The sequence below is a fragment of the Desmodus rotundus genome, chromosome 7 (genome assembly GCF_022682495.2).
Source record: "Desmodus rotundus isolate HL8 chromosome 7, HLdesRot8A.1, whole genome shotgun sequence".
Taxonomy (NCBI): Eukaryota; Metazoa; Chordata; class Mammalia; order Chiroptera; family Phyllostomidae; genus Desmodus; species Desmodus rotundus.
This window is the reverse complement of record NC_071393.1, coordinates 121,216,690-121,505,047: the sequence shown is the minus strand read 5'-3', so window position 1 is coordinate 121,505,047 and position 288,358 is coordinate 121,216,690. Positions and strand designations below refer to the sequence as shown.

At 41.5% G+C, this 288,358-nt stretch overlaps 3 protein-coding genes, 1 long non-coding RNA gene, 1 other non-coding gene and 1 pseudogene across 11 annotated transcripts; 4 read left to right on the top strand and 2 right to left on the bottom strand.

The window, feature by feature from the left end:
• Positions 1 to 26,574: 26,574 nt before the first annotated feature.
• SEL1L (SEL1L adaptor subunit of SYVN1 ubiquitin ligase) lies at positions 26,575 to 76,654 on the top strand. Of its 2 annotated transcripts, XM_024567243.4 has the most exons (21): positions 26,597 to 26,784; positions 31,674 to 31,711; positions 32,492 to 32,723; positions 42,849 to 43,016; positions 44,314 to 44,419; positions 45,199 to 45,361; positions 47,941 to 47,994; positions 48,086 to 48,145; positions 49,983 to 50,064; positions 50,416 to 50,570; positions 53,106 to 53,162; positions 55,492 to 55,560; positions 59,653 to 59,730; positions 60,743 to 60,805; positions 62,045 to 62,132; positions 62,443 to 62,591; positions 63,581 to 63,746; positions 64,292 to 64,366; positions 65,128 to 65,300; positions 69,568 to 69,696; positions 72,213 to 76,654. In XM_024567243.4, the coding sequence occupies exons 1-21, from the start codon at positions 26,715 to 26,717 to the stop codon at positions 72,420 to 72,422; spliced, it is 2,385 nt and encodes a 794-aa protein (XP_024423011.1). In that variant the 5' UTR covers positions 26,597 to 26,714; the 3' UTR covers positions 72,423 to 76,654. The 2 variants fall into 2 exon arrangements, with proteins under 2 accessions (XP_045057236.1, XP_024423011.1); XM_045201301.2 differs by lacking the exon at positions 31,674 to 31,711 and having other exon boundaries at positions 26,575 to 26,784.
• Positions 76,655 to 97,755: 21,101 nt separating this feature from the next.
• Positions 97,756 to 221,600, top strand: STON2 (stonin 2). Of its 6 annotated transcripts, XM_045201182.3 has the most exons (8): positions 97,760 to 97,915; positions 126,754 to 127,034; positions 129,296 to 129,571; positions 142,019 to 142,216; positions 170,228 to 170,398; positions 205,149 to 206,987; positions 212,553 to 212,755; positions 214,903 to 221,600. In XM_045201182.3, the coding sequence occupies exons 2-8, from the start codon at positions 126,947 to 126,949 to the stop codon at positions 214,984 to 214,986; spliced, it is 2,859 nt and encodes a 952-aa protein (XP_045057117.2). In that variant the 5' UTR covers positions 97,760 to 97,915; positions 126,754 to 126,946; the 3' UTR covers positions 214,987 to 221,600. The 6 variants fall into 6 exon arrangements, with proteins under 6 accessions (XP_045057114.2, XP_045057115.2, XP_045057118.2 ...); XM_045201179.3 differs by lacking the exon at positions 214,903 to 221,600 and having other exon boundaries at positions 97,756 to 97,915; positions 212,553 to 212,993; XM_045201180.3 differs by lacking the exon at positions 214,903 to 221,600 and having other exon boundaries at positions 97,756 to 97,915; positions 126,751 to 127,034; positions 212,553 to 212,993.
• On the bottom strand, positions 212,557 to 244,629 carry LOC139441050 (uncharacterized). The gene is made up of 3 exons (XR_011651452.1): positions 244,120 to 244,629; positions 228,647 to 228,775; positions 212,557 to 212,693 (listed from the first exon to the last, which is right to left on the bottom strand). It is a non-coding gene; the product is annotated as an uncharacterized lncRNA (long non-coding RNA).
• On the bottom strand, positions 231,650 to 234,309 carry LOC112311853 (large ribosomal subunit protein uL1-like; annotated as a pseudogene).
• Positions 242,716 to 287,574, top strand: GTF2A1 (general transcription factor IIA subunit 1). The gene is made up of 9 exons (XM_024567630.4): positions 242,716 to 243,207; positions 247,726 to 247,827; positions 255,966 to 256,170; positions 260,095 to 260,159; positions 262,424 to 262,499; positions 263,821 to 263,954; positions 265,791 to 266,111; positions 271,779 to 271,868; positions 285,007 to 287,574. The coding sequence occupies exons 1-9, from the start codon at positions 243,178 to 243,180 to the stop codon at positions 285,112 to 285,114; spliced, it is 1,131 nt and encodes a 376-aa protein (XP_024423398.1). The 5' UTR covers positions 242,716 to 243,177; the 3' UTR covers positions 285,115 to 287,574.
• Positions 257,411 to 257,554, top strand: LOC112312119 (small nucleolar RNA SNORA79). The gene has a single exon (XR_002975561.2). It is a non-coding gene; the product is annotated as a small nucleolar RNA SNORA79 (small nucleolar RNA).
• Positions 287,575 to 288,358: the final 784 nt, after the last annotated feature.

Here is a 288,358-nt window from a genome sequence, read left to right as displayed (position 1 = left end):
ACCCCACACATAGATTCCCCATATTTCAGCCTTATGTGGGGCACGCCTTTGGGTCACTGAAACCTGGTTGACTGCTGAAAGGAATCAAAATTCTGCCATCCTGAAGAAGCCCGTTTGGGATATTGATTTTAAACTGTTTATAAGAAACAAGGCTCAAAGACAGCCTCTGTTCCTCCCCTTCTCTGCCCAAGAAATTCAGACAGAAAAACCTTTTCTAGGAAGGAGAACTCAGGATGTTTGTCTTAACCTGGTTTGATTTTTGTTTTTAAGATTTTATTTATTTACTTACAAAGAGAGGAGGGTAGGGAGAAAGAGAGGGAAAGAAGCATTTATCGGTTGCCTCCCGTACACTTCCCAACCGGGAACCAAACAGGCGACCCTTTGCCCTGTGGTCAAGCCGGCCAGGGCTAGCCTAATTTGGTTTAAGCCTGGTAAATAGAGGGCCTCAGGCAGGGGCTGTCAGCTAGGCACCCCCAGCGCCCCACTATTTCTGAGCTGGCCGGCGAGAATTTGCCCGCCTTGTGTGTGCCGTTCTTCCTCAACTACCTGCAAATCGCCTATTCTCACTTCTGAAATCTAAGTCCCCATTCGCCCCTTTCTCCTTTGTCCAAAGTGTCTTATATGCCCAATGTTACCTGTCTTTGGAATTTTCGTGTCTGTGTGAGTTCCCCATGTGCATGTATTAAAATTTTTATTTTCTCCTATTAATTGTCTCTGTTAATTTGGTCATCAGCCCAGCCAGAAGAACGTAGAGGGTGGGAAGAAAAATATTAATATTTTGAGTCCCCCACACACTGCTAACTAGGTGTTATAATCTTAGGCAAAGCTCTGGCCCCTGTGAGTCTGCGATCTTTTCTAAAATGAGAGGGTGAAATTAGATGCCGTAGAAGGACTGATCTAGCCCTAAACACTTCTTTTAAAAAGTGAAAGTAAACCGCTGTCCAAGGTCAGTACTTTGTCTTCAAAATCAATTGTGTCAGACGTGGTAGATTTGCAAACCATTTCCACCTGCCTGCCTACTTGCCCACAAAACGGCACAGGACACGGATCGTGTGCTTGGCACCTACGCACACGTTGTTTAAGGCCGCTCTGTCCCTGTGATTGAAGTTACTAGCTTTCCTACTATAGCCCTAGTGAAAACGGAATCGAAAGTAAAACAAGACAAGTAACTAAGGACTGACTACGTTGCCCGGTGTGGACAGAATGCTTTGCTTGGCCACTGCCTGGGTCTAACGGCACCCACCGCCTTACTGGAGTCATTTGGTTTGTGTGTAGAGATGTCCCTTTTTAAAGTAAACGCTACTGAGCATTCACGCAAAATTCCACGTAAGGCTGCATCCTGTTTCTCAAGCTCCAAGTAACATGAAATGCTCTTCCTCGGGCAGCCTGGCCTTCAGGCCTAACGGGCAGGTTTCCGATTGCATTCCTCCTAGCAACGGCTTTTTACTCCACTCCCACCTGAGGACAACAAGCAGTTAGGGTGTTCCCCAGCAGCAGCCCTCCTGGTGCGCGGTAAGACCCCCAGCTTCTCCAATTTCGCTACAGTAAGGCGTTTTTATTTTATTTTTGGCCTCTTATCAGCGTGCCAGGCAAGCTCCTCATGTCTCTTTCTGATTTACCTTCTGTGGACACACCTGGCTGGCTCACCGCCACCTGGTCACCCCCGGGGCCAGCCAGAGTCCACAGTCTCACGCAAAGCGTTCATCTGGCTTCGTTTCCTTCCGTGCGGTGAATATATAAAGTTTCCACTCCGTCTGAGCATTTATACTGACCTGACTCCGTTTATTTCCATCCACTCCCTTTTTATCTCTCCCAGTTCAAGGCCCCTGGCAACCTCACACAACCTCACTAAGTCTCTTAAGCCCTCCTTTCAAAAAGAATGAAAATTAGGGTCTCTCTTTTAAGCCAGAGTTTCTAGGTTGCCTGCAGGCGTAGGAACTCTGGGAACGTGGATGATTTTTACCTCTCACATAGCTACGTCCCTCACCCCGCAGCCCGACATCCTGAGAAAGAATGGCCCAGCATGCCTGCGGAGACGAGCTCTCTGCGTGTCCAGGTTCGCGGAGGCGCCCTGCACACTGGGTCCGCCGTCTCCCTCACCGGGTCCTGTTCTCTGTGCATCAGCCACGTCCGCCCTCCTGCAATTCTACTCCCAGTGTGCCACGCGGCAATTATTTTTATTAAAAGCAATTGCTATTAATATTTTTAATCTCTAGAAATGTTTACAACATCTCTTGGGGAAAAAAACTGGGGAATCAGGGCTTATGAGGACTGTACCTTCCAGGGACATAGTTGAACTTGCAAAAACTAAAGCATCTCTCTTTGAGTGGGGCGTAAACAGCAGCAGCAAGCAGAGCTGTTTGAGTCATGTTGTCAGTAGTAATGCTGATTTTATTTCTGTCTGACTCCTGTGTCTTATTTCTTAATTGGTTCTGAACCCACAGACGGAAGAAGATGCGATGTATTACCCTCCTCAAACTCCACAAGGAAAACAAATGTTAGATAATATGTATTAAAATTAACTTCGAATTGGGATAATGCCATGGAGTATTACAAAGTGCATAAGAAAAGGCTCCATCTCCCCTCTGTGTGTCTCCTTTACACTCACACGTCTACAACACATCAGGTGTGGGGGATTTCCCCGTTCCAGGCCATTCTGCAACACCAGCTGTGCTTCCTACCATTTAGCTAAACACTGACACTCTCTTACCTGGAGATAGCATCCAGTCCCTCAGGTTAAGGGCTCAGTCACACAAGATTCTCCGCCTTGCACTTTGGGCATCAATAGAAAGTTCACCTGTGCTTCTGACAAATCAGCTATAAATCAAAGGTTCCCAACAACTTTCTCCTTGGATTCAATTAATCTGCTACAGTAGTTCACACAACTCAGGAAAACCACTTACTTCTGTTTATCAGTTTTCTATAAAAGGATGTGATAAAGGATACAGGTGAACATCCAATTCAAAGAGATGAGTAGGACAGGGTACGTGGGGACAGGTGCACCACTCTCCCAGTATCTCCACGTGTTCCCCAGCCCGGAAGCTCTCTGAACCCCATATTTTGGGGACTTTTATGGAAGCCTCAATACATAGGCATAACCAATCATTAACTCCATTACCATCCCACTCCCCGCTCTGGAAAATGGGAGGTAGGACTGAGAATTCTAAGCTTCTCATCATGGCTTGGTCTTTCTGGTGACCAGCCCCCATCAGGACCCCACCCAGAGTTGTTAGAACAAAAGACACTCCTGTCACTCAGGAAATTCCAAGGGTTTCAGCAGCCCTGTGTCAGGAACTGAAGGCAGAGACCAATGTATATTTTTTCTATGATCCCACACAGGGAGACCACATCCTACTGATATTCTGCACAGCTCTTTTTCATTTTTGGATGAATATTTTTTGGGATTCATTATGAACTGAGCTATAGAAATATGATCATTCCTCCCTTGACAATATTTTTGGAAGTTAGAGTTTCCTGGTGGGGATTTTGGGGGGTTGTTTGTTTATTTGGTATTTGGGTATTATTACCTTTAAGAATTTAAGCCTGCATTTGTATTTAACTTACAATTCTTTTTTGACTTTTTTTATTGATTATGCTACTACAGTTATTCCAATTTTTCTCCCTTTGCCACCCTCCACCCAGCACCCCCCTCTCCCTCCGGCAATCCCCCTTCTTTGTTTGTGTCCACGGCTCATGCATGTAAGTTCTTTGGCAGCTCCATTTCGTATACTTGCTCTTAACATCCTCCTGTCTATTCTGTACCTACCAATTTGTAGTTCTTAATCCCCTCACCTCTTCGCCCATTCTCTCCAGACCCCCCTCCCAGCTGGCCACTGTCCTAATGTTCTCCATATCTGTGATTCTGTTTCCATTCTGCTTGTTTGCTTAGTTTGTTTTTTAGATTCAATTGTTGATAGTTATGTATTTATTGCCATTTTAATGTTCATAGCTTTGACCTTGTTTTTCTTAAATAAGTCCCTTAAACATTTCATATAATAATGATTTGGTGGTGATGAACTCCTTTAGCTTTACCTTGTCTCGGATGCACTCTATCTGCCCTTCAATGATAGCTTTGCTGGGTAGAGTAATTTAGGTTGTAGGTCCTTGCTTTTCATCACTTTGAATACTTCTTGTCAATCCCTTCTAGCCTGCAAAGTTTCTTTTGAGAAATTAGCTGAGAGTCTTATGGGAACTCCTTTGTAGGTAATTAACTGCTTTTAAGATTCTCTCTTTATCTTTCACCTTTGGCATTTTAATTAAGATGTATCTTGGTGTGGTCCTCTTTACATCCATCTTGTTTGGGACTCTGTGCTTCCTGGATTTGTGTGTCTATTTCCTTCACCAAATTAGGGAAATATTCTTTTATTATATTTTTCAAATAGATTTCCAATTTCTTGTTCTTTCTCTTCTTCTTCTGGCATCCCTATGATGCGAATGTTAGAACGCTTGAAGTTGTCCCAACTTCACACTATCAGTGTGAAAGACCCTATTTTCAGGGTCTTTACACTATCTTCAGTTTTTTGGATCTTTTTTCTTCCTGCCATAGTGACTGGATGTCTTTTTCTTCCTTATGTGCCAAATCATTGATTTGATTCTTGTCCTCATCCACTCCACTGTTGATTCCCTGTACACTGTTCTTTATTTCAATTAGTGTATCCTTCACTTCTGCCTGGGTCTTTTTTATGCTGTTGAAGTACCCAATGAGCTCCTTGTGCATCCTTATAAGCAGTGTTTTGAACTCTGCATCTGATAGATTGCTTGTCTCCATTTTGTTTAGTTCTTTTTCTGGAGTTTTGTTCTATTCTTTCATTTGGGCCATATTTCTATACCTCCTCATTTTGGCAGCCTCCCTGTGTTTGTTTCTATGTATTAGGTAGAGCTGCTTTGACTCCATGTCTTGGTAGTAGAGCCTAATGTAGTAGGTGTCCTATAGGGTCCAGTGGCACAGACTCCCCTATCACCCAAGCTGTGCACCCTTTGTGTGGACTGAGTACTCCCTCCTCTTGCAGATGAGTCTTGGTTTTCAGCAGGTCAATGGGAGGGATTTACCCAGCCCAGATAGCTGGTAGGACTGGCTAAGACCCCTAGCCAACAATCACCTCCCTCCATCGCTTGTGGGGGTGGTTGGGTGGTGCTCCAACATAATCTATAACTGTCCACGGGGTGCACAGTCTCTTGGGTTTCCTGGGTGGTGCAGGCCAAGGTCAGCCTTCACTTGTGTTCTGTCTGGGGCCACTTGCCCTAATCTATAAGGCAATCTGCAGGTGGCTGCTGCTAGTGCTGGACCTGGGGCCACTCAGCAAGAGGTGCAGGGCTAGGCTCAGCTGTTGCTTGTGTGTGAGCAGATTTAGGAAGGTCTGAAGCCTGCGCTTAGCCCAGCCCTTCATATGGGAAAGCCACTGTTACCAGGGTGGGAGGGTTGCTTGGGTGGGCCTGTAAGTTGGATGGGGCAGACCCTTAGGTAATCATCAGGGCAGGGCTAACCATGTGAGCCAGGTTGATGGAGATTCAAATATGGTGCCACTGCACTGTGGCTCTGTAGGGAGGAGGGCTCAGAAAAGGTACAACGGCCGCTGTCTGCAGTTCTGTCTGGAAGGAAGCTGTCCCCTAGCTCTTGCCCTTATGCCAGATACTTCATTTCCTTCCCATATGCCATTGGTGCCATTCAAGCTGATGCCCTAGTGCTGGAGTGAGGGGAGTGAGTCTTCAGTAAGTCCATGTGTGGTGCAAGGCCCTTTAAGAGGAGAGGCCTGAGAATCACGCAGTTTCTTCTGCTGACCCAATGCCCACTGGTTTTTACAGCAAAAAGGTTATGGGGACGTATCTTCCTGGCACTGGAACCCTGGGCTGGGTGGTCTGGTGGGGGGCGGGGGGATCCCTCACCTGCTATATATCCCTCCATTTTATATCCACCACACATGGGTCTGGGACCAGCTGGTTCTGTGTCTCTCTTTCTCTGCCCCTCTGCCCCTCCCACCCATCTGAATGTGGTTTAATTCCTTATTTGTCGAACTTCCATGCAGCTCGATTTTCTGATAGTTCTGAGTGATGGTTGTTCTATATTTTAGTTGTAATTTTGCTGTGGTTGTGCAAGGAGGCGAGACACGTTCACCTATGCCACCATTTTGACTGGAAGTCTCCCTGTGTTTAACTAACAATTCTTTAAATTGAAAATAAGACAAAATGAAATCTTAATTCCAAATCTGTTCTTCTACCAACCTAGCTTTGATATCAGATATCAGTACTGCCCCATTTTGAGCAAAATGGGATCTTCCCTGAACCCTGTATTTTCAAACAGACACACATTCATACACGCACACATACACGTGTGTGAACACCGAGAATGAATTCTGGCTCAGGGCGAACTGAACCTAAACGTCATTCATGAACAACACCATCCAGGCTGGGGAAACCATTCTGCATACCTCCTGCCCTGAGCCCCTGAAACAGAAGGCAGTCGTGTCCAGATGTTCCGAAAAGCTTCGTAATGCTCTGCTGCCAATGGGAGAGGGAGGTACTGCTTTGAAAGAGACAAAGAAGTAATTTATTCTTCCCAGAGAATATAAATGTAGTAGATTCTGCTATGGTCTGAATGCTCGTGTTTCCCTAAAATTCACTATTGAAGCCCAGACCTCCACAGTGATGGTATTAGGAGGTGGGGGCATTTGGCAGGTGATTGGAAGGAGGCTCCAACCCTCTGATGAGATTAACGCCCTTATAAAAGAGGCCCAAGAAAGCTCTCCCACCCCTTTTGCCGCGTTAAGACACAAGGAGAAGTCGGCAGTTTATAACCTGGAAGAGGTTCCTTAGCAGAACACAACCATGTTGACACCCTGATCCTGGAATTCCAGCCCCCAGAACTGTGAGCATTAAATTTCTGTTGTTCCTGAGCCACTCAGTTATTGGTATTTTGGTATAGCAGCCTGACCGGACTAAGGCAGATTCTTTCAAAATAAACTATCATTTCTGAGGAGTGCCAGGCATCCATTTTTCTTGATTTACTTCATATTCCAATTCACAGTTCTGGAGTCTCACAAATTTTATGATGTTCGTAGCAGTTACACATGGCGGTAAAGGGAAATTTTGCAATTTTTGATCATTTATGTTACTCTTAAATTTGTAGACATAGGTTTAGATATAACAGGTATAGCTTGAAATGATTCTTTACATTGGCAGTTAGATGAATATTGAATTTGGAATTGTATATAGTTTTACTTTTATAAAATGGTAAATGTGATTTAATTAATTTTTTAATTAAAATATTACAAATTTCAATTTTATTTTAAAGGTTTATATTCATTAATTATAATTTATACTTTACTTTTAATTTTATTATATGTTTGAATATGTCAAAAGAAAAGTAATTCTTTGAAATACATATATATTTCAATTCTTATTTTTAAATGTATTTTTATTTATGTATCAGATGGAAATGTGTCCAAATATGTACACTTGGAGTTCTGTTTTCTAATGCTTTAGATCATTGAGCTCATGCTAGAAATAAAATATATGAAAGTGGAACTCAAAAAGAAAATCAGTTCTTCAAAGAGGCATATTGCTTAAATATCTTTAAACTAGAAAAAAGGGAAATGAGCAAATTTCTGTCAAGCACAGCTCACAGAATTCCTGATCAATTTATCATAAATTCTCTATTTAATGAAGATTATTTAAAAATGAACATTAGTCAATTATTCTCATCAATTCAGAATATGGATGGATCAGATGAAATTCTTACAACCTCGTATTCTTTACCAAATGCAGATGCAATGACATATCCCAGAACAAAATTTGCACACAGAAAAGGCACAAACATAATTGCCGAACTGACAAAAAGAAACAAATAAAGATTGATAGTATTCGATTTAGATAAGTAATGCCAATTGAGAATCTTACTGAGAGGTTTTTAAAAGGTTGACACTATGTATGCGAAATTTGCCAAGCATAGTGACGCTCTTTGATGTCACTAAAAGCACAGTATTTACAGAAAATAAGGGAAAATATCCAGGTTTAATATAAATGGTTTCAAATTTTGATGCTTAAATGAATAAAAATGTAATACAGATAAACATAATGAACCAAGTGACCACTCTCAATGACAGAAAACTCAAAACGAAGGCATTAGTTTAATGAGTAATAAGGTGAGGGAAGAAAACACAGATAAAGTTTAAAAAGTTATCACCACTCAGTTCAACAAGATTGCATCAGGGTCAAAATTCATACTGAAAAATTTGTATTTATTTCATGTATTGTTGAGTTACCAGAAAAAAAGTCAAAATTCATGTATTTCACTGTTGGTACATCACTTGTGAGAGTAGGTCTAGACTTTAGTAAAAAACTCAGAAAATAACTTTCAATTTTGGGCGCTGACTTAAGAGGATGATGCGAAAGCTTAACAGCTAGCCTAATCTCACAAACACATTTGGCAAACCAAAAAGATGATTAAGCCGGAGTTTTTGCCAAAAATCCAGAGGCATTTCTTTATGCTGTGTATGACTCATATGACTCATGATCGAAATGTATTGCTGGGAGAGACGGGCTCCTCGGCAAGGATAGCAGCGCTATTCTCTGGGACAAATCAGAGATGAATGGTGATATTTTCCAGATCCACCCAAGGTGGATTATCGCAATGAAATGTGTGAAACTCGACCCTGCACCACAGCTGGACACCCAGTGGGAGGGAGGACTGCGTGCTGAGAAGGTAATCAGGCTCCGCTTAGACAGGATCCCAGATGCTCTGGGAGAGTTCCACAGAGTAACATGCCCAGATAAAGAGAGTGAGTAATCGTCAAAAAGAAAATTAATTTTTAATTTGTGTTATCCACATTTATTTGGAGTGATCCATTGCTTACTTTTAATTTTAAAAAGGAAGCAAAATATATCTAGTTTTACATTCCACTTCCAAAGCAACAAACTCTTTATATTTTTTAGTTTTAAATTGATTTGCTAAATGGAAGGAAATTAATGTAAAATATGCAACAAAGGGGATATTCTAATAAAATATAAAGAATTTAGAAAAAATTAAAAAGTTTTTATAACTATGAAAGGGAAAGATTCCAAAGCAAATTTTAGGAAGGCTATCTTCTGATAAATCATAGATCAAGGTATAATCTTAATTGAAAAGAGATTTTAATAAATTGAGTATCCAACTGTTTTTTTAACTTCTCTGAATAATGCCTCAGCATGGAAAAATTTAAAAGAAGATCTATGAGTGCATCTAGATGTTGCTTTGAGGAACAATTTAAATTATGATATAAAAATAGCAATTTGATGATGAAATTGTGACTCATAATCTTTTCTGTAATAAAAATAATTTATTACATGCAACCCTATTACAGTTTTAGAGCATGCTATATAATATTTATGATTTGTTCCTGAATTTAAGTAATGCCTTAAGAACTTCATTGCAATTCAAATCGCTACTGCCTTGGCAAAAGTTGTTTCCCCAAACTGAAATTTAAAAACTACCTAAGAACTTCAATGACTCAAGAAAAGTCATGTAACTTGTCAGAAAGTTCATGAAAAATCGGGATTAAACAACATAATTAGAGATACTGCTGAAATTAAGGTGAGGAAAATAAAAATCTTGGAATATATGTGTAATTTGTAAATTCCATATGTCTTTACATTATGACTCACCCCCAACATGACCATCAACAGAACACCTAGGCATGTGCAATAATAATTAAATTCAGCTGCCTTTGATATTTGCCGACAGCTTATGGTTACCTAAGGCTGTGGCTTGGCACATTTTTTATGAAGGTGTATTTGTTTGGGCAAGAGGGTAGATCATAATGCAACAGTTTGCTTAATTTGTAACTTTCAGTTGGTTAGAAGCATGGTATACAGGCTGCCTCCCTTTGCACTCATGCCCTGAGCCCTGAGATGGTAGGGACAGGCCCAGCGGGTGTGCCTGCTGGTGTCCCTGGGGGACGAACACAAGCGTGGTACCCAGCGTTGCCCGTGGAAAGAAAGCCTCCTTCCTCGTCGCTTTGGTGTCTAGCCTGATGCAAGTGCACAGTCTTCTCTTTGCAAAGAAATATCCTCCAGAGAGCTTTTGTGCATGAAAATGAGTCCAAACGTTTTTTAATGTGCCTGTGCCTCAAATAATAAATTGCTTATGGAGCTGCTGGAGACACAGGCTCTTTCTCGCTGAGACTCAAAAGTGACAGAGAGCTCCATAGTGTGATTTTCTTCCTGAGAGCACAGGGGAAGAACAGAACTTCACAGAGGAGAGACCTGACACACATGACCTCAGCCAGGTGATCGAGGTCAACACCAACAGTGACAAGTGGTACTGATTGTGTGTGCCCTTGATATGATGCCATGAGATGAGCCCTTCGCCTCCCTGTCTTTCTCACAAACCCCATAAGCCCACACCAATTATGAGAAGAACACCAGACAAGTCCCCACTGAGGGACATTCTGCAAAACACCCTGCCAGTGCCCCTCCAAATTGTCCGTCTCATCAAAAACAAGGAAAACCCGAAAACCGTCATTGCCAAGGAAAGCCTAATGAGATATAATTAAATGCAATGTGCTGTCCTGGATGGGATCCTGGAACAGGAAAAGGACATTGTGGAAAAGCTAGGGCGAAAGTATGGACTTGAGGTAATGGTTCCTTAGGTGTGGAAGATGTTAACAGCACAGGAAACTCGGTGTGGCGTACTGTGTATGGGAACTCTGTACGATATTTGCAACTTTTCTGCAAAACCGAAACTATTCTGAGATTAAGTGTTTATTTTTTTTAATGGAATAGAACGTGTGAGAAGGACAAAAAGAACTAGAATGAGGCCTCCTGGCAGGAGAGACACCACAGGGAGGGAGGAGGAGGTGCGTGGGACACAGTCACCCCAGAGCTCAGACCGTCCTAGCAGACTCCTGGTCTGCGCACGGCTGGGCACTGATTCTGGAACCTTCCTGCTTCAGCCACCCTGACACCATGGACATACTGTGTAAGAAATATTCATGTGTATGTCACCAAGAGCCATAACCCTGGGAACCTCAGGCTATTTTCCCTACAAGCCACCTTGATTGAACCAGACACTGAGTGAAGAACTCCCTCCCTCAGGCCTGAGCAGCGGGAACCGTGACAACTGATAGCCACAAGGGGGCACATGAGGACATCAAGAGGAGCAGGCACAGGTGGTAATCTTTGCTCCTGAACCTTTTTTTTTTTTATTGTTATTCAGTTACAATGGTCTGCATTTTCTCCCCATCCCTCCACCCCATCCCAGCCAATCCCACCTCCCTCCCCCACCTCTACCTTCCCCCTTGATTTTGTCCATGTGTCCTTTATAGTAGTTCCTGTAATCCCCTCTCCTCACTGTCCCCTCCCCACTCCCCTCTGGCTATTGTTAAATTGTTCTTAATTTCAATGTCTCTGGTTATATTTTGTTTGCTTTTCTTTTGTTGATTATGTCCCAGTTAAAGGTGAGATCATATGGTATTTGTCCCTCACTGGCTGGCTTATTTCACTTAACATAATGCTCTCCAGTTCCATCCATGCTGTTGCAAAGGGTATACGCTCCTTCTTTCTGCTGCATAGTATTCCATTGTGTAAATGTACCATAGTGTTTTGATCCACTCATTTGCTGATTGGCACTTAGGTTGCTTCCAGTACTTGGCTATTGTAAATTGTGCTGCTATGAACATTGGGGTGCACCTTAGTTGAAATTTCCTTGGCCCCTGTAATGGGCCCTGATGAAATGTGAAGCTCCTTCCCACACTCCTTCCTGAGCATGGGAGGTGGCAGGGAGAAGGGCATCTGCATTTAAGTCCCATTGTGCTTCCTGCCCCTAAGTCTCTGTCTTCCTGCGTTCTGCCTCTGACCTGCTGTGTCAGTCAGGGTTCAGTCTGAGAAGCAGATTTCAAATATGAATACTGCTATATAGTCTATATATTTGTTACAGAGATTCAACCTTCCACAATTGTGGGGATTTATTAAATATTCTGGCTTGCATCTGATATTAGAACTGGAAATCTACATGGCAGACAGGCAGGAAGGGAAGGTGACATAAGACAAGAGACAAGGACACGCTGGAGCCCATGAAGACACACTACAGGGCAGGTCAGTTCTGTAACCTCTGACCTTGATTATTGTTATGGGCTTAATTGTGCCCCCCACCCCGGATTTTTATGTTGAAGTCCTAACTCCCATGTGATGGTTAATTTTACATGTCAATTTGACTGGCCATGGAGTGCCCAGATGAAACATTATTTCTGGATCTGTCTATGAAGGTGTTTTCAGATGCAATTGGCATTTGAATGGGTAGACTCAGCGAAGTCGATGACCCCCCCATTTGAAAGGATGGGTGGCTTCATCCAATCTGCTGAGGCTCTAAATACAACAAAGAGCAGAAGAAGGAAGGATTGTGCTTGAGGTGGAACATCAGCCTTCTCCTGCCCTTGCACTAAGAGTGACATGATCAACTCGCCTAGTTCTCAAAGTAGCTTCCCCCTTCTCTGAAAGTTTGACACCACTCAACATCCCGATAGCCTCAAGGAGTTATCAATATGTTTGTTAAACAGTGTGATTTCTCCCCCAAAGGAAAATTTGGATGCCAAGAGGTAAGGTGAAACAAATTTCTCCACTTTGAGATGGATAGATAGATAAGAAAATACCAAGACAAAAAATCTGGAAGAAAATAACAGACAATGCTATCACGGCTTTCTTCTGAATATTGCAATTTGAGTTGTTCTCCCTGTTTGCTAATTTATATTTTTCATTTTCCCCCACTAAAAGACATTGTTAGTAATGGAAAATATCCCTATGCATCTGATCTATAACATGTAAAGATACTTACAAAATAATGCCACGTGAATAAAGTATCAAATTTAGTTGTATATATGGTAAGTCCTCACTTAACTTCATCAGTAGGCTCTTGGAAATTATCACTTTCAGCAAAATGCAGTATGATAAAACCAATTTTGCCATAAGCTACTTGGTATAAATAAGAGTAAAGTTCCTACAACACATTTCTGCTCACAAAAAATCACCAAACTTCTAAGTAAAAGAGCCAAAACACTTCAAATATTAAACATTGAAATACATGTGAGCTGCACATACCCTTAAGAAAAGTGAATAGAAACAAGTAAGAGAATTATTTTTTAAACTGCTTACTCCAGTTCAGGTTCACAGGTGGCCAGAGCCTCTCCTGGCAGCTCAGGGTACAAGGTGGGACTCATCCTGGACAGGATGCCCTTCCATTGCAGGGCCACTCAACCCCCAGCCACACTCGATCAGACGCTGGAGACATACCAATGAACATCGCCTGCCCACCTTTGTGATGTGGGAGGAAACCAGAGTCCCGGAGAAAACCCATGCAGACATGGGGAGAGCGTGCAAACTCCAGAGACAGTGGCCCCCAGCAATCAATTTTTTTTTCTGATCATTCTTACAACAAAACAACATTGAGCAAAGCGATATTATTTGAAGACCTTCTGTGCTGTTACTGTACGCCTCTATTTTTTAAGTATTAAAAAAAAACCCCAAGGGGCATAGGGAACAGTAGTAACAAGAACAAATGACTAGAAAGCAACACACCAACATGGTGTTTCATCCAGGAAACCAAACAAGGGGCTAGCAGTGTGCTCCGTGGCCCTGAGGATCTGTCTCTTGCTCCAATAGCCTTTGGAAGGAACAGACCCAGGACTCCTTCCCCAGCCCCCAAGCTCTTTTCCAGGCAAAACCTTCCAAACCACTTGCCCAGCCACAGATAGCACCCTGGACCAGCCAACACGGTTGCAGGGTTGGGAGTTGGGATGGAGGGCTTAGCTCCTTATTACCAAGTAACCAAGAGCTCCCAGATTTGCCAGAGAATTATTCTACCTAGGTAAAGGCCAGGCCAACCACCTGGTCAACCTGCATCTGCAGGCCTCCTGTACCTACCTCTCTCTGGATGATGTGGCTGTGGGAGGCGTGGAGCCACTTCCTTCTGAGTTGGCCGAGGAGAAGCAGGAAAGCACCTGGCGTCTCTTGAAGACACAAAACCAGTGCAGAAGCCATCCCAAGATGACTGGGGTAAACCCAGGATGCCATGGAATCCTCTGTGATCATTGAGAAGACGCCGAACCAGGCCCCTTTGGGCCTGCATGTCCCAGGATTCTACACGTGGACGCCCCTCTCGGCAGCTTCTTGGAGAAGCACTTCCTGGATAAGGATTGAAACTCATCAAGAAGGTGGGCAACACCTGTCTAAACCCTGCAGGCTGGCTGGCCCCCAGGGTGGGCTGGGCTGGGCAGCGGGAGTGCCCCTTCCAAAGGCTCACCCTCAAGCACAACTGGGAGCCTTTGGATCCCAGAGGCTTTCAAGGGGGCCCCTGTGCACTCCAGTTCCGCCTGAGCAGCCACTGCAGCCACTAGCCGGCCTTTGAACCATCCTGGAGCCCTCTCCCACAGAGGGGACCAAATAAATTAAATGCTGACTCCCTGATCTCAAACTTCCAGTGTTCACAAGTGTTAGAAATAAATGTCTGGCCCTGGCTAGTGTGGCTCAGTTGGTTGGAGCATTGTCCCTTACACCAAAAGGTTGGGTGTTCGATTCTCAGTCAAGGTACATACCTAGGGTGCAGGTTTGATCCGCAGCTGGAGCGTGAATGGGAGGTAACTAATCACTGTTTCTCTCTTACATCAATGTTTCTTAGTTTCTCTATTTGAAATCAATACACATATTTTTTTAAGTGTTTGTTTTTTAAGCCACCCAGTCTATGGTATTATTTTTTTTACGTCAGCTTGAGCTGTCTAATACAAATGTATTAGAAGGGAAGGAAGAACAGGATTGGTGATGGAGAGAAGGGAAAAAAACGATGCTTGGTTGTCAAGCAGGAGGGTTTGAATTCAGTGCCCAAGGTTACAGGAAACCCTCATCACTAGTTGAGAAGAGAGTTTGAGAAGAATGAGTCAAGTGATGACCGACCCCTCAGCAAGTTCACGTGACAGGAAGTCACAAGGGCTATGACTACAATGGTGACGATGGAGGTAAAACTGTCAAGGAATATTAGGTGACAAAATTTACCAGGCCTTCAAAACAAATTTAATTGTTCTTAAATAATGAACTCAGTTCTTACACATGACAAGTGAGAAAGTCTGAGGAAGGCCCAGTGGAGACCAGCCTAATTAATGTGGAGAAGTTGACAAAGGGGCCTGGCCCTCAGTACTGGAGGAACCTGTCCCCCAGGCTCCCCAGCCAAGCTCCCAAGGACTTTCTGGAGAATCCATAAAAAATGAAAAGGCTTATTGCTAGTTTTAGTAAGACTACTCAAAAACAGAATACCCAAGTTGACCTCTCTCTTAGTCCCCAGCTAATCAGTGCTTAAAAAAAAATCACTAAAAATGCTATTTCTGGATGGTGACTAAATCCTTTCTTTCTTTCTCATAAACCCTGTTTAACTTTAATTCCTTTTACTCCTTTACTTTTATTTACTTTTATTCCTTTTCTGGCAATCCCCCCTCCACTCTAGTTACCTTTCATTCAAGAGGGAGATGTCAAACTGCCCAGCCACATTCAGTCATTTCTGCATTTGTGCCAGTCAGTGCAGAATGTTTTTGCGACTCATCCCCAATGTGCACGTGTCAGTCACTCTTTCCTCTTTCATTGCTGGGTAGTATTCCATCGTATGAATGTCCCACAGTTTTTTTAATCCACTCCCCAGAAGGGGATGTTTTCAGTTGCTCCAAGATCTTCCCTATTGTGAATATATCGACTGTGATCTTTTTTTTAATTTTTTATTTTTTCAATTACAGTTTCCATTTAGTATCATTTTATATTAGTTTCAGGTGTACAGCGTAGGGGTTAGAACTATGAATAGTTTGGCACAAGATATTTTGTGGACACGTGATTTCATCTCTCGAGTAAATACTTTAGAAGGAAAATGCTGATAGGGTAGGTGTATGTTTAAGTGTATTAGAACTACTGTCAAACAAGCCTGCTCAGCAGTCACACCCTTTTACAGCCCACCCATTTTACCCAAGAGCTCCAATTGTTCCACATTCGCAACGTTGGACGTCGTCAGACTGTTTAAAGTTCGTCCATTTTAGTGGGACTAAGTGATACTTCATTGTGATTTCAACTTACATTTCCCTGATGACTGACGATGTTGGACACTTTTCAGGTGCTGATTTTATATTTACAGGTGTTCTTTGTGAGCATCTGTTCAAATCTTCTTAATTTTTGAGTGGTTTATAATTTGTCTCATTATATTTATATTATTCATATTTAATTCATACTTTATATCTATATAGTTTACATAGTTTTAAAGAATGTATTAATTATATGCTTATTACTGAGTTCATATATTTTAAATACAAATTCTCTTTTAAATATATGTACTGAAAATATTTTCTCTGTGACTCATTAATTTGTTTCCTCAGAGGTTTAATAGAAGAAGAAAGAAAGGAAGAAAGGAAGAAAGGAAGAAAGGAAGAAAGAAAGGAAGACAGGAAGGAAGGAAGACAGGAAGGAAGGAAGACAGGAAGGAAGGAAGACAGGAAGGAAGGAAGACAAGAAGGAAGGAAGGAAGGAAGGAAGGAAGGAAGGAAGGAAGGAAGGAAGGAAGGCTGATGTGTGTGGCTGGGTATATGTGTGTTATGAGTGTTTGTATGCATTCACATATATGCGCATACATGCATGCATACATTTACATATGCACACATATATCATACATGTGTGTGCACACACACATTCCAGTTCTGTCTGCCCAGAAATTTTAGAGGCATTAACACATGAGTAGCAATGAATACTCCTGGAATGTGGGCACCATTCCTCGCTGAAAGAAAGCAGACCTTCGAGAAATGGCTGATTCCAGCTCTGGGTCAGGGAAAGTAGACAAATGTAAATGGTACAAAAATGTGCAGATGTGCTCAACAAATGACGGGGACATGTCAAAAAGATACAGGAGTCAGTCTGAAGGGCACCCACTTGCCATTTCTAAACACAGACAAAAGCAAGTTCCCTGTGCCATTCACAAAATACCAAACACACCCTGTCTTGGTCAAAATAAGTAACTGCTACTTCTTCGCCAATGACAGTTTTACCCTCATTCTAGTCCTCTCTCCCTGAAGATGACGCTTGTTGATTGATTTCTTCCAAATCATAGAAATTCGGGGTACTTGTAACAGCATCCAATCTAGAGCAAACCTGGCTTCCCTGGACCCTCCCACAAATCACCCAACCAACGCCCAAACCCTGAAACAGGTTCTTTTGTCTAAAAGACGCCCCTCACTGAAATACACCACAGTATGTGCATCCTTCCTCATCGCAAAAGTATTAAACTTAATGTGTTCGACTACATGTGTGTTCCTGGTGTTCTTCAGCCAGAGGGCATTGACAGTGCCAAAAAATATTTGTCTGATGAAAAAAGAAAGCATTATCCTATGAATACAGTGAAGCACGCATAATGACATTTCAGTCAATGACAGGGGGCCTGACAACGGTCCCATAAAATTATGATGGAGCTGTAAAATTCCTGTCTCCTAGTGACATCATAGCCTTTGTGAAGTTTTAAAGTCTTATCTCAATGCATTACTGTCTTGTGCAGTCTCAGTCTCTCAGTAAAGCTGGAAAGGCCAGGGGTCCTTTACTTGCCCCCACTCCCACCACGCCCCTCAGAGACCTCTCCCCTTTCTAAACGAATTACCACATTGCAAGACACCAAAGGCACCCTGCAGTGATAACCATTAGAAACCATTTGAACGAAAAAAAGAGCTTATTACTTACAGGCCCTGGAGCATGCAAGGCACTCCTGGGGTCACATAAGGGGTGGGGAGAGAGAGTAGGGCCTGAGGTTCTGCTTTTATTGGAGTCAAATGCTGGGTGTTATCAAACCCCAATATGTGAGTCCATCCACCTGTCTGCATTGGCCAAATGAAGATGAGTGAGTAGGCATTTCAGTGGGGAAAAGGAAGTCATTTATTTGGGTTGATGTCAATCCAGAGTTCAGGTGAGCTCATGCTCTAAAAGACGTGGGTTATTTAAGGCAAAATTCCAGGACACCCTGGATTTGGGGTTTGATGTGTTAGGAGCTGATTAGTCAAAGGTGAGAAAGGAGTAGTAAATCATTTTTCAGGTCTTGAGGACAGCCCTGGGGTCTGCTCCAACACTTGTCTGATCTCACGGAAAAGTAGCCGAGAGGGCTGTTCAACCTTAGGGCTCAGGAGCTGAACTGTACCTGAGGTCCGGATGTTAACTGTAGCCTGCCAGAGGCTCAGACCTTGTGACTGTTAGTCAGGACGGAGCTACGGTTGTCTGCCGGCTCAAGGGGTGCTGATTATCAAGGAGAAAGGCAAGGTGTGTGAAATGTGCAGAGGAAAAATGACTTTTAAAACTAAGGCTATGAATCAAATCAAAATTAGGAGGACCTTCGGGTTAGGGGGCCTAGGATTTTGTGTGTTCACTCTTAATTGGTGAGTTTCAAACATAAAAGAACAATTGAAAACATGCAAAGAGAAATAAGTAAGTAGTAGTTCAGACCTTCAGATGTCAGATGTCGAAATCAACCGCGAGCTCTGAAACAAGGAGCCTCATTGCTGGGTGGCAGCCTGGATCTTATCTGATCTGTGGCTGCCAGGTGTTTATCTGAGATCGACTGCCTTGAAGCGGATGCCCTTTTGAAATGGATTCCAGCTTTGAAGTGGATGCCTCAGCAACCAAAGCTCACACCCAGAACTTACAGTATAAAAAGGAAAGTCCACTGTCAGGGTTTCCTCTGCAAAGACTCCTGTGTTGGTGGTGATAGTGGTGTAAACAGACGCACCACGCTGTCCGTCCCATAAAAGTACAACCGCAGTAACAGGCTACACCAGCCAGGTCTGCGGACGTGCACTCTCTGGTGTTCGCTCCAGGAGGTCGCCGAATGACACATTTCTCAGCACTGTCCCTGTCGTTAAGTAGCCCATGCCTGTGTAACGATCCTAACCCAGCATTCCTTCATTAAATACGCTGCCACCTACTCAGGAGTTAAGTATTTTGAATTTAATGGGAGCTCCAAGCTGTTTATTTCCACCTTATGAAGTTCACTTAATCGAATTCTTATAGAAGTTTAGCTTTAATCTAATCTCTCTCCAGAACCAGTTGTTAACAAATCTACGAAGAAAAATGAGACCAAAAGAAGCCTGTCAGTTTATTCAGGGTATAAAGGTATCCTGGCTTTTCCTTTATTTGGTATGAGTCAACACCACGCAGAGAGAATACACGCTCCAAAGTAAATGTCACTTCAGGATGAAACTTTGTAAACAGAGCCTGAATACCACCCCCTCCCCACCCCCACACACAGCTCATTCCATTCTCTCAGCTTCAAAGCTGAGGGGTTTTAAAAGCACTGCTCCACAGCCTGGGATCTACCTTCTGACCTGTACGATACTTGATAATCACAGAAAGTGACACGTACATTCAAAGCTTATTGATTTGTATCCCTAAGTATGTACCTGTTCTGGGATTTCAGGTGATACAACGAGGTATAAAGCCACCGTCCATTTACTCAAGGAGCTCAGAATGTACCTGAGGAGATGCTAGGTTCTATCTCACAATGTGGTACAAGGACTTAAATTTTCATTTAAACATGAAAAAGAAACGCAAAAATAATTACTTTAATTCGCCTCGTGTATATCAAACACAGTGCATTCTTCTCCAAGGTCTGGGAGGGGGGGTGGCAGGGGCGGAATGTTTTGCTCCTTGCCTCTTCCTAATCCTGCCCTGGCAGATAATTTGCTGCAAGCACTGGCTGCCGGCCCACACTGCCAACTCAAACAGATCCCTGAGAACAGCACAAGAAAGGATATGGTGGACTAGAGTTAGTGACAATCACTCCACTCTCGAGAAAAGGCTCTCACCACTGTCTCACCATACTTCCGTGAAGAGCCATGGATTTGTGTCCTCAACACTTTCAGGAGGGTCCCAATATTTACTGATTGCTTGGTTTCATTTCAGTGGGATAAGGTCACATCAGTGTCATCTGCATTCATTATCTACCTCCATTGGGCCCTACGCTGTGTTGTAACACAGAGAAAACAGGTTTTCTGCACCTTGGTAATCTAGGACAAGGACTCAACACTGACATGGGCAAGTTAAACAGTAGACAGCTGAGCAAATATTGGAGTCTTTGAATTAATAAATAATATTACATTTCGTAGTAGTAGAGTGAGTACCTAACTTTAACAGGAACACTGACAGGAGACCTTGAGGGGTGTGTGCCCAGACTGGATAAGGGCTACAGAGAATTCACAACCTTTTTACTTATTAATCATCATGTAACGTAGCAAGCTGATAAAATAAATCTTTCCCAGAATGTATTCTAGACCTCCTTTGGAGACTTGAAATTTCCCCCCAAATTCAAGGTTCTGTGAGCATTATCAGAACATGTATATTACTCATTGCTGGCTAAAGACAATAGCTCTAGCAGATATAAACCCTTCCCAAATTAAGGGAATTAAACTGATATTATTAGTCTTAATAAAACTAACTTTTTAGAAAAGATTTTATTTATTTCTTTCCAGAGAGGGGAAGGGAGGGAGAAAGAGAGGAACAGAAACATCAGTGTGTGGTTGCCTTTTGTGGGCCCCCCACCGACAACCCAGGCACGCGCCCTAGACCGCTAATCAAACTGGAGACCCCCTGGTTCGCAGGCCAGCACCCAATCCACTGACCCACACCAGCCAGGGCTAAAACTAACTTTTAAAATTTGCTTTGCTCCTTTGTTTTACCCAAGCAATAAATAAGAAGTAGTACTTGTAGAACATTCTAGAATGAAGAAAGTATTTTTTTTTCTGCATATCTCTTTGAGCCTCACAACAGACCTGGAAAAAAGGGTGTTTTTTTTTTTAGATTTTTAATTACTTTTTATTCTAGAGACAGAGAGAGACAGAAATATTGATTTGTTGTCCTACCTATGTGTGGATTCATTGGTTGGTTCTTACGTGTGCCCTCACCAGGGATCAAAGAAGGTATTATTAATACACCCATTTTACCAATGAGGTACAGAACAGTAAAGTAAAGTTTCTGCATAATTGGGATTACAAATGCCCCCTAATATTTCTGTGTAAGATATTTTAAGATTAAATTTATGGTAGATAACATGTACTTTGAAAATGTTATTATTAAAACCCTTTATAAGTAAAGTGTATCTGTCAATCAATAAATAATTATCTAGTCCTAGTGGGTGGCGATGCTATATACCTATATACCTATGCTATCTACCTATCCAATGCTGTCTACCCAGACACAGAATTATATAATTGTCTCTGAGCTCAGCAAGCTTACAACCCACTTAAAAAGCAAGTTTGTGAATGAATGTTCTGTAGACACTTAGAAATATGAAGATTAATGAGGACTTGCCTGCAATAAATTTAATTTTTAAAAAATGAGGACAGGTTTGGTTACAGAAGTCTCAGCTAGGGTTACATGCAAGGGAAACTGGGAGGACGCCAAAGTTGTGACTAAGAAGAAGAAGAAGAAGCCAGGGCAGTGGGGACAGGGCAGGGGAGCCCACCTGAAGGCCAGAGGGTGTTCATGTGTAATCTGGGAGGGGAAGCAGAGTTTGCTACCCCAAAATACATCTTCTTGGCATATTGATTATTTTAAGCTAATGATTTTTCTTTCTTTTTATTTTATATACATCTATATTTTTATTTTTATTGTGTATTTCCCATTACCATTTAGTCCCCTTATACTTCCTCCCCCTGTAATCACCTCGCAGTTGCCCATGTCCATGAGTCCTTTTTCCTTTTTGCTCAATCCCTCCACCCCATCCCTTACCCTCCCCCTTAGCCATCATCCTGCTCTCTCTCTATGAGTCTGTCTCTATTTTGCTTGTTAGTTCAGTGTGTTCATTAGATTCCACACATGAGTGAAATCATATGGTATTTGTCTTTCTCTGACTGGCTTATTTTACTGGCTTATTTGTTCTCCAGGTCCATCCATACTGTCACAAAGGGTAAAAAAAAAAAAAAATTTTAAAGCCGAGTAGTATTCCATTGTGTAAATGTCTCATAGCTGTTTTATCTACTCATCTAATGATCGGCCCTTGGGCTGCTTCCATATCTTGGCGATTGTAAATAACCGCTTTCGAATTAGCGTTTTCGGTTCCTTTGGATACATCCCATTTTTAAGAAACAAAAGGACTCAGAAAGGACCTTTGAACCTCCCCCTTTACTTGCCTAATGGAACTCAGACAAATTTGCCTAAAGGAAGGGAGTGATCACCTTAGCGTCTTAACTCTACCTAAGAGTAGTGGACAGGGAGACACCAAGTCAAGTCTGTCTGTTAGACTCCCCGCTGTGTCCCATTGTTTCTGAGGGGCCAGCAAGAACTTCTTTACCTAATTTTTGCTCTTTCTCATCTACCTATGAATTGCACACTTTGCCTTTGGAATCCCAGACCCTTGCTTCCTTCTCCATAGTCCGGAATAGTATACAAGTCTCAACTTCCCAATGTTTCCTGGGTCCCACATTCTTAGGGTACCCCATAAGTACATATGTACTAAATGTAGTTATTTTCTCCTCTTTGTCTATTTCATGTTAGATTATTAGACCAGTCAAAACAATTTAGAAGGTAAAAAAATTCTGTTTCCTCCCTTTCACCAGAAAACAGTAAGACAGAAGTGGTTAATTTGTCCATACAGCATCTGGCTTGGAGCCTGAAATATAAGAGGCACTCAGTAAAGAAAAGGATGAAGATAGAAGTTGGATCTTAACTAAACAGTGAACTTTCCCCAATCTTATCAGTCAGGTAGTCACTGCTTCTCCTGGGGAAGGCAGAAGTTTCTTCCCCAATACCTCCCCAAGAAAGGAAAACTGTCAACAGAAATCTCTGTTTTGTCAGTAGAAGTTCTAATATATTTTTATTTTATGACAAAGGTAGCCTGTGAAAATCTTTTGAATAGGAATATGAAGGCAGTGTTTAAGGAAAATTAATCTGGCCGTGGTATATGGTTTAGGTCAGAGTGAAGAGAGAATAAGTTTGGTGAATACGACTAAAACTCAGGAGCATCAGATAGGTAAGGGAAAATGAGGACCAATGGGAAAGTTTTTCAGTGAGAAAGAAAAATGGTTACATAAAAGGGGAATTATACAGGATGGGGCAAAAGTAGGTTTACTGTAGTTTGTTTGGAAAAGAGTACAAGAATTAATAAATAGTTATACATGAATAAACTCTGTGTTTCATGTACTCACAGCTGTAAACCTCCTTTTGCCCAAGCCTGTATAGTTCAGTTTATATGACTCAATGATCAATGAGATGAAAAAGGGAGGGAAACATGCCAGAGTTTCCTCTATGATTTAAAATCAGAGGGCCCTGGCTGGTGTGGCTCAGTGGATTAAGCACCAGCCTGCAGCCTGAAAGGTCGCTGGTTCAATTCCCCATCAGGGCACATACCTGTGCTGTGGGCCAGGTTGCGGGCCAGGTCCCCAGCTGGGAGCATGCAGGAAGCAACTGGTTGATGTTTCTCTCACAATCGAAGTTTCTTTCCCTCTCTTTCTCCTTCCCTTCCCTTCTATCTAAAAATAAATAAATAAAATCTCTTTAAAAAACTAAAATCAGAGGGTCTCTGAGGAAACATTGTGTTAGTGACAGACATACAGTTGAAGAGGTGGCTCTGGAAATGGGACCCTGAGCGAGGTCAGATTCTGTGGTCACAAAGGGAAGCAAAGGAGGGCTCGTCCTGCTTGGGCTCCTGTCCATCCTGTTTGTCCTCTGCCTGAAGTGCTCGGCCTGTCGTAACCCAGGTGGGAGCTGCAGTGCCATCTCCAATTGTTCACATCGTTTTGATGTGCGTCTCTCTGTCGAAGCTAAGACACAAACATATCACCAGTATTGGAGGTTTGATCATTGCAATTTCAGCTACATTTCAAAGGTCTTAGTGAAGAAGGAGCAACTGTCCAACTGCTGCTGCCAGAAGGACCTGTGTAACAAAAATGATGGGACTAGCGTATCAGGGCAAACAGTTCTGCTGGTGACCCTGTGGCTGGCAGCAGCCTGGAAACTTTTTCTCTAAACCAGTATCAGGAGGGCTTCTCCTAACCTCCCTCTTTCTGTGTATTCCTTATTTCCTTTGCTGCCGCATTCCAAAAGCTTTATATTTCCTAACTGGTTCTCATTGGGAAAGACTTAAAATATTTTGAGCAACTTGGATAAGAAAGACACTCAGAAACTTTGAAGACCAGTCCTGTTTGCACAGAAGGCACATTTGAGGGAGGAAGTTTAAGAATGAAGCACGTGTGATGTGAGCTATGTTACATGCTTCTTCCTCTGCTCTTTGCAGTGACAGCTTGACTAGATTCTCTGCAATCCTCAGTTATTTCTTCTCTTGCTCCTTGGATGTAGTTAGATGGTATGATCAGTACTTTGGGGGGAGGCTTCTTAATTTTTTTAGTAATTTCTCACAGGGAATGCTTCCACATCCTCCTCTTCCTTCATGGCCCCTGTATTGCCATGTAGATATGATAAATGTTCAAGATGTGAACTGTCAGTCAGGGGCAACAAGATTCTTAATGTACAGTGATTAGAATGACTGTTATATTCTGAACTAGAAGTTGTCTGGCAAAGCAAGAATTACACGTCCCAGATGGCAGGGCATAGATACACTAGGTTTGTCTTTAGAAAGGTACCAGTGGCTGAAATCTGGGTTTTCTTCTGTTCCCAAATTTTGTATGGGCTATTCTGTCTTACTCCATAACTTAACCACATAAATTAGTGATGTTTTAAAACTATTCCCCACTTTTTTATTGGAATGGTGGGATATTTGGCTTTGTCACACTGTTCAAAACTGAACATATTTGAATATTCTATGCTACATGTGAGTTGCAGTATTAAGTGACTTTGTTTTAAATATTACTGGTGGTAATACCCTTCACAGGTGTATGTATTCTGTAGGAATGCAATGGGAAGAGCCTTTGGGGTTGCAGTTTGGGACCTCCAAATGTCATCGTGAACAGCAACAGGTCTGCAAGGGTGTGTGTTTACCTGCCAATATCAAGCCTGTTGACTCCTGGCTGACCTGGCACAGACTGTAAAAATACATTTGTAAGGGCATAATCACAAATGTTGAGGTGTGCAGAAGTTCTACTGGTTTCCTAAATAGTGATATAGTTTTTCAGGAGGGCAAAGTTTTATCCTTTTCTTGTGAGTACTGGTGAATAATTCTCAAGATCCAGTAGACTTAGTGACACCTGTATTATTATAACCTTGGCTGTATTAAAGAGCATAGTGTAACTTTTGCAGATGAAAGTGGGATTTCTTCGTTAACAATTTTTAAACCCCTTGATTATGTCATCTTTTAGACAAACTGGAAGAAATGATGACTTTCTGTAAATAAAATCTAATTTAAAAAACACAGAAATAGAGATTAGTGCAAAGGGGGTAGTAGTAAGAAAGAAAACTCTTTTTCATGGGACAATACTTTTCCTCATTCCCTTCAATGTGAATATGGAACAGAGGACTCTCTATCAAAGAAAATGGAAGACAAATGCCCAGAGGTATCAAGATATGTGGTGAGTGTGACTTTTCCAAACCCCTGAACTCAGACTCTGTAGGTTCCTGACCTAAGAGCTGTGGATGGATTCTAGGAAAAGCAGAATGACACAATCTGATGAAGGGGCAGCAACAGCAAGCTACAGCCCTGCTACCCAGTGGGAGCGCGCCTGGACTTGGTACTTAATACGCAAGACTATTTCTGTTTCTGCAGTGCACTCACTGTCACCTTTTTTCCAAAAACATCAGCCTAAACTCCTGAATCTAGTGAATAAAGAACAATGTAACTTACAAAAGGAGACAAATGAGGACAAGTGTTTGAAAGGGTTTGCAAAGGCTGTTGGCACGCTTTTCTAAATGATTGTTATCTAATGGCCCTCATAAAAATGAAAACTAGCATTGAAATGATTGCAGATCATTTCAATGCTAGTTTTGGTAGGGTTTTGGTAGGGTTTATTTCCCTTTGTTTTGTCAGGTAAAGGAGGACCGGTAGTAAGTTCCATCCCGATTTCCAAATATATGATACTTTTTCAGCCAAGTTAAAAATAATATCTTGAATTCGGTCTACCAGTTGTGTTTTTTTCCTTGGTGATATTATTATTCCAATTCAAATTTTCTAAATAAAACAAAGAGGAAGAGCTTAACACATTGCAAACTGCTAACCTTACATTGTTTGCTTCTTGATATTTATTTTGCCACCCCCTCAAAAAAAAAAAAAACCAAACCCGGAGGTTCAAGGGCTTCAGCTTAGTGTTCAGCGCAGGTGTTACCTAAGTTCTCTTAAACAGCCACCTGCGCTTTTAAAGCATGCCCCACTATGGACTACGCTTCCCAAGAGCACCCAACGAGAGAAGTCCATAGAGTGCATTGTGGGACTTGTAGTCTTAGGTGACTTCCCAGTCCTGGATTCACGCTCTCATTCCGGGATGGTTGAACCCAGAAGCTACCAATTAACTGGGGCCATGTCGGTGACGGCGTGGTCCAACCGGGAAAGCCGGTGTGGAAGTCTCGCAAAATGATTGGCCAATGCGTGACCTTGTGGGCGGGGCACTGAGGTGGGCGGGAGTACCTCGACGATTGGGCGAGGAGCCCGTAGCGGCAGGCGGGGATAGGCTACGCTCTAGGACAGGGAGGCCTGGGAAGGGGCGGAGGAAGGAGACTAGAGCAGGAAGAGCAGCGGTTAGGCGGTGGTGGCTGAGTCGGTGGTGGCAGAGGCGAAAGCGACAGCTCCGGGCGGTGGCAGCGGCCCCGAGAGCAGGATGCGGGTCCAGGTCAGGCTGGCGCTGCTGCTCTGTGCGGTGCTGCTGGGCACTGCCTCGGCGAACTCGGGTCAGTATCCGCCCCCTCGTACTGGAGGTCGAGAGCCACCGCCCCCTCCGGCCTCCACCCGGGGTAGGGCCTTGGGGGCTGAAACTGGAGGCTCCACTCTTGTCTGATGACAGCTAGTACCAACCTTCCCTGACTGTCATTCCTTGGGCTTCGGTTCGCCTGAGCTGGAGGGGTTGTTTAGGAACTAGAGCGGGGAGGAAAAGAAGGGGCGGTCACCGTGCCCACACCTCTTCTCACTTAACAAACTTTGCACGACTTCTCACGAATGAGGAATTGACTACTTGGAGTGAATTCCACACCTGGCTTAGACCCACGGTGACACAGGATCTCTACTGGAGCTTCGTCGGCTCTCATGTAGATTATGTGCTACGTTGGGTCTGAAACTGGATTGGGGATTTGTAAAACTAGGTAATTGACGCTTCTGGGGCTGTCACTAGGCAGAGTCAGGGCCATGAAAACCAGAATGTTGAAAGTGGGTTTGCTTAGCACCTGACTGTTTCCTCAGTCACTTTGTCAAATTAATAATGACAACCTTTGATATGATTGTATCTCTTCCCTCCCCCTTTTGAGGAAGTCCTCCTTAAGAAAGTGGTTTTTACCCTTGTCACGGTGTGTCTCAGTTGCCCCATATGCGTTGGCAGTAATTTTATGATTTGTGAGAAAATCATGGGCCCTATACATTTAAAAAGTATAGCCACTAGTTTTAACCTTTTTGTAGCTATAGAAATTCACATGCTTTTGAATTGATTGTTCAAGTAGCTGATTTATACTCTTGTTCTAAAAATACTTTTTTTTTGAATACTTGAACCTGCCTACATCTGAAAATTTCTATTTTGAGATTGTTAGTAAAAGAAGTACTTGGTGTTTTTTCTAAGTGTTGGTAAGGAAACAATGGGTACAGTAAAACTCTTAAATTTTAATTACTTTTTGTTAACAAGACAGCTGTTCTGTGGCTTTAAATTTTTTTAGAACAAGGCATGGTATAAATGTCAACTTTTTTTTTTTTCAACAGAAAATTTCCCAGATGGTTATTTGAATCCCCAAATTATCTGTCCTAGTTGTAAGTCAATGCCATAACGTCATTCTGCTTCTAAAATAAGAGGTCTAACCCTAAAATTCTACCCATAATGTGGTGTGAGATACATTTCAAAAGCAACAAGCACATGCTAGTTACTTTACAGCCAGCATCGAGGTCTGAGGTCAGACTCCCCCGCCTCCCCTTTCACTGCTAGTTCGCATTCATGACCAAATCTCTAAAACTTGACATAGCTCTCCAAGCACTGCTAGCTGTTATTTGATCAAAGAAAGTGTGAGAAGAAACTGCTGAGTGTAGAAGGTAAGGTACTTGATGGACCGTGGACCACCTACATCAGACTTGCTCTTAGAGATTTGTTAAAAATGCAGTTTTATGTCTGGAACAGGATAGGGTGTCTGTAGTTTAACAAGCCTCCCAATTGAATCTTTACACTAAACTGTGAGAACTACTAGTTCAATAATATACATAGCCCTCTGAATTCAGTTTGCAGAGTATAAAGAATGTTAAATCATATAAACATTTTCCTGCATCTTCCTTTGACTAGATTGTATATACTTAGAGCTTCATGTCCATGGAGATGATACTTGAAGTCATTTAATCAACAGTTGGGATTCTTAGTATGTTATGGTGGAAGAGTGTTAATACTGACGTGTGAAATCTTTCGGTTGTGTTGATGTAAGCAGGGGACTGGGTTCAAGAAGTGTCTGCTGTGATTTCCATCATAGTTAAATTGGGCCAAAACATTTGTCTGGTAGAGGCAAAAACTTGACTTGGCCAGAGCTAACTAATAATACATGTGTGTAGCCCGACAGGTAATGAAGGCAGTACTGTGCTCACATGAAGTGCAAACATCATAAAACACATCAGATAAAGTTTTATAAATTGGCATGTGGATTTTCAGTTGACTTTTTTATTCATTAAGTTGCTTATTTATTTGGGATGTCAGCCTCATTTTTAGTTGAGATTTAAAGATTTGCTCCTATTGAAAAATCTGGGTTTGGATTATACTTTTGTGTTGACTTTAAGTTTGAATGTGAATGGTTACCCAGAGCAAGTTGCATTTATTAGTAGGTAGAATATGATGATCAGCCAACAAAGAGATTTTGATCCTATCACTATTTGTAGCTATTATCTAATATCTTGATTTAGAGGCATGTGAAACAATGATACTTTTATTGGAAATGCTTTCTTTGTGAATAAATAAATTTAAAGAAGGAGATCGTTAAAAAGATATTTCTCCTTCATTTTCTCAAGATAATAGTGAGAAATACTGTAACATTTCTCACTTAGAAATACATATTTTCTTATTTTTGTCAGGAATAGGCAAATGGTTTACTTTTCTCTCTTTGTGCCAAACATCGTTGCAGAGTCTTTTAATTACGTGCACTGCTAGGTATTTCAAGTAATAATTGTGTTAATACCATATGTTCAAAGAGTAGATTTCAGACGGCAGAGGATGTTTAACTTCATTGTTCTTTTGTTGCTCAAAACATTGTGAGTCAACAGGGTAGATGGTATTATTCCTTTTGACCCATTGAGGAAAAGGAGGCTGAGCAAGTGTGTGATGTTGAACCACATGTATAAAATTAATATACAGCAAAGCCAGGTTTTGAACCCAGCTCTTCAGGCCTCAGATTTGAAGTAATTAAGAATCAGGAGTATCCTAGCATGTGTACAAATTCAATGTCAAAGCAGAAGACAGATGTCTCTTTGCCCCAAACTCTTAAGACTTTCTGTGTTTGAAGGTGTTTCAGTGTAATTTACATGATGTGTTGGAAAATGAATTTGTAATAATTACGTTTTCCTGAGAGAATATCCCTGGTGATTTGCAGTTTTGTTATCTGATAAAATAAAGATGAAAATAGATATTTTTCAAAGGAAGGTATACAATTACTAAAGGAATACAAACCATTATATTTTGGATATAATGCTGTGGAGTGAGAAATCTGTAACTCCTCATTGAATCCTTTTGCATTTTTCTTGTCGCTTGATGTCTGTGTTCTGATGAAAGCATTACTATTTTCTTCTTATTTATGTATAACTTCAGTGTCTTTAATCCTTACTGACTTCTACAGAGCAGAAGTTTCTAGGTTATAAGCAACTTCTTTAAATGTGCTATGTGAATGGATATATCAGTTTGAAAGAGAAAATAGCTTATGCTTTAAGACTACCATCTGGAGTAGCTTCTGCTTTAGTAAATGAGAAAGAATTCTCTTATTTACCAGTAACCTTAGTATCTATTCCTAGTTTGTGAAGAGAGAAGAGAGAGAGAGAGAGAGAAGCATGATGCAATTCACATGAAATAACCCTGATGTCAGAAGTTCCCATGTCTCTTGGAGTTCAAAAACACATGAATGTCTAACAGCTTGTAGTGTCTCAAATGGACATGTCTTAAGATTTATTTATAAGCATCTGTATTATTTACTGATTAGCTACATATGTGACCTGTTGTGACAAGGTACTAAATTTAATGATTTAGTGACCTAAGAGTTTCAAATAATCTAAAGTTTCTGTATTGGGTTATACCAATATACCATATACATTTGCATATTTAATGTCTGCTCTTGATATATTAACTAGTTAATGTTTGTGACTAATTAAATACATCCACACATATAACTTCAATATGTAATAGAGATGAATATTTATCCAAAGATTTTTTGAGAATGAAATTTGAACCATATGTTAGAATGTGGGCTTTGGGTGATACTTGTGAAGAAGTTAGCTTGAAGGATGATTATTAATTAATTGACATCACTACCTAAATGTATGGGCACTATGGATTAATACATGCTGTACCCTCCTCTTCCCCACCCACCAGAAATAAGACATATTTGGGAGGTAATCTGAAAATAATGAATGTGAAAGTAGCCACAATTTAAGTTTCTTTCGATCGACAGCACTTTTGTATATGACAAAACCTTACCAGTAGACGGTTTTTCAAATATTCAAAAGAAACATGCTGTGAAATAGAGCTGTGTGTATTGCACATGATTTTGCGTTGGTTATACTCTTAAAGTTAGCTCAGAATTGTGATAATACAAACTCCAAAACATGTTATACTTTAGAATTACGAACCATATTCATGATACGACCACATGAAGTAAAGGTAAATGACATCGATCTTTAACACCAACTTTTCCGGTAAAAATCACATGGTCTTAATAACATTTTGTCTACTGGTTAATCTCATATAACTTACGGAACAGGCAAAACCAAAGCTCACTCCTGTCTAAAACTTGGTAATTTTAAAAGTAAGAAGGAAGCTTAGAGATCATCTGACTGTTTGTTTCTAACTGGCCAGGAACACAAAAAGCAAACATTTGCATGTGGACATTGGGTTGTTGAATGTGTTTATATAAGAACAGGAAAAAGAATAACAAGGGACCAGAATAGAAGTAATAGCAGGAAAATACACAAAGAATAATAGAAGGAAAATTAACATAATCAGACAAAACCAAGACAGCAGATATGCATTGGAAGAAAGGTCTGGATTCATTGTTTAATATAAACTAAATAAATAGATCTTTTTTTAGACTAAATATATGCTGAAGAATTGGATGGTACCTGAAGTATCTGGTTTTGGTGTAGGGGTTGGTCTTCCTACTTGTGTAACAGGTAAAGCTAATGTCTTTCCTGGAAACAGAGGAGAAACTACCACCCCAACCCATTTTTATCTTTTCACTTAACCTTTCCTGAACAGTTGCTGAGTACAACCAGTTTTAGATAATTCTGGATGTGTTCATTCAGTGTCTGATTATTATTTGTTATATTTATTAAATGCTTTCTTTTAACAATACCTGTGATTTCCCAAAAAGAGAGATGACTACATTGTCTTAAAATTTCTTTGCAGATGAAGAAGGTGGCCAGGATGAATCCTTAGATTCCAAGGTGTGTACTAAAATTTGCATTGGCTCATATCTGATGCCCGATTTAAAACAAAGGATATGAAATCTGCATCTTTTGAGAACAGAATTTGATTTTTAAAAATAAAAAGATAAGGAAAAAAATCACTGACCTACTGGAGAGAAAATAAATATTTCCATTAAGAGTGTTGGTTATTAAGTTTAATTTCAACTCGAATGTTCTGTGTGTGTGTGTAAAAGCTAACAGGCTCTTACTGAGTAATGAGAGATTGATTTTATTCCTATTTTTTCAGTTTTTAGGTTTTTTACTTCTGAAGACTGAACCTTAGCCATTTATTTTTGCTTATATCATTTTTTTAATCTATTGAATTATATACTTAAATCGGTTAATTGAATGGATAAGGCTGATTATTATGTATTCAAGGAGACCAGTCAGTTATGATCCCCTGATCTCTAGATTAGAGGGAATATACTGTAGATAAGAAACAGGAAGTTAGAACACAGGGCCGTCATAAGGGGAAGTATAAAATACGTTGGGAGCATGTAGGGGAAGACCCTAACCCAGATTCCAGGAATTCAGAAGGGCTTCCTGGGGGAAGTAATCTAAGTTGAAATTTGAAGAAAGAGTCAGTGTTAGGCAGGTGATGAGGACATGTGACAAACACGTGTGAAAGCCCATAAAGATGAGTGAGTACGGCACATTCAGGGAGCCGAAGGAGGTATAACTGGATTATAAAAGTAATGGTCAAATTAGTTGAAACAAGTTTTGGTACCATTGACCACTAAAAATACTTTCTATTCTCAGACTTCTTTGCCCTCAGATGAGTCAGTAAAGGACCACAGCGCAGGAGGCAGAGTAGTAGCTGGTCAGATATTTCTTGATTCAGAAGAATCAGAATTGGAATCACCTGTTCACGAGGAGGAAGACAGCCTCCGGAGCCAAGAAGGGGAGAGTGTCACAGAAGAAATCAGCTTTCTAGAATCTTCCAGTCCAGAAAACAAGGATTATGAAGAACCGATGAAAGTACGGAAGCCAGGTAGTATGGACATTTTCTTTGCTTTTGACCGATTTAGAAAGGAGACAACTGAAATTTTAAAGCTAGTGAAAAAGATGCAGAAGTCTGGCTTTTCTGATCATTCACAATAGATAATGAATAGAATGTACCGTATTTTGCCATGTGTAATGTACACCCATGTATAATGTGCTCCCATGTATAATGTGCTCCCATGTACAATGCACACCCATGTATAATGTGCCCCGTGTATAATGCACACCCATGTATAATGCGCACCCATGTATAAGGTGCTCCCATGTACAATGCACACCCATGTATATTGCACTCTCATGTATAATGTGCTCCCATGTACAGTGCACACCCATGTATATTGCACACCCATGTTTTTGGCCGGGACTTTAAGGAAAAAAGTCTTTCGTTTTAATTTTTAAATTCAATTATTTACTATTCATTTATATTTAGAAACAAAACCGATTCTTGTATTGCAGGGTATTATTTTGCATACAAATACCATTATTGCTTTCTGAGTTACACTATTAACAAAGAAGCATAAATAAAAGAATTAAAAACATTTATATAAATACAAAATTAGCACTACCCATGGATAATGTACATCCTTATTTTTCCTTCAAAAATTTGGGCAAAAAATGCACATTATATATGGCAAAATGTGGTGGTTTTTAGGATTTTCTAGATTTTAATATATCCGAGTTATTCACTTGACAGATTGAACCCACTTACATAAGCCAAATTCTATAGTCAAAATTGCATTTGTTTCTACTAATATTCTAACATTTCTTTTTAGACCCCAGTGTGTAATAATCTATCAGAGTGGCACACTCAGGCAAGATTGTCTAACAGGCTATTTTGGTTATTTTCATAATTGTATTAGGATTTTCACTGCAGTAACCTTTTCAGTCATCTTAGGTAATTTGTCTACCCTTCTCCACTTAAACTTACACAAACTTTAATCCTCTTCTGACTTTCACCTCGACACCCTCTGGTTTTAAATTTAAAACATGATCTTTCTCACAGTAGAGTGTGCTAAGTACCTGTCCTTTAAAATATTAATGTGTCCACTCTGCCCTGTCCCAGCACCCTTCTGTCATTTAGGTCAAAGATCACTGCTACACCCACTTACTCCACTGTTAGCCAATTTCAGGAAAGCACCTTAATCCCATTAACTAGAAGTAACAGTTATTAACATCATGGAGAATTACTCTTTCTGGCTTTTTCTAGATGTATGATTTTGAGACTAAATTGGGTCAAAAGTATATACTATTTTATTGCCTGCATTTTACATGTAACAGTTTATCTTGACCATTTTCCGATATCATTTAGTATTTTTTTTTATAATGTCATGGTTAATGGCTACAAAAATTTTTACATGTAAATATACTATAACTTTGAAATTGGTTACTTTTTTTTTTTTTTTGCTGGAAGATCATTTTAGATGTATCTTTGTGCACATCTATGAAAATGTCCTGAGAATACATTCTTAAAAGTGAATTTTCTGGACTGAATATAAAATTTTAAAAGATTCTTGATACATACTGCTAAATTTTTCTTCAGAAAAATAATTGTTTACTTTCTTTGAAACTGCCTTTTTTTCCTGCACCTAGGCCAAGTACATATTACGATTTTTTAATTTGGGCCACGTATTATAGTTTAATTCATTACTTTTTATTTACTTATTTTACTTTAAATATTTTTTTATTTTTCAATTACAGTTGATGTACAATATTATATTAGTTTCAGGTGCACAACCTAGTAATTAGACATTGTATAACTTACTAAGTGACTACCCTGATAAATATCATACCCATCTGACACCATACATAGTTACTAGAATATTATTGACTATATTCTCTTGTTGTACTTTACGTCCCATGACTGTTCTTTAGCTACCAATCTGTACTTCTTAATCCCTTCCCCTTTTTCACCCACACTCCCAACCCACCCACCCCCCAATCTGGCAACCATCAAAATGTTCTCACAAGTCTGTTTCTGTTCTGCTTGTTCACATATTTTGGGGTCTGTTTTGTTTTTTTTTTTTTTAAGAACTTTATTTACTTATTTTTTAAAGAGGGGAAGGGAGGGAGAAAGAGAGGGAGAGAAACATCAATGTGGACTTGCCCCTCACGCACCCGCTACTGGGGACCTGGCCCACAACCCAAGCATGTGCCCTAGACTGGGAATCGAACCAGCCACCCTTTGATTTGCAGGCTGCTTCTCAACCTCTGAGCTACACCAGTCAGGGATATATACTTTGTTTTTTAGATTAAGTTCTTGCTAGATATTTATTGCCATTTTATTATCCATATCTTTTATCCTTTTTTTTTCTTCTTTTAAAGAAGACATTTCATGTAATACAGGTTTAGTGGTGATGAACTCTTTTAGCTTTTTCTTGTCTGGGAACTTTTTAAAAAAAAAATTATTTTCAGAGAGGGGAAGGGAGGGAGAAAGAGGGAGAGAACCATTGACGTGCAAGAGAAACATCAATCGGTTGCCTCTTGCACACCCCCAAATGGGCACCTGACCTGCAATTTAGGCATGTGCCCTGACAGGGAATCAAACTGGTGACCTTTAGGTTGGCAGGCCCGTGCTCACTCCACTGAGTCACACCAGCCAGGATGTGGGAAGCTTTTTATATCCTTTGATTCTAAATGATAGCTTTGCTGGGTAGAGTAATCTTTGTTGTAGGTCCTTGCTTTGAATCACTTTGAATATTTCTCACATATTCCTTCTGGGCTGCAAAGTTTCTGTTGAGAAATCAGCTGACAGTGTTATGGGAGCTCCCTTGTAGGTAACTAACTGCTTTTCTCTTGTGGCTTTTAGGATGCTCTCTTTGTCTTTAACCTTTGGCATATTAATTATGATGTGTCTTGGTGTGGGCCTCTTTGGGTTCATCTTCTTTGGGACCTTTGGAGCTTCCTGGACTTGTATGTCTATTTCCTTTACCAGGTTAGGGAAATTTTCCATAGTTACTTTTTTACATAGGTTGTCGGTTTCTTGCTCTCTGCTCCTGATACCCCCATGATGCAAATGTTGGTGTACTTGAAGGTGTCCCAGAGGCTAGTCCTTTTTATTTTTTATTAGGAAGATTTCCAAATGTACAAAAGTGAGGGTGTGATGGCCCCCTTTTCCCCGCTGTCACCCAGCTCAGCACTCTTGTTCTCATCTCACTTTCAGCACCCCACACATTTCCTCTCGTCCCCTCTCCACATATTATTTGCTTTAAGTATTCTAAAGCAAATCCCACATATTATTTTACCTATGTGTGCACATCTAAAAATAATGTTTTTCAACAGACCCACAGTACTATTATACCACCCACAAAACTATTATTTCTTTATCTCCCAATACCCAGATTCTGTTCCGTTTTCCCAGTTGTTTCAAATGTATTTTTAGAATTGGTTTGTCAGAATTAGTACTCATGCTTAGATCTTAGGTTTCCCTTTAATCTGTAACTATTCTCCCTCCCTTGTTTGTGTCACTTTATTTGTTAAATAACAATGATTTTCATGCTACTAATTTCCCACTTTCTGGATCTGGTCATATCCTTGCCACATCGTTTAACTTGTTGCAGTCTGCTGTCTAGTCTGTAAACTAGAAGTTAGCTCTAGGGGCCTGGATAGATTTAGTTTTCTTTTTTTAATTAACACTGTTTCATAGAGAGTGGTTTATATTTCCTGTTGCATTACATCAGGAGGCATACAGTGTCTGATTGCCCCACATCTGGAGATTGATCAATGAGGCTGGGCGGTATCAGCCTGATCCAGCCATTCAGAAGTTCCCCACTGACTTTGTTACAGAATGAACCCGTTGAGGGGGCCAAGATACTGTTACCAAAGCAAGCCCTGTCCTCCAGGGTCCTTCTGTACTATGGTTCTTTTGCCCGCTGCCCTTAGAAATTGTGGTTCTCAATGCCAGAGTTTGGTAAAAAGGAAAGGAACTATTTATTCAAAAGTTACACAGGTTTGGAGTAATAGTAGAAAGTTGTTATTAAAATCCCAAAGCCCCTTGAAACACCCACAAACACACACAGGCCTTCTTCCCCTGCTTTGCCCAACCAGGCCAATCAAGGGTACCGTATCTCCGGAAAAAGAAATAGAAGTCTGTGGCTCGGCTAGACTCCTGGTTTCTTCCAGTAATCTGTGCTCAGCTGGGCAGTTTTCCCCGCAGTCTCCAGCACCAGCAGCTGTGACGGCATCTATTTCCAGTTCCTAATCCAATACCACGTCCTCATGGCTAGCCGGGCAATCCTCTGCATCCTTTGAAACTGCAACAGCTTGCTTTCCCACGTCTTAAGCCACGTGGTCAAGGGAGCCCCCTCTCTGCTCCCGAAAGCACGTGAATAAGAAAACCAAGAAAACCAGGCTAAATCCTGGCCGGAATCTGCCTCCGCAACCCATTTCTGACTCCTCCTGCAATTGACTACACCTGCCTGCAATTGACTACACCTGCCAGCATTCTCAGCCTTTCTGGACTGCCACAGTTAGTCCAGGAATCACACCCATCTCCCTGGCTAGACTTGTTGATATGCAAAATAACCGTTTTTACATATCAGGTACCAATAGGGCTGTTATTGATATGCAGAATAACTCAACAGCCCTGCTCTGTATGTACCATCCCTCAGTCCAGACTTGTGGGGGTGAGGACATCCTATATTTCTATATTTCCTGGATACCCCGAGTTCCTGACTCCATGTCACATCCCCTCAGTGGGGGTGGCCTGGCTGCACTCCATTACAACTTTCCACCTAGAGGTTTTGGCAACTGTTTTGTTGTCTAGATCCATCACTTCATTAGGAGATGCAAAGTGGTGACTTCCCAACTTATCATTGCGCCTGCATCTATTGTCTGGGGTCATTTTATCGACAACTTTCCCTCATCAACTATTCAGTTACTCTGAAATATAGTCACTACAAAGAAGCAGGATAAATGCTTGATTCTTTTCCTTGAAATATTTTCAAATAATAATTTGGTTTCCTAGCAACCTGCTAAGGAGACCAGTGAGTGTGTTTTTGTTTGTGTGTTGGTTTGTTTTGCTTTGCTTTTGAGCATTACTACAAATCTATGGGTTTTATATACTTACGCTTCATTCTATTGCAGTCATTCCCATTTATTGCTCACATTATCCCATTTGAGGCCTTTGAGAGTTCATTCCTTTGTTCTTTTGACTAATTGTAAGTGACTCTTAATCGTCTTTCTTTTCAGGCAGGACAAGATGTCCCAAATTCATCTTATACATTTCCTGCCCCAGAAATGAATCTCAGCCATTTCTCCAAGGAACCCAGATTGCTTTTAGTGGGAAATTGTATTTAGATATTACAGCTTGGGCACCAGGGATATGCGTGCAGCTGAGGTGTCATTACTACTGGGCCTTTTTGGTGGATAGGGTTAAGAAATGTATCATCACTCATACTGATTAACAGTTCAAATTAAATATTGCAGGTAAGGTAACACAAAGGTTTGGATTCACAAATTGGACCCCGATCATACTCACTAACAAACTTAACTAACATGTTCAAAGATACAGTGATCACATACCAATTGCCAGACTCCCAGAAGAAAGCAGGTGCTCAGCATAACCGTATTTTTTTTTTTATAGTTGGGGTGAGCCACTTGTAACATTTGGGGTAGTGGGAACCCTTCAGAAATCTAAGTTCCCAGACACCAGCTGAGAGCCAGCCTGGTGAGCAGGCCTTTTCAAGGGTGGAAGTTTAGGCCTGCTGTGTTAACTCCTCTCTGCACAGTCTGCCCCTGTGGTCATTGGCCAAGCTGTCTTTACAGCAGAATGACTAGTGGCAAGACCCATACAGTAGAGCAAGACCAACCTGCAGCATTCATTTCACTTATGCCCTTCACAGGTCCTGGACTTAGCCAGTTAACAACTCCCATTAATCATCAAGGTGGCTGGCTTCTTAAGTTTCTGTAATAACCTTCTTTATCTGACCCTAAGCCTCAATTCAGGCCTAGCACAACTGTGGCCAGTAAGTTAAAGCTGACTGGCAAGCCTTCCAGGGCTGAGGCAGTGTCGTGGTGGTCAGGGTACACATGCAGAAGTACTGTCCCAGGGAGCACATGTGGCAACACTGGCAGCAAACAGTTTGCAACCATTGTCCCCGAGCAGGACACACATCAGGCAGTACAACGGGGCCTCCCACATGGGCGTCTTATCCTAGGGTTTCCAGTCCACACAGTGTAGTTCAGTCCTTGGTTTTGGAGAGACTGCTGAACAGTTCCAGACAGTTTTGTTGTCCATGAGACCAGTTCATGTGCCCCGTGAGTGTGGACGACAGCAGGAGGTTTTCTGCTTGGGGAGTGCCAGGGCTGGGCCACCTCCTGCCGCCCACCTGCTAGCCAGCCCTGTCTGCTCTGATCAGAGGCTCGGCGGTCGGCAGTCAGAGCACTCTCCCCAGCTTGGAGAGGGGCACGGAGAGCTTCCTTGTAGGAAAAGGGAGGTGTTCCCAGAAGGGATTTTGAAAACGAAGACCATGATACTGTCTCCTCGCCCTTGTGCCCCTGCAGGTGCAGGGTTTGGGTTTATTGTCCTCGGTTGATGAGAAACCGGTGTTTCCGTTCAGTATTATAATTAATTTGTTTCAGCCATCCCCTGCACTCATCCAGACCTTTCATCTGGAGGGGTTGTATATATTGGGGGCAAAACAGCCTCACAGAAAAACACTTCACCACTGAACTAGAAAGATGCCATGTTCAGGAATTGTTCAGGACAATCTGAATTTTCAAAAAATTTCAAAATGGGCTAACATAACTTTCCTCTTAACCAGTGAGAAGCCTAGAAAAGGCCAACCCCTTTCTGCAGAGCTGCATTGAATAATCAAATTGCACTGAGGTGTGTGCACTGGGAGAAAGGTGAGGGAAGCAGGGTCAGGTAATCAGTCCCTTGTTGCAACAGCAGGAGTCCGGAGAGCCAGCCAGGGACTCAGCCGCGGTGAGACGTGTCCCAGAGGGGCTGGGGAGTCTTTAGGACCTCTCGGCGGTGAGTGCAGGGTCCCAGTCCCTCTCCAGACTTACGGCTTTGGGCCATGGTCACAAGTCAAGTCAGTCTCAGAGAATGCGTGGCTAGTCGGCAGCTTGATTTCAAACGGTCTGTGGAAGAGCAAGGCCTTGCCTGTGGGACTTGTCTGTGACTCAGACAGTTAGCCAGGCCTTCATCGTTTCCTCACAGTGCGGGGCCCCAATGAGGGGCTACCGAATGTGCAGAGGTCACAGCGTCTGCGTTCTGTTGATGGAGCACGGCCTGCCTTCTGTTCAGCACAGCTCAGGTGAGACTGGGAACCTGGACCAGACGGGATCAGCTTGCAGCTTAGAGTCAAGCCCAGACAATTAGGTTGTGTAAGTTCAGGGTTTTTAAAAAGCCAGAGGCTTTCCTATAGCAGCAGCAAAGGCTAGATGCTGCGGGGCCAGAAAGTCCAAATGGCAGGCAGGCCTTTTCTCTACCCCTTTCATCTGACTTGTCTTTGAGTCCAGATTGACCCACTCACAAACATGTGCATCAGTCTCGAAGGGCCAGACCTCTGCTTTGACGGGCACTCTTTAGCCATCTAAAATCTGCCTTTTAGAACTTCAAAAGTGTACTTCCACCTGTGGATCGCCTCTCTTTCTTAATGTCTCCCTCTTACCAGAGGCTCCAACAAGTAAAAGTCTGTATCATCCATACTATAGAGGACTGGAAATATTCCCTCTTTTTCCTCATTGTTCTTCTGGATGGTCTAATAATCAAATTGACATGAGACAGGCTAACAGCAGAAAATAACTAAATTTATTATGTATGTGCATACTGGGGCTCTATATGAATGTGACACTGATGGACAAATGGGACAGTTGAGACTTATGTGCCATTTCCAGCTAAGGAGAAGGGGGGCTGGGGTAGTAGTTTGGTCTTCCCAGGGCAACTCACAGGTAGGCAATTCACAGGTAGGCGGCAAGGAGCAAATATTTGGTGAACATACTTCTTGCAGGGCCACCCAGAAACAATGGGACACAAAGGGGAGTGTTCCGGACTTTGCTAGGCTCCTCCCTGTCTGCCACACCGAGTTCTTAGTAGAGTTCATACTACTAAGGTGATCCCCCTTCCTGGAGCAGCTGGTTTTTTAATCTGAATTCCTTTAGGCAGGCAATGGTTGGGGGTAAAACGCTCTTCTGAGTCTTTTGTTTCTTTAAAATAACCGATATCTCAAAGTGGCATATTTTGGGGTGGCAAACTCATGAGTACAGAAATTTGTTCTTCCAGTACTCGGAGAGTTTCAATTCCAGCTTGCCCACCAGCAGCAAAAAGCATGGAAGTTGTGTCCGCCTGACACATTTCTTCTGTGCAGCTTCCCCCAATCAGATAGTTTCTCTGGCATACATTGAATTACAAGCATTTAATGTTTTATATCAGTTTTTACCATACATTCAGATGTGATAGCCACAAAATACAGAGCCACTAAAAAAAAATTTATTTTTTTCCCCCTCATTTCAAATTTACTTAAACTCCTCACAGTAACTTTAGCATTTGCAGTGTTAACTTTCCAGCTGCCAGGCAAGGTCAGGCTGGGATGCAGGGGAGGAAGGGGAGTGGGGGCAGCTAATGTGGCAGCAGCTGGGCCAGAAAAAACTACTGGCAGGTTCCCTCCCTCCCTCTCTTTCTGGTTTATCTAAAATTTTGCTCCAGCCCTGGAACCTGATTTAACTCACTTCCCCTCACCACCACCCCTCACCCTCTTTGGAGGAAAGAGCAGTTCAGAGTTTTAACATTTTAACCCATTCACCTTTGGGAATTTGGGGTCCTTTCATTCCGTCCACCACTCTTAATGAAATGTGAGTGTGAGCATGTCATTCTTACTTACAACTCTTAAATGAGTTCCACTGTTCTCAGGATAAAGTCCAAACTTTTTTATTTTTAAGATTTTATTTATTTTTAGATAGAGGGGAAGGGAGGGAGAAAGAGAGAGAGAGAAACGTCAGTGTGTGGTTGCCTCTCATGCACCCCCTAATGGGGATGTGGCCAGCAACCCAGGCATGTGCCCTGACTGGGAATAGAACTAGCAACTCTTTGGTTCCTAGGCCCATGCTCAGTCCACTGAGCTATGCCAGCCAGGGCTAAAGTCCAGACTTTTTAATAAGATTAGTCAGGACCCCCTCATCTGGTTCCTTCATGCTTTTGTAGCCTCTTCCCTTAACCCACTTTGACACTCAACACTGACTGCATGTTCCAACCTCCTGAACTTGTAAGACTTTGTATAATGTACCATACTTATTTTCTTTTCATTCTTAACACGCCTGTTTCCTCTGTCTGCACTGCTGCTCCTCACCCCACCATCTTTCAACCACTCCCTGCTCCTACACATCTGTGAGGTTCAGTGTAAACTTCAGTTCCTGACAGGAGAGGCTTTCCATTCCATAGCATCAATCACGCTTTTGTTTAATGTCTCTCTTCCTTGCAAGGTAGTAAGTTCTGTACAGCAGAGATCTCTGTTCCACCTCATTCCCAGCACCTAGGAGATAGATACTCAGAAAGAACTTGCAAAACAAATTGCAGTTACAGTCTCCACCCTAAACAAGCTCAAAGCCTAGTGGGAGCTAGGATATGGTAAAGAAGGAACCTCAATACGTGCTGATAGTGCTCTAGTAAAATGCTGTGGGATCACAGAGGACTATGGGAGGGATTAACTTTGCCTGGGGCAGCATTTCCCCTGTATATGTTAGTGATTGACTTACAGCATGCAGATAGAAAATAGGTGGGGGCCGGGGGGGGGGGGGGGAATGCAGACAACTGTAATTGAACAACAGTAAAATAATTTTTTAAAAAAGAAAGAAAATAGGAGAGTTGTGTTGAGCTTTGGAATTGATTCCATTGCCTTTGTCTTGTTTTTGCTCACTAGTTGGGCAAAAGTTGCACAGTAGAAGCATTCTAAGGTAATTAGATCTCAAGACCAGAAACCCTAAGCTAGATATAGAACCGGGTAGTCAGCTGGCCATGCTAAGTTGACTCATCTTCAGGTCATCCGTAAGCAGAATGGTGCTGGCCTTTTTATGTTTCCTATTCTTTAAATTCTAGTAGTTGCAATCAACAGTGTTAAATCCATGAATACCTCAGGTGCTGATCATGTTTACATTTTTCTTCTGGTCTTTCCAGCTTTGACTGCCATTGAAGGCACAGCACACGGGGAGCCCTGCCACTTCCCTTTCCTTTTCCTGGATAAGGAGTACGATGAGTGTACGTCGGATGGGAGGGAAGACGGCAGACTGTGGTGCGCTACAACCTATGACTACAAGGCAGATGAAAAGTGGGGCTTTTGTGAAAGTAAGTGTTCATCTGTAGGAGGCACGTCCGCGTTGCTTGATGTCTCGGACAACGTCTTTAAGGCCTTTCTGTAGCCATCTTTTTTCCATCCCTGTCAGAACTAGTCAGCATTGATAGCATGGTTATAGCCTTAACGATGGGCTTTGGCACGGGAAGCTTGCAGTGTACGTACTGAATTCCAGCCTGTCGCTCGGGCAGCTTACACACTGTGTCTGATTTAGAGATGGTTTTCCGCTGGTGTCCGAGTTGTTCTGCAAACCCTTAGGCAGCCTGCTAAATTAATGAACGTAAAACATCGTTTGACAGTGACGAAAACAACATAATGGAGAAGGTTAATAGTGGTTAGAAGAAAAGTATCTTTTAAAAAAAACGTTGAGTAAGATGTGCTGTGCTTAGGTAACACGTAACAAATTATATATATTTCACCTTTCTGCACATTAGTGTTGATATAAAGGGGCTGACCTTTAAAGATTTTTTTTTTTTTTTTAGGAAAAGCTTTGTATCTAATAAAAAAACAACAGAAAATCTTGAATCCCTTTTGATTCCAAATAACACTTTCAAAATAATGGCTCAGATACGTAATTAGGCATTCTGAGAAGGTAGCATGGAATGTAGCCCGTCCTTGGCTGTAGGCTAGTACGATTAGGTATTCCGTGTCATACAATCAGGCTTTTTTGCCTACAAGAACTCACTTCTGCTTCTGTACATACTGATCCTAATGAAATATTCAGACGTGTCTTAATGAGTTCTGGATTTCTGATACAATACTATATTACAGTAGAAAAATACCTTGGAGAAATCTGTAACAATTCTGCGATTTTCAGTGTTGCATCAATGCATAGGAAAAAATAGAGAATTTGAACTTTAATCAATATTTATATTTAGTAGAAATCAAACTTTTACAAAGTTTTTACTATAGAATTAATCAAATACTTTCTCATTGTAAAGATATACAGAATTTCAGGTGAGGCTACAGTGCCCTTTGACTAAAGTGGTGTTTTTCTGACTATTGTTGTTTAATATCCTTCTGTCCTGATTTTAACTGACCTTGGCATATAATCATAAACTACTACTGAAATTTTAGTTGAATTATAGTAAAAGTTTTAGAATTACTGAAGTGTTTTGTCAGATAAACACTTAAATCGTGTGTCTTCGGGGTCAGATTTGTCGAGAGTAAAAGATCATTGATTGTGTCCGTGTGACTACCCAAAAGGCAGAGTACATGCTGACGTTTGATAAATGATTGGTGTAGAATTAATTAAGGTCCATTTAAGTGCATCTGACATTTTGTTTTTAGCTGAAGAAGAGGCTGCTGAAAGACGGCAAATGCAGGAAGCAGAAATGATGTACCAGACTGGGATGAAAATCCTCAATGGAAGCAATAAGAAAAGCCAGAAAAGAGAGTAGGTAGCACCGCCAACACCATGCCTCCCCTGTGACGGGCAGTTACTGAGATGAACAGCTAAGGACTTTTTTAAAGTGGTTTGCCAAACACAGGATTTCTTAAGTTGCATTACAAGAAATTGAACATGGTATATGGGCATCAGCGGCATTGCTTTGATCAGATTTTGGGATAAAAAGGTTAAAAACACTGATCACAAGAATGAACAATGAGCAAAATAGAAATAGTTGACTCAAGTTGTAGTTTCTAAGAACCAAGAATACATATGCTATTCAGAATTTTAAATGACATAAACAAAAGGAATTGTCTGGTGTTTGGTTTTTTTGTTTCTGCTTTGTGATTTTCTTGCAGACAAAGACTAGAATTTATGAATTTCCACCTGGAAAAAAACGTAAAACAAGTGTCTGTCTTCTAATATTTCATGTCCCTTTAATTTCAGCTGACTTTTGTTATAGTCTGCAAAGATTTAAAGAAAATTGTAGTGATTGTCATTGGATTATTTACTGGGTACCATATTATTACATTTCTCTGGTTGCAAATGTAATAAATGTTTTTAATAAAAGTTTTGAGAATTACTATTAGTGTAATTAGACTATTCCAACATATTAGGGTGACAGAACTGGTACCTTACATAAAAACAAAGTAGCCAGAATGTTTTCTATGTATACAGGTAACATGACTATCGTTAAGGAAATTATGTTGCATTTCCATAGATCTTTACAAAAATTAACAAAAGTTCCAAAATATTGCTAATGTGTTTTTAATTGTTTACATTTAAAGAGCATATCGGTATCTTCAGAAGGCAGCAAGCATGAACCATACCAAGGCCCTGGAGAGAGTGTCATACGCTCTTCTGTTTGGTGACTACCTGACCCAGAACATCCAGGCAGCTAAAGAGATGTTTGAGAAGTTGACTGAGGAAGGCTCTCCCAAGGGGCAAACTGTGAGTGGACTTGCGTTGCAGAATCTCTTTGCACACAGCACTTGTTTATCTCAACAACAGTTTATTCTTTATGCTCTGACTTCTTTTGACAAGTGAGAATGGCAGGCACAACATCTTGAACTATTAATTTTATGGCAGATTATTTTACCAGTCTTCTTAGAGGATCTTCTTCCTTTGAGAACATTCGTGGTCACTTAAGACATCTTGCTGTGCATCTTGCCACGGTCTTGTCTGTAGTTTTCCGTATTAGATCTGTAGAAAATGAAACATGAAGGCAACTGGCTTTTATCTACATTACTCACCATTGCATTTCTTTCCGAAGTCCAGATGCTCTAGTTCTTATCAATCTTGGTGTTTTTAAAAAACATACTACAAAAGCAGTGCATGTCCACTGTAAGAAACTAGAAATACAAACTAAAAATGCTGAGAAAGTGAACATCACATATATACCAACTAGGCATGAGCATTGGTGATAATGTTAGTGCGTGCAAACCCTTCTAGACCTTTCTCTTTGTGGAGAGATACATACAAATTCTTTATTAAAATAAGATGTCACTGTCTACTGTTCCATAACATGCTCTTTCCAGTCATCAGCCCTCACCTTTCTATTCCAGTAGGTTTTTACGGCATGTAATACCCACACCATATTCGATGGCATTGAGCAAAACATTTCCTTCATACCTGTTGTGTCCAAACCAGTACCCAGTTCAGGACTATACCTTGTATTTGGTTATTACTTCTAGCATACCCACCTCCTTTTTTTTTTCTGTGTTAGAGATGGACCAGTTTTTCTGCAGAATGTCCTACCTCAAATTATCTATTTACTACTTCATGATGTCCTTTAGTTTGCTTTTCCATCATCTATGTTTCCTGTAAACTGGTGTCATAGCTAACGGCTAATGAACTCAAGTAAAATATTTTTGGCTAGACTGCATTATAGGGATGTTCTATATTCCATATTCCATCACACCATTTGATGTATAATGTCTTTGATTCCCCATTAGTAATGGTAAGGTTGACCCCTGCATTTAGGGGGCAACATTTATTTAAAATGCCTTCCACCCTGACTGTTGTGGCTCAGTTGGTTGGAAGTCATTCACAAAGTGAGAGGTTGCCAGTTTGATTCCTGGTCAGGGCACATGCCTGGGTTGTGGGTTCAGTCCCCAGCCAGGGCACACATGAGAGGCAACCGACCGATGTTTCTCTCTCACATCACTGTTTCTCCCTTTCTTTCTCCCTCCCTTCCCCTCTCTTTAAAAATAAATAAATAAATAAATTTTTAAATTAAAAATAAATAAAATGCCTTCAATAATTCAGGTTTATTGAAGGTCTTGAATTTGCTTAAAGATAAAATTTCTAGTCACAGTTAGAAGTCTGCTTTTAGACTATTTCAACATTTACAGGAATTGTAACCATTGTGTTTATAACAGGTTATATCTTAATTGCTCCCTTTATTTTCAAAGCACTTTTCTCTTTGTGTAAATCAGTTTATGTAACATTCACATATATATTTATTTTCAGGAACATTGTGCCAGAATAGTTTAATACTTGTTTTTTAAAGGCATCTTTTTCCTCTAGTAATAGAACCTCGCAGTGCCATAGTGCCTTCATTCATTGCAAAACACTCTCCACGGTAACTAATTTTAGCTGATGAAACAGAGCACCCAAATCACAGTATCTCAATAGCACAAGTGATTTCTTCTTGTGTCAGGTTCCATGCAGCTCTCCTGCCTGCATCCCTCTCTTCCAAATGGTGAGCCAGGGCCAAGAGCCGCCCCTGTCCTGGCGCTGCACCATCTGGAACACGGGGCTTCTAAGCCATGAAGGAGACAGGGCTGGAGGGGTCCCTGGGGCATTTGTGAAAGCCAGGTCTACAAACAGCCTGCATCCCTTCCAGCCAGCCCCAGGCACATGGCCCTACTTAATTACAAGGGAGGCTGGGAAATGCAGGAGAGCTCATGGATTTTGATGAGAATAGCACCTGCCTTTGTAACTTTAGCTTATACTTTGATGTTATCAAGGAAGATCCTCAGAAGGCAGGGGGTAAAACTTTATTTACCAATGCATTGTTTGATTGGTTGAACTTTCTAAGAAAAGTGCGTGCTCTAACTTTGTGAAGTGACCTTTCTTCCTTGACTGCTTCACCTTCACCCCTTGCTGCCTCTTTGTACTCCTGGGATAATGTGTTCTGGCAATCTGTTATCCATTTTCATTGTATATGGCCCTTGGCATTGATGTACTGATCCAAGAGTTGTTCTGTTCTCATAACAGGTGTTCATCAAGAGCAAGTAAAAGCCATATTTGTGCTCTGCTTTGTTTCTCTCGTTAATAATTTATTAAATTATCTTTAATTTCCAAACTGAATACTTTGACTTGTTTAACATTATATTTTATTGTGTAATTTGTAATACTTTGAATGCATTTCTGAGGCTCTTTAATTCCAAGTTGTACATACTTGAATAATTCAAATTGTTTTACATATGAAGGTTCTTTCATTTTTTTATAGTTTGTAAAACTATGTCTGTCTTGGAATAACTTCAACTAAAGGAAGACTTCTTACTCTTATCATTTTCTTTCAGGCTCTTGGCTTTCTCTATGCCTCTGGGCTTGGTGTTAATTCAAGTCAGGCAAAGGTAATACTAGTAAAACTTTATTATACATGGCAGTTTGAATTGAGTAGATATGTGTGCTCGTGTCAGTTAAGCATCTTTTGTTCATTCACAGGCCCTGGTATATTACACTTTTGGAGCTCTTGGGGGCAACCTAATAGCCCACATGATTTTGGTAAGTAAGACTTAACTGGAAGGGCGGTAACATCGAGTAGCAGAAGAATTTCATTAACGACTGTCGTGACTCTTCTGACTTTCACGATCGACATTTACTTACATTCACTAAGACCAAATACTCAGTTGAAAATACTTCTTAATGAACATAATAATCAAATCTACATGTGGATGAAAATTGGTAGAGTTCACAATTTTTCATGAAAGTGACTAGTTTGGCTGATTGCCCTTAAAATAACTATCTGATAAATGTCTCTTTGTGTTATTTATAAGTTGGAATTGTTTGTCGGGTCATTTTTTAGATTGGTTGTCATAGATTTTATATTGAAATTGATGAAGGACTCACTATGTAAAGAACCCATGGTCCTATAAAGTTTATTACAGACTATCTTTTATGTGTTTTCTGATAACATTGATCACTTAATGGCTGAGCAGTAACATACAGAATCTTTCCTCTAAATTCTTCACTGGTGGGGTGTTTAATCTGCCTGTACTTCACACACTGACTTTGACTGAGTCACATGGCCTCTAACCCATGCTACTGTGTTTCGAATGAATATGTAAATTAATCCTTACAGGAATACACAGGATAGATTGAGTAGAAATGAGACCGAAAGCAGAAAAAACAGTCCAAAAGTCTGGAAAGGTGTCTACAGGCTTGGCTATTGATGAGATATGAGACTTAAAAAAGAACAAAAATCTACTTTTCTGGCCAGCTGAGTGGATCCTAACTAATTTTGCTTATCTGTTCCAAAAATATTTATTGAGTACATGTCATTTGGATTCCAAAGATGAGTAAGATACAGTCCTGGCCCACCACAAGCTTTTAATAAGAAAGGGAGGCATAAGTAAGGAGACCATTCTAGTACAGCATGAGAATGTCCAGGAAAGTCATCTAACCCACACAGGCATTGGAAGGGAGGGATTTCAGGAGGTTCTTCCGGGGAAAGAGGCAACTAAACCGGACCCTGAGGGGTAAATTGTGGTGAGGGAATGGCAGGCGCAGAAAGTTTGCAGGCAGCGGAAACAGTACAGTACTCGAAGGGACAGCAGCAAGAGGGAGTGTCGTGTTTGCAAGGAAACACAAGCCCTGTAGTGTGGCTGGAGAGTAGAGGGCCGGGTCGTTCATGAGCAGGGCAGGCAGACGGGAATCACGTAAACAGCTGTACGTCATGCCAAGGAACTTGGACTTCGTCCTGTTTAGAAGGGTAAACTGATGAGGGAGTTTAAGTGAGTAAACAATAATTACTTACCGATCTTCTTCAATAGTGGCTACAGAATAAGAACCTTAAATATTACACAGTAATGCCCTAAGGATTGTTGATGTTTCTACAGTTATTTAGAGTCTGTTAAATGACTCCAGAGGGCTCTACTTTCTGTTCTTTGCTCTTTATAATTAGCTACTTTTCCCCTTATTCTTAATCATTTATTGCTGTTCTGCTTCTAATAGTCTCTTGACCTCCCTAGTTTGCTCATTTGTTCCTTCTTTGCTGGTTTGGAAGATTAACCCTTTTTTGTTAGAATTGTGTCTAAAATCAGAATAAAATTTATTCTAAGCAAGAGCTCAAGTAATTTCCTCTTACAGGTAAAATGCACACTACATACATAAAGTTCATGACATCTCTTTGACTGCTCTGGGGAATTTATTTTTTATTTCCTAGTTTTTAGTTGGATTGTTGGGAGTGGCTACATAAATTACTTCATGACCTAAAACTCGGGATAAATAAGGTGGTAGTGTGCTTGGATCACAAGACATCAGAATTACACTTTGAGTGGTAGCCTTATTTGCCACTGAAGCAGCAGAAACTGCTGTCCTCTCACGTGAAGCTGTGTTTCAGGGTTACCGCTACTGGGCTGGCATCGGAGTCCTCCAGAGCTGTGAATCTGCACTCACGCATTATCGTCTCGTTGCCAATCATGGTATCCTTTTTTTTTTTTTCTTTTGCCTTTCACCTTACAAAACAAAAACTTTAAATACATCTTCTTTTATATTGTACTACTTGAATTGTCATAAATGGCTCTTTTAAGTGGAATCATCTTTACGCTAGTTTAAGAAGTATGTGCTTTTAAAAAAAATTTTGCTGGGGGCTCCCTTAAATATTTTGTGGAAAAACTGAATTTACTTTAGATTACTATTTTGTACTCTATAGACTACTGTAGGACAGTTTCCTGTAACATAGTGTCTGTCAGCATTTGGCAGCTGCAATCATACTTCTCTGTGGGACAGTCCACTGACTTGCATCCACATTATTACTTTTTCTACTGTTTCAGTTGCTAGTGATATCTCGCTGACAGGAGGCTCAGTAGTGCAGAGAATACGGCTGCCCGATGAGGTGGAGAATCCAGGAATGAACAGTGGAATGCTAGAAGAAGATTTGATTCAGTATTACCAGTTCCTGGCTGAAAAAGGTGATGTACAAGCACAGGTATGTGTCTACACATCTCCTGGACTATCTTAATTCATTGTACGTTACAGTCTGCGGGGGCAAGTGCTTATATCTACAGTAACATTTTCATTGCTCTTAGCAGTTATTAGCTACATTATTATTAGCTACCTACTAGTCCCACACTCTCAACACATTCCATTAGGATTCATCTGGCATGTGGGCTGACCATTCATAGCCCCTAAAAGCTAGCAGGTGGCTGTCTTGTGTACCACAGTGGAAAATTGCTGCTTGAATGGAGTAGCATTACAGTGATGATGAAGGCTCTTCATGGAAGGACAAAAACTGCCACATTCTCTAAATAAAAAGTCTCTGGAACATTTGGAATTTCAGATGCTTCTCAGAAGTATTTACTGTTTATGTTTCCTTTGCTCAGCTTAGATCATAATTTTCTCAAGGTCAAGGACAGAAAGAAGTAGGCGTGTTTAATGTAAATGTATGATATCCATCAAAGTATCATATATAATTTGTTTTGTGGGTTATTTTGATAACATTATAATAAAAAGGAGAACTTCAGCATCTTTTTTCCATTGAGTTTACAGTTCTTTCTGATTCAGAAATTACAGAGATTAGCAATAGATACTTTTTAAAAATAATTTATTTTAAAACTAACAGAAGGGAGTATTAAGTTAAAAACACACACACACACATAAACCCTACAGTGTAGTGAAAGATCCAAATCTTAGCTCATGGAAATTTTAATAAAATTACGTTGTTTGATTAAACATCTTTCTTTTACTTTAGAGACTAATTAAAATTGAAAACAATCTAAATGACCAATGATAGGGAATTAGCTCAGATATGACACTCCAGTTAATGGAATTCTATGAGCCATTAAAAATGTAGAATACTATTTAATGTGGAAAGCTGGTTTCGATGTATTAAGTGAAAAACTCAAAAAACCCCATGTGTGGTATCGTATATCATTTTCTTTTTTTCTTACTGCACTGTGACAGGAAAGCACTCGGATCTGAACTGCACATCCCAATGAGTGATCAATGAGTGATCATCCCGTGAGTGATCACACGGGAGCTCTCGTGTGTGCGTAACTAGCACCCAGAGGCCCCTCTTAGGAACTCTTCATCACTAACTCCTCCCTCTCCCCGTAGTTAACCCCCTGAGATGACTTCTGTCACCTTAGAATGGTTTGGCTACTTTCAAATCTTATGTTAAAAAAAAAAAAAAATCATACAGCCCTGGCCGGTGTAGCTCAGTGGATTGAGCTTGGGCTGCGAAGCAAAGGGTCACCGGTTCAATTCCCAGTCAGGGCACATGCCTGGGTTGTGGGCCAGGTCTCCAGTAGGGGACGCATGAGAGGCAACCATACATTGATGTTTCTTTCCCTCTCTTTCTCCTTCCCTTCCCTCTGTCTAAAAATAAATAAATAAATGTTTAAAAAATCATTCAGCATTTTTTTTTGTATCAGCTTCCTTTGCTCAGTGTTATGTTTCTGAAATCAACCTACGTGTTTTCATGTAGCTGTAATTAATTAGTTTGCATTGCTGTGTGCTATCTCATTGTATGGAAATCACACAGTTTATCTATTTCTTTCTCCCCAAGTTTGGGCTATTGCAGGTAACGCCCTGCCCATACTCTCCTACATGTCTTGTGCCAGTATTGTCTAAATGTTCATAGTGTTCCAGATTTTGATGTCTGGTGGAATATATTCTCCTATTGTCATATTTTCTACATATTTTTGAACCCTGCAAGGTACTATTATTTTACATAAACCATATAATTTAGACTTACAAATTTGCCTTTCCATTTTTCTTTATCTTACTGCATCTTCAAGCTTCCCAGAATAATTCTCCTTCTTCCTAATTAGCATCCTTTAGTATTTCCTTTAGAGTAGATTTGTTGGTGGCTAATTCAGTTTTGGTTTGTCTGAAAATGCTTTTATTTCTTCATTTCAGAAAGATACCTTATATTTCTTCTCCATTTATATCTTCTCCATTTCAGAAAGATACCTTATAACAAAAGCATACATTTTTAGGGGGTTTTCCCAGTCTTTATTAAATTACTGGGGCGACATTGGTTTATAGGATCATGCAGGTTTTCCGCACACATTTTTATGACATATATTGCACTGTGTGCCCACCACCCGAAATCAGACTGTCCGCTGTCACCATGCATTAGACCCCCTCCACCCCACCCCCTTCATGTAAGAGTGTAGTGTCTGCAGGAGTTTAAGGTTAAATCTTTCATTTTTTGAATTACAAACAGAAACATCGTTATGACCAGGTGGTTTCACGTTGGTGTAACGCAGGGGTGTCAAACTCATTTTCACTGGGGGCCACATCAGCCTCGCCGTTGCCTTCAAAGGGCCAAATGTAGAACTCCTTGCTCCTAGTTAAGGAGTAGTTACATTTATACAGTCCTACAATTACATTCTGCCCTTTGAAGGCAACCGTGAGGCTGATGTGGCCCCCAGTGAAAATGAGTTTGACACCCCTGGTCTAATGCAATCACACTCCAGATGCTACCATTAACTTTTATGTCATTTTTGTTCACTTTCAGGTCGGTCTGGGACAGCTGCATCTGCATGGGGGGCGTGGAGTAGAACAGAATCATCAGGTAACTTTCCTGTTCGTACAGCTTCGCAGCTCCTGTTGTAGCAAGAACTAATTTCCCAGATGTATTTCTTGCTAAGTCAATGACATCATCAGGCTTGTTATTAGGACGTTCATCACAAATGAACTTTCAAGGTCTAACTAACCCCTGAGGAAGCTGGAGAATAAAATGTGATTATACCTCATAGGGGCAGAAAAGGTTTTCTTAATTTTAAAACCTAGTTTTCAATACTGCCAAAAATTATATACAATGTCTTTGTTTTCTGTAGGCATGTGATTGAAGTATGTCTTAAAACTCCCAGTTAGAAAATATTTCGTAGAACTGAGGAAAATTCATTGTTGAGTTTATGAGAAATTAGGAGTATTCCACTGTAGTAATCAGATCTATATCCGCTCATCAACTTTTGTCTGCTTTATGTCCTAAATATCACTGTCTTTTTTTCCCATCAGCACACCTGTCACTTGCGTGAATTATCTACTGCCTGAATTTCACAAGCAGTGGCCTTTGTAAATCATGCATCTGATCATGTGGTCCCCTTGCTTAAAGCTCTTGAGTGGCCCACAGTTTCTAGTAGCTTAAATACCAAAACCTTTAACACGACCTCCAAGACCCTGTATCCATCTCTGTTTGCCTCACCAGCCCCTTGCTTTCTCAGTCACAGGCGAACGGACCTTTTCTCAGGTCTTTGAAATACCAAGAACCACTCTGTCTCAGGGCTTCTCAAATGCTAGTCCATCTGTCTAGAGTAAATGTTATCCCAACCCCTTTCTTCACCTCGCTAAATCCTAGTCATCCTCCAGAACTCAACGGCAATATCTTTTTCTCCTAATATCTCCTCTGACCCCACTCCACTCCAGGAATGGGTCATGTACCACAGTTAGGATTTCTGAAAATCTGTGTTCCTTATGGCCCTTGTCCATTGTAAGTAAGTTAATTATGTAAATTAGTTAATTGAGTTATTTCCTCTGCTAGACATTAAGGTCCAAAAAAGCGTGGGTAATGTTTACCTTGTTTGCCACTTTTATTGCCAGCACCTACCAGTGTCTAGCAGCACGCAGTAACTTCTCAATTAATTTTGTCAGACTCATAAAGCTTTGCTTTTCTTCCATGCCAGCTAAATACTCCAGTTAAGGTTATTTTATATACCATATCCTATCAACTTTAAGAATTAGATCGTAACAAAATACACTTACAAAACTGGCAAATAGCTGAGTTTTTTAAAAAATCCAGATGGCATTTTGACAGCTTTTTTTGTCTTCAGGTCATTAAAATGTATGTCATTAGGCCAGTGAAGCATCAGATAAACTGGTTAATAAAAATGTTAGGTGAAAGACCAGAATTCTGGATAAGTTTGCTGCGTACCTTTTATAAGCAAGTTTTGAAATATTCTTGTTGGTGTATGCTGCCTACCTGTGAAGCAAGTAAACAGTGATAAATTATTTCACAGGCTTCAAAGCAGGAAGAAAAGGATTTCCCAGTACATAACTGTATTAATTCAACAAATATTTGAGTACCTACTATGTGCCATTCATTGCTAGCCATTCCGGATATAATGCTGGACGGAATAGCTTCATTGCTTGAGTCCTTACAGAGCTTAAAGTTTAGTAGAAGTATTTGATATTTTTTAAATGATCATGCCAAAATATATGTATTAAATTGTGATCATTGTCACTAAAGAGAATGAAAGGGGCCAATAATACATTAATGAGCAGGAGGTGGTTGTTATCTCTAAGGAGAGAAGTGAGTTGTCTCTGACTTTAAAGTTGAGCCTGGAGGTAAAATCATCCCCGGCCAAAAAGAACAGTATGTGCATAGGTCCTGAGGCAGGAAGGAAGGAAGTTGGTGTGCCCAGAGTACAAGGAGCAAGAGGAAGCTAGCTGTACTAAGACAAACAGTGTCTGGTCACGTCGGTCGGTATATTCCCTACAGTACTGCAGAGTGCTGTAAAGACTGGCAGGTTGAGATTAAAGAGCAGTTGCTTTGGGTAACCCCAAAAATAAAAGTAGGGAGATCGGGGAGGGGAGGGGAGTACCTGAGAAGTTCAGGTGAGAGATGATGTAGCTTAGACTAGAATTGTGGTGGTGAAGGATAGTAGCTGCATTCAGGATGTATTTGGTGGTACCAGGACTTCGTGATGGATTGAATGTGAGAGGGAAAAGGGGGTGGCGGGGTACCTAGGAGCAGCCAGTAGATGTCCTGTTGCCATTCACTTAAACTGAGACACTGCAGTATTACAAGACTTTTTAAATGTTCCTGAAATAATTATTTTTGTTAAAAGCCAAGGATGGATTCTATTAAAAACTAATTATTTTAATAAATTATTTCCTCACAGAGAGCATTTGACTACTTCAATTTAGCCGCGAATGCTGGCAATTCACATGCTATGGCCTTCTTAGGAAAGGTACTGTACTCCTGTGAATATGTTATGAAATAGCAAGAGGCGTTGGCAGAGTAAGTACATATTCTGTATCCAAGATCTGCAATTTGCCAAAAATGAACTGGAAATAAAAGTTGCAGTGCAAGCTTATTGCATGTCTTAAGGCATTGCCAGTCTGCGGCACCTTCCTCGGTGACTCGAGTGTAACATAGCACTTGCTCATCGGTATGTTAATTCTCCACTGATGTTAGCTACCACTGTCTGAGCTCCTGCTGCTCGTGCATCGTAGGGATAACGAGGAATTTGTGCTGTGCAGGTTTTTGCCAGTCCGTCATAATTGCCTGTTAACTAGATTTATTTGGAATTTGTCTGCAGGCCTCCCATTGTCTTAAATGAGGTGTAGCCATCACCCACCTGGTGCTGCGGTCCGTTTCTCAAGAGAATGTTTAAGTCTAGAGACTTAATGAACAGATTCCATATGTCATGGCACAATCTCATAACTTCCTTTTTCATTATTTTGAAAGCTATTATAGTGGAAACAAATTAGTATTTTTTATTTTATTTATTTATTTTAATTTAGAATATATTTTATTGTTTATGCTATTTATTACACTTGCTCCAATTTTCTCCCTTTGCCCCCATCCACCCAAACCCCACCAGTCCCTCAGGCAGTCCCCACATCATTGTTCATGTCCATGGGTCACACATATATATTCTTTAGATACTCTATTCCCTATATGTACTTTACATTCCCGTGATTATTCTGTAGCAGCCAATTTGTACTTCACCTTTTTTGCCCATCCCCCCGAAACCCACTCTACTCTCCTCAGGCAACCATCAAAACATTCTCTGTATCTGTGATTTTGTTGCTGTTCTGTTTTTTCATTTATTTTGGGTTTTTTTAGATTCAGTTATTGATAGACATGTATTTATTGCCATTTTATTCATATTTTTATCTTCTTTTTAAAGAAGATCCTTTAACATTGCATATAATACTAGTTTGGTTGTGATAAACTCCTTTAGCTTTTTCTTGTCTGGGAAGCTCTTTATCTGTCCTTCACTCCTAAATGATAGCTTTGCTGGGTAGAGTAATCTCTGTTGTAGATCCTTGCTTTTCATCACTTTGAATATTTCTTGCTTATTCCTTCTGGACTGCAGAGTTTTCTGTTGAGAAATCAGCTGACAGTGTTATGTGAGCTCCCTTAGGTAACTTTTTCTCTTGCTGCTTTTAAGATGTTGTCTCTTAAACCTTTGGCATTTTAAATATTATGTGTCTTGGTGTGGGCTCTTTGGGTTCATCTTGTTTGGGACCCTTGGAGCCTCCTGAACTTGTATGTCTATTTCCTTCCCCAAGTTAGGGACGTTTTCTGTCATTTATTCAGTAGGTTTTCAATTTCTTGCTGTTCTATTCTCCTGGCATCCCCATGATGCAAATGTTGGTACACTTGAAGTTGTCCCAGAGGCTCTTCACACTGTCCTCATTTTTTTTTTTTTTTTTTTGGATTCTTTTTTCTTCTTGCTGTTCTGATTGGGTGTTTTTTGCTTTCTTGTGTTCCAAATCACTGATTTGATTCTCAGCTTCATCTGCTCTACTGTTGATTCCCTGAAAATAGTTCTTCATTTCAGTTAGTGTATCCTTCACTTCAGACTGATTTCCATGTCCTTTTTTTATGATGTTGAAGTTCTCTTTGGGTTCATCTACTCTCCCCCTAAGTTCATGGAGTATCCTTATAACCAGTGTTTTGAACTCTGCATCTAGTAGATTGCTTGTCTCCATTTTGTTTAGTTCTTTTTCTGGAGTTTTGTTCTTTTCTTTCATTTGGGACATGTTTTTTTTGTCTCCTCATTTTGTAAAAGGTGAAAGATTTATTCAATCTTAAGAGAAACCAGAATATTGTGTCTCCTCGTTTTGGCAGCCTCCCTGTGTTTGTTTCTATGTATTAGGTAGAGCTACTATGTCCCCCTGGCTTGATAAAGTGGCCTAATGCAGTAGGTGCCCTGTAGGGTCCAGTGGCACAGCCTCCCCATCACCCAAGCTATGTACTCGAGGTGCACCCACCATGTGGGCTTTTTACACCCTCCCCTTGTAACGTGCCTTGATTGCTGTTGGCAGGTCGATGGGAGGGATTTACCCAGGCTGATCAGCTGAAAGGACTGGCTGTGACCACTGACCACCAGCCTCTGACCACTGTGGAGGAGCAATACTTACCTAAGTAGGACTCCAGTGCCCTCTGAGTCCTTCCCTTGAGTATGTCACTTGTGGAGGTGGCTGGGTGGTGGTGCTCTGACATGGTCTGTAGTTGTCCACTAGGTGCACAGGATCTGGGTCCTCCCAGGAGGCACAGTCCAAGGTCAGCCACCTCCTGTGTTGTGTCTGGGGCCACCCAGCATAAGCTACAAAGCAATCTGCAGATGGCTGCTACTTGTGCTAAGCTTGGATGTGCCCAAGTGAGGCCAAGCTGTGAACCAAGGTCAGCTGTTGCTAGTGCCAGGCCTGGGGCCACTTAGTGAGAGGGCTTGCTGAGGCCAGATGCTGCTTGTTTGAGAGAATTGAGGATCATCTAAAGCATGAGCCAAGACAAGCCATTCATATAGAAAAGCTTCAGTGGGCTTGAAAGTTGGGCAGGGCTAAGCCTCAGGAAATCACTGGTATTGGGCAAACATTGTGAGCCAAGTTGATGGAGTCTCAGATATGCTGCCTGCCTGCCAGCTCGGTGGGGAGGGCTCAGGAAAGGAACAGTGGCCTCTGCCAGCACTTCTATCTGGGAGAAACCTCCTCCCCCACACCACCCCCCTAGTTCTTGCCCTGATGCCATACACTTCAGCTCCTGCCCATATGTCTCTGGTGCCTTTCTAGCTGCTGCCTCAGTGCTGGCTCAGAGGGAATGAGTCTGAGTAAGTCCGTGTACAGGCCCTTTAAGAGGAACTGCCTGGGACTCAAGAAGTTTGTCTTCCTCATCCTCAGTCCCCACTGGTTTTTACAGCCAGAAGTTATGGGGTATTCCTGGCACTGGAACCCTGGACTGGATGCCTGGTGTGGGGCTGGGACCTCTTACTCCCAGGATATCCCTCCCAGTTTTTACCCACCACATGTGGGTGTGGGACCAGCCCCATTCAACATCTCTACCCCTCCTACCAGTCTCACTGTGGTTTCTTCTTTAATTCCGTAGTTGTAGGGCTTCCATTCAGCTCAATTTCTGGCACTTCTGAATAATGCTTGCTCTGTAGTGTAGTTGTAATTTTAGTGTGGTATGCAAGGTGGCAAAAGCCGTTTACCTACGCCGCCATCTTGACTGGAAGACCAATCCGTATTTTCATCTTTAACCACCAAATCCTAAGGTTAGGAGGCTCAGATAGACTATATCTCAAAGGTTTTTCCAAACAGGAGAATCTGATCAGTACTCGCCACATGATCACAATTAGTTAGCTGGGGCCTGAGAACTTGGCATTCAGATATTAAGTGGTATTCCTCTCTATTCTTGTTAAGCATTTAAGAACTTTTCAATTGATACCTTTCAATTTTTGCTATATTACTGTCTTGCCCTACCTCAAAAATGATGTCCTTTGTCATTAATGTGTAGGATAAAAACAGTATTAGTCATTCTGTTCTTCCTCTTTGTCCTTTATCATGTTCCATATCTGATACTCTAACCATTTGGTGCTTGAAACATTTTAAAATAACCATTTAGTTACTTCTTTGCCTGGACTTTGACCACCCGTTATCTTGGCCTGGGGAAAGTGGTGGTAGGAGAGGAAGGAAGAACATCGCAGACAGCGCTCTGTGCCTCATTTAGTCCCTGATCCCAGGCAGTCTGCCACCCCATCTAACTGACTTGGGATAGAGTGAGAAAAACAGGTTCACCTTGGAGTTAAAGATTTCTTTTCCTGAGACTTATCTATAAACTGATTTTATGCAGTTATGCTTATAAGGAAGTCATAAATTAGATATGACTTAGGATGTATGATAATATAAAAATGTCTGCTTTGCAAGGTTCTGCTTTTAAGTCTAAAATATTCTGTAGGAAATTTTTAATTTTGTTGAAAGATTTCATGAGGTCTAACAAAAAGCAGAAAGAGATGAGACAGGAGAAGAACATGACGGGGTCTGTTTTGCAGATGTATTCCGAGGGCAGTGATATTGTACCTCAGAGTAATGAGACAGCTCTTCACTACTTCAAGAAGGCGGCCGACATGGTAAGACCTCGTGACAGGGCACTGAAGTGTGCCCCACAGTGTTATCATCTTCATGTGTGTCACATTAAAGGGTTAGTGAGAACCCAGTCATACTACAAACTGTTCAAAGCATCTGTGTAAATATGAGTCATGTGAATGAATTGACTAGAAAAAAAAATCTTCCCAATAGAAAGCAGTTCATTTTTGTTTTAGGGATGAGATTGTATTTTAAGTTTCTCTTGAAATTTGGGAAATTTCCTGATCAGGGAAATAATTGATCTTTAGTAGTGGAATTGAGGGTTACGTAATTTACCTTATCTGTGTTGCAACTTGAGGTTTAAAACTTACGTAATTGGGTACTTTTGATAAGCACGGTACGTGGTTAGGCTCGCTCTGGTGCAGAGAAAGCGACATGTGCGCACACTCACCTCTCTGCCCGCTGCCTGTCACCGTAGTTCCAGATGTCCGTTGAGTGTTTCCCAGGGGTGCTCTGTCCTCTTGAAGACGCCTTCTGTCCCTCTGAGTTGAACTCTCGATTTTTCTCTGTTAAGTCTCAAAACAGTGATTGTCTTTCGTCTGTGACATGCCAGTCATGTTAGGAATGTCTTTGCCACCTGGTCCCAGTATTACATGGTTAACTCTCCCCGATGAGGTGGTCTTTCTTTATTGGGGAGGGAAGTTACTAATGAAAAACCACTCCAAAAAGGTGACCTACTTTCAGTTATTAAAAGTTGAAATACGTTAGTTATGTTTTATATTATAAATTCATGGAACATACGGTCAAAAGGTAAGCCACCCAGATTTAATTGTAAATGACTTTAATATTTGCTCTTTTTCAGCAAATTATTGAAAGCCCCCAAACATCTAAACGTCAGTACTATGTTTAGTCTGACAAGGAAGGAAAAAGTTTTGTTTTGAATTGAAAAGTGCTAAGAACATGTTTTGAATGTGCTTGTAAATTATTCCTCTTGCAGACATTTAGTCTTGGCTGTTTTGTAATACATTCTTTTCCTCTTTTGTCTCTGGTTTACAGGGCAACCCAGTTGGACAGAGCGGGCTTGGAATGGCTTACCTCTACGGAAGAGGAGTTCAAGTTGTAAGTTTGCCGTCTAACGTTCTGATTCTAACAGGTGGTCAGCTGGTGAGGTAGAGAAGCATTCCTGGACCAACTTCCAGTCAGCCTAGATAGGCCATTTCATTGTAAGCAAACAGGACCCTTTCTGTTGTCTCTCCTTCTCTCACTGATGCTCTCTATCCTGCCTACTCTTCCTTCTCTCCAAGACTGGAACATCTCCCTTGTACTTCTTCACTCAAGCCCAAGAAAATGCTCAGGTCTCTCCCGTGTAGGAGGAGGAAAGCTTTCTGGCCCACCCTTTGCCCTCCTGGCCACCACCTCCCTTCTCTGTACCCCTTCACTGCACAGCCAGGTTTCTCCGAAGGAGGAACTGTACGAGCTGCTACCATTCATTCACTCTTTAGCTCAAAGCAGTCAGGCTTCTGCCTCATGTAACTGCTCTATCCAGGTCACCAGAAACTTCCTAAATGGCACTCCAGTTGACGTATTTTGGTTCTGTGTCGCATAAACTGTTTCTTCCCTAAGTCTGTGGCTGCAAGCTCTCTTGGTTTTCCTGGGCCTTTGTTCTCATTCTTAAGTGCTACTTCCTTATGTGGGACACCTGGATTCTCCTTGCTGTCCTCGTCTCTCCTCTCTATGGAGTCTCTAAGCAATATGTTCCTTCTACTTGGGTCTGAAACTAAGAGCCAGGTTTGGGATTCTAATCTATAGGCATTGCCTAGCATAAGAGACAGTAATGTGGTCTCATTTTGATTCCTTCCAGTCATTTTAGGATAGTAAAATTCAGCATCGATCTTTGTTTCAGTTTTCCCCTGTGGATACATATGATATTTGAAATGAACCAATCATATAGTATTCACAAAGAACACAGGGAAAGAGAGAGAATAATTATCCTTATTTCATATTGGAAAAATTGAGGTTCAAAAGGGATTGGTTGATTAGTAGAAAAGACTGTTTCTTAAGTCCTGTGCCTGTGTACCACCTGCTGGCGTTGATGCGAAGAGCAGACACGCAGACTGTTTCACCAAAACTCGATTTGCTTTTCTCCAAACTCTTAAATACCAATCCTCCTATGACTCCAAGTATATTATTATCTACCTATTATAAAGACTAGAAAGCATTTTTAATGGCTCTTTGAGAACATTTTGTGTGCTTTGTTAATTCTTTTTAACAAATGAATCTCCTGCCTCTCGCTTACATCAGCCTTTTGAGCTTTCTCGTCTTGTGATCATGTGATGAGATGATGCTCTCTTCTTACAGAATTACGATCTGGCACTGAAGTACTTTCAGAAAGCTGCCGAACAAGGCTGGGTGGATGGACAGCTACAGCTTGGCTCTATGTACTACAGTAAGTAATGGTGGGATTAAGGGCGAGCACACCAAGATAATTTAATTACCTGTTTCCACTAGATGTCACGATGATGTGGAAATGAGAGCTAGTGGATGCTGGCTGATCAGTGTTCTCCCAATTCAGTGATTTGTGCATCTTGTTTCTTATTGTGAATTATGTTAATGTGCATTAATACCCAGATCTCTGTTGATAGGGTTTACATCTTTCCTGAGTAAGAGTTGTGAATTTTATTTTGTTTTACTTCTCTGATGCTTTAGCTAAATCTTACTTGAGATTATTCTTGACTTTCATGTGGTTTTCCTTACAGATGGCATTGGAGTCAAGAGGGATTACAAACAGGCCTTGAAGTATTTTAATTTAGCCTCTCAGGGAGGCCATATCTTGGCTTTCTACAACCTGGCACAGATGCATGCCAGTGGCACAGGTGTGATGCGATCATGTCACAATGCAGTGGAGGTACGGGCTTTTCTGCCAGCTTCTGTACAGGAGATTAATTTGCTCAGTAGGAAAGTCTGCCGTTGTAACTCTGGGTTTCTTTGTGCAATTTCTTCTAGAGTAGAAACAGACTCAGCCTGCTAGCATTAGTGTGCTGAGGGCGACTGTGAGGGTCAGTGTGTGACCATCACGCTAATTTATTTCATTTGTCCCTCTCTACTAGAATCAGTGTTAACAAGGGCAGACATTGTGGGCTGCTGTCTCTCTAGCACAGAAGACAGTATATGAGACATAGTGTCAAAAAAGCATATGCTGGTCTGCTAAATGAATGTTGCAAAGGAGGGTGCTAATACCTTCCTGTTGGAACTACTGGTCTTTAGCTCTCTGATAACTGACACTTTAGAGTGACACTGATACACGCTCAGCAAAGTTTCCAACGTCTCTATACTCAGTTCCCTGACTTGTAAAATGGGGTGTTAATAGGATTCACCTTACAGAGTGCGCCCTCATGGACTTCGTGGGTGGGTTAAGTGAGTTAACATACATACTATACATAAATTACTAGAGCAGTATCTGGTCAGCATAAATTGTTTGCTATTTTTTTTAAAGATTTTATTTATTTATTCTTGGGAATGGAGGGAGAAAGAGAAGGAGAGAAACATCAGTGTGGTTGCCTTTCACATGCCCACAACTGTGGGGACATGGCCCACAATCCAGGCACGTACCCTATACTGGGGACTGAACCATGACCCTTTAGTTTGCAGGCCGGCACTCAATCCACTGAGCTACACCAGCCAGGGCTGTTTGCTGTTATTTGTATGCTATTCTAAAGACTTAAGTGAAAGGTTCAAATATATATATATCCCAGACTTTAATAGTATTTAATAAAATTCCAGACATTCAGAGAGCATGTTTAACACGCACTTGTTGCCCTTGTGAAAAACTAATTTTCTAGCATATCTTTCTTGCTCTTTTATTTATTTATTTGTTTTCCTTTCCTGTTCACACAGTTGTTTAAGAATGTTTGTGAGCGGGGCCGCTGGTCCGAGAGGCTTATGACAGCCTATAACAGCTACAAAGAAGGCGACTACAACGCCGCGGTGATCCAGTACCTCCTGCTGGCAGAGCAAGGCTATGAAGTGGCCCAGAGCAATGCGGCCTTCATTCTCGACCAGAGTAAGGTTCATCCGAGTCCTGCCTGGGGCTCAGGACACAAGGGCTCACATCAGGTTACCTGTTTAAAGAGATGAGCACAAAGAAACTTCTTTATTGTTATAAACAGAACTTGCCACCCATGCTTAAGTTATTGTACCTCAGATCCCCAAGCCATCCAAATCAGTTTCACGGAGTTTACAGTGGAAATAGATCTGACATAAAATGACCACTTTTAGCAAATACATTTCAACATACAACATAAAACATTGTTTTTCCGGCAGTATGTAGATCCCCAGGAGTGGCTCAGTGGTCATTCTCATCGTTGGTTCTGTGGATGAAACATGTTTCAGGACGTAATGCTGTCCTAAATGCAGTGATTCCTTTTAACTCAGTATTGTATTTTAATACCTGTTTAATTTTATTACAATATATTTTCTAGTTAATATTTGTAATATCCCAGTTCTTATTTAAATAGTGCTCCACATATGCACCCTAGTTTTCAAATGAAGCCTGAAAGGCTGGTGCCTTTCTGTAAATGCCTGATTTGTATCACATCTTTCCTGTAGGGGAAGCAACCATTGTGGGTGAGAATGAGACGTACCCCAGAGCTCTGCTGCACTGGAACAGGGCCGCCTCTCAAGGTGGGTGGTTGGTTCGCCCTGAAGGGTAAGAAGGTTTCACCCAGGCCCCTCTCTTAACTTTCTGGGTTCTTTCGTTTTTTTATTTCCTCTAAAGATTAAGTCCTGTCATTCATCACATTAAAAGTAAGCAGAGACACTAACCATTGCTTAACTTGTTTGCATCGTGATCGATATTTATTTTATAAATGGAAGTTCCAGTCCCAGGGTTTCTAAGCTGAATTGCAAGGTGCTTGTACTGGACACTTATGTCATGTTGTGGCTTATCTCTGGTTTTCAGTTTGAGCCCAATATATTGTATAAATGAGAATCGAATAGAGTGTAGAATGGAATATTAGTCTAAAACCCAAAAGATTTTAACCTTTGTGTTTTGTTTGAATATTTTTTTCTCACACATACAACTCTCCAAATTGTCCTCCTATCCCTCCTTCAAGCATAAACAATAATCCCGTTGAACTATTTTAAAGTGTAAGTGACATCATAGAATAGTGCATGGTCGCTTGAAGAGTATTATTGCAGGCATAGGAGCACCACCCACCTTGTTTTACCTCTCCCCGCCTATTACAAAGCCTTCTTCCAAAGAGCAGTACTTCTAGTTCACATTTTTCTGAATTTATAGCTTGGCTGAAGGGTTGGTTGTTAAGTGTGTGCACTACAAATTAAATTCTGTTTAATGTAAGCATATTAACAGGAAGAGAAAAAACAGTGTGCTCTCTTTTAAATACTTTATTTATTGGCAGTTTTGCATTTCACTTTTGTTTAAGGTTACACCGTGGCTAGAATCAAGCTTGGAGACTACCACTTCTATGGATTTGGCACCGACGTAGATTACGAAACTGCGTTCATTCATTATCGTCTAGCATCTGAGCAGCAGCACAGTGCACAGGCTATGTTTAATCTGGGGTACATGCATGAGAAAGGCCTGGGCATCAAACAGGTGAGCGTGGCTGCAAAGCAGATGTTTGAATTATATACAGTGTGATTGGGGGAAAGGTCTGCATTTTTGTAGAAACTGGGCTTTCTTTGGAATGTGCTCAGATTTCAGATATTAAGTTATGAGACAGTTTTGTAATATTGCAGAAGACTACCTTTGTGTCTCGCTCATCTTCCAGCTCACACACGTACTGACATCCATAATGTTATATTTGGGATATTAAGCCGGAAACAGAAATGCAGTGTGGCCTCTATTGATAACTCCTTACTTGAAAAGCCGTCCATGATCAGACAGATTCTCTTGTTTTCTAAATTATTTTGAAATGAATTAAGATGATTACTATTGATAAACTTATTTCTGCTTTTTGTAAAATTTTTATCAATTACAGTTTACATTTTACAGTTAAATGTAATAATATTACATTTGATATTATTTTGTATTAGTTTCCGGTTTACAGCATAGTGATGAGATAACCATATACTTTACAAAGTGTTCCCCTGATAGTTCCAATATCCACCTGGTACCACACAAAGTTACTACAGTATTATTGACTGTATTTCCTACACTCTATTTTGCAACCCTGTGTCTGTTTTGTGACTGCCGATCTATACTTCCCAATCCCTTCAGTCCTCAACGCGCCCTGCCCCCCTTATTTCTGATTCTTAAACCCAATGAAATCTAACAGCCTCTAGACCCATGGTCTTAAGTTTTTGCCTGTGTGCCTTTAAAGAATTTTGAAAACTATTATCTTGTGCATTTTTAAGTTGACATTTAAAATTTTTCATCTTAAGTTTCAAAGAGTTTAAGTTCTAGCTAGTTTAAATAACAATTATTAAATTACTCTAAATTGATTTAAGTTTAGTTTAAATTACTCTAAATAATTTGATGCACCCGTTATTGATTTTTTGAAAACATATAGCAGCCCTAGCCAGGTAACTCAGTTGGTTAGAGCGTCATCCTGATACGCTTAGGTTGCAGGTTCGATCCCTGGTCAGGGCACATACAAGAACCAGCCAATGAATGCGTGGATGAGTGGAACAGCAAGTCAGTGTCTCTCTCTCTGTCTCTCTCTCCCCCCTCTCCTCTCCCCCATCCTCTGTCTCTCAAAAAAAAGGAACACATTTAAAAATATACAGCAAATTCTTGAACTGCATATCGCATCTTTTCCTTTTCTCCCTGAATTTATATTTTCAGTTCACTGTTCCCATAGAACTTTATACTAATGTAATGTTTTTAAAGCTTAGCTCTTTTACTGTTCACTCTGTTGTGTTTATCTTAAATAAATAGGTATATAAACTCAGGTTTTGAATTTTATGTCCTGTGATTATGGGCTCTTAAGTGCTAAGGAAAATTTTTGAGATATAATTAGTCATAATTGGTCAATTATGAACACATTGTTAATTAACAGTGGTATAAATTTTGATACAATTCTACTTTTTATGGTAATTATCGAAAATATATTTTTTAATGAGATGACTATAGCACTTTCTAAAAATTAGTTTAAGTATCATGAGTCAATTTAGCATTAATTGTACTTTTCCTTTGTAGAAATATTTGACTGGAACTTGTTCACATAAATAAGTACATGGGAAAGAGAAGAATTTTATTATAGTCTTTAGGATCACTTAATTCTTTAAACCGCTATAGGGTTATATGCTGTCTTAGTCAGTTTGGGCTGCTCACTATAACAGAATACCATAGGCTGGGTGGCTTAAACAACAGAAACTTATTTCTCATAGTTCTGAAGGCTGGGAATTGAAGGTCAAGGTGCTGGCAGACGTGGAATCTGCTGAGGGCCCACTTTTTGGATCATAGACAGCTGTCTCCTGGGTTTTGTCCTTCCCTGAGGAAAGAGCAAGAAAGAAACAGCAAGCTCCTTGGGGACTCTTAAAAGGACCCTAATTCCATTCACAAGAGCTCCACCCTGGTGACTTCATCTAATCTTAACTCTCTCTCAAACACCTCACCTCCTAACGCCATCACATTGGACGGGAGGGCTTCAACATATACACAGACATTTAGTGCATAATATGTGTCAGGAATCGGTGACCTGTCATTATTAGTTATTTTTAATGATCTGTCACCTGATAACGTGGTTAGATCCCTCTCCATTTTTGTTGAAAGCAAAGAACTGGAATCTAGAGACTTGCAAAGGATGTGTCCCTCGTCACTGGAGTCGTTCCTTTTCCCAGGTTTTGGGAGGAATACCTAAAAAGCTTCACTAAAGCTTGTCAAATAACCAGTTGTACCCCTTACTCTGCCGCTTCGAAGCACTTGGTTGACCTAACGTTCTTAAGGGGCAGTTGTTCGTTTTTGGTCAGAGAGCTTTTTTATCACATCTGAATACTGGTTTTATTCTGATTATAGTATCACATGTAAATTTTGGTATTTTACATGTGTACTGCTGTTAGGTCCTCGAACATCGATCATGAAGACCAGAGCTGCATTCAGTGTGTGGAAGGTCTCTGTCCTGTACCACAGCGACTGAGGCCTCTCCCCACCGTCAGCTCGGTCAGCCCAGCCACCGCTCCCCACAGAGAGTCCGGCTGTGTTTCTAATTAAATAAAAGCAACGGGTGTTTGATTGCTAATATAAATTACACATACGTGGTGACTTCTTTGGGATACACCTAGGAATAATTTACTAAAAGGAATCAAGATTAAAGTTATACAATTCTAACACTTTTTATAATAGGTTATAAAACAAGAAACTGTGGAACAAAATAAACTAATGAGCAAAATAGAATCCGAGGCGCAGAAGGAACAGACTGAGAGCTGTAAGAGGGGAGGGGAGAGGCTGGCACTGGTCGTAAGAAGGTGGAGGGAGTAGACAAAGGACCGAGTCACATGACCCATGGACATGAGCAACAGTGTGGGGGCTGTCTGTGAGCAGGGGGTTGGGGAGGGGGAGCAAAGGGGGGAAAATTGGGACAACTGTAATAGTATAAACAATAAAATGTATATATATTTAAAAAACAAGAACCGATATGCTTTTCTCATCTCATTTAATATAGTGTATAGCTTATATAAATTCTTGAGAATAAAGACTGTGATAAAAGACATTGAGGAGGCAAAGCTCTAGGGTTCAACTTTTAAGAATAATTAATTATGTATTAAAATGACAGTCCGTTAGTTTTTATAAGACATCATAATGACCTTTTTCGTACTTTTTTCTTATTTTCTAAATGAAAGAGACATTTATACTACTAAAAACTAATCAGCACCTAGTGTAAATAGAAAAATACTAAGTAAATACAATGAGGATTGGTCATAATTGGAATAAATAGCTCAGGATATAATTGATAGCTACAATTTAATTACCCTACTTACTCATACTCATAGAATGTGTGTTATCACATAGTATGATCTGGGAACTTGAAAATTATGGCAGTCCAAAAAAAAATGCTAGTATTTGTATTTTTTTAATCAAAGACACTAACCATACTGTTACTGTTGTTTGAAGGTGCTCTTCTTTTCAATTAATAACATACCCTAGGTACCCATTGTAGGGAATGGCTGAAAGTAATTATGTTAAAATGTGTGGAAAAGTCATTTTTAATGTTAAGCCTTTCTCTCCCATGTCTCACGGAATTCTTTCCTAGGAGTTTGATGTTTGGCAATGGTCAGGGCATGGAAGAAGTAAGGCTGGTAAATGAAACCTCACAACTCCCACCATCCCATTCTACATACACCTGAGTACTCCAGCCTGGGCCGGAATTAACGATGGCTTGTTTCCCCCTTCACAGAAATATGTCTGAGACTGGGAGGCACAGGACGCGAGTCCCTTAACAGTGCCCATGCAAGTGGCCCATGGAAAATCTTGTCCCCTAAAATGGAACACGTCTACTCCATTCTACAGATCACTGCTCCAAACTGAAACCGGGAATTGAAGGAAGTTTTAAATAGGAAAAAAATTAACTTGCACCCTACTGGTCACCCCTGGAAACATCCAGGTTAACAGTGTTATGTGTAGCTGGGAGACTGTGCAGCACTTGACTCTGAAAGCCTTAAAATGTAGGCTGCGTATCTGCACGACAGGTGGATGTCAGATTCGGGGAACATGAGTTGTCTTAAAATTTCTCAATTAAGTTTTTCCAAATTAAGCAGTTAAAGAAATACTACCCAGTTAAAACTTGGGGTTTTTTTCTTTAGTTAAGGGAAATTTAAAAATGAAACTTGAAAGGGAAAATAAATTTTCTAAGATGTAAACTAAAAAATAATTATTCTTCTTTTAACAAGAGATAAATTTTGGGTTATGACCTGTCTTACAGGATATTCACCTTGCAAAACGTTTTTATGACATGGCAGCGGAAGCCAGCCCAGACGCACAAGTTCCAGTCTTCCTAGCGCTCTGCAAATTGGGTGTCGTCTACTTCTTGCAGTACATACGGGAAACAAACGTAAGTGGTCCCTGCCTCTGTCAGTTAAATACAGGTGATGTGTGACCTCAGTCCAGAGGCTTGTTTTGTTTTTGTTTAAGATTTTGATTTTTAGGGAAAAGGGAAGGGAGAGAGAAAGAGAGGGAGAGAAACATCAATGTGTGGTTGCCTCTCATGTGCCCCCAACCGGGGACCTGGCCTGCAACCCAGGCATCTGCCCTTGACTAGGAATCAAACTGGTGACCCTTTGGTTCACAGGCTGGTACTTAATCCCCTGAGCCACACGAGCCGGGTGGAGGTTTGTGTTTTAAATGTTGGGGGAGAGGGGAGGAGTATTCTGCAAGTGTCTGGTCGCTTCCCTTCTTCCCCAGGTGAAGTACCTGCAGACCTCATCAGGTGAGGGGTGAATGTAGCCACCTGCAGTTACAGTTTTCAGGTAGCATTTGACAAGTGGTTCCCAGTGCTAAAGCATTTTGCATTGATGCAGGTGTTTTCTGATTTGGGGAAAACAGACTAACCCATGGCAATTTGAAACGGTAGTTAACTAAATTCAGTAAACATTAAATCAGATGACTGACTGCCTAGCAGTGACTCAGACCTCTCATAACGAGAGAATTTTAAAAAAAGAAGAAGTAAAACCTGATAACCTGCCCAGGCCGTTGTACTTTAGATCCGTCTGATAGTGAAACATGCTAAAACCACCACCAGTGTTTGTTCTCTAAAAATATCTGAAACTATTTAAATAAGCTAAAGGTAGAACCTAGACAGGAGATGGGTTAGCCATTGTCTTCAAAACTACCAACTTTGTTAACAGTACTTATATGTAGATGCTCTTGAGTCTCCAGTTTTACATTTTACGTTTTGTTTCCAATACCTATAGTTCCTCATAATGGATTAACTAGTACAGCATTTGACTCTGAAAGTCTTAAAATATATGCAGAACTAAGGGCTATTTAACTTTTAATCCATTCTGGACCAGAAAAGGGTGGTGTTGCAACCCTTAGTTAACGTCTTTCAGAGCAGATGGATATACTGTCTCGTCATCGGATTCCAGAATGGATTCTCTCCTGTGTTACACAGATATAAATGTGCTCCATGGTGCCGCAGCATCTACAACGAGAAATTCGACCTCCCCCTCTTGCAGCCCTAGCCCATGCGACTGAGGGTCTGGGGGGGGCTCCAGAGGACTGGAGACCTCGGCTCTGTCCTTCCCATTGCCTGTGCATTGGTAATGGCGGATTTCTAACTGCCTGATAGCACGGGCCAGGGTGTGCTGTGCCCTCTGCTGACTGAAGGGCTCTTCGTTCCTTCAGCTAGACAGCTAACAGTGGGGCAACATGCTGCTTCCCTACAGGACCGTTCCAGACTCTTGTCCCTCACAGTTTTTAAGACTAATAAGCTGGCGATTACAGAGTAGGATTTGATCATGCAACACAACATACTGAGTATTAATGGCAAGAGAGTTGAACAGTCAGAGAAACATGAAATCTCCCATTGCCATCCCCTCCCCAGGAAACACAGTTAATAGTTTCTTGTAATTCCTTTCCAGAAAAATACATTGCCTGTACCTACAAATATATACTATGGCAACATTTTATTTTACTATTTTTTTATCCTCGCTCGAGGGCATGCTTATTGATCTCAGAGAGAGAGGGAAGGGAGGAAGAAAGAGAGGGAGAGACACACCAGTGTGAGAGAGAAACATCGCTGGTTGCCTTTCGTATGCCCTCTGACCAGAGATCGAATCCACAACCTAGGCCTGTGCCCCAAGTGGGAATTGAACCCGCAACCTTTTGATTTGCAGGATGGTGCCCAACCAACTGAGCCACACTGGCCAGGGCTTACGATGTGAACTTTTTAAATGTAATTTTACTAAAACACAAAGGACTGTACTCCATGTTTATTTTCTTTGTGACTAAGTAGCAGTCAGAAAATAATGGGAATGACTTCTCTTAAGTGACACTAGAACAGTTAAAATATCATAGACTAAGAACATAACTTTAAGTTTAAATTCAGGTGTTAAGTGTTTAGTGGAATCCTAAATTTTTAAAAAGTGTTCATTCAGCTACTAAACATTTGAATTCTGCCATCTTCAATGGCAGACCTGAGAGAAGTAATAAAATAGTCTTGTTGTCATCAGAACAGAGCTTCTCGTCTGGTGTGCTGGGATACTGACTTTTTATTTTCTTTTCACCCCTTGGCCCGCCATTGTCCCCAGTGTTCCTTTCAAATATTTTCTGTGAGAAGTGGTTGGAAACTAGTGCCTTAGATTCCAGATGGAAAGAAACCCTACCAGACACTTTATAATGTAGTCAACCGTTATGAAATAATAGCTCAGTTTCCAAGATGCATTAATTTTTGAGTTTCAGTTGAAGGCTTTTAAAACCTTTTTAAAAAAAAAAAAAAAATTTTGCAAAATGTTCCTAAAACCAATTATTTTAATAAGTTTTGTATTTATCTCTTAATGTGTGATGTAATTTTCCTGACTCCTCTGACATTTTAGTGATCATAATGATTTTTATGTTATTCCCACTAAGGTTCGAGATCTATTCACCCAGCTTGATATGGACCAGCTTTTGGGGCCGGAGTGGGACCTTTACCTCATGACTATCATCGCGCTGCTGTTGGGAACAGTCATAGCGTACAGGCAGCGGCAGCACCAAGACCTGCCTGCACCCAGGCCGCCGGGGCCACGGCCAGCACCACCGCAGCAGGAGGGGCCGCCAGAGCAACAGCCACCCCAGTAACAGCGCCGTGTCCAGCCCTGGTCAGTGACAAGCAAGGAAATTGTTTGCAGAGAACTCCTGCATTTGATTTGGGACTTTGGATCAGTGGCCACCTCCTGGAAGAGGCACAAGGAAGCATTGAATTCCTAAAGCTGCTTAGAATCTGATGCCTTTATTTTCAGGGATAAGTAACTCTTACCTAAACTGAGTTGAATGTTTCAGTGCCGTTTGGAATAACAACTCTCAATGGCTCTCCTTTTTTTTTTTTTTTTCCTGGAAACATGTGAGACACTCAAAGTAATGTCTGCTGTCTCCAGCTATCTTTCCTGGGTCCTTTCAGTCCTTCTCTCAGCGTGCGTAAGTTCTCCGATCAACCTTTAAGGACTTGTGCATCGACACTAAAACCCGATCTGTGTGAAAAGGAAGCCCCGGTTAGTTGCAAGTTTAACCTTAACATGTTTGGAAAGTCTGAAACTAGAACTTGCCTTTTAAGTTTAAAAAAGAAAAAGAAAAAAGTCTTCAAAGTGTATCAGAATGCCCAAACAGAAACTTTTACCAGTCCGTATGCAAGTATACATATCCAGCATCTTTGTCGTTTTAAAAGGGAAGGAAGGGAAGTGTCTGACCATTGGTCATTGTCACGGTTTACACCATACTTCTCTCCTTCAAAGACTGAAAGGCCTTGTTAAAGAGTTGTATGTGAACGTCATTTCTTTGGAGTGGAATACATAGAACACATTGTAACTGACTCCTTGAGCTAACGTGTGCATTTCCCCACCTGCTTAATGTGATTTGTTTGTTTTGACTGCAGAGCCAGAGGAAGTCAGAGGATGGAGTAGAAGGGAGAAATTAGGAAACGATATTATAGAACCCTGCGTGGGGTACCAAGATCGTACATGTACGTTCCCAAAAGTCGAAGCATTTGTTACCAGGATTTCTCTAGTTTGCATTTCTTTTTGCAAAAGAACAGATCACCCTCCTGAGTCCTCTAGTACGAAGTACCGCTGCCAAGATCTGGCCTACGGTGCACACCGTTACTGCACTCACGCCGCACCACGTCCTAAAACGGAGACACAGAGGCTGAGACGCGTGAAGCTCAGAGGTTGAGGAAAGCCAAAGCCTGTTTATGCTGTTCAGGTAGATTTTTATTTCTGCAGTTTGATGTTACAGTAGAAAGTCAGTCATTTGCTTAGCTATCCTACTCACCACCCTCCCACTGTGAGCACTGGGAGAATAGAGGCTATTTCACTCGAGAACTGTCTGGGTAAATTGTATGTAAAACAACAGTGGGAAAAACTCAAGAACATCGCATACCATACAAATGAAAAAAGTAAACCGGGAACTTACATTTGTTTTCATTGTCAGGTGGGGGGTCACCAGCCTGTATTTAGTCTGAAGCTGCATTTGCACCTGAGCAGGGCTTTCTAGGCCTTCGACCACAGTCTGTTTAAATAACCTTTTTACTCTCTTTCCATAGTCCCTCCTCTGCCAGAAACCTTGAGAAGTTTATGACCTGTAGAGTTGTAAGACTTTGGTCCTTGAAGTTGGGATTGTATTTAGAACTAGATTTAAATAGTCTGTAATGAACGTGAAGGCTTTAAATGGGACGTTGTCTGCTTTGGTTTAGAGTATTATGAGAAACCTGGTAAGCAAAGTTTCCTCTCAGATAATTGCTTCCAAATTGGAAGAGGTGGTCATAGTGAGGACCCTATGTCCAAAAGCACATCTGAAAGGCAGGAAACACCCTCAGAAAGTATAATGCCGTTAGGGGCAGCTCTTACACATGTTAAGGCGTGTTCGGTCCCTTGCTCTGAGATGAGAGACCTGCGTGCAGCTGACGGGCTCTGTGGGTGTCCTGTCCTCACCGCCTCTCCTCCCGGCCCTTCCGAATCAGCACGGCCTTCGGTAGCAGTTACGCTTCATTTCGAAGGAACTGTTTTAATTGATTTAAAGTTAAAATTGTCTAAGATGACTAAGCTCCCATTTTTTCCCTCTACCATCCACGTAATTTCTTCTTCAGTAGAATTTTTATCCACGTTTACTTCCCTCCATCAATACCTTGAAAAAATATGGCATATAACTATGCACTACTACCAAAAGCTGGATGGGAAAGGGCAGGCTTGTTCTTCACGCAATAACTAACTTCCTATCAGTTTACCACTTGCCATGCCCTTTTTATTACTAATATTCCAAATATCCCTTTCCCGGCTTTTTTCCTCTTCCTGTTTTACCCTGGGTCTTTTGCTTCTAGAAATTTGAATGGTGTATTTAAAATAACTTAGTTCCTACGGCTTCACAATGCCAGTCCTGTGACTGTCTCAAAATACTCTGCTCCCACCCTGGTCAGGTGGCTCAGTTAGTTGGAGCGTTGTCCCGTAAACCAAAAGGTTGCGGGTTCAGTTTCCTGGCCAGGGCACGTACCTAGGTTGCAGGTTCGATCCCTGGTTAGGGCACATACGGGAGGCAACTAATCGATGTTTCTTTCATGTCAGTGTTCCTCTCCCTCTCCCTTTCTTTCTCTCTAAAAAAATCAATAAGCATACCCTCAGGTGAGGATCAAAAAAAAAAAAAAAAACTTTCATGATACCTAAGCAAATAGGGACTGGGTTTGATGTTTCTCCTAAAATAATGCTCAATACTTAACCTAATCAAATGGCATCCATTTGAATAAAATGACAGTAACCAGAGCTAGTTAATGTCAGTGACATTACACTAACTCCAGGATTCAGGAGTTTTAACGTTAGCTTTTAGAGTTAGCAGATAGAGTGCGGCTTCATTTCTCCGTGGTAGCCCGTCTCCCCTGTCCGTTCTCTAGTCTGCCTGCCTGCACAGGTGCCGACAGGAGTAGCTCTCCACTTAGGTGATCCTCGCTCGTGCATTTCGTGGTGTGTAGTCAAGTGTTTCAGAGTCTTTTTTGCTCTCATTTTATGTTGCAAAGGTAGCGATATTTGTTTGTTCCTTTTTTGTGTTTCAAGTTTTTGTTTCTGTTTTCTGAGTGAGGCTTATATTATTTTTGGTTAATATTCAAAGGCACAGAAAAAGTAATACAAAACTCCTTTTTCGAAGTTCATTATTTAACACTTAAATGAGATAAACTTGTATTAATCTTAATACTCTTGACGATGTGTCACCCTCGTGCACATAAGGTTAATGTGTAAGGGTTTTATTGCCAAGCTGTTTTATCTCTGTACCGATGGGAAGTTTTAGAAACTTTCACTTGTGATCTGCTGATGATCGGATGCTTTATTTAATTAAAGAGCTGCTCTTGCCTCCAAGAAACTAAAGGATTTTTTTTTTTTTTTGCTTTGTTTTTCCCTCCTTTGTTCCTCATCTCATGTTTGTTCTTTAAACCAGTGCTTTGGAAGTACGCATGCAAGCCCATAAAGGAAGACACAGCTCTTCTCTGTGTGTGTAGCACTTGTATCATTGTCTGGCTACATCTGGGAAACACACCCTCCACAGAGGTTTGGACTCCCATTTCACATGCACATTTCAAAACAGAATGCTTCAGATAAAACAGACCCTTTGCCTGCCGGGAAGAGCAGCACGGGCTACCTTTGGCCCAGTGACAACTAGTATTTGTTTGAAAGTGAATTTAATATATGTTGCACAACATTATGACTGGAGATGTGCAAGGAATAATCAGAGCAAAAGAAACTTCTATTTTCATGAAAATATTTTTTATCAGTCATTGCTCTCAAATGTAAATGAAATTATAATATAAATTTCTGAATACCATATTGTCCGATGCACTACCTGATTTTTAATATGTAGTAGTCATTGAAAAGAAGCTAAATTTCTCCTTCTACTTGTATTTCAAGAAAATTTAAAATATCCCAAGTAGAAAAGATGTATATTTTAAAAGTGACAGTTTGCACAAGAAAAAATCTGATTTTGTGCGTGTGAGAAGGACGTCTTGGTTACGTGCACGGAGCCATCTCCCATGCACTGTTTTTCCTATTTGGAATGACGAGCAAGCTAACACTATTAGACCAACGTTGATATGATCAAGGTATAACCACTATCAATACTTAGAAGTTTTAAAAAAACCATAAGCTGGCATTGGAAGGAACACCATGGTAGACTTTTTTGTAAATTCATTTTGTATTTAATTAAATACAGTATAAAGGCTGGTGAAGTGTAATATAATTGTGTAAACAAATCCTGTTAATAGAGAGGTGTACAGATTTGTTTTGTACTGTATCTTGAAACTTGTGAAATAAAGATTCCACCTCTGGTTACCTTGTATGCTATGATGTGCCATAGCCGAGTACCTTCTTCCAGACTGTGTTATAAACACGAACGATTCAATTTTTAATGAAACTTTTTGGAATTTCAGAAGCCTCTGGAAACATTTATTTGGGGTAGTTTGACTCTATCTTTTCTTTACTCATAACTCCTGAAATTCAAGTTGAGTCTTACTATAGGAAAAATATGAATTTGCTAAGAAATGTTACCATTTTTTAAAAACCTCAGATCTTTGACTTGAGTCAGCCTGTGATACATAGTAAGCATGATCCACTTTAGTCCTGATGGTAGTGAAATGTATCTAAAGTTTGTGCATGCATTACCTTGTCCCGAAAAGTTTTAAGAGGGCTTACAGAGCCACATACAAGGATAAAATGTATGTAGAAAAAGCCGTATGATCTAAATAAAGGAGATAGGAAAAAGAAAATGGTAGTAAAGCAGGAGTGAACTGAATGCATGTTAGAAGTCTGGCTCTAACTTCCTAGCAGCCAATTTCAAAAGGAAATTGAGCTACAATTTCCAGCTTAAAAGCATCAGGTTGTCAGATAAAAAGTCTTGATGGTGCATATTGCGGCAAGTGAGAAATTAGACCTCAAATTTTACCACAACCAGCCACCCCAGATGTCTTCACATTTTACCACAGCCAGCCACTGCAGATGTCCTTGACTGGCCTTGGCTAAAATGAAAGCTGTGGGGAAGTCAGACGTCAGAGCCCTGGCAGCGTCCAGCCTGCAGTTGGGTGTGACGCCTGTTTACCACGGAGCCCCTTTCTGACCAAGTCATCCAGTGGGTCCTCCGCCTTCACTGGATGTGGCTTGTTGAGCAACAGCCTCTCTCCTTTAACTCTTTACCACACTAATTTTGGTCAGTTATAGTGGCCTTCAAATTGGCTTATGTCACAGGAAAATACATGGATATATGCAAGTAAAAACCAGAAGTCATTTCTGTAGTTAAAATCTATGAAAAAAAAGGAGATTTTTCCATTCTAGATATTTACCGGATGCTTGAATAGTCAAGTAGCATTAAATGAGCTTTAGAATCTCTCAGTTCAAAAGGAATGGGTCCCATACCTGCATTTCTCACATCGTTTCTGCCACCACTTTGGCAGCCGTCAGATTAAATAACCTTATGGTTGGATCCTGGAAATCTCACCAACCTTGCGATTTTTTGTTAGTGTTCCACTTTGAGCAAACCTCTGACTTTCCCAGTGGCGAAATATTTTTTGTCTGGATTACTTTCTTTTAAACATGACCTAGTGTTAATACTGAATTGTGTATTAAATTCCACATAATTTTTTCTCATGTAACTTGAGTAAAATGTGGTCAGAAATTCATAGAAATATTTTCAGTTGTTGCTCGACCTGATTTTTTTTTTCTCTCTGCCTCCCATAGAACTCCATTAATTAATCTGTCAGAATTGAAAAGAATTTCTGCCAAGTCTTGTAAGTAGTAGATACGAGATCCTAAACAGGTTCTAACTTTGAAAATAAAGACCGAGTCATTGAGTTTTGCATGATGCAAGATTCACATGTGAACGACAGAGACTTCCGTTCTTAGAAGCACAGCTGTATCAAGGTGTGAAAGCACAGCTGTGAGTTTCAGGGCTTGCATATCTGGGTTTCCCCACTCTCCTCCCATGTCCTTGCCTGTAATTTTTTTTCACCTTAGGAAAATTTGACAATTTAATTAATTTTTTTTTTTTTTTTTGCTCTAAATGAAATCCTTTGAAATGAATAGAAGCTAATCCTGGTTGCACAAGGAAGGAAGGGGAAGAAGAGGGAATTGTCCAGCTGGTCTTGTTTCCCTTATCCCTAGTAAAGAATTTACTTTTTTTCCACCTGTACATCCTTGTTATTTTCTTTTGCATGCTGTTTGCACAGTGTGCTTTGGCTGGTGACATCTTACACAGTGTGTGGAAATTTGCTGCCAGGACAGGGGACAGCCATACACTATTTTCCCACAGTCCCTGTTCAGACTGTAGAAGAGAGAGATGTCGACAGTGGAACTGGCCACACTGGAGCTGTAAACAGCGGCCTTTGGTATTTCAAAGGAAAGGGAAAAAGTAATTGAAGAAGCCTTAAGCCTGCTTAATTGGTATCTGTATTTCATCACTCATTTGAGACTTAAAAGTAATTAAAACTGCAGAACTAACTTGATACATTGTGTACCCTAGTTCCCTAAACCAAAAAAGAATCTATTATCTCTCACACAACAAGTAAAGTTACTTAGAAACAGGATCTTCATGCCTTAGACCAGTGAAATAGAAGAAAGGCCTGTGAACTGCGATAAAACCTCAAACCTTAACTACAGAAAAACTAAATTGCACCCTGTTAGACCTATAATCACCAATGAAGGGGACTTTTTACCTGGGTCACCATTCCAGTGCCAGAGCCATGATGACAGATGGGGCAGACATATAAGGGAAGGTCTACACAATCTCCGCGGCCCATATTTAGGTCTTGCATTTTTACAGGTTCTCCCATGGACTCTCCTGAGTTGCCCAGTACCTTTAAGAAAACAGTGATCAGTCCTGACCTCCCAGGATGGCCCTAAAATGCCAAGGAAGACGGGAACGATGCCATAGTCAAGGGGTAGAGAGTTCTGGCCTGGGCTTTGGCCTTGGGCACGGCACTCGCTGTACACATGCATCCTGAGACTGGTCGAACTAAGTGGTGTGGCCCTTGTAGGTCTTAAATGCCGAAAGCAATTGAGTTGACGTGTTTTCTCACTGACACTCCACTCTTACTTAGGACTTCCTGAGGGAAATGACACATTCCGCTATCCTAAAATGCTTGTCTCCAAATAAGTTACTGGTACAGTGGCCCTTTATTTTAAAAAGGTCAACTTCAAAGTTTCTAACAGGGCTTTACGTTGTTATTCATGCAACAGCCTTTATTGATCACCTACTATGCACCAGGCACTGAAACACACCATGAATTCAAAGATGAATAAGATCACCCCTGGCCGGTATGGCTCATTCGATTGGGCGTAGTCCCACAAAGCGAAAGGTCACAGGTTCAATTCCTGGTTAGGCTACACACTGGGTTGCGAGTTCAGTCCCTGGTTGGGGCACATACGAGAGGCAACTGATCAATGTTTCTCTCTCACACGGATGTTTTTCTCCGAGTCTTTCTGCCCACTTCCCCTCTCTCTAAAAATCAATAAATAAAATCTTTAAAAGAAAAAGGCGAATAAGATCAGGCACTTGTCCTCTTGGGGGTTGTTACTATTTGGTTGACCACGATGTGACTGTGACAAGCACTAAATGCTTACATGCACCATTGAATTTAATCTTAAATATTCATGATGTTGGTACTACTTACGTCATTCTCATTTAACAGACGGAGGCTTAGAGAGGCTAAGCGACTTGTTCACTGTGCCTCCAAATGCTAGCAACCCAATTTGTCCACACATCCAGCACCGGGCCCGCCACATTCCTTCTCCTGAGATAGCCGCAGCAGTGGGAAAGGTTAATGGAGCTCCTGGAGCATCAGCATGTGCAGTGTTACTCACACCCGCTGTGTTCCATTCTTCAAACGGCCCCCAGCCCGCCCACCCCCTTTGGCCAGGCCCACTCTCCTCCACAGTCCCCGCGCAGATGTGCCCAGCCCCACGTGACATCGGGTCCACCTGTTATGCTTCCCTCTGTATTTTCCCTTCATAGCCCTTCCTATCATTGATTATTTACAATATTTGTTTCATCTCGGTCTCCTTATTGGTAAGTCCCTCAAGGACAGACACCATTTCTGTGTCATTCACCAGTTGTGCCTAGAGCTTGGCTCGATGCCTAACAGACACACAAATCAATTCGATTAATGTTTGCATTCATGGATGGACTTAGGAGTACCTGAAAGATAGCTAAGACCCGAAGTCAGCTCGGGAGAAAACCTGCTTACAGCAGATGCACTGGAAGCGTTTACTATTGTGTGACTTCCCCTCCCTCAGCCCTGCCCTCCCCAGTCCCACACAGGCAGGAGAAACCCCTGTGGGGAAAACAGCTCTTGGGGAGGGAGAAGCCAGTGAGTTACTTTCATGGCGTACGCAGGGCCCAGGCATGACAAACCTCACCCCACAAAGGGGCCCCTGCAATCCAGAAAGGGGGGGCCACCGAAGTGGCAAAGCCCTTTGCAAAGGGAAGAGCAGGAAGCATTGGTACATGAGCCACCAATGAGAAGAAACCAAGACAACCTCTGAGTGGCAGTTGTACTCAGTACTGCCTGGAGGGGGCTTCCTGTGCCAGGAAAGGGAGGAGCTCTGATGGAAGTGGGGGATCACTGGACGGCGCAAGGACCCAGAAGGGCTGCCTTCTCTGTGTGCATACAGTCATTTGGGAAATGGGCCTCTCCACACATCTTTCTTCATCCAGTAAGTGGACACTGCCATGGGAACATAATGCTGAAAACCTGTCCAGGAAAACAGTTCAGGAATTCACGTAGGTGTTTTCAAAAGTCTAGCTTTCACCCTGGCTGGTGTAGTTCAGTGGATTGAACTTGGGCCTGCGAACCAAAGGGTCACCGGTTGGATTGCCAGTCCGGGCACATGCCTGGGTCGCAGGCCAGGTCCCCATTGGGGGACAACCACACATTGATGTTTCTCTTCCTCTCTTCCCCTCTCCCTTCCCCTCTCTCTAAAAATAAATAAAATCTTTTTAAAAACTTTACAAAAAAAAAAAAACCCTAAGAAGTTTTCAATGCCTCTTCCTTTCTTGGGATTTCGTCACGGGAGATACGCGACTATCTTTATTTCCCTGCCCTCCCCCAGGTGGTCTCCCTCTGTTTCGTTCCTGCAAAGGGGAGGACAGTGCAGAGAAGAATCCGGACGCACCAGCAGGTGTTCGGTCCTCTTTTCCTCCGACCGGCATCGCTTCTTTCAGAGGGTGGACAGTAAGTTGTACCGGGTTTTTATAGAGACGCTCCAAGCTCCTTTCCTTGTTGTTGAATTTCTACCTCACGTCTCACGTAGCTAATCATTTGAACCCCCTGTGAATTGTTTCCTCTGAAAATTGGGGCTGTTACCGTCAATTCCACTAGAGGGCGCCAAAGGGCCACGTTGGAAGGAAGGCAAAATTTTGCGCGAGCTCGGGCCAGCCCTGCGAGCTGTGAAGTGTACACAGAACCTCCTTGCTCGTGTCGCTGACACAAGAGGTATGTCCTCTGCCACCCCAAATATTTCAGTCATTGTAGTGGGTTCAGTGGTGGCTCCCAACAAGACGTTTTCATGTAAATGTAGCCTTATTGGGAAAAGAGATGAGCTATTGTGAATTATTGGAGTAGGCCCAAAATCTGATGACAGGTATCCTTAAAGGCAGAGATTTGACCCAGACAGAAGAGACGACCAGTCCTGGCGAAGGCAGAGGCAGAGACTGGAGTGAGGCGGCCACCAGCCAGCAAAGGCCTGGAGCCACCAGAAGCCCTTGAGGCAGGAAGGAATCTCCCTTAGGGCCTCTGGGGGCAGGGGGACCCCGCTGGCCCCAGAATTGAAAGAGGGTAAATTCCTGTGTGTGAAGCCACCAAGATAGTGGTGCTTTTTAACAACAGTCCTAGAAAATGAATAGTCACTGTACACCGTGCATTCTCAGTGAGGGTAAGACAGCCAGCCCCGAGGGGCAGAAGATCGGTTGTTGGTTGGGGGAAAGTTTGTGAAACAGTCTTCGATAGTACAAGGGACCACAGTGCATGTGCAGATACACAATATACGCGTGGTATTAAATTTGCGTTGTGGGGAGCAGGGAGGGAGAGGAGGATTCGGGGCCCCGGGGCCGGCCATGGTGGTGAGCAGACCTGTGCCTCCCGCGGACACACCTGAAGCACCCCGTCCAGTCCTGAAGGCGTGCTCTCCCCCAGAGGAATTCTTGTAAACATCCGTTTCTTCATCTGGTCCTACTCAAGGGTGGTTTTGGCATTTTGGTGACATTTTCTGACCTCTCTTGCTTTGCGGGATCCGCCCAGCCGGCCAGCCCTCCAACCTGGCTCTGCTCCTGCTGGACAAGAACAGAAACCGTCTCCTCGAGTCAGACACAGGAAGCCGGGTCAGCCCCAGGGTCCGCCATCAGCCAGCGGCCCGTTGCTGCAGAGGGGGAAGCACGGCTGACGCCCAGAAAGGAAGCAGCTGGGTGTCCTGAGCCCAACGGCCTCCTTGGCTCTGCTTGAGCCCAGAAAAGGGCTCTGCAAGGGAGGAGGAGCCACGCCTGAGCCCCAGGGTCTTCAGGAAATGAAGGCTGCTGTGTGTTAACCAGCCCTGAGCTAGAGAGGGACCCACAATAATTATTTTTTAATTGGAGGTATTTTTAAATTTCAGCTTTATTGGGGTACAACTGACATATCCATTCTAAGATATTTGAAGTGTACATCGTGGCGATTTGATATATGTGAACAGTGTGAAACAATGTGAACAATGTTCTCCCATCTAGTTAATCAGCACACCCATTGCCTCACAAATGTATCTTTTCCTTCTTTATTATTTTTATTTTGGGGGAGAACATTGAATTTCTACTCTGTTGGCACATTCATTACCCCTTCAATTGTAATTACATACAAGAGAGGTTAAGAGTTATCCTAGACCGTTCTTGGAGGCAAATGAGTACATGAGTGGGAAGGAAAGAATAGACTTTTACTGAGTGACAATATTTGCAAGGATTTTTTTTTTTAACAAACTAGGTACTCTAAAATCAAGAGAAAACTGTTAATACTGAAAATATTTCTGATGTAGTCCAGAGCGAGCTAAGATTGTCGTGGGAGGCGACGTACATTCACGCGTTCACCCCATGTCCCGTGGTGAATGAGTGCCGCAGCCTGAGTCTCAAGTTTGCAGGGTCTCCTGCTCCTGGTGGGCCGTGGCGGTCTCAAGACTACAACCCCCAGGAAATTTCTGACAGTCGCCTCTTCCTCCTGCCACCGGCCTCCCAACTTTGCTCCACCTTGGCGAGCACCGGGCCAGGTCTAAGCCAGTCATTGCGATTCCGTGTCCCCTTGACAATGGGAGCTGGGATAAAGCCGTGTTTGTGTGTCTCCGCTTTTGTTTTCATTGTTGGCATCCTGAGGAACCATTTAGATATTTTTTCCCTAATTACCCCCTCTCCATACTCATGCAATGTTAATCTCACTGATAGACAGGATACCTTTTTACGTACTTTATGTCTGGGCTTTATAAGTCGAAAGAGAAACATTTCTCTGCCCCTGCAAAGAACCCATCTCCACCCCTTCGGGGGTGGTATGGTCCCCAGTGAGAGTATACGGGTTGCAGTACTGTGGACCGTAGCAGTGAGCAATCAGTGAGGTGCCCATCAGCAAGGACTGGCGGAATAAGCTGTGCTACACTCAGCGAGTATGATAGATACCATGTAGCCACACACAAGAAATGAGGAACCCTGCTAAGTGCAAATGTAAGATCTCCAAAATACATTAAGTAAAACACAAACGAAAGACAAATGCAAAGAGCAGAACAGTGTTTACGTTCTTATTTTAAAAAGACAGAAAGAATGGATATAGGTACTTGCCCATGCCTAAATGGTCACAGAGAGGACACAGGTGGCCTTTGTGACATGGGTGAGCGCAGAGGGAAGAAGACGAGGGCCCCCAGGGCAGAGACGGGAGGTCAGCTTCTGACCGCAGACCCTGGACCATGTGGTTGTGTTGCCTGTTCAGATATCAAATCAAAAGTTAAAAATCTGAACATAAAGTTAGCATTTATGCTTTTTGGTGTCTTAAAATATCAGTGCTAGCAAAATTAGTAGTGTTTCCCTTTTATATCACTATTCAAAGGGTCTTCTTACTTGCTCGGTTTAAGGACTTAAAAGAATACCACGTGGCTTTTGCTTCCATTCTCCATTTCTACGTTGGAATAAGGTTTTATCCCCGAGGGGCTTTTCCACAACATCTCTATAACTGGAAGAGTGAAAGCTGTGTGGAGCCCAAGCTGGTGTGGCTCAGTGGTTGAGCACAGACTGAGTGGAAATGTCACCGGTTGGATTCCTGGTCAGGGAACATCCCTGGGCTGTGGGTCAGGGACCCCGTTGGGGGCGTGGGAGAGGCAGCCAGTGGATGTTTCTCTCACACATCAATGTTTCCCTCTCTCTTCCTCCCTCCCTTCTCCTCTGTCTAAAAAATAAAATAAAATAAATAAATAAATAAATAAATAAAATAAATAAATAAAATAAAATAAAATAAAATAAAATAAAATATTTTTTATTTCTTAAATAAAAAATAATAAAACTGTGTGGAGCCTGAAAACAGAACTGCCCAGAACCCCCGTTTTCATCTTTCCTCATCTCTCTGCAGAGCCGTGTCGGTAATCCACACTGAGGTTTAGACAACGACCTTTCCCACCCGCCACAGTAACTTCTGCGCTTGGGCAAGAACGCTCTGCCCACCTGGTGTGTGTTCTGAGGCCACAGTGCTCCCCAGACACCCACGTCTTCAACGACTCATTCTCCAGGCATGGAGGATACTAAGCCATGAGGAGCTCTTCACACATTCCACTTGCTGGGTTCTTCCTCTTTCTGTCATTAAGGCTGTCACCCAATGGGATGAGGCTCCGTGAAGCTCTTGTCTACGTTGAGTGGTAGGTTGCTGTCAGCAGGTACTCAGTGAGGGCTGGCAGTGGACTCATGGACTCAGCACTGGTTTGACTCTTTTTTTTTTTTTAAGATTTTGTTTATTTTTATAAAGAGGAGGAGGGAGGGAGAAAGAGAGGGAGAGACACTGATGTGAGAGAAAAACATTGATCGGCTGCCTCTCACATGTGCGCTCCAACCAAGGCCAGAACCACAACCCAGGCATGTGTCCCGACTGGGAATTGAACCAGCGACCTTCCCTTTGCAAGACCATGCCCAACCCACTGAGTCACACCAATCAGGGCTGTTACACTCTTGATAGAACCTGTAGCTTCATCCAAAAGCCACTGTCAGGGCATTTTGGTGATGGTTAACTTGAACAGAAACATGCCCCCCCAAAACCCCACAGAGGATCATTGGCATTCTTTTTGCAGGGTGCGGGAGCTCTGTGAATATGCTAGCACGTCCACACTGTCAGCAGTCAACAGTGGAGACATCATTGTGTTGGTATTGTTGGGACTTCACCTTGAACTCACCAACATTTAATTTTTTAATGCTTGCAAATACGATCTTCAACGAAATAACTGGGTGCTGCCACCTTAGCTTTGGCGGAAGGACCCAGAGCTCCCTCTGGCTGATGTAGCCTGGCCGAGACGCAATCTGAGGATCTGAGGGTGAAGGTGGGATGTGGCCCTTTCCGTTGAAGTGTAGGGTCACTGGGGGTTTTGGGGGGTCAGGGGCATGGGGCTGGTAAGGAGGGAGGGATCATAGGGGCCACCCTCTATGGGTCTCTCGTGGGTGTTGGAGGACCCAGACCACCACGTCAGCCTGCTGTGGTCACAGCTAGTGACAGAGGGGTGTGACATAGGGCTCCAGCACCAGGAGGCTGAGCGGCTAGTCTTCCAGCTGGAACGGGCTCCCGTTGGAAGCGGGTCCACTGTCTTTACAAAGGGCCTCTCTGTGTGCTCGCGTAACAGCCCTTGCTGGTGCCCCAAACCCTTAGAGATGACCAAACTGTAGTATAACATTTTCAAAAGACAATTTTTATCAAACTTGCTGTTGGTTGTCATTTTTGAGCTCTAGGGAGAAAGAGCTAGTTTTATATTTAGCAACTTAGAAGCTTTCTGTTCCTTTAATGCTTAAGAAAACTTGATCAAATTCCCAAATTGAAGCAGAATTAAATGGAAAGGTGATACCTTATATTTAAGATTTATTCTGGAAATAATGAAAAGCAAGTTTATCATCAGGGTGTGGGGTAGGTCTCAGAATCACACAGCTCTCACAGCCTAGCTAATTTAAGTTGTTAGCCCAGCTTTTGAGGGGAGGTAGCACTTTCCCTCACTCTCTAAAGACTCAAATCTCTAGGCCCACCCCTTGCCCAGGGGAAGGCAGGACACTTGACTAACAGCCTCATTAAGACTGTGTGGATCGCAGGAGATGAGAAAGGGATTCTGGGCAGACAAAAATCAATAGGTTGCTTTACAAACACTACATCTGTCTTGTACTCTCAAACGACTTGTTTTAAGGGAATCAACAACACTCGTGCAAGTTCCCAGCATGTCCACAGCTTTAAGTGGGGCTCAAGGCTTTCCCTCTGGGGCAGCTGACAGACTAGGTAGAGAGCAGACACACTAACGCACCCCCGAGTCAACTTAGAAACTGTGATAGGACCCAGGACAATCACGCACGCTTAAAAAAAGACAGCCGCACCCCCATGCTCACTGCAGCCTTATTTACCATAGCCAACACAGGAAGACACCCTAAATGTTCATCAGTGGGTGAACAGATGAAGAAGCTGTCCACACACACACACACACACACACACACACGAATACTACTCAGCCATAAAAAAGAATGAAATCTTGCCATTTGCAACAACATTGGCTGGACCTGAGGGTATCATCCTACGTGAAATCAGTCAGACAGAGAGAGACAAGCACGTTGTCACCTTACTTATATGTAGAATCTACAACAACAACAACAAAAACTGAGCTCACAGATGCAAACAGAGTGGTGGATGCTGGAGGCAAGGGGTGGGGTGAAGTGGGGGTGGGGGTGACATGGGCGACGGGAATCAAAAGGGGAAAGTTTCTGATTGTAAAATAAATAAGTCACGGGGACAAAATGCACAGTGTGGCGACCATAGTTAATGATACTGTATCACATATTTGAAAGTTGCCAAAACACTAAATCTTACAAGTTCTCATCACAAGAAAAAATTGTTTTGTAGTTCTGTGTGATGACAGCTGTTAACCAGACATATTGCAATGATCATTTTGAAGTACATACAAATATCAGATCATTGCATTGTATACCTGAAACTAATATAATGATACATGTTAATTATATCTTAATTTTTTAAAAAAGACATCTGAAGCACAACCTGTCACTAGGATGTTTGTGTCTGTGCTTCTGATAGTCTAAGTTGGAAGAATCACTGCAGTGATCTCCAACTTTTCCCAGTGGAAATCAATGGTTTTAATTTCAAGGACTTCTATGTAATAATTGTCACGTTTCTGTATACTCAGTTAATGAATAGGAAGGCCCACAGCTGCATTTACCAGAGGCTTGCAGTAACTCCCACTTCCACCAGGGGACACTAGCGAACATACTTTTAACCACGAGTCTACAGAAAAGTGAGTATTTAGATTAGATTGACGAGGTGTCTTTTAATAATTCACCTAATTTGTTGGCAGATCTCCCCGAACCACTCATTTAAGGATGAGCTTTCAATCACTGTCTCAGAGAGATCTATGTGGTGAAAGAAAAGCACAGGCCCTAGAGTCTGAAGGCTGATTCCCGTTCTGGCTCTGTTGTCTGGGTGGTGGTGGACGACCATCAGCCTAAAATCAAAGTAACAGGCATCATGATAACCCATCCCCCCGCCTTCCGCAAAGATTTGTTCCGAAGAGAGAATGGCTTTAACTTGAATTGTCATCCAGTTTACTCCTCTGCAAAACTCTCGCCCCTGTCTTAGCCACTCTTCTTTGTGACCAGATAGGAGTACTGGACGTTAAGTGCTTCTACACACACCAGTAGGTTGGTAGCAGTCCCACAACCTCGGTCACCCCAGAGCTCGAACCCCTTGTCTGTGAAGGAATCGGCGGCCCCCTGCCCGGGGTGTCTGCCAAAGATGTTCACCTGCGGTGAACCTGGGCCCGGGAAAGCGGGACCAAGCCCCATGGCAGGAGCCTGAGGAGGCAACAGCAGCCTGAAGGTCCAGGCCTCGGGCTTTCCCGGGGGCTCTCTCGGGGCCCAGGCGCCCTCTGTCGCCTGGAGAGTGCCCACGCGGTCCCTGGACGCCCGCAGGACACCTGCATCCGACTATAAGCGGCACTCTGCCTCCCCGGGGCTCAGGCCCCTGGGGCCGGGGTGCGAGAAACTGGCCTAAGTTGCTGGAAACCCACAGACCCCTCCGTCCCGTCCTCCCCACTGCGAAGATCCCCCAGTTCTTCCATCCTGTAAGGGGGTCCCCCCTTAGGGATGTAGGAACAGGGGGTGGGTAGCCAGGAGATGGCTTTTGTCAGAGCCACGCCTAGCTCGTTCCTTGTCCCCTTTAACTATCTCCTGAGTTAAATGAAAGGTATAGATTTGCACTGTCCCACACAGTACCATGTGCCCCGTGTACTTACGCGGTACTTGGTATGTGGCTAATCTTATGGGTGTAAAATTCACACTAACTTTCAAAGACATAAAATATGTCAGTCATAATTTTAATTTTATGATGTGTTGTGATATTTGTGATATATCAGGTTAAATAAAAAATATTATTAAAATGAATGTGGCGGCTGGCAATTTTAAATAATGTCTGTGACTCATGTTATGTTTACATTGGACTATAGTGGTCTCCACTAAGTAGGTTTTCAGTTTCTGGGCCGCCATGACGTTCCATGATTCAAGCATGAGTGAACGGTCTTAGGGGAAAAGAGCTTCCTGGGGAGCCCGGGACTTAGTGCTGATACTCCTGGGAAACGATCCTACAGGAACACTTACAGAAACACCTATGTGGGTAACTGTATGACATGCGTACATTTGTAGTATTGTGCCTAGCAGGAAGAAAGAAGCTGGAAATAAGCTCAATGTTCAACAGTTTGAGACCAGCTAACAAACAATGATGCATCCTTCTATCAGACAAGTGTGACTGTTAAGAAGCCCTGGAGTTGTTGGACACATAAAAAGAATACAATGTGTCAATTATGTCTCAATTTTTTTAAAGTAAAAAAAAGCTTTAAGCCACCTGAGTTATTAAAAATACAATTTAATAAAAACTTCCCAGGCCTCTCTCTGAGAAATTCTGATTTAGCAGGTCTGGGGTGAGTCTTTATATTTAAGAAGTGGCCCCAAGAGATTCCAATTTTCAGCCAAGTTTGAAGCACACCAAAATAATGTGCAGGTGTATACCCAGTACATGGAAAAGATACCCAGCATAGTGTATGGAATAGTATCACATGATGATGTTTGCTTATAAATCAATATCACATGTGTGTATAGATAGATATAGTTATGTGCAGAAGAAGATTTGTGAGGATGTAAGCCGCATGGCTACCTGTGGTTGCCTCTGGGAAGCATAAGGGGAAGAGGAGGGCCTTTGCCTTTTACTTACATACTTCAATGTTTGTTTATTTATACATCATTTAAAGGGAAGAGGAGGAGAACTTGTGATTCCATCTGTTCCCAAGTGTTGAGAGGGAGGAGAGAAATAAGGCTGCCAGCAGAGCTCCCAGCCCATGGGGTTCCCATGGTGGGGTGGGGTTGGAGGGCAGCTCCTTCCCAGAAGCCCCATCCTGGCTCGGCCCTGGCCCTGCTGCCCCAACATACGAGGGTGCCCAAAGCCCATTTGACTAAATGACGTGGGAAGAGGGCTTTCCAGATCACAGCTTGGCCCCCACGGAGCCAGAGTGGTGAGGTCACCCAGCACAGCTGCGAACTATTTCAAGGAAACAGGTGGTGGGTCTGGTCTCTTCCAAGGTCTCTTCCCAGGAGACCTCAAAGCCCAGCCATAGATGCCTCTGTTGTGGGGAAAGGGGAGTGCAGGGTGACTCCATGTCCTCAGGAGCCTGCAGATACCGTCTCCTGTCAGAAGGGCAGCCTCAGTCCTGGTGGCACATTCCATTATGGAAAGCTTTAAAAGTCTTGTGCAGAGGAATAGAGTGGAGGCAGCACAACAAGTCTATGAAATTAGAACCTCTAGGTGGGGCTTAGGTGTCAGCATTCTGAAAGCTTTTAGAGGATTCCAGCGTGCAGTCCAGGTCAAGACCCTTGCAACTAAAGTCCCTGGAGCAGCATCCCCTGGAAGTTTGTTAGAAATTCAGAGTCTCAGGCCCCTCCCAGGACCTAGTGAATCAGAATCTGTATTTCCACAAGATCCCAGGGTTTGGAAGCACCACTGTACCAGGGGCTAATTGCTAAACACACAGGCTCTGGGAGCTTGCAAAAGGGGCAGAATACTAGTGAAGCCCCTGACTGCCGTGTGCTCCTGAGAGACCCCTTAACCTCTCTGAGCCTCATGTATCACTGGTATATAATGAAGATAATAAATACTCCTCTTGGATTGCTGTGATGGCTGAGCTGGGCGACGCCTGTAAAGTGCCTGCTCCCTGGCAATCAGTAAACATGAGCTCCTGGTTTGTTGGAAGCAGGCTGTTTTTAACCCTGAAACACAACCTGCTCGGTGGGCCGGCCAGGAGTGAGCATGTGTGGGCCATGCTTCTGGTCCAGCTCATCCCCCAGCCTGCCAGTATCCACTGTCTTTTCTCTCCTGGGGCTCAGACAGGGGGACCAGAAAGTCCTGGTTCCATCCAGATGGTCTCTGATTCCAGAGTTGTTTTTCCTGTTGAAATCATGTGATTGCTCCATCGTTAGGAAAAGAAAAACAATAAAAGGGAGTAGGTTCTCGTGATTGCTGTGGAAGCTGCAAATGTGGAGTGTTTCTGTGCCAGCTGGAGAGAAGAGGGGTCTGGGGAGGGGCTTGGCTGAGTCCCCTCCCGTCTGGGCGTCAGGATTGCTGATTAACCTCAGACTGAGGGCCTGAGAAGCTGTGTGAAGGCCTCCCTGTGGGTTTGGGGACTGGGATGCGGATAATGACAAGTAGCGGCCAACGTGAAGCAATGCTGTGCTTTCGGGACAGCACAGCGTCCTCCAGCAAGGTTACTGTTGTTTTCTTAAATCCCTTTGCATTCACTTAACCAGTAATGGAGCATTTTCTAAGTGCCAGGCACCGTACTATTGTCTTATGTAATCATCAAAGTCACCCCTTGAGGCTGGCATTACCCTCCCTTTGCAGGTGATAAAACAGGCTGAGTTAGTTGGTTTGAAGGCCAAACAGCTGTTGAATGACAGAATTGGGATTGGGACAGAGGCTGTCCCCGGCCCACAGTGGGTCACTCTCATACCTTCTCCCACCCCAGGGGGATGCGGCCATGGGGGTTGCAGCCCCTTCTAGTTAGAGATTGGATTGTTATTCTTTGTGTTTTTTCCCTCCTAGTGTTGAGAGACCTCCTCTCCCTAAATTCATCCCCTGATGGGGAGGACATCAGCCCCCCACGAACTCCAGTTCTATATCTGTCTGCAAACTATGAGAGCTTAAAGTCTTCCCCCTCATTCTCCATCACCTTTCCATCAAAGGCACATTTATTGAGGGTGCCAGGAAATACACAGATGAGTGGAAAGGAGTGGAATTCTATTTGAAGGACAGGAACATGAGAGAAGGAACCCTGGCCCACAGCAGTGGAGAACACGTGTGGTTTTATGGGTCAAAAATGGGGAATTTCAGGCAAAAGGGACATCACAGGTAAGGGCACAAAGATCACTCTCTGCTCCCTTTTTTTTTTTTTAAGGTTTTCAATTTTTTAATTTTTTTTCTGTTTTTTTTAATTTATTTTTTATTGTTATTCATCTCTGCTCCCTTTTATGTTTCTTCCAATGCGGGCCCCTTTGAATAAAAGCCAACTGGGATTTTTAAGAACAAATTTTATTTTTAATTTTAATGAATTCAAAATAATTACATTAATAGTACTTAACAATTCTTTGCCCTTGTGCTAGGCACCGTCCTACAGTCTTGATGTACATGAACTCATTCACTCCTCACAGGAACCCGTTTAGAGAGGAAGAAACTGAGGCAAAGAGAGGCTACGTAACTTGCCAAGGGTCTTACAACCATTGGGTGGCTGGACCAGCATTCGAACCCAGGCCCCCTAACTCCTGAGTCTGTGCTCTTCCCCACCTGCCATATTGTCTCTTGAAAGCCAGGAACTCTAACATAGCACTCTATCCTCTGGCAATCTCACTTGGAAAATGTTTTCTTATCACTTATTTCTAGCGCTGAGAGGGGCTGAGACCTAGGAGACCTGTAGCTCTGCTACAAATATCTGTGTAGTAAACTAATAATATAGGCAGAGTTATTTATCAGGTGCCTGCTGTGTATCAGGCACAGAGCTAAGTTCTCCATAGGTATCTCCTCATTCGTTGCTCCCCAAATCCTCTGCGTAGGTGTATTATTATCCCCACTCTGTAAAAGAGGAACCGGGGCTCAGAACCCGACCCACATCGAGGAACCGGCAGAGCTGGTGCCCCCCTCCCGGCCCCCTGAAACCTGCGTTCTCCCTGCCAACAACACTCCTCTGGGGCCTCTTTATCTTAGGATGTCATTTCACTTTCCTTTTCTTTAGTTTTCTTTTCTGTCAAATGGGACTAATGAAAATAACTAATTCCTGTGTGTAGATTACAAAGGAGTCTCAGGTGCATGATCTCATTTGACTCCCACAGCAACCTGATGAAGGTGGAATAACACATCTTCCAACCTGGTCTTCTCTAGCTCCTCACCACCGCGTTCCTAGAATGTGATCTCTTTCAACAGCGAGGACAGGAGGGACCAGAAGAGTGATCTCAATCACACAGGGATGTCCATCCCTCATCTCCGCAGCTGACGACTGACCCTGGAGCGCATAATGTCACTGCATCCGTCAGTGGAAAGAAAGGAAGGACATCAACCAGAAGAGCCTGTAGGCATTGTGGAGCCAAGGGCTGGAAAGCCCCGGGGGTTAACAGGTGTGACCACCCTGTGGCAGGCTGGGGTGAAGGCCAGAAGACAGCAAAGAATTTCTGCCTGGGCACACTCAGCGGCTCCTCACTCTGTGCTTTCTGCGAACCTCCCGACACAACTAAGCCACACTCGGTAGGATGACTTGTGAGCCTCCTCACAAGACTCTAAGCGGCTCAGTGACCCTGTCTTTTTTTTTTTTTTTTTTACCCACAAAATGTTCTGGCACAAAATATTCGTTTTACAACAAACGAATCTTGCTGTGGGGCACCACATTACAAGAAACATGTAGAAAGTCATTACATTCTACCAGTTCAAGTTCAATGAAAGTTCAGCTCATGGGAGGGAAAGATCAACATGAATTGGAAGGTGTACTAAAGGAGTTAAGGACATTGAAAGGCTTGAGTTGGAAACAGGAAATCTAAATATTCAGCATCACGTCAGCATCTTACCAGCAAGATTTCCCACTAGGAAGCGTATATAGGATGTGTGAGAGGGGAAATTTGGAGGGGAGCAGGGGAGGTCCTTGCAAGGAATTTCTCTTGTTTCTTCTTCTTTTCAGCCTTGTCAAGACCAACCCTTTGGAATTTGGCTGACATTGTCTGCACTCCTTTTTCCTCCCAGAATTCCACAGTGCTTGGTCCATAAATATTTGTGGAATGGGAGCACTTTGCCATATAGGCAAAACTAAACATTGTCATTGACTGAAGTTCATTGAGTTCATAGAAAGGAGAAGGGTGGGAGCCATGAGGTGTTATTGAAGGATTTCCAGTGGCTTTATGCTTGAGCTGGGCTGTGGGCCATAAAGACATGCACCGTCCCATTCCCATGCCCTCCAGTATTTTTTCGAGCTGCCAGTTAAGATGGTCCTAGTCCTTTAACCCAGCAAAAACTACACACTGTAGGGAGAATAGTCAGTAGCCACATGCCACGATTTAAATATAAGTACAATTTAAAATTCCATTCTTCGGTTGCACTACCTGCATTTTGAATGTTTAATAGTCCCACGTGCCTAGTGGCTTCCTTACAGAATAGCTCAGATAAAGAACATTTCCATCAGCATAGACTCCGCTGTGGGACAATACAAATAAGGAGTAAATCCCTCTGGGTTGCTGAAGGTGGGAGCGTGAGTGCGGACAAAACGACTTTTGTTTTTTATAGGTTTTTCTGTTCCTCCATACTTTCAGCTACTACACTTTAGGGTTTCACTAACGTGTCCTTCTTCAATAACGGTTTCCACACTCTCAGAATACAGGCTGTGTGCAGTTTTTAGAACAATTCAGTGGTTTGTTTTTCTAACTGTTCACAAAGTTGTGTAACCATAACCACAAGCTAATTCCACAACATTTTCATCGCTGCAGAAGGAAACTCCATATCCACTAAACGAGTCACTGCCTGTTTTCTCCACACCCACCCCCTGACCACTGCCAATATGCTTTCTGCCTTAAGTCCTTAGCTATTGTGGCTGTTTCAACTAAATGGAACCATACTCTATGTGGCCTTTTGTGTCTGGCTTCTTTTACTTTGCATAATGTTCCCCAGGTTCACCCATATTGTAGTATGTATCAGTATTCATTCCCTTTTGTGGCTGACTAATATTCCATTGTGTGGTTATACTCCATTTTGTTTATCCATTCATCAGCGGATGGACTTCGAGTTGTTTGCCTTTTTCAGCTATTCTGAAGGATGCTGCTATGAATACTTGTGTATAAGTGTATGTGGGGGCAAACATTTTAAATTCTATTGGACATATAGCTAGGAGAGGAATGATTGGGTCATATGGTATCTCTATGTTTAACTGAGGAACTGTCAAACTTTTTTTTCTAAATCTGCTGTACAATTTTATCTTGTGTACATTTAAGAGAGAGCTTATCAAGGTAGAATAACCCATCTTCTAAGCAGAGCTTACTTTTCTCTTTACCTGGCAGAATCTGGTGTAGAGAAACTACCCATTCACTGTTGGATTGGGTGGATGGGTAATCCCTTTGACCCACACCAAACGTCCATCTGGACTGGAGCTGGAGGATGACCAATTGACTAGGGTAGGAGTTTGGCCCAGTCCCCTGTTAGGGGTTTTAGTCAATCAGTTCAAGTTTAACTGAGTACCTACTGCATTTTAATTACTAGGCCAGGCATGGAGGAGAATTAGTTGGAGTGACAGCCATGTAAGCTGATCATTAGAATGCTGTTGCTTAGTTCTGTAATGAGGATATTACGTGGGCAAGGGGATCACTGCCTTTGCCTGGGAGAGTCAGTGCAGGCCTTGTGGAGGATGGGATAACTTTAGTTGAGTCTTGAGTGCTAAGTAGGAGTGGCTAGAGAAGAAATGTGTTGCAGGAGACAGAAGGAAGCAAAGCCCTACTGGGTGAGACAGGGGACAGATGGATACATTAACAGTTCCTGTCCACAGATTCCAGAGTGGATGTCGGGATTCAGAATCTTCTTTCACTTCTCATCCTTCCAGAGGGCTGAGTTTAGTGTGATGTGACCAGGGTTGGTCAATTTAAGAAATCATCTTGGGTCAGCCTAGTTCTCTGGCTAAAATAGACTTTCTACTTTGGAGTGATAAAATGACCAATCTTTTTCTTTTCTTTTCTTTTTTAAGATTTTAATATTTTACTTTTAGAAAGAGGGGAAGAGAGTGAGGAAGAGAGGGATAGAAGCACGTGAGAGATATATCGATTGGTTGCCTCTCACACTTCCCCAATTGGGGACCTGGCCCACAACCCAGGCTTGTGCCCTGAGTGGGAATCAAACAAGCAACCTTTCAATTCACAGGCCAGCACTCAATCCACTGAGACACACCAGCCAGAGCAAAGTGACCAATCTTAACGGAACTTCTGCATTGGCAAAAGCCACAGCTATAGAAAGTGAGCAAGTGGAATGATGGGTGGATGTCTCCATGTGCTTCTGTTGTTTGCAGAGGGATACTAGTGACAGAACCATCCTCACACAGTCTGTGTGGTCTGGTGTTCTCACCAGCTGAGGCTCCACCAATGCCCAGTCCATCTTTTCAATAAAAAAATAAATCAATGGCTTGTCCATTGATATAAACTGGAGAAAACCAAGCTAATTACCTTCCAGGGTCTTGGGCTCTACACAGGAAATGACTTCAGGTCAATGACTCTACGGCAGAGATTTTCAACCTTTTTCATCTTTCGGCACACATAAACTAATTATTAGTATTAACATACTGCGACACACCATAAATATATTTTGTGCCAATCTGACACACAAAAAAAGATATAACTTTCATTCATTCACACCGGACAGCTATTGTTGGGTTGGCTGTTCCTTTTTTTTTTTTTTTTTTTAATTTGACAGTCTCAGGGAAAAGAGGTCAGTGCCTCTGACTAAGCCATCAGGTATTGTATGTTTTAAAAATTCTTGCAGCACACCGGTTGAAAATCACAGGTCTAGGACAATAATCAGTCTGTTCAGAGTGGGTCAAGCTGGTTTGATATTGAGGTCCTTATTTCTCTACCAAGCTAAATTTCTCACTAACGAGTTCTATCAACATAGGGCAGCAACATAAGAGGATAGAACTAGGAGGGACTACCTATAGGAAAATGGTTACATACTCACAACCCAAGTCAAATATAAACTATACTATTAATCTCTACTCACAGTCTATCTAAGTGTGTAGTGGGGATCCTTTCATGGTGGTGGGACAAAGTTCTGGTGGCATCCTGATTTATAGTGGTTGTTTTTTCTTAGAAAGTTTCAATGCAGGTGGGAGAAAATAGTGGGAGGACTAAAGAAAGTGGGGGAAACGGAAGGTGTGAACAATTTTAATTCCCGATAATCTCTCTCCACTCTAATTTGAACCTCTTTACTGCAACACCATGCCTTTCAGATGAAAGTCTCTCCATTCTCAGAACTGATGCCGCTTGTCCATACTTTCCACGGGACATACTGACATCCTTATGGCAGCTGTTTTCTGTGTTTGTGAATTAAAGTTTGAGAAGCACTTAGAAAAGTGCCTGGTAAATAACATGCGCCATGGAAACGTTAGGGTTATTATTATTACTATCATCATCATCATCATCATCATCATCATCATCCAGCTTCACCTGAGTACACAAATCCAATTTGGAATCCATTGTTTACAAGACACTGCCCTGCGTCCTACGCCCTTTTTATAGTCAAAGTATCGAAATGAACAGATAGTCAAAACCCCAGGTAGGCGTGAGAGTGAGGCCACAGAAGCGTAGATAGCCACCCTCTACCGTTGGCAATGGGTATGGGAGAGACTCCAAGGCGATCCCCGCTCCCACCACCACCGTGCCACACGCGGGTATGCTTTCCGCTCCTCCCAGTATCTGGATGGCGGCGTAGGCCGGCGCAAAGGGGCTCAGGGTCTCGATCCCAGCCCCGGGGTGCAGCGGGTGCAAGGCTTGTGGCGCCGGGGCACTGGGAGTAGTTCCCTGCTGTGTGGGCGTGGGGGCTCACCCCACCCGCTCAGGGCTACCCAATCAGGGCGCGGCTTGGGAGCGCACTGCAGCCAATCAGGAGCGGTGGGAGCGGTGCCTGGAGTAGCCAGCCAGCGGCAGCGCTGCGATCCAGAGGGAGCACGGTGAGAAGCAGCGCGGCCCGGAGGGGATCCCTGAATCAGCCCAGTGGGCTCCACCGCGGCGACCATCCAGAAGAAACTCGGGACCCTACGGCAGCGTCACCGGTAACCGCACCCCGCAGAGGGAGAGCCAGCGTGCAGGGGAGAGACGGGCCCCGCAGGTGGAGTGGACAGGGGGCGGGCCGGCCGCGAGGTCCTAGTGCCGCCGCCACTGCTTAAGCCCCTCGTGCCCCGTGCCTGCTTCTGCCGGCATCCCCGGGAGGCGCGACGTTTCCACACTCTGTGGTCGTCCAGGAGTGGGAGGAGGGGAGGTGAATCCATCTAAGGCATGTGGGGCTATGAGAGGAAGACCCCTGCGATCCATGCACAGATACTCAGACACTATTTACCAACGCGTGTCTTCCCAAAGATCTGGGTCCCCGGGACGTTTTTGTTGTCCCCAGTCGGGAGACGACAACAAGTGACCCTGGGGACTGTGCCTCCGCCCCCCACCCCAAAGCCTGAAATCCCGGCCTTGGCTTTTCTCCCCACATTTGGGGTGTTTGGAGGCAGGACCCCAGCCAGGACTCTCAGGCGTGCTGCCCGCTGGACAGCGCCCAGAGGCGTCCTGGACCCGGAGGACCCCGGGTTTGGATGGAGTTTCCTCCGCGCGTTGCCAAGCAATTTGCCGGACACTTGCCTCTGACTGGGATGAAGAGTTGAAGATGAGAGTGTGTTTGTGAGTGAGTGAGCGAGTGTGTACAGTGTGCGTGTGGCAGCCTTTCCTAAAAGGAGCTGCCTGAGGGCTCGAGTGAATCATTAACTGTGGTCTTGGGCAGCTGCTGGCCTCTGCCTGTCTCTTCTTCTCCTAGGGCAGGTCCTGCAGGCTCTCTGAGCCTTGCTGTCCTGATCTGTAAGGCGGCAATAATGATCGCCCCCTCCCGATAGTGTTGCCTTGAGGATTAAACGAGGCAATGCCTGAGAAACACTGAGCACCACGCTAAGTACTCAATTATTGCTGGCTCTTATTATTTACTATATGGACTGGATGGTCTTGAGTAAATCAAAGGTGTCCAAACTGGCCCAGCAACCATTTGGAGCTCTGAATAGCTTTCTACACTTGAAGGGAAAACACGCTATTAATGTTACTGATGGTATCATTTAAAGGTAATGTGTCCCTTGAGGGGGTAAAAACTTGCTCTATTGGAATGGTGAGAGATAAGTGGATTCCAGCTAGGGTCTTAGAAAACCTTTGTAACCTTTGGAAATAAATGTTATGAATGTTGTGTGAAGAGAATATTGTAGTACATTGTTCAATGCTTGTCTTTCACTAGTATGGCTGATGGGGGGGGCGGGGACTGGAAGATTCTTATACTTTCTACTCATCCCTTAAACAAGTAAAGGAGATAGAGAGAGAACAAAACCCTACACACAACAAAATGCCAGCAGCTCCTGGAAATCTAAATTGCAGCTGCCATTTTAGGTGGTTTTTCATAGGAATGACCTGGGTGGTCTGGTTCAGTCCTTTTGCCAACTGTGTCATTTTCCTTTTTTTGTTTAACCTGAAGAACAAAACATTTGCTGCCATTCATTTTTCTTTTCTCTTTTTTTAAGATTTTATTTATTTATTTTTAGAGAGAGGGGAAGGATGGAGAGAAACACCAATTGGCTGCCTCTCATGCATCCCCAGCACCCCCAACCAGGGACCTAGCCTGCAACCCAGGCATATGCCCTGACTGGGTTTTGAACTGGTGACCTCTTGGTTCACAGGCCAGCACTCAGTCCACTGAGCCACACCAGTCAGGGCCATTTTTCTTTTTAATACCTGAAATATCAATACATAGCGGGCTCTTTTGGAACTCTGAACCCTCTGCTACTTAACCTCCTACCCTTTGACAAATACAAAAGACCTTACTTCCCCAAGGTTCCTAGGGCACTGGAAGTGGGAGTCTCCTTGTCTTACCTCACCACAGTTCATCCATTGCGTGGGACCTGAGGAGAGGCACAAACTGCCCCAGTTCTCAAGGGTGTCCAGGGCCTTTCCCAGGAGCCTTAAGAATAAAAGCATCCACTTAGAGAAAGTGATTATCTTCGCAGGGGGTAGGAAGCCCACTTTCAGATGCAGATCTTTCAAGTCTCAAATTAATTCAGCAGCCCTTTCGGTTGTTAGGAAGACTTTTACTCCTCTACTGGAGTGGGAGGATCTGAAAGCTTGCTGCTGGAGTAGGGAAGGAGGAAGGGAAGGATGGGGGACAGGGAAATGATTGCTTATTTCTGAGCCAGATCTGCACCTGGTGAGAACTCTGTCTCTGTGGCTGATGGCTGGGAAACCTGGACAAGTTTGCTTTTCTGAGTCAAAGTCTCCCATTCTGTAAAATGAGGACTCTTTTTTTTTTTTTTTTAAGAGGAGTTTGTATTTTTAAGAAACAAACATTTGCCATTTATTTATTTATTTTTAGAGAGAGGGGAAAGGAGGGAGAAAGAGGGGAAGAGAAACAGTGATTGGTTGCCTCTCCCACACTCCCAACTGGGGACCTGGCCCACAACCCAGGCATGTGTGTTGACTGGGAGTCGAACCAGTGACCATTTGGTTCACAGGTTAGTGCTCAATCCACTGAGCAACCCAGCCAGGGCTAAAGAGGAGTTGTTTTAATTAATGGAAAACCCTAGTTCCAGGAACATTACAGGTCTGTAGCCTCCAGAGGAGGTCCTAAAGGTAGGGTCAATCATTTAGACTTGGGAAAGAAGAAAAGACTTGATTGAGGGGATAACGCCTGAACTGAGTGTAGAATGATGAGCTAGTCTCTTGTGCAGACAGGAGGGAGGTGGGATTGGAAGGAATTAGAGCTGAGGAGAGAAGACATTCCAAGCAGAGAGGCGATCAAAAATGCTCCAATAGTCAGTTTAGGCTGAACAACCCCCAAATCTCAGTGGCTTATGACAGCCAAAGTTTATTTCTCACTTATCTGCATGTCCAGTGTAGATCAGCTGTGGTTCTGCTTCTGATCTGGTTTCATTCTGGGACCCACTGACGCTAAAGAACAGCTTCTTTCTGGGATGATACCTCCCTATGGGAAAGGGAAACAAGAAAACTTGACAGAACAAATACAGCACTTAACGTCTGCTCAGAAGAAGCAGACAGCGCTTCAGCTTTCTTGCTCTTGGCCAAAGTCAGTCACATGTTCAAAGCTGAGGTCCGTGGTGTGGGAAAGGATAAACCTCCTGCAGACAGTAAGAAGAGGCCAAGTAGGAGGGAAAGTGCAGGAGGAAAACAAAGCCAGGGAAGTGGCTTTGGGAAGTGGCCTGGAGGCAGATGATGAAAGACCTGGGTCATTTGCTAGGGCATTGGGATGGTATCTTAGGGGCAGGGAACAGCCACTGAAGGGTTTTAAGTTGTGTCTCCACATCAGAGTTAAGGCTGAGTATTTCTAGTGGCAATGTGGGGAGATTGAGATGGGTGAGACTAAAGGCAAAAGATGATGATGGCCTGAACTAATACAGCAGCCTCCAGTCTCTCTCACTGTCTGTCATATGACCTGAGATTCCACTGCTAGAAAATGACTCAGTTGGCACTTGTCTTGTTTATTAAGTCCTCTCCTAAAATGCACATGCTCCCTCATCGTAGAGTCATTCTTTTATAACATTATCTACAGCAGCAGTCCTCAAACTTTAGCAAGCATCAGAATCACCTGGAGAATCACCTGAGGAAAAGCACGGATATTTGGGGCTCGCCCCCAGAGTTCCTGAATCAGTGGGTCTGTTGTGGGCCTGGGGACTAGCATTTCTGAGATGTGCTCAGGTGATGCCGATACTGCTGGTCCAGAGGCCACACTTTGAAGACCACAGAACTAAAAGGATAAACTAAGACATGGTGGAGGGAAAGACCTGAATAGAAGGGCCTAGTGGAAAGAAGAAAAGTCTGGAAGGTCCCAGCATTCTATGTGGCACCTTTGCTGAAGGCTGACTCCAGCCGTGAACAGTGGGGTAAGAGTGACAGTCTCTAGGAGTATATTAAATTTCAAATGCAATTCTCATAGCGAGGAAATGAAAAACGCTCGAATTCGTAGACTTTGAATACAAGAAGAAGACAGGCGCTGCTTCCATCCCCCCCGTTGTCATTCTGCCCTGACTCCCCTTTCTGTCTCTGAGCACACACCCTTTTGCCTGGAATACACTCAAGCCTGTCAGTGTCTTCCAGTCCTGACCCTCGCTCTTCTTGTCATCCTTGTTTTAATTTCTGGAGCTGGGTTAGCCCACTGGGTGGACCTTTGGCTGAATTTTAAGAGAGTCAGACCAAGAAATTTCTCACTTCACTTGGGGTCATCTTCATGAATAAAACATCTGCACCATGTGATCATGCAAATTGAGATCAACACCCCCAGGATAAATAGCTCCATGGGAAACCAAGGTCTTCATCGGTTTGGCTTATATCAGTGGGTGGAACAAGGCCCAACAATTCTCTCAACGGTGACTCACCACTTCTGTAATGGGAGAGCATTCCAAGAATGAACATTAAGGAGAAAATATGTTGGTGTGTACAGTGTGACACAAGAAATAAAACATAGTGAAGGTCTGTTTCCTTTTTACTGTATTCTTCTCAATCCCGGATGTGGGATTGAACTCTACGAGGGCCCAGGTAATCAGTGATATGCCTGGCCAGCAGATACCATGTGACTGCATGAAATACTTTGAGGGTCAATGTTATTTTGAGGGCTGGCTAGCAGGTTATATCATTTGTTTCAAGGTGGAGTGAGTGCAAATTGGTATATTGGGGTGTGGATAGAAAACACTAAAAATGCTATACATGTTAAGTTTGTATAAAATAAGACATGTCTTGGTGGGCCCAAGCTATAAAATGAAATGAGTATGATTTGAAAAGACCTTTTCCCTGATTGAGAGTTGACAGAAAAATAACACCTTGAAGGTGTGCTCTTTGAGACTGGAAAATTCCACAGGATTCTGCGTACCTCCAGGGGTGGCTGAGATATCTATGCCGGGGGCCTGAGGCCAACCCTCTTGATTAGATCCGTATGTTCTCCTCTGCCAGTCATTTCGCAGGTTTCCCCTCTTCCTGCAGGCTTGGCCTGAGTGGTACCTTCTCTTGGTCAGTTCTGAGACCCCTAATCTCAGGTCTCCAGGAAACTTGGTCTAAAGTTTCAAAAGATGCAGCAGATAAAACCCTAGGCAGGAGAGAGCCAGCGAGGGAAAGGACTCTGACACTAGCCACAAGGGATTTGCAATGCTGAACACAGTCTTTAGAAAGGGTTACAATTCCCTGTTGGACAGCATTTATCCAGCAATATGATATGTAAGAAATATACACATCAAGTCACCAGATAAATAGTATCCTGTCTCTATGTTTATGTTGAATAAATGCTATCACATATACATATATATGTTTTCCATCTCTGGCAATTTTAGGAGGAAGGTCTCTAGTGCTATTGCTGTCTTTCTGAAAGGCATTGACTTAGAAACAGTTGGCTACAATTGTATAGAGAGGTAACAGAAGGGCAGGATTGAAAACTCCAAGTCCCTTGTATTTTTTATTCATTGTGTGTGCTTCTGTGACTCCCAGCTAGCTCCATGTTAACCTGGACTTGTCAGCCAGGGGACCTCATTAATAGTCAAGAGATGGTCACTGTTCTTTGTGATATGTAGTCACAATGAGTGGGAAGCTACTTTGCAGAGAGTTGATGGCCCAGCAAGATCTCTGGAAGTGGCTTCATGCAAATGCACTGAGTGTCTGCTGGGTGCAAGGCTCTGAGGAGGATGCTGTGGGGAAATAGAGAAGTATAATGCTTAGTCTTCTGATATAGCCTCTGATCTGAGAGAGCAATGGCATAATAGTTATGCAAAATCACAGCTCAGTAACAATGTGGCCAACAGTGGGCAAAGCACCAAAGGGCATACCACTGTGCTATGAATTCAGAGACAGGGACTCTTTCTTAGGCTGCACTGGGTGGAGAAGATTCATAGAGGTGCAGTCACACTGGGTCGGAGGGTAAAGTAAGAAGACTGAGGTGTAGCCAAGGGTTTTAGGGACTGGACCGAAATTTACTGTGGCTGCCCGGTGGTCAGCACAGGCTTCTTCCTGGCCTGTGATTGGACATCTGGAACAGAAGAGAAGGGAAGTCTGAGCTTCAAACAGTCTTCTCTTGACTGCCACCTGACCGCCTAATTAGAGTATTCTGCTGGCTTGCATCACCTCTGACATGTGAAGCCTTTGGGTGATTCATTAGCAGATGAATAACCCTGGACTCTAGTTTGACCTTCTTCACATGTTCATTTTATTAATAGGATGCTCTTTGGAGCTAAGGATGTTGAACCTCTGTATAAGACATCTAATCCCATCATAAACTCTGTCACACTGGCAGGCAGTAGTTCCCTTTCGACTTGCAGAGTGAGTTGGGAAGGTCAAGTGACTTGTTTAAAGTCATGCAGGAGTCCCCTGGCTCCTCTGCATTCACTGGTCCCACCTGTCCTGACGTTTGGTGGTGACCAGCTTAAGTTACTTCACAGATCTCTGTAGGGAGGGAGGGTGGCCCTGAGAACCCGGGACCCCTGAATTCTAGTTAGGATTTTCTCTGTCTACGTTATACTCCCGGAGTCCCTCACCTCTAACTCCAAAAGGTCCTCGTTACTTTTAAGTCACAGGTGAGATAATTACACCTTTCCCTTGCAGGCTTAACCCTGGCTTCCCTTGAAAGAAGGTACAATTTAGTGCAGTGGGTCTGTGCGAGCACACCATGTGAATGAAATGGCTTTGTCAGCACCTTCCCTGCCAAATGCCCACCGATGCAGAAGGGACATCCGCAGCTTCCACTCTGCCTGCACTTTGAAGTGAGCCCCTAGATAGACCCTACCGCCTTGATAGAATCACTCCACTGGCTGCCTTCCTTTTGAAGTTAGCTAATTACTTCAAAAAAATAGTGAGATGTTTTAAATGAACACAGATTTTATTTCTCACTTCGCTTTAGAAACTGAATGTATTTGTCTATCTTTCCTGACCTAAGCTTTTGAAAGGGAAAAATTATGTCCTGGTTAAGTGGATGAGCCTGGGGTGATCCAGAGATGGTGAGCTTATCCAGTTTTACATTGTTTAATGTTGCCCATTATTTATGTTAGCTTTCCAATTACAGTCCATTGTGGCACCCCACAACCATCAAAAATACAGTTTTACTTCTGTATTTTCCTGCCCTCACCAAATATAAAGTATTAATTTTTCCACATCATTCCTTGTCCCTACATTTCCCTTGACTTTAAACTCTGAACAGTTGAAGGGTGTGAAACATTTTTATTATTGAAATCATCACAGTCACTATTAATAACTATCATTCATCGAGTTTTACTGTGTTTCAGGTCTTCCACTAGCCGTTTATATACTACATTATCTGACATAATTTCTGCCTCAACTCTGTAAGGTTGGGGAGAGTAGCATTTCATTTTACAAAGGAGACAAACAGAGACTAGACTTCAGTAATTTGCCAAAGGTTGCAGTAGGCCCGGGCTTTGAACCCCCCTTCTGATCTCAGCTTGGCAGCTGCGCTCCTCGTCACTCCTGCAGCTGGAAACAGCAGGAAAAGCACACTGAAGAGTTAAGAGGCTGTCTGTCCACTTGGGCCACACCTGCAGAGACCCTGGTGGAGGGAAAACTGCCCTTGTTTTTGCTTCCAGTTCACGCCTTCAGCAGGCCTGTTGAAGCACACCGCCTTCTCTTCTTTGCTCTATCTCTTCCTCCTTAATGTTTTTGTTATAAAGCATCTAAAAACGTGGTGAGTTGGGAGTGGAGATCTGTTTGAGTAAAACTCAGCATGTCTGTCGCTCTCCATCAGCTTAATTGGCACATGGGGGCAGTGCCCTCGGCAGCAGCCCCTCCAGCTGCGCCATCTGTCACACTCCAGGGCCCTGGAGCTCACGTGCTCTGTTCTTGGTTGGTGTTCAGTTCCTGACCCCTGCATGGGCCTTGGGGAGGCAGTTCCAAGGAGTCAGAGTCATTTGCTGTCACTGTTAGACAGCTGGGTGACTTGGCTGGTCACAGCACAGTGCTCATGGGCCCAGGGGCTTTGGTTGCTTGTCATCTGGTTGCCACTTTTCCTGTGAAGAGGACAGAGAATGTGCATCCAATCCTGGCTGGGCACTGGGCAGAAGTGGGTCCTGGCCATAAGAAAGCTAGATAAGCCCTGGCCTGGTAGCTCAGTTGGTTGGAGTGTTGTCCTGTAGACTGAAAGGTCGTGGATTCAACTCCTGGTCAGGGCACATCCCTGGGTTGTGGGTTTGATCTCCAGTCAGGACGCGTATGAGGTGGGTCGATCAATGTTTGTCTCTCACATCTATGTCTCTCTGTCTCTAAATGCAGTGAAAAAAAAGTCCTCGGGTAAGGATAAAAAAAATCAATCAATCAATCAATCAATAAAAAGAAAGCCAGATAAGACTGTAGGTTCATTTACTCACTTACCGAGGAATGTAAGTCTTGGGGATGGAGCATGCCGAAGTGGTGAGTTGAGAGCACAGACTCGGGAGCCAGAATGTCTGGGTTTGAATTGTGTGGCCTTGGGCATTATTTAAACTCCCTACCTCAGTTTCTTAATCTAAGTAAATGTACCCACTTCGTAAAGATCTTATGAGGATTGCATGGCATATTTAGGTAAATGAGTTGTAAAGCACTATGAGATCAATGCCTGGAGACAGAAATGCTGCATAGTGTTTACCAAATAGCACGTAAACATGAGTAGGCAGGCGACCATCGTAAGTAAGTAGACGGTGTCCTGGGAGACGAGGCTCCTGGAATTACTTCAGCAAAGGTGCTCCTCGTGCCTTACGTGCACGTGGAATCTTACTAAGTCTACTGAGGGGATTTGCCATTTTATTTATTATAACTTTCCAATTACAGTTGACGTTCAATATTTTATTAGTTTCAGGTATATAAGTTACAAAGTGACCCCCCCCCCCCGATTAGTCTGGAACCATACATAGTTGTTACATTATTAGGGAATTTGACGTTTAAACAATCATGTGAGAAATACGTTTGTAAACTGCCTTTTTGTAAAGTGGACATGAGAGAAACAGCGTGAGAGGGGGAGGGAAGTCCAGGATGACCTGGTCCGTTTGACCAGGGCTGCCAGAAAGATAGAGCTGCCATTGACTTGGGTGGGGAAGGCTTGAGTGGGGAGTAGTTTTGGGGGGAGGGCGAGTCCTAGTTCAAGTTTGGATGTGTTATGTGTGAGAGGACTGTTAGATGTTGAAGTGAGAGTGTTTGGTGGGTGTCCTCGGAGATGGGTGGGAAGAAGGGCTGGAAACATCCATGGGGTGATCCTCTCTACAGATTACAGCTGGGTGATCCACAGCCGGGAAGGAAGGAAAGTGGACAGACAAGGGGAGGAGCCCTGGCGCTGAGCCAGGGGCCATCCCTGCTCCAGCAGAAAAGTCAAGCCAGCTCTGGTTTGTTCCGTTCTCACTTCGCCAGTGTAGAATGAAGTGTGCGTGTGTCTGTGCTGCTGTTTGGGTCGTTTGTCATTTGAGCTCTGTAATGTTTAGACTTCGGTCAAGACACGAAGGTCAGATACCATGTGACCTCTTCCTATCAACTTCCTCTCTGAGACTCAGTTTCCCTATCCTGAGATGGGAATGAGTAATAAAAATGCCCATTGCAGAGGTCTGAGGGCTCAGTGACTGCAGTGTGCTAATGATGGGATGTGTTTCCCCATTTATCACTGTAAAATTCTCACAAGTCACGCCCACGTGTGAGAGGCGAGGAGGAGCGGTGACAGCTCACCCAGTTTAAAGCCCTTTGAATTTTCCCTGAACTGGAAACCACATTTGAATGCAGCCCATACTGCTATTATGTTCCTTCTTTTTATTAAAAATAAAAGGCGGAAGTCAAGGAGATACTGTCATAAATTCCACACACATATGCCAGACACTTATGCTTTCTCTGTAATTGAAACACGACATCAGAGGTCAGGTCCGGCCTGCGTATGTGGCAATCGGTGCATGAGCCACAGAGGCACAGCATTCAGAGACCTGAAAACGGAAGTGCAGAAAACATGGGTATTCCTGGCAATGGCAGTGTTCCAATAATACATACGCCACGATGAGCCAGGTAAGAAGGTCTCACTCTTTTCTAATAAACTAACTGATCCTTCCCCACTGCTTTATTTATTTATTTTTATTTTTTGTCCTCACCTGAGGACATGCCTATTGATTTTAGAGAGAGGGGAAGGGAGGGAGAGAGCAAGACAAAGAAACATTGATTATTTGCTTCTCATTTGTGCCCTGTTTGGCACCAAACCTGCAACCTAGGTATGTGCCCTGACTGGGAATCGAACCCGAGACCTTTCTGTTTATGGGATGATGCTCCAACGAACTGAGCTACACCAGTCAGGGCACTCCCTCACTGCTTTAAATTCAAGTTTTATACTTGGTTGGAAAAATGTATCTAAGACACTTGGTTTCACTCAGCAAATGATTCTTAATCTGGTTCTTTCTTTATTTTTTTTAAGTCTCTCTCTTTCAAAGCTAAAGAACAATCCAGAGATATGGAGACTCAAATTCTGATGTTTTGTGTCTCAATTTTCTAATTAGTATGTCTGCTGTGTTTGCATTTATGGTTTGTGTGCTTTGAAGTTGTGGCTTTTCTGTTTCGCAAGAGTTACTGTCAGGGAGACGTCTACCAAATGAAACACTACTATTAGTGGTGGCAGGGCCGAATGTCTGTGTGACCGTGTGGTTGGCTTCTCAGTCCTCACTAGAACTTTCGAGAAGCCTTCTCCAGAGGGAGGTGGGTGGTGTGAGGACTGAAAGAAAACACTGGAAATACCCAAGCAGACAAGTTGATAGGAAAGAGCTCCCAGTGATTCTCTTTCTGGTCTTTCAGGTCAAAGAGCTAAAGAGAATAGGCATAAACTGTGGGAAATTTCCATCAGCTTGGAAAAAACAATAGAATAAATAATTCTTAACCATGAGGTGAGAGCCCGGGGAGTCACAAGGTCAGAGGATCCTGCCCCATTTGTCTGTGGTGACAGCCTCCCCGCCCCCAAAAGGAACGCCTTACCCTTAAACAATAGAAGTGTCCCTGGGAAGCTGAGGAGGTACTACTAAGGGAGTTTTTAGAAATCATATTATTTCAAAAGTATAGCAGTGGTTTACCTTTCTGTATTTGCTAAATTTTCCTTTGTGAGAGCATATACCTTTTATAATTCAAATACATATAAATATTAGAAAAATAAATTTAAAGGAAGGAAATATACCAGGAGTGTGAAGGTGGGTGAGTTGTCACTACTTAAAGGTGCTGAGTTGCTCACATTTTTTGGTAACGTGTGGATTATTTTGCCCTACAAGTTGTATGTCGTTCTAACATCTGCTCTCTAAATTTATATCTATAAATTTAAACCTATAAAGAAGTACCCAATGTCAACAGTGCCTGTCACGCATCAACACCCAAGACCTTGCTCTGAAAAGCAGAGCCAGCCCTCAGTCAACACATACTTATGCTGCTCTCACGCCGTGCCAAGCCCACCCAGTGTATCCCTGCTCCTGGCCGCTGTCCCTGGCTGTTGGAGACGCCCACGTGCCCTGCCTGTGGTCAGCAGACACGAACTGGGGATGTTTCTTATTTTCGAGGGGCCTGCTTCACCAGGATAATGTCAAGATCAGCTGTGTCCTGATATAGCTGCAGCCCTGAGACCCACGGTGGTGCTTTAGTGTTTGGCTAGGTTGTTTGGATTTTATGCTGTGTGTCTGTTTGGTTGGGGGAGGGTGCAGGGGAAGGGATTCTTTAAAAAGGGAAGGAGATATCCTCTGCACACTGAAAACGGAAATAAGGAATTATCAGTTCAGGGTCAGTAGAAACCACAGTGCCTGGCTTCCTTCTGCTCTGCTCCTCCAGGATGATTCTGTTTTGTTTTGAAGGATCTGAAAGTGACAAGAGCTAGATAAATTGCTCAAGGGTGGAGCTTCTAACAGGGAGTCCAGAGATCCCCAGGGGATTCACCAAGAGACTTTGGGAAAAGCATCTGCGAAGCACCTAAAATTATTATAAATAATGTCGCATGTATGTGTATTTTCCCGGAGTCAAGGGTCTCTGGCCTAAATTATATCTCAAAGAGATCCAGACTTTCATACATTTTTAAAGAAGATTAAGAACCAGTTCGAGGGGGAGCTGTTCAAGTTCCAGTTGAGCATCTTGGCCATGGCCCTAACTAGAGAACTCTTCCTGAGGGATGACGTGTGTGTGGAGTGGAAGCATCAGGGTGAATGTGTGGAACATCTTAGGGGCACCCACGGAAGTCCATGCTGCAGAAAGATGAGGAAGGTTTCACTTCTTCAAGTGCCGAAAATCCAGAAATGCTCAACCCCAGCACTTCTGCCTAATGCTTCCTATTCTCCTTTCCCTCTGCTGTCCTTGAGCCTATGCAGAACTCCTCTAACTCTGTGTTATCTGAAGAATTCACTATGGAACTGAACACTAATAGCTCCTTTACCTGGTCTTCCTCTGGGTTCTAAGCAAGCCAGGGTGATTTTCCCCTGCACTGGAAGGCTGAATTTGGCCCAAGCCTCCATGATGATAACAAGAGAAGGCGTTTACACTGAACTGCTGAGTGTCTGTTTATCCCGTGCCCAACATGTTAAGGATGACCTTGCCACACTGGGTTCTTCTTTCTCCTCATATTATACATTCTCTCCGGGTAACCTAATCCAAACTCACGGCTACTGATCACCTGCCAATCTGTATTAGCAACACTCATCTCTCTTCTTCTGGGAGCTTTCCTTGTCTATTTGACAGGCTCCAACAGATATCTCCCACAGGCCCAGCAAGTACTCTGGGGTCTCCAACTTAACTCATCACATCCCCACCACCCTGAAGTCCCGATCTTGGTGAACGGCACTAAGGTTTGGAAATCTAAAAATCTTCCCAGGTTTCCAAGGACCTTTGTCATCCACCCACCATGTCACTACTCCCTCAATCTACATGAGTCCCAAACAGGCTTTATCCCCACTCTTGATGATCTTACATCTTAAAGGGCTCATGACAAAGTCCTTCCTCCTGATCCCTCCTCTTGTGATGCCTGATCACTCTGTTTACCATTTGGTCTTCCCACCTTGCTGTCCCCTTCCTCATTACTTCCAGAATGGCCATTCTAAAATACACGTTATTTCCTCATTGTTTACTTGATCTCCTTAATGCTGTCTTTATGACAAAACTCAACCTTCTCAGCACAGCCTACCTGACTCCTAGACTTCCCAACCTCCTGTCTTACTACTGTCCTGGCTCATCCCTTCCAACACACTGAGTTACCCATCATTCAGGAAGCACAACATGCTATCCTTCATCTCCTCGTCTAACATATGACAATTTGTTACAGCTGTTTTGAGCTTAATAAAAAACTATTTGGTCTTGTACAAAACAGATATCCTCTTTCTAGCTCTGCATCGTCCCATCCCTCCCTCCTTCTCCATTCTTAACCCAGTAATCTCAGGCCATCTGTGAATTTGAGCCTCCTTTCTTCCCCTAGCCACATCTTCCCCTTACACTATACCTTACTTCTATCTAGATCCTGCCCTATCTCTGATACACATTCCCGAGGTTGGAGTCAGTGATGGGTGATGTTCAGGGGAGGTCTGGGGACAAACGAGAGAGTCAGGGATGTCTGTTGCACACACTGTTTGGTAAGAAACAATGGTTTTGTAAGTTCACAACTCTTTAAACATGGCTAAGTAATCTGGTGCCCTCTAATTGACCCTACTGTATTGGCCTGCTTTGTTCTTATAGATGTCATACTGTCAACTTTGAATGTCCTGTTTCCCTGTCCCCAATTACTTTCTGTTCATCTTTCAAGCCCCTGCTCAGGTATCACCTTCCCTGCCCCACGACTGGACTAGGTGTCAGTCCGCTGTGTGCCAGTGGCACTGTGGGGGTTCCCAGGGTAGCCCTGAGCCCACGGTTGTGACTGTCTGTTGATTTGCTCATCTCCCTCTCCAAGGCAGGGGCTGGGCCCTAGTCCTCTCTCTGCTCCCAGAATTTCACTAGAACGTGCCAAGCGATAGGAGGTGGTCAATAAATGAATGATAAAAAGCTTTTATGGAAGTAGTGTTTACTTGCTGGGTACTTTATTTTGTTGGATAACGTGTGGAATCCACAGAGGGTTTGAGACAAGTCTATTTCCCCTCTTTTAGGTATTTTCAACATATTTGCAGGCGAGTGTGTATATCAATCCCAAATTAATTGTGGACACTAAAGAGAAAGGTTTTGCAGCGCTGCTGTGGTCATTCAGGGAATTCGTGGCAGGGAATAGCCCAGGAAATAACCTCTCGCCCCTCCTCTGAGGTGAGTTTCAGTTTGTGTCAGGTAAATAGAAAAGTCCTTCCCCATAGAAGTTTGTGACCGGGATTAACACTGTGTTCGCTGGTCATTTTTTTGCCTTCTTTTACAAAACTGTATTAATACTCGTGAAACTTTAAACTTTTTATTGTTAACTCCTTGCAGTCGGGTTTCCAGTTTAGCTGCTTTTCTCTATTCCATGGATGCTTGTTGCTTTCCTTCTGGGTAGCTGGCCCTGACCTGGCAATACCTCCAGAGCGGGCATGGACGTCCTTGGAGGAGCTAACGTTCTAGATAACATTAAGGGTCAGCACTGACTGTCCAAGCCCCCATAATGTCTCATTACTAGAGTAACCTACCTTGAAAATTTTCTCTTGCCTTTGTGACCCTGGAGGTGTCTGTTTTTCCTCCGTTTCTCTGTCTGGCTCTGTCACTTTGCCCTGCCCCCTTTTGCTTCTCACTTCCCTGCTTTCCCATATGTAGTCATACTCCATCTTCTTCCGTCTATCATTTCACTTCCTCTACTGATAACCTATTCATTCTCTTTGCTTCATATATCATCTTTGTGTGTGTGTGTGTGTGTGTGACTGTAAAAATCTAACTTTTTACCTCTCATTTTTACCTCTAATTAGACCCCAAATCTACATATTCTACACCCACCTTCTTTTTCACAGTCCTTGAATCTCAGCATTTCCCAAATTAGAGCTCACTTTTCATCCCCACACCCAATGAATTCCACGTTCCTAGTTTCCTTAGGATGTTTACTGGGTCCCGGGCTTAATTGCTGTTCCCTAGCACTGTTGTTTTCTTTTGTTCTGCTGAATGAAGAATAAGCTCAAGGATTCTTTTGGCGATAGGCATTTACTTTCATTTTCTTTACCAGTCAAGGCTTTTCCCTGAACATTTGACATGTTCCTCCTTTTTCTTAAGTGGGGGCGGGAGGGTGGGAGGGTGTGTGTTGTTACTGGGCTGCTGGATTGCACAGCTCCAGGGGCAGCGTTCAGAAAGGGGACGCATTCCCGTTCCATCAGATGTGAGGGGCGCCCCCTGGAGTTGTGCAGCACAGTACTGTGGGAGTGTTGGGTGTGAGGGGATGGAGTATACGATGGGCTTCTGGGAGGGAAGGATCCTGAAGACTGAAATGGCAAGGCAAGAGTTAAGGGGAGTTGGCAATTCAACACAGGAGGAACGTTTTATTTCTTCAAAAGAAGGCAGGGTGGGAGAGTAAAGCTCTGTGTTTTCTAGACAAATGTACATTGAGCTAACTTTATAGTAGAGCCACCCACCAAGCTTGAGGTCTGTGGCCTAGCACTCTGTTTTCCTCTAATCCTTGTTATTCTTGATATAGGGAGCGTTGGCAGGCGCTTCTAAAATGAGGTTTCATGTTCCTGCAGCTGTACTCAATAATTGGGATGGTGGCAGACTCTCTTGTCACAATTGGACTCCTTTAGATATGGTTTCCACATGGCCCAAAGAGGAAGGCGACAGCGCCGGTCACACTGCTGCCTGCCATTTACTAAAACAACACAGTTGGCTGGATACATCAGCCGTGGGACACCTTGGCTGGTGCCTAGAGCAATGAGGTCTGCTGTTCAGGGGCCCTTGGAGCACCAGCCAGGCAGGTTGCTGCCTTCAGCTGCCCTGGCTTTGCAGTATGTGCCACACGGGCACTGCTCACATCAATGACCATAAAAATGGGGTGACCATACAATGTGGTGTCCCCGCCTCTGGGATGTTCTCTCACAAGGCATTTCCAAGCTAACTGATGCCTGGCATCCAGCCAGCTAGGCTGTTTCCTGCCTCAGGCTGAAGCTCACACTACTACTTCCTTTTTTCCCAAATTTCTAAGATCTCTCCCTTTCTTCCACTTTCACTTCCTGAACGCCTTGACCATAGTAATGAAATCAGCAAGTTCTTGCCTTGTTCACCAGGCTAACTCCTACTCCTACTTTTTCTAATAGAAATAATAATGGTACTAGATCACAATAACGGAGCACTTGTTATTCACTGTGCTAAAAGTCTTACGTGCAGCATTTTTCCCATCCTCCCAGGAATCTCTGAAACTACTAGATGAGATGCAGGTTTGGAGAGTTTAAGAGCTATTCCCATACTTACACTCACCAGTGACGAGGGACTTGGCCTGCCTGACTGCAGAGCTGTCAGGTGCTCTCATGCAGTGTGCTGTTCATCTTCCTAAGACCCAGGTGAGACACAGCCTCTTCCCAGAGCCTGCCTAGGCTCCTCCACCTGACCCCTGTGACCTTTGGTCATTCTCTGTAGTAACCTACGTTGTCATTCAATTTCAGGGCCCCCTTAGAGGTGGTGGAGATAGGTGTTCCTTTGCTTTTCTGAGGTTCCCAGTATGTTAAAGACTAAAGAAATTCTGTAGTATATTTTGAAATTAGGGAGCTTGATAACTCCAACTTTGTTATTCTTTCTCAAGATTCCTTTGGCTATTTGGAGTCTTTCGTGGTTTAATATGAATTTTAGGATTATTTGTTTTACTTCTGAGAAGAATGATGTTGGTATTTTGATAGGGATTGCATTAAATCTGTAGGTTGCTTTGGGTAGTATGGATATATCGATGGTATTAATCCTTCTAATCCATGAACATGGTATATCCTTCCATTTATTTTGTCCTCTTCAGTTTCTTTCTTCCATGTCACAGTTTTTAGAGCAGTCTTTTTTACCTCCTTGGTTAAATGTGTTCCTAGCTATTTCATTCTTTTTGATGCAGTTAGAAATGGAATTGTTTTCTTAATTTTTCCTTCTGACCATTCATTATTACTGTGTAGAAATGTCGTGGGCTCATGTATATTAATTTTTTATATGACAACTTTGCTGAATTCATTAATTAGTTCTAATAGTTTTGGGGGGCAGAGGTCTGGGATCTGGGGTTTTCCATATAATGTCATCTGCAAATGGTGACAATTTTACTTACACCTTTCTAATTTGGATGCCTTTTATTTCTTTTTCTTGTCTGATTGCTGTGTCTAAGACTATATTGAATAAAAGTACTTAATTGAAATAGAAATAATCCTTATCTTGGTCCCTAACTTAGAGGAAAAGCTATGAGCTTTTCACCATTGCATATGATGTTAGGTGTGGGTTTGTCACATATGGCCTTTATTCTGTTGAGGTATGTTCCCTCTATACCCACTTTGTTGAGAGTTTTTATCATAAATTGATGTTAAATTTTGTTATGTGCTTTTTCTGCATCTATTAGATGATCATGTGACTTTTTTCTGAAAAGAGATTAGAAAAATGTTCTGACCTTTTTTTGTATCTGTGCATTCAACCATATCAAAACCTTTAACCTAGACTCATACACATAGAAACCCACCATGTAACATAAGTTTGCTACACACAAGATAACTACCAGAGTTGTAAATGATATTCATTGAACTGTCTATGCAGAGCATTTTGGTAATGGGGCATGAATTTAAGCTTGTAGGAGTTACATCTTTCAATCCTTTCTGTATATTCCTGTGACCAAATGTGTACTTTCATTTTTAATGATGTTTAAAGTCTTTCATGAGTATGAAACTAATTGGTCTTTCTGGATTCTATATTATCAACTTCTCAATCCCTAACATCTAGCACAGAGTCAGGATTTAGCACATTTTGGCCACTTAATCCTGTTAGTTGGTTGAATGAATGAGTTGATGAATTGTTTGAGAACAGTCTGCAAAGTCAGACGATTTTGGTTGGAATCCTAGCACTACCACTTATTAGTTCTCTAACTCGGGTCAAGTTACTTAATCTCTCTGGCCTTTGTCATCTTTTATGGTGACATTAGTAATAGTCCCTACCTCAGATGGTTGATGGGGGGAGCAAAGGAGATGACATGCCTCATCTATGGAACGACAAAGTGCGCCTGCACTTGCATGGGGCTTGGGGCCAAGGGTGGGGAGGGAGGTCGCTCTGTGGACATCATTGTTAATAAAGCAAGAGCCACTCCAGCTGCTTCCCTTCGCTGTGCCTTTGCTTCCCTGACCAGTCACAGAGATAGATGCCTAGCCCCAGGAGAGTCTCCAAAACACCTGATTTTGTTCCCAGGGACCTATCCCTTTCCACATACTGCTACTTGATTGACAACAATGTGCAGACTTTGCTTTACAAATAATGTCCTGCATCCTACAGAACACTCTCACCCACATTGTCTCACTTAGTAATTTTTCAGAATTGTAAAATCGCCTGTAGTTTTAGGAAATTCCTGCCCTTGTGACAGCATGACTAGTACCTCCCCCTCTACTACTGATTTTCTTATTGCCTAGGATATTTGCTCCTGTCTTTACTGAGTTTTTTAGCAGCATGTTCGTTGTTTTTCAAGTTTGAGACTCAACAAATCTCATGCAGGAAAGCACCTTTTCAAACTCTTGTTTCCAAGTGGCCAGATCTAGAGTGGCCTTGTTGGTTCAGGACCTCTGCCTACTGTGTGCCCATGGATTGAAGGACAGAATGTGGTAGCACTTCCTAACTAGGGATCTCTTCTCTTTTCTCTCCATTTGGAGTCAGCGGGTCCTAGAATTTGAATGGAGCCTCATCGTGAGTACTGCTCCCACATGGACCAGATGCTTATGTGAGCACATTGGCCACGCCCTCTTTTGCTACAGTCTCCCTAGATGACCAGATCCATTCATTCCGTATAATGATGACTTCCCAATTCATATTTCTAGCCTTGAGCTCCAGACTCCCATGTCCAGCTGCTTAGTTGACATCTAACTTGATGTCTCATAAGCCTCCCAAATGCATCATGTTTAAAGAGAAATGCTAAGAAAATAGAAAAATGAAAAAACAGAAAGTTAAAAAGAAATGCTTATTTAACCCCCAAATTTTGACATCCTGGAAATATATACTAATTTGTAATTTTGTTAAGTATTTAGTATAAAAATAAGAATGTATTTCATTGATTCTAAGAACTATATGTGCATGTATACATATTTAAAAATATTTTATAATCTCTGAAATTAGGTGCATTTTAATCTGGCATCTCAACTTGAATGAAACATAATAATAATGTTTTGTTAAGGTTCTTAGAAAGTGTTAGGGTTATACCCAAGGGCATATGGCTACCATTGGGACCCAAAAGTCTTCTATAGTCTCCTAGGAAATTGACGGTCTCATGATGGAACATTCAAAGTGATGCACTCATAACTTTAAAATATAGGTGAAAAGAAATTATCCACACCAACTCTCTATCTTCATACCGCCAAAATGCTAGCGTCCCAATTCCAGATATGAAACTACAGTAAGCCAAGGTGAGTTTTACCAGGACGGAATAAGCCAGTAACTTCTAAGAGTTCAAGGTACTGGAAAGTGTTATGTTCTGCATATTTTAAAGCTTCTACCATGGCCATTCATTAAATGTGGCACACTGTTCAGGTACCTGGGGCTATCGTTCAGGATCACTGCCTCAGGAATGCACCCAAGGTCAGAGACAGCCTGTTTTTCAAGCTAAGTGTGACTGAGATCCTTGACTGGGACTGTGGAGCCATGGAGTTATTGGATAGCATAGCCATCAGGATTGTTTATTTGGAAAAAGAAAGTCACATAACAGAATATTTGCAATTATAACCTTGGGATATATCTATATGTATGCATGCACACACATATTTATACATATATGTATTTATACATGTGTGTGCATGTATACACACAAATAATGTGACTTTAGAGGGAGCAAGAACAGATATCTAGGGGTAGGGAATTCTGGTGTATGTGAAAGAGAGAAATAGGTGAGAGTTACTTTATGGAGAATCATGGGTAGATACTGACTGTGTTTGAAATACCTCATATATTCCTTTGGAGTTCTTCCTCATATATGTTTGACTTAAGGCTGGGTGTTCCTTCTACTCACCAATTTCCAATAGAAGAAGAGTGGTCAGTCTTTTTTTATTTTTGAAAAAAGAATATTTAAACAAAAAAGTGGTAAAAAGATAGGAAAAGCAGACAATCAGAGCCACTCAACTTTTCCCTTCAGGAACATCAAAGCACCTGTTGATTAAAATGTGCGTGCGCACAGGCACCTGTGTGAGTGAGTGTCTGCTCTCCAGTGAGTGCTGCCCAGGTTCTGTTAGTGGGAACTCTGTTCTTTCATAAGGGAAATGACTTTGGAAGAAGAAGGAAGAGAAGTGGTGTTCCCAGTCCTTAATCTGATTAGGTCTTTGCCATAGGGTAATAGGGCCTTCCAGGCTCCTGTTTATTCTGAGAATTTATGAAGCAAGTAGCATGGTTACTTTAACTTCCTGATTAAACTTTTGTGATTCCTGTAACCCACTGTGACAAAGGTCTCAGAATTTAAAACCATGATTAATACTATTTTGCGTCATTGAACCATGTCCAATTCTGAGTGGATAGTAGATACTCGTAAGTTTGTTGAATGTCTGGTTTTGAAGAAAACTCCAGAGAAATACATAGAATCCATGCAGTCTAATTTTTCCCATTCTTCCTTTCTTCCCCGTTTTCCTTTTGGCATTTAGGTGCTTGTTCTTGATTGGGAAAAAGCTGGCTGAGGCCTTATTTTAGGGTTTGGAATTGGCACTGGGATCTAATTTTAGATATAGTTTAAGATGTTTCTATATAAACCCTCAACACACCATTGAACTATGTTTGCCCAGTAGCCTCAAAACCCCATAAGATATAGAAATTTTCAAAACAGCTGTCTAGTTGATTACATATGGCAAAGAGATATAAGGCAGAGATGGCTAAATTCTCAGATTTAAAATTTTTTAAAGATTTTATTTATTTACTTTAGAAATGGGAAGGGAGGGAGAAAGAAGAAGAGAAATATCAGTGTGTGGTTGCCTCTCATGCATCTCCTAACAGGGACCTGGCCCGCAACCCAGGCATGTGCCCTGACTGGGAATCGAACCAGCGACCTTTTTGTTTGCAGGCCGGCACCCAATCCACTGAGCCACACCAGCTAGGGCAAAATTCTCAGATTTAAGTAACTCCTTTTGGACCGCTAACCAAACAAGCATTTTGCTATGGCATTATATAGCATAATACAAAATAAAGCATTGTCCCACTTCTGAAGGGATGGAATTAATCCATATGGCTATATGAAACCCTCCTTTCCTTCTCATATGATATGATTTACGAGTGTTCTATAAAACTCCCAATTAATATTTTCAGGATATCAGTATAAAATCACCCTAGTTTAGAAAATCTGAACTGATCTTTTTTTTTTTCTTTTTAAAAATGAACATAAGTCAGGAAAGAGTGTTTCAAGGGAGGACTTCCAATTTTGGCTATAACTGTCAACAAACCAGTCCTTCTGCAGTAAACAATCACAAAACTACTTAAAATGTATGAAGTAACTCTTTTCAGGTCTTGATCAACAGAAAGCACAGCATTTTGGTCCTGAGAGAAAGCAAATTCATGCGGTGAGCCTGACGATCGCCTCTGCTCTTCTCCAGGGAAGAGCTTTCTGGCTGCTGTGTAGCATGATAGAGACTACTCAAGCACAGCGGTCCTGCTGGGACAGAGAGACTGCCCGGAGTTTGGGGCAGTTGAAGCATCTGGAATCTATAGAGCAGGGCACTAGAAAGGACAGAGCTGCATGGGAAAGGAGGGACAGAGGTATGCCTGGGTGTCCCCAGGGTATCCTTGGTCCGGCTGGAATACACATGCATGAACTAAAACCATATGAGATGTACCAAGAGTGGTAAAAAGGGACAGAGACACCAGAGGCCAAGCAATCCTGGGGGACATTGGCCGTCCAGCCCAGTCACAGTAGAAAGACCTCCTTAACACCTTATTAACACCTCAAGCATCCAGAAAGCACACAGAAAAGTCTGTGTGTTCGGGTTAGGTCTGTGCTTTTGAGCAGGGTTTATAATTTTTTTTTTTTAGAGAGAGTGGAAGGGAGGGATAAAGAAATGGATAGAAACATCACTGTGAGAGAGAAAAATCAATTGGTTGCCTTCTGTATGTGCCCCAGCTGGGGAACTGAACCTACAACCTAGGCATGTGCCCTGCTTGGGAATCAAACTGGTGACCTTTTGATTTGCAGGAAGATGCCCAACCAATTGAGTCACTTCTGTCAGGGAGGTAATTTTTCTTTTAAAGATTTTATTTATTTTGTTTTTAGAGAGGGGAAGGGAAGGAGAAAGAGAGGGAGAGAAGCATCAATGTGTGGTTGCCTCTTGTGTGCCTCCTACTGGGGACCTGGCCTGCAACCCAGGCATGTGCCCTGACTGGAAATCGAACCAGCGACCCTTTGGTTCACAGTCTGGCGCTCAATGCACTGAGCCATACCAGCCAGGACAATTTTTAAAAAAAAATAAGGGCTAGATTGTAATTATTTTAGATGCTCTGAGAGACATAGAGCATCTATTACACCTATTCAGCTTCCTATTGTGGAGCAAAGGCAGCCATAGACAATATGGAAATGAATGAGCTTAGTGTTGTTCCAATGTAACTTTATTTACAAAAAAAGGCAGAAGACCAGGCTTAGATTGTGGCTCTAGTGTGCCAGTCCCTACTCTAGAATAAGGCGTACTTTAAGCCCCCCATAACAAAGCCTAGAAACAAGGGCTGTTGAGATCTGCAGGGGAGATTGAGTTTGTAAATTGGGTCCTACAATACTTAGAGGGGCTTTGGAAACATCTTTGGCTTTTCACAAATCCATCCAACAAAATGGAAGACCAAGCCTACAAAAGACCAACGTGAGCAGGTAGATTGACTACTGGCAAAAACCGAATCCCTGCAGAGGAAGATTAAATGCAGAAAGTCTTCAGTGTATCACCAACTATTAGATATGAAAAGAAATAGGAAAATATTACTTACAGTTAAAAAAAGTCAGTAGAAACTTACCCTCAAATGGCTCAGATGGTGGATTTGTCAACCAGAGCCTTTAAAGCAGCTGTTATAAATATGTCCAAAGAACTAAAGGAACATCTTGTCATAAGGAGTGAATTTATAGGGCATTTCAACGGAGAAATAGAAACTATAAAAAAATCAAAAGAAAAATTCTAGAATGGAAAAGTTGAATAATTGAGAAGAAAGATTCACAGGATGAGTTTAACAGGAGAATGAAGATGGTAGAAGGAAGAATAAATAATCCTGAAGACAGACAAACAGGAAAAGAGATAGAAGAAGGGGAAGAAAAACATTTGAGGAAATTTTTCCAAATTTAATGAAAAAATTGACATACAGATTGAAAATACTACAGAAACTTCAAGTAGGATGAGTTATAAGAACACCACACCTACAAATACCGTAGTTAATTGCTGAAAACCAAAGATAAAATCCTGAAAGCAGTTAGAGAAAAGAGACATTACAATGTAGAAATAAGAATTACAAACAACTCTTTATCAGCAACAATAGAGACCAAAAGGCAAAACCCTAAAAGGTAAAAAGAGTCAACATCAAATGTTCATTGAAAGGTATCCTTCAACAATAAGGTTGAAATAAAGAATGAACTTTTTTTAGAGCAATGCTGTCGGATGGAAATATAGTGCAAGACACATATGTAGTATTTAACATTTTCTAGTTGCCCCCATTAAGAAAAAATTAAGAGAAACTGGTGAAATTAATTTTAACAATACATTTTATTCAACCCAACATGTCCAAAATATGATCATTTGAACACATAACCAATATAAAATTACTAAATAGGTATTTTACACACTTCTGTACTTGAAATCTACATGTATTTTACACTTAAAGAACAACTCAGTTTGGATGAGCCACATTTCAATAGTTACTTGTGTCTAGTGGCTACCGTACTGGAACTGGATAGTACAGTTTTAGATCAAAGAGAAAGAAGGGACATGTTGCCATATATCTGGATTGTCTCTCTGGCTGCCTTATATGTAGTGTTTGAATGAACCTTCCTAAAACATTTACTGGCTCAAAAGACCCGAAGATGCTACCTACTACATGGAAAAACCATTCATTTGTTCATTCACTCATTTATTTATTCATTCATTTATTCGTTCAACCATTAATTCCACAAATGATTACAAAATTCCAGACCCCATTCTAAGAGTTGGAAACATCCACAAGAAAAAGACAGTCAGTCCTTTTCCTTTTCCTAATTGGCAGATAGCCACATCTGCAAACAAGTTTATTATAATCTGATAAATGTGTGTAGGTAAGATACTATCAGGATACAGAGGACAGAGGGGTAAGGGGCAGGTGGGATTAGTGGGAGTCAAGGAAAGTTACCATTATCAGAGTTCTTGGCTGTAAGCAACACACACAGACTCCGGCTGACATAAAGTGGAAAGGAGTCTATGGCTGTGAGGAGCCATTGAGGCGTTTTCAAAATGAGCCGTGGCATGGGCATTTATTTTCAGGTTGGAAGACGACCACTCTGGCACAGTGGTTTGGGTAGTAGGTTGGAAGGGATGATGCTGAAGGCAGGGAGATTGATCAATGGCTAGTAATTTTCTGAATGAGAGAGACAACGAGGGGATGAATCAGGTATTGGCAGTGGAAAGGAAAGGGCAGTTTCAAGAGTTCAAACTCACTCTGAAATTTAGAGCTGTCACTGTTCCAACCCCTCCTTTCCCAGTGCATCCAGTAGTACTCCCACCCTCTTCAGATAAACTGCCAGCCAGACCATTCCTCTTCCCCCTTAGGATGCCCCCCTCCATTTAAGGTGTAACTCTTGACCGCCTCCTTGTCAGGCCCTCGTTAGTCTTTGAAGCCCTTACTCTCTGCTGTCTAGTGTTTTGATGGACAAGCTATCACTAGTTTAGAAACCCTGCTGTGTTATTGTTTTGCACTGCTGTCCTGCCTCCCTGCAGTCTATTGTAAGCTACTTGAGGCCAGTGATGCCGTCTCATTCTTCTCTGAACCCTCAGGCCCTGAATGGGACCAGCACCGTACCCAGTACCTGCTCCTAATGATGCTGACCCCTGACTTTTGGGACACACAGAGGTCCTGTAGTGGCCAATAGCTTCCATCACCAAACTCCTGCTCCACAGAGTCTGAGGAAAGTTAATCTCCCCTGGGAACACTTCTTGAGTCACTCTCTACTCCTAAACCTTCCACAGCTTCCCCTCTCCCACTGAACTCTTCTTCTCGGCTGTAAGGGCCACCTATCCTTTGTCCCCACATTTCCTCAGACATCTCAGCTTTCATTGGACTGATCTTTTCACTGGCCCAGAAACAAGCCCCATAAAGGTCTGATTCTTAATCTTCACTTATGCCAATCCTCTGTCCCAGTGTCCTTCCTCTTCCCTTCCAGAAGTCCAGAACTGAGAATGTCCTTCAAATCCAAGAAACCTGCCTGGTCTCTTATGCTTCTAGCCCTTGCAGATCTCTCTGTGGCTAACCAGCATTTCTAGTGTATCCTCCAACAGGCAGTCATTCCTGATTTCTTGGGTTCGCTCCCGCGAATCTTCATCTCGCCTGCTAGATTGCAGACTGCTTGAGAGCCACTATCTCAAAGGGTGCCTGGTGCGTTTCCAGACACACAGCGCTCAGGAATGTGTATGACAGGATGGACAGAAACACATTTATGTCTATGATTCCTGTCCTATTAGCCAACTGCATTCTCCGCCCCCAAATTTTGGTGTGTAAGGGATGCTAAGAAAGAAGATTCTCTCTGAAATGGCAACCTGGAGATGTCAATAAAGTTTTTAGTGTCTCTCGGGCAGTTCTGCTGCTGGTACTGAGTCACTGCTTATTTGTGTTGATTGTAAGCCTCACTTTATGATTCACATTCTAAAAACGGGGTGAGGTTTTTAAAGAGAAGCCAATTCCAGTGTGAACTTAGCCTCGCAATTATTGGGTTCCTCAGTGGTTGCCAGCTGCTGGCACAGCACTCCTCAAGGTCTGGCGTCTGACAGCTTATTGGATGATGTGGCTGTATCATGGTAAATACCTCGAATCCCTTCCATGGGCTTAGGATAGAGGGTTCTCTGTAATAAATGTGTTCCACCAGGCTTGGGACTACTCATGATCTCTAACCAACCCATGTCTGGATCGGAGATTCGCAAGCTAAGGGGTAGGTAGACCTTCGGGGCTCTTCTTTCATTTATACTTTTTGATTAGAAGTCATGGTCCCTTGTTTCGTGCGCCTGTATCTGTAAAGAGGAGATTAAGAGCCTGACTCCCCTTAGCATCCAGGAGAACTGCTCTGAAAATGATTGAAAAGGGAAGTCGCTAAAACCTGAATGTGTCAAGACAGAAGCGGGGTGCTTTCATGAAATTTGCCTTCTAGTCCCAAGACTCTCACTAATGACCTGTGTGACTTTGGGCGAGTCGTTTAACAGCAGCAGGGGTGGCTGTGGCTGACATCGATCGAAAGCTTGGAACGGGGCCTGACACATAGTAAGCCCTCGGTGAGGCCCCCTGCTGTCATCATCGTTTTTTTGGTCCAGAGGGTCTGTCACTCCCTGACTAAGCACTGGCGTGTGTTATCTTATTTAATCCTTAAAATTATTAAGTGGATTTTGTTATCCCTGCTGTTCAGGGGTGAACTGAGGACCACAATCTGGACAGCCTAACTCCTGGGCCCATGATCTCAATTCCTGTTGTTGCTCCTAACTATGTGGGTCTCCGTTTTTTCATCTGTGAAACTTGAGAGCTGGACTGTTGGTCTTTAAATCCCTCGAGCCCTAAAAATTTCCAGGTATTTACCCCATTACCTTCATCCTTTTCCTTCACCACTTCCCCAGACCCCTCCCCCCACCACAGTCCTCCCGTGAACTTCGGTGGATTCATCATCACGGGATCTGCAGGATGTTTTCCCCAGTGAGCTGTGATGCTGCATGTGTCAGCACATGCACATGTGTTGTGGCTCTTTTATTGTTCTTGGACCTGGTTTACATGTTGCTATTGTTGGGAGAGGAGGCATCTGACTCTTAAATTTTACTGTCTTATCTTGGCCCACAGCCATTACCACACTGAGTGACTCGAATATTTGACTGGGCTTGTGAAAGGCTTTATGGGAGAAGCCTGTGGAATCAGCCCTTTGGGCCTGGGCTCTGTGTGGTTCTTTGGGAGCACACTGCACTCTCCAGATGGTTCGCACTGGTCTGGTCCATGGCTAGTCATGACCTTAGGTGAGGGACTTGGAAGAAAGATTTCTGGGCTTTGCATTCTCTGTACAGCTGGGGTACCCTGGCAAATTTCCATACGGGGAGTTGCACAGATCATTTCATTATGGTTCCATTGTAACTGATGTCTATAAATTGCTTCAGTTGGGTGATAGTTTTTGTATATTTTCTAGTATTTTTTTTGTGGCTGTGACCCACAGATTAGAGTGTTTTGGCATCAAAAGACCTGGGTTCAAGAGCTGCATCTGTCACTGCTTAGATTGGTGCATCTAACACACCTGCTTTTAGGCCTCTGCTTGGTCATTCTTTGAAGTGGGATCTGTGGGGGGAAAAAAGAGTTGATGTGTCACTGCCCTGGGATGTGAGAATTCTTTCACTTAGAAGCCTGGAGGAAAAATCTTAGGAATTGAGGAATCAAACAAGGACCTGAAAATATCAGAAGTGTTGGATAAATCGCTTGTCTCAGGCTAGATTTCTTCATCTGTAAGAAAAGGATATTAATACCTCTCTTACCAAACTAAAATGACTACTGAATCAAATGAATTATGGTGTGAAAATAGGTTCCTGGAAATTATAAATTCTATACAAACATTAGTTGTTTTTAGGAAGTACCATACAACAAAACTAATTGTTTTAATTACCCAAAAAGCAAAAGCTGTTAATGTTTCTATGCTGATTTTCCTCAGCATACATTATTTACTGCAAATAATAACCTATAATAAAATTTCCTCAACATTTTCTTTTTATTGTGCACCTGTCAGAAGGCTATGAGTTCAATTGTTCGAGACTAAAACAAATATTGGGAGTAGTGAGTTCATAAGAACTGACATCGTACAAGGTGGATAGAAGCTCTTTTGCAGAAAAACATTAATTTTGCATTAATTCAGATTTTATGAATTCGTTATAAAAGCAAGAGCTAGGTTCAAGTTGTAAAAGGACATTAATGCTATAAACAAAGTTGTAAGTCTGTTAAGTATCCTTCTTTGTACGTAGAACATTACTGCAGTGTAAGTAAAGGCTAGACTCTCATGTGCTAACTCACAGGGGCCTAGAATAAAAACGTGTTTAACTCACATTTTTCACTAAAGCACAAATGCCCTACCACCCTTACTCCAAATGAACAAAATGACTCCATTTCTACTTTTCTTGGTTGGTAAGCCATGCTTGGGGATACCATCTGGAGACTGTTGGGTTTCTGCCAAAGATTTAACTCAGGCTTGCAAAGAGCTACCTGCCTAAGGCAAGAAACTGCACTGATTCAATAGGAAATAATGTGTCTTTATTTCACCATTTGGTAAAAGAAACAATTTTAATATTTGTTTTACATTGATGGCATTATATTATAATTAAAAGTATTTCCAAAATGTAATAATTTGGGAAAATGGGGGAAATAATTGCTTAATTTATGGGATTACTTACAAGTCTGATATGAAGGCATATGCAGATATCTTGATGATAGAGTCAAATATTTCCCTATGAGAAGCAGGGCCAGACAGGGACACAGAAAAGTAAGGCCAGTGGACGCTACCAAGACCTCCTCATGGGGTAGTGTTGAAAGCCCTAGGCCTGTGTGGATTGGTTATAATGAGATATATTCTTTTAAAATTTTATTTTTATTTTTTAAGCAGATTTCTGCTTGGCATATGAACCAAAGGCAAGAGGGTCTAATCTGTCTACATTCTGAGTGCTGCCTTCTGCAAGACCACCATAACGGACCCTACGCCGAAGTCTGCCACGCCACCATACCCTTACCCCACCCCAGACGTTACTCCGGGGTCTGCTTGTGGTCAGCACTGTGAAAATGACCAGCACCTTCCTAGCATGACGACCTTGGACCATGTCATCGCTACCCAGCAGTCGGAGTGGGTCTCTTTCAGTGAGGATCCACTCTTTCCTGTCCCTTCTGATGGTAAGGAGTGCTTTCATTTCCTAAGTGAAATGATTGGCAAAGAACCACACCTGCTTGCAGTGGCTTCTCCTTGATTATTCTTTGGGTGGGATCTTCATATGGAAAAAAAGAGCTAGTCTGTCACTTTCCTGAGATGCAGATTCTTCTAGAAACCTGGAGGAAGCATCTTAGGCCCTTACAGCCCCAAACAAGGGGCTGGAAACACCAAAATATTGGCTGCTTTCTTCCAAGGAGCATAAACTTTATATTTACAGTGTACATGCAGTGTACATACATTTACGTGCAGACTTTTTGGTGGTTACTCCCAACAGCAATTTGGGCTTTTTCCAATTAAAAAAAAAAGATTTTATGTATTTATTTTTAGAGTGAGGGGAAGGCAGAGAGAAAGAGAGAGAAACATCAATCAGTAGCCTCTTGTATGTGTCCCAACTGGGGATTGAACCTGCAACCCAGGCATGCACCCTGGCCAGGAATCAAACTGGCAACCTTTTGCTTTGTGGGATGATGCCGGACCTACTGAGCCACACCATGAGGGTGGGTTTTTTCAGTTTTTGAGTGTAGTTGTTAAGAATGACAGGCTCTAGACCCAGATGGCTTGGGCTCAAATCCTCACTCTGTTACAGATGAGTGATATGCCCTTAGGTAGATCATGCACGTCACATCTCTGTGTGGCAGTCCATCTGTGCAGTGGGGATAGCCTCAGTATCTTCCTCTCGGTGGTTGTGAGGGTCAGATGAATTAATATATATGTAAAGAGCTTAGAAGAGGGCCTGGCACATGGAAAGAGCTCAGTAATTGTCATCCATGATCATGATGAAGATGACTAAATTGAATTCTAGGGAACTGGTGCTAAGGGATGAAGGTCTAGGTAGGATACGGAAGATATTGGCAGAGCCCTGTCAGCTGGATCTGTTCTGATGCAGCTGCCCCTGCTAACTAAAATCAACCCAGCCTTACATACAACACCTGGAACGTGTGAGGTCACAGGTGTGCTTCCAATATGGCAGCCGGGCGGCCTTCGAGGCCTTGAAGTGTGGCTAGTCTGCACCGAGCTGTGCTGTAAACGTAAAATACCCACACTGAATTTCAAAGACCTAGTAGAAGTGGAATATTTCATTAATAATTTTTATATCAATTACATGTTGGAATTATAAATTTTCAGCCTAGTGGGTTGAAACATAATTCAAAGTAGTTTTGCCTGTTTGTTGTTACTTTCTTTATGTAGCTACTGGAACATTTAAAATTACATATGTGGCTCCCTTTTTATTTATTTATTTATTTATTTTCGGACAGTGCTAATCTAAAGGCTTTCATTAGTTTGTTTGGCTAGTTTGAGTTTTTAAGTTTTTATACAGTAACATTGATCACTTTTGACGTCCAGGTGATGAACTTGGCCATGTATAGGTTTGTGTCCTCACCACCACAACCAGGATATAGTTTTAAAAAAAATTATTTGAAAGCTGTTAAATGTTGCAGGACCAATAAAGCGACACAAAGCAAGGGGGAAGAGCCTCAGCCACATTCGCATGGTCACTGGCGCAGTCTGCACCTGGTGGCCTGCACGTGTGTGCAGTGAGGGCGGCACCGAGCCCAAGTTCAAATTGAAATGTCTGGTCCAGACAGAAGCTGTACTCTCCACCAGGCCCTATTGCCTTTTGTTTTTCTCCTTTGACTTGGTTATATTTCTTGCTTGGCCTCTGTAGACATTATTGTTTGTGGCCCCCAAGTCCTGGAGTAGATGCTGGGATAAGAATAGTGAACGAGAATACCCCAGTCTCAGTCTCCCCAGATACTGCAGTGGTCGTGTTGAGGTTATAGTTTTTGTTTGTTTTTTTCTTTTTTTAGTCCTTACCTGAGGACATGCTTATTGATTTTAGAGAGAGGGGAAGGGAGGGAGAAAGAGAGGGAGAGAAACATTGATCGGTTGCCTCTTGCACGTGCCACGACCAGGGACTGAGCCCACAGCCTAGGCACGTGCCATGACTGGGAATCGAACCTGGAACCTTTCAGTTTATGGAAAAAGGCTCCAACCAACTGAGCCACACCAGCAAGGGCAGGTTATAGTTTTTACACATGATCGGTAACCATGCCTTTAGCATAAAGGCGGATGGGTGTGGCTGTTTCCTTACCTGCACCTCACTCACTGTAATGGTGAGTCCTGTGATCCCCTCTTGCCCACACTTTGTTTTTCCACCACAAGACAGTTCTGAAGAGTGGCCCGCCTCCTGTGGTGTGATGGTGCTCTCTGGTTTCTGTTTCAGGCGGTACCGAAGAGCACCTCCCGGGATTGTCGTCTTCCTCCGATCAGTCGGAGACCTCCTCCACGGAGAACCCCGCAGTGGATGGAGGCTCCCAGGACCTTTCCCACTCGGAGCAGGATGACTCTTCTGAGAAGATGGGTCTCATCTCTGAAGCCGCCTCTCCTCCTGGGAGCCCTGAGCAGCCCTCCCCTGACCTGGCCTCGGCCATCAAGAACTGGGTTCAATTTGAAGACGACACACCGTGGGCCAGCACATCTCCACCTCCTAAAGAAACAGGTGGGACAGGTGGGAGATTAAGAAGGTTCTGGCTTAGGTCTGTGCTCATCAGGAATGCTTTTCCATGCGAGGTGTGTAAGGCTGCCAGGATTCCACTTGACCTGCTCCAGAGCCCTGAAGCACTGGTCACATAGGAGAGAGTAAGCAGAGATCTCATCTGCCTTAATTCTACAAATAGTTTTTGTTAACAGAAGCATACGGAAGGATTTATGTTTCTGGACCATTTCCAGCCTTTCACCCTTGTCCCTCTTTGTTGACCTGTCTGGGAAGTATGTATATTTATTTATCTATTAGGAATTGGCAATAACATTGACTCAGCACCTAAATTGTAAACTCCTTACAAGTAGAAATGAATGTGTCTCACAGTGTGGGCCACCAACCATCTCTAACAAAATAACCAGTTAAATACAGATATTCTTAGGTCTCACACCTCTTGAATCCAAATCTTCAAGGGTGGGCACCATCATTAATGGTCAGTACCTTATTTTGTGGGATTTAAAGGGCCAGAGCTGCACTGGGGAGTCTAGTGAAGCCACAGGAGCTGCTAGTCCTCACCCTGCTAACCTGCCTACGTACTTCATTGCGCATGGAGGCATACCAAGGGTGACTGGATAACCTTAGGGACTGTAGTAGTTTTCTCTCTACTGCTGTAACAAACTACCACCAACCTAGTGGCTTAAACAACACGATTTTATTATTTTACAATTCTGTAGTTATGAAGACCGACATGAATGGCACTTGGCTAGAATGGAGATGTTGTCAGGGCTGCATTCCTGTCAGGTGGCTCTAGGGGAGAAAGTGTTTCCCTGCACTTTCCAGCTTCAAGAGGCCGTGCACGTTCCTGGACACGTGGCCCCCATCTCCGTCTCCAAAGCTAGCAGTGTGCCTCTCTCTCTGCCTCTGTTCTGTAGTCCCACCTTCCTCTGGCTGACTTCTGTCTCCCCCTCCATTTTTGAGGACCCTTGTGATTACATTGTCCCACCTGCATAATCCTGGATAATTCCCCATCCTGGGTGCTTAATTTAATCACATCTGCGAAGTCCCTTTCGCCAAGTAAGCTGTCATAGTCACAGGTTCTGGGCATGAGGATGTGGACATCTTTGTGGGGGGCGTTATATTGTCTGCCACCGAGAATAGCAAAAAGCAAGGTTGATAAGTTTTTCTGTTGGTGAGTTAAATGTTTTGCAAGTTTTAATTTTTAAAAACAATTCTTTTGTTTTTCAAACGTGTTCTTAGCAGCAATAAAAACAATTTTTAGGAAAAGATGAAACATAATTCTACCATATAATAAACACTTCCACTTTTATGTACTCATTTGCTCATTAATGTATACTTTTTCATATTTAAGCATCAGATTTGTCTTGTTGGTGAGAAGCCTCAACACTCAGAGCAGCAAGGCTGAAATGGCAGGTCCAGACAGGCTTCCCAGTCCAGCTGGAGGGAGGAAGTAACCTTTACTGAACACCTAACCCAGGCAAGACAGTGGGCTGATGAAGCACTTACATGTGTGGCAAAAGTCACTGAATGCTGGGCAAAGATTCAATACAGAAGTATGTTTCTTATTTTTAGTAAGATAACTTCTATTGCTGGATGCTTACGCTCTCAGACATTATGCTCAATGCTTTGTACATCACCTCAGGTACTACTTACCGCAATCGTGAGTAAGATATTGATATTATACTCATATTACACGTGAAGAGACCGATAAGATAGTGTTTGGGAATTTGCCCAAGGCTGTATGCTAAGAAGTGTCAGGAGAAAGTTTCAGCACCAGGCAGGGAGGCAGGTAGGCCCCAGGGTCTTGGAACAGCCTAGGCATGTTCAGTGGTATTTGCCTGGATCTTCTGCCTGGTTGTAGTTTCCTCTGCTATTTCCTGGAGACAGGGAGGTAAGGGAGGGGTGGGGTGGTATTTCTCCACTCATTTGCCCTAAAATGGCAATGCCTTCAGGCCATTGGTTATAGTCCTAGCATTTAAATTCTTTCACCTCTTGTTCATACCTTACCTTTAGCCTCAGGATTGCTCAGAACTGTATATATGACAGATGAGTCAATTTGCTTCACTCTTGCCCACATACTAACCGGGGATAGCCATAATTATGCTGCCTCCATTTGACTGAGGTCCTAGCTTGTTATGGGTAAGGGTTTTGACTCAGTGTTAGAACTTTTTCCTTTAAGGCAGCAATTCTCCGAGTGTGGTCTATAGATCCCTGGGATTTCCCAAGACCTTTTCAAGGGGTCTGTGGAGTCAGAACGATGTTTATAATCATTCTTAGATGTTATTTGCATTTTTCACTGCATTGCCTCTGCATTGATGATACAAAAGTAATGGTGAGTAGAACTTCTGGCTCTGTGTACATATACTAAGAGTCCCTTTCACTTAATATCTTTGATGAGGTAGTAGAAACTATTAATCTTATTAAATCTTGATTTTTAAGTATATCTCTTTAATATTCTCTGTGACAAATTGAGAAATATGGATAAAATATTTTTGCTCCATACCAAAGTATAATGGTTGTCTTGAAGAAAAAATGGTTATCTAGAAAAACAAAATTGGGTTTAATTTTTTTAATTAAAAAAATCAATTTAAAAAATCAAAATTATTTTAAAAAATTTTAATGAAAATAATGCAAAAAATGTCTTGAACAAATACTTCTTAAAAACAAGATCCAGCCAACATTTGCATGACTGCTACACACCTCTCATCCTAATCCTGGCCCTTGCTCCAATCAAACTTTTCTGTAGGTTTCCCTTCATTTGCCTGTGAGTCTCCACCAAAGCTCTTACTCAGTTTTGCCCTAGATTAGTAGTGCCCACTTGTGTTACTGAACAGCAGGTGGGGTCCTGCTGCCTGCCACCACCCTCTAGACAAAATTCCAGAGGCAAAGGTTTGGTGGTAAAGGAAAGGAGTGTTTCTTCCAAAGCTACACACTTTTGGAACAACAGCTTTCCACCTGCATTAGTCACCTAAGCCTACAAATTAAGGCTAAAATCTTTAACTGCTGAGTTCCCCTATCATTCCCCCTGTTAGTTTTTAATTATCTTATTTTTATAGGATTAGTCTAGGAGTTAAAACAACAAAAGACACAAAAGCTGCAGAATTTTGGAAAAATGTCAGGCTTCTGCCTCAGAGCCTGTCCCCTCTAGAACACCCAGAGAAGAATAGCCCTGCCACCCTCTGCCAGGCCAGCCCAATCCTAGGCGGCACCCAGGGTTTCTTCTCCCATCCAGAATACAGTCCACAGACAGCTGCAGCAGGATCCTCCAGGCATCCTGGGCGAAGAGAGCCAGAGAGCCAGTCTCCACCCTCCTTTTTTTTAAATCTTCTGTCTCATCATTCCAAAGGCTTGGAGGCATCCAGCTTCTCAGCCAGTCCTGTCCTAGACTGTTTACCATTGCCTCAGGCAACCTCCTTCTACAGCCCTTCCCTGCTCCTCCCCAGTGATCTGATCAGGTCTCTCTGTATCACTTGGAAAAAACTTAGTGACCAGCTCATGTAAAATGAGTGGCTATCTGCTGCTTTTTAGTATAATCTGACAATATAGAAATGAACTAGCCATCAGTTCTCACTTTTCCACTCTAAAAAAATGCTTCTCTTAGCATATTGATTTCTATCAATCAGATTCTGGACCTATTTAAGCTATAGCTTTAGTATATCAAGTAAACAATTTTTAGTATGGATAACACGTGAATGAAATGGAATTGAGCAAGCAAGACATTTGTTGTATTTAAACATGCAAAACTTTGGAATCTGAATGGTGGAATATGTAGCAGATAGTGAGGTTCAGCCAGAAAAAAGGGCTCCATGGGAACTGATTTTGGGCTTCAGCCATTTGCCTAGTCACATAAGTATCAGCAGAACAAACTGCCTTCTTCCCATAATGTAGTTGCAGTTTCTCCTTTTCTTCCCTTGTTATTCCCCATGGCCTGTTTGCCTCTGTTAAATGCCCAACACTTCTGATCACACCCCTCTGTGTCAGGAGAAAGGGAAAATGTGTATCTTGGACCTGTCCTGTGCAGCTTTCCTATGCATATCCTTTTATGAGAAGATTATGATCTTGGCTTAGGAGAAATAGGTGGGAGGACAACAATGGAGGATAAATGGAACGAATTAGTGTCACTCCTGCCTGGTCTGCATTTCTGGAAGCAGAAAGTGGAGGCTAACTCAGCTAGCTGTTCCATACCTTAACATCCTGCCTTGCAAAGCGAAGTTAGGAAACAAAGGATGCCATGCGCTCACACGCACACACATGAGTAGCCAGGTGCAGAAATGTCTTTCTGGGATGTTCCTCTTCCTTCCTCCAGTTCCCATGCCTCCACTCTTTGCAGTTTGGGGGGCAGATGGAGTATAAACAACAAAAGAATTTCTCTTGTAAGCTGTGCCACCTAAGAATAAAGCCCAGGGAGCACTGGATTTCACTCTGGAATGGCAATGCACTGTTGGCCCTAATTAAAATGCAAGGAGGCTGTAGGCATGGTTGAGTTAGGGACAAAGAGACTGTCATTAGTGGTAAATCTTATTTTTGTGGTATTTAAATGCCAGAAAGTGAGCCGGAGAGCTTAGGGAAGCCATGGAGTTGTTTGTCCCCACCCGGGTGACCTGGCTACTTAGTGTCCTGTTCATTGAAGCACACCAAGGTTGACTGGATAACCTGGGGCCACAGCTGGTGGGAAAAACCACTCCAGAAATGCTTGACTCCATCAAGGGAACAACTTTCTTTTGGATTTCAACTGGGGCAGGAAGTGAATCAAGTGCCAATGTGGTTAGTCTGGGAATAAGGAGATGCAGATCTCCCTCAGGAAAAAAACACTAATAAAATCAGTTGAGTGACCAAGCCTTTTTATAACCACATGCATAGGAAAGACAACTGGCATCAACTCCTTGGACCTGAGGATACCAGGGTGAGAGGGCATATAAAATTACGCTCCTGGAATCTTTTGTAAAAATCGTTTCCTCCATGTTGTGGACTTTGGTGGTGGCCAAATGTGGGGTTTGACTTAAGAAGACCTCTGTACATCAGGCTGTGTTGATATTATCTTTAGAAAAATCTGTATTAGAATTTTAAATGTCAAATACTCAAGAATTAAATAAACCGTGAGAATACTGTTCACATCTCCAGCCTGAAGATGCCATATGATTGATCTGGGTTACATGGTTAAAAACTATCGAGAAATGTAACTGAGAACTCTTTTGCTGAATCTTCAACTAAATGCATAACTATCCTCCTAAACCCTGAGCAGAACGAAAGTATTAAACAAAATATGCTCCTGGTGAATCTGTTCAAAATTAAATCTTTATATTGTCCGCTAAAGAAATTTTTTTTGAAAATGAACCTAAACCCTGGCGGTGGTTTATTCACATTAGGGCCTTTAGCAATAGTGTTTCTCAGTCTTCCCAGTTGCAAAAAGTTTTCCTAACTTAGTATTTTGCCTTCTCTGGCTTTAAAATTCCACTGGGCACCAGGAAGAATGTAGTGGTCATTTCTGATAAAGACTCTCTCAGAGCAAAGGCTGGTTTTATGTAGTTTGTGCATTTTACAAGTATGTGGGTGCTTAAAATATGTTTGCAAATGCATGCAGACAAGTTGACTGAAAGAGCAAAGTTCCTTCTCAAAATTCAAAAAAAAAATTACGGCATTATCATCAGCATGAGGCTTCCTGTTCTCTTGTCATGTTATGCGCTGACCTTCCTCTGCAGACATGGCAATTTGGCAGCAAGGCCAAGGCTGAATTGGACCCATTATGCAGATACTGCAGGATATGCATAATTACACACATAAAAAAACTTTTATTTCCGGAACATTTGTCTCACAGCCCCAGCAATACCCTTGTATTCCCCTGTGCTTCAAATGTCTTTCCTAAAAACTTGGGCTAAGGCCCTCCCATTGTGTCTGGGGAAGCTGATTATCTGGGACAGAGAAAGAGCTGTTTGTTTGGGGGGTGGACCAGAGATGATGTCAGCCATTTAAGAGGGAGGCAGGGGTGACGGCTGAAAGACTTAATCCCTAAGAAGACCAGTCCAGTGGTCTAATTTCTATTATGTTTTTCATTCTGGCTACTGGGGGTGAGTGGTGGGTGGGGGTGGAATAAGATCCCAAACATTGGGTGGCTATGTAGACAAGGCCCACTGCATTTGAGGTGTGCATGGATGTCCCTTCGCAACAGAGGAGGTCTTCTTTTCTTTTAATACCTTGAATTGTTCTTCTCTGCTTTTAAATGTTGTTAGTGACCTTTCCGGAATCCATCTCAGACCTTAGGAATGAATTCTAACAGAGCCCGTCTTCCTCAGGGTGCAATGCCCTTCTGCCCCTCTGCCCCTCTCCACCTCTCTTGTGGTTCCCAACAGTTCTTTCCTGCCCTTGCTGTAACTGGGGCCCCTAGAGCTCTTCTTTATTTTCACTCAGAGCTCTGCTCAATCATTTCCTCCCCAGCACTTTCCTGCTTTAAATGTCTACAGCCCATGTCTCTCCCTGACATCAAGTTATATATTTCTTTGTTTCTTGTCTTTCTTCTCCAGTAGAGGGAAGGGACTTTGTCTACCTCATTCCCCTATCCCAGAATATGGTGCATGGAGCCTAGTAGGTGCTCACTCAGCATTTGTTGGATTAATGAACGAAAAGGTGAAAGATGTACTATATGTAACCTACTGTAGAATGACTAAGTGACTCCTGTTTATGGGGCCAATGAGCTGTTAGATTGAAGGACAGCATCCTCAGCAAAGTGAATTTTTTTTTAACAGAATGGTTAAGGAAACTAGGCCAGTCTCTTCCTTATCATGCCCTTTTCTTATCAGCTGACTATTACCAGTTTTTGATTTCCCATGGTTGTACACACAATGTATACATGCACATATATATGCATGGATACATATACACACAAGCATAACATACACAAATAAAATAACATATACCTTACATAAGCACACATATACATCTCCACAGAGTGGGGCAAAAGTAGGCTTACAGTTGTTCGTATGGAAAATAATATAAGAATAAACAGTTCTGTGTACTTGTAACTGTAAACCTACTTTTGCCCCACCCTGTATATATACAAATATACACATACTTTTTTCCTGGGGGCTTCCTTAAAAAGCACACTTAAAACTGTTTGTTATATTTTTGTTGGATTTGAAGCTACCATCATGCCATGGGGAAAAGGGACCTTTCAAAAATGGCTTTTTATAGTTATCTAAAAGGGATCTTTAAATATTCCATTTAGAATGCCAGTATTGTCCTTTTCCGGAGAATGTGTTAGCTCACCTGGGCAGGCTTTGTGGTCCGTCTCACCCCCAGTGTGGGACACAAAACATAACGAACTATCCAAGCATGCACTCATTAACTAGTTCATTCATGCAACAAATATTTAGGTGCTGGGAAAGCAATTATGAGAAAGTTGGCCACAGTCCCTGCTCTCTCCAAGACCAGGCTGCCTAACAGCAGGTCTGTTGGGCAATCTGTTGCCAGTGAAGCCTTCTGGGGTGAGGAGGAGGTCCCCTGAACCAGTCTTGGGACAGCCGCTGCTCATTGCCAGCTGTGCAATCACAGGGCGGCCACAAACGAAGGCCAGAATTCCATCTATTTTATATCCATGGATGGGCATGTTTACAGCCTTGGAAATATCATATAGCCCCAGTAAGTAGACGTCAACATATAAGTAAAGGACACTACATAAACATGTATGTTAGTATTAAAAATGTTAATCTACCTGGGATCCCAGAGGATAAAAACAAAATACTGTATTTGCTGTATTGTGTAAGATGACTACTTGTACGTTTATGATTCATTCAACCAGTGGTGCTTTGAGCCCCCACTATGAGCCAGTCACTCACTGTTCGAGTCACTGAGGATACAGCAGAATATTCCTACCCCACGGAGCATATTGGGGGAGCCATCCCAGAATCGTGATGAAGGCACAGACACAATGCGTTAGATAATGTGGTAAGTGGGAAGGAGAGAAACAGAAGGCAAAAAAGGGGGGTAAGGTGAGAGACAATGTGAAATTTTAGATACGATCAGGGAGTGTTTCTCTGTGCTGTAAGTTTTGAGTGAAAACTTTAGAGAAGGGAAGGAGTGACCTTGCAGAAATTGGGGAAGGAGGCTTCCAGGCAGAAGAAACTGCAAGTGAGGAAGGAACTACAAGTGACAAGTCTCTGGGGGATGGTCATGTTCTGGTGTGTGACTGGAGTGGGGGGAATTTGGGAGAAGGGAAGGAGACAAGCAGAGAGGTCCTGGGGACTCAGACAACACAGGTCCTGAAAGGGTACAGTGAGGACTTGGACTTTTACTGGGGGTGAGATGGGAAACCATTAGAGGATTTTGAGCAGAGGTGTGGTAAGATTTGACTTAAGTTTGAACAGGTAGTTCTCTTAAAACTGTGTGGCTGAGGACAAGTGGAGAAGCAGGAGACCAGGAGGGGGAACATTGCAATGAGCCAGGCAGGACAGGATGGTGTCTGGGACCAAGGTGGTAGCTTGGAGATGGTAGGAAGTGATAGGATTTTAGATAGAGTCTGAAGGTGGGACTAACAGGTGAGGGACTAAATATGAAAAGACTCAAGGATGACTGGGAGCTTTCATTCTGAGCATCTGAAAGGATGAAGGAACTGGAGTGGGGTGTCCTTTGGTTTTGGACATGTAAAGTTAGAGATCCAAGCGGAGTCCTGACTGGTGTGGCTCAGTTGGGTGTCGTCCCACAAGGTGAAAGGTCTCTGGTTTGATTCCCAGTTGTGTGGGAGCCTGGGGTGCAGGTGTGGAGAGGCCACCAATGTTTCTCTTGTGCATTGGTGTGTCTCTCTCCCTTTCCTTCTCTACTTCTTCCCTCTCTGTAAAAATAAATAAAAATCTTTAAAAAGAGAGAGAGATCCAAGTGGAGATTTCAAGTAGATTTGGACACACGGATATGTCTGGAAATAACAACAACTACCACTTAACTCTTTTTGAGTACTTTTGTGTCAAGCACTTTTCCAAGTGTTTTGGTCATTATTACCCTTCTCATCTCATCAGGTGGGTACTATTATTTTTAGCCCTATTTACAGGTGAAAACGCACAACAGATGGATTAAGTAACTTGCTCCAGGCTATAGGGCTGGACCAGGATCCCTGCAGATAACTTTTTAGGAGGGGAAGAGAGGCCAATTTCCATCTTTGATCATTCTTTCCTTGCTGAGTGGATGTGGCTGTGAAGCCCTGGGATGAGGGCTCCTGTCTGCTCTCTGGCCGGGCTACCAAAGGGCTGGTCCCAGGAGAAGGGTTCATGGCCCAATACTTGAACTGATTTTTGTGGCCCGAGGACATTCAATTCAGAACCTCAATAAAATGATTTATCCAAGATTGCTAAGTTAATAATTAAAGTATATTAGACCAAATGAGAACAGTTTGTGAGATATAGGGACTTTGCCTCTCCCAGCTACATTATTCTTTGTTTCTCTTTCAAGGGAAATATTAAAGTTTTATCTAACAAATGTAAAGAGCTAATGTGAAAATATAAATAATTAAAATAGCTTTTTTTCTGAGTAATTGAAGTCTTTTGATGTGTGGTTTTAATAAGACTTAACTATTTTTAAGGAACATATTTTAAGTGCATATTAAGTTGTATATTTTAAATGTATATTAAATTTATTATTTTTAATTGAAGGAACATATTTAATGTATATTAAATTATAAAGAACTATAATACAACCCATCACCCAGTTTAATAAATAGAATATTGTCATCACCCAGAAGCCCTTGGGTTCCCCTACTGATCACTCCTTTCAAACATCCCCTTTCCCCCCTTCTATACCACCACTCCTCTGGGTTTGTGAAAATGATTACGTTACTTAATATTCTTAACAGTTACCCTACCTACATGTGCATTAAACTTTATTTATCTAAATGGAATAATACTCTGTGTATTATCTCATGCTTGCTCCTTTAACACAACACTCTCAGATTTTTCTATATTATCTGTAGTGTAGCGATAGTTCCTTTAGTTTTTATTGCTGTGAATGTCATTGTATTAGTGTACCACAATTTACTTATCTCTTCTATTATTAATGGATATTTCAGTTGTTTCTACTCTTTGGGAATTAAGGGTGTGCTTCAGTGAGCATTCTTTTTGTTTTTCTTCTGGAAAGAGTCTAAACATAAATCCTGGTGAACATGTATAAGTGATTCTCTTGTATTAAAACGTCAGAGGGAAATTACTGTGCTTTAGGGTGTGTTTATCTTCAACTTTATCAGAAAAGACCAATTTACTGTAAATTTACTCTCCTATCAGCCATGTATATAAAAGAGGCCTCGGCCTTGCTGCCTCACCTGTACTTGGAATTATCATTTCTATTTTTGTCACGTGGTGGTAGGGCAAACAGGAAATGGAGAGAGTCGTGGTATCTCCTGTGGTTTTAATTTGTATTTCTTAGATTACTAATGAGGTTGAACATCTTTTTTTTTTTTTTTTAGATTTTTTCTTTCATAAAATACCTATTCAAATATATTCTTTTTGGAGTATCTCTCTTTTTTCTTGCTGATTTCAAGGAGTTTCTTGTGGATATGATATATGGCAGGTATTATTTCCTGCCCTGTGGATGATCTTTTCACTCTTTATGGTGCCTTTGTTGAAAAGAACTTTTTAAAATTCATGATGTGAAATTTGTTTTTCTTTTATGCTGAGTGGTTTGTGTCCCTTGGTAAAGAAAACTGTCCCTGTCCTGAAGTCATGAGCATATGTAGCTCTACATCTTCTGAAATGTTTCTTGCATAGCGTTTCCCACTTCGACATTCGGTGTACTTAGAATTGACTTTTCTGTATGGTGTGAAGTAGGAATCTAATTTTTTTACACATAGTATTTTCCCAGTATCATTTCTATTTTATTTATTTTAAATGTATACTTATATATTATTAAAAATTCTATTTCATTCATACCTGAATAGTGTGGTTCTGCTTATTAATATGAGGAAAGAGACATCTAGAATTTTGATTGATAATACAATAAAATCTATAAGCCAATTTGTGGAGAATTGACATCTTTTTTTTTCTTTTTTTAAAAATTTTTTATTGTTATTCAATTACAGTGAATTAACATCTTTAACACATTAAATCTTTTTATCCCTAAATGTATTTCTCCCTTTTTTAAGTCTCCTTTATGGCCTATTAGTAAACTTTAGAATTATCTCCTGAGGCCTTATACATCTTTTGTTAGGTTTATTACTATGTATGCTTCATAGTTTTAGTTGCTATTATAAATGCTATCTTGCTTTAAGTTTCATTTTATAAATATTTCTTGCTGCTTTTCAGAAATGTTGTAAAGAACCTTAGTTAAAATTTTTACTTTGCTAATTTATCAGTAGGATCTTTGGGGGGGTTATGTATATAAAAATATTATCTGCAAGTAATCAGTTCTTTAAAATTTTTTTTATACTTCCTTAACCCAATCTACAGCTAATTCTGCCGTGTAAATTGGTGAATTTTCTTGAGCTCTTTGGTCTGTCACTAAAAATGGAGAAAATGTGAGGGTAAGAATGAAACTGTAAGACTCATGTGTTTGGGTTTGAATGAAACTGAAATCTAGGTTTAGAAAGAAAAATAAACCCTACAATCATTGATATCCTTTCGTAAGACTTCATTTTTTTGGTCTGAGGGTCAGGAGACCTCTGTTGACTGATGTTGACCCTGAAGCACTGTGGGGTCTCAGTTGCTTTTCTCTGTTCAGTATCATGAGTGAAACTGCTACCAAACAAAAAACAAGGTTTGGCTGCCTGTCGCCAGAAAAACCAAACTTGTGAGGAGGGTGCTGATGCAAAAGGAAAGAGGTTTATTTAGGTGCCTTACAACCTGGGAGAATGGTGGACTCACTTCGCGAAGACCATTTCTATCTCCTGCTCAAGTCCACAGTTCTTATTGAGTTAGGGAGAGGAGAGCTTTTTTCCTAATCCAATTATCTTTCTAGCCTTTGGGCACTCAAGGTCCTATCCATTCATCTTTCTAGCTTTCAGCAAACTCAGTGGAAGAGTATTGCCCTGCCACGTCTTGGCCATTGGGCAGAGACTGCCTTTGTGCTCCAGACTGTTTTATGGTAACAGTACTTCCTGTACTTCCTTGCCTTGGGCAACTGTTGAGATTTCATAGGCTTTGAGCAATATGAAACTAAGATAAGCTCTAACCTGGCTGGTGTGGTTCAGTGGATTGAGTGCCAGCCTGTGAACCAAAGGGTCACTGGTTCAATTCCCAGTCAGGGCACATTCCTGGGTTGTGGGCCAGGTCCCCAGTAAGGGGGTGTGTGAGAGGCAATTATACTTTGATGTGTCTTTCCCTCTCTTTCTCCCTCCCTTCCCCTCTCTCTAAAAAGAAAGAAAGAAAGAGAAGAGAAAGAGTCTTTTAAAAAAAAAACCTCTTAAAAAAAAAAAGACAAGTTGTAAAGGTAAACAGTACAATTCTTTATAGTGTATGCTTTTGGTTTGTGGTCTGTCCCCAGGCCAACAATTGACCATGCCCTGCTGGACGTGCCCCTCCTTCAACTCGCTGGGCAGGTGCCCTCTGACCTCTGAGAGCAGCTGGACCACACATTCTGAAGACACCAGTAGTCCTAGCTGCGCCCCCTCGTACACAGACCTGCAGCTCATCAATGCAGAGGAGCAGCTGAGTGGCAGGGCTTCTGGGGCCGACTCGACTGGTAAGACAGAGCACCAAGCCGGAGGGCTTTGCAAATCACTTTTGGTGACCCGTTGCCATTACTCAAATGTCTGCAGCCAGGTCTGTTTGCAGAATAAGTTCAGGTGTAGTTATCTAGTGCAAAAGCTAGACACCTGAGTAGTTCAAAATTCAATTGGGAATAAACCATGTGTACTGATTGACTGCTTGGAAGATGATGGATGCTGGGAAACATTTGGCAATATATCTTAATGTGTTATTTTCTGACAGTTCGGTACAAGTACTGTTCCCTGTCAGTTGTATTTCTCCTTGAATAACAACTACATGTAATATGTACAAGGCTGAATCTTTCGTTCTACCACCCACATGTACATTCCCTCTTCAGCAAGAGGGAGGTAGGTTTAAGCAGAGAAAAAGTAAACATTTTGTGAAGTGGAATAAGAATGGGACTGGGCCACTGTGTCTAGACTACAAATCATTGTGCAGTTGTGTTTATTCTGTTGTACCTGAATTGAGCTCTGCATCAGTGTGCAACCCTGCTGTCCCATGTATTAAATTTCCAGTAGGTGTAGGATGGAATGCCTGCTGGCTCTGTGGGTGGAATACGGCCTGTCAACAAGCACCGTAGTATGTGTTAGGGTTAGGACAGCATTAGAAGGTTATTGTGTGTTCTTGTGTATTCTTGATGTTTTGGTTATTGGGCCCAAGAGATTATTTTCCTCTTAAAGTGTTGGAGTTACTGGTAGTTTTTCTATGGATGAAATTACCCAATGTGTCCAATAATATTTGTTTTTCCTTCTCAAATGTTGTCTAGGAATTTGTCTCTGGATCATTTTTCAAACTTGGGTAACATGGCCTTCATGCTGTGTGCCATTGGGGGGTTCTACAAGGAGAAAGGATTCCAACAGGATTTAGCTTTGTATTTGATAATCTTGCAGTGAATTCTAGTTTATCAGTCTCTCTCTCTTTTCATAAGCTACAGTTTTTTGTTTTTTTTAAAACCTCACCCAAGGACATGTCTATTGACTCTAAAGAGACATTAAACTACATTTCTTTTTAGCATTTTGTTTTCACAGACAGTCTCTCAATTCTGGTCGATACCTGTGGCTGATGAGCTGGCCAGTGGCCGAGGCATGATCCATGCCTGCATCTGCACCATGGCGAGCGTTTCATGGGTGGGAAGGCACTGTCAGGAGCTGAGGCTGTGCTTATCCCCTTCTTCACCTCTCCGTGCTCTCAACTTCCTTCCCAAGTCTTCCCGTAGAGGCCGCAGATAATGGACCAGTTTAAGGGCACAGACTCAGGAGTGGTCCTCAAGGATGCAGCTTCTTCCTGGCCTGTCCCAGGGATCTTGTTACTTTAGAGAAGTGGAAAATGGGCTCCTCGCTGCAGGAAAAGTCAAGATGTCTAGGTTCGGGCTCTTTCTTCAGTGGTCTCTCTACTAGGTGAAAATTGCTTCAATTCCTGAAGGTTCCAGGGATGAAACTCAGAGCTCCAGACTGAACTGGACATTGTTAATTAAAGCTCATTGTCCAGAGCTTTTATTTTTTGTCTCTTTTCCCACAGTGTTACCACTCACATTGAGAAAGCCTCCTGTCTATTGTTTCAGTCAGGGTCCTGGCAGGAAGCAGGTGGAACCCTCAGAGGGTTTCTCTGAAGGAGTATCATAAGAGGACTGCTTACCAAGGCAGCGGAGGGCTGGAATCATGAGAGATGGGCTGCCACACAGGTGCTCTGGTGACAGAAGGGACAGAGCCCTTGCTCTTTCTCCCAAGCCTAGACCTATTTGGGGGTTGTGCCACGGGGATGGGCTTGTGAGTGTTTTTACAGTGTGCCTCTCATTGTGTGGACTTTTGCTTGTGGCTGGTGAGAAACCTAGTGTTCTCTCCCAGTCCAGGTCCAGCTAATCCTCTCATGGGAGTCTTTATTGTGGCAAGCGCCCTTGTGGCTCTTAATGGCTCGACGGGTACCTGCGAGATTGCAGCAGATGCTTGGGAGAGAGAGCAAGGCTCCTGCTTACTTAAAGAGGGTGCAGATGTAAAGCAGTTGCAAGAGAGGGCAACCTAGGAAGAAAACCCTTTTCCTCTGAAATCCAACACACCCTACAACCCTCCCGAAAAGCACTCAGTGTTGTCAGCCCTTACCTGGGCTGATGCGCACACTCCAACCAAGTTGGTGTGTTGTCCACAACGATGGCTTGTAGCCCTGGGTCCCTGTGTGGGCGCCAGCTGATGCCGACACCAGCCCACAGTGTCCATAGCATTATGGATGAGACTAGACAAATTCATATGGACTACAGAAATCCTGTGGAGGAAAAGGGATGACACAGCCGCTCTCTCAGTGAAAGAGAGGGCCAGCCTCGTCCTGTACCTGGACAGGCTTTTATTGGGTTTAATTTGCATAGGAATACAGGGTATATACGTAAAGCTCATCAATCACTGTCAGACAGAAATGATCAAACAATAGATAACACTCAAAGAACTATGAGGGCTTATTTAGAGTCAGGGTCAGATAGCTAAAGGGCCATAAAACTTTGGGGAACAAACTCATTTCATGCTTGGACCCTTATCATTTAAATTGAGGGTATTAGCAAAGTAGGTTACATAGGATTTTATGCATTCTTTCCTTGGCCTAATGGCTCCAGGGAACCCGCTCTCTCCAGCACAGGGCCATACCCACCTCAGGCATTGTTTCAGGCTTAGGTCAAGCAGGGGAAGTAAGGCAGCCAAGAGATTAGGGGACTCCTTGCAGACAGAATGAGGACTCAGGCTATGTCAAAGCCGAGGGTCGAGGGTCCATCACCCCCTTTTTCTATTGCCCCCCTAGTCCTTCCCTAAGGGCCCCTTTGTGACCATGCATGTCTTAGGTCATCCCTCCTTTGAGGAATCTTACCCATCATTGGCTAACCAGTCATCCCCCCAGGGCCAAGCAGGGAGAAGTGAAAGGGGGCAGAGGCAGCGCCCCTAACAGGAAGATAAACTTTGTCTCCTAAGTGGCTTATGGTCCCAAGGTCTTTTTACTCAGCCTTAGCTATAGGGGATTACAGCTTCTGAAACCAGGCAGGGAGGTTCCCAACAAGAGCCACTGCCAGAGATTTGGCAAAGTGGGGAGAGAGTGGAGGATAAATACCCAGGTTCAAGCTGGTGCTTCCCATCAGCAGATCCCAGCTGGAAGCCACACAGGGCAGCCACCAGGCCACAGAGCAGATGAAGAAAGGTGGAAAATGGATTTGGGGTCATGGATGGAGGTGAGCAAATAGAGAATTGCCAATACATGCTAATCTCCACCAGGAAATAAATGGCCCATGGGCTGGGGTCATTCCACAGCCAGATATGCAAATCTAGGACTCAAGAATGATGAGTGATGCTCTTAGTTCTCTGGTGGCTACAGGGAGGCTGGAGGTGTGGCCTTTGGGCAACCATCCTCTTTTGTAGAAGTAGAATGATTACAGCCAACACTTACTGGGCATGCACTTATGTGCCAGGTGGGTATTATCTCTGGCCTTTACAACAATCCTGCAAGGCAGGCATCATTCTCCCCATTCTCTAGTCGATTCTGAGTCTGTGGGAGGTTGAGAAACTTCTCTAAGAGGACACTACTAAGATATGAATGAACCTGGATTCCAAAGTCCTAAAGCATTTTCCAGTGGTTCCCATACCTGGTAGTGCCCCCAGAATCATCATGGTTATCAGTTTGCTATGTGACCTTCCAGACCTTCTGTACAGATAGGAATAGAGGACACACACACACACACACACACACACACACACTGTTGTTGCCTTGGGGGTTATTTTTAAACTAAATAAGATCAAAGGGATTTTAAGTAGATGTGTAGCAGGAAAGCTTGAGGAATAAACTGAGGTTTCCTTATCAGATATGAGTGTTTACAATAACTACTGTATGCCTACAGCATTGTATTATGTAAACAAGTTTCTAGACACTGCATTGTGAAAAGAAATACCCTCATCTTCAGTGAGACCAGGGTTGGCCCAGGGGCGGGCGAGTGCCTCCGTCTGCTTGTGCTGGAGCAGTCCCCTGCGTGTCACACGCACCTACTCTGCCAGGCCCCAAAGTGGCCAGCGGTATGCTCCCGGGCCCCGGGACAGTGAGAACCTCTCCCCAGGCTCTATGGCCAGTCTGGATGCAGCCCCCGCTGAGGGAACCCCATGAGGCTCTGCCTGAACACCCTGACCTGTGCCATCAGGGTGGTATTGTGGCTTTGAAAAGCCTTGAACTCATCCTGGGTCCCAGGGTACATGGAAGGTAAGAAAAACAAGGTTTAGGAGAAAGACCAAGTGCTCCTAAACCTCTGGCATCTGTTCACCCATGCCAGCAGTGGGGGATTTATAAAGGCTTTCAGTTGAGCTATTGAGTGCTTCAGAGAAATGTGGCGCCGGGCCTGTGGTGGTGGCCAGGCTCCGGGAGAGCCCTCCTTGGAGGCTGGATGGCTCAGTCAGGCTACATTGCACCCCTCCAAGGCTGCAGAGCAGGTTTGCATCTGTCTTTGTCTCCTCTAGACACATCATCTCCCCAGAACTTCCCTTCCTCACCTGTGAAATGGAGCTGAGCATCCCTGTCCAGGGTGGGCGACATGTGTGAAGGTGCTGTGTACAGTGCAAAGTGCCATAGGACTAAAGGGTAATTCCTGACTGGATAGCTCTGGGCCTGGTTTCCCTTTGACATGGGAAAGGAGCATAGTTACCGCCTGCTCCTTTCTTTCCCCAAAGAGGGCTGTCAATGACACTCCTGGTGGGATGGCATCCCAGAAGGGCTTTGCAGCGCTCGGCAGTGAGCCAGCTCCAGGTCAGTGCACAGGCCTGTGGGGACTTTGGGGACTTTGGCGTGATTGCTTGGTGTGCTGACAGCTTGAGGTCTTTGGGGGAACTGCCGCCATGGGGAGACTGTTGTCGTTTATCTACCCCGGCTCCCATGCCTTGCACAGGGAAGTGGGTGAAGAGTTGCTCCCTCGGCCCAGCTGTCCTGGGTTTTCCCTGGCAGGTGCTCTGTGATTCATCTCCTGTGTGGGGTGGGGTTGTGGAGCCCCCGCCGGGCCTGTTTGCCTAACGAGGCCCCATTACACTGTGTTGTTACTGTGCACCTGGTGCACCCCCTCCCTGTCATCCAAGGCGGGAGTTATACAGGGAGCTGGCAGCCCCACGGGGCCATCCTGATTCGAAGTGTAATTGTGGAGGGAAAGACTCTGTGATCAGCCTGCACTTTCTTCTCATTTTCTCACCAAGGGGATAATTAGGAGGAGCAAGGCAAACAAATCTCCTCACCTTGGCTAAATCACAGGGTGTGCGCGGCAGAGCTGGAGAGCGTGTTGATGTTTGCTCTGGGATTCAGCTCTCCAGGGCAAATGGTGGGAGGATTGGGAGTAAGCAAGGTTCCTAATAATGCTCGCTTCCTCTTTCACCACCTACCTCCCCAGGGTCCCCTTTGCCTAGATGACAGGTTCACCCTTCACAATCAGGGTAGCTCGGTCATGCCACTGATTTTATGTGGGTGAATAAACAGTAGGAGAGTCAGAGGGAATAAAAATAAGCCCTCTGCCTTTGAAGCCCATTGCAAGCAGGGGAGAGAAAGCACAGAAATGTTTGCAGTGCCATAGGCTTCAGTTAAGTGGTGGGCTTCAGTTCTGGGTTTGTTTGGTTTTTTAAAGCACAATAGAAGTGTAGGTTTAAATATGAGATTAGAATGAACAGGCATATATGCAATAGTGAGGAACAACAACCTGCTGAAGCACACAGCAGGTGTTTAATAATTGTCTGAGCAATGGATCCAGAATGAAAGGAGTGAAATCGCGGGTGGTGAGTCATCTGCATTCCAGGCATCTGTGTCTCATTTGGGTTTAAGATCCAATATTTCTCTGAAGTGTGTCCATGGAGCAGCCCAAGAAAAACCAGGATGCTGGGGGCTAATGCATTAGGCCACACTGTGTCCCCTCTGTTGGAGATTTATAGCATCTGTTAGCTTACTAAAGACATTGAAAAGTTCTGAAATCATATGTATGTATGAATCTATGTATATGTATAATTTATACTTGTGTGTATATATGAACATAAGTGTTTATATGTATATGTACATGTTATATGTATACATGTCTGTATGTATGATCATATATATATATATATATATATATAAATTTAATTGTTCACTAACCCATACTGCCTACCTGCTCATCTGATGTGGAAACCCAAACACACAGCCAGCAAATTTGACTTGGAAGTACATGCCATTGGTACAGTGTTGGGAAATCAGAAAAAAAATACTTTGACAAATTTTCCTGGATTTACAAAGTTAGCCTTACTTTGTCTCAGGCTTTGTTATACCTCTTGGCCATTTTTTTATGAATCCTAGATTCAGCAGACCCAAGACTACATTTTGTCAAGCTTTCTTTGTATTTAAACCCTCAGGGGCTTTAGCACAAATACAGACCAGATGTTCTCGATTCATTTGCATTTAACTGATCACAGTGGAGGTCTGCCAGAGCAGTAGGGTGTCCCCAGGGATTTTGGACTCATGTTTTCCCTCAGAAACAAGTGTTTATGCTGGGTAGAAGGCTATGGATTTGAGATTCCAATTTTTGTAAGAAGAACTCATTAGATGCTCAGAAATTTTCTCCCATCATTATTGGTTGAGGGCGATGATACAAGAGCATCCCCCTGGCTCCTTGCCTCTTTAACACAGTGTAACTTGTGACTCTGTTGTGCTGTCATAACCCCACTGCAGCTGGAAGAGCATCAGACCAGACTCAAGGGCCCAAATGCCCAGTAAACTGGAATTATCATGTGCGTGATGGGGTTACAGGGGATTCTTATTGTTCTTAAAGTACATTTGTGTTTTGTGATTATTTTTACCTTTGAATATATTTTGCTCAGGAAACAAAAATAAGTTACTTTAAAAATTCCGTCCCCTAGTAGGTTCTCTCCTGAGTTTTGCTCCAGGTCACATCCCTGTACCATCTGTTTGATCTTGGCTAGGAGTGCTTTTTGCATGGAAGTCATCTCCCTATCAAACTCGGGTCCTCCAGGGCAACAGTGATGTTTTCCTGCTTGGCTTGTCCCCACGGTCTGGTCTCCAGCACCATGCCTGGACCGAAGGAGGTGTCCAGTGAATATTTTCAGTTGTGTTTCCTCTTTTGACCACATCGCAGCAGCATTATGCCCTTGCCTCCCACCTCAGAAAACAAGGAAAGCTTCCCTCAGTATGCCTTGGTTCCAAGTCTAGAGTCTAGGAAGAGAATTGAGAAAGATAGAAATGAGTTCCTTTGGTCGTAATTTTGAATTATTGTGCTGAATATTTTAAATGTAGGTCATCAAATTCCCTTGTGGAGGATGGGGTCTCTCACTGGAAGGAGCTTCCCAGGTGAGTCATCTAACACCACTGCTTTAAATGAGAGTAGGAATCACTCATTAAAGCTCTTGGGCAAACCATTCAACACCCAGCAAACTCAGGCTTCAGAAAGATTTCTGAGCTATCTTTTTTAGATAAGATGTTAACTCTGCCTCAACAAAGGATCAGTGGACAGGAGGTCTCAAGTACGTAAGGTGGTTAGCCCTGAAGCCTCTGGAAGTAGAAGTCTTCTTATTTGGCTTAGGATCACAGTGATTGGTTTGGATTCTTTAACTCTCACAGACCTGTGAAGTTAGAGGTAATTTAAGAGATTTTTTAGTGAGATTTCTCCATTTTTCTGGATGAGAAAGGCAAGCCCAGAAAGTTTAGTCACAGACCCAGGCCTTGTAATTCTTTGTCCCTTGCCCAGTCTTTGAATCACTTAGAAACCTAAGAGATTGGTTGCCATGGCTGGTGTGGCTCAGTGGATTGAGCATAGGCCTATGAACCGAAAGGTCACTGGTTCGATTCCCAGGCAGGGCACAAGCCAGGGTTGCGGGCCAAGAGGGAACCCATCACATTGATGTTTCTCTACCTCTCTTTCTACTTTCCACTATCTCTAAAAATAAACAAATAAAATCTTAAACAAACAATCAACAACAAACCTAAGAGATTGGCTAGGCACAACTGGTCATTTTTCATTTCATTCCTCTTTGAACTTTTTCATTTTCTCCTTCCTTCTTATTCCCCCTGAATTAAAAAATAAAGCCTCTTTTTTGAGGGTTCTGTTCACTTATGAAATAATACTTAAAAACAATGGAACCAATGGAGATGGAAACCCTGAGATACAAGAAAACATTCTTTTTTTCTTAATAGTACATTTCACACTTTAATGAGCTGTGGTCATTGAAAGTCTCTTGACTCAGGCTAGTGTGGTTTAGATCATCATTTCCCTTCGGGGCCACAAAACTGTGTGGAGCAAGGCTGGGGGCTTTGTAATTCCCTTTGGGGGCTCTTTTACAGTGAGGTGCCGTCCATCTTCTCGGAGACCTGTTCTTACCCATCTGGCTTTACCAGGGCATCATTTACAGGGGCTTCTCATCCTTCCATTCTCAAATACTTAGAGCTTTAAAATGCTCCTTGTCAATGTTATGTTAGTATGGGCTTTCTTCAAAAATGGGAGTTAATTTTTCATGTTTGTTTCCAGGGAGAGAATGAGTTCACAGCCTAACCTTGGGTCCAGGGCGGAACAGATCACACTGCCATAAAAGGGCAGCTGTCATTGGTAGAATCCACATCTACCATGAGCCTCAAGGCCAAATTCATGTTACTACCTTGTGGTTCATCTGGAAATAGAAATGAGTGCTATACGCAGGGTTATGAGGGTGAACAAGATGCCAGCCCTTTCCCGTGGCAGCACCCAGGGTGCTGATCGCCCCTGTGGCAGTGAAAAGGACAAGTGGCTCTTCCTTAGTCTTGCGTGGAGTGCTGTGTGTGTCAGTCTGCTAGGGCTGCCATAACAAAGAACTGTGGGCTGGGTGGCTTAAAGAACAGATTATTTTCTCGTGTTCTGGAGACTAAACTTCCGAGACCAGCTATCTAAACAAAGCTGGAATCTTTTGAGGCCTCTCTCCTGTTTCTTCACATGGTCTTCTTGCCTTTGTGTTTCTTGGTGTCCTGGTTCTTCTTCCTATAAGGACAGACCCACTGGAGTGGGCCCTCTTTAGAGACCCTGTCTCCAAATATGGTCACACACTGAGGCACTAGGGGTTAAGATTTCAACAAGTGAATTTTGGGGATACGCAATTCAGCCCAGAACACTAGGCAAATACAACTTAGAATTCCTCTCCTTCCCTGTGCAAAATAGCCTCACTGACACTATAAACGGTCAGTGTTGTCTGTCTGGTGGCATCATTAGCAGTGCCACTTGGTGCAGACCAGGGGTGTCAAACTCATTTTCACGGGGGGCCACATCAGCCTCACGGTTGCCTTCAAAGGGCCAAATGTAATTTTAGGACTGTATAAATGCAACTTACTCCTTAACTAGGGGCAAGGAGCTCAGTGCTGCCCCCAGGTAGAAACAAACAAGGTGGGGGGCCAGATTTGCCAGTGAGCCTTGTGTTTGCCACCTATGGTGTAGACACTGGGTTTTGGATCTGACACTCCATTTACAGCATACGTCCCATAGCCAGAGTAAGGAGAAAGGACTTGTTCATGCTTACCAACCCCCTCAGTCAGCCTGTTCACCTCCTTATCTGCAGAGTGGCTTGCTGGTTCACCAAGGGCCTGGTTTGTCCTGCTGGACTCACTGGCTTACATGACAATTCAAAAGTCACAAAAGAAGAAATGCAAAGAAGTGATATGAAAAGGTGATTAATCCCCATAATTAGCTGTGCAGATTAAACAAGTATTTATGAGGTCTGTCTGGAAAAGGTCCAGCCATTGTTAATGGAGCGAGAATGGTTTGCATGACATTGATATAACCTGGCAGCCAAGGGCAGTGGACTGGAATGCGCATGCATGAATAATGACGACTTCACTGTACTAGTCAGTGGGGATGTGGAGTATGTGCACTGTGTGGTCATTGCATTCAAAATGACCGAGCGTGTGGAGCAACGAATCTGCATCAATTTTGAGTTAAGCTTGAACATTCCTCCATGGAAACTAATCAGATGATTCAGAAGGCTGCAGCTATGGACAGCTGGTGATTGGCAGCTTCATCACAACAATGCGCCCACTCATGCATCACATCTTGTGCAGAGTTTTTTGGTGGAACATCAAATCACCCAGGTGACTCTGCCCCCTTACAGCCCAGATTTGGTACCCTCTGACTCTTGGCTTTCCCAATTTAATATCACCTTTGAAAGGGAAGCGATTTCAGACAGTCAATGAGATTCAGGGAAGCTGATGGCAGTTGGGAGAATTGTATGAGGTCCCAAGGTGCCTACTTTGAAGAGGACTGAAGCATCATTGTCCTATGTATAGTGTTTCTTGTATCTTGTATCTTCTTCAATAAGTGTCTCTATTTTTCATATCATATGGCTGGATACTTTCTGGATAGACCTGGTATGTCAGCTGAGTAAAGTTGAAAGGAACTGGCCTGTCCAGCGGCAAGGGTGGAGAGTTGGGAATGTGCACGCAAGGACTGTGGAAAGGCCTCTCTGGAGGGCATTCTGGCCATCGGTGTCAGTTTAAATGTCATGCTCTTTAACTGTTACCTTATCCCGAGGAATTAATTAGACACATGCCTGTGCATGCAATGCAGCACTGTTCACATTGGCAAAAGCAAGCAAACAAAACCAAAATATCCAACCAAATACCAATTAAAATGGAATGCTTTGCAGCCATGGCAAGTGTTGCTGATATATTGTGAAGTGAGAAACGTATGTTGCAGAATAGAATGTATCATTGTTTTGCTATATTGGCCTACGTGTAGTTTTGTTATATTAGTACATGTGTGTATGTGTATATGCATATGTACATACATACATATATACATTTCTGTTTCTAAATATATAGAAAAAAGTTCAACAGGATATGTCCCAAGCTGCTAATATTGATTATCTTGGCATAGAGATTTCTGTTCCTTGTTACTTTCTTTCTATAAAATCTGAATTATTTATAATAATCACAGGATCACTCTAAAACTCAGAAAAAATAAGACTGAAACTATTTCTATTTAAAAGTGAAGTTAAATGTTACTGGAGCTACTTAAAAGTATTCTTTCACAATAGATGTGTTTGTGTGGGGGCTGGCCTATGTGAGGGGTGGGTGCTGGCCAGTTTGCTTTGCAGGGAAGAGCTGGTATTTCAAATATTGCCATCTTTGTGGAAGAGCAACGTGCTTCTGTTTAACTTTGCACCGCCTAATGCCGCTTGCTGTTCTCTGCAGGAAGAGGGTCTGGTGTGATGGAAAGCCGTAGTCTTCTGAGTTTGACAGACCAAAGTCAGGCACCAGCTCTGCTACTCCCCTGCTTGCTGGTGTTCAGCAACTGATTTAACTTCAGTGACCTTTAATTTTCTCAACTGTAGAACAAATATAATATGGATAATCTTGAGCTTGCATGTTTGTTCTGAGGGGTATATGAGACCAGGGACATGAAGTCCTGGAATATAATAGAGAGCAGCCATTAGAATGATAGCAATATAATACAGTTTTCAGAATTCCTCATATTTTAGAGCTAGGATATAGTCTGTGGGAAGAAAATGCTTTAAAGTTTTAGGAAACAGGTAACTTGAACCCAAAAGTTCTATTTTACGTCCCTGGCTAGTTTTTGTGAACTACCCTTACAGAAAGGCAGTTTCTTTTATTCTTTCCGTTTTCATTGACCGAAGGGCGGGCTCACTCAACATGCTTTGTGAAACCACTTGTGTCCAAGGTATTTTTCTGCAGAGTTGGAATCAGGAAGAAAAGCTCTTCGGAGCAGAGGTGGGAGGGGGCCCTGGGTGGGGGTAGGGAGCAGCTGCCAGGCTTACTTTCATAAATTGCCTCTCCCCTCCTCGTGGTCAAGATTGGATTGTTTGTACAAATTGGTCGCCTCAAGCAACACATTATTAGTTTGAGCCAGAATGTATCCCAGGAGACTTACTGCTTTCACTTTGCCAAGTACTTGTCCTTTTCCCGCAGGGGGTGCTGGGATTGTGGGGGCATTTTCCATGTTGTCATATTTCAGTCCTGTTCCCCCACCTTTCACTGAGTACCTGTCTTATTTGCAAGGCACTATGTCTTTTTACTGCATTCAGAAAGCAACCAGTTTGAGCTCACAACCTTTATTTTCCACGCCTGGATGTTCCCTCCCTCCTTCAACCCTCAGTACTGGTGTCTAAGGAAAGAAGATTGTGTTACTGGTCAAAGCACTCACTTCCCCTCCCCCCTGCCAAGATGTGGGCCCACCTGACAACAGGATGAGATTCCTGCCCCACTGACATCAGGCTTGGCCATAAGACTCACTTTTTGGCCAGTGAGATGCAGGTGGAAGTGACATTCCAACATCAGCTTCCATGTGTTTCCACCACGCTCCTTCTTCCCTTTGTTAGAGTCACCTACCCTGCCCCATGTGCTGCCCTCAGACCCTGGTTTGGACCCTGTTCAGGTGCTCCTCTGGCCTTTTTTGTCCCCACTCCCCACTTCTAGACCACAGTCCCCACACCCAGGACTTCAGAACCCTCTGCACAGATAGCTGCAGCCTGCTTCCAGGCCCCTCCTGGACCTGTGCACCCGAGTGCAGCCCACCTGCTCCTGTGCCCCAAGGCCTGCAGGGACTGGGAACTGAGCTTGGACATGTGGACAGCGTAGCCTTTTCAGTACAGGATGGAGCGAGGTGCGGGAAGGGAGCAGGCCTCAGGCCAGGAGCCACTTCCCACTGCATGGTGATATTTCTGCGTGGGACTCTGTGGAGTCCAAGAAATCACAATTACATTTTGGCCTTCTAGGTTGTTATGAACATATATTTCGATCACAGAAGTTTACACCAAAAACCCAGGGGGTCAGAACAGAGCAACTTAAGAAGCAGAGGCTAGGGGGGCGGGACCAAAAAAAAAAAAGAAGCAGAGGCTAACAGGAAGAGTCTCACAAACAATGGGAAGACAAAGAAACAATCCCCAAATGAAAGGAAAGGGGGAAGTCTCAGAAACAATGCTAAATGAAAAAGAGGCAAGTCAACACTCAGATAATGAGTTCAAGGAATTGGTTATAAAGAAGCTTCACGAGCTAACACAGAATTACTAAAAACTTCAGGGAAACTACAATGAACTCACTGCAAACTATATCAACATGAAAAAGGAAATAGAAACTATCAACAAGGGCCAAGAGGAAATGAAGAATACAATTTCTGAACTGAAGAACACAGTAGAAGGAATCAAAAGCAGGCTCGATGAAGCAGAGGATCGGATCAGCAAACTGGAGGACAGGGTAGAAAAAAGCACCCAGAATGAGCAAGAAAAGGAAAAGAGGCTCAGAAAGAATGAAGAGGGGTTAAGGGAAATGCAGGACAACATGAAATGCAATAATATCCATATAATAGGGATACCAGAAGGAGAAGAGGAAGAGCAAGGGATAGAAAGCCTGTTTGAAAAAGTAATGATGGAAAATTTCCCTAATTTGAACACATACTGATCAAGGAATATAGGACATACTTTATTTAACAGTTTTTAGCTTGGCCTGTAATTTTGAATACCGAGACATACTTTATGTGAACCTGTACCTGGAGCCTTAGGGCAGTGCCCACCGAGGCTGGGGATAACAAGTCTGATATTTAGACAGGGGCCCCTCTCTCGGCCTGGGCCCTGGAATGATGGGGAGCACAACAGCAGCTAATTACGATGGACGTAATGGGAGAAAGAAATCTTTATTATTGGAAGCCACCAAGACACTGGGGTGATCTGTTACTGTGGCATAATTTATTTAGATTAACATCACTAACTCCAAAATGAAGAGATGACATTCATTGAAATTTTCTGACTTCACCCACTCTAAATGTGATGTTGGAGGAGTTTTTGTGCACGGTCGCACTCCCTGGAAGAATGTGGAAGAAATCCCAGGAGTTGATTGGAGTTGTGTCTCTTTACCACCCAGGTGCCCTCATTGCTGCTCCTGCATCGCCAATGTTCAGTGGACCTCGAGGCCCGTTTCCCAGTAGTGGCGGTTTGGGTCAGCAACACAGCTGTCTGACTTCACTTCCCTTGACCCTCCAGAAACAGAATTCAAGGCCAGACCTTGGGGAAAAAACACAAAATGAGAAAACAAATAAAGACTTTAAGCACAAACTATGTATATCTTTATTTTTAAACATGTATCCATTATCTATGAATTTTCATTTTAATGTATCCACCACCCATCCATCTCCCATCATGTACCAAAAAGAACTGTTGCAATGGATGCTTTTGGCGTCATGTCTGTTCAGATCATATCAAATGTGAGGCAGCTGCTGGGACTAACAGTAAGTTCTTTCCCATTGGAAACAAAGAAAAGTCACCTGGTCCTCACTGGAAGAAAGACCGTGAAGTTGGCCCAGGGAAGTCAGATGCAGCCATTTGTGATATCAATTTTCATAAATTATGATTTAGGTGAAAATACACTTGTTTTAAAAAAGCTTTCAAATACATGTTATTCATTATTATAGCTGTGACATAAGCAGAAAAATGTCCTCCCTTTTCCAGAGGAGGAATTGAAGGCTTATTGTTTCAATGATTTGCCCTTCTGTTATGCTACCAAAATTAATATCGGTATTAGGAATATTAATACACCTATTCACATATTAATTTGTATTATATAGCACACATTAATGATTAATATACTATATTTATATTGTATATTAATACTTATTAATTATATGTAAATAATTAGGTAATATCCTTATGCAGGAGGCTTACTGCGGTAACAGCTCTACGATTTCAATGGCTCAACACAGTTCATTTCTCATTCACGCCACTGAGAGAGCCAGGTGGTGACGGGTGCTGTACTCCAGAGTTCAGGGACCCAAGCTACTCTGCATCCTCAGAATCGCCTCCATTCAGGTGCCAGGGAGGAAATGGAGGTGCATGTTCTGTTGGCCGGAACTCTGGGCCTGGCCTCACCTTATGCCAGAGAGGCTGGAAAATATGGCCTAGCTGTCTCCTGAAAGAAGAGAACACAAATATTCATGGACACAAGAAATCTGTGCCACAAACATTATAGAAATTATAGTGTTTATCTCCCCTGATTAGAGGGGCCCTGTTTAAGATCTGTAGACCATTATGTTTCTGTCCAGCCTTATTGAGGTATAATAGACATACAATAAACTACACATATTTAAAGTGCACAGTTGATGAGCTTTGACACGTATACAGCTGCAAAGTCATCACCATAATTAGGATAATGAACATATCTGCCACCCCCAACAGTTCCTGGTGCTCATTTGTAATTGCTGCCTTTTCACTGCCCGCCCCACCTCCCACCCCAGGCACTCACTACTCCACCTACACCATTTATTTGCATTTTCAAGAATTTTCTGTAAATGAAATCATACACTGGGTTCTCTGACTTGGCTTCCTTCAGCATAATTATGTGCGGATTCATCCATGTTGCACTTAACTCCACTTGACAGTATCGGTCTGTTTCTGAGTGTTCGCTGATGGCCCACAGGGACTTTCTGTTGTCACTAGCGTATCACTAAGTGCCTCACACACAGTATAGTTGATGCTCAATAATTGTATGCCAAACAACTGCATATTCACCTCCAGATTACTCTATATATTTATGGATGTGCTTTGAGGGTGAAAGCCAGGCCAACGTCTGATTCATTACTAGATCATCTCCAACACATTTCCTAGAATAGTATACCGTAAATATTTGGCTGCAAAACAAAAGCCAACAGTGAGAAGAAAATTTCTCAAGGTCCACATGACTCAACGTTAGTTTCAACCAAAGTTTATCGAGCACCTCTGTCTGCCAGGCACCACCAGATACTTAGGTGTACGTGGTCTCATCTCACGTTCCCAGTGATTTTCACGCTCTCACACTAACATTCTGGTCAGACCCTGGGGGCCAGGACTAGAGACCTTGAGGAGATTCCACAACTTCCCCAATAGCTACCTCCTTTCCTGTCACTGATACAGCCCCACCCCCTCCTGACCCTCGGTCTCCCTCAGCCTTGCTGTTGCCAACCCTGTGTCTGAGGTCGCATCTCTATCCCACTCACTCATCAACTCATTCACTCACACCATCCTGGGCCATCTTGTATTTTTCAAACCTTTGTTGATGGTGAGAAAATAGTCCTACCTTCTCTACCTATACATTATAGTTCTTATAATCCCTTGTCCTAAACCAGGAGTGTCAAACTCATTTTCACCGGGGGCCACATCAGCCTTGGGGTTGCCTTCAAAGGGCTGAAATAATTTTAGGGCTCTATAAATGTAACTACTCCTTAACTGTGAAAGAGTTAAAATTATATTCAGCCCTTTGAAGGCAACCATGAGGCTGATGTGGCCCCCGGTGAAAATGAGTTTGACACCCCTGTCCTAAACTATCTGTCTTATCCTCCTCTCCCTGTGGCCCCAATTTCCTGAACCTTGGAAGAACTGGCAAAGTCTCCTTCCGCCTTGGTGGCTTTTATGCCATTGTTGAGCTGCCCTTATTCCACATTTTAAAATAAACTTCAGTGTCCGTTTCTGCTGCCTCCTGCCCAGGTCGTGCGTGTTGCATTGCTGACTTTGGCCCTTGACTTCAGTCTTCTCCAAACCCATCTTCCCCATCATGGTATTTTCAGTGCTCTCACTACAACAGCTGCTGCCTGAACAACTCTGCGTTGGAAGGATGTGCTCTCCAGGGAGGCAGCCCATTCCATGTGCAAGCAGAGTTTACTGTCTGCCCATTAGTCCTGTGGCAGCTGCCCATTTGGAACACTGGCTTCCCGATTTATTAGCCGTTTGACCGTGCACATGGCACTTACCTTTTCTGAGTGGCAGTATCCTCATCTACAAAGTTAGAACAATCCTAGTAATGATTTCATAGAGTTGTAAAGATGAATAAAAGTGTACTTATTGCTCTTAGAAAACTGCTTGATATTATAGATGTGCTTACTAAGATGTCAGCTCTTCTAATAGAATAATAATAATTACTATTATCACCATGTCTTCCATCCACAGAGAACAGATCTCATATTTTTTCGTGTGACAATTTCTTCCCTATGTGAAAAGAGCTAAGCATCCTCAATCCAAAAGACAATTTACTCGTAAAGTCTTTACTTGAACAGGTTGCAGTTTAGCTGGTTCTACAAAGATGACAAAATAATTTCAAGGCCCCAAAGTAGGTTTAATATACTCAAGCATATTTGAAAACCTCAACAGTAAAATACAGGGTCTGGCAGAAGTAATGCCTGCTTGAGTGTGGTTGGTAGGGTAATAATAAGAGTGTAATAATTTATAGGTTTAATTTGAACATTTCACTTAAAGTGTCATATGGTATACTTGAGTGTGATATTATGTTACAGAATTACATGCTTTTGATTTTGTAATAACAGACTTTGTAATTAAACAGGGGTGTTATTTGTGCTGGACCCTGTATTTTTAGTATCTGAATAAGGATGACTTCTTCCCTGGAATTTCTATCCCCAAAAGAGAGATTTTAAAAAGCATCAACAAATTAAGTCTAACAAGGAAACAGTTCAATTTTCTTTGCTAGTTTCAAAAATAGTTCTTAGTTATGATGTATATAATAAAGTACATTTTTAATTGTTATTTATGTACTATATACTTGAACATTTTATAGAATTTGAATGCGCCTATTTTCAGAGTCATCCCAAATCTACAAAGCAAGCTGGATATCCTCCTTTGCTAACAGATGCTATCAGGCAAATAGGCCTATAACCTTTAGAGACCAGGGAGAACCAGGCTTAAGAGTGCCACCTGTGACAGCCACACAGAGAGTGTAACCTCCACCAACCCACCCCTCCCCCTCCTTCTGGTGACATGGAGGAATTTGCGTTTTTGTTTATTTGTTTGGTTTTTTAGGAGTTTGGTTTGGACAGGCCTGTGGTTGGTTTGGACAGGCCTGTGGGCTGGGGGAAATCCCCTGCCTACTCTAAGGGGGTTATAGACCCCTAAACATCTTCATTACCCATCTTATCGCCAACCTTTGGTTTCCAAGGAGGATCTGCTGTGTTGCTTGAGAAGAAAAATCAGTCTCTCAGACAGCAGTGGAGTGTGCTCCCTGGGAAGATGCCAGGCCAAGTCTTCTGCACACTGTTGAGGAATGGAGAAGGACGGGCCTCCCTTCTCTTCCCCATGGTGGCTGGAGGCAGGGAGGCTAGGGAGTGGGCTCCTCGGAGCCTTCGTGCAGTTTCTGGGGCTCTAACCTCAGTTGGCTGTTCTGCATGGAGAGGAGGGAACGTGCAGCTTTGAACCCTAGTTTGGTGTGGCCTCAGGGGAGTTCTCTTCTTCTCATCTGTCCAAGGCTAGAGGTATGCTGAGAGCTGGCTTTGTGGAATCATTTGAGGGTCATTGGTCAAAATTCATTGCTTAGGTTGGTGCTCAGTAGCTGCAGGAATGGGGGGAAGATGGCTAGGAGCTAGCAGTTTTGCTTGATCTGTCTCTCCGCCCTGCCAGTTGTGTTGAACTGTGGCCATGCTGAAAGTCTATGCTGGAGTCACCAAGACATGAGAGCCACTCCGAGCTTTGCCCTTCAGAAGCAGTTTCCAGCCACGGGACAGGGTTAGTGCTGCCTGGTAGGGCCTCTGGATGGAACGAGTGGAAGAGCAGATGGAAGGAACTCAGCACAGTGCCTGACACAGTGTCTGTGTCACATTTCCAAAGATCTATGGGGCCAAATTCTTGTTGCTTCCGGCAAGCATCCAAAGCATCTGCGGCAGTCAGGCAGGGACAATAACATTCTAGAAGTCACAAAGGAGGCTTTTCTTTGCCTCAGCCATCGGGTGGCGTACACATGCCAGTGCACATGCTGCGCACATGTGCTTCTGGGTGCTGGGGCCTCATCCGTGGGTCTTAGTCCCGCGGGCGTGCTGTGCCCTGTGATCTCCGTGGTGCCGTTTCAGGGCAAACCAATGGGAAATGATTAGGCAGGCTCTAAATATGAGCAGGACTTAGTCACACTTTCTGCTGCTGCTTTCCTTGCCCTGACATCACCACTGGGCAGCTTGTTGTGGCTCGTTCTCCAGAAAGGTAGAGAGGAGTCTCCTGCTTAGTTCCGTCTGTCAGGCCAGCTATCTCGGGGCATGGTGGGGTTTTGAGTGGGAGCTAAAAGAGGCCACGAAAGGAGGTAATTCCTGCCCCGAGGGAGCTAATCTGGGAAAATAAAACTAGCATACCTGAAATAATTAGTCACCAATTAAGTGCTAAATCATGTGCTCCTGATCAACCCCATATTTGCAGTGCAGTGTGGGTGACGGTGATTGAGGGCGCAGGAAGGAGGGTGCAGGCGCTGCCTCCCTGGGGGCCTAGTGCTGCGCCTTGCCCATGGATTGAGCAGTGTTGTTATATTAAAGTAAATGCAGTTTATGGCAGGCCTTCCCCCGGGTCTCTTATAATGCTCCACGCCAGAGCAAACTGACCTCTGCCTGTATGCTGCAGGTACTGAATCAGGTTACACAGTGGGGAAAGAAGAAAATGAACAAATCAGTAAATAAATGCCTGTGGTGGCCTTTCCCACATCCTAAAAAATAAATTGTCAGAATTTTAATTTTAAGCATTTCATTATAAAACATTATTATAACATCAAAAGACATTTTAAGGAAAAAAAAAAGCAGCCATGTGTAATCCCACACCCCTAACACAATGAAGTGATCAAAGACTGTAGCTCATTCGTAGCCTCTCCAGTGTCAGCCCAGGAACTGGCCCACAGAGGGGCTCAGTGAATGTGAATGACCAACCCCACTGGTCACTGTTAGAAATATCTACACAATGGCTTTATAAAGGGGGCCTCACCAGCACCTCCTGCATCCCAGGGTCTCTACTGCATTACTGCCCCGACTTGTCAGTGTGAGGGGGTGTAGGCTCAGCATGGTAGGGCAGCTAGGGCAGTGCTAAGAAGCATCTCCAGTAGACCACTGAGCCTTCCTGAGACACAATAAGAATAGAGAGGTGGGTGCCTAGGATGGGTTGCTTCCCCTACCATGCCTGGCTTGTGTTAAAGCTTCTCCTTTACCCCTGTGGAAGAGGATGTTAATGTATCATTGTGCCTCCCTCTCCAGCCTCCACCCCTAACAAACTCCCCAAAGAGCATTCTCATTCTAAAAGTGTCAGTGCCAAACAAGTCTGTGCTTTCTGCTTACCTGCCTTTCAGGTAAAGCAGGCTTACTTACCTGTTGCTACTTGAACAGCTTTGAAGAGTCAGTCCCAGGCCTAGCTGATGTCAGACAAGTGAAAACTGATTCAGCTTTTCCTGTCTAGTATTCCCTCCACCTTTTCTCTCTTTCCCACCAAATGATTAAGCCACTGGAAGGCTGATTGGTCCATACCTTTGGTCTGGGTTCACAGGATTATTCGTTTCCTAGGGTTGCTGTAATAAGTGACCACAAACTGGTTAGCCTAAAACAAGAGAAATTTATTCTCTCGTAGTTTTGGAGGCTAGAGATCCTAAGTCAGTATGTCAGTAGGGCCATGCTCCCTCAAAAGGCAGTAGGGGAGAATCCATCCTTTCCTCTTCTAGTTTCTGGCACTTACTGGCAATCCTTGGCGTTTCTTGGTTTATGGCAGCATACCTATAGTCTCTGATTCCATTGTCACTCTGTCTTCCTCCCTGTGTCCCCCTATCCGTTCTTGTAAGGACACCAGTGATTGGATTTAGAGCCTAGTCCTAGGATTTACATCCTAGCCCAGGAAGACTCCATCCGAACTACAGTCATATTTGCAAAGACTCTATTTCCAAATAAGGTCACATTCACAGGTTCTATGAGGACTTCAGCTTACCTTTTGAAGTGGGGGAGGGGCACAGTTCAACCTACTGCACTAGGTGAGCCCTAAGTGCACCTGAGGCCAAGTCAAATGTAATAACAGTGCTGATTTACTTTTCTTTTGGAGAAAATTGATGTCCTCTCTGGTTTCTAGTGATCCTGCTTCCCTCACTTGCCCCAACCCTGTGGGTTACCAATTGTACTTATTAGCCAACTGGGATAATTAACTTGGGAGCAAATAACGAGCTTTTTAATTCCTACATATGTCTACATGTAAATTTATGAGCACAGACTCATTTTGTTTATTTTTATATCCCCAGCATCTTGAAATATTAAAACCATCATTAGTTTAGGACAAAGTAAAGCTAATCAGACCTGTATTTATTTGTCTTACATTTATTGAGCAATTGCTCTTTGCCAGGCACTGCACTAGGTATGGGGGAAAGAATGGTGAAACTAGTAGTAACTACTAATTGATTGAAAATCTATTTTTTTTGGACACTGGAACCGGCTCTTTGCATACTTTATCACGAATCCTTACAGAACCATTAGGTAGGTATTGTTATCCATTAGGTATTGTTTTATAGATGAGGAAACTGGGGGTAAGAATGTTAAAAAGTTTGACCAAAGTCATAGAGCTCATAAGCGACAGGATCAAGGTTAAATCTGAATGATGTCCTGTGGACCAGTCCGGCTCTATCCTTTGATCAAAGGTTCTGAATAACGTTTCTTGGTTTTTTCCCCAGAAATTTAATGAAGTAGTTTTTTCTTTTAAGATTTTATTTATTTATTTTTAGAGAAAGGGGAAGGGAGGGAAAAAGAGCAAGAGAGAAACATCAATGTGAGAGAGAAACATTGATCTGTTGCCTCTCACATTGACTGCCCAACACACGGAGCCACACCAGCCAGGGCATATTTTTGTTGATGTTTTTATTTTTATTTTTAAAAAATTATTTATTTGTTTATTTAATTTTAGAGAGGGGGGGAGGGAGGGAGAAGAACATCGATGTGCCAGAGATACATTGATTGGTTGCCTCTTGCACGCCCCCAACTGGGGGCCTGGCACACAACCCAGGAATGTGCCCTGAGTGGAAATAAAATGACGATCTTTCGATTCGCAGGCCAGCGCTCTATCCACTGAGCCACACCAGCCTGGGTGTGCTTTGTTTTTTTTTTTAAACCAAATCATCTTTTTAGTATAATAGATTTTAATGAGATATGTAGAGTGAAAGGAACTGATACATCTATCATTGAACATAACACCTTGTGGCCAAAAACATAAATGGAAAATATATGCTTTCAATTAAGCAAATGTAAACCTTTAATAATAATAGCATCCTGATTAATAAATGAAGAAGTAATGGGAAAAAATCACCATTTCCCATTCCCTATGGAGTGATGCCTAAGAACGGATTCTCAGTTGGCTGCTAAGTGCACAAAACCAGAGGTAATCAAGTATGAGTTGACTCCTGATGGAAGACCACCCATCAACTAACTGTTCTATCAAAAATCAAATCTGAATTTGATCAAACATCTAGATGTAACTGTGGATTCATAGTAAATCATGTCATCAATGTGGATTGTGGGACAATCTATATGACAAAAGGATCAAATTATTAACCAATAAGTTGCAAGGAAAAAGTAAAGCTGGAAAAAGAAACTTTAGATTAAAGAAAGACATTTATCAATTACAGGATTGATTTGAACAAAGTGCAAAAGAAATCCTTAAGGCATTTGGAGAAAATTTTATACTGATCAGATATCAGATAATAAATAACTATAGTTCATTTTGGGATGTAATAACATTTTGATTTTGTTTACAAGCAGAATCCTTATCCTTTAGAGATACATGCAGAAGTGTTTATGGATAAAATGATACGATGCTGAGATTTTCTTCAGTGTATTGCAGAGTGGGTAGGGATAGAGGTAGAACAAGACTTGGTTGAATTGATCATTGTTGAAGCTGGTGATGTGTACATGGCGTTTTGGTACACCTTTCTCCCACTTTTATATACATTTGAAATATTCCATAACCAAATGCTTAAAATTAGTTTCGTAAATATGTGAAAATGAAGTAGTTCAGAAGGTCTGACAAAGCAAGGGGAGTGGAGGGATGGTCTGTGTCCACATGAAAATAAGCTGGTCCATTTTCTACTAGAATTGTGCTCTCCACCTAGTTAGTGTTTTGAGGGACCTAGTCTGGGAACAGCAGCTGAGTAGACCAAGGCTGGGGTACCATGAATGACAGAAACAACTTGGTTTCTCTGTTAAAGCAATTATCATGCTCCAGACAACACATTTCAAGAGCCAGAAGATGTGACACTCACTACCTGATATGTGTGCCGTACTCTGCTGTTTATAAATGTCACACAAGCTTCTTTTAGTTTATCTTTAATCAGAGCCTTGTGAAGTAGCTGCTGTCATCCTCAGGCAGAGAGTAGAGAGTAGGAGGCTGGAAATCCCACCTGTAATTTGGAGTGTAAACAGCAGAACTGGGACCCAAGCCCTGCCTTTGATGCCACGATCACGGCTGCTCCTTCCCCGCTCCTGACTACAGAGAGCATTTTTGTCTTGTAAACATGTGCACACGCCAGAGCAGGGCTGCAGTATTTATGCCAGGTTTGTACTTCTCTCTGTATAGATGGTTGCTGTGAATGTGAGAATAAGGGGGGAAACGCACTGGGCATGAAGATTACCCTAAATTAGAGGGCAGGACAGGAGACAAATAGCCCCCAATTGAATAAGCTCCTACCGTGTTCCAGGCACTTTGCTGGGGAGGGAGTCAAAGCTGGAGGAGGGAAGGAGTTAGGTTCTTTGTCTTTTTTTTTTTTTTAACCCTTAGCATAAAATGCATAGAACCTACTCAACTGTAACTATATAAAAGGAATGCAGGTCTTTGTTTTTCCTTCCTTCTCTCTTTCTGCCCCTCTGTGATTTACCTCTCCTCCACGATTTTCCTGACTTAGGAAGGTGAGGGGGGAGAGAGAGAGAGCACGCAGGCAGGAGAGCCAGTGAGCAGGTCAAAACATGGGCACTCCAAACTGGAGCTAAGGCTCTGAGTGATGTCTCAAACTATGGAGATTTTATGGGGGAGGAACCCAGTGGACTGATTTTGAAGGCCTCTGGCACTTAACAGGAAAATATATTGAGAGAATAAGAAGGTATTGATTCCCATTATCCTTAGACATTTTCCTAAGAGAAATGAGTCAGTCAAATCATTCCTCAAATGACTCTATACATTCTAAGGAGGCAGGGAAAACTATTTATAATTACATGTTCGATGCTTGTTCTAACTGATTAATACTATGTCAGATTTGTATACATTAGGTTCTGTATGTACATATAGAATATGTGGAGGCCCTTGTGAGATCATATGGGGCTCAAATTTGTGCACACTCAAAAATTATGACTGAGAGAGGGTCACAAGGTATATGTACCCTTACGAGTGAAGACCTCCATATTTTCTGGGTGAGATTTCATTGATCAGTAAAAAGGAGGGAGTATAGGAGTCAATCTCTCAAAATTTTTGAGTCATGGAACATCATTTTTCTATTTTATTGTATTTTTATGTCAAATTAAAAGTTTAAGAAAAAAATTAAAATTGTATTTTAAAAAATCATACAGCAAACAATGTCATTACTGAAGAACACTTAGTTGTATTTTCTCTAACAACGATGCTTGTTGTCACTGCCACCGTTTGACATGGCACTCGAGGTCCCGGTCAGTGCTATGAAAAAGGAAGCTAATTAAGAAGGGTTTTCTTTCTTCAGTAAGTTAAAAAAATTTTCATTCCACTGCTGGGATTATACTCTAAGACTCCTGAAACACGAATTCAAAAGAACCTATGCACCCCAGTGTTCACAGCAGCACAATGTACAATACCCAAGTGCTGGAGGCAACCTAAGTGCCCATCAGTAAATGAGTGGATCCAAAAACTGTGGAACATTTACACAATGGAATTCTATGCAGCGTAAAGAAAGAAGGAGCTCCTGCCCTTTGCAACAGCATGGATGGAACTGGAGGGCATTATGCTAAGTGAAGTAAGCCAGGCAGTGAAAAACAAAAGCCATATGATCTCACCTATAAGTGGAACCTAATCACCAAAATGAAAAAGCAAGCAAAATATAACCAGAGACATTGAAATTAAGACCAAACTGACAGTAAGCAGAGGGGAGGAGAGAGGGAAATAACGGGAAAAAGAGGGAAAAGAGTCAAAGAACATGTTATGAAGACCCATGGACAAACCCAAAAGTGGGTAGGATTGAGGGTGGGAGGTGGGGGTGAGTGGAGCAGGGAAAGCAGTGGTGGGAAAATGGAGACAACTGTATTCAAACATTAATAAAAAATGATTAAAAAATGTTCAACTACAGTTTACAGTCAATATTATTCTGTATTAGTTTCAGGTGTACAGTATAGTGGTTGACAAGCATATACTTCACAAAGTGGTCCCCCCGATATTTCTAGTACCCACTTGGCACCATCATAGTTATTACAATATTATTGACTATATTTCCTGTGGTATAACCTAAGACTCCGTGACTATTATAGTCACTATATAGTTATAGTCACTATAACTCTGTGACTGTTCTGTAATTATCAACTTGTACTGCTCAATCCCTGCACCTTTTTCACCCAGCACCTCACCCCACCTCCCCTCTGGCCACCCTCAGTCTGATCTCTGGATCTATGAGTCTGTTTCTGTTACGCTTATTTTTTAATTTTGTTCTTTAGATTCCACATATAAGTGAAATAATGCGACTTGTTGAATCTTTGTTTTTACAAGATCTTAATAATGTCTGGAATTTATAGGAAACCAAAGTGAGGTTTTGAAACAGAACCTCCAATTACAACAGTATTCCTCAGGGGCAATGGGACCCACTTTACAGCGCCACTTGGAGGAGGACCTTGTGGCAGAGTTCAGGGTGGCCGGTGCGGTGCTTACTTCACTAATGTAACTTTAAGCATCTACTGGGCACTGCGTGCTGGGTGTGCACTCCGAGATGGCTCTCTTAATCTGTACAGTGGGGCTGATGACACCTGCTTTGTAAGGTTGTTGAGGGTGAGGCTTCTATCAAATTAATACATATAAAGGGTTAAGAAAAGTGCCTGGCAAAGAGTAAACGAAATGCTCAGCGAGTGGTGGCTGAGGTGTCATTGTCATCACCATTGCTACTGATGCTCACAACCACCTGCGGTGTGGTTTAGGTCTTAGAATCCTCCCCATGTGACTCGTGAATGCTGAGTATGGCAGTTACACAGAGCTGGAAGGGAAATCCAGGCATTCTGACTCTGAGCCACACGAAGCGTAGTGACCCACGGCAGGGGCAGGACCCTTTACAAAGCAGGAGTCCCACGTCATAGACCGGCCCTGGACTTCCTTTCACTCTGACTTGCCAGTAGCAATCCTATATGCTGATATGAAAAATCTCAAATACATTATTAAGTATTTTTTAATTGCCAAAATAAGGCATCATGGTTATACTTCAATGTCAGTTGTGTTGTTTTTAAAAGGGTATTCATTATGCTTTATATGTATAAAAATCTCTGAAGCAGATACATAAGAAATTTTAACAGTGCTCACCTTTGATGAATGGAACTGGTTGTTAGAGAGAATAGGTAGACTTTGACTTTTTATTTTATACCCTTGTATACTGTTTGAAATTTTTGGTTACAATTTTTCTTATTAGTTCATAGAACTTTTTAAAAATACAAAAAAGGAAGGTGTCTTAGTTCTTTCAGGCTTATAAACAAGAGATTTATTTTTCATCGTTCTGGGGACTGGAAGTCTGAGATCAGGGTGCGAACATGGTCAGGTAAGGGTCCACTTCCTGGATGAAGACTTCTTGTATCCTCACGTGGAGGACGGGACTAGGCAGCTCTGTGGGGTCTCCTTTATAGGGGCACTAAGCCCATCTATTAGGGCTCCACCCTCAAAGCCTAATCACCCCCCAACGGCCCCACTGCCCGAACACATCACATTGGTCGTTAGGATACCAACGTAATAATTTTAGGAGAACACAAACATTCAGAACACAGCAGTGGGGGAGAAAAGCACAGTAACCCATCTCTATAACAGTGTTTCTCAGACCCCAAAAATCTCCTTCTAAGAAATAAAGCTTTGAGGGGGAAATATGGCACTCCGTAAGTCCTGAACTGTGGGATTCCCAGTGTATATTAGCACATTAAAGGTCGTGAGAAGCTATAGTAAAGAAATCTATAGAGTACATTTGTATTACCTCTAGTATATCTGTTATTGTCCTATGGAATTATATCCTATAGCATAATAGTTTACAGTATTCATATTTAAGAAAAGGTGACCTAGCCTTAGGTTAATGCAAGTGAGTATTTCTTCAGGAATGGCAGAAGACCTGCCCAGGGGTTTGGTGCCACCATACTGGGGTCCAATTCTTGGGTCTTCCATTCACTAGCTGGCTGACCCCTAGGCAGGTTACCTCACCTCTGGGTCTCAGTGTGCTCACCCAGCTGTGAAAGACAAACAACGATGCCCTCCTTTGAAAGGCATGTTCAGGGTTAAGGGAGAGAAGTGCCTGGTCCTTTGTTGGTACTAGCAGGCATTACTGTCCTCCGCCTCCTCTCAGCCCCACTGACCCATCTCCTTTTGTGGTAGCACCGCTGTGCCTCTGTTTCTGAACGCCCACACTTACCAGAACAACCTACGGAAAGATCCCTCCATTTATGAAAGGCTTCATTTTAAGATTTATCAAAGGTCAGGCTATCAGGTAGCAAGCTTTTTTTTTTTTTTCATTTTCAATATGAATCCATTTCTAAAATCTTGATTTCCAGATACCTATTTCAAGAATGTGCCTCTTATACAAGGCAAAGAATCCTGTTTCTCGTTGTACAACTCAGAGCCCAAAAGATAGAGAAAATTCATTGTCTAAATCACATCCAGCTTTGCCTGCTCCAGGCCATTCCAGGCCCCTGCACTGAGGTAGCCCCTTCCCCTCACTTCCTGTTGCCTGTGTTAATGCTCACAGTGGAGACCAATTTCGGAGTTCAATTTTAAAGTGTGCGTGCTTAAAAAGCATTGCCTTTTCAAAGTAACCTTTGCTTTAAGCCCTGGAATCTAATTACTCAAGTGTTATTTGCCTTCCCAAAGTACCCATGCCTATGCAGATTGAGTTTAAAGTTCAGGAAGTATTAACAAAAGGAATCAGAAGCAAGATCTCCAGCCCTTTTTCTGAAGAATCTCCCTGTCTGCGCCTCGCCTCTCCCTCCTCCTGGGTGTGCCTGCCTGGGAAGGCCAGTGAGTAACCTGCACATTTTTTTTTCATCTTGGCCCTTCCCACCCAGACGAGAGGACGGAGTGGCAGACAGGCAGGCAGACGGCGGTGAGTCCTGTTCAAGCATGCACGGAGAATACCTCTACCCGCACCCACATCCCGGACCCCTCGCCTCCCTCACCCCACTCCAGAAGGAGCCAGTGCCCCTGTGAGGGTCCGAAGGGGACCTCCACTCCCAATGGTAAGGGCTGCCAGCAGCAGGACCACTTCATTCATTTTATTTGCTTTTGTGTTGGCTTTTCTCTTCTATTGTGTTTAGATGGGAGAGTTTCTGATAGAATTTAAGGTGTTTTGTTTGGTTGATGGGTTAGTTCTCAGTTATCCCAAGACAAAGAAATGTATTTTCCCAGCATAATTTATTAGAGCTTGCAACCTGATAGCCTGGCCTTGAAATAAAACTTAGTGTACTAATTACCTCTGGTTAGTACAACTTACCCTTTTGGCCCTGTAGGGGGAAAAAAAACACCCAGAACTGCATTGCTTATCAAATAGGTTTTGAAGAAGGAAAACTGCTAAGGATTGTGGGCATTTTATGGGCATCTCTGACTAATTGAAAAGTATCCTACTTTGTTACCATAGCTTTAAAATAGACCACGATGACGTTTTGTCTCAAAACAAAACAAATCAAGCAAACAGAAAACCCTGTGTAAAAGATTTATGTGTTGAATGAAATATGCCAGCGGAGGGGTTTCAGTAAAAGAGTTTAAAGATAAGTTGTTGTTCTAATTAAATGTAGATGAACATGGAAGTACTGAATTAGGTTTGGGAAGAAAGAAGTCAGATGCTGAATGTGGGATTCATGTGGTATTTAAGAGAGAAAACAGATCTTTGTACAGTGTGTCGAGAATTCTTTGAGCGAAGGGTCAGAAGGCACGTGGAGGAGGCTGCGAGCAGGTTTGTTGTGCGGGGCTGGTGCCAAGGCCTTCTCTCTCAATTGCTGTGGGAGAGAGTAATTCAGAGTCATCAAGCCCTGCATTGTTAACAGGCTTCTGAGTTCAATATTTATTCTAAACACAAGCTATTGATTGCACAGGGGCATGTGAAGGGATACAACTACTGCCTCTGGTTGCAGGCCTAGCCCAAACTTTCGTTCCTAGGGAGAGTTCAAGAAAACGCTGTAGGAAAGATAAGGCTATGTCGTGCTGTTAAATTGGTACTATCCTACCGTACTGCCTGAGACACTATTGTTTTAACAGGCACAAGGCATTAGGTGCTGAGCACATTAGAGCGTGGAGATGCTGAGCTAAGGGGCTTTACAGGAGAATGGCCCAAGAAACTGCAGCAGAAATTGCCCAAACCGGAGGCGCCCCCTGACACATGGGAAAGTTTGGCCTATACCCAGGTATCTCTGCAGATGAAGCACAGGTTCTTTCTTGGCACCGCTGTGCGTGCAACCTAAGGATTCTCTATAAGGAGTAACCTGTACTTACCACATCTAGGTTTTTGGAGCAGCAATAAACACTAGCCCTAAAAAATGGTGTACCAAACAGGGTATGAAGGACACAGGCAGGGTAACATCTGCTTCTTAGATTCCATATCCCTCTTCTAAGTTTCAGGACAGTACAGTATTTTGTGGTTGTTGAAATCAGCAATTCCTCATCACTGTCATTGTAGTGGACCTGTGGTGATAATGCTCGTAGTTTGCTTTCTTATAGTTTAGGTTTCCCTTTGGCTAATAAATCGAAAGCGTAGATTGACTGCAGCCCAGTCAGCCAGCTCTTTAGAAGACATCCATGAACGCCACTTAGTTTGTTACTGAGTGAGCAAGAGATGGAGTGGGAGCCATTATGATGATTTTACTGGATATGTGCGGTTTAAATTCGTGACTTTATACAGTTACGATTGAAAAAGAAATGGACGGCACTTCAAGCCATCCATGGGGCTAACAACACTGGTAACCGTCTGGCCCTCATAGGCATATGCACTTTGCATACCTTGCCTTACCTCATAAAACCATTGTCATGCCTCCCAAACCCGCTTCTCTCCCAGCCCCGTGCTCAGGAGTAGAATGCAGTTTAGAAGAGTAGAAGAGTGTGGGCAGCGTTTCCTATTGCTGGCCTGTTCTGCAGTTTTACAACTTCCTGGGGTTTCTCCATAAACTAAATTGAATGCAATTTCTTCTTAAATTTGGCATCTTTAGGTGAATTTAAGATTTGTTTTGATTTCATTGTGTTTTACATCCATCCCTTTTGTTTAGTCTTTTAAGCAGCGTTCCTACCGAGCAGATTGAAAACTGCCCTTACAAATGGGAACCAAACTGTGTACTTGCGACAACCTTGCCTTTGAGCAGCATATGCTCTCTCCTCCCACTCTCTGTATCTCTTCCAAAGAGCCACCAGGCACTACCCAGCCACGGCCACTTCTCTGCCATCCTGTGTTTTCTGGTTTCTGGAATTCATTTCTCTACCACCCCCTACTGTCCCAAACTTCACAAGTAGGTGTTTAGAGAATTTAAATGCAGCTAACCAAAAGGTCATGGTGGTTTAAAAACAAACAAAAACCCCAGAAAGCAGAACCGTAGTTGTAGGGGTGCCATAACAACTGTGGCTGCACCACAGCCAGGCTGCATCGCACGCAGGGCCCGGGTCAGAGAAAATAGCTGTGGATTCAGCCACCGGCACTTCAGTGCTTTTCCTAGTGGTCGCAGTCGGAGCAAAGGTGAGTGAAGTAGGCAAGTGGAGTGAAGAGGGAGGGCTTAGCCAGCAGCTGGTGGCTAAAATATAATTAGCCTCGCCCTGTAATCTTCAGTGAGCTCCAGTTTCCTGCTCCTCGGGGCTTTTTGCTGGTCTTGTGTGTTATCTTTTTCCTGTAATATTTCTTGTGATGTGTTGGTGCTCCTCATGTTAATGCTGGGCCCCTTTGGAGGATGTAGCCCTGATGGTCATTTGGCCACATTTCATCTGTAGGCACATCCTAAGCCAGAAAGAGATGTCAGACAGACACTGCCCTGAATAAATCCTCATGAGGATGGCGCGTCATCCACATCATCTTAAAAAACCCCAAAGGATAATATTAAATAGGGCTGAGAGTAAATAGATTTTTTTTTGCTTTAGCTTGAAACCAAGGTCTTGAGGATTAAGTAAGATGTGTATTTGTGCAGGCAGGAGTAGAAATGAGGAGTAGCCAGTTTCTACCAATCAGAAACTTCAATCTGATGATTTTATAAATTTTTGACATTAGGGGGAAAACTTGGGTCCACACTTAGAAATCACATTTGGCTGCTGGTGCTGTTTTTGTCCCATTCCATTGGGTGTGTAATAAATTGGTTGCAAAATGGCCCCCTTGATTCCCCTCTTTGAATCTAGTCCCTTGTGATATGGCTTTGTAACTCCTCTTACCAAGAGGCAGAGTCTATTTCCCCTGCCTCTGAACCTGGTCTTGGCCTTTTAACTTACTTTGGCCAGTAGAATGCATAGAAGTAATGGTTTGCATTGTGCTGGACCCCAGCCTAGGTCTTAAGAGGCCTCGCACACCTCTGCTTGTTCCCTTGGGATCTAGGCCACTCACCGTGTAGATACTCTTGGACTTGCTTGCTGTGACCTAGAGACCTTTGTCACCCCAAGTGACAGCAGTCTTAGGCCAGATATGTGTGTGAGTGAGGCAATCCTAGTCCAGCCCACTGACCTCAGACATGAATGAGTCCAGCAGAGATCAGACAGACTGATCCAGATCCACAGCCTCATGAGCAATAACCAATGCTTATCGTTTTAAGTTACTAGTTTTGGAATAGTTTGTTATGCTTACAATAACTAATGGACGTATGTGGTCACCTGGAGATGGTCCTTCTGTATTCATCTTTGGGTCTATTAATATCATAATAAGTGCTTAGTGCAACTCAGCATGAGATTTGATCCCTGGATGGAGGGGTTCTACTGGGGGGGCAAGTCTTATGATTATCAGTATTACTTTGAGGCCTTTTTTAACAACACAGATATCTGGGCCTTGTGCCAGAGTATTCAACTAAATATAAGTGGGGGCTGGGAATCTGTAATTTAGAAAGTATTGGTGATTGACTAGGATTGAAAACTGATAATCCAGTAGTCTTGTCTGTCCCTTCTATTACTAAAAGTTGCAGTGATTCCAGTTCATCTTTACTTAGGCAAATAACACTCAGGTGGTTCAGAGTTCATTTCTAACTTGGTACACTTCCAGCTGCATAAGTAAACTCTGTAATCACCTTTGGGCTAAAGCATATTGACCTGATCCTAGATGGGAAAAAATTCACAGGTGCAGATTGATGGCTGGAATTGTGTGTTCCTTACCACTGTATCCCCTGGGATTTAGAACATAGTGTGGCTTCCATGAAGATACCTTGGGCATTGGGGATGTGATAGGATCCCACATTGAGGACTTTATAGTCTAATGGCAGGAGGATGGGGGATGGGAATCAGAGATCCATTACTTATGTAGTAAGAAAACAAAGCAAACAATGTTTTACTATGGTGGGCCTGTCAGTGAGTGAGTGTATCAGTTGTTGCTACAAAAATGCCACATTACAAACAACCACAAAATCTCAGTGGCATACAACAATATGCTTTTATTAACCCGTATGCCTGCAGGTTGGTGTGTGGAGAGCCGGCTGATCTTGGAGGGGCTTAGCTGGGGTGACTGTACTCCACATGTCCCTCCTCCTCCTTCTGGGACCAGCTGTCAGCTCCCACTTATTCTTCTCATGGGCGACAGCAGAGACACAAGAGCACAAGCCACAGGGTGCAAGCTCATTTCATGCTTCTGGTTATGTCATTAGTCTATTGACGTCATGTTGGTCAAAGCAAGTCACATAGCCAAGTCCATTGTCAAAGGGCAGGGAACTTTATATTTGCAGAGAGAACTGCAAAGTCATGGGGCAGAGGTCATGAATGCTGAGAGGGCTGAAGATTTCGGGCCATTAAGGTAAGCCACGATGGGAGAGGGACATGTGGGAAGTTTCACTTTCTCCATTTAGAAAAGCTGGTGGAGTCACAGATGGATCCCAAAGTAGGCAAGAGGCAGAAAGCGTCCATCCTATGGAACCAGCCTGTTCCTTGTAAAATGGAAAAAGTGCCAGACTCTGCTGCTACCATCTGTCTAATGGAATTTTAAAGGGAAGAGAATTCTAGCAAGTACTCAAACTTGGTAGGTACAGAGAGGGCACTGGAATCTCAACAAAATGCCTCCATTTCCGTTCTTACACCATCCTCCAAAATGTGACGGCTGTGGACCACTGCGCTTGGGTGTCCACTGGAGTGGAGTCTTTACTTCAGATTACATAACATTCCTTTACTATCATCACTTCTTTCTGGGGCAAAAAGAAACCAATTTCTGTCGAGTCCAAACACCTGGGACCGTTTCCCAAACCCTAGCCCAACATTGCCCTGGTTAAAAGAGATTTGGGTGAATATCCCTCCCCGATGGCCTCTTTCCCAGATTTGTTTTATGAATGGTTTGTAGCCTGTGCCTTGGGTTCAGATAAGAAACCAATGTTCTAAAACATGATTGAGGTTCTCAGATATTCACCAGCATTTTACTAAGAAAAATAATGGACTACTTTATTACAGGCTGCTGATTTATCGTCATTGCTATTGATCATTCTGGGCCTTTGGGACTGTGTGGTGTATCCCATTTACCTGTGAGGAAACTGGGGTACAAAAGGTTATGTAACTTCCCTGAGGCCACATCTACTGGCTAACCAAGATTAGCAACCTGTCCTCTGGTTTTTCAGCTTTTGTTTCGCAATCTGATTGATACTGCCTTGTCTCACAAAAAGCATATGAGGATATCATTACCTACTGAGTTTCCCAAGAAACCCCGCCTTCCTAGTATCTCAGTTCCATGGGAAACAACAAAGTCTAGCAGGGAGGTATTCGATGATAATGAGATTTCCCCACCACAATGTTAGAGGAAGTAAGCTGGAATAAAAGGTAATTTCTACACTGTATTTCCTGAGGTTACTGTCTTGACTTCAGAAATAAATTGGGGTGGGGACTGTTTAGAAGACCTCCTCATGACTGTGCTTCTTTAGTGGATTTTCTGAGCCCTCCTCACCTGCCATTTCTGTTGCCTGGTGACTCTTCAGCAATTGGTTGCAATCATTCCCTGACAAACAGTGCTATTTCTATTTTATGTGGGAAACTGATTTGATTAAACAACTCATTTAAACTAATGCTTTGTAGGAGGCTTAATATGAGTGGAGCCAACATTTCTTTTGGCATTTTTGTCAAATTAACACATGCAAACAAGCAAATAATTGCAGTGGCCCCGAACATATAGGGTCTGCTATAATTAATGTGTAAGTTGATTATCTTGGATAGGTAGTTTCCATTCTGGTGATGGCTTTGCAGAAAACCTCATGTGTCTCCCATACAATGCTCGTGCTGCATAACATATTGTTATTTCAGCAATGATTTAATATCCTACCCCTCCTCTTGCTCATTGCCAGGGGCCAGGTCTGCATTGTTTTCCACTGAAACCTAGGAGTCAGCATAACAGAATCTAAATTAATAGTTATTGGACAAATGAGTGAGTGAGTGACTGCTAAGAGTACAAGATCCAGCTCCTAAGAAAAATTCAGGATTTTTTCCTAGGTGTTCCTGCCCCTGAGAAAGGGCAGTGAAGGGTTAATGTTCTCCTCGGAGCTGGAGGGATTTGGATATGGATCTGGCAGAGCTGCTTGCTCAAATCACATTCTTTCTGCTACTATAGCAACAGGTTGAGAATTTTGCCAGCACTGCCTACGTTGGAAATGCCCGTGTGCAGGCAACTTCATTGTCTGGGGGACAACTGCTTTTTTCTATGATGTTTCAATGAAGCAGCTTCTTTGCAGAGACAAAGAGGCCAATATAAAGCAGGGGCTAAGAATCATGGAAAGGCAGAGAGAGATCTTGTTTTAATTGGAGGGGCATTTCCAATTTTTTGTCCCCTGAAGAGGTGTGAGGTGGGGAAGGAGTTGGAGTTTCACCCACAGTCAATAGCATCTCTTTCTCCCTTCTTAACGAGGCCTCTTCGTCTCCTGGCAGCATTCAGAAAATTTTCTCTCACTGTCGTTGTTTAATAAACAGAGTGATAGTTAAGCGCTTGGATGATTGCCTGTGTTCCCTTCGAAGTGTGGAGATGCCAGAAGGGCCCAGGATGTAGGTTTTTCCCTCTGCATTCACCAGTTTTTCTAATCAGCTCTGTACCTGTGTGGTCTACTGAGAAGGAAGGACAGCTAACCAAGAGTGAGCAATGGAGGTGTTCTTTTTTTTTTTTTTTTTTAACTTTGTGTAGCAGTGTTGTAAAAAGAGGGGAAAAAACGAGGAAGCTGCTGAGGAAAGTTGCTTAGGTGGTATTAACTTCCCAGGAGGCTCCACAGACTCTTACAAAATGCCCAGCCTGAATTACTCAGGACCGCTTCTTGGGCCATCTCCAGTATGGTGATAATCAGATTTTAGGGCTAGTTGTAGTTCTTGCTGGGCTAATGAATGAAATCGCTAGGCATTCAGTATCACTTTGGGTTGACTTACCACAGAGCACCTTACTGTGTGTATCACTTCTCCGTCTTGTTTTCATTTTGCACACAGATGGGGAAAATCTGCCTGGTTCACTCTTGGCCCCTTGTTTACAAATACATTTTGGTCAAAAATAGCGGAACATACTAAGCCATCCTTCAGAAGCAGCACTGTATTGAAAGTTTAATTTTAAAAACTTTTTATCCCCAACCCACTACATACTATTTGACTATGGGATAAGCCCTTGATCATGTGTGGGCTAAAAAATTTAATACCTTTCCTCCCACCTTCTAAGTTCTTCCAGCTGGGCTATTAAATTAACAGACAGATTAATAGGAGAAAATCAAATTATAATACATATGTGTGGGGCATTCACATAGGCATGAAAATCCCAAAGACAGCGAGGCAACACTGGGTATATATGACATTTGGGATGAAGGAGAAAAGGAGGGGAGGGGTGACGGAGTATAAGATTTCAGAAGTGAGAATAGGTGATTTACAGGTAGTTGAGGAAGAGCTGAACACACGGAGGGAAAATCCTTGCCAGCCAACTCAGGAACAGTGGGACACAGTGAGTGTCTAGCTGACAGGCCCCTGCCTGACGCCCTCTGTTTCCCATACTTAACTCAGCGTAGGCTAAGGTGAAATGCTAAGATTTCCTTCCTGAAGCAGGTTTCTCTGTCTGAATCTCTTAGGCAGGAAAGCGGGGAGAGTCAAAGTTTCCTTCTGAGTCTTGTTTCTTAATAACCATCTTAAACTCCGTGTTCCAAAAGGCAGCTTCAGGGTGATAAAACTTTGGTCCCCTTCATTCTTTGTGTCTCGAGAGTCCTGTCATCACTGCCTCTCAGTGTATTTTGGCCGCGGAAACTGCTGCTCTAGTTGTGGTGTGGTCCAAAGTGTGCCGCCAGGAGCTCTGGGCTGGGAGCCGGAGTGGCCGTGTGCGGCTCCTACGGGGATTTTAATCCCATTACTTGTAAAATGAAAGATTCGGATGACATTTCTAGGATTTCTTTTACACCTCTCCCACACACAGAAAAAGTGGTACTCCAGTTGTTGTGAAGTAGAAAAGCCTGTGCTTTGTTGAACGTTTAGATTGCAATTCCCTTCATTCCTACTCAGTGTCCCATCCTCCAGGAAGCCTACTGTGACCCCCAGGCTAAGTCAGGACTGCCAGGCTATGTCTTCTGATAAGTATGTTCTTTCTTTCACCATGCTTATCACAGTTTCTAATTATCCGTTTCTTGGGCTGTATTCTTTTTTAGATCAATTTTCTCTCCTGCCCAGGAGACTGAGGAATCTGGGAGACAAGCCCCCAAACGGGTCGTTCACCATTCATTCTGCTTCCGGGGGGCACTCAGTTACCTTTGTTGAAAGACTGACGGTGCTGCATTAGGCTTACTGGAGGGTGCAAAGATGACTGTATCAGTCTCTGCTCTCAAGGATCTTAAGATCCACCTTCTCTGTTTTTCTTCTTTTCTTCCACCATCCCACCGCATACCTAATATAGGCTAAAATAAATTAAAACCCAAACCCTGGGTTCTCGTTACAGATGTGATGATTAGATAGGTTGGTGGGGGTCAAGCAAACAACTTTTCTCCCACCTAAGTTTTTCCTGCCAGGCTAATAATCAAGTTAACATGAGACCAATTAGCAGGGGGACAAATGTCCAAAATTTATGTAGGATATACAGGCCGGGATGCCATAAGAACATGAGATCTGAAGCCACATTGGGCAGTTGAGCTTAAATGCCAATTTGGACAAAGAAGCAGCAAAGCAGGGGTTGGAATTTCAAAGGGAAAGCAGGTAATTCACAGGCAGACCCGAAAGAGCAAACATGGGGTAATCAAATTCTTGCTGGGTAACCCAGAAACAATGGGACGCAGCCAAACAAGCTTTGCTAGATTTCCCCCTGTCTGCCACCTTTAGTTGATTGCACGGTGCTGCTGTGCAGCGATGCTGCTGTGCGGTGATGCTGCCTTCCTTTAAGCAGATTTTACCATCTGAAATCCTTTCAGCAGGTAAGGGGGGGATCCAAGTTTCTTTCTGAGTTTTTGGTTTCTTAATAACTAGCTTAAAATCAATATTCCAAACGTCATAGTTTGGGGAGACAAAACATTGGCTTCTGCCAGGTTTTAAATTTCCTTGATTAGACTGATTAGTTTTTTGTGACAGAATCTGTGAACTGAAGCAAGGCCCAGGAAGAATAGAAGAACAGAAGATAGTGTATAGAATGGAAATGGTGGGCAGAAAATAAAGGAAAGAAAGAAAGGGAGGAAGAGAGGGAAGAAGGAGGAGGAGGGGTCTGGAGGAAGAGGAGAGCAGGACAAGAAGAGTAGTAAAAACATGGGGCTGTGCTTTTTAAATTAATTTGCCTGTAATGGCCCATCTTGACATGTTTCTTTTTTTTTATTTATAGAGATTGGGGAAGGGAGGGAGAAAGAGAGGGAGAGAAACATGGATATGAGAGAGAATCATCAATCGGTTGCCTCTCATAAGCACCCTGATCAGGACCGAACCAACGACCGAGGTATATGCCCTGACTGGGAGTTGAACTGGTGACCTTTCGCTTTGCAGGACGATGCCCAACCAAGACACACTGGTCAGGGCAAGGACATGTGTATTTTTGCTTTTTTTAAGTATATATTTTTGATTATGCTATTACAGTTGTCTCATTTTTTTTCTCCCCTGTATCCATCGCTGCCCTGCGGCCCCCTCCCACCCTTATTCACTGCCCTGCCTTAGTTCATGTCCATGGGTCGTACATATAAGTTCTTTGACTTCTCCATTTCCTATATTATTCTTAACCTCCCCCTTTCTATTTCGTACCTACCATTTCCCCATTCTTCCCCCTCCCCCTCCCCACTAATAATTCTCCCTGTGATCTCCATTTCTGTGATTCTGTTCCTGTTCTAGTAGTTTGCTTAGTTTGTTTTTGTTTTTTAGGTTCATTTGTTGATAGTTGTGAGTTTGTTGTCATTTTACTGTTCATAGTTTTGATCTTTTTCTTAGATAAGTCCCTTTAACATTTCATATAATAAGGGCTTGGTGAGGATGATCTTCTTTAACTTTATCTTATCTGGGAAGCACTTTATCTGCCCTTCCATTCTAAATGATAGCTTTGCTGGATAGAGTCATCTTTAATGTAGGTCCTTTCCTTTCATTACTTTGAATACTTCTTTTCAGCCCCTTCTTGCCTGTAAGGTTTCTTTTGAGAAATCAGCTGATAGTCTTATAGGAACTCCTTTGTAGGTAACTGTGTCCTTTTCTCTTGCTGCTTTTAAGATTCTCTCCTTATCTTTAATCTTGGGTAATGTAATTGCAGTGTGTCTTGGTGTTTCTCCTTGTATTCAAGTTCCTTGGGACTCTCTGAGCATCCTAGCCTTGCATGTCTAGTTCTTTTGCCAGATGAGAGAAGTTTTCCTTCATTTTTTTTTCAAATAAGTTTTCAATTTCTTGCTCTTCCTCTTATCCTTCTGGCACCCCTCTGATTTGAATGTTGGAACATTTAAAGTTGTCCCAGAGGTTCCACAGCCTCTCCTCATTTTTTTGAGTTCTTGTTTCTTTATTCTGTTCCAGTAGAATGTTTATTTCTTCATTGTGTTCCAAATTGTTGATTTGAGTCCTGGTTTCCTTCCCTTCACTGTTGGTCCCCTGTATATTTTCGTTATTTCACTTTGCATAGCCTTCACTTCTTCCTCCATTTTGCAACCATACTCAACCCTTTCTGTGAGCATCCTGATTACCAGTGTTTTGAACTCTGTATCTGATAGGTTGGATATCTCCTCATCACTTAACTCTTTTTCTGGAGTTTTGATCTGTTCTTTCATTTGGGCCAAATTTCTTTGTCCCAGCATACCTCTTATATTGTAAGAGGTAGAGCCTTAGGTATTGTATTTCCCAGGGCGGGGCAACCCATGTCACTGTGTTATGATGCTGTATGTGGGGGAGGCGTCAGAGAGGGAACAATGCCACTTGCCTGGCTCTCACCCTGCTTTCAATCATTTCCCCCACTACCCAAAAGTGAATTGGGCCCTTGTGGTGCTGATTCCTGGGTGGGTGGGCTTGTATACATTCTAGGACTCTGTGGGTCCCTCCAATGAACTCTCCTGTGAGGCTGGGAGTTTCTCCTGCCACTGCAACCCCCACAGATTTTTACAGGTAGAAGTTTTGAGGCTTTATTTCCTTACACTGGAACCCTGGGTTGCGTGGTCTGTCTCATTTCCCAGGTGTTCCTCCTGGTTTATCCACAGGCAAATGTAGGACTGCCCAGTCCACCAGCTGCTGCCTTGCAGTGCATCCTCTTCACCCCAGCTGCCCTCTCTGTCCCTCCTACCAGTCTCAGTGAATGTTTCTTCTTTAACTCTTTGGTTATCAGACTTCCATCCAGTTTGATTTTTCTGGCAGTTCTGGTTGTTTTTTGTTTTTAAATTGGTTGTTGTCCTTCTTTTGGTTTGCAAAGAAGAAAAGTGCATCTACCTACACCTTCATCTTGGCCAGTCATTCAAGGACATGTTTCTTAAAAAGCATTCTTACCGAAAGCATTAAGTAATGGCACAAAGAATTTGCTGACAAAAGCTAACTGATTACATACACACAAAAAGTTCACTGGACTGGATTCCAGAAATCTCTTTGCTTTAAAAGCTAGAAAAGCCCCAATTTTCAAAAACGATTGTCAGATTCCCATAAATCAGTATAGTATGACCAAAACGGCAAATGCATCACGAAACCAGAGCTGCATTATACATTTAGTCAGTGGGGGGCCATTTGATTTTGAACACTGAGCCTAGTCTAGATTGCAGGAGGGAAGAGCAAGAATCCTTAGGCTGAAGCTATGATGGATGTTTATCAGCCAGGTACGGGAAGCCTGGGGGGAAGTTGATTGAATTAGAAGATGCAACTCTTGTTCTCACTGTTTGCAATTTGCAGGGGGAGTGATTTAGGGGAGTTTTAATTATTAAGTTTCAATAGAAGGTATGGAATCTCTACCCTCAAGAAGCCATTGTAACCTCAGTTTATCTTCAGAACAGGTATAGAGGGTATGAGCAGGGGAGAGAGGTGAAGTTACTCTTCTGATCTCCCCCCATCTCCCGTCCCCAGAAAGTTCAGCTTCAGTGGCAAAAGGACAGCCTTTCTCCACAGGGCTGTGGCCGCTTCCCTTTCTGACCAACACCAGCAGACACAGAGGGTGCCAGTAGCCTGCCTTGGTGCTTGGTCTGTTTGAGTGCTTAAACTGCAGCCAGACTATGTCACACCCAAAGCCATTTTAGGAAGAAAGAATGACTAAAACAATCACATAATCTCCTTTCTTTATGAGGAGGAAGGAATTGTAGCCAAGAATGCAAGGTGTGCCGTGGGCTTTGTGCTTACATTACCACAAATTCAACACACACAAATGCCACATATACACACGTCCACTCTGTTTACTCACCTACTTAGATGGAGATAGTATGGTATGCCATGTTGGCCAAAGGCCAGGAAATAACTGTGTTGGGTTGAAAGTAGCGAAGCCATAAAGCTCATAGGTCACACTGGGCAATATTAATGGGTCACTCCTTCATTTACAAAAATACATACAACACAGATAATATATGGGAATGTGGCCCTTTCCTACCTGATATCCCCTGGTTAGTTCCAGAGAAGGTCACCTGTAAGCAGTCTCTTGGATTCCTAGGGGCGTGCCTCTTTTAGACCTGTCAGGAATAAATACCATTTTAACAAAATTCTTTACAAAGTAAATCCATTGTTTTCTCTGGCAAAGCCTCTCTCAAATCTCAGCTGTGCCACCTTTTAACTGTATTACTTGGGCATGTTTTTCACTTCTCTGTGCCTCATTTTCTTCCTCTTTTTATACAGTTATTACTATTTTGCTCATAGGATTCTTACGAGACGTAAATAATACCATCTAAGAAGAGTGTTTTGCATGGTGCCTGGCATGTAGTACAAATTTAAGAATTGTTGCTTTTAACATAATAGAGACATAACTGAGCCTTTTTCCCCTTTGCCCCTCCTGAATTAGAAACACCCCTTGACATTTGGCATTTCTCAGTATCAAGGTTCTATCCTGATATTGAGGAGAGGAGAGCAGAGCAGAGATGGTTGGGCAGGAATATTCTTCTCCTCGTTCCTGTTCCTTGGTGTTTCCCGCATACCATACTACTTCTTCACCTGTTAGGGTACAAAACTAGAAGCAATATAAAAGGGAGCACAAATTCCGCTCGGTCTTCCAGGAAGTGGAAATGTAAGTTCCAGGCTCACTTTTTCCCATTCTCCAAGTCCTTAACGTGCACTTGCCATTCAGCTCAAACCCTAGCTCAAACCTACCACACGGTAACGCCTAACCCAGAGCCCGCGCTCCAAGGCTATCAGGTAACTTGACCATGGAGGTAGTTGATGGACCATATGGCGTTTAGAGTAAACACTTTTAAAAAGTCAAAGAGCAGGGCAAGTATCAAACTTTCTGAACCATCCAATCTCTCAGGACTTTCAGGCTGGAAAGGAAAGGATGTGAATCACTGGACCTGGGAGGAAGGCACAGGGCAAAGGAAACAGGAGATTTCCTGTCCACCTCCGCTGTGAAAGAACTGGCAATACAATGTGGCTGAATGGCATGGCCAGGACCCTGAACTTCTGCAGCCCTGGTTTCCTGACCCTTAAAATAGGGGTGATAATCTAACATTAAGGGAAACAATATATCTATATAGCGCATGGCTTATTGGTCTCGCATGTAGTAAGTACTCAGTAAATATTACCTCTGATTAGTTCATGAGTGACACTTGGGTGCTCAGCTCTTTGGAAGCCATTTAGGCTGCTCAGTCCTCTGTCACTTAAACGTTAGCCCCGCCCCCGATGTTGCCATTGCCCACCTGTTGCCCATACTGCGTGGGTTGGAGGTGTTGTATCTACTTGCCCAGCTCTGGTTAGGCTTGACAGTTCATAAGTTGGAATTAAATGACCCATTTTGAGGGTTCGGAGACATTTTTCTATCATTACTATAGATGGTGAGAGTGACAAGCAGGCACATCACACGATGAGCAGGCAGCTCTCCGGTAATGACTTTAGGATGACACTGTATACATTTCTATCTTTAACATGAATTCATATTTTATCATTTCTTTCATCTGTGTCCCATCAAAGCAATGTCATCTTCTTCATCCTGGTCAAAGCAGGGTGGGTCACACTGTTATTTTTTTCACAATAAAAATGTAGAAGGATAGATATGAAATAGAGGTTTTTAAAGGCAGGACAAATTCAAGATCATCTGATCTAACCTCTCACTGTACAGAGGTGAGAGGAAATTGAGGCCCACAGGTATTAAATGAATTCTCCAAGTGGCAGAAGGACAGGTCTTTCTGCCCGATTCAGGGCCCTAAATATGTGGTTTTGGGGTTTATAGATCTTCCAAAGTGACCTGGACATAAAACAATTTGAGAGCCATTGTTCTGAAAGGTAAGGGTGCTCAGCTGTGTGGAGGATTCTCAAACCGGAGAACACCTTTGACCCAGCCTCTTCCTGTCTTTGCCACATTATCTCTGACTCTCCCCAGGAAACACGCTTCTGTCCATTATGCGAGAGAGGCAGTGGTGGCAGCGGGAACAGTTCCTGTCTTTCTGCTCTGCAGGCGGCTCCCCCACAGACTCTGTGCCTGGAGAGACACATTCATGACCAAAAAAGACACAGAAAGAATGTTTCACAGTGGACCCCCATTCTCTAGCAACTTCGAGAAAGGTCAAATCTGCAGAGTCTCTGGGTATTTCTGAATAGATTTCCTCAAGGATGATGGACTAAGTGGTTTTTTAATTCTCTTAACCAAGTAAAATTGTGAGATGTAGGTAGATAAACAAGAAGTTGTAAAGTATTTTGCGAAAATATACGTTTGAGATGGAATAGCAGTTGTTCAAATCAAGATTCAGCAAGTTCTAGAATTATCCAGACTTCACTAAATTTTTCTCTCAGCTACAGATTATCTTCTTAATAGTTTGCGTCAGTATTTGTCATCTCTTTTTTGGTTTGTTTGTTTGAAGCCACGAATAATAACTTATTTATCAACCAACTGGTATGTGTCAGACACTATAGCAAATACTTTTTGTGAAATCTCATTTAATTTGCATAAATACGGTGAGGTAGGTGTGATTTTGCTCATTTTATTGATAAGGACACTGAGGCTCGAGATTCAAGATCTCCATATTTTGGGGTGTTTGATAACCTGTTTCTGTTTCCACAGAATCAAGGCAGGACAAGTTTTCAGGCTAAAACCAGGGAAAGTGTTAATCCAATCGTTGATGCAAATAAAGCTTTCCTATCAGAAGGCCAGCTTCTTCTCCCTGGCCAGCACTACCCCAGAAACCTGCCCTTCTGAATTTTGCCTATTGAAGCAGTCTTTTTGTCTCTAGTTCTCCCATAGTCCCTCCATGGATAGACCATGGGTGAAACATGTGTTTGGTGTGAATCCCGTTGTTGCTTGAGAATATATTTTCCTCCCTTCAGTTCCTTCATTTTCCTTTACACCAAAAACTACCCTCTCTTCATGGCCCCTTCCAGTTCTCACGAGTTGCTGGGGATGGACTCACAATTGCATAATTGGCTAGGTTTTGTCCGACACCAAGACGCACACCTGTAAATAAACACCCTATCTTGGTACATGGACTCTGCTTGTGTTTTGTGCACTGAGAGCCCTTTTAAAAATAATTTCTGGGTCTGAGCTGGATCACATGAGGCCAGAGATGTCGTAGTCATGACACTCACTAATGACTATGACGGTGTCTAAAACTTACAGACTTCTTGGGAAGTATTTTCAGAACCAATTTACATTCCACAGACAAAAATGATCCTCCTTCTTTGTCATAATAATGAAAACTGAAGATATAAACATTCAATTACATTTACTAACTACACCTGTCAGATAGACCGTTATCCTTATGCATAAAGAAAGTGAGGCTCAAATCTTTGGCTGTCTTGTGTTCAAGATCAGACACCAGCAAGTGTCAGTTAGAATCCAGGTTTCTCTGGGTCCATGTTCCGAACAGCTATGTTGTATTGTATTTCCCTTTTTAAAAAAAGGAAATAAATTTATAGAAATGTACTCATCAGCTTTGACACTGACTGTGCGTTTTGACCTTTTTGAAAAGTCAAACCCAGCCAACCTCAGAAGAGATTTGCCCCCACTTAGGTCATGAGAAGACAACGCAGCAGGTGCTGAAAACACCCCCAGAGGTGTAATCCAGAACTCCAGACGCCACGCGGAATCACCTCAGGGCAGTGTGTGTGGGGCTCACCAGCGCACGCTCATTTGGAGTTACAACTTTTACTGTTGTTTTTTAAATCTCTCTTGTTACTGTTGGCCTGTGCTCATATTTTGTGAAATGTGAAGAGTCTGAGGGAGTGATTTTTGAGATGAATCTCCAAATGCCTTTCCAGTTACAGCACTCAGTGTTTCTATAGATTGTTAATTCCCGCCCCGCCTCCCCATGCTGACTAGTCGGGATAAATTTGATTTTTAGAGGCACTCCTTATTTAAATTATATTCCACCCCAAATATTATTTGCTCCTCTATTTAAATTATTGATGCTCATTATTATAGCTGCCAGCTAAAATAGACAGGAATTATCATGCTTAGGCACAGCTGCAGAGCTGCCTTTGCTTGATAATTTGTTAATGGGTTCAAGCCCTATTGTACTTTTTATTGTCTGCTTTATTGCAGAATGTCGTATTTTAGCTAGGTTTCCCCCTCTCCATTTCCCTAAGAGTCAATGAATTAAAAAAGCCATTGCTTTTCCTAATGTGGCAAGGGTCAATGCTGAGCCAGCTCTGGGATGTCAGGAAGCTCATGGATTTTAAAAACCATACTGAAATCATGAAAAGAAAAGGACTGAGTTTCAAGAAGGTGAAAATTTTTTCTTTCTTTCTTTCTTCTTCTTCTTCTTCTTCTTCTTCTTCTTCTTCTTCTTCTTCTTCTTCTTTTGCAGTATGACTGATCAAGCTGTACTTCTGTGCTTAGAGTCATATGTAAAAGGAGAGAGATGTCAATATAAACAGAGGGAAAGAAGCATTCAATAGGATTCTTGGGTTGCAAGCAACAGAAATAGACTCTCGCCAATTAGACATTTAAAAAGGAGAGTTTATTAGAAGGACATTAGGCAGGGGGAGAGGGTGGGCTCCCAGAATTGAAGAGAAAGGCGGGAAATCAAGCTGAAAAGCCAGACTCAGAACGGTGTCTGAGAACTAGAACTAGTTCTAGTTCACAGGAACCAGAACAGCATTAGGGGCTCTGGCAAGGACTAGAGGGTTTCTTCCAGTGCTACCATGTTGATGAATGAATGAAACCACTTTTAAGTTTTATTTTCATTTTCCTAAAGTGTCAAATTCCAGGGAAGGAGCTTTTCAGTGGTTTAACATAGCTCAGGGTGGCTACAGGAAGTCCAGGAACCTTGGCTGACAGCCCCACCAGTCTCTAAAGGGGTAGCTCCTAAAAAATACATCTTAAATACGACCCCAACAGTAATAACTATAAAGGAAAAAATTGATAAATTAGGCTACATTATAATTAAGTCTATCTCTTAGTCAATAGATAACTCTTAAGAGAGTTAAAGACAAGCCACAGTGTGAGAAGAGATATTTGCAGTACGTACATATGACAAAGAACTCATATCCAGAATAAATATAAAGAACGTCGACAAAACAGCTGGCGGCCCAATGGGGAAAAGTCTTGAAAAAGTGCTTCACCAAACAGGATATTCAAATGACCAATAAACATATGAAAAGGTGTGCAGTTTCATTAGTCATCGGTTGAAAGCCTAATTAAAGCCACAATATGACACCTCTACACACCTACCATCATGGTTAACTTGAAAATGACAGGCATTATCAGGCGTCTGCAAGGCTGCAGAGTAGCCAGAACTCTGTATGCTGCAGATGGGACTGTAAATTGGTATGATCACTTTGCACACCCAGTAACAGAACAATCCCACTTCTGGGTGTGTAGCCAAGGAAAACATGTACATATATGTGCCAAAAAAGCATGTATAAGAATGTTCACAGAAGCACTAGCTATAATTGCCCATATCTGGAAGCTATCAACTGTCCGTGAACATTAGAATGGATGAATCTATCACATTCACACAATTGAGTACAATACAGAAATGCAAGTTAACATACCACATGCAACAAAAGTAATGAATTTCATGAATACGAACAGGACCTACTGCGTGCTTTCATTTTATATAAAGTCCAAAAATAAGCAAGCTAATGTGCAGTGTTAAAGTCAGGACAGTAGGTGCCCTGGGGGAAGAGGAGAGCAGTCGAGACTAGGAAGGGACACAAGGGGGTCTCCTAGGGCCCTGGCTGTGCTGTCTCTAGATCTGGGTGTGAGTGACCTAGGTGTTTTGACTTTGCTCAAATTCATTGAACTTTAAATGTGCATTCTGTGGGGGTGGGGGGTGGCATGTTTTATACTTCAATAAAGACTTTACAAAAAGGGAACAGAGCAATGAGAGAGAAAGGCTAAAGTCGATCCAAGCAGGCCCTGGAGTGACAATGCCTGGGTTTGAGTTCTGACCCCTTCTCTTCCTCACTGTGTGTGACCTTGGGCAAGTGACTTGATGGCTCTGTGGCTCAGTTTTGTCATCTGTAAAAGGTGATAATAGCCACCTCACTGGGTTGTTGGAAGGATTAAATGAGATCACCTAGGTAAAATGCTTAAAGCAGTGTCAGATACACAGAAAGTAGACATAAGTGTGTAAGTACATATATTTTGGAGTAATCATTCTGTACTAGGTATAGTAGCGGATGTAAAGATGAATAAAACCCTGGCACTAAGGAGCTTATAATTATAATTAGAAAGAAAAGATAGGTAAAAAAAAAAAAACAAAAAACCCAAAACAAACAGAATAAAACAAATAGTTGACCCTATAAGAGAGTGTTGGAAAATTCCAAATGGGTGGTACAGATAAGAAAAACCTATGAATTCAATGGAAGGAGAGCTTACAATAGTTAGCGTGTTCTGAGCAAAACCCATAGAGTAGGGGAAGTCAGAAGAACGGCTGCCGGTGGACGGGGGAGTGACGAGAAAGGAACCCAAGGGGCATTGTTCCCTGATCCGGGTGCTGGTTACTTCAGTGTGCTCAGTTTGTGGAATGTGTGGAGCTGTACACTATGATATGTGCACTTCTCTGGATGTGGATTATACTCCAAGTAGATGCAAGGGGCATTGATTTGGAAACCGGGTTGGCATTTGACCTTAGGCAAGTTACTAACCTCTGTGAATTTTATTTTCTTCATCTGTAAAAATCTGATACCTCCCATAGGGTTGACATGAGCGTTCAGGAAAGCAGTGTGTGTGGAACCGCGAGTCCAGGATGAGTCACAAAAATATTTCATGCACCTGATCTGCTCCCTGGGGTAGAAGGTGACAGATTTGGGCAGACCTTTCCTGTGTTAAGATTGGGAGCCTCTCTCTGGGGTTTGTTGCTTTGTCGTGGGAGTGAACTCCTGTCGTTATTGGTGTTGTAAATGGAACCTGTCACAGTGTGTCAGTGTGATGGCACAGTGACTCACCCACTGGGGCAAAGGGCACTTCTGCTTATCACAGCCGCTGCTCGACCATTGTCCACAGCACCACCGTTGGTTTCCTTTTCCTGTGTTTAGTCATGGCCACACCTGCAAGTAAGAGTGCAGTGCCTGATCCAGGTGCGTGCTCAGTGAATGTTTGCTGAGTGTCTGCTGAGTGACAGGTGTTATGTTAAACTCTGATGGAGCATGTCATAATGACTAAAACCAGAGTAAGAAGTAAAAGAGAATAAAACATAGGCCTTGCCTTCGTAGCTTAGAGTCAACAAGGTATACGTGTTTCTTCTGAAAACTGCTCTGTCAACCCTCTCTCCCTTCTTTCCCTCTTCAGATGTCCTCTACTCAGCCAGTACATATTTTCTCACGGTCTCATTCTAACTGAATGAACTCCACTCCATGTAAGCAGGCCACAAGCCATTTAACATGGCCTCTATCCAACAAAAGCAATCAACTCAGCGTATATCTTCTCCTTGGCTGTCCCAAAACTACAGATGACTGTGCCTTACATTAATTATCATAACAGAAATAACCATTCATTAGGTGTCTGTTACAATCAAGGCACTATGCCACTCAATTGTCTACATTAGGTGTAACTCTTACAACCTCCTGCAGGGCGGCATCATCCCATCTCACAGGTGAGGGACCTGAGGCTTGGAGAGCTTACGCCATTGCCCCACGTCTGCCACAGCCTGTCTGTGGCACAGTCAAGCATGATCTCTCTCCGTGTGCCATGCTGTTTGTAGAGCTCTGTGCTCAGATGATTAAATAAGGTCAGCACTCTCCTGCATCAGTTCGTCAGTCAGCTGTGCACATACAAAGCCCTGTGGTTAGGAGAGGTTGGCACCATGGCCGCTCTCGCTGTAATTATTCTAGTTTGACTGGAAAGGCCAATAAAGAGCCAGTCAGCCTTGCAAAACTTCTGAGGCTCCCGTTTTGTAAATGCGTCAGTATTCAGCCGTGCTGAGCCGTTGTGTGATGGCATGCTGAGCCTAGTTCGTTAATCTATATTAAAATCTTGGGTGCAGTCACCCCAGGATGAGCCTCTGCATATTGAGAAAGCTCTGCCATTTTGGACTTACCTTACGGGGCTGTCTCTCCCAGATTAATTTAATACTTATTGCTAGCCTCTCTTCTAGAAATGTGTAGACCGATAGGGGTGTCTGATGCAGATTAAAATGAGCATTGCTGTGAGCTGGGCACAGAGGAGGCAGCTGATAAAGTGCATGTTCTGAGTAGTTTTGTACAAAGAGGCACAGTGCAGAGGGGCTAGATTCCCACTAGTCTGAGTGTTTCCGGGTCCTGGCCTCTTAGCTTCTGTAAGCCACTCAGACTGAGACAGCCAACTCTACTAAATTGACAGTCTCGTGGTATATATGGGGCTCAAGTTGTGTTGAAGTGAGGAGGGAGGTCAAAGGTCAGCAAATCATCATGGGTTTAGGATCTAATCTTCAGCTTTTCAGCCTCAGAAAGTTAATCATATTCTTGTTTTGAGAGGTGCGCCTTTCTGGAGAGTGACACAAATTTACAATAGGAGGTGTATGTTGGCGATATGACTAAGGCCAGTTACTTGTTCAAGAACTAAAAGCTACTGTAAATTGAGTTTCTTCTGCTTGTGCCTCCATCTTTCCAGGTATCAATTCCATCGCTCACAACAAACCTTCCTGGTATTGATGATTACTCACATTCCACAGATGTAAATAGAGTCTGCATTTCAACCAGGCCTATTCAGTTTCAAATCCTGAGCTCCCAGTCTTCCTCAGCGCCTGACGGCATTCCTTCTGCTGTTACATTACCAATTGAAACTTCAGTCCCTGTTGCCAGTCTGACTTCAGTCAACTCAGCCAGAATTCTTAGTCATTTCCTTTTGGGGGTTCACACAGCACTTCGTATACCTGCAAGAGCACTTTCTGTGGTATCCTCATGGTCTTTACTGCATTGGAATGGGTTGTTCATCTGCCTGCTCCTTCTGCTAGACCCTGAACTTCTTAAAGGCGGTGACAGTGACTTATTTATCCTTTTTTATGTTAGGTCTGTCACAGTACCTGCCAGTGTTGTGTAGTGGAAGAACTGGGTACAAATCTTGTGTATACTTTTGCTGATGTTATATCCTCAACATATGGTACACTACCTGTTGGCAAACAGTATATGCTTAGTAATTATTGAAGGAAAGAATGAATGATTAAAAATAATCTTCGATAAGTTTTTCTCTACAAATCTTTTTCATTGTTAAAACTGAGGGATAATACTATCTACTTTATAGAGCTGGTATGCGATTAAATGAATGAAATGAAACCAGGATAAGCAATGGTATTGATGGTGACTTTTGAGGTTCAGATAGTGGTTTTAAGACTCATCGTGTTGCTGCATGTCTAACTAGTCCATGTACGTTTGTCTCCATAGCAGCGCTTTGTTATGTGAATGTATCATAATATGCCTACCTGTTCTCCTATTGGTGGATATTTTGTGATAGATATTGATGGAGATGTTTCCAGTTCCTTACTTTTATGAATAAAGTAGTTATGGACATTCTTGAGCAAGTCTGTTTGTGGATGTATTTTTCATTTTTCTTGTGCACAAACATATGAATAAATTGCTGGTCATAAGGTAGGTGAGTGTTTAAATTTATGAGAGGCTGCCAAACCATTTTTTCAAAGTGATTTTATCCTTTCATACTCTTACAAACAGTATATAGGGTTCCATTGTTCTACTTCCTGTGACACTTGGTATTTTACTATGCTCTCTAATTTTAACCTTTCTAGAGGGGCTGTAGCATCTCATTGTAGCTTAATTTACACCATCCTAGTGCCTAATGAAGTCAGGCCGTTTTCATGGGCAGCATGGCCATGGACATAGCTGCTTTTCTGAATGGCTTGGTTTTTTTTTATTGGGCTCTTTATTATTGATTCGTGGGAGTTCTTTATATATTCTGGACACAAGTCTTTTATCCTGGTGTGCCTTTTAACTTTTTTAACGGTGTCTTGATAAATAAATTGATGAAGTACAATTTATTATATTTTTTCTTTCACGGTTGTACTTTTTGTGTCCTAAGAAATGATTGCTACCCCAAGGTCATCAGGTATTTTTCTGTGTTTTCTTCTAGAAGTTTTGTAGTTTTGGCTTTCATATACAATAGATCTGCGATCCTTCTCAGGTGAATTTTCACATATATGTAGAGAGAAAGAGGTTAAGGTCCCTTTTTTTTTTTAATGGAAGTCCAGTTGCTCCAGCACATTTTATTGAGAAGAACTTTCCTTTCCCATTGAATTCCATGGCACCTTTGTCAAAACTGAAATGACTATGTATGAATGGGTCTACTTTCAGACTCTCCATTCTGTCCCATTAACCTATTTGTCTTTCCTGTTACCCTGTTTTAATTACTGAATCGACATAGAAAAACTTGATATTTAGTAATGGAAGCCTTACAACATTTTTCTTCTTCAAGATTGTCTTGACTATTGACAAGCTTTGATAGAAATTGATAACTTACCAATTTCTACAAAAAATATCTGGGTATTTTGATTAGAATTACAAATCAAATCTTAAAATTTTTTATATTAACATTTTAAGTTTTCAATTCATGAACATGAAATCTCTCCATTATTTAGGCCTTCTGTAATTTTTCTTAGCAATGGTATATAATTTTCAGTGCAGAAGTCTTACACATTTTCATTAAATTCTGTGCATTTGATACTGTTATACTTTTATAAATCATAATGTTTAACCTTTCATTTTCCAGTTATTTCTTACTAGTGTTTTAGTATTTAGGTTTTCAAAGAATGACTTTGCATCCCGGGACATTGCACATTCACTGATTAATACTATAATTTTGTTGATATTTTTGGATTTGCTGAGCACACAATCACGCCCCGTGTGAATAAAGAGAATTTTACTCCTTTCTTTTGCTTTTTATATTCTATCCTTACCTTGGTGTGGTGCCTAAGGACTCCAGCATAATATTGAATAGAATGGTAAGATTTGGGGAGAAGTGTTCAATATTTCACTATTGTGGTGTTAGCTGCATTTTTTTATACACACCCTTTATAGATTGAGGAAGTTCTCTTCCATTCCTAGTGATACTGAACCCAGGTTTGGCTGCCTGCTGCTCAAAAGTCAACAATCAAGATGCCGGGGCTGGTGGAAGGAAAATAGGTTTATTCAAGGACTGGCAGCTTGGTTGGTTAGAGCATTGTCCTGATATACCAAGGTTGCAGGTTTGATCCTCAGTCAGGGCACATACAAGAATCAACCAATGAATGCTTAAATAAGTGGAACAATAAATTGATGTTTCTCTCTCTCTCTAAAAATCAATAATAATAATAATAATAAAAAGCCAGCAGCTTAAGAAGATGGTTGGCTCGCATCCCAAAGACCATCTTAACTCCTCAGTGCAGGCAGAGGTTTACGTGCAGACCAGCACAGTCCATTGTGATAAGGACCTCAAAAGCGGTCAAGCGATGGTCTGGTGTGCGTTTTCCTGGATTTCATCATCCTGGTGTTGCAGCTGAAGGTCAGCAAATCTCCCAGAGCCAGAATGACTGAAGATTGGAACACACATCTTCTGAAGTTAGTTCCTAGAAGTCCCTTTTTAAAAAAAATTTTTTTAGAGAGAGCAGAAGAGCAGGAAATAAACATCGATGTGAGAGAGAAACGTGGGTCAGTTGCCTTCCGTATGTGCCCCTACCACAGGGACCGAACCTGCAACCCGTGCTTGTACCCTGACTGGGAATAGGTGTGGTGACCTTTAGGTTTGCCGGACGGCGCCCAACCCACTGAACCACACAGGGTATGGCAGTTCCTAGAATTCTTAAATAAGCATGCTGTTTAGCTTCAAGTTACACATTAGTCAGAGTCAGCATTTACAGAAACAATGTCTAAAGAATGGTGGGGTGGGTTACACCAGTATGCCGAGAGTTTTTATCACTAAGGGGTGTTAAATTTTACCAGATATCTTTTCTTCATTTATTGACATGTTCTCACAGTATATTCTTGTACAACTCATTATTCTGTGTATCTTTGGATGACTTCCATAACATTCCTGGGCAGTGCAGGGGTGTTGCCTGAGAGGGGGAAGTCTCGGTGTGTGTTTTAAAGTGACCACCAGTCCGTGTAGTACGCACAGTTTAGTACACGGTACCCATCTGATTCCTGCAGTTAACGTACGAATGTTTTTGGCTGTGGTTCTCTTCAGTTTCTCCATCATCAACCTTCAAAACAGCACAGATGTCTCTTTTTTTTTTATGGTAAATGTGCGACTTTGGGTGCTTTTTATTATTTCTTTCACGTGTCTGTATTTTTTACATTTTCTTCAGTAAATGGGTTACTTGTGTTAAAAATAAGTTTTCAAACTTCTATATAATTAATTACATTATAGCTTAGTAGATTTTAGGCCCATTCCTATCAGCTCTTTTTGAAATTATCCAAATCACCTTTTATTCTATTTGAGTGTTTCCTAAATCTCTTAAAGCAACACATTCGAAAACTGTTGAATGGTGTCTGACTGAACTCTTCTGTGTTGATCCTCCTATCATTTAATTGCAGTAGATGCTCATTTTTCCCTCTCTTCCAACTTTGGGTTCCTAGATGAAGCCCCAGAACTGTTCAGTTCAAAAGGCTTTTATATATAGCTTCTCTTCCCTAGGAACTCATTGTCCAGAGTGAGAAAATAAACACAAAGAGATCATTCCTATGTGAGCTGAGCCAGAAGTACGGAGCCAGGGCTTCAGCCCTGCTTGGGAGTTTAATGACTTCCAACAGAAGGAGTCTGAGCCCAGGGAGACTTTGCTTACAGGTAATTCTTTCTGACCTTGGCTTTTAATTTCTGGCATTTTTGTCCATCTGAAATAGTTGAAGTTTGGGGGCCTGGAGCTGGAGAAGCTTTCTGTGGATGAGACCGAGGATGGCAGCTCTGGGGTGTGGATAGGGACCTCCCAGCTGCTGTGCTTTGCTTTCCTGGAACAGGAAGTCATTATCAGGAGAGCCACAAATCCTTGACAGTTCATTAACACTTCAGGAAAAGGGAAGTGTCACTTGCCTGCCAGCAGTTAGCTAGGCTTTATCACTGGAGCTGCAGAGCCCCCCAGGGAGCCATTCAAAGTCATTGTCTTGTCACCCTGGCCAGTGTGGTTCGGTTGATTCGAGCACAGTCCTGACCCCAAAAGGCTTCCATTCCCTGTCAGAGTACATACACTGTAGGTTCATTCCCTGGTCTGGGAGCCTGCGGTGTTCTCTCTTTTTTTCTCTCTCAAAGCGATGACGAAAATGTCCCTGGATGAAGATTCAAACAAACAAATAAAAATCACTGTCTTGTCAAAATAATCACTATTTCTTTTTCCTTCTACCCACAGGTCTCTGATACAGGGATGTTTTCTGCTTTGTCTCAATACTTTATGTGCCTCCTAGTAAATATCTCTTATTTTCATGGCCTACGTTGACTATTAAAATGAAAACTTCACTGCTAAGCAAAACAAAACAAAAAAAGCCCTCAAAATGAAGAAACAAGTGCCCTCTCTCTCTTCATCAGTAATAATTAAAATAATTTAAACTGGATAACAAGATGTATTTTACAAATGGCATTCACGTGTCTCATTCACAACCACATTGTGGCAGGAAGGCCAAATTATTATTATTTTCCTTGTTAAAAGTGAGGAGACGGAGGCTTAGAAATCGAGTATCTGCTTAAGGTCAGACAGCCCTAAGGATGTGCCGCTGCAGGCCCAGTGCTGCCTGCACCAGAGCAGTCCAGCTGACGTTGTGAACTGTGACCTCCTGGGCTCACGTTCCGTTTCCGGTCTTACTGGTCTGTGGCATCGGTCAGGTCGCCTAGCCTCTATGTGATAAAAGAGGGGTAATGGTAGGGCTTACCCATGGGGGTGTCTCCAGGATCAAATGAGGTCATTCCAGTTCAGCTCTAGGCAGAGCACCTGGCCTAAGCTATGCAATGGTGAGCTTCAGCCCTGCCAAGGCCGTTGTCCTGGAGGTGGAGGCGGTGTTGGGTCATTATCCCGCCTTCCAGCTACCTCTCCTGCCCCCAAATGTGAAGTCTGCTCCCAAAGTCACCAAGGGCTCTGTTGGCTTAGAGAATCCAATCCCAAGTTAAATGCTTCAAAGGAAAACTAGCCACCCTAAAGGTAGCTTTTCCCAGCTGAATTTTGGCCTGATTATGAAGACTGTGCTTACCTCCTTACACACCCCTTACCCCTCTTAATATTAACCAGAAACCTTAAGGTTTTAGTTACATTCTTCCTTTCGAAATATGTTGGGGACTATTTATTCTTCATTGGCTAACAACCTTTATCAAATTTTTGCTAACTAGAGTATTTGCCACAGCCTGCTCTTGAAGATAGTCTAGAAATTCCTGTGCTGTACAGTGCATGCTTTTGAAAAGTCTTTGAGGAAACAAAGCCCTGTGTGTAATGTTGTACAGCCTGCCTGTGATGTAACTGAGGTTCTTGCCTAGAGGTGGACAGACGATTCTGCCTTTGCTTGACTTCTGTCAAAGAAGCAAAGAAGAGGCAACAAGTAACCGCGCATTCCAATGGGCTCTGTGTCTAACTGCAGAGGAGACTCAGTCTGACCCCTAGGAAATGCCCTCAGTGTAGCACACAAAGGTTGCTATTTTTAAAGACTGGAAGACAGTACTTGTACTTGAAAATAGAAATACTGATCCCATTACCTTATCTGTGTCTAATGAAATCCCTGACTTTAAATGTCAACAGCAGTCACATTTATTTAATGAAACAAATCATCAGCATGGACAATCTTTTATTCAGTATCACACTTTCCTGTTACTTTTCATGCACTCATCCTGAACATCTCTACTGAGGCGGCCAGACGCTGCTTATTCGTGCTGCAGTTAATACGTTTTTGTGCTCTGACCCCCACGGTCTATTAGCATCTATTAGCATCTATTAGCATACCCACTGCTTGAAGCTAACCGCCAGATGCGGCCAGCCTCTGCTGGCACTGTCTTCTACACTGCCTGTTCTGAATGTCGTCCCATGAAAATTCTCACCTAAGAATATTAAAGGAAAAAAAAGTAGGCAGTGAGACTGTATTTGCAGAATCATCCCCGCTTTGTAGATGAGTGTGTCCACGAATGTGTATGTGCAGAGTGAGACATTTGAAGGAAGCATACTGTGATGGTGATATCAGTCATCTCAGGTGGCTGCAGATTCAGGTACTTTTGTCTGCAGGTGTTTCTGTACCTTGCGGATTTTTTAAAATACTTTTTTCCTCAAAATTATCAAAAAGTTTAATCTTCTTTATATTATAGAAACTAACTGTTAATTTAGGACTTGGTGACTGGAACGTTGATAAAACCGACGTGCTTTAAAATGAATTCATGTGTGAGTGCGTTAGATTCGGTGGGCCGCAAGTGCTGAGTTGTCCTCAGCTGACGCAGTGAACACTCACCCATGACCCCAGGGACACTTGTACGGACACCAGTCGATCGAGTGGCAGCTCTCCATTCAGAATGTACAAAGCTTTGAGAGTGCCGTGCCCTTCCACTTTCCCCTCCTCTCTGGTCACTGGATTTCATTGCCTTTGTCAGAAACAGTCTCTGGGAGACTTGGGAAAAGCCCATGATCTCTTTGAGCTGATATGTGAAGCATATGTGATTCAATACATGTGTTGATTTAGCATATCTGTAAATAATTCTTTATTCCAAGATGGCTTTCTGCAGTTTTATGGTCTTCTATGTCTAAAATGCAGTAACTGCCCACCTGGGGCCCACTCGAACAGCATGAGGAATTATTAGGACTCATTTGAGACCCAAAACTACCTCAGTAATTGTACACCTTACCAATCAGCAGGTGAGGACTTTTGAATGTTTAGGAGCATGTTCGCATGTGTTATTTCATATTTACCTCCAAACTAGAACAGGGATTTTGATTATCCCACATCATAGCGAGAAACTGCTTAAAGCCACAGCAAATTTATGGCAGAGCCAGGACTAGAAATAAAACCTTCTGCTCCATGGCTTCCATGAGTTGGCTTCTTCACTTTCTGGTATCCAACTGTATAGCTTGACCAATACCAGAGCATCTACTCTCCAGAACAATGCCAGGACAGAGGAATAGGCTCAGACCCTCTGGTTCTTCGTCTTCTTTTTTGTAATTGTTCAATTACGGTTGTCCCCATTTCCTCCCATTACTCTCCCCCCACTACCCACCCCCACCTCCCACCTTCAATCCCCCTCCCCCGTTGTCTTTGTCCATGGGTCCTTTATACATGTTCTTTGATGACCCTTCCCCTTCTTTCTCCCATCATCCCCCTCACCCCTCCCCTCTGGTTACTGTCAGTTTGCTCTTTATTTCTAAATCTCCGGTTCTATTTTGCTCGCTTGTTTGTTTTGTTGATTAGGTTCTTCTTATAGGTGAGTTCTTCTTTTTATTAGTGTATTGGTGATGACTAAGTCCCAGTTTATTTTATCCAAGTTAGAAGCTGCCTTGATAAGGTTGGATGCCTAACTCCTTTCTCTCACCCATACACATGCCTGTGTAAGGGGATGACATCACCTGACCTTATTCCCAAAGGCTTCCTGTAAAGTAGATGTTAATCCTTGTTTACTGAATTCTTTTCCTCACTGAACAATGCTCCTAAAAGTTGTGTAACTCTTGCCAATCTCAAAGGTAATGGGAAAAATTAACCAGATTTTAGCTTAATGAACAAGCATTAAGAAAATATCATGATTAATGAACATTAAAAGTACGGCTAGATTTGCCCTGACCCGTTTGACCCAGTTGGTTGGGTGTCAGTTGTTCTGTTAGGTGAAAGGCCACCAGCTTGATTCCGGGTCAGGTCACGTGCGTGGTTGTGGGTTCTGTCCCAATTGGGGAGCCTATGAGAGGCAACCAACTGATGTTCCTCTCCCACATCGATGCTTCTTTCCCTCTCTTTCTCCCTCCCTTCCTCTTGCCCTAAAAAATAAATAAATAAAATCTTTTTTTTAAAAAGTAGGACTCGCTTTTTCATCTCACCTTGGACAGTTTAATTACACTCACTGAGCCTCAGTCTCCCCAGCAAAATGAAGGGCTCAAGTTTTATTTCTAAAATCTCTTTAGGCCCCCAAATTCTGTGGTCTGTGTTTGTCTTTGCATTTTACAGATTACTCCATAAATATTTAAGTGCCTACTGTGCACCTGAGGCTGGCTATGCTGTTTCAAGTATATGCTCTTATATAACAGTGACTGCTATATCATGCAGAGAAAACTGCAATAATCTAAGAATATTTCTTCTTGCCACTGCTAATAAGTTCCATTGAGCAGCTCTCAGTAAGTTTTTTGCATTTGCCATTGCATTAATAAATTATATTAACCACCTTGAAGAAGGTGGCAGAGTGTCTGTTATATTTAAAATACAGAAATGGATCTTTTGTTCCCCATAGATTTTACTTTTTCTTCAGTTTGGTGGCTGTGATTGCCATTGTGATCATTTAATTGACTCTTCCGGGAACTGAAAATAGACTGTGGTCTAATATTAAAAGAATGCACCGTTTCTCTTTGGTTCGCACGTGCAGAGACACTAACTGGGAAGCTCTTAGGTACTGGAAATTCTCCGTGTTATAAAAGGAGAACCTGATCTATACCCGTGGCTTTTGTTTGGCAGAAGTCCAACTCATAATAAAAGTAATTTGCAGATAGCAAGTGCAAGAGATTGTAATTAAAACAGCGCTAGATTTTTTGGTTTTGGTTTTATTTTAATGAGTCAATAAAATGGAATTGTGGGCGATAGTAAATTTCATTCTGAGGATAATAAGTTTTTGCCGATTTCTTACTGGAGAAATTTGCTCACCTCTCCACGAACACCCCCCCACACCCCCCCGGATTTCCAGTACTAGCTACACCAGGTTAAGGGTCTTAGGAAAGATCCAACTGCTGCTTTATCTACATGGATACAGCTAAGCTGTTCGTGTTCTTTCTCTGAAGTTAGTAGAAATAATAAAGATATGTTTTGACTTTTATTTATTTGTAAGCAATTAATGTTTTTAAAAAGAAAGAATATGAATTAAAAAATTTTTAAATCATGTCTTACCCCACGTGACACATTTGTTTTCACATCAAAATGCTGTGAAATATTATATTCCAAAGCTTTTAAATACCTATATACTTTTTATCATGCAAATGTGTCACTCTAGCAGTAGTAGCAGCAACAGCAGTAATAGCAGCTAACAACTGCTGAACATTTATCATTTGCCAGGCACAATTCTACTGACATCTGTATTGAATTTTTCCAACAACCCTGTCGGGTAGGATTTAACATTTTTCTAACTTCATAGGTGGAAAAACTTAGATAAATTAAGTAACTTGCCATACGTCACATAGCTAACAAGTTGCAGATACAGACCGGAATCCCAGGCAATCTGATGTCATTCAGCCTGTAGGCCCTTGTTATTACTCGCTCAGGGACAAGGATCCTGATCGCCTTCCATGGGAATAAACACGCGTCACAGCACTGTCTTCAGGGCTGCATGGAATTCCATTTTACGGGTGTGACAATTGATATAACCGATTTCCTGTTATTGGGCACTTAGTTTGTTTCCAGTGTTTCTGTGATAAAACATTGCTGTGATAAACATGCCACTCTGTGTATCGTTGCACATCTGTCTTGTTCTTTCCTTAGAATAAACTCCTATAAGTAGAATTCTTAGGTCACGTTTTTTGTTTTGAGACTTTTATACAAATTTCCAAATTGGTTTCCAGGAAGATTTTTTTGAATACTTCCATCAGAATGTAAATTTCCCCGTGTCACCAGAAATGAATTTTTTTTCTAAGTCTTTGTCTCTGTGACCCTGGGAGAATTATATTTATTGTTTTATAAGGTTAAACTTTTTTTTCCAAATAGTTCTTAGATACTTATATTCATAGATGGGGAAACTTCATTAGTGAATTGTCTGTTACTCTTTTGTTTTGTAAGGGTGTATCCATTTTTTGTTAAGGATACACTGTAATTATATATTAAGGACCTTAAGTTCTTATCATGTATGATGGAAATATTTTCCCCTAGAATACTTAAATACAGATGTTATTTTTATATGTGAAAGTCCCAAAGCAGAACCCTTATAAAAAGAGGCTCAGAAAATAGATAGCCTATCTTTAATAAATACAATTGAAAATGTCTTTCGGTCAATAATAAATTAAGCAAAATTAAGAGCTTGAAATAGGGAAGTCAGTGCTAATAAGAATAATTGTTTAAAGTAGTATTGGGCAGTTCTTGGGTTCCCCTCAATAAATGCTTTATTTTCGTATGAACTGTGGATCACTTTTGCTTGTTATCTGTAACGTGTCTTTACTGAGATATTTTTTCTCTCTGTAGATTTTGTAGAAAAACAAATTCTCAGCTTATTTTCAGAGATTTGACGTATAATGCATTACATCTCAAAGGATGGATTTTTGAAACAGGTTGTGATCATGGGCGATGAAACTGCCAGAGGAGAGATTTAGTAACACAGTCTTGATACTTTTTATTGATTGTCCAAGAGAATACAGAATCTCTAGAAATTAATTTTTAAAATTTCCTTGCAAATATAAAGACACTTCATTTAAATTGTATTATAAGTCTAATGCTTCAAAACCATCTAGGACTTCATGTGATTTTAAATAACTTGGTTTAAAAAGAAATTTATTGTAAGAAAATTATTTTCAGTAGAGACAAAGGCCTTTTTTCCCCTTTCTTTTTTTGGCTTGGGAGAGGAAGATGAGAAATGCTATTTTGGGGACAAGATTCCCAACAGAAGGGAATCCTTTGGCAGTTTTGGCAGAATACCAGCCTCCAGAGGAAAAGGATTTCAGCTTGTTTTAAAGTAGGGAGTGGTGATGAGCTCCCAGCGGAAGGGTGTCCCTGAGCCTAGGGGCGGGTCAATACCAGCCTGGGTGGGTGGAAACGCTGCTTTACAGAAACTCCATCGAGCTGATTCACTACAAATTGATGTGTTTCGTTTGGAGGTTCTCTCCTTCCCCAGTTCTCCAGGGAGAATCAGTTACAGCTCCAAGGAAGTGATTGTATTTTACTCAGGGCTGCATTGTTCCCTTTCACCTTCATTACAATAAAACTAATAGTAGCAGTAGTAATAAATAAAATATAAATTCTAAAACCATTTCCTCTTTATTTTCCAGAAAATAAGTCACATAAGCATCTACAAAGTGAATAGTGATTAATTTGCGGGATAGTGTCATCTTTAGTTTTAAAATGCTTTGGAATTCTTTTGTGGTGCTGTACCCATAAACAATCGTTTCTGCTCTTTATATTTCTGAGGCGAGTGTGGATATGTATGCAGATGCATACGTTTTCAAACTGATGTTTTCAGTAGAGGAACTGCGATTGTTTGAATAAATATACTTGGAAAGATGGATGACAAGCCAGCCTTCTCGTCCACGGGTAAATACATTTGCACGTATGGTCAGCATGCTGATTCGTTATGGTTGGATATGACATCATGAAGGTTTAGTGAGGCGGTTAGAAAACTCAACTATTTGACTCAAGCATTTGAGTATCCGCTTCTCTTTGATTCCCAATTCCTGGCAGTGGAAATGGTGCGGGGAAGAGTGGCAGAGATCCCCACATACATTCCTCTAGAGACAGAGAATAGAACTGCTCCAAAGCAAAGTTTCTGTTCTCACTCATTCAATCAACAAACCTTGACTGAGTAGCTACTATGCCAGACACAGATTTGTTTCCTGTGTCATTCCTTTATCCCAATCCACTCCTTGCAAAAGGCTTCCTTTCCTCTCCCTTCCCACAGCAGACACACAGGACCTTTATGCTGTTGAAAAGGTTTGGATCTTTCCTGCATAGAAGAAACTCAAGCCCTGTATCTCCTTCCTTCGATGCCCTCATAGGGTGGAGTTTTAGTTGTAAAAACCTTTTTTTTTTTTCTTTCTTAAAATAAACCCTAAAATAGAAATGTATTTTAGAGAAAAAAGAAGAGATTACATCCTGAGTGTTTTCTCATGGTACTGCATACTTGTGAACATTTTAATGACGGGGCATTATTCCATCGTGTGCCTCAATTTCTGAACATTCACCCAGAACACGGCTCACAATTTAGATTTGTTTCCTTAAGTTACTGTTTATCAACATTTGTAAGACCCTTTGGACAAATTGCCAAACCACTTTCAGAGAGTTTTTAGCATCTTACAGTCTCATTACAGGTCTCTTTACTGTTCATATCATAGCACCCTTACCTTCATTGGATACTAAAAACTTTAAATTGTCACTGTTTTTTTTTTAAGTTTTCATTTTTCTTATTACTAATGACATTGGACATTTTTTACATGCTTATTAGACATTTTTTGTTCCTTTTTCCTGAGCTGTTTGTATATGTCCTTTGCTTATATTTCTGTTGGAGTTTGTATTTTTCTTATTTACTTGTACAATTTTTTCATAGTAAGGATATTGACATTTTGTCTTTAATATTCACTGATCACATTCACGCAAAAATCCTTCCAATTATATTATCTGCCATCATATTATCACTTAGACCAGATAACTTGTTTTATTCAATGAGATCAGCTTTACATCATTTTATGTGGGAGGTGGTTTTCAATGTGTAAATTAAGAATACATACTTTAGTGCAGAGTAAAGACAGTATCTATTCTAGAAACTTATATAAAAGAGAGAATGCATAAGAGTTAAATTGCAAGGGACCCTGGTCCTACCAATGCTTCTGTACCAGCAGACTCATTTGTATTCCTACTGTATGGGATGTATGGCTGCTCCTGTGTGCTTCATACAAAACTAAGAGATCTGTGCCCAGACTGAGCACTTGAGAGAGGTAGTGAGCTGCTTTGGAATTTATTAGATTCCAGAAAAAATTCTGGCCATGCCCCATTCCTACCCCTCAGTTTCCCACACTTGCAATAGCCCTGAACAGCAGCCCTCACGCGTTCTCCTTTTCCTTTCAGACAATTCGTCCTCACTCCAGGAAGATGAAGAGGTAGACATGGAGGCCATCCACTGGCAGGCCAGCAGTCCAGTCATGAACGGACACCCTGCCACCCCAGTGACCTCTGCTCGTTTCCCCAGCTGGGTCACTTTTGATGACAATGAAGTGAGCTGCCCTTTGCCACCCATCACCTCTCCTCTGAAGTTGAACATACCACCTGTTGCATCTGTGATCCCAGATGTACCTTATAATGCAACTGGCTCGTTTAAGAAGCGGGAACGTCCCAAGAGCACTTTGATGAACTTCTCCAAGGTACAGAAGCTGGATGTTTCCTCCTTAAACCATCCTCCTTCCATAGTGGAGGCTCCACCTTGGAGGGCAACCAATCCTTTCCTGAATGAGACTCTCCAGGATGTACAGCCCTCCCCTATCAACCCTTTCAGTGCTTTCTTTGAGGAGCAGGAGAGGCGCTCCCAAAACAATTCCACTTCTAGTACCACCGGCAAAAGCCAGAGAGATTCCCTCATTGTCATCTACCAGGATGCCATCAGTTTTGATGACTCAAGCAAACACCAGTCGCACTCTGATGCTGTCGAAAAACTCAAACAACTCCAAATCGATGACCCTGATCACTTATGCAACGCGACACTGCCCGATGATGACCCAGTAGCCTGGCTCGAGCCGGAGGACTACCCGCCTGGTTTAGCACTCTCCCAGCCCAGGGATGGGTGGCCAATGATGCTAAGAATCCCTGAGAAGAAGAACATCATGTCCTCCAGGCACTGGGGACCCATCTACATCAAACTGACAGATAGTGGTTACCTGCAGCTGTATTATGAGCAGGGCCTGGAGAAGCCCTTCCGCGAGCTCAAGCTGGAGAGCTGCCACGAGATTTCAGAGCCTCGGCTCCAAAACTACGACGAGAATGGCAGGATCCACAGCTTGCACATAGACCGCGTCACCTACAAGGAGAAGAAGAAATACCAGCCCAAACCTGCCGTTGCCCACACAGCGGAGAGGGAACAAGTGATTAAGCTGGGCACCACTAATTATGATGACTTCCTGAGCTTCATCCGTGCCGTTCAGGACTGTCTCATGGATCTGCCCGTGTTGTCAATGGACCTGAGCACAGTTGGCTTGAACTACCTTGAAGAGGAGATTACAGTGGATGTCAGAGATGAATTCTCTGGCCTTGTGAGCAAAGGAGACAGCCAGATTCTCCAGCACCATGTCTTGACACGGATCCACATTCTGAGTTTCCTTTCTGGGCTTGCAGAGTGCCGCCTGGGCCTCAATGACATCCTCATCAAAGGGAATGAAATAGTCTCCCGGCAAGACATCGTGCCGACCACCACCACCAAGTGGATCAAGCTCCACAAGTGCCATTTTCACGGGTGTGTGGATGAGGATGTATTCAACAACTCGCGGGTTATTCTCTTCAACCCTTTGGATGCGTGCCGCTTTGAGCTAATGCGGTTCAGGACGGTGTTTGCTGAGAAGACCTTGCCTTTCACACTCAGGACGGCCGCCAGCATCAACGGGGCCGAGGTGGAGGTACAGAGCTGGCTGAGGATGTCCGCCGGCTTCTCTTCGAACTGTGACCCTCTCACTCAGGTTCCCTGTGAGAATGTGATGGTCCGTTACCCTGTTCCCAGTGAGTGGGTGAAAAACTTCCGCAGGGAAAGTGTCCTGGGGGAAAAGTCTTTGAAAGCCAAAGTGAACCGGGGGGCCAGTTTTGGCTCAGCTAGTGCATCTGGCTCTGAGCCTGTCATGAGAGTAACTCTGGGAACTGCCAAGTATGAACACGCCTTCAACTCCATTGTGTGGAGGATAAACCGACTGCCCGACAAAAACTCTGGTAGGTAGAGGTATCTCGTCTGTGAAAATCGCCGCACGGTTGCCAACAAGCAGGATCCAAGTTCCACGTCCTAGCTCCCTATGAAGCACTGGGTTCTGATGTGTGACGGGAGTGGTGATGGAGGCTGGGGTAAGAAAGGCAGAAATACTTGAGCAAAGTAAATAACGAACACAGATGACCCAGTTTACTCCATGTTTTCACCTCCTTAATTATCACACGTCTTCCATAAAACTAGGCATTATTCTCAGCTGAGCTGCCTGCTAAGCAGCTTTCCAGGGCAGCTTGTGAATTTATATTCTTTTCTGACTCGTTAATATATTACCTACGGTGCTAGAAGCTATCCATTCCCAGATCCTAGAAGGCTTCTGAGTTCTGAAGAGATATTTTTCTAACTATGCCCTGGTGTAGGTAAAAAGGCCAGGTTATTACGGCCTCATATGTACACTTACAGGTGAGGAGTATATTTATAATTCCAGCCACCCTGTGAAAGGCCTGTCAGTCGTAACAGGCTCAGAGTTGGGATTCGGGGATAGAGGAGAAATGGCCTTTGATCAGACTGAAGATCCAGCCCAGATAAGCAGGTCTAAAAAGATGAAATTCTATCAGACAAAAAGGAAAGGAAGGAATATTTGATTTAAACAAAGAAACAAACCCTACCAGCCCTAGCCGGCCTGCTCCCTGTTATGGGGGGTGGTTTTGTGCTGGCGTGAGCCCAGAAGGTGATGGCTTTCCTCATGGCTCCGGAGTGGGTTAGTGAAACAACAAAACTAGGGAGCAGCCAGACCAGCTCTAACAGCCTTGCTTATTAAGAGTATGTCCGGGTGACCCCAGCAGCAGGTAGCCCATGGTCCTATGTTCTTTTAAACCACTTCTCTTCTGGTTTATAATAAACTTTGCTCATCTGTTAACAGAAGTGACTATCCTAGCCAAGCAAAAAGAATACGGTTTGGGAAGACTCTTGATTGGAATGTCTTTTCTTCTTTCCATTCTCACCATTAAATGCTAACAGTGTGTTTGAAGTCTTCATTTCCTGTCCTGCGTGGAGTGGAGCGGCTGTGTTATCATACCCTGCACATAATCTGATGTGATGGCAAGAGGCAGTAGGACCTGGCCCACTCCCCAGGCACTCCAGGCTGCAGACACACACCGGGGCACCCTGTGTCAGACACTGGGTGTAGCCGTGCAAACTGAAGAGACAATTGGACCTCTGTGTCTGGGGCTGGATTTGCCACCCTCTATTTCTACACTGACAGGATTTTGAAAACAAAGTCTTTCTCTCTGTGCTTGCAAATTCATTCCCTCTGAAAGATCCCTGTATTCTCCTGGTGATAGCACTGTGGTTTCTACCTCAGCCACAGGGCCCATCTGAATTGATGGAGGAAAGGAGAAACTCTGAATTCTTTGGCACAGAGGCCCTGGGACGAGACCAAAGTGACAGGGAGACAATTACTGTTTTACCTGCTGAACACTCGACGTGGGAGAAACTAGGCTTCAGGTTTATGTTTATTGGAATTTTTAGCTCTTACATGTACAAGGAATGGATTCAGGTAACTTGAATTTGGAACTGTTGGGTTTTTCAAGGTGAAAAACAAAGGGAGAGCTTACTCAAACCTCTTCATTTTACATAGGAAAAACTTAAGGGCCAGGAGGTGATATGACTCATCTGAAGTCACAAAGCCACATCCAGGGGTCTTTTGCAATAATACCACAGCTGCCTTGTAGTAGATGCCACCGAACAGACACGAACTTGACATAGTGTTTCCACTATGGGAACAGAGATTTGCAGTTTTTGCAATGTGTACACGCATATCTCTTTTGTTTCCAACTTCTTCCTCTGAAATATTTTAAAGTATCACCTGAGGGAGTTTTGGTTAGTAGCAGCAAAGACGGACTGGCTACTACAAGGGAAGAAAAGTTGTAGGAAGGGTATGGGTACCTCAGAGAAGTGAAGGAAGGATAGCTCTTGATAGAAGGAACTATGGGTGTCTCCTCAGGCTGTAGCCATCCGGACAAAGCACAAGCCACTTTCTGTCCTTGTGCCACTTGGCTCAAGAGTCAAGGAGGACTGTGATTTATACTGTCACTGAGATGACATAACAGTGCTGGGGAAGACTATTTCCCAAAAGGGGGGTGGGGTAGGGAGATGGTTATCAGAAGAAAGAGGAATAAATGCAGGACAGGGGAAAAGTAGGTCTTCAGCAAACACTTCCCTAATGTTTCCCAGCGGGGTAGCATTCAGTAGGCTCAAGGCCAAGTAAATGCGGTTGACATATTACATATGTATTTCCAGATAACTGAGACGTTATTTGTGAAAGATTTTGGAAGTACAGGAAAGCATAAAAATATTTGGGACTGTTTCTCACTTAACTTTCCTGCCCCCACCCCCACCCCAATTACTGCTTTTGCTGTCATTGTTAGATAGATTTAGAAGTGAAACCTCCTAAAAGGGCTACTTATAACATTTCTGGCCAATGGTATATTTCTGTATCAGTTTGGGAAATTGATAGTACCCTTTTCTGGAAACTTGAGATATATAGGATCAGAATTCCAGGGAGACTGCAGGTTCTTACCATTGCTGCACTCACTGTGCCCAGCCCCAGGCCTCTCCATCTGTCCATCTGGTGCCAAGAAACCAGAGAATTGATGATGATCTATTAGTAATTGTCCCGTGACCCCTCCCCCCTTTTTGGAGCTCTTCTGTCTTGGTCTTCAGACAGCCTTGGGAAGGTATCTTTCATAGATTATTTTTCATAATCCTCACACCTCCATGGACAGTGAAGGAGGCCTGAATCTCTGCACACCTATTCCCACCCGCAGTGGCCCTGCATCCCTAGCCCCCGGAAGGCAGAGCAGTCAGAGCACAGGCAGCATGGTCCAGCAGGTCAGCAGCCCTGGCTCTGCTGGCACCCCAAGCCTGCAGCCAGGTGTGTCCCAACCCCAGCCATCAAGACTAACAAACTGCCATTGGATTCCAAAATGGCTCTGCCAGTAGGGCCCCGCCCTGCCCTGTGCAGCCCCCACCTCTCTGCACGCTCCCAGGCCCCCTCACACCCTAATCCTAGAAGGCCTCAGAACAGAGCACCAGTCTTCCTGCTTTCCCATATCCTCGCCAGGAAACAAAACATTCTGTCCTGCAGAGGTAGCTTTGTTTGCTGGAATTCCAGTTCTCATTAGCTCAGGTGAAGAGAAAACAATTCCAATATGGTGCCCTCCTTTTATGGAAAATAGAAATCTGAATTTTAATGTTAAATTTCCTCAAATTCATCAAGGGATATGACATAGTACATGGGCTCATTAGCTCATTACCATAAATTAAAACTGTATTAGCTTTCAAAATTGCACTTCCTATCTGTCCACCAGCCCTGCACATCCATTTAGTTGATGCTGGGAATCAAGAATGTTGCTTTCATGGAGTCTGCTGTGAGTACCCTTTGGTGGGGTGATAGAAGAGGGTCAGGTTTTTTTTTTGTTTTTAAGATTTTTGATTCTTTTATTTTAGAGATGGGGAAGGGAAGGAGAAAGAGATGGAGAGAAACATCAATGTGTGGTTGCCTCTCGTGCGCCCCCTACTGAGGACCTGACCCACAACCCAGGCATGTGCCCTGACTGGGAATCGAACCAGTAACCTTTTGGTTCTCAGGCCAGCACTCAATCCACTGAGCCACACCAGGCAGGGCAGAAGAGGGTCATTTTTGTGGAGAATAATAATTTATCAATATTCCAAATGTGTAAATAAAGGTCATTAGATAAAACTGTTCTTCAAGTTGCTAATTAATTAAATTAAGAAACTCCTCTATATGCTATGTAGTAATTTAAGTGTAGAGCAGTACATTAAGAGAAGTTTAGGACATAATTTACAGTCAGTCAGATCTGAGTTTATTCCCAGTGCTACAATTTAATGGCTCTGTGACCTCAGGCAATTACTTAAACCTCTCAGAGAAATTTCATTTTCCTCATCTATAAAATTGGCTTATTGATACCTAACTCATTAAGAATGAAATTAGATAATGCTCTTAAGTGTTTAGCACAGTCTCTGGCCTGTAATAAATGCTTAATATATGATAGCTATATATTTACATCTGTGGTACACAATTTTTTTAAATTGAATGGATTCATTTTTAAATATTATAGTTTTTACCATTATATTTATCTTAAATTCCTTTCCTAAAACCAGTGCAAACATTCCTATTAATTACCTAAAGTTTTACTCTTCAGAAGTAACCGCTGAATTAGCTCACATTCGTGAAACAGAGCAAAACAAGTACTTCACTCTGTAATGTTTTCCTTGGAGAGAGGGTGTGTATGGCCTCACTTTCTGAGATTAAAAAGTCCTGCCCAGACCAATAAAGGAAATTGGAATTGTTTATTTGGGAAAACTCAGATAACTAAGGGCTGTTTCAGTTACGAAATGAAATCAAAGCCATATACCATTGTTTATCCACAGCGAGCTGCTGTGTGGGGGTTCTTACAGCTGACTTCCCCTGCAGACCATGTCACCCTGCAAACCTGGTCTTGAAGTTTGGCAACCAAGAGGTTACAACTCCGACAAAGTGGTTGAAACAACGTGGAGTCAGACTGCTGGGTTCAGTTCTTAGCTCTGCCACTTGCTAGTAGAATGTAATGTTACGACCTCCCGGGATAGTTACAAAGAGAATCTGCGGAAAGCATTTAGCACAGAACCCAGCCCAGAGCGCTCAACAAATGCATCCTACTACCTCTGGTGAATGACGATGACAACAGAGCTTCAAGAGTGATAGTCACGGGAATAAGCTCTAAGTCTTTCCCCTCAAATATATAGTAATAATTCTCAAAATCAAACCTGCAGTGTGTCAGTCAAGTGCAGCAGAACGAGCTGTAGATTTATAGAATTAGAGAACAGGAAAGCACCGCACCTGACATTGGCCAGCCCACCCTCTCCTAACCTCCCCCAACTCTCCCACCTTACAGAGGCCTGGAGAGAGTACAGGACTTGGGTGCAGGGTCTCTGCCACTCAGCAGGAGAGCTGGGAGGCCAACGCAGGGATCTCGACTCAGCCTGTGTGCTCTCCCTGCCGTGTGTGCTATGCTTCCCTGATAGAAAGTGCTGTAAGGGCTTCATCATTTACATGTGCCATTCACCCTCCGAAACATGCCAAAAATGTTTTTTAAAAAATATAAAATGCTATGAAGAATATTCATTTATCTTTCAAAGGAAGTCAGTGATTCTGTTCCAGGTGGCTGTCACTGATGTTTTATTAGGTGTTAAATGCTGATCCCTTTTATTCTTCCCTGCTAATCTACAGTCCCCATTTCTTAGTATTTGTGCTGTGTTCACATATCACTCTGAACTGAGCAGGCAGAATGACCTCTGGTTCTCAGGCCACGGTTCTATTGCTAGGATACCAGGCTGCTGTAATTAGATAGTGTTGTGTCAAAGGGACTGAGGCACAGGCAGTGGGATTTCTGCAGAGCCAAATCCTCTGCTCAGCGCAACCCTCTGAAAGATTTCCAGGCCTCCTTTGTTTCTGCCAGTGGCTCTTCTTCCCCAAGAACCTGATCAGTACATTCTTTGTCTTTGTTTCATAGCTTCTGGTCACCCGCATTGTTTCTTCTGCCACCTTGAACTTGGCTCTGACCGGGAAGTGCCTTCCAGATTTGCCAATCATGTGAATGTTGAGTTCAGCATGCCCACAACGTCTGCCTCCAAAGCTGCCGTAAGATCCATCTCTGTGGAAGACAAGACGGACGTCAGGAAGTGGGTCAATTATTCCGCACACTACAGCTACAAGGTAGCCTGGGGCAGCATCTGGCTGATGGTCCTAAGTCCATTTGTTCACCCCTGTAGTCGCCCCCGTCTCCTTCCTTTTTGTAGTGCCTGCCCTGGGTGCAAAGTGTTCTCTCACCGCTTTGGAGGTGGGTCACCATGGTACATAGCCATGGATGAGTCTGCTCTGATTTAAATGAATAATCTGTCCAGTGGGCAAGAGAAAGGTTGGAAAAAATACAGAAGCTGATGAGAGAGGAGAACATAATGTCTTTCAGTCATCATAGACAACAACGTACAAAAGAGGAGGGGGTAAAGGGATCATTATTACTCATTCATAATACGGTTCGTGTTGCAGAGGAGTGAATTTGGAAGTTGAGGGGACTGTCATGGAAGTGCTGACCCAAAGCTTAGATTTCTGCTACAGGAGTTGAGGAAGTGGGTCTGAGTAAAGTTAGGACACATACGACCTGGTCACTGGGCTGTAGCAGAACAAATCCCAAAAACCAAACCAGCTTTTAGAATAGTAACAGGATCAGGGCTGTGGAGGGAGAGAACCAAGTTGGACTGTTCTGACTCCGTAATGATTATGTCCAGAGGAGTGAGAGATTCAATAAGAGGACATTAATGACAGAAAATGGAAAGTTACTGAAGAAGGGTTTTATGAAGCAGTTTAATAATTTTCTATTCATAATAATATCCTTAGGTTTATGTTGGAAAGTTATTGAAGAAGGATTTTACAAAGCGGTTTAATAATTTTCTATTCATAATAATACCCTTAGGTTTATGTGGTGATTTATTGGTTTTTTAATTGCTTCCCTAGTTGTGTGATCTACCAAAAAGAACAAATGCTCCATCTTGTGGCCAAAAGGAAAACACCCCAGCACTTTCCTCAGACTTGACCCTAGTCCTGCTCTTTCAGCCTTTTTCTTTTTAAAGATTTTATTTATTTATTTTTGGAGAAAGGGAGAGAGAAAGAAAAGGAGAGAAACATCAGTGCCTCTCATGCACCCCCAATTGAGGACCTGGCCCACAACCCAGGCATGTGCCCTGACTAGAAATTGAACCAGTGACCCTTTAGTTCCCAGGCCGGTGCTCAGTCCACTGAGCCACACCATCCAGGGCTATGTCAGCCTTTTTCATCTCATGGCACTCACAACTACTAAAATTTCTGTGGCACACCAAAAAATACAGTATACTTTTTGCTGATCTGATTAAAAAATAGGTATAATTTTGGTTCATTCACACTGGACAGCTATTGATGTGTGGGCTGTTGTCATTTTTTTTATTGGACAGCCTAAGGGAAAAGAGGTCAGGGCCCCTGACTAAATAGTCACATATCGCATGTTTTAAAAATCCTTGCACCAGCACACTGGTTGAACATCACTGCCCTAGTCAGCTGCTCTGTCTCGAATTTTTCCCCTCGTCATAAATATCCAAATCGGTGTTGAGGGGAGCAGCTTTACTTACGACTCTCCCTAGCCTGAAGGATTCCTTGCCTGACTTATAGAAGGCTTCAGTTGAGGTGCGTCACTTTCAAGGCAAGATTAATTTCTAATTCCTTAACAACTGCAGCTACAGTATTTCGCAGATGATACGAGTAGAACTGTGAACACTGCAATACTTAGCTTGGAAACTTTTTAAAGAGATAAAGTAATGGAAAGTTAAACAGCCAATTGCAAAGGCATCGTTCATTTACAGACCTGTGTGGTTGTGTGCTGTGCGCCTACCTTATTGGGGTACAGTAGTGAAAAGCAGCAGCCCCTGTCCTCCGGAGCCTGTGGGAGGTATAGTGGAGCTGGGCAAGGGTACTGCAATGCAAGGTACAGTGGGAATATGCATCGGAGAGCACCTCGCTCTACCTAAAGGGTCAAGAATAGCTTCACAGCAGAGATGACCTTGGAGTGACTATGGAAGGCAAAGAATGGGAATTTTCCAGACGGACTGTGAGGAAGAGGGAATCCCAGACCAAGCAAAGAGTATGTACAAAGAGACAATTGTAATAAACACAGGGCCAGTAGCTCCAGTGTGGCTGAAACCCAATACATCACAAAATTATAGGGAAATCTCAAAGAACCTAAACTTAGTGAGGTATTCTCTCTTGGTGTATTTATTTCTCAGAATGGTTTTCTCCTCTTTCTGATATTTTTCTCCACCTTCTATTCTTGGCAGGTGGAGATGGAGCAAAAAAAGAGTTTGAAGCCAGACTTTGAAGGAGAGGAAGTGGAAAATCCCAAGGAGTGTGGGGTCCAGTGATGAAGCCCTACTGAGGGGCCCTGATCCTAGTGTCACGATAGGATATCGTCCTGAATAGCTGAAGTTCAAGTCAGTACCTACTAAGGCCACTCCATGTTGGGAACAGTGTACTGGACCGTCCTGGTTGTAGTTGCCTGTATTGTAACAGGAACCCCCGAGGTGGTTGCTTTGGAGGCTCTGATGGTGCCTGCAGCACCTGGTTCCCCTGACCTTAGGAGCTTATCGATTAAGCCTCCTCCTCTCTCCACAGCGCTTGGGAGTGGTTTGTGGAGACTGAGAGTCGGGCAAAGAACCTCCCACATCGGTGTTGGCATGATTTCCTTCTGGTGTTCTTCTGTCACTTACATGGATTTCTGGGAAATACAGTCTTGAGAAGTTAATTAAGAACCCATCTCTGTCACTCCCTCTAGAAATGGTTCAGCAAAGGGACAAAGCAAATTTCCACTTTAGGTTTCCTAGTCCTTTCAAAGGTGTCCCCATTCTTTAAACATTAACACTATGCAATAACAGTTTTGGAAATGTTTCCCTCCTGGTTCCAGACTGTTTTGATTGAAACACTTTTTCCATCTCTCTAAGGTTTCAGTCTCAGGGTCCACCACCCTGAGTCACAATGGACAGTGGAAAAAAGGGCACGATTAGATCCTTTTATATTCTGTGATAAATCCCACTTTCTGCAAAGGGAAAGCAGAACTGAGCTTATGTTTCTTCATTCTGGGGGAAAGAGACATTAATTGTCAGATTATATTCAATTGAGGAGACAGCTTCAATCTCAGTGAATTCCCAAACCCACCCTGAAAAATATAGGCCATTTCTGATTCCTGAAACAAATGGATATATATATACACATATATATACCATCCTCAGGCATTTGTCACGGGCATTTGGGAGCTCTTTTTATATCTCACGGCCAATAGACAGTGCATGTCTCTATAACTCAGACTTTACAGGAAATGGATGGTGAAAAGATTGTTTAAAAGCTGTTTCAAAATTAAGTTTGTATGAGCTTTTCCCAGAAATTCAGAGTTTGATGATCACAGTATTGTAATAGATCTAAAAGGCAGAAGATTCTGGGGTACAGATGGTGGGAAAGCCCTATTTTTTTTTTCAGTGTTGGGAACATTAAATCCTGGTTCTAAGAGTCTGGGACACTCAATTTTCTTTACCTTCGTTCATTCCTGCTCACATTCTGTACCTCTGCTTCTTATTTGTATGTTGGTATTTTCTTACCAGATAAGAAACTGCATCAGCCATCCGAAAGGGGATACCTGCAACAATGTAAAGGCAGCTTCTATCTGCCTTTCGGCATCTCCATGCAGAATGGAATGGGGGGACAGAGAGCACACTTACCAGATTTGTAGATGACACAGAAATAGTCGCATACCAGTCTGTTGACCAGCAGATTCAAGATTAATGTATTCAGTGATTATTCATTGAATTCTAACTATGTACTGACACTAGGGTGTAGAAATCATTATAATTTATTTAAATACTTGAGCATAAGACTGACACTAAAAATATGAAATTGAATAGGCATTAATGAGAAACTATATTTTGAGTTTTTGTAAACGCAACCCTCTGTGTACAGCGTGGTAATATGTGGATGTATGTGTTTGTTGATGGGAAGGGTATTGGAAAGTCCTGGTTTCAGAGCAGTGCATGTAGAAATGTTTTCTTTTGGAAATAATTCAATTTTGCATCAGGAGTATATTGTGGCTATTCACACAACTATTTCATTCAACCTGTGTTAGTAGCAGTCCATGGAGCAGCGGTAAGTCCACCTCTGGATAAAGGGTTAGGTTCAATTCTAAGTACCATATTTTAAGAGAGACCTTAATAAATTGATTGTGTCCAGAGGCAGGGGACCAGAGTTGTGAAGGGTCAGATTATATAAGAAACAGGGGAATAGGTCCCCTGAAGAACAGAAGGTGTAGCAGGAAAGGGAGCACAGAAAAGGAGGAAATGATGTAATAGCTGTATTGAGATTTCTGTTGAGCTAGGAGAAGGGAGAGGACGTAGACTTAAGTCTGTGTAGCTTCAAAGGACAAAAATAGGAACAGAGGGGAACTTTATACATCACAGATATTTGCTCTAATAGAAGAAAGAGTTTTTGAATAAGGGTTGTTTTAAAGAGGCATGGACTCAAGTAGTGAAATTTCCTGTTGCTGCAGATGCCCAAACAAAGGTAAGGTAACGATCTAGCCCAGGTGCTACAAAAGGGACTCTTACATTGGCTTTGAGCTGGGTGACTACCAAGATCCCTTCTACATATAGGTTTAGTCTCGATAGAAATAGGGCTCTCTAACTCTAGCAGTTTTTCTTTGATGAGGGGTCTGTCATGCTCTTTGATATATAGTGGGACCCCCCCAGAGAGCTTTGTCAAGTGAGGCTCCAAGGCATTTCCCTCCCCATCTTGTACTGAAGGCACATGAGATTCTTCATGGAAACATCAGGATGAGTTGAGGAGTTGGCAAGGTGAAGGTCGTCCCTGCACCTTCCTTACCCCAGGTTAGCATCCACACACCCTCTCAAGATCCCTGCTTCACCTGTGAGCTCGCATGTGTATCGCTTGTGGGACCTTTTATCCTCACTTGGTTAGTTTTCATTGCCTTCGTGAAAAATTGCCTGCTTTTTTAAAAAAATAAAACAAGTGCTGGGAGAATCCCTTCTATGCTATCTTCATCTTCAGTAAGCAAATTGTTATTAATTTGGAAAAACCTACCACCTTGATTTCTTCAAATTTGTTTTCCCTCTACTGTTTTGGGAAACTGATTATGGGTAGCATTTAGGGGCTTAGGAAATATAATACTGTATATTTGCAGACCTAACGTTTTGCTAATAGCCTCCACAGAAAACACAGTTGCAAATATATTTTTGATGCACAGGTTAAGTTTGTCACCTGTACCTGGATTTTATGGGTGTGGTCACAAATAATTCTCCATTAATAATGTGAAAATGTTAAAAGTGAATTCATTTTACCAATACATAGTGTTACTACTAGAACAGAAATTACATGTCACATGTCAAGAGCTGTGTTTGGTGGTTTTTAGTCTAGTGGCTTGCTTTGTGACATTATAGTAAGAGGGTAAGAAAAGTACTCGTTACGATGTGTCAAACAAGAGAACACGAGGTATTCTGTGGGGGCCAATAAAGCCCTGTGCCACTCCTGTAAACAAGGTACTAGTTATTCCTTATCAACGCTTTGTCTCTCACTTATATTAACTATTATCTGGAGAGTTATAATTTTTTAGTTGGCTTTTTCCCCTTCTCTCTGTTCATGCATCATTGGCAGGTTCATAACCCTTGAGAACATTTTTAATGTAAAATATTTCTTACTTGAACTAAGAGTAATTTCTATTCAATTCAGTGAGTGGGTAATGGTGGGATTTATTTCCCTAGAAATTCACAGTCCCAAGAAATGTGATCCATGACGGCAAGAAATGTGTCTTAATCGTTGTTTCCAGGACTTAGCACAGAGCTTGGGATGTAATAGGTTTCAGCCACCTCAAAGCCTTGTTGATAAGACAAACGTATATTAATGAAATAAGGGGAAATTATTTGGTATTCCATAAATGTTTGGTGAATGAATACTTACCCCAAGACTCTACTTAACTCTTACTTATTATCAAATACTTACATTAAAGCAAGCAGGCATGCTTTATTTCCTGGAAGTCTTAAATGATTTTTCTTCCCTTTTATTCCTGCCTCTGCTGTCAACTAATGATAACTGTCAGCCCTTAAGCACTTAATGTGCAGCTGAATTTACACTGTAAAGTACTTTATTTGTATTGAAGAAAACAGATACACTGTGCCCAAAGATACAGTAACACAGATGCAGACCATAGTCAAGATGATTGATTCGGTTTTGTTCCTGTAGGTCAGACAGATCAGTGAACCTGAATTGAATGGCCAGCAAGAGAAGAAAGCATTTGGTACAGAACATAGCCAGTCTTGGTGCGCTAGGTCTGTTTTCCCCAACATTAACCACTGACCAAGGTTATTATGTATTTCTTTTGTCACCATAGTAAGAGAGAGGTCTGAGAGAGTAAGGGCGAAACTCGGGAAATGAAATCATGATTTCAGAGCTGCTTTAAGTCTCGTAATAAGTTGAGTGGTAGGAAAGCAGCGAATGACCTGCATATTAAATTGATTGGAGTAGGAAGCCCTGCCACCCAGCCTACTTTTAGAAATCCTCTCCGTAGGGAATGGGAACTTAGCTCTTCCACAAACAGTGATGGTAAGTTAATTCTAGCACGTCTAGGGTTTAGTCCATGTTAAGAATGCAGTTTAACAGGAAATTCAAACAAAACTGACAAAAAAAAATTAAATCCACAAAAAACAAATTCTCTAGGAAATAAATCATCTCTACCACTTCACTACCAAGGCCCATCCAAACCACGACAGCTCTCTATAAAACCAGCTGCGGCCTTCCCACCGAGTTCTAAAGGTGTTTCCTGAACACCGCCCAGGTCTGGGTGCCAGTTCCCTGCACATCACCCTTTCTTCACCATTGCTGCATTACGCTCTTTGGAAATGAATCTTGCTTTGGATATTCTGGCTCACATTCATGTATTTCAGGAATTAAAAGTGAATGAGATGTAAAGGCAGTCATAAACATAGAGAATAAATGTTTGTATCAGTAATGTTTTCCCATGTGTTAACTAAAGCAGGAATACGGAATTTTTACATCTCTTCTAGCGTGCCTTAGCAAACCTGATTGAGATCCTTGTCCCTTGTTTTTGTTTTGAGAATTGAAAAACAAAAACATCTCTGAACTTGCAGTGTCAGGCCTGTAAAGAAACTATCCGTGGTATTAGGTTCAGTAATGCCTGAAGAGAGACAGAGAACAGTTGTATGTAATGAAAGGCTATAAAGGAACAGACTCAGCAAAATAGAATTTCAGTATGAAATGTCATTCATGTTGAATATGAATGACAATATAGAAAGACAACAAAGACACTGCTGGCCCTCAGACCTCAAAATACCTGAACTAGAGGCTGTCCCTTACAGGTGGGGAGCTCTAGGAAAAGTAACATTGCGTAACGGGCAGATAAACAATAGAGTTAATTCAGCTCAACAAGTATTTATCAAGTGTCTACTCTGGTGAAGGTGCTGTGCTGGCAGCCAACTTCCCTCCAGGGAGCTAAGGTCAAGCTTAAGGACACTGAGGACTACCGGTGGAACCCCATTAGTGGGATTAAAACTGGGGTTTCTACGTGTCTTTAAAGGATATAGTCATGGAGACAATCACCATGGTAAGTGACTTGCGATTTTCCCACTTCCATAACCTGAACTAAAAAAGTGAGGAAGGCGGACTGGCTGTTCCATCGGGTCCTTTCCAGTTTTATGGATTATTTTACGCAACACCCTTTGGTGCCATCGTCAGTGATACTTCATGTCAACACAACTCTTCGTATAACCTTGAGAACCTAGAAATTTAATATTTGAAGATTGGGAAAATCAGCTGGCCCATCTTTTTCCATCTGCCCAGACAACAGACACACAGAAAACCCTGCAGTCCTCTATTTTGTAGCCGCCTTCAAAAAACAGCTAAATCTGGAGGATCCCTAGGATGGTGAATTTCAGCAGGAACACTGCTCTGTGAGTCCCACGGGGGTGAGCCAGCACAGCAGTAGTGCGAGTGTGGAGAAGAGCAGGAGAGCTCCAACACCAGTGTTGGATTTGGGCATTACTTGAAGCAGACGTAGGTCTCACCCTCCAACGTACCGAGATACATTAGGATGATCTATGATTTATATAGTGTGTCCTTGTATACAAAGACTGCGGAACTTGAGGGAGGAGAAACGTCACTCAGCAGACATCCTGGGACTGTTGCCGTGCAGTTATGGCCAAAGGAGACGAGAGAAAGGGTCGGTCCTCCCTGTCCACACTGCCTCCGAGTAACAAAAATGTTGTTTTCAAAAATCTCAAACGTACCAACTACAAAATAGCATCTCTTTTGTGGTCTGTGTTGGTGCGATTTTAGTTTCTTACAGTTAGACTTGGTCAAACATAATGGCTCCATTCGAACTGGACAGAGCAAGAAATTCCCACATCCTCTGCTTCAGAGCAAACTCCCGATGCTCATTGTAGACACCGTCTAACCACACTGTGACGGGAGCCTTCAGGACCGTGGATTTCAAGATCAGCGGCCCCATGTGGTTCTGAGGAAGCGGAAATGCAGATCCTGACCACAAGCTGTTGGACCAAAGTGGTTGAGGGTTTTAGAGTATGGGGGTGGCAAAAGGGGAGATTATGAACTCCTCTGACCCTACGCCAACAGTCACTTAACCTTTGTGTCCAACTGCCAACAGAGCCTGGAGAAGACTTTACTGTGTTCCAGAATTTAAACAGTGTTCCATCCAGGGAGTGATGAAAGAGCACTCCTACTCACTCCCTATTTTGTGATGTCCATAGTGAGTTTCAGTGTGCTGACAAGGACGCACCCAATGTTCAGTGAATAATTCAGCTGATCCAAGGCTTGTTGTATTTTCCTTCAGTTGTCATCCGTCCTCATTCAGTGAGACTTTTTGTACTATTGTGATTAATTTTATGTAAAACTGGTTTACTTAAAAAAAAAATATGTGCCTCTGTAATAAAGTCTACACACTGGCTAACTCTGTAGAGGTGGGATTTTGTTTTTAATTGTTCTGCTGATTATCATCTGTAATACTCTTTTTTGAACTATGAAAATGAGCTATTAATAAAATTTTTTTAAGCAAAATCTGTCACTGTACAAGATCTAATGAGGTTAGGCATAATGAAAAATGTGTATTAAACAGAAGGTCCCCGACCCAGTTAACATGGTTAGCGACCGTGAGCTGACAAGTTAACAAGTAGCCTGTCTTAATTATCCTAGTTAAGTTTATCACCTATATAATTTAGTCAGTTCAAGATCTGTTTAGCTCTTGCTGGTGTGGCTAAGTGGGTTGAGTGCTGGCCTGATAACCAAAAGGTCTTTGGTTGGATTCCCAGCCCGGGCACATAGCTGGGTTGCAGGCCAGGTCCCCAGTTGGGAGTGGGCAAGAGGCAACCATCACACATCAGTGTTTCTCTTCTCTTTCTCCCTCCCCTCCCCTCTCTATAAAGATAAATAAAATCTTTTAAAAAGAGACATTTATTGCATTCCCATTTCATGCCCAATTCTGTGAGAAAACAAAACAATACAGTCCTTAAGGTTTTCTTGGTGATAAATAAATATGCATAGAATGAGTGAGAAATATAGAAGAGCACATAGTCAAACAACATTTGCAATATGTTGCCAGCATATTATCAGCACTGAATAAATGACTTCAATTAATTGGTGAATCCAAGTCACTAATGTCAACATAAACTCAGACGGGAAATAAATCCATATGGACTAGAATAGCCGGGACGTGGTCACAGGAGAGATGGCTTTTCAGTGAGACCTGAAGGTGGGAGTAAAATGTAGCTCCATGGCAAGAGGAAGGTATAAAAGTAATATGTTAGATTAGCTCAAGATGAGCAAATGCCCTGAAGCCATTATAGAATCTGCCCAATAAAGCAGGGGTGTCAAACTCATTTTCACCCCAGGGCCACATCAGTCTCGCAGTTGCCTTCAGAGGGTCAAATGTAATTTTAGGACTTTATAAATGTAACTACTCCTTAGCAGTTAAGCGAGAGCTCGGCACTGCCGCCAGATAATACAAGGTGGAGGGCTGGATTCATTCAGCCTGCAGGCCTTGTGTTTGCCACCTGTGCAATAAAGCATTATTCTAGAAAGACTAATCTGGCTACAGTGTGCTGGGTATTCTGGACTAGATGGATGAAGGGCAAGGAAAGTAATTTAAAGGGTTTTGGGTTTGGTTTTCAACGCAGACAAGAAAGAAACAGACTGTGTTTTTAGTTCAAATAGACCATGGACATCTTAATGCAAAATATAATACATCTTGCCCTGGCTCGGTTGGAGCATTATCCCGTACACCAAAAGGCTGTAGGTTCGGTTCCCAGTCAAGACACATACCTAGATTGCATGTTTGATCCCCCAATTTGGTGTGTGCAGAAGGCATCTCTCTCCCTCCCTCTCTTTCTTTCTCCCTCTCCCTCTCTCTGTCTCTGTCTCTGTCTCTCTCTCCTCTTCCCCTCTCACAAATGAGAATAAGATGCACCTTAAAAATATAATATATCTTATTGCAAAATACAGTTACCTACCAGGGGAGAATCCAGAGCAGTTCAGTGTCTCCCTTGCCATGGAGAGAATTCTGTCCTGAACAGAACACACAATTGTATAGCCTAGTCAGTATAAAATTAACTGATATTAGTAACTGATACCAGGCACACGAAAGGGTTAATAGCCAAATAGAGCATAAAGCTTTTTAAAGTTGGGAATTCTGAAGAATATTCTACTCGTTCCTACTACTCTTCCATCTCTATCTGGAAAAAGTCCTTTTAAACAAGTTTTGAAACCTAATTGTCTAGGTCCCACATTGTCACAAGGTGATATAGCCTTCTAAAGTCCTCCTTTCCTTTCATAGCCAAGTGGAATAATTTACTCAAGTAACTGCTGGAAGGCAAGCTTGCTCCTTAGTGTTCCTCAGGACTTGGGGGAGGGGAGTTGAGAATGAGAAGGGAAGATGAGAATTTAAATGTCCTCATTGTTATTCCAAGTTCCTCCCAGCTTCTCCTTGATTACCTCCAACTAACTCCTCTTTATTCATCCATGCTGGGCAGCTTTCTGTTTTGCTAAAACAGAACAATATGAGCTAACATTTATGCCATACTTCTCCTTCAGCCAACCACTTATTCCGTGTATTTTAGATGTGTTATCTTATGTAATGAAGGCAGCCTCCTTCCCCATTCGGCAAGACACTAAGAATGCAAGGCTGGTGGTACAACTGATGTTTACCCAGGGTTAGTAATCAATGGTGAGTATTTAGAGCATGAAACAGGAAAGGACTTACAATGGAATGGCAGACATCCTCGCTCCCAAAGCCCATCCTCCACGGAGGGAATCTTTATTAAGCATCTTTCTCCCTTGGCTCTACCCTGAGTAATGGAGCCAACTCCGCAAGTCCCCAAAGTGCTGTCTGTCTGACTGCCAAGAGAAAACTGAAAACTTTTCTTAAAATCCCATGTTAAATGGGGATCAAATTCTAAAATTGCCCATAAAGTACACAAGGCATAAGTCTTCTTTAATAAAAGTTGCTCTATGGCCCTCAATTAATTTTTCAATTTCTTCATCGAGGGCACGGACAGAGTCATCACCACTCAAAATCCCAGCCACCTGAATGTGTTCCAGTTCATGGGCAATGCAAGGAAGTCATCAAAATGAGTGACACCATTATTCCCTGAGTTTTCCCGACCTGAACGGACTGTTTCAGGTGTGACGGTGTCCTTTATCTGCCTTGCAGACCCACTGAGTGGAATGGTGGATTAAATAACTCGAACAGAAGATTAATGAGTCTTCACTACACTTCACTCTGTTACCAGACAAGGGCAGCTTTTTAGTCCGTCTGCCTAGCACCAGCTGTGTGGGGGTTCTTGACTTCATGTAGGAGAGATTTCACAGCACAAGTCCAGGTGACACTAAGGATCCATTTATTAAGGCTGGGGGACAGTGAAACAAGAAAGGGTTTAGCATAGAAGAAGCAACTAGAGAGCTTAAGTTGGGCTGCCGTAGCTCACTGGGAAGTCAGAGAGAAGGGGGCTTTAGGAGCTGTTTCAAGGGCTCTGCCTGGGACCAGCTGCCAGCTGCCCACTGCCCGCTGCCCGTTGCCTTAGAGTTTAGGAGATGTGTGTCTGTGAATAAAGAAGTGGGGGAAGAAGGAAATGGCTTAGGCGGTTCCCCAGAGGGAGAGGTGTGCTGGGTCCTTTGTCTTCAGGCTTTTATCTCTCTTGCAGGAGGGAATCTTAGGGGAGTCTCAGGGGAGGGTTTCAGCAGAATATTCATCAGCTTTCCAGGTGTATGATGGGGGTGGGGGAGGATATTCTTTGGTGTATTATTCTGTTTTACTTTATCTTTGGTCTGTTTGGCTTTTAATGAAGTTTTATTATTTGTTCCCCTGACTCTATCCATCCTTGGGTTTAGCTGGCACAAATGGCATTACTTGGGTCTCTGTTGTCTACTTCCCAGACCAGGAATATTTAAGCTATGTATTCTTCTGTTAGGGAGGAGAGGTATGAACTATTTGCTCTTGTGTCCTTGGTTAGGGGAGATAAGTTCTTGTGATTCACCCCCTGGCTGTAATTTGCTTAACCTGTTTGACCTTGTTTAGTTTTCTTGTTCTCAGTTTCCCCATTCTGCTTGTCCAGGAATTTTCCTAGCTCCTCACTATCCCATCTCAACTCTATTATGCAAAGCAAATTTTAGTTCTACTGCATTGCATCCTGTCAGAGACCCTAGCCTTATCTTTCCAAACCAAAAAGAAGTCTATCTTAGATCTTCAAAAAGAACTTACATAAAAGCACAGTTTTTCTTTAGACGCCTCAAAAGTTACAGATAATGTTTTAAGATGGAGTTGAAGTCAAAATAACTGTCCTTTTCCTCCCCCAACGCAGTCTGGGCCAACAGAAGGCAACAGGATAAAATCTATTCTCCACCTGTCAAGAGCAAACCCCAGGGTTGATGATGGTTTTCTTTCTTCTCTCTTCTCCATCTTCCTCTTTTCCTTTCGCCTCCCTTCTCTTCTTTCCACTAACTGGCATAAAGTCCTGAGAGTCGAGACTGATCTGGGGCAGGGGCCGAGAAAGGGACGTATCTCAGAGACTGAGCAACTTCCAATGATTTCTTCCCATGCTGGACTCTGAAAAAACCACTACTGCATATCTCATCTGCTGCCTTTAACACTTGTGCACTGCCTTTTGATGTTTTACATTTGTTAGACTTATCCTCGTAAAAAGCAATAGGTGACTAAGAGAATTGGCTTTCTCAATATGTGGCAAAAATGCACCAAAAGCAGCATGAATCAGCAAGCACAAATCAACATGCAATTGAATGTGACTGAAATTCACTTTGTATTTTAGTAAAACGTTTTTGTAATCCTTTGATGTCAATTTCCCCTTCTACCTCTGAGCCTTCTGTAGACTGGAAAATCTCTCCATTCTCCTCTTTGCAACTCAGAGGTTATTGCTGTCCAGAATGCTTCAAGAACGTTTCATTCTGACTCGCCAGACAGTACAAAATCTACCCTATTCTCTTAATATACGTCTAATATGGCAATGACAACTGTAGTGAAAAAGACGGATTCAGTGCAAAGGGGCAGGATACAAGCACTTGGCGACCAGACTAAATGGTGGGGCGAAGGAGAAAGAACCAACAATTTAGAAATCCCGGACCTGATCACATTTATGCTGCAAGCCTGCAAGTGGCCTGTCAGAAACCCAATTAAAAACAAAAACAAAAACTTGCTATTTCTTTTGCTACAAAAATACCAAATAACAAACATAATACCAATTTATACTCCTGAGATATTTTAATTATGAATTTAAAGAGTACTCAAGACATCAGTTTAAGGCTTAGTTTGGGAAAAACTAACAACAAAGTCTATGTGATTTGTCAAGAAAACATATAAAGGAAATAAAACTGCATCACCAAAGAAAAACTAAGAACAAAACATCATGACACCCTACAAAGGTGAACACTCTTCCACATGAATGAATAGACCTGGTTTCAACTCAACGTCTGTGACCCCTTTTTCACAAAAATTTCAGTGGTGGGATTCCTACTCGCAGGTAGGCAATGCTTCCTTTTCGGGGGAGTGTTTCCTTTGGCAAGGCAGGGGTCGGGGCTTTCAAGCCAATGTGCTCCTTATCTCTGAAACCCAGAACTAAGTTCTTTGTGCTCTGAGACATTCTCTCCGTGACCCATTTCATACTTCATAATGGCAAAGTTAATTCGCCTTCCCAACCCTGTGCTGTCTCTGGAATCCCACCTCAGGGGACAGAGAGCTAAATATACTAGTAGTGATTGTACCCCAAATGCTAGATCTTGGCAATAATATTTTTTAATTTAATTTTTTAATTAAATTAAAAAAAATGCTCACCCGAGGATATGTTCATGGATTTTAGAGAGAGAAGAAGGGGGTGGGGGGCAGAGAGAAACATCAACGCAAGAAAGAAACATCTATTGGTTGCCTTCCATTCACGCCCTGACCTGGAATCACACTCACAACCTAGGCGTGTGCCCCTGACCAGGGATGGAGCCAGTAGCCTTTTGATGTATGGGACAATGGAACCACCTGGCCAGGGCTTGGCAGTAATACATCCAAGTACCTATTTCTGATTAGAAGTGTTTTTAATGTGCCCCGGGAGATAAGATAGTACCTCCAAAAGCTGGCCTGTTTGAACGATAAACATCATCATCATAGCAATTTTTTGACCCTCCTGCCTAGTCTCGCCTCTTAATGTGATATTTCTACTAACACACGAAATACATAGTTTCCACTACAAAGCCTCTTATACAATAATTTCTGGTGCTTAGCATTTATTCTATAAATTCCTTTGCTAGCTCAATGTGCTTCCCTCTACCTTACCCAACAGTAACATTAATGGCTAGCACTTTGCTCAGCTATTTTTATGCTTTATTCATTTAATCCTCACAACAACTCTATCAAGCAGGTGTTGTGGGGCTAAAAAAAAACACACTTTCCCTCCTTCTAAATTCTTCTAATAATCAAATTAACAGAGACAGATTAACAGGAGAAAATCAAGTTTTTAATACATGCATATGGGTAATTCACATAAGCATGAAATTCCAAAGACATTGAGGCAACACTGGGTAAGTAAGACATTTTGGACAAAGGAGAAAGGGGTGGGGGGATGGGGACTTAGATTTCAGAAGTGAGAATAGGCGATTTGCAGGTAGTTGAGGAAGAACGGCACACACAAGGCGGGCAAATTCTTGCCGGCCAGCTCAGAAATAGTGGGGCACTGGGGGTGCCTGGCTGACAGCCCCTGCCTGAAGCCCTCTATTTATCAGGCTTAAACCAAATTAGGCAAAGACAAACACCTTAAGATTTCCTTCCTGAAGCAGGTTTTTCCATCTTAATCCCTTGGGCAGGGAAAAGGAGTGGGGGTGAGGCGGGTGGGGAGGTCAAAGTTTCCTTCTGAGTCCTGTTTCTCAATAAACAGCTTTCAATGAATATCCCAAAAAGGCAACTCCAGGGTGGCAAAACTTGGATTCCCTTCATATTATTACCGTCCTCATTTTGCAGGTAAGAAAACCAAGCACAAAGGCCATTAAATTGTCCATGGAAATTTCATAAAGCCGAGAGGTGGTGGAAAGCGTCTAACTCCAGAGGCCAAGCTCTTATCTGTGCTACTCTGCCACCTACAGGAAGGTTGTGAGTGGGTCGACTCAGTTCCAAGTGACGGCAATGACCGATACATGATCCAACTTCTGCTTTCCTCAGGAATTGTTGTGGATCAATGGAGAAATCATTCAGGAAGCATTTTGAAGCACCCACTCCGTGTTCTGTTAGGGCCAAAGGGTATAGAGGCAACAGAGACATGGTCCAGCCCTCCAGAAATACTCAGTTCAGAAGATGGTTTTGATAGCAAATGCACCATCAGGCCCAAGGCGGCACCTTTGACACTTTTGTAATATTTGAATCACAAAAGGGCACCCAGCTTGCTGGACTGACAAAGCCCCGCATCAGAGCATAGAGAGTATTACAAGTAGATCGAACACTGGATTTCACTGTACCTCCTCAGAAGAGTCCTTTCATGCAATGTAAAAACTACGCAACAGAATGCGCATCCTCAGTTCTAGAGATGGTACCCAGAGTATGAGCTTGTGGAGGTATATCGTTCAAAGACAGGCATGAGATGAAGCCTAGAATGTACAAAAACAGAAATGCATACGTAAGGAAATATAGGAGCAGTAACTGAATGTCTTTTTCATTCTAATCCCAGTATCAGTAAAGGGAGGAAAGGAGGGGAGTTGGCAGGAAACATATTTAGCCCCCCAATAAAATATTTTTAAAATGTCATGATTAATTAAAGCAAAAATTAGGGAGGCTAAATGTGGGACTAACATACTGAGATTTTGAAAATGGTCTGTATTTGATAATCATTATTCAATCACACCTTTAGAAAGTCAGAAATTTTGATTTGGTTTTTTAAGCCAATACTGAAAGGATGAAAATACATTAAGGTCACTGAAAAGAGGCTATGTTTGGTGTTCTACAAATATTGTATTAAAAAATGAAAGTAAAGGACTAAAGGGAGACAATGAGAAGAGAAGAAGAAATAAGAAAAGTAAGTTAAGAGAAAAAAGAGGAGAGATAAAAGAAGGGATTTGGACTTGATTATGTTTGCTAAAATTAGAATTAAGAAGCAAATATGTGATGAATTCTAACCTATGAAAGTAATACCATTGTTAGTGATAAATACCACTCAGGGGACTATGGTGCATGTGAAGAGGAAATCAAACACCCCTCTAGGGGTTGTGGTTTTCTAGCCCTGTGTTCTCTCTGGGGTCAGGTGCATCTTGCCATCCTGTGGCCAAATAATGGCACTGATGTTTATCACACTCCGCAACATATCTGAAGGCTGAAAATCTATCATTTTAATTTAAGATTTATTGAGGAATGGTAATGCCTTCTACACTTGACAAATGAACAATTATATCTCTTGACTAGAAATTTATATAAAGCCTCTAATATTAAATGATCGGAATTATTTCAGGAAATTGATGATTTTCAACTGATGTAGAAACAGAGAACTCGGTTATTCAAAGAAATTGGTAAAAATGCACTAGTCTAAGTGCAGTATGTGTTTTATCTCGAAGTTGGAGTTGCTTTCTTCTTTGATTCTAATTTTACAGATGGAGAAAACTTACACATCCCAAAGATAGATGTAGGTTTTCTTAATTGGTGAACTCTTTTCAGAAGTGTGTTCTGATCCCTAATATTTGTTCCACTTCACTACTCAACATGATCTAGCCGAAGGCAAAACAGAACCCATTTAATTTTCTGTACCATCAATATTATTATTGTTATGGTTTCTAATATATACTGAGGGCCTACTTTTTGCCAATTACTGTGCTAGGAGGCTTTACATGGATCACCTCTGAACTCTCACACAAGTTTCTAAAGTAGGTAATATTACTAATTGCCATTTTAAAGATGAAGTAACTTACTTGCCCAGGGTCAAAGAAAAAACAGGCACCATGGTCTACTTGACTCCAAAGCTCACGCTCTCGGGTACTTGCTACACCGCTCTCTCTAGCAATATACACTGCCTCTTCCACTTTACTGTGTGATGACACTGACACAGGCCCGATTTAATTTCTGTCCATCTGCATAACGGGAGTTATACCACGGACCCACCGCATAAAGTAAAAAGATTACCCTTCTGCCTTCCCAACGTTCTACCACTAAAAATGGTCATCCTTGTTTTCTTTTTGTAAAACAATTTTCTTGTTTTACAAAAACATTCTAACCCAACAGTTCCACTGCTGGGAGTGTACCCTAAGAATCCTGAAACACCAGTCCAAAAGAACCTATGCACCCCAATGTTCATAGCAGCACAAGTTACAATAGCCAAATGCTGGAAGTAACCTAAGTGCCCATCAGCAAACGAGTGGATCAGAAAACTGTGCTACATTTACATAGTGGAATACTATGCTGCAGAAAGAGTGAACTCCTACCCTTCACAACAGCATGGATGGTAAGCATTATGCTAAGTAAAGTAAGCCAGGCAGTGAAAGACAAATACCACATGATCTCACCGATAAGTGGAACTTGATCAACAAAACAAACAAGCAAAATAGAACCAGAGACATTGAAATAAACAACAAACTGACAGTAACCAGAGGGGAGAAGGGAAGGGGGTAATGGGGGAAAAAGGGGAAGGGTCAACAAGGAACATGTATAAAGGACCCATGGACAAAGCCAAAGCGGGGTAGGATTGAGGGTGGGAGGTGGGGGTCAATGGGGCTGAGGAGAGTCGGCGGGGGGGGGGGAATGGAGACAACTGTACTTGAACAACAATAAAAAATAAAATAAAATATAGTATAAAGATAGACACAAGTTTTGATTATAGAGAATTTACTAGAAATGGTAGTTCTTGCCAAATTCAATAATTGAATAAGTGTTATTTGGAATGGGAAATAGATTATTTTCATCTGATGTAGAAACAGATCAGTTATTTAAATTATTTAATAAATACTGATGATGATTTATGAAGGCAATTATATTTAATCAGTATAAAATCTTGCTTTCAGGTCTCAATTTTGTATATGCTTTAGAGAGTTACTTCTTGCAAATGAAGTTTAACGCATTATATAATTATATAGTGATTATATATATATATTTGACAAACTTAAGGCGCAACATAATTTGATTCAAAACCTTCACATTATCCTGAATTGATAGCTTCTTATTTCTAAGACAAGTGGAAAGACACTTGAACTTTAACCTCTAAAATTTCACAAATAGCAGTAAGACTTTGACAAGTCACTGCTTAAACTGAGTCTCAGTTTTCTGTGCATAATAAAGGGATAATATTACTTATCTCACTTGACTGTTACAAACTTCAAAGGAGATACCATGTAATTAAAGCTTCAAAGTAAATCTATTTTACTTTAAAATAAATCTATTACTATTATTACTATTTCTCAACAGGGCAGGTAATACAAAATGGCAAATTACTCTTTTTTTTTTTTTTTTTTTAATAGAAGCAGGATGGTTTATTGAGCTGCGCCTTAGCACAGGTGCTGGGACTTGCCCGTGGGGCTCTCAGTATACGAAGCCCGGACTGTTCTGCCAGTTCTTTTTGAACAATGGCACCAGGAAATTGACAGCTAAGTGGCTATTGCACACAAGCTCATCACCTGTCATCTTCACATGGCCAACAGCCACCAGACACAGCACCTTCTTCATCTGGAACATGATTGTAGATTTTACTTCATTGACTTTGGCCACCTGATCTCATTGTGGGTCAAGAAGGAAGGGAACTTGACAGCCTTATTCGGGCTGGGTGCAGTAGTCGTGGGACCTGCTTGATGAGAGAGACTCTGAAGCTAAAAAGGCATCATTTTTCTTGGCCAGCTTCCTGACCAGTTTCTTATTCTTGTTGAGTTTCTTCAGCACCTTGATGTCCATGTGGGACAGGCGTGTCCAAACTTTTGGCATCTCTGGGCCACACTGGGAGAATTGTATTGGCCCACAAACTAAATACACAAACACTAACAAAAACTGATGAGCAAAAAAAAAAAAAAAAAAAAGGTTTTAAGTAAATGTATGATTTTGTGATGGCTGCACATTCATAGCCATCTTGGGCTGCATGCAGCCCATGGGCTGTGAGGTGCACACCCCTGAGGGGTATTCACACTCTTGGCCTCCTGACAGTTCTGCTGGTCCCCCAAAACACAGATGGAGAACTTGAGGTGGTGGGTGGACTTAAGTGATGGTGCCTGAGAAGCGTATGTCCTTCTGAGGGTCATAATTCTTCAAGCTGACCTGCAGCTCCACCGACTCCCAAACCTGTGGTGCTTGCGCTAGTTCCCAGGCAGCATTTCCGGCACCACCTCATAGAGGGTGTCAAGAGAGACTTTGCTGCTCACACTGCAAAAACCGGAAAAGAGCTCCTCATTTTTTTAATCTCCATTTTTCCTATTTAAATATCCATTATTTTTTAAATAATTTCTTTTTTTTTAATTTTATTTATTGATGTTAGCCCTGGCTGGTCTATCTCAGTGGATTGAGTGCCTGTTCGATTCCCACTCAAGGTGCATGCCTTGGTTGTGGGCCAGGTCCCCAGATGGGGACGTGAGACAGGCAACCAGTTGCTGTTTCTCTCACACATCCTGTTTCTCTCCCTCTCTTTCTCCGTCCTTTACCCTCTCTCTAAAAATAAATCAAGTCTTTAAATTTTTAAAAATGTATTGATTTTAGAGAGAGGGAGAGACAGAAACATTGATTTGTTGTTCCATCTATCTATGCATTCACTGGTTGATTCTCATATATGCCCTGACCTGGGATGGAACCACAACCTTGGCCTATGGGGATGATGGCTCCAACCAACTTAGCAACCCAGCCAGGGCAAAGAATCCATGCTTTTTGCCTACCGGGTCTTTCATTTATTTGATGAACCATCCTACAATATTAATCCAGAGCCTTGTTCTCAAGAAAGTGTTTGAATTGCACCCCTCGATTTTCTCACATAAAAACAAAGGTTTTTAGCCCCTTGGTATTTATGCAGATTCCTTACTTGCATTCTGGTCTGGAATCTAATAATGTTTTTGCCTCCTCGCTTTTTATAACCTCTATTGTTTCTACTACCAGTGGAAGGTAGGTTCTGGAGAAAAAAGGAGATTAGCTCATCTAGTTCCAGTTTCAGTAATAAATCTCTAAGATTATTTTAGAATAATAATATTCTGACCAAATCTGAGGCAGCACTTGAATTTTCACCATTTTTGACTGTTCCAAATCATAGCTGTTCAACTTGTGAATCAAGATAAGGCATATGTAGCTGAGAGCCAAGAATGAGAGAAAGAGGAAACCCATGTAATTAAACACCGTGTTTAATTGTAATTCCATTTATAACACAATACCAGGCCTTCTTGGGAACACCAACTGTCTACAACTAGAAGATAAGCTGTATGGATAAAGAATCATTACTGATTGTAAAATAAGACTTCACTGGGTTAATTGTTAAATTTTTAATGAAAAATTTCATTTAATTCAATAACTTTAATTTCATCAAATATCCAGTAAGTGTTCCGATTTCTAATTTTCATCTTTTTTTTTACAGTTTACTTGAATTAGGATCCAAATAAGTTCCCCACATTGTAATTGATTGATAGGTCTCTTAAGTGACTTTTAATCTGTAGATTCTCTCTCTCTAGATTTATTTGTTAAGAAAATTAGATCCTGGGGACTTTACATCAAGATGGTGGCATAGGCAGACATGGCTTGCCTCTTCGACAACCACAAAATTACAACTAAAATACAGAACAGCCATCACTCAGAATTCAAGTTCAAAGTCTGACAACTATGGAATTAAAAAACCCACATCCACCCAGACTGATAGGAGGAGTGCAGACATAGAACAGTGTGGTCCCACATCCACATGTGGTGGATAAAAATTCAGGAGGGGTATCTCAGAAGTGAGGAGTCCCAGCACCACACTAGGTCCCCCTAGCACAGGGCCCCAGTGCCAGGAAGACAAGTCTCCACAACTTCTGGCGCCAAAAACCAGCAGGGATTGAGTTGGTGGAAGAAACTCTGGAACTCCAAGCAGTTCTTCAAGAAACCACACATGGACTCACCTGCTCAAACTCACTCCCTCTGGGCTCCAGGGTGGGGAAGGCAGCTTGAGGGGCACCAGTGGTGTGCAGGGGTACACTGAGGTGTCTGGCATTGTTGCAGGTGGGCACAGGTAACCAGGTTCTTGGTGGTCGCGTACAAAGAATTGAACTGAACACACAAGAGAGTTTATAGCATAAAGAGAGAGAGAGAGCAGATTTATTAAGCAATAGTTCACTGTACAGAACATGGGAATGGGCCAACTCTGAGCAGAGATTGACCTCAGGGGCTGGAGGGATTCTATTCTTATAGGGCAGATATTCCTGCCTAGTTTTGGTGGGGTTTTATCGCACATGTACAAGTAGTTATATTACTTTAAAGCTACTGCACATGTGGTCTCCTATGATTTTCCTTGATTGGCCACTGGGCAAGGGGGTCAAAAAATGTTAATTTATTATAATGCTATTATAATGAAGCAGAGGTCATGTAGCATCTTCTGTGCAGGAGCATTCATGATTCACCATGATTCAGTGCTTTTCCAAAACGCAAAACAGGGTCTCTGTCCTGTGTCAATGTCCTTTGTCTTAGCCCTGGGGCACCTCCAGAGTTTCCTCCTTCCTATCTCCTGCCTCAGCATCAAGGTGAGAAGAGGCCATTGTCCCTTTTCTGGGCCCTCCCCCCACATAGCCATCAGACTAGTGCTGTATTGAAGAGTCCATCAACCTGGCTAACACTGTTTGACCCATCTTGGACATCCCCAGAGACTCCACCCTACCCAATGTACAGGCCCACCCAACCTGCTCTTCCATATGAATGACTGGTCTCGGCTCATGCTTTACAACTTCCTAAATCCTCTCACACAAGCAGCAGGTGGCCTCAAGTGAGCCCCAGGCTTGGAACTAGCAGCCTAGATTCACAGCTTTGCTTTGCCTGGAAATCTCCAGGCCCAGCACAAGTAGCAGCCAGTCAGATTGCTTTATAACTCAGGAAGGATGGCCCTGGGCAAAACACAAGTGGGGGCTGATTTTGGCCTGCACCACCTGGGAAAACCCAGGGCCAGCACACTCAGCGGACAGCTACAGACCATGTCGAGCACCATAGCTAATCTTCCACAGAGGGTGGAGGTTGGTGGTAAGTGGTCACAGTTAATACTTGCAGCTGACTGGCCTGGGTAAATCCCTCCCATTGATCTGCCAACAGCAACCAAAGCTCAACCACAAAAGGAGGGTGTACTCAGCCTACATGAAGGGCATACCTCGAGCACCTAGCTCGGGTGATAGGGAAGGCTGTGCTACTGGACCCTACAGGACACCTACTACACTAGCCCACTCTACCAAGACACAGAGTCAAAAAAAGCTCTACAAATACATACAAACAAATACAGGGAGGTTGCCAAAATGAGGACACAAAGAAATATAGCCCAAATGGAAGAACAGATAAAAACTCCAGGAAAAAAAAAATGGACATAAGCAATCTATCAGACGCAGAGTTCAAAACATTGGTTATAAGTATGCTCAAGGAACTTAGTGAGGACCTCAATAGAATAAAAAAATATCCAGTTGTAAACGAAGGATACACTGACTGAAATAAAGAACAATTTACAGGGAAAGAACAGTAGAATGGATGAAGCTGAGGATCAAATCAATAATTTGGAACATAAAGAAGCAAAAACAACCATATAGAACAATGAGAAGAAAAGAGAATCCAAAAAAATGAGGATAGTGTAAGCAGCCTCTTGGACACCCTTAAGCAATCCAATATTCGCTTCATAGGGGTGCCAGAAGAAGAAGAGAAGGAGCAGGAAATCAGAAATCTACTTGAAAAAATAATGAAAGAAAACTTCCTTAACTGAATGAAGGAAATAGACATGCGAGTCCATCTGTCTGACATGCAAGACAGACAGTCCCAAGAAACATGGACGCAAAGAGGCCCACCCCAGGACACATCAGAATTAAAATGCCAAAGGTTAAAGATAAGAGATGGGAGGGTGGGTGTGGGAGAATGGGTGAGAAGTGAGGGGATTAAGAAGTATGAATAGGTAATTACAGAACAGCCTTGGGGATGTAAACTACAGTATAGGAAAGGGAGTAGCCAAGGAAATTGCCTGAGGGAGTGGCAGATGCTGGGTGGAGGGGAGCAAAGAGAGGAAAATCAGGACAACTGTAACAATATAATCAATCAAGTATATTTTTTTAAAAAAAGAAATTGGATCCTTTGTCCTACAGCTTCCCAGGGTCTGGATTTTGTTGATTGTATTCTTGATATGTAGCTTGCCATGTCCCTGTATCTCGTATAATTTTTTATAAGTTGTTAGTTGGATCTAGAAGTTTGATCATGTTCAGGGTTTATATTTTGGGGTGGTAGGGGCGGGAGTAAGACTAGCTTATGGGTGGTAGCACGTCCTTTATCAGAAAGCACATAATATTTGGTTGTTTCCTTTTCTGTGATGTTGGCAGATGTCAGTGCTTAACGCCTCCATCTCTTAATTCACTAGAGGTTGCAAAAGGGTGGTAACCTTTCATTCCTTATTCACTTATTAGCTGCCGTACTTTTTCAAAGAGAAACTTTATCTCATCAACTGTATTAGTTCCCTGAGGACATCATAATAAATAACCACAAAGGTCAGGACTTAAAAACAACAGAAATTTATCCTCTCACACGCTCTAGGGGAGAATCAGTTCTTTGCCTCTTTCTGGGGTGGCTGCTGGCACTCCTAGTGTCTGCATCGCCCGATGTGATTTCTACCACGCTAAGGTACATTTCTTCTTCCTCTTCTGTTTGTTCACCTCTGTGTCTCCCGTATAAATATAACTTGTCATGGGATTTAGGGCCTACCAGTGTATATTCCAGGATGAGCTCATCACAAAATTCTTAACTTAATTACACTACCAAAGACCCTTTCCCCAAATAAGGTAATATTCACAGGTTCTGGGGATTAGGACAGGGACATATCTTTTGGGGGCCATCATTTAACTTAGTACATCTACTATTTGGTACTTGATGGTACAGTTCATGTAAGAAAGGCAGAATAAGTGCTTGATTATTTTTCTTTATTTACCAATCTTCAAAGTAATGAGTTGTTTCCTTAGCGTCCTCCAATGGTGACCAATTAGAATTTTCATCTTTTGTTTTTTAGCAGCATTATCAATGAATAGATTTAAATATTTCATGTGGTTCAACTTGCTGCAAGTACTATCCTATTGATATTCAAAAGTGTCTCCCTTTTGACAAGTAGGACCTTCTTCATGTGGGCTTCTAAATTCTTTTGATGTGATTCTAGTAGTCTTTGATACCTTCTGTTATGGGTTGAATTGTGTCTTCCTAAAAAGACGTGTTAAAGTCCTTAGCATGTCCTATAGAAAAATGACTTTATTTGGAAATACGGTCTTTATAGAGGCAATCTATTTAAAATGAGATTGTCACGGTAAGCCTGAATCCATTATGACTGATACCTTTATAAAAATGGGAGATTTGGACACAGAGACAGGTATGCACAGAGGGAAATCCATGTAAAGACACATGGAGAATGCCATGTAAAGATGGAGGCAGAGGTCGATGTAATACCACCACAAGCCAAGGAAAGCCAAAGATTGCTGGCCGCCAGCAGCAGCTGGGAAGAGGCAAGGAAGAATTCAGTCCAGAGAGTCAGACAGAGCACGGCCCTGTTGACACCTTGATTTCAGACTTCTGGCTTCCAGGACTGTGAGAAAGTACTTTTCAGTTGTTTTAAGTCACCCAGTTTGTGGCACTTTGTTACAATAGCTCTAGGACAGGGATGTCAAACTCATCTTCAAAGGGCTGACTGTAGTTTCAACTTCTTAACAGTTAAGAAGTAGTTATGTTTATACAGTCCTAAAATTATTTCAGCCCAGATATTGCTTCCACCCCCCTCTTGGTTTTGTCCACGTGTCCTTTATAGTCCCCCCTCCCCCCCAATAATCCCCTCCCCCCTCTCCGCTGGTTACTGCCAGATTGTTCTTAATTTCAATGTCTCTGGTTATATTTAGCTTGCTTTTTTGTTTTATCTTTCCTTTTTTAAAAAAATATGTAAGCAAGGGTATGTGTACACATTTTTATTGTTCCCCTTTTTATTAACTACAATGCAAATAACAATTTTTCTATTTTGTTTTTTTTCACTTAACACTGTATTGTGGAGATCATTCACTAGTGGTCTATACAGGTATCTCTCACTCCTTGTTACAGTTGCACAGAACTCCACTGTTTGCAAATACCATATTTTACTCAGCCAGTCTCCTTACATGCACATGTGGGGGATATTTCTATTATTTTAGTTACAATTAGTCCCACCATGAATAGTCCTGGAGCATAAATCTGTTCATATTTTTGCCACTGTATCTGTGGGACAGAGTCCTAAAAGTGGTATTGCTGAGTCAATGGCTAAATTCATAGGTGATTTTGCTAAATATAATTGGTCACATGTGTAACTAAGCAAGTTGATAAGTGGTTGAATTCCAACTGATAAATCAGCATTCAGCTTAAGTCTTATCTCTTGACAGCATATAACTATTACATGTATATACAAAAGTGGTGTACTTACCACTTGAGGTATCAAACTTTGGAACTTTTTGTGGATAAATAAATCACTGACCATTGGCATCATTATTAAAATCTAATTATAGTGTTCTACAAAATGAGTTTGAAAGACCTTTCCCCTGTTTTGATGATGTTGATGTAGCTATTGTATATTTACCATAAATAATAAAAACATCCACCAAATTAAAGCACTTTTTAGTAACTTTGATCTTCCCAACAATCATATGTAGTGGTTTTTATTCTATCTTATCAACACACAGAGGTTTAGTTACTGCAGGTCACACAGCAGAGCAATGTTAGAGTCAAGCTTTATTCCACAAAGACTCTGAACTTTAAGGTGATTTATTTTTGCTAAACCACCAGAAACTGGCTTACATTTTGGTATACAGAAAATAATTGCAAGTTAGTTGCTGTTTTAAGACATGGAAGAGCAATTTCAAATTATGTTAGATGGGAGGAAGTGAACATTTTAAAAAATCTTAGAAGTAATTTATTCTTATACAATGCATCAAAAATTGTTGCATGTAGAAATCAATGTGGGATTTTTTTTTTTTTGGTAAAGATCTACAACTAGGTGAAGTATGAATGTAGTATAATTTTTTGGGGGGTAGGAGTAAAATACATCAGTGCTTTTAATATCTTGAATAAATGTTGTAATTATGCACTACTGCTTTACAATAGGAATTTCCACCAGGATAAGGTTGAGACATAAGATCTTTCCTCTTTACTATTGTATCTTCCAAAAATGCCTAATACTTCTGAGTGTATAAAGGGTGAATGATACCTAAATATGCCAAATAATTAGCTTTATTATTTATTAGTATTTAAGAATATGGAAGCTGAAGGGAAATTATATAAGGAGATTTTAGTTGAAGCTAATTTCCATGAGCAGACTTTTAGATTTGCTTTTCTTGGGGGGTGGGGAGGTGTTAAATTTAATAACAAAAAAATCACTAGGCAGTCATATCCTCTCCTTGTTTTTCAACCCTCCACCCCTCAAATCCTCAATGTTGGTTATACAAAGGGGTCAAAAGCAGCCCTTGGGGAGCATTATCACTGAAACATGGGTTATGACTCAAAAAGAGATACAAAATTCAGCTCCTCTTTCATTAAAAAAAAAAAAACCCACAAAACAAAAAAAAACCTGGAGAAACTTTTAGGTTAAAAAAAGAAAACAGAAAAACCCCACAAAACAAAACCTAAAATATTCTCAAAGCTGCCTCAGAAGTAGATCTTATCCTTCCACAGAGAAAATGCCTTCACATCTGCGGGTAGGTTTTCTTCTTTCTTAGCACTGCTGTTTAAAAAGTCATTTGGACAGTAAAGCATTTAAATGTCTGGACATGTAAGGTTTGGTGTTTGTTTACAGTGTATTAAAATTTATGCATTAATTTTTCCCCTTCTTTTGTTTGGCAGTTACCCAGTGTTTAGGCAGAATATTAATATTAAAAGATAGAAGTAACTTTTTATCTGCCAAATGAAAACATTTTGAAGTTAAAAAAAGGGATTCATCACAAAGAAAGTGCACTATTATGTATTTATCTCTTTAAGTATATAGCTGTTACAAAGCATGAATTCACGAAGGAAATCCGGTATAAATGTTTCGTATAGTCCACGGAATTGCTAAACTTAGAAGAGTTCGTCAAGCTTCTGGGCAGAAAGAAGAGAAAATTCGGATAAAAATAATTTAAATACGATGCTAAATCCAGTCCTACATGGGAGTTTTCTGTTTACCAATTTTCAGTTTTCTGAAATAAGGGGCTGTAGGCTCCAAATTATGCAGACCCACTATTTTGGTGAAAGATCAGAGAATGTCTCTTTCTGAAACTAAATTGGCTGGCACACATATTTTGATTGAAGGTATATTATAGCAAAATGAGGACTGAAAAACAATGAATTGGAATGGAATCCATGATGGTTACTTAGATGCCGGGCACACTAGGGAAGATATGAGAAAATATTGACCAAGTACAGTACTTAAGCAACATTGCAGTTTATAGTGTGTAAAGAGCCAGGAGGACTCAGACAGGACCCCCAGGTAGTCCAAAGGTCTCCAGGAGGCCAGGACTGGATTTTCCGCTTTTTTAAAAAAAAAGATTTACTTATTTATTTTTAGAGAGAGGGGAAGAAAGGAAGTTCGATCGGTTGCCTCTGGTTTTCAGGACACTCAACCCACTCAGCCCCACGCAGGTCAGGGCTGGGTTTTCTACTTTTTTAATCCAATAATTATATTCCATTATTTCTTAGGTCAGACCCAATCAAAGCGTACTTGTGTAATCAATCCCTCCATGAATAATTCTGTGGACAGTAAACCTCATAGATTCTTCCCATGTTCTGTCTGCAGTGGTCTTAATCGTAACTCATGGCAAAAAAAACCTTGATCATTTAGTTGATACCAAGTGGTAGGGAAGACAACAAAGTGGAAGGTGAGGGATTCTGAAAACGGTAGCATATATATAAGGAGACAACACGAAGTCCTCTTAAAATACTGCAGTGAAATTGACCAGGAATGACATAACTTTACAGGCTGATGGTCAGTTAAATATTGAATAGAATCATAATTTTGTGTATCAAGAATACTATGTTTTCCTGTGTATTTTTAAGAAGTGCCCTCAAAGAGGCTGCTGTGCAGGGAACTGAAAAGCAACTGAGTGTTAAAAGAGTTCAATGGAGGCTCGGATGGTGTTAAATCTCAAGGTTAACAGATATTCTCTATACCTATTCATAAACCTATCCACAACTTCTCATTTTGAGTATTACTGGCCTCTGCTTCCTCGAATCTCTTCCTTCATGCCCTAGCAAGTTACATCTGCTCTTCTCTCTAAGAGGATGTCTGGTATTCTTCAAATCTGGTTTCAGGGGCATAGAACTTTTGACAACTGTTTTGTTTTGTCTTTTGAGGATAAACTCCGTCACTCACCCAGACTACATTCAATGTCTTTCAAAATTCCTAAGGACAAGAAAATTAGGTACTATGAATTCTGCCTTCTAAACAGAGCATTCCGCTCTGCGTGAAATGTTGACATAAAGGTGGGACGTTTGCTTGGGCAAAGTGGGTCAAATTCACTCCCAATTTATGGACATTTTCTGCCAGATATCTTGCAGCAAGACCATGTGAGTTGGTGGGTTGGAGTATTTCAGACATTAGTCACTACACGCTGGCTACGTGGAGCCATAGAATTTCTGCAGTTCTTAAAAACCAGGAAAAACTATCGTGTTGTCATAATCAGTAGTCAGTGTTTTGGTTTGTTTTCTTGGCATTTGCACCATGGAGAGAAATCAGAGAAAGTAGGGGCCAGACCTTGGGGGAACTTAAACCCAATGACTTCTTAAGGTGTACTGGTCGAGGCAAACAACTCAGCCGATTTCAGGGTTTATTACTTCTGGAATGTGTTAACAGTGGGCCCAAATCAGCTTTCATCCACTTAGGAACACGTACACAACTTGGCAAGTGAAAAGTCCACATTGGGCGAGAGGCGAGACCGCCTCGAAGCGTTGAGTCCAAACCTAGATCCCAGCCTAGGCGATGACTCCGCATTTCAAACTCTGCCCTAAGTCCGAGCGCGCCAGAAGCCGGAAGCCGGGCCACGTGACTTAGCCTCCGCAGCCATTCCCACGCAGGCAGCCGCTACCGTCTCTTCCACATTCCCTAGCTCCTCCTGCGCGGGAAGGTGCAGAAACCCCGAGCAGGAGGCGATCCCAGCTGCCTTGACCTCCAGTGTCACCGAAGTTCACGCTTTTCCCGGAGGAGTTTGCAAGCTCCTCAAACCGAAAGAGCTGCCAAAGACTCCAACCTGGGTGCCTACCTAGCCATGACGAGACTGGGCGGGAGGTGACGGTCGGACTTCAGTACTACGGACCCCGGACTCCGCCCGCCCAGCACCCTCCACGGCGCGTGACGACGCGGCTCTCGCGGTGTCTCGCGCTCAGCCCCGCCCACCTCTGCCCCCGCCCTTTCCGCCCCTCCCTCCCCCTCCGCCCTGTCTCTCGGCGGCAGCGGCGGCGGCGGCGGCTCGCGCAGCTCGTTGGCTCACTATATAAAGGAAAGAAGCAGGAGAACCGGACGGCTGGAGCTGCAGCCGGTGGCGGCAGCGGCGGTGCGGGGAGCGGCGACTGGTGGTGGTTTCCCTCTTTGGCGCGGGGTGGCGAGCGGGCAACGCCCCCCCGACCCCCTAAGGGTCGTGGCATTTTTTTTTTTTTAAAGGGCGATTCTCGAGGTTTTTAGCTTCGGGAGGACTGCCCCCTCCTCCTCTCACCGCTCCCCTTTACTCCTTCAGGATCCGATTTTGTTTTAAAATTTTCCCCCCCAATTTTGCGGTGGCTTGCTTGGGTCACCCTCCAGCGTTTTGGGGTTTGTTTTTCTTTTTGGTTTTGTTTTTATCTTGTTTTCTCGGGGTTGCCCCCCTCTTGTTTGTGTTGTGTGTTGGAAATGGCGAACTCGGCAAATACAAACACCGTGGTAAGGACGTGGTTCGGTGGCCGGCGGGGGCTTCGTTCAGGCGGCAGCAACGGCCGGACCGGGCGGGGGTGGGGACGGTGGCGACTCCCGGCCTCGACTCTTCCCCAGCCGCCCGCGCGGCCGCCGCCGCTTCCCGCCTCCTGCCTCAGGCGGAGCGGGCCGGGGCGGCGGGCGCGGGGGGGGCGCCGAGGGCTCGCGGCGGCGGGGAGGGCGGGGGGCGTCGGCGGGGCCTGGGGCCGCCGGGGGGCGGTTGGGCCGGGGCGAGTGCGCGGCCCCGGCCCCAGACCCCGGCCGCCGGTAGGGAGGGCGGGAGGGGAGCCGCCGCTTCCCCCCCGAAGTGGGCCCGGCCGCGCTGGCTCGAGAAGGTCTCCCCCCAGCAGCCTTAAAACAAAAACCGCGCCTGGGGAATTGTGTGAATTCCCCAAGACCACCGTGATCCACTTTAATGCAGTGGGAGGCTCATGGCTACTTTGGGGGTTACTTTGGGTGTTTCTAGCGATCGTGCTTAAGGAGCCTTCTGGGGCCATTTTATGTTTAAAAAAAAAAAAAAAGGACGAAGGTTGAAAAGCACTTATCTCGGTTCCTTCCGAATCGGTAAAATGGCGAAGGGGAAGCAAAACCCCCAATCGTATCTCCGACTAGCAAAGCACCAAAGCAAACAAAAAAAAAGCCTACAGTGGTCAAAGTGCCCCCGTTTTCGCCTTGAAATTTGCCTACTTCTCCTTGTTTGTCCCTTTTTGGTTACTTGCGATCACGTAGGTTTGCAAAAAGCAGTCACATAAATAACCTTTTCAGTCACCAACGCAATGTGATCACTAGTCCATCCCACTCTTATTTTTATTGTGACAATAAAACACGTTTTTGCCCGGTCCCAAACGCCGCAGACAAACCCGCGGCCGCCCGACTCCGTACCGTTGGCGACTCGGGTCGATCCATCATGGCTGCGGCCGCTTACCCTGCTTTTCAGTCCCTGAGCCTTGTGGTTCTCCTCCCTTTGGCTGCCCTGTTTATATAGAGCCATTGCCGCTCTCTAATATAGACTCTGCCAGGATGGGAAGGTGCTTTTCAGGCCTACGTCACCGCCTCTCCATTTAAACACCAGATCCGGCTTTAAATAGTGAGAGCTGCTGAGAGCAGGGCTGGGAGGTGCGTGCTCCCTAGGCGAGAGGCAGGCGCGTGTGGAAGCGCAGTTTATTTCTAGAGCTTACACTGTAATTTCGCACCCAGCGGAGGCTGCGTTCAGAGCCCCAACTTTTTGTTTTGATGCAGCAGCTGGGATTTGCTGGCTTTGTTGGGGGAAATAGAATTGCTGTCCCTTCTTTGTATTTTTATTTTTTAAGGAGATTTTTAGCTCATATGTTTAATCGTCTTTGTATTAGAAGATGTGTGCATTATTGTCGGGCATTAACAACTGTTAGCTGCAGAGAGGACTTTGATAGTATTTTGTTAACCAAGTGTCCAGGAAATACATTATAAATATAACTTCTAGTATTTCATTATGCTTTTCTGTAATAACGAAGACCTGAACTTTTCAACTAGATTGTGCTAAAGCTTCAACGTAGGATCTCTGTACATAAATGTCCATTTATGTATAGAGAAATTGTGAATTAGTGAGGAGGCCTTATACAAACTGGATTTTAAGAAGTTAAAATTCTGAGTAGATTGTGATTTTCATTGCATCGGATATTAATATAATCTGCATAAAAATAATCTAGTTTGTTTTCTAATGTTGCACCAGGGAACCAACACTTGTGAGAGGGACCCTCGAATTGATCATTAGATAATGCACTATGGCCCTTTAAGCTTGGAATATCTGTGTTGAAAACCAGGACAAACATCCTCAATTACTTTGTATTTCATAAAATGCAGAAACTTTGGCTCAAGTGAAGTTTAGCATTTTAAATACTAATTTGGAAATTACTTATTTCAAATAGTGCCAACGTACCCACATACTTTTAAAAACATAAGTATTTTGAGGGCTTTTCAACTTAGGAACAATTCTGCTGAATTACTCTTTATGCATATGCTTCATGAAGAATACACATTCCCCCTTCAACTATAGTGCTTATTAATCTACTGAGTGGTCAAGTTGGGGTACCTCTTGAGTAATTACGTCATAAATGTAATTTTGTAATTTAGTATTTATATAGCTATAGATAAGGTGGTACTCATAGTCAGATACACTTTTCTTTTGTAAAGAATCAGAATGTTAACTAGGGAGGCACTGTAGAGGTGCAGTTTATACATGAACAATTGAAAGTTCACAGTTGCAGATTTGGCAAAATAAAGCAAGTTAGTAAGTGGAACAGCAAAGGTGAGAACACAGATATGGATATGAATTGTTTTTCTGGTTGTAATGAAAAGGAACAAGTAGTTTTAAATGGTTGAGGTAAGTTGTATGGAGAAACTTGTATTTTTGGCTAGGCAGGGACACATTTTTTTAGAGGATGCCCTTGTGGTAAGAGTACTGCTGATAGCGATGCTAATAAAACATTTATTTCTGTTTCAGGTTTGCTTACAAGAGCAAACCATTGGTTTTATTGGGTAGCTAGTAACTTTTACCTTAAGCAAGGTACAGACACAAGTAATGACAAAGCATTAAAAAAAGGCTATTATCCTTAACTGCGTGATAATGAATAGGATTTATAATGAGGCAGCTTTAGTTTTATCACTTTGACATGCAAACTTCCTTTTGTCTAACATGTTCAAATTAGGATGTGAGCAAATTTTTCTGTTTTCCAACATTTGGTTTTTAAAAAAATAATAGGAGTTCTCCCACCCAGCTTCCACTTCCTCCATCTGCTGACTTCAGTTACCAGTGGTCAATCTAGTTCAAAACAATTAATTGGAAAATTTTAGAAATAATAAGGTTGAAGTCTCCCACCACTCTGCCCTGCCAGAGATACGCATCATTCCATTGTCCAGTGTCCATGCTGTGTACACTACCCTCCCATTATTGACTGGCCCAGTATCGAAGTGCTTGTGTTTAAGTTACCCTTATTTTACTGATGGCCGTAAAGCGAGAGAGGAGTGCTGCGGGCAGCTTTGATACACCAAAGGGAAGCTGCAAAGTGCTTCCTTCAGGGAAAAGGTGAAAGTCCTCAACTTAATTAGAAAAAATATTGTATGCCGAGGTTGCTAAGACCTGTGGTAAGAATGAATCTTCCTGAAATTAGGGAGAAGGAAAAAGAAATTTGCGCTAGTTTTGCTGTTGCACCTCAAACTGCAAAAGTTACTGCCACAGTGTGTGGTGAGTACTTAGTGAAGATGGGAAAGGCATCAAATTTGTGGGTGAAATTTTTCAAAATTTCAGGGGGGGGAGAGGTCACGTTCACATGTTTCATTATAGTATATTGTAATTTTGTTATTTTATTATTAGCTGTTAATCTTTTCCCCTAATTCACCATATTTTGCTGTGTATAATGTGCACTTTTTGCCCAAATTTTTGAGGGAAAAATAAGGATGCACATTATATATACATGGGTATAACAATTACATAACATGGGCACAATAATCCTGTGTATAATACGCACAAAAATGTGGGTGTGGATTATACACAGGAGCACATTATACATGGCAAAATATGGTGTATATTAAACTTCATCATAGGTATGTATGTGCAGGAGAAAACACAGTACATGTAGGATTAAGTATTGTTCACAATCTTAGGCATTCACTGGGGATCTTGGATCATATCCCAGTGGGTAAGGGGGTCTGCTGTACATTATGCTTTTGAAAGTGTTCACATTATTCTCATTTTAGCCTTCTGGCAACCTTCTAGAATCCAGTTTCTCCCTCCAATACCAACAATAAAATAGTAACAATAGTAATTTAAAAACTAAAGATCAGGGTTATTCATGATTCTGTTCCATAGCATCAACTGAGCAGCCGTAGAATGAGAGAAATTTTGGGAATGACATCAGTGTGCCTTGTTCCTCTAGGATTTGGAGGCCTGTTATTGTGGGTATAAGAACAGTTTAATGGAATAATCTTACAAGTAAAGACTGGGTAACAAATAGAAGTTAGGTGATTTTAAACTTTGAATAGTCATTGGGTTCAGATTATATCCAGGCAGATGACTGCAGTATATAAGGTTCTCTAAAGTCTAAGGCTTGGTAACAAGGTTATGAGATAAAATGGGGTCAAACCAAGTAAGGAGTAATAGGAACCAAACATAGGACCCCATAAAACTTTGGATAACGTTAGATGCTTTGACTTCAACAACATAGGGAATTGCAACTGGAAGTCGTATGTCCTTGTATGAACAAGAACCTTCTGTGTATATGAATTGCATTAAATAGTCTTAAAAATTTAATCAAAATAGGCAGTCATCAGATAATTCAGTTTAACTAAGGCAAATGATATTTCTAGGATGGCCGTATCTTTGTATCTTCTAAAATAAGGTGTAGATAGTTGGAAAAATTACTATTGTATTACATTGAATTTGTGAAAGTGTGTTACACATTTTAATGTGTGAAAAATAATCTTTTCCAACAGTCTTTTATTTTTCATTTAAAGCCTAAATTATACAGATCTGTGATTGAAGATGTTATTAATGATGTGAGAGACATCTTTTTGGATGATGGAGTTGATGAGCAAGTTCTGATGGAACTAAAAACTGTGAGTTTACTCTCTTCCTTTTTAAAAATATTCTCTATAGCCAGAGATAAATCCATCATTTTTCCATAGATGGACGTTGGACTTTGTTGCAGGTAGACTATAGTTAAGTGAATGGTGCTGGTTTTAAATCCTAACTCTACCATCCTCCTTCTGATCTGAGGCAAACTATCTATATTTCAGTTTCCTTATCTGTGAGATGGACATTAGTAGTACTTATCCTACAGGTTTGCTTTGAGGGTTAAATGTAATAACCATATATAAAGCTTAGCACAGTGACTGGCAATAGCATTAGCTGTTACTGATGGATATTAATATTCTACATTTATGGTCTAATTATTTGACATATCTGTTTTATTTTTTAATGGTCTTAGTGCACATTTATGTATTTATGCATACAGAGGGAGACAGAAACGTCAATTGGTTGCCTCTCATACCCCCAACCCAGTCATATGCCCCAATGGGGAATTGAACCAGCAACCCTTTGGTTCTCAGATCAGCGCTCAATCCACTGAAATACACCAGCCAGGGCTAGTGTACTATATTCTAAAAAAGATTATTAAGTTCTTGAATCTGATTCTTATATTGGCCAAATAATAAAGTTTATCATATATTTTACTTTGGGAGCTAGTTTCCTGTCTTTTGGACTTCTTTGAATTTAAGTAGAAATATTTAGATATTTTTATTTAGCATTTTTGTTTTTTTGGTGGTGTAGTGACTCATAAATTATGGAATATTTTTACCTTATTGCTCAGGACAGTGGTCCTAAATGTATGGCCTGTGGACTCCTTGGGTTTCCCCACCAGCTCTTTCAGGGGTCCTTGAGGTTGACCAAATGCCCAAGTCCAAGTCTTATAGCTTTGTCATATTTTCAGTAAAAGTGGTGTTCTGTGAAAAAAGTGATCAGTTCAACTCTCAGGTCAAATGCACATGTGCTTTTCCTTGAGATAACTATTCCGTATGCAGTAGGCTATTTATGGATGCTCTCCATTTTCATGTACTGAATATTAAAAAGATATTTAATATGGGTCATGATGAGTAAAAAATGCAAGTGTTTGATATTCTGTAACAAAATGTTTTAACATTGGGAATATCTACATAATTCACTGAATTCATATTTCCAAATGACCAAGTCATGATATTGCAGAATCTCTTCATAGTAAAAGATAAACTAATGGATTTTAATCAAAAAGTATGTCAAGTTCATTGGTATATGGTTTCAGATTCTATATTGCAGCTAACTTTTAATAAACCATCACTTATATACTTTCTCCTTTCCCAATTACTTAGCTGTGGAAAGGCAGATTTTTTTCTTTATATATGGTAACCAAAATGACCAAGTGAATGCAGAAACAGACATGAGACTCCAGCTATTTTCTTTTAAGCCATTTTTCACTAAATTTTATTTGGCACATATGGTTATTTTCATTAAAAATATATTATTTATGTCAACATGTAATGGCTACATTATTTTTAAATGAATTAGTAAACTTTAAAACAAAAATCTTAGTTATAGCCCTGGCTGGTGTGGCTTAGTGGATTAAATGCCAGCCTGTCAACGGAAAGGTAACCAGTTCGATTCCTAGTCAAGGAACATGCCTGGGTTGTGAGCCACGTCCCCAGTTGGGGGTATGTGAGAGGCAAGCACACAATGATGTTTCTCCTGCCCTTCCCCACCTCCTTTCCCCTCTCTTTAAAGATAAATAAAATTCTAAAAAAAATAAAAATAAATAAAGATCTTAGTTACAATTTTATAAAAGTTCTTTGAGGTCTTCACTAATTTTTGAAGTGATAAGAATCCTGAGACCAAAACATTTTAAAACTGCTGGCTTAGAAATTGGGCATTGGGCTCATTTAGGGCTATGTACAAAGTTATCACAGTTAATGAATGCTAAGGAACCTTTGTTGTCATCTTATTTATACATTCAGTGGAAATGTGGAGGCTGTAATTTAGAATCTTGTAAGCAAATTTCACCTTTATTGTGGTGATGAAATATGTGATAGAGCGCTTAGGCAACTTATTCTGGGCAATTTCTGTAGTTTTCAATAAGAACCTGCCCATGTGTAGAAAGAAAAATAAAAATATATAGGTTTAAGTGAGATGAAGATAAATTTATCTTGAGAGAAATGTAGTGGTTGTTGAAACTGAAGAGTAGGGATCTAAAAATGTAAAAGAATGCCAACTTTGAGATATAATTTGGAAGAAGAACACTAGAAACTGCTCCAATAACAGAAAGTATCTCGGGGAAATGAGTAAGAAGAGAATAACCTTAATTAGACTCCTTCGTGTTACATGGAGTGAATATTTTACAATTTATGTTACTACTCTACAGTTTTTGAAGTTGTCCTTGTTTGTGACCTTATGTAGAAGGTATATCACTTTTAGGTGTAGAAAAATCAATTCCAAAGACTTTTAATTTACCCCAGGTCAAACTAGTGGCCAGTCCAGATTGTTTGTTGTCTATTCTTACTTTTCACCAAGTCTGGGGAATTGATTTTTCCTACTGGTTCCAATGGAATCGAGGCATTTTCTCCAAAGGGAATGAGCTGTGTTTGAGACAAAATAGCTCCACCTGCATTTTTTATTACATCTGACTTTAAAAATATGTATGTGTGTATATACAGATATATATATACACAAACAATATGTAGTATGTAATATACAAATAATTACATATATTTTGTAGGTTATGTGCTGATTTTTTGTTTAATGGTTAGTTTTATTTTAATAACACAAGGTGTGACTTTCTCTACTTTGAATCTCCAGCTTCTACCACAGTGCCTGGCATATGTGATTGACATTCAGTAAATATTTGATTCAATTGTTTAATAACAAATGTGATTCCAGAATCTAACTCAACAAAGTAGATTAATATTTTTGCTGTTTTTTAAATGGGGCAACTTTTCTATTCTGGGTTGTAAGTGGATTAAAAATAAAACTGTTAGACTAAAATGAGTTGTTATTTTAATTCTCTGCACTAAATTCTTCAGGATCTCATTAGAATTTCCAGAATGTGTCCTAGTTTTTTTTTTTTTTTTTAATTTAGTCTTAATTGTATTTTTTTCCATTGCCTTTTAGTCCCCTTACATCCCCCTCCTCCACAGCATTCTCTGCATTGCTGTATGTGTCCATTAGTCCTTTTTCATTTTTGCTCCATTCCTCTGCTCTGTAACTGCTCCCACCCCCACAAGCTGTCATCCTGCTCTCCCATGTATGAGTCTGTCCCTGTTTTCCTTGTTAGTTGGGTTTGTTCATTAGATTCCACATGTGAGTGAAATCATGTGGTGTTTGTCTTTCTCTGACTGGCTTATTTCACTTAGCATAATGTTCTCCAGGTTCATCCATGCTGTGTAAAGGGTAAAATTTTCTTCCTTTTTACCGTCAAATGGTATTCCATTGTGTAAATGCCCCAAGTTGTTTTATTCACTCATCTACTGATGGACGCTTGGGCTGCTTCCGTATCTTGGAGGTTGTAAGTCACACTGCAGTGAAGATAGATAGGGATGCTTATGTTCTTTCAAATTAGTGTTTTGGGTTCCTTCGGGTGTATTCCCAGAAGTGGGATCACTGGGTCAATGGGCATATTTAGTTTTCATTTTCTGAGTATCTCCATACTGCTTTCTACAGTGGCTGCATCAGTCTGCGTTCCCACCAACAGTGCGAAAGGGTTCCCCCTTCTCCACATCCTGGCCAGCATTTGTTTGTTGATTTATTGATGATAGTCATTCTGACAAGTGTGAGATGGTATCTCATTGTTGTTTTAATTTACATTTCTCTGATGATGAGTGGCGTTAAGCATCTCCTCATATGTCTATTGGCCATCTCTGTGTCCTCTTTGGAGATGTTCTATTCTGGTTTTTTACCCATTTTGTAATTGGGTGGCTATTTTGGTGTGTTTTGTAAGTTCTTTATAAATTTTGTATATTAACTCCTTAGGAGATGTATAGGTGAATATGTTCTCCTATTCTGTGGGTTGTCTTTTTATTTTGTTGATGATTTTCTTTGCTGTGCAGAAACTTTTTAGTTTGATATAGTCCCATTTGTTTATTTTTTTCTTTTGTTTCCTTTGCCTGAGGCGATATATCCAATAAAATATTGCCATGAGTAATGTCTGAGATTTTGCTGCCTATGTTTTCTAGGATTTTTGACTTTAGGTCTAACATTTTAAGTCTTTGATCCATTTTGAATTTATTCTTGTGTGTGGTGTAAGAAGGTCTAGTTTTAATATTTTGACAACATTATTAGAACTTTCTGTGGTGATGGAAATGTTCTATATTTGTGCTCTCCATTATGGTGGCTATTAGCCATGTGTGGCTATTTAAGCCCTTGAAATATGATTAGTGGAACTAAAGTGAATTTTCATTTAATTATAATTAATTTCAATTTAAATTGCTATGTGTGGTTAGTGGCTACTGTACTGGACCCTGCAGGTTTAGACATTCTTGCTAATAAAAACTAACATTAACTTCATATTTTATGGTTTATAAAGGACTTTGTTGTTAGCCCTAGCCCCTTTGTCCTTTTTGGCCATTTCACGAACTCATCAAAAGCTTCCATATGGCTTTGAAGGATACAGTGGTGAGTTAGATTATGAAGTAAAATGAGCAATGAGAGTACATGTAATTTGAAGTTTATGTAGATAATGCAGGAAGGGAGGAAATTAAAAAATTCAACCTCATTCTTGACATTATCTCTTGAAACACTGTCCCTACTTTAATGTGTGAAGCATGGGAGATAGAAAAGACATAAAGTATAGTCTACATCTGCAGTAAATCTTTATTTGAATGTAAATTGTGCTTTGGATTGGTGAGTGACTGGGGGTGGGAGCGATAGTCTAGAAATCCCGTTTAAAGTGAATTATAAAATCATCCTGATTTCTAGACTGTCAGACCTACCCATACGTAAACAGCAGTCACTGTAGGAGATATAAAATATAGATAGCCTTTTTTCTCAGTAGAACAAAGTGAGAGGGTTTCCTCAGTTGAAGACAAATCTGAAACTCAGTTTATCTGCCTAGATAAGGACGATTTGGACCTGTTAATTCTTTATTGGAGAGGGCTGTCCTGTTTGTTGTAGGATGTTAGCAGCGCAGCTGGCCTCTGTCCACTAGATGCCAGTAGCACCCCTCAGTTCTGACAACCAAAAATGTCTCCAGACATTGCCCAGTGTCCCTGGGGGGCAAAACGACCCCTGACGGAGAACCACTATTCTAAATATACTCCAGTTATATATAAGTCCTTGGACCGTAGATTGAATAATCTATTATTGCGCTTCATTTGCCTTTGGGGAAAGCTCTGTTCCCAAACATCATTTCTAAGGAGTCAAGAAATGGAGTTCTCTTACGTTTTATCCATGAGCTACATGTTTTGTGAAATTAGGAGAATCCTTCAGAATTTCTAGCCAAGCATACTGCCAGGAAGCAGTAGATCTAATCACATTTTAATAGGTCAAAAAACAGACTCAGAGAGAATATGCTTTGACAGGGTCATTTAGCAAGTCATAGAAAGTTGAACTTAGGTCTTTTGTCACCAGATGACATATGCAATACTTCTCAGTAAAGAGAAAGGTACCAGATTGTGACTAGACCTGTCCTGATAGCAGCAGTACAATTTAGAGATCAGAGACTTGAACCAGAGTTGGGATTAGGGTGAGGCAAGGGAGAGATGCTTAGGATACAAGATTTAAAGGACCTTCATTCTTCACTCTCCAACTCCAGCCCTGACAGCAAACAGTGGAGTCAGGCTGCCTGAATTGTATCCCAGTTTTGCGTGCTATTGGCGATGTTGGATAACTCACATAACTTGGTGTTCCATGGGTTCTTTCTTCTGTAAAAAGGAGACAGCAGGACACCTTTGGCATTTAGTAGGTTAGAGCCAGGAATGTTGCATTTTCTGTACACTTCCCAACGATACTACCCTGTACAGTAAAGAATTGTCTTGCTCCAAATGTCAGTAGTATCTTACAGAGAAACACTATGCTAAAAAAATAATAATTTGTTTTCTCTTCTTTACTTTGAATTAATGTTAAATGTCTGGTAAATTCTTGGTCATTTTATTAACTTCTGAGTAAGACATATTCTCTTCCCTGAAGGAGTTCTTTAATAGAGATGGTAGACTTCATGTGAAAAGTGTAACAGTATTTTTAAAAATTAGAAATATTTCTAAGGTGTTGAGACAGTGAGAGATTTCTTTGAGGCTATGTAACTCTGACATTTGCATTGTTTTGAGAGTTATGAGGGACGACTTCCGGTCGTAAGGAGTAGTTTACTAAGATTCAGATAGGAGATATATTCAAGGAACTGCAAGTAGTTGGGCACCATTAGAAAATAGAATGCAAGTTATCGTAGCAGTTGGAGAGTTAATATATACCATGTGGAGCTTGGTGTTTAGAGTGAAAAAGATTTTTCTGGGGTGCTAGTTCAAATGCAGGTTTTTGGACTACTGTTCCAGAGAGTCTGACTTGATAAGGGTACAGTCTGATATTTTCTTTTTATTTATTTGTATTTGCAACAACAAAAAAAATCCAAATTGACTTTTAATAATCCATTAAAGCATTGTAATCTGAAGTTTGAAAAGCATAGACTTCAAAGCAGCAGTTCTCACTTTAGCTTGCATCAGAATAACGTGGGCAGATTATTAAAAGAATCCTGGCTCCATTCCCAGAGCTGCTGATTCAGTAGGTCTGGGGTGGCACCTGAGAGTTAGTATGTCTACCAAGTTTTCAGGTACGATTGGCTCTAGGATTGCATTTTGAGGACCAAGGATCGACTGGAAGGACAAATGTCCACTAGAATGTAGACTCTAGTGAGGACAAGGATTTTTGTTCAGTGTGTTCACTGTCTATTCTCACTGCCACTAACAGTATCTAGCATATAGAAGATACTCTGTAATTATTTTTAGAATGTATGACTTTAGAATGTGAGGAGCTCAGTGAGCTCAGTCATTACTCTGTAGTAGCACTGGTGGGAGGAAAGGACTTGAACAAGGGCCATAGTAGCAGAAGTAAATTGGAACAATGCTTCGGAATGGAAATTGACAGTAATGATGGGGTTTTGGGGTGGATTCTGACTCATAGGTCATTGACTTGGAAGGTTAGGTGAGTGGTGGTACCCAGCACTTAGCACAGCATGTGTATTTTGAATCTGCCATTACCATGGATGCTTCACGTGATGGTTATATTGCAGAGTGTAGACCAGTTGGAGGTAATAAAACTGAAGCATTAAATTTAGAAAATTATGGTTTAAAAACTGTTTCTTTTTTCACATTGATTTTTGGTTCACAAAAGCTAGGTTTTACAGAACACATGAAGTGCCTATTGGGTACTGTGTGCTGGCCAGGGCAACATTAGGCATTTTTGTTTTTTATGTAGGATTAGACAGACGGAAAGTTGGGTTTTTCTAATTTGAGGTTTGCCTCTATAATATTTTTTCTTATTTTTCAGATCAAGAGAGGATGTATTTATGCTTTGTATGTTATTTAACAGAATACATAGGCCCTGGTTGGGTGGGTCGGTTGGTTGGAGTGTTTGTCCTGTACACCAAAAGGTTGCAGGTTTGATTCTGGTGAGGGCTCATACCTAGGTTGTGGGTTTGATCCCTGGTTGGGGCACATGCAGGAGGCTGTCAATCAATATTTCTCACGTCGATGTCTGTCTGTCTGTCTGTCCGTCTCTCTCCCTCTCTCTCTCATACCAATGAATATATTCTTGGATTAAAAAAAGTTACATTAAAAAAGTTAGAAAACATTGTATTAAGGAACGACTTCATAAAAATAATAGATTTGATACAAAAAGGGTTTTCTTTGATTATTAAAAATTTTCTGATAGGAAAATCTGCTTGGTAAATGAGGAATTACTGTAGAAAGTTTGTTGAAGATACAAAAAGAAACAAAAAATTCTTTATTACTGTAAAGTAGCAAAAAGTTTTGATACTTAAACCTTTCTTGAGGTTTGATACTTAAAAACATTAGTTTTTATTACTGCTACACTTGGGTGAGAATCAGAGGTTGGTTGATTTTTGTGGTTGTATCAGTTTTGAAAATGGATTTTTTAATCAGACTAATGAACAGAATGTTAAGTGCGTATGTCCAGAGTTGCCTTCCCTGACTTTCACTTAGAAATCTTTAAATGTTCTTTGCTTTAGTTATGGGAGAATAAACTAATGCAGTCTAGGGCAGTAGACGGATTTCATTCAGAAGAACAGCAGCTTTTGTTGCAAGTTCAACAGCAACATCAAACCCAGCAGCAACAGCATCACCATCACCACCACCACCAGCAAGCTCAGCCGCAGCCTACGGTACCTCAGCAAGCTCAGACTCAGCAGGTCCTTATTCCTGCAGCACAGCAAGGTGAGACTGGATATGCTTTCCTGTTCAGAACTTGGAAATCAAGTCTGTCATTTTCAAACAAGAGAAATATTCTGGGTTTCTCCATGGTTTTGGTTGAGGGAAGGTATCTGTGTTTGTATTAACCTATAGATTTGCATAAAATGTGGGTCCTGTTGGTATAGTAATGATAAACAAGTAAGCCATTAATTGAAAACCTAGCATACTCAGGTAAGTCTATTGATGCTTTCTTTTGAGAAGGTTGCATAATGGTGGATTTCCTAAAATAAGTCAGATCTATAAAGGTTTACTTACTAAGGATTTCATTGCTTTATACAGTGAAATCATTGTCTGCTTGCTTTATGAAACTGATTTATTCCTTCAAAGACATACTTGATTTTAATCTGTATAAAAATACCTTAAACATGGGAGGATTTTTGTAACTATACTTTGGCAGTCTGAAATTTCCATTCACTAGTAATTTATGGCATTCTAAATTGAATTAGATTTTTTTTAAGTGAAGAGTTCACATGTAATATATCTTTATTTATATTACTTGGTTTTAAGATAAGAAAACAAGTATTTAAAAACTGTGCTTGTACTGCTTTGTGTTCTGCAAGTCATTTTATAGATTTTGTTTCTTTGAAGCCTTACAAAGGCTTTGTGAATTAGCTGTTAGAACATTTCAAAGCTGAGGAATATTTGGGCCCTGAAAAGGCCAAGCTGTTTGATCCGTTACATATAGTAAGTGTTTTTGTCATGACATATTAAGACTAACCCTGCCTTTATAAGTGGTATTGCTTTCCACAGTTTCAGGTACTTGCGGTCAACTGTGGTTTGAAAATATTAAGTGGAGAAGCCCAGAAATAAATAATTTATAAGTCTTTGAGTAGCATGATGAAATGTCAAGCTGCCCAGCTTCGTCCTGTCTGGGACGTGAGTCATTCCTTTGCCCCATGTCCCACTCTGTGTACGCTGTGTATGTGGTAGCACTCTTGGTTATCAGACTGTATTCCCTGCCCGGGAGGGCGGACTGCTGTGTTCAGTTACAAAACTTGCTGGGTGTTCGAGTTTTGTAAATCTTGTTATTGGAGAGGGGAATGAAGGTGAATGAAACAGTTCTTTTATACCTGTTTGCCTCATTTATAGGTGGCAGTGCATAGTAGAAATATCTGTTTGGGTTGTTTTACTGTTTATATCGAATAAGACTTCTAATACTTTTATTTTATACCTTGCATCAAATAATTATCCTGTCAATCTGTATTGATGACTGTTCCTCCTATTGCCTTCAGGCCTGGCACTAGGATTTTAGGTCATCATAAATTAAAATTTGATTTTCTTCACTCAGAAAATATTATGATAATGGGATTATCTGTTTATTTTCTGAAATTTGCGGAATCAAACACTTCCTCTTACACTTAAGTAATGTTGTCATTATTTTTGATTTGTATTTTTAAAAAGTTGATGGAAGTTACTTAAGATTCTAAGTGTCATTGAGAGAGAAGGCTACGGTAATGTAGATTTTAAAAAATAGTTTTAACCTTTTTTTTTTTCAGTTTTAACTTTTTGAGCTTAACTCTTAATGTGTTAATAACTTATTCCAACAGTGGTATTATGTCAATAAAATTGTTAATGCTAAGTGAGTAGGATAATTTCCAGTTTAAGAATACACAGAAATGTATATGTTTAGGTGATAGGTATCTCACTACTTCTTTTTTTTAAAATATATTTTATTGATTATTCTATTGCAGTTATTTTTATATAACTGATTATTCTATTACATTATTTTTATCCCCTTTATTCACCTCTGCCTGCACCCCCACTCCCACCAGCATTTCCCCCACCCCTTAGTTCATGTCCATGGGTCATACATATAAGTTCTTTGGCTCCTCCATTTCCTATACCATTCTTCATCTCCCCCTATTTTGTACCTAGCATTTATGCTGCTTATTCCCTGTACCATTTCCCCCCATTCTTCTCCCTCCCTCCCAATAACCCTCCATGTGATCTCCATTTCTGTGATTCTGTTTCTGTTCTAGTTTGCTTTGTTTTTGTTTTTGGTTCAGTTGTTGATAGTTGTGAGTTTGTTGTCATTTTACTTTTCATAGTTTTGATCTTCTTTTTCTTAGATAAGTCCCTTTAACATTTCATAAGAAGAGTTTGGTGATGATAAACTCCTTTAACTTGACTTTATCTGGGAAGCACTTTATCTGCCCTTCCATTCTAAGTGATTGCTTTGCTGGGTAGAATAATCTTGGTTATAGGTCCCTGCCTTTTATGATTTTAAATACTTCTTTCCAGCACCTTCTTGCCTGTAAGGTTTTTTTTTTTTTTTTTTTTGGCGAAATCAGTTGATAGTCATATGGGCACTCCTTTGTCGGTAACTGTTTCCTTTCCTCTTGCTGCTTTTAAGATTCTCTCCTTATCTTTAATCTTGGGTGATATAATCATGATGTGCCTTGATGTGTGCCTCCTTGGGCCCAACTTCTTTGGGTCTCTCTGAGCTTCCTGGACTTCGTAGAAGTCTTATATCCTTTGCCAGATTGGGGAAGTTCTCCTTCAATATTTGTTGAAATAAGTTTTCGATTTCTTGTTCTTCTTTTTCTCCTTCTGGCACCCCTGTGATTCGGATGTTGGAATGTTTAAAGTTGTCCTGGAGGTTCCTAAGCCTCTCCTCATTTTTTTGAATTCTTGTTTCTTCATTCTGGTCTAGCTGAGTGTTTAGTTCTTCCTTCTGTTCCAAATCATTGATTAGAGTCTCTGTTTCCTTCCTGTTGCTGTTGGTTCCCTGTATAGTTTTCTTTATTTCACTTTGCATAGCCTTCACTTCTTCCTCTATTTTGTGACCATACTGAACCATTTCTATGAGCATCTGATTACCCATGTTTTGAACTGTGCATCTGATAGGTTGGCTATGTCTTCGTCACTGAGTTTTATTTTTTCTGGAGTTTTGATCTGTTCTTTCATTTGGGCCATATTTTTTTTGTCTCAGTGTGCCTGTTATGTTCTAAGTTCGGAGCCTTAGGTGTTCACCAGGGCAGGGCAACCCTCTGTGCTGGGTTGTGGCTTTGTATTTGGGGAGGGATCCGAGAGGGAACAATGCCACCTGCTTGTTTCTGGGAGGCCTTCAGTCACTTTCCCTGCTTTCCACAAGCAAATTGGGCCCTTCTGGTGCTGATTCCTGGGTGTGTGGGTTTGTGCACATTCTAGGACTCTGTGGTCCTTTCCAGTGAACTCTCCTGTGAGACTGGGAGTTTCTCCTGCTTCTGCAATTTCCACAGGTTTTTACAGCCATAGATTTTGTAGCTTTATTTCCCCCGCTGGAACTCTGGGTTATGTGGTCTGTCTTGCTCCCCAGTTGTTCCTGCCGGTTTATCTGCGCACGAATGTGGTACTGCCCAGTCTGCCAGCCACTGCTTTGCCCACCGGGTTCTCCAGTTCCACCTTGCTTTGGGTCTTCGCTGCCCCAGCTGCCCGTCTCTGCCTCTCCTACCAGTCTGAATGAATGTTTTTTCTTTAACTCCATGGTTGTCAGACTTCGATCTGTTTTGATTTTCTGGCAGTTCTGGTTGTTTTTTGTTTTTAAATTGGTTGTTGTCCTTCTTTTGGTTGTGTGAGGAGACAAAGTGTATCTTCCTACTTCCTACGCCTCCATCTTGGCCAGAAGTTGGTATCTTACTATTTCTTGTTCCTGGGTTCTCTTGCATCCTTAGGTATTGTTACTCAAATCTCTTTTAAAATGATGTTTTCCAGTAGAAGATGGGTATTATCACAGCTGTTACTTACCACAGAAATTTATAATAATCTGGGATTATCAAATGGTTGAGTGCAGTTGAATGCAGAAGTTGTGAAAAAAATGAAAAACGTTTGCAGCATTGTCTGCCATTCTTGTGATTATAAAATAGCCTCATGATTCATTGTTTGCATGTGTGCTCATATTTTTAATAGCTGCAGCGCCACAAGTAATCGTTCCTGATTCTAAGTTGATACAGCATATGAACGCATCAAACATGGTAAGATTCAGAACAAAGCACTGTGTTTGGCTCAACTTATTCTAACCCAAATTGTGATTGTGCCTAGGTGGGTTGTGTATTAGCAAAGTTTTCTCAAGGCTGGAGCAAATGGTTGTTACTTTTGTTTTCCTGATGTTGAGGTTCATAAAATTACGCAATTTTCTGTTAAAAATACCAAAAGAATGATGCTTTGTGGGACCTATTTCAGTCCTTACTATTTTTGGAAAAGAGGACCTACCAAACATATTATAAAAATATAGTTTATTTGCAAAAGATCCCTTAAGATCTATTCATTACAAGAGATCAGGAATGCTAAGTATTAAAAACATTAAACATTTTTTTAGGTAGTTCAAGATAACTGTTTTTAAGATCAAACATTTAAAATTTTTTGCCAGGATTTAACAATAGCATCACCTAATAAGTTTTATTACAATTATAATTTGCTATTTTAAAATGCATTTAACCAGTTGCATTTATTACATTTTATACTTTAGATATTTCTAAGGGATGACACTGAACTTCATAGTAGCAGAGTTTTCAAATTTTACTTCAGGAATATAATATTTCCTATCAAGTGTAGTATAAAATAACACTAAAACTGAAAGACCCTCTTCAGATTCTTAGAAAATCTTTACCTATATCCTTAAAGATTAAAAAAACCCCAGAACAGTAGAATAATTGTTCTAGCACTTCACATAAATAGCTTTTCTTTGTGCTAGTTATGTAGACTGTTACTGATGTCTCAGCTCTGACATCAGTTTTGCAAGGGTTTTTTCCTTTTTTAATGAAATGATTGTTCTCATGCATTATTTATGGCATGGCTATTTCACAGAAGAAATTTTCAGTGTATGCTTTCTGTATTGCACACTTACTCAACAAATACTAACAGCAAGTTGAATGTGCAGAGGTCTGTGCAGGTGGTGATTCTTCCAAGTGCTGTATAGAAACTGCAGTGTCAGTTTGCCTGTAGAGGGTGATATATTCTTATAAAATGTGAATTATAGGCAGTTAATATTTCTAAATAATATTTCCCAATAATAAGTGGTAGTTAATATGTTCTTGTAATATAGAATACCTTTTATTTACCTTTACACGCTGGGTTTATTGGAAATTGAGTAGTTGGGTATTTTGCATTTCATAGACAGAGCCTGGAGGTCTATAGCTGGATTCTGGAGACAAGTGAGAATTTTAGGCTTAAGATGTCAAAATTACTTAAGCTTGTCAAGTGGCAAAACAAACATTTTCTTGGAAAGTTATACCTAGAGCCTAGAGTAGATTGTAGTTGTATCATTAACGTACTTGAGTAAATTTTCTAAGTTTTGTTGACTTCTGACTTAACACCTCTTAGGCACAGTTACATTTATTTCTTAAAGCTTATTCAAATAGAGGTGTTTCTAAAAAATGTATAGATTAGATTGAGTCATATGAAGTCTTGGTATCTTAAAAAAGATCGATGGGGGAGAGGAAAACTACCTATATATAGTTACAGTGACATACATGGAAATGCTTTGAGCCCAAGATTAAAACACAGCAAGAATGTGGTGTGATTCTTTTGGAGGGAGGGAAGGTTTCCAGGAGCAGTAAATCAAGAATTTATGGCTTTAAAGAAATCCAGAGTATAATCCTATGTACATTTTTGTAACTTTAATGTGAGATACTTTTAAAGTGTAGAAATTAAAGTTTGTGAGTTTTTAAAAGACTTTAAGGTTTTTTAAATTAATAAAACTAGTATTATGTTTTACCTAGATATAATGCCAATCTTATGTCACCTAATGGCGTGTTAGAATAGCCAGCCATACTCCAAATACAGCCTTCTGTTATAAATGTTATAGAGACCTGTTAATTCTAGTCTAAGTTAAAAATATTAAAGTTTCTAAAATAACAGTATTTACACTTTTGTCTCTATGTTAATTTAGAATAAGGTTTTGGGAGTAAAGAATCAGTAGGAAAGGAAATAAGGGAATGGATATTTCATATATTGTATAGCATTATTAGTGCGGGTAAGATTTTTTTTAGAGCACATTTTCCAGGGAAAAACAAACCAATTATAGTTTTCAACTTAATTGCTTGAAATAATTAAGTAGGACATTTAGGCTAGATGGTCTTTATTGTACTATTTTATAAAATGGGATTTAGTCTCATATCAGAACTTCCCATTTTAGTATAAACTAAACAATGAGCTTTACATACTGTTAAAGTATGCCAGAGATAAACTGAGGTCCTGTTATGCAGATAGGTGGTTTTGATTTTTTTTGTCTTTTCAGAGTGCTGCTGCTACAGCTGCAACCTTGGCACTCCCTGCAGGTGTGACTCCTGTTCAACAGATACTAACAAATTCAGGTAATTAGAAATAATGGAACCATTATACCTGTGTAACTAAGAATATTGTACCATCTAGCCTTTGTTTTGTCTTCATTGAAAGACAGAATATCTTGATTGATTTATTTTTAACCCATTTGGCTTAGGTTATTAAAATAAGATTATTCGAGGGCTTATAGCACATTAAACTATAATAATTGCTAAGGATACAGTAGAGAAGATGAGACTTGCACTTCAGCTTTTGATCCATGAATGAGAATTATATTATTGAATTATAGAATTATGATTATATAGAAATGCTTATTTATTTAAAAACTTCTTTTAAATTGATTTTTTAGAGAGAAAGAGAAACATCCATTTGTTCCACTTATTTAATGCATTCATTGGTTGATTCTTACATGTGCCCTGATGGGATCAAACCGCAACCTTGGTGTATCGGGACGATGCCAACTGACCTACCCAGCCAGGGCTACTTAGGTTTCTGATAACTACATTTAACCTGCCAAATAAATTAAACTTGAATCATTTGAACTAATTTGTGATACAAACTAAATAGTCCTTGATAGTTTCTTAAGAGAAGTTTATTGCATTCTATTTTACAAAGTACCTGTGTAGAATGACAAAATTTACTGGGGTTTTTGGCATATTAATGTTTGAAGAATTTACATGGATTTTAAGTATTTTCTCTGTAATCTTAATAATAAAATTTCTTGCTATTTTGTTAATTTCTGAATTTGTGAGGAATAAACTAGGGGCTTATCTTGCTACATATTTTAATAAAATATAATTGTTCACTTTTTAATTCAGGATTCTGTATCATTTAAAACAACATTAGAGGGATTCAGTTCTATGTGCATAAATTGGTCATACAATTAATGTTATATGTCAGTGACAATTGGCTCAGTAAACTTTTATAGTTTTTAAACAATTTTGAAGCTAAGGACTATGGTGTTTTAGTTCAAGATATTAATGAACTTTATATTTCCATTTTATTAAAGATTTAAAAATTAACAGCCCCTGATCTGACATATTGCTCACTCATGACTCTTCACATGTTAGGAAAGATAATGTAAGCTTTTAATTAACTCATAATCTGTTGTTAAAACTTATGTTGGAAAATAGCTTTGTAAGAATGATAAATGAGGACGTAGTTGAACATGGATGGAAGTCAGAGAAGTTAAGGGTTATATTTTACTGTGTATGGAAAACAGCCCTTAAAACTCGTAGACTTTTGACTTGATAATTTCTGTGGTCTTTGGTGGTTAGACATTCACTATGAATTCATTTATCTGAGATGGTAACTGCTAAAATGGTAACTTGGAATACATCTTTTTTGCTTTAGGCCAGCTTCTTCAAGTGGTCAGAGCAGCCAATGGTGCTCAGTATATCTTCCAGCCTCAGCAGTCAGTGGTTCTGCAGCAACAGGTTATACCACAAATGCAGCCTGGTGGAGTGCAGGCTCCTGTTATACAGCAGGTAAAAGAATCATTCTAAATTCTTGTATAACTCACACCTTAATTTATATTCAGTATATTTAAGACTTAATTGATGTTATCCCTACTCACTAGTCTCCATCTAGCCTCAGTTATTCAGCCTTCATTCAACAAGCATTTACTCTTTGGCTGTATGTTAAGGTTTCTGCAAAGGACTGGAGATTTGGAAGTAAACAAGGCAGGCATGAATCTAGTTTCACGATAGCTTGTGTTATTTTCTGGAAGGAGGTGTATGGAATCCTTTCTTTCCTTTACCTCCAGTATCTGAAGTATCATGAAATCCTACCAATTCTTTATAGTTCCTTTTTTGAGACTGCAGTTTTAACATATTTATAGTTCCTTAATATTTAAAACTAGTTTTCTCAGACTTATTTCTTTAGTTCATGCTCTCATAATTTCTCACTTAAAATACTGTATTATCCTCTTAATTTCTCTACCTCCAATCTTGTACCTTCCTAACCTGACCCTACTACTTTATATTTATAGTCATTGTTCTAAAAAAAAAGTCTTAAAATCTTTTTAATGACTTCTCATTGCCTACTGGGAAAAATCCAAACTCCTCAGCATGTTTTGTAAGATTTTTTTTTTTTTTTTGATCTTGTATTTTGATCTCAGGTTTAATTTTTCCTGTGCTTCCAGTTGTTAGCTGTTTCAGATGCTGTTAAAAAATGCCTGGTATTTTTTGTGTACCTGGTATTACTGCTAGGACAAAGATGAAAGAGAAATGGTTATTATCTTGAGGAATTTAGGTACTTTAAAAAAGAGACAATAAACACATAATGTCAATATTAAAAGTACCATGATACAGGTCAGATCAGAGGAGGAGCGTTAATCCAGCCTATTTATAACTTTCCAAATTTTGTCCTGCTGTTACTTCTGGGTTTCACTTGATGTTATTTTTCTACTTAGAATGCCGCCTTTGGCCTTCCTTCTAGCAATGCCCTTTACTTCCCACCAAACAAACCAAATGAAAAAGCCTGGCTAATCTCCCAAAGCACAAATAAGTAGTCAGGTATTACCTGGTAGGAAGGCTTCCCTGACCATGCTCGTTCCCCATTATCATATTTCTATTGCATCTTCTCTCTTTGAGTTTTTTTTTTTTTTTGTCATTGCACCACTAATTTGTAAACTTAAGGGAAATACCTTTTCATTATTTTTGCATTCCTTGAACTTAATGACAAGTAATTGCCATTCAATGCTTTTTATTATCTGCTTTTATTTATTAACTATAGTTATAAGTATGTTTATTTTAACATATGATTAATATTTGTTAATGTTTTTTTAAGTTGTGGTTTACTTTAGAATCCTAGAATACAGATGTTAGAAGGAACTTTAGAAATCATCTGATCTGGTGGTTCCCAGTTGTGGTTGCCTGATTAGATCATATGAGGAGCTCTGGATAAGGTGAAAAGATTTCATCTTACCTCCAATTAAATCAGCACATTAGGAGTGGAGCCTATGTATCAGTGTTTTTTAAGCTACCAGGTGGTTATAATTTGTAGCCAGTGTTGAAAGCCCTTGATTCTAGTCTAACAGTGAGGTGACCACAGCCAAGAGAGGTTAAACAGCTTGCTTCTGCTACATCTATATGTATGATCTTACATAAAGCCAGAACTCAGAAGTTCAGACTTTCAGTGCAGTGTTCTTCATAGGGAGGCAGCATAGCATTATAGTAAGAGCAGAATTAGAAAGCCTAGGTTCACATTTTGCTTTTTGGTGACTACAGTCTGGAAAGTTACTAAACCTCCCCATACATTAAGAAAATAAACTACTAACTTGTATAACTCTTGGCCTAATACTTGGTTTTCCTTTGCCTTAGGTACTGGCTCCTCTTCCTGGAGGGATTTCGCCACAGACAGGTGTCATTATCCAGCCTCAGCAAATCTTATTTACAGGAAATAAGACCCAAGTTATACCTACAACAGTGGCAGCACCGACACCAGCACAAGCACAGATAACTGCAACTGGCCAGCAGCAACCACAGGCCCAGCCTGCTCAACAACAAGCTCCACTGGTGTTACAAGTTGATGGAACTGGGGATACATCATCTGAAGAAGATGAAGATGAAGAAGAAGACTATGATGATGATGAAGAGGAAGACAAAGAGAAAGATGGAGCTGAAGATGGGCAGGTAGAAGAGGTAAGTTTCTGGTAAAAAAAAAAACCCAAACCAACAAAACTTGAGAAGTTACTCAATCATTTCTTCTTTTACTTGGTGCCAAACTTAAATTATATCCTATATGTCAGAGGCTGTTAGGGTGCCATACAACATAGGATTTCAAATATAAAGTTAGATTGTTTTGAAGTAGTAAGGTTTTTAGATTGTTCTGGTTCATTTACTTTCATAAAATATTGTTCATATAGCTGTTAATAAAAATGAATGTATACCAAATTATATTTATAGAGGTGATGGAGATAGTGCAAGTAATTCTAATTCTTTGGCTTGTGCATTCATGATTTAGCTTAAACATAAGACATTGGAAGAACAGATAGATGTGGTTAATCTTTTGCTTCAATAATTAAAAAGGGACAGCAACATTTGGGAAGAGGATATTCGAGAAAAAAAGTAAATATGACACATTTTTTAGAACTTTCTTTTGTTCCATGTCCATACCATCTCCTTTGACAGCCTTATCTACTTTTAGTGTCTATCCTCAGTTGAACATCCTTTCTTATTCATTTTTAATTATTCATTAGAAGCATGTAAATCTTTTTTTCCTGTGTGCCAGCTTAGTTACTTGTGTTCCACAATTTTAATTGTTAATTGCCTTCTGCAACCTAAGATGGAACTTTCTTGGTTTTCTTAATACAAAGTTCTTCTAAATTATCTAGGTAATATTTCTTAATAATACTTTTTAAATTAAATATTGAATGGATATAAATGAATTAAAAATATTTTAAAATAGAAACACCTCAGTGTCCATATCTAGTTAAAAAAAAAATTCCATTTCTTAATTAAAGTCCCCTGGGTCCCTCTCCCTAGTCCTCTGTCTTTTACCGTCAGAGTAACCATGCTCATAAATTTTGTGTTTCTTGTTAATTTGCCTTACATTTTACCGTGTACATTTACTCGTATATTTCCAAAGAGCATATTGTTTACTTTTGCATACCCATTTATAACTTAAGTGGAATAAGTATGTATTATTCTGGAAGCTTTTTTTCCCTGAGGTTCATCTAAGTTGGTGCATATACCTATAATTATATTCACTGTTGTGAATATACCATAATTTATCCACTTTTTTCATGTAATGGGCATTAGAGTTGGGTCTTCTTCTTCACTGTTAAAGTTTTAAAATATTCTAGTGTGTGTCTTTTGGGGACACATATGCAAGAGTTTATCTAGGTGTTATACCTGAACATTGAATTGTTGGATCCTAAGGTATGAACATCTTCAGCTTAACAATAAAATGCCAAACCGTTGTACTAATAACTCCTACCATTCCTAACATAATTGTGCATATGTCTACATGTCTTCACCATACTCAATATTGTCAGACTTCTTATTTTGCCAGTCTGACAGTAGAAAATGGTGTTTCATTTTGGTTTTAATTTGCATTTTCTTGATTACTGGTGAGGTTTAGCTTTTTTGATTCATTCATGTGTTCTTTGTAGACAATCAAATGAAAAACGATAATTTTTCTTGACTGGTTGGCTAAGCCCTCCAGAATATTTATTAGGAATAATGATTAACAGGCACCCTTATCTTTTTTCCCCCCTCACTGGAGGACATGGTTATTACTGATTTTTAAAGAGGGGAAGGTAGAGGAGAGAAACATCGATGTGATAGAGAAACTTTGATCAGTTGCCTCATATGTGCCCTGACTGGGGACCAAACCCTCAACCTTTTGATTTATGGAACAATGCCCCAATTGGTTTATGAGACAATGCTCCAACCAACTGTGCCATACCGGCCAGGGCAGTCACCCTTATGTTAACAGAAAAGGAATACTTTCTATGGATCACTTCTTTGTCTGTTTAAATTTATCAGTTTTTAGAGAGAGAAGGAGAGAAACATTGCTTTTTGTTGTTCTGCTTATTTATGCATTTGTTGCTTGATTCTGATACGTGCTCTGATGGGATCAAACCCAGAACCTTGGCATAACAGGATGACGCTCTAACTAAGCAGGCCACCTGGCCAGGGCTATGGTTCACTCTTAAGTCTAATGTTTATTACAGGATTTTTATGGGATTCCTTTATCAGGTTAAGGAAGTTCCCTTATATTCAAACTAAGAGCTTTGCTTTATTTTCTAAACTGTAGGTGAATCGATTTTATTAAACATTTTCTGTAGCTAGTAGATAATCAGATGATTTCTTTTTCTTCATCTATTGACTACGATGAATTGCATTCACTAATTGGTTTTTTATTTGTGAACCAGTTTTGTATTTCTGGCATGCACAACTTGATCATTATATATTAACCTTTTTCTGAATTGCCAAATTTCCTTTGTTCAGGACTTCTGCATGTATATTCATGAATGATACAATCTGCAATTTTCTGTTCTCACACTCTTACTGGGTTTTCAGGTTTATGGTAGCAGTAGTTTTATAAAATGATTTTTGGGGAGTGTTCTCTCTACATTTGAATCTTTTTTTAAGATTATACTTAATTCTTCTGTGAACATTTGCTAAGTAATGCTGCTAAAAATATCTGGTTCCAGGAGTAATCTTTACTCTGCTCAAGTATTCTGCTCCTTTCTGAGACAGTTCGGGTAAGCGATACAGGCATACCTTTGAGATAATGCGGGTTCGGTTCCAGACCACCACAATAAAATGAGTCCTGATATTTTTGCTGGTGGAGAGTATTGCCTTTGATATGTAAAAAATGCAACACCTGTAAAAAGCACAATAAAGTGAATCTTGATAAAACAAGGTATGCCCATATTTTTTCTAAGTCTTTATTTATCTAAATTTTTAGTTGATTATCGTAAAGTTAATGATATCCTTTTGATGTCAAGTAATTTCCTTTTTTATTTTCTCATTCCTGATACTATTGTCTGTGCTTTCTTGTACCTTGTTTCTTTCTCAGTATTGGTAGAGGTATGTTGATTGCATAGTGTTTCAAAGAATCAACATTTAGCTTTGTTTACTCTCTTTATTGTGTTTTTTCTTATTTCATTAATTTCTGTTCTGACTTCACTGTTTTATTTGTAGAGAATACAATCTCTGTGATGTGTGCATCCTTTAAAATTGTTTGACAGTCGCTTTATGTGATCAGTTCTTGCATATGCTTCCCGTGTATTTGAAGAGAATGTTTTCTGTGGTGATTTTGTCTCTATAGATACATCTGTTAGATTGTCAGTATTTGGGTGGGGGAATAGTTTATATCCTTAGTGATATTTTTTTCTGTGCTTGCTCCATCCTTGACTTCACTGAGCATATGTTCAAGGATGGAACATATCTTCACTGAGAGAGATATGTTCAAACCTCTTACTATAGTGGTGGATTTACTTACTTTTTTCTGTCATTTTTGTTTTTTACATTTTGAGCCTTAAAATGTGTGCACATAAGCTTAAAACTGTATTTTCCCAGTTAGCTGAACCAGTTATGATTAAATAGTATCCTACTTTATCTCCAATAATTTAATTTTATTTTTGCCATAAAGTTTGTTTTGTGTGATACTAACAGGGCCATACCAGCTTTATTTCAGTTAGAATTTGCCTGGTATAGCTCTTTCACTTCCAAATATTGTGTATTCTTAAGCTTTAATACGTCTGTTTTATGTGGAACACTGCTGTGTATGCTCTCATGTTGCAAAATTTTTACATGGGCCAGGGCTGTTCAGTAGGGAAAGAATAGTCTTTTCAACAAATGGTGCTTGGACAACTGAACGTACACGTGCAAAAGATTAAAGTTGGACCCATACCTCACACCATATACAAAAACTAACTAAAAATGGATCAGAGACCTAAATGTAACACCTAAAACTCTAAAACTCTTAGAACACAGGGTAAAAGCTTCACTACGTTGGATTTAACGATAGTTTCTTAGATATGACACCAAAGCACAAGCAATCAAAACAAACAGAAAAGTGGACTTAATGGATTAAAACTTTTGTGCTTCAGAGGACAATATAAACCAAGTGAAAGACAACCTACAAAATAGGAGAAAATATTTGCAAATCACATACTGGATAAGGGATTAACATCCAGGCTATATTGAGAAGTCTTAAAACTCAACAAAAAAACAAACCACCTATTTAAAAATGGACAAAGGGCTTAATAGACATTTCTTTAAAGAAGGTATACAAATAGCCAATAAGCATGTGAAAAGATGCTTAATGTCATTCATTTAGAGAAATGCAAATCAAAACTGCAAAGAGATACTTCACATCTGCTAGGATGGGTATCATAAAAAATAAATGTTGGTGAGGAAGTGGAGAAATTAGAACCTGTGTGTTGTTGGTGGGGATGTGAAATGGTGTAGCTGCTATGGAAAACGAATTGGTCATTGCTCAAAAAGTTAAGCATGGAATTATCACGTGACCTAGTAATTTCACTCCTATGTGTAAGAGAATTGAAACAGGTGTTCAAACAGGAACTTGCATATGAATGTTTATAATAGCACTGCTCATAAAATCTGAAAGAGGTAAGCAACCCAAATGCCCATGAACTGGTGGATGGAAAAATAAAAGTTGGTATGTCCACGCAGTGGAATAATATTTAGCTATGGAAAGGAACAGAGTTCTGGTATATGCTACAACATGGATGAATCTTAACCATTATGTGAAGTTGATGAAGCCAGACCACATGTTGTATATGTATTGTTTCATTCTATTTACATGAAGTATCTAGAGTAGGTAAATCTATAGAGACAGAAACCAGATTATTGGTTGCCAGGGGTGTGGAGAGGTGGGAATGGGAAGTGTCTACTTAATGGTAAAGGTGATGAGATTGTTCTGGAATTGGATAGCGGTAATGGTTACATACATAATGAAGTGTGACTGAATTGTACGCTTTAAAATGGTGAATTTTATATTATGTGAATTTTACCTCCATAGTTTTTTTTAACATTTACATGGGTGATCATCTATTTTTAATTAAAGAACATGTATATATACACATGTGTGAGTAGGTACAGGCCTGGACTTAATATCATCTTATTTAGAAATATGAGTTATATCTTTTATTTTCTGCTATAGTTGTGGTCAAGTTTAACATACTTGGTCATTTTATGATCTCGGTCTTTAATTCTTTTTGGTTGAGACTACTCCCCTATTCCACCCCGTAGAGTGCACACTCACTTTAAATCTAATGGCTTAATGAATTATACCCTAAGCCTTCACCATCACAATGGTAATATGTTAATTTGTAATCAGAGGTCTAGTCCCTAATGTTAAGACCAGCCGGACTGCGAGCCTGTTTTAGCACTTTCCTCCTCCAGCTTCACCATTGTTTTGCCTTTTACACTGCAGCTTTTGGTGGTCCATGGGACCATTATGTCATTAAATGCTCACATTTTCAAACCTAAGAAAGAAGGTCTATTTCTAGACATCTTCCACAGTTATTGCTGAGAATTATCTTCCTGGCTATTCTGAAGGAATAAAGGAAATAAAGTTAAACATCATTTCAGACTTACAGGTCATAGCTTAACTACTCTAATTGATGTATTTAATTTCTTGTTGGAATTCAGTAACCCCGGCTAAGTCAGTGCAGCCAGTATGTTTATGGTACACATGTGTGTGTCATCAGGCCCTTGGTTCTGAAAGAACGTCAAGGTCATCATGTTTACTTTCACTGACTATCAGAAGGGCCCTTTTCTAATAATGCATGAAGTATGAAAAAATAAATTCTTCCTTTTTACTTATAGGAGCCCCTCAACAGTGAAGATGATGTGAGTGATGAGGAAGGACAAGAGCTCTTTGATACAGAAAATGTTGTTGTATGTCAGTATGATAAGGTAAGGATTTTATCATCAGATTTCCAACATTTTTTTCTGTTGTAGTTTCTTTTCTAAAACATCCTTTCTGCCTTATTCAAATATTTGGGCAGCTGATTAGTGCCTTTTTAAAAGTAATTTAATCTTTATTGTTTTTTTTTCCATTACCATTTACCATTACCATTTTTTTTCCATTTCCATTTCCATTTAGTCCCCTTATATTTCCCTCGCCCCAGCAGTCACCACACTGTTGTCTATGTCCATGAGTGCTTTTTCCTTTTTGCTCGGTCCCTCTCCCCCTGCGTCTCCTCTCCACTAGCTGTCATCTATGAGTTTCTCCACCCTCCACTAGTTCTGCCTCTCCACCAGCTCTCTCCTCTGAGTTTCTTCCCATTTTCCTTGTTAGTTCAGTTTGTTCATTAGATTCTATATATGAGTGAAATCATGTGGTATTTGTCTTTCTCTGACTGGCTTATTTCACTTAGCATAATGATCTCTAAGACTGTCCATACTGTCGCAAAGGGTAAAATTTTCTTCTTTTTTTTATGGCCAAATAGTAATTCAATTGTGTGAAATTGTGTGAATGCCCCATAGTTGTTTTATTCACTCATCTACTGATGGACACTTAGTCTGCTTCTATATCTTGGTCATTGTAAGTAACACTGCAGTGAAGATAGATATAGGGGTGCTTATGTTCTTTCAAATTAGTGTTTTGGGTTCCTTCGGATATATTCCCACACATGGGATCACTGGGTCAAAGGAAGAATCCATTTTTAATTTTCTGAGGTATTTCCCTACTGCTTTCCACAGTGGCTGCATCAGTCTGCATTCTCACCAACAGTGCAAAAGGGTTCCCCTTTCTCCACATCCTTGCCAGGTGTGAGGTGATACCTTATTGTAGTTTTAATTTGCATTTCTCTGATAATTAGTAACATCGAGCATCTTTTCATATATCTGTTGGCCATTTGTATGTACTCTATGGAGAAATGTCTATTTAGTATAAACAATGTGAATGAAGACATGGTTATAGTTTAGTAGATAATTTCAATAGAACAAGAAATTAATCTGTGTAGCTTTACGTTTAAAAAATTAGTTATTGATGAAATTGGGAAGAGAGTTGTTAAGTTCTGACTTGTTAACAAAATAAACAACTACTTTTGAGTTGTCCTTTAATATCAGTAATAACTCAGTGGGACAATTGTATCTTTCTTTTAGCCTCAGATACCTCAAAACTAAAAGGGTTTAATTGAATCTCTGCAACTTTTTTTTTTAATTATTAAGGAGAGAACTAGGGCAATAAATAAAATTGATAACTAACAAACATACATTTTTAATGAAAACTATTTTTAAAATTATTTAGCTTTGCTATAGTTTGGTATCATTAAGGAATTTTTAAACTAAGTTCTATGAGAATTAGCTCTTGAATCCTTTTTTTCTTAATCTTAAAAAGGGTGCTACTTTCCAAGTATTTTTGTTATAATTATTGGCATTATTGTTGAGATTTTTGTTACTTATTAAAACATTTAATTTAAAATTTGTTTTCTGACTACAGTAAATTTATAATAAACCTATAAATTCAAACCTATAAAACCTATAAAAACCTATTTCATTTATAATTCAGTTTTAGCAGAGGTCTTTACCAAATACTGAAAGCTCTAAAAACAGCAATTGGGTTACAGGTTCAGTCCGCAGTTGGGGTGCATGTGAGAGACAACAGATTGATTTTCACATTGATATTTCTCTCCCTCTCTTCTCCCTCCCTTCCTCTCTCTCTGAAAATAAATAAATAAATTCTTTTAAAAAAAGCAGTTGGGTTTCGTTTGTAAGTACGACTCGTTCCGTAAATGAATATTTAGTAAGCACCTCCATTTGCCAGGCACTGGAGCAGTTGTCATGGTCGTACAGTTTGTGCCCTGAACAAGTTTCCTTCACTAATGATGAAAATCTTAAATTTGTGTTGCTTTTATAGGAATGACTGTTATCGATAACCATGCTTATTGCAAACAGATTTATAGGGAAAATGTCAAGACAGTGGATCTTGTCATTTCCTAAAGAAAAGGTAAAGTCAAGCCACTTAAATATCAGTGAATTTATAGAATAAACTCAGTGAGGTCACTGATTCAGAGTTATGAGAACATTCACTTTTGTAGATGATGACTTCTGGGTGAGTGTTCTTAACACCTGATACCAGGCACATTATAATAAATGTAATTTCTTGTTGCATTCATGTAGAGAAGAGTATTGAGGTTAAAAGAGGGGATAACAATGAACTTTTATTGTCAAGAAATCTGAAGGGAACCTCTTGCAACCAAATTATCCAGAACACAATTTCATGATAACAAGATACCAGATTTTTCAGGCAAGGGAGGACTTTTATCTTAGCCTGACTGAAAAATAGGCTTCTTAATATTTTCATATTATAAGAGAAGGGATGTATTCTCTTTTGGTATAAATTGTACACATGATATTTTGAATATTAAAATTGAACACATAATATTTTACACATAATTGTGTAAAATTGTACACATAATATTTTACATGTTAAAATTGTTAATATGTGGACTGTTGTTAGGTCCATGAAATTTTCCAACATTTGCATTTTTGTAACTTGTCTTGCAGCAGAATGCAATGAGTTTTTGTATTTATCTATGGAATTCCTTTTCTGTTGCTACTTACCACTTTCTTGTTTATATAATGCCATTGTTTTTCAGGTTGCACCCACTTGGTTCATGCTGAAAATAAATTTGTATGCCTATTTTAGGAGAGTTAATATTTGCTCTACAAGGTGCCAAACAAGAAAAGAGGAAGCTGAGGTCTTTTCATTCCTATTTCATACAACAAATACTTATTGAATGTCTATGATGTCCAAGGGCACTGTTCTAGGAGCTTCAGATACGCTAGTGAGCAAACACAATAATCCCTGCCATTGGGAAGCTTACTCCAGTGGAGGGAGACAGATGCTAAAACAATTAATAAAGCTTGTGTTAGAAGTTGATAATTGTTACAGAAAAATAAAGAGGGGGAAAGGGACAGGTTACAGTTTTAAATAGGATAGTCATGTTAGATCTTTTGAGAATATGACATTTAAACAGACTTAAGGAGGGTTAACCTTATCATTATCTATCTGGTGGCAGAGGCTACCTGTTATGTGTGAGTGGCAGCAAGAAAGCTAGTGTGGCTGAGCTGTGGGGAGGGGTAGTAGTAGACTAAGTCAAAGGTGAGGGCAGAGGGTGTGGAACTTTGTGGGGACAGGGGCTCTTGTGTGGATTGGGAAGCTATTGGAAGGTTTTGGATAGACAAATGTGATATCACATTTTAATTTTAAAAGGATTACTTTTCCTTTTGTTAAAATCAGAGTGTGTGGAGAAAGCAAAGATTGGAACAAGGACACTAATAGGAGGATATTATACTAATCCAAGTGAGCTAATGGTAACTCAGGCTAGGGTGATAATATTGGAAATGGTGCAAAGCAATTGGCTCTTGGATATGTTTTGAAGACTCAGCAGGAATTCTTGACTTTCTTTAGATGTGTGATGGAAAAGAGGAATCAAGAATGACTCTGCACAATGCAGTGTGCAGATGATGTTTTATTGAGTTGTGCTTTTATAGCCTGTATGGTTTTGTAAACTAATGTTGACCCCAATAAACTCAATTAAAAAATGACTCCAAGATCTTTTGTTGAGTAACGGGAAAGGATGGAGATGCTATCAACTGAAATGGAAGAGTGAAGATAGAGCAGGTTTAGGAGACGAGAGTGATCAGTTTTGGACATGTTAAGTTTGGAATGTCTATTAGACATCCACCTTAACATAGTTTAATGTTTACATAGTATATCTAGACCAGAGCTGGAAGACCAATTAATGTAAGACTCTCTTCTCAGACTACTATCTCAGACTACTATTTTAATTTTTGTGTGTGTTCTGTTCTGTTTTAATGGATATGAAAAATTGAATAGGCACAGAGTTGTAATCAGTGATCTAGAGGAAGAACATGAGAGTGGTTTTCAAATACATGAAATGTTCTTTGACTTTTAAAAAAAAACTTAAATCCCAAGAGGCAGAGCTAGGATCAAAAAGTAGAAGTTTGGAGGAAGCATATTTCAGTAAGGGGTAAAGTGTGAAGGCTTATAAAAGTTGTCCCAGAAAGGAATAACATAATTTGCAATTCTTTGTCCCCAGCTTGTAACTAATATAAGCAGACACTGAATAATTTGCCAAGAATATGCCATGGAGAATGGTTGCACCGGGAGGTTAGACTGGAGTTTTAGGAATGGGACATCAAATTATGTGTACATAGTAAGCATTTCTGCATTATTATATGAAACAGCCTGATTTAGAAGAACGCCTACTGGACCTGGACTCAAGAATCATCTTTGTCATTTAATAGCATTATGCCCTTGGTGAAGTCATTTAACTTTTCCAGGCTATAATTTCCTCTTTTGAAATGAAATTCTGAAATATTTGAAGTGTTTTTAGATTAGAAAAGAGGGAGAACCATGGGTTCTTTGAAGACAACGTGGAGCTTGACCTGGACTTCGAATAATGAATGAGTGGGGCTTACTGCAACGGGGAAGAAAGGTCATTTTAGTTCATTAAATTTTACAACTTCTTTTCCGCCTAAGTCCATGGAATTGCAAATAACTAAAAACTGTACATGAGGCAAAGCTAGGAGTGCCCAGGGCCTGGTCCAGTTTGAACTCCGCCCTTCTCTCTTTGTCTTAACTGTAGGAGGTACATAGTTTTGAAATGTACAGTGAGTGGTGGGATGATTAGCATGCCTTCAGTTGTGTTTGTTAAATGCTGCCGTGTATTTAAGTCTTGAAAACTAAACTGTAAAAGAGTTTTATTTGATAGAAGAAATGAGTACATACTTGCATATACTTTAGAAATAATACTAGAAATGTCTTGGGGAATGCCATTGGGAATTAATCAGTAGGAAAGAGTACTTTCAGCTGATGAGATTAGGGAAAACTTTGTGGAGGACACAGTATTTTGAGGTGGATCTTGAACTAAGAATTGAATGTAAAAATGGGAGCAAGGCATGATACTTCCTATGATTGAAATACAGCCCTTGAGTAATGTGAAAGTAGGAAATAATCTTGGAAAGGTGATTTATTTCCTAGTCACTTAGAAATAGAAATAGTCAAGCAGAGGAGATTGGTTAGAATTGTGCTTCTCGCAGCAATGTTTATAAGATGATTGGAAGGAAGGGGAGAGTGAAGGCATGAAAATCAGTTGATGGTTTTTGTAATCAGATGACAGGAGGTTGTTACGTGGTAACTAGAAGATTATTGGTGGCCTTGGAGAAAACAGTTGGCAGGTGTGCTGATGGCAGAGTAGAATTAGAGATAAAGTAAATAGCAGTTTAAAATACTAATATTTATTATGTATACTAATACCATGAAGCTGTAGTATTTAGAAGGGTCAGCCATGTGGCAGTTGTTATTACTTGTGAGGAGGAGAAGGGAATGGTTGTAAATATGATGCCAATATTGAAGAAAGGTGGTGTCCTGGAGTCAGTAGATAAGAAAATGAAGAAAAGCCTAAGGTTAAGTGAATGGTATAGCCATAAAAGGAGTTATTAAAGCAAAGGTAAAACTAATCTAGAAGTATCAGGGAGAGTAAGGGGTGTCCCTGTTGTAAATATTTGCCAGTATAAAATTTCCTGTGAAAAAAGGACACATGTATATGCAACCTGGTAGAGATGTTTTGCAGAAAAATACTATTAACTGCTTTAATATAAACACTAAGTGTTGTAAAAAAAATACTATAGATTTATTTTTTTAAAAATCAACCTAGTGAGTGAATGGTTGGTTTGTTTGCTTTAGGTCAAATTAAACTTTATTAAAAATCCAACATGTTCGACCACAGTGGTGTAAAACTAGCAATCAGTTACAAGAAGAAAACTGCAAAATTCACAAGTATTTGGAGATTTGAAGAATAGGCTACTGAACAACCAAGGGTTCAATGAAGAAATCTGAAGAGAAATAAATAAAATACCTTGACAAATGAAAATACAACATACTAAAACTTACGGATGCAGCAAAAGCAATTTTAAGAGAGAAGTTCATAAAGATAAATGCCTACATTAAAAAATAAGAAAGATATCAAATCTTTACACCTCCAGGAACTAACTAGAAGAGGAACAAACAAAGCCCAAGGTCAGTAGAAGGAAGGAAATAATAGAGATCAGAGCAGAAATAAATGAAATGGAGATCAAAAGACAATAGAAAGGATTAATAAAACTAAGCTTGTTCTTTGTAAAGATAACTTGATTAACTTTTCACTGGATTCACCAAGAGAAGAGAGAGGAATCAAAACCAGAAATGAGATGTTAAAACTGATACCACAGAAATACAAAGGATCATAAGCAACTACTGCAACCAATTATATGCCAACATATGGGACAACCTAGAAGAAATGGATTAAATTTCTAGAAACATAAAGCCTTTGAAAACTGAATCATGAAATAGAAAATCTGAACAAACTGATATCCTAAGGAGATTGAATCAGTAATTAGAAACTTCCCCATAAACAAAAGTCCGGGTTCAAACAGCTTCACTGGTGAATTCTACCAAACATCTAAAGAGGAATTAATACCAATTTTTCTTAAAGTCTTCCAAAAATAATAGAATGGAATGGAATATGTCAAAACTTATTTTACCAAAACTAGACAAGGACACCACAGGAAAAGAAAGATACATGCTAAAATCCCTGGTGAACACAGATGCGAAAATTCTGAATAAGATACTGGCAAACTGAATTCAACAATACACTAAGAGGATCATACTGCTCTCAGTGGGATTTATTTTAGGGATGCAAGGATGGTTCAGTAGTCTCAAATCAAAGTAATACAACACATTAACAAAAGAAGGGTAAAAGGCATATGATTATCTCAACAGATGCAGAAAAAGCATTTGACAAAGTTCAATGTCCCTTTATGGTAACTCTCAAGAGGGTGGGTCTAGAGGTACCTCAGCTTAATAAAGAGCACATAAGACAGGCCCACAGCTGAAAGCTTTTCTGTTAAGATCAGGAACAAGACACAAAGGCCCACTATCACCACTTTTATTCAACATAACATTGGAAAGCCCTAGCCAAAGCAAGTTAGTCAAGAAAAAAGAAAAGTTATGTAGGTTAGAAAGGAAGAGATAAAACTGTCACTGTTAGCAGATTACATGTATAAAATACCCTAAAAACGCCATACAATACTGTTAGAACTATGACATTTAATAAAGTTGCAGGATAGAAAATCAAAATAAAAAATTGGTTACATTTTTATACACTAATAATGAACTGTTATATAGAATTAGGAAAAACAATCCCATTTACAATTGCATCAAAAAGAATAAAATACTAAGGAATAAACTCAACCAAGGAGATCAAAGACCTGTAGCCAAAACCTATAAAGACTTTGTGAAAGAAATTGAAGAAGACACAAAAGATATTTTGTACTTATGGATTGGAAGAATTAATATTGTTAATACATCCATACTGTTCAGTGCAGTCCCTATCAAAATTTCAATGACATTTTCCATACATACAGAAAAAACAAACCTGAAATTTGTGTGAACCACAAAAGACCCTTCAGCCAAAGCAATCTTGAGAAAGGGTGATAAGGCTGCACTCATCACACTCCCTGATTTTAAACCATGTTACACAGTTACAGTAATCAAAACTGTATGGTATTGCCATACAAACAGGCAGATAGAATAGAAAAGACAGCCCAGAAATAAACCCATGCATATGTGTTAGGACAAAAGAGCCAAGGATACACAGTGGGTAAATGACAATTTCTTCAATAAAATGGTATTGGGAAAACTGGACCACTGTCACACCATGAACAAAAATCAACTCAAAATGAACACAAGACTTGACTGTTAAGGCCTGAGGCTGTAAAATTCCTAGAAGAACACATAGGTGGTAAGCTCTTGATAGTCTGGATTTTTTAAAATTTAATATCTGAAGCAAAGACAACAAAAGCAGAAATAATCAAGTTGGGACTATTTCAACTAAAAAGCTTCTGCACAGTGAAGGAAACCGCCAACAAAGTGAACAGGTAACCTACTGAATAGAAGAAATATTTGAAAATCATATATATGATAAAGGATTAATATTCAAAATATGTAAAGAACTCATACAATTCAATAGCGAAAAACAAAGTCTGGTTTTAAAAATGGGCAGAAGATCTGAATAGGCAGATTTTCAAAGAAGATAAACAAAAAATACAAATGGCCATTCTACACAAAAAGCTGTTCAACATGACTAATCATCAGGGAAATACAAATCAAAACCACAGTGAGCATTACCTCAGTGATATTACATGTTAGAATAGCTATTATCAAAATGAAAAGAAGTAACTAGTGTTAGAAAGGATGTGCAGGAAAGGGAACCCTTGTGCACTGCTGGGGCTGTGTGTTGGTACAGCCAGTACAGTAAACAGTACGGAGGTTCCTCAGAAAATTAAAAGTGGTGCTACCACATATATCGCATGATTCCATTTGCGGGTATTTATTCAAAGGAAATGAAACACTGGAAAGGATACAGGACCCCATGTTCACTGCAGCATTATTTATGATAGTCAAGGAAACAACCTAAGTATCCATCAGTGCATGAATGGATAAAGAAATAGTGTTATTTTACACACACACACACACACACACGTATAGTAGTGATACACAGGGTCTGGCACAAATAATGGCACCTTTTCATTACAAACTCTTTTATTACAAAATTACATGCTTGTAATTTAGTAATATAACAATGTCACACCTAAACACCATATGACATTCTAGGTGAAAAGTTCAAATTCAAACTATAAATTATTGCACCCATATTATTACCCTACCAACCATACTCAAACAAGCCTTACTTCTGGACCCTGTATATTAAATGGAATATTATTCAGCCATAAAAAACCAATGAAATCTTGCCATTTGTGACCACATGGATGGACCTTGAGGGTACCATGCTAACCGAAGTAAGAGACAAATACTGTTGATCTCTCTCATACGTGGCATCTAAAACTTGTAGTATGGAGGACAGGTTGATGATTGCCAGGCAAGGGGTGGGGGGTGGGTGAAGGTGGTTAAAGATACAAACTTCCAGTATAAAATAAATAAGGGATATAACATACAATGTCATGACTGAAGGTAATATGCTGTATATTTGAAAGTTGCTAACAGGATAGATCTTAAAAGTTCTCATCACAAGAAGAAAAGTTGTAACTGTGGTGATGAATGTTAACTACACTTATTGTGATTATTTCTCAGTATATAAAAATATTGAATCATGTTGTACACCTGAAACTAATAGAATGTTACTTCTCAATTATATCTCAGTTAAAAAGAGAGAGAGACTTCCTGCTGAGATGGAGGTGTAGATAGATATACTTTCACTCGTCACATAACCAAAAGGAGGACAACAACCAATTTAAAAACAAAAATAACCAAAACTTCCAGAAAATCGAGCTGTATGGAAGTCCAACAACCAGGGAGTTAGAGAAGAAACATTCATCCAGACCTGTAGGAGGGGTGCAGACAGGCAGCTTAGGCAGAGAGGGTATGTGGCATGGTGGTGGCTGGCAGACCGGGAGGAACAACTGGGGAGCAAGACAGACCACACAACCCCGAGTTCCAGTACAGGAAACTAAAACCTCAAAAACCTCTGGCTGTAAAAACCCATGGAGGTTATGGTGGTGGGAGAAACTCCAGCCTCACAGAAGAGTTTGTTGGAGAGACCTGCAGGGTCCTAGAATGTACACAAACCCACACACCCAGGAATCGGAACCAGAGAGCCCGGTTTACTTGTGGATAGCAGGGGGAGTGACTGTAAGCCAGCTGAGAGCATCACTGTTCCCTCTCTGACTCCTCCCCCACACACAGTGCCATAACACAGCAACGTGTGTTGCGTCTCTGGTGAATACCTAAGGCTCTGCCTCTTACAATGTAACAGGAGCACCAAGACAAAGAAGTGTGGCCTAAATGAAAGAAGAGATCAAAATTCCCCATAAAAAAAACTAAGCGATGAAGAGATAGTTAACCTATCAAATGCAGAGTTCATAACACTGGTAATCATGATGGTCATGGAAATGGTTGAGTGTGGTCGAAAAGTAGAGGAAGAAGTGAAGGCTATGAAAAGTGAAAGCGAAACATACAGGGAACCAACACTGAAGGGAATGAAACCGGGACTCAAATCAATGATCTGGAGCAGAAGGAAGAAATAAACATTCAACCAGAACAGAATAAACAAACAATTCAAAAAGAGAAGAGGCTTAGGAACCTCCAGGACAACTTTAAAACATTCCAACATCCGAATCATAGGGGTGCCAGAAAAAGAAGAAGAGTAAGAAATTGAAAACTTACTTGAAAAGATAATGAAGGAGAACTTCCCCAATCTGGCAAAGGAAATAAGACTTCTAGGAAGTCCAGAAAGCTCAGAGAGACCCAAAGAAGTTGGGCCCAAGGAAGCCCACAGCAAGGCACATCATAATTACATAACCCAAGATTAAAAATATGGAGAGAATCTTAAAGGCAGCAAGAGAAAATGAGAGAGTTACTTATAAAGGAGTTCCCTGAGACGGTCAGCTGATTTCTCAAAAGAAACCTTACAGGCAAGAAGGGACTGGAAAGAAGTATTCAAAGTCATGAAAGGCAAGGACCTACATCCAAGATTATTCTACCCAGCAAAGCTATCATTTGATGGATGAGCAAATGATAGGAATGAGAGTGGAAGGGCAGATAAAGCGCTTCCCAGATAAGGCCGAGTTAAAGGAGTTCATCATCACCAAGCTCTTCTTCCTATATGAAATGTTAAAGTACTTATCTAAGAAAAAGATCAAAACTATGAAAAGTAAAATGACAACAAACTCACAACCATCAGCAACTAAACCCAAAAACAAACTAAGGAAACAACTAGAACAGGAATAGAATCACAGAAATAGAGATCACATAGAGGGTTATCAGCAGGGAGGGGGTGCAGGGAGATTGGAGTAAAAAGGTACAGGGAATAAGGAGCATAATTGGTAGGCACACGATAGGGAGAGATTAATAAGAATAGTATAGGAAATGGAGAAGCCAAAGAACTTATATGTACAACCCATGGACATGAACTAAGGGTGGGGGATGCTCCTGGGAGGGAGGATGCAGGGTAGAGGGCAATAAAGGGGAAGAAAAAATAGGACAACTATGATAGTATAATCCATAAAATATACTTAAAGTTTTTTTTGAGCACCAACAATGAATTCTCAGAAAGAGAAACTAAGAAAACAATCTGATTTACTATTGCAACAAAAAAAATAAGGTACCTAGGAATAAATTTAGCCAAGGAGGTATAAAAGACATATACTCAGAAAATGATAGGACATTGAAGAAAGAAATTGTGGGAGATAAAAATAAGTGGACGTGTATACCATGTTCATGGATTGGAAAAGTTTAACACCATGAAAATGTCCATACTACTGAAGGCAGTCTATAGATTCAACACAATTCCTATTAAACCAATGACATATTGGTATTTTAATAGGACAAATATAGAACCAATAGTCCAAAAATTTATGTGGAAACAAAAAGACCCCAGGTATCCTCAGCAATCTTGTAAGAGAAGGACAAAGTTGGTGGTTCACAATACCTGATATCAAACTATACTTCAAGACCACTAATCAACACAGTCTGGTACTGGCGTGACACAGGTATATAGATAACGAATAGAACAGAGAACCTAGAAGCAAACCCATGCCTATTTGGTAAATTAATATTTGACAGAGGCGGCAAGAACGTAACAATGGGGTAAAGGTAGTCTGTTGGATAAACGGTGCTAAAGTTGGGCAGATGCATGCAAAAGGAAAAAAATGAAACCACCAACTTACACCATACTCATAAACTCAAAATGAATAAAAGACTTAAATGTAAGTTGTAAAACATAAAAATCTTGGAAGAACACATAGGCAGTGAAATCTCAGACATCTCTCGGAACATTATTTTTGCTAATATGTCTCGGGGGGCAAGGGGAACAAAGAAAATAGGACAGTATCAAACTAAAAAGCTTCTGCACAGGAAAAGAAACCATCAACAAAATGAAAAGGGAACCCACTAAATGAACTTAACACTGGGAAGACAAACAGTCCAATTAGAAAATGGGCAAAGGACCTCAATAGACACTTTTCCAAATAGGAAAATACAGTTGGCCAAAAGACACATGAAAGAATTCTCAACATCACTAATGATTAGAGAGATGCAGATTAAAACTATAATGAGAGATATCACCTCACACCCACCAAAATGGCTACCATCAATAAATCAGCAAACAACAGCGTAGTTATTTGGATTGTCATCCTGTGCACCAAAAGGTGGCCAGGTCGCTTCCTGGTCAGGGCATGGGCGTGTACGGGAGGCAACTGACTGATGTTTCTCTCTCTCCCTCCCTCTCTAAAACTGACAAACATATCCGTGGGAGATGATTAAAAAAAAAAAAAAGTGCTGGTGGGGATGTGGAGAAAAGGTAACTTTAGTGCACCGTTGGTGGGAGTGCAGAGACTGTCACAGCCACTGTGGAAAACAGTATGGAGTTTCCTCAAAAAATAAGAAAATGAAACTGCATTTTGACCCCACTTCTGAGAATATATCCTAAGAATCCTGAAACACCAGTTTGAAAGAATACATGCACTATGCGTGTGGCAGCATTACTTACAATAGCCAAGACCTCGAAACAGCCCAGATACCCATCAGTAGATGAGTGGTACTCAGCCTAAAAAATCCGTAGTACATTTACACAATGGAATACTGTGTGGCTATAAAAAGGGAGGAAATCTTACCTTTTGCTTTGGTGTTGATGAAACAGAATGACAGCTGTCAGAGGTTTGGAAGGGGGTGCTGGATGAAAGAAGATGAAAGCGTTAGCCAAAGAACGTGTTTGTATGTAACTCATGAACACAGACAACAGTGTGCTGATGGCCAGAAGGAATGGGGAGTAAGGGCTGGGAGGAAGGGGCGCAAAGTGGGGGGAATGGGGGACATTTGCAATAATGTCGGCAATAGAAATAAAAAATAATAAAAAATTGGCAAATGCAGAAATGTACAACACAAAGTTGGTGTGTGAATGGGTTTTCATCGTTTCCTTCGTGTCTGTTGATTGTATCTTACATTCTTTTTTTATTTATTTAGATACACAGAAGTAAAAACAAATGGAAATTTCATCTAAAGGATGGCATTATGAATCTTAATGGAAGAGATTATATATTTTCCAAAGCCATTGGAGATGCAGAATGGTGAAGAGTTGGTTCTTTTCTTTTATAAATAAAACAAAAGAAACTTTAAAAAATTTAAAGTGAACAGTTTGAAACTTGGGACATACTCAACCAAAACTTAACTTCTGCATGTCAGAAAAAGTGCAGTAGAAGCAAAGCTACTGGAACAAAGAGACCTTGACAGCCTAGACACTACTTCTAACTGGCAAGCCATGGAACTGTAGCACCTGGGTTTGTTGGGGAGGGGGGCCTGCGGTTTTGTGTAGGAAAACCATTAATTGTCAATTTTAAATACAGGTACCTGCCACTGGTAATTAGCATGTAAAGCTTTGTCTATATTCCTTCCTTCAACTTGGGTTTAATCAGAAAATACTTGTTAGAATGAAATTTCCCTTTTGATAGATTGAAATGAAACTGCTTATTGTATGTGGTTATATTTGGTAAAAATTGCGTGTGAGCTTTTTACAAAAGGGTAAGAATTATGATGTTGAATTTTAATTAAATTGTGTAAGGAAACAATTTAGATCTCTTAATAATAGGTCTTAAATATTTTTACTTGCTATTCTGCCTAAGTAAAATATACCTCTTTCTTCCCTGCTTTATGAAACATCTATTTAAGAGTTAAGGGAAGTAATCAGTGGTCACAATTTGGAGACAAAATTTGACCCAGGAATGGACACTTATTTTAATTAGATTTTCGTACTCATTAAACTTGGGTCTTGTCTGAGTTGAGCAGAATTAAAATGACACCTTCAGTTTCCTTACAGAAAATTTGTAATTGTTTCTTTTAGTCCTGTACCTTTAAAAAGAAACCCCAGAGTGGCTCATCAGAGGTACCATCTATCTGAAATTCCAGCACATGAGTAGATAAAGATTTTCTCCTGTCGGGCCGAAGTGTATGCTTGTTTGTGTTTAGTCTTTAAGCTAAACAGACATTAAGATGACATTCTGTGCGTTGACTGAAGTGTTGGGCAGATGGTGAGGACCTGGGTTTTTATTAAACAATTTAGTAATTATAAAAGTTTCTTGTGTTTACTAGTAAAAGATTTTAAAACTATTATTTTAATTGAACAAGTTTTTAAAAATGCAACTTTGTAATTCAAGAGGCAATTTTGGGGTTAGAGGGGGTGGGCCACTAAAAGTACATATTTACCTCTTTCATTTGGTGGCCCTTCCAGGCCATTGATAGTGTAGACATGGGCTCCAGTTTGCACATCGGGAAGAAAGCATATAAATTTGACTTATATTAAAAATAATAGAAACTTAATATGTATATTAAGAATGCATCGCTCTGTATCCTCTAAGGGGCTCTAAAGTACAACACGGCAGTTCTGTGTTCAGTGCGAACTAGTTGCCTGGGAGAACTGTAGGAACACTTGTCTTCACCTCCGTGTTCTTACAGTGAATTCTTTTCATGGTTTATATTGACAGCGTTCACATGTGTTTAAGTTACTTTTGTATATCAATTTTTTTTAAGTCTTCCATTTTTGTCTTCCTTTTATTTGTTTTTGTGTTTCCAGAAGTAACATAGAAACACTTTAAAGTACATTGCAAAGAAAAACTGTGAGCTTACTATATATTGTTTTTTTCTTCTTTTTTTTTTAACACAAATCTTTAAACTTCTCAAGAAGGCTAATCTTTTTTTTTTTTCTTTTGCCTACTTCTCACCCCACATACCAACATGGTCCCTTAACTTATGTTCTGAACTTTGGTGTAGGTGGTGGTTTCTAGCATGCTGGTAGTTAGGTTTTATTTAGATGCCATAACTGGTAATACGGTTTTTATCTTTATGTTAATTTAGTTTTTTGGAGGGGAGATTCATTTGTTTACCCCACTACTCTCAAAGCACACACAGGGTTTCGTTGCTGTTGTTTATTGAGACTGGAGAAGAGAAGGGAGGGGGTGAAATCACAGACGTCCTGTTCAGTTGTCCTGCAGTGTAGTTGATAGGTTTATATTTGCCCAATGAAGAGTCGACGACCTGAACTACCTATAAAAGAGTCGCAGTGCTGCGGTGTTGATGGAGACCTCTTGGCTGCCTAGTAGTTCTTAGGCTACTGAACCGTGTGTTATTATCTCATATCCAGCTCATGTTCGGGCCCTCTATGTAGGCAAACATTCGTATTCATGTAGAATTGTCTACTGGCCTACTTTTATAATGTTACTCTCAAACATGAAAAACCACTGCTTTCAGAATGATTCACTAGGGTCATTTTGAAGCAGGAAATACCTATCTGTATTTGCACCTGTGTATTGCATATTAATTACGGTGTACTTGGCAAATGCTTTTCTTTTTACCTGTGAATATTCTGAAAGCCAGTCCAAACAACACTGCATACCAAATTGTGCTCTTATATATTACCGTGTTTGTGTTCCTTTTTAATCAGATAGCATGTTTTAGTTTTATTATGGTGGCTTGCTATAAGAATGCCACTTGCTTATCTTTTATTGTACTTGAATTCTTAATCATGCTTTTAACGTATTTTTAACAAACCATTTCTTTAGATTCTGTAAACAGGTCATTCCTTTGAAAAGGCAGGGATTCCCACTTCAGAATTTTAAAATGAAAATGTTTATTCAAAGAGGGAAAATAGTTCAGACTTGGTTTTATGAAAATAGGTAAAGGTTTCAGAAGAGGATTTGTTTAGATTTGCACAGATGGTGATGGCACCTTTTATTAAAAAGAAAGTTAATGTTAATCAACAGTGCTGAGGAAAATTTACACAGAATTACTTGACATATCAAGTGTGGAAATGTGTGCCTTTCAGTATATTTACTCTTTTTTTGGTGGTCATCAGGATAATCAGACCATATGAATGCCTGAGAGCACGTTTAATTTCTGTGGAGAGCCACGTTTGGCTAAAACAACTCTCTTAATGTGCAATTAGTTTCTAGAGTAAAATGTCTGTTATATGAAGGGGATCTTTATATTGGGCTTTTATATTTTTTAAGTGTTCATGTTTCTTTCTGTTAATTAAATGCCATCATAATGTCACGTTCATATTGTTGCCTATCTTCAAATCAAAGCCACCTTGATGTTTTTCTTCTAGGAATACATCAATATTTGAGCCGTGTGTATAGTGATTGACATGTGTTTTTGAAGAGCATATTCTAATAGATTCTGGTTTTAGACATCAAGAACATGAAAATGTAACAGCTTTTGTATAAAGATTTTCTTTTGCTATAGTAAAAATCAAGGATTTGGTTTTGCTTTTTATGGAGGAATGCAAAGAGTTGTCTGAGAGTAATTTTTAATTATAGCAATAATG

Bases quoted from the DNA above. Each gene is read 5' to 3' on its own strand.
- SEL1L (XM_024567243.4), top strand. From the start codon at position 26,715: ATGCGGGTCCAGGTCAGGCTGGCGCTGCTGCTCTGTGCGGTGCTGCTG. The intron at 60,806-62,044 runs GTAAGTTTGCCG...CTCTTCTTACAG, and splicing joins ACGGAAGAGGAGTTCAAGTT to AATTACGATCTGGCACTGAA. The intron at 62,133-62,442 runs GTAAGTAATGGT...TTTTCCTTACAG, and splicing joins GCTTGGCTCTATGTACTACA to ATGGCATTGGAGTCAAGAGG.
- STON2 (XM_045201179.3), top strand. From the start codon at position 126,947: ATGACGACCTTGGACCATGTCATCGCTACCCAGCAGTCGGAGTGGGTC. The intron at 127,035-129,295 runs GTAAGGAGTGCT...TTTCTGTTTCAG, and splicing joins CTTTCCTGTCCCTTCTGATG to GCGGTACCGAAGAGCACCTC. The intron at 206,988-212,552 runs GTAGGTAGAGGT...TTTGTTTCATAG, and splicing joins ACTGCCCGACAAAAACTCTG to CTTCTGGTCACCCGCATTGT.
- GTF2A1 (XM_024567630.4), top strand. From the start codon at position 243,178: ATGGCGAACTCGGCAAATACAAACACCGTG. The intron at 262,500-263,820 runs GTAATTAGAAAT...TTTTTGCTTTAG, and splicing joins ACAGATACTAACAAATTCAG to GCCAGCTTCTTCAAGTGGTC. The intron at 263,955-265,790 runs GTAAAAGAATCA...CCTTTGCCTTAG, and splicing joins AGGCTCCTGTTATACAGCAG to GTACTGGCTCCTCTTCCTGG.